This window comes from Scyliorhinus canicula, chromosome 15 (genome assembly GCF_902713615.1).
Source record: "Scyliorhinus canicula chromosome 15, sScyCan1.1, whole genome shotgun sequence".
Lineage (NCBI taxonomy): Eukaryota > Metazoa > Chordata > Chondrichthyes > Carcharhiniformes > Scyliorhinidae > Scyliorhinus > Scyliorhinus canicula.
In genome coordinates this window covers 16,296,054-16,584,411 of record NC_052160.1, presented here as the reverse complement: position 1 = coordinate 16,584,411, position 288,358 = coordinate 16,296,054, and the positions used below count along the sequence as shown (strand labels likewise).

The following is a 288,358-nucleotide window of genomic DNA, read 5'->3' as shown; positions in this document are numbered from 1 at the left end:
GAGGCCCAAAACAGCAGATCCACTGCAGGCGATCATTGCAAAGCTCCACAAATTCCAAGACGAGGAGCAAATCCAGATCTGGGCAAGAAACACATGGTCTTGCAAATAGAAAGGGCATATGATCTGCATATACCAGGACATTGGGGCTGACGAGGCCAAGCGCTGGGCAGAGTTCAATGAGTCCAAGGCGGCTTTATTCAAGAACAAGGTACAGTACGGAGGGCGAAGGAGTTCTCCTTCTCCCAAGTCCACAAAGTATACTCCCATGTTGACTTCCTCGTAGTGGGGAAATCAGTGCTTCCAGGGGTGGACACAGGCCCTCCTCGCCGAGAAGGTGTTCTGCAAGAGAATATCACAAGCCATCGATGGATATGTATCCAGCAACCAGAATGAGGAGGTGTCGCCCTCCACATTCTGGGAGCACAGTAAGAAGTCTTACAACACCAGGTTAAAGTCCAACAGGTTTGTTTCAAACACGAGCTTTCGGAGCACGGCTCCTTCTTCAGGTCGGAGCCGTGCTCCGAAAGCTCGTGTTTGAAACAAACCTGTTGGACTTTAACCTGGTGTTGTAAGACTTCTTACTGTGCTCACCCCAGTCCAACGCCGGCATCTCCACATCACATTCTGGGAGGCACTGAAGGTGGTGATAAGGATGCAAATAATAGCGTACAGAGCACTGAGGGACAGGAGGAGAAGGCAGCTAGACAACAGTTTTTGACTGTTTAAGGGGCATCTTGACAAATACATGAATAGGATGGGAAAAGAGGGATACAGTTGTAAGTGTAGAAGATTTTAGTTTAGATGGGCAGCATGGTCAACGCAGGCTTGGAGGGCTGAAGGGCCTGTTCCTGTCCTGTACTTTTTCTTTGTTCTTCGTTCTTTGTCCTGCTTTGGAAAAAGCAGAGCAAAGAAAACTTAGAAAGTTGATCGACACCGTACTGGAGGTGGATCAGCGGTACTCTGTGGCCCCCAGCTGTGGAAGTTACAAATAGAGTTCGGCCTGCTCTCCTGGGAAAGCAGTACACCAACTCCACCGATATGGAGACACAGCCTTCCGTCTGCAGCTGAGAAAGCAGGCAGCCATTGCGAAGATCATGGGAACAGCAAGCCAGTCACAGCACCAGACAAGATCAATGAGGCCTTCATGACTTTCTACCAAGAGCTGTACATCTCCCGCCCCCAGAGAGGACTCACTTACTTAATGGTTCTTCGACAAGCTGGATATACCAGTTGTTATGGAGGAAAAGAGGCTGTGTCAGGGAAGTGATGGAGGGCATCAACTGCATGCAATTGGAGAATTTAACTGGGTCGACAGATTCCCGGTGGACTTCTATAAAAACATTCACGGCAGCACTGGCCCGCACCTGTGGGAGATGTTCAGCGACTCGCTATCGAGAGGAATCCTGCTGCCCATGTTGCCATAGGCCTTTCTAATAATAATCAATAATAATAATCTTTATTAGTGTCACAAGTAGGCTTACATTAACACTGCAATGAAGTTACTGTGGAAAGCCCTTGGTTGCCACACTCTGGTGCCAGTTCGGGTACAAGGAGGGGGAATTCAGATTGTCTCCTTGGTGCAGAAGGACTTTGACAGAGTCCAATGGAGGTACTGGAATGATTTGGTGAAACTACTGTACAGCACTCCCATGGCTAGCGTACAGACAAACACCACCAGCTCTGAATACTTCTGGCTAAACAGAGGCCAGAGACAGGGGTGCCCATTGTTCCCACTGCTATTTGCCCTTTTGTGGGTATGGGTGGGTGGGTGGGGGGGTCGGACTGTTAGCAACGTCCACCATGGCCCATTTCTGCAAGAAATCTAAATTCACCCTGGCAGCAATAAGTGCCTCCGTTAAAAGTCGGAGGTAGGACGAATCGACACTGATTGTAGGGGACTTGTATGTAGACGGCAGAGTGGCAACCCTGGTGGAACTGACGGACAAGCTCCAACTGCAGAAAGGGAATGAACTGAGTACCGAGAGTGTTCCCTACTGGACAGACTTCTAATCGCAGGCGAACTAAGAGACTGTAACTGCGTTGACCTGTATGGACGGCTACCAGAAGAGGCATGGTCTCCACTGGATGAGACCAGGGAGAAATGGGTCAAAGAGCTAGCTCCCAATTCCGATTGGGAGGAAAAAAACTCCGGAGTGAAGCACTGCATAGGGTGAACTCCACCTCGTAATGCACAGGGCTGAGCCTAACGCAGCTGAAAGTAGTCGAACAAGGCGCACTTGACAAGAACGCGTATGAAGCACGAGCGGGTTCTTCCCGGAGGTGGAGGACAAATGTGAACGGTGCCAGGAGTCCCAGCTAACCATGCCCACATGTTCTGGTCTTGCCTCAGACTTGTCGCGTACTGAGCCGCCTAGTGTGCCAAAGGTGGGAGTAAGGATGGAGCTGTGCCCACTCGTGGCAGTCTTCGGGATATTGGAACAGCAGAGCTCTTTACGGGGAGAGGGGCAGATGCCCTAGCCTTTGCCTTCCTGATCGCCCGCCGGAGACTTCTGCTCGGCTGGAGATTGGCAGCGCCATCCAAGGCCGTGGGCTCTCTGAACTGTTTCTAACCAACAACCCCCATTATCCCCATCCCCCATTATCTGCAGCTTTACACGCGTGCATGTGTGTGTGGCGTTTGCATGTTAAATACACCCATTCTGGAGCTATCGCTATATTACTGTACAATGTTTCTAACAATGTTACTATAAATGGAAACCAATAAAAATACTTTTTTTTAAAAGTGAAATAGAATCCTTTGAGACGTGCTGTAGCAAGTACAAATGTGGCTTCAGCCTGCATCTTTCCAGCAAAACCTGTCCTAAGAATTTACTGTCAAATGCAGCCGGTTCTGAAGCAATTGCAAGAAGATTCTGGTATGAGAAAAATCAAGTTCAGTATGTGTTATTTTTTTTCTTAAGTATGTAGCATTTCATTTGGATACTTTTTGGAAAGGAATGTTGGACAAGCTCCAAGGAAAAGGAAGAATCCATACAACAGCTTACTGGAAGTAATGAAAAGGTTTTTGTAATAATGAAGGCCATCAGTTGTTCTAGGATAAGACCATGACTAGTTATTGGCACTTACATATGCATCTATTTTTAAGCGATTCATATGTTGGGAGAACAAATTCTACTTATTACTTTTTCCTCCACCAGGTTTTGAACCCCAGACATTCTACAATTAGGCGCTACAGTATTCACTCTTTTTGTTTTCCAGTGCAACCAAAGAGGGACCATGTTCTTCATGTGCGTTTTCCCAAGGAGTGGAAGACCAGTGACCTCTACCAACTTTTCAGCGCCTTTGGTAGGATCCACCTACTTGTCTTGCAACCTAATTCGCGCAGCGGCTAGTTTAATCAATTTAGCAATCTGGTTAGCGCCATCTCTGTTTGAACATAATGGATCTGAACCTCCAGCTGCATCTTCTCCACCTTTTGGTTGATAACCATCTTCTAAAACAGGCCATCCATGGCCTGTTAGAAAAGTGCAGCCTTTCAGTCTCCGCCTGGCAGATTTAATAGAAATTTATTTCATTTTTGCTGGCAGCTTTAAAAGCAACCTTTCACAAATAAAATGGGCCCAGCACCTTTTTTGAGTGATCATTAAGACCAAGCTGCTTTAGTATTAGATTAAAATGAGAACTAATGCATACTTTTAAATGCTCACTTTTAAGTGCTTCCTTCAGAAGGTTTTCATTCAGTGGAAGGCCATAGGTGTATAATTAACCTATCCTTTTGCTTCCAAATGGTCATCTGTAACATTCTATGTTCATCATATTTTGAGCATCATCCAAGAGAGAACAGTTTGTTTCCCAAACCAAATGAGAAAATGTTGGAAAATCTGAGCAGATCTGGCAGCATTTGTAGGGAGAGAAGAGCTAATGTTTCTAATCCAGCTGACCCTTTGTCAAAGCTTTGTTTCTCAATATTGCCCATGTGCCTGAAAATAATGAATTGGCTTCTGGTGAGCATTCTTTGCAATCAATTCATTTATGGATCAAGGCTCTGCCAGCAAAATCTAATTTAAATCAAATCTTTTGGGCATATTACAGCTCGGACAAGAGCTGATATCCTAATGCGGTTCTTGTTGGCCGCCATGTGCTGCTCTGCAGAAGCCACGAACTTGCCACCAAAGTGGGCGCATCTCCAGCTGCTGCTCTTGCAAATGGCTATGGAGTTGCTTGGCCATCTTTGATAGAGTAAGATATGTGGCGCAAGAAGTCTCGGGAGAAATGTTAAACATCAGTGTTTGGTAGTTTTCGTTTTGTGGTTTGTGCAAGTGTTTTCTTGTATTAATTTTGCAATTTTTCATTTTACTGCCAGTCACGTGATTGCTCGCATCTTGAAATTCTTGGCTCTCAATCATGTGGTTCCTCACTAACAATGATTCACTGATCATGCCATGTAATTTCTTGGTTCCAGATTATTCTGGTTTTTGCTTGTCCAGCAGTTTTCTGCTGGTGGACTTCAAGCCAGAAAATCTGGCTTACTGGCTTGGGGCTGATAATGATAAATCAATGATGTGCTGTTTTAAAAAGAGCTACATGCCATAAAGAATGAACAGCAATGGTGGAGAGAAGTTGTCCTGAAGAGTTCTTTGAAATAAATTGTGTAATAAATGGCTTGTAAGTTAATACCCAACTGGATAAACACCGTGCGAGTAAACAAGCACTGGGAGCACACTGTGCTTTTGCTTTTAATACCAGTTGAGCTTTGGCAGAATTTGAAATAGATGCTTAAGTGTTTTCAGGAGTGCTGTAGAAATGCTAATCTCGTCATTGAAACTCCTTCAATCCCACTCCAGCATTCACATTTATTGTGCAGCCACTTCATCCAAACTGATCCTTCAACAGTAAGAGAAGAGCTGCTGATGTTCCGATGTTGACGGAATATACTTCCACGAATAGGAACGTGTATGCAGATCAGAGTTCTCTGTGTTTACGTCACAATGCACGCATGCCATTTTGACGATTGGGCTGTACTTGGCTCTGTAGACACAGAATCAAAATACCAGATTTAAATCAGCACAGAAATACCGATGCCTTTGCTATGAGTTCAAGTGGGGTGGAATCTACTTATTTTTTAATACTGAACCAAAATTAGTTTTCTGAACGTAGTATAAATTATGAAAAGCACTTTTTTTGATAATAAAACCATTAATTTGGATAACTTGTCTTTCATACTTTCCTTGTTCAGGAGCTGTAGCTCACATAAGCCATACTGTTGTTTGGCTCCATTGCAGACTTGAGAACATAGCTAAGTTCTCAAGTACAATTTTAAAATGATGCTCTGGGGCATCAAAATGTAAACTTAATTGCTGAGAGAGAATTTTGCTGAAGATCTAGTTCAGTGTTGGATTATAATAGATTTTCTAATCATTCAAATGTCTTGATTAAATTGTATGGTAGTGAAATTAATATAGGGGATGTTTGTTTTGATATTCTAAAACAGCTGTAGGATCAACAAATTTAAAGTTCGGATGTCAAACCAGAACTTGGGTCCCAGTACTGCCTGTCTGCGAGCACAAGGAATCGATACAGGACCTTCCTCAATATTGTTGGTCATTATTAGTGTTGTTCAAACTGGATAGTCCTGTAGCAGTCCATATATACTTTCTGGGGGTCCACAAAACAATATGAAAGCGCTGGGAGTAAATGAATGAGTGATGGTGGGAGGCATGCTCTGCCTGCCCCAAACACTTTCTCTCTTCATACTCCCCAGTGCTCTTTCTGTTTTCCTTCTTTCCCTGAGCTTCTGTGGCAAGAAGCAAGCGCACACATCTCACTAATATCTAAAAATTAAATACAAATTTTCTACAAAAGCAATTTTTTAATATACTTTACATACAGCACAGAATATTGCCTGGGGTTCCAGCACTGCATATTCCCTGGGGTTCTAATTTAGATGGGAAGTGTCATCTGTAATTCCTGATCAATTTGAAAGGGGTCCCTCAACCAAAAGAGTTTGAGACTCTGCATCACTTACCAAAAAGTGCTTTACCCAGGAAGTGTTAAACCAAGCACAAAGGAGCAACAGTTTTACTTTTGGAGGCTTGTATCAGTGTGTAAGTAGATCTAGATATGTGTGACTGTATGGTATGTGTGACTGTATGGTATGCATCTTTTAATGATTAGTTGAGAGCAAAACGAGGTTTATTTATAGGGTTGTATGGACAATTGGTAAAACCTTAAAATTATGTCTCTCGTAGCAGACATTTGCTTATCTCATAGAAAACTGAAATATATATTCTGTATTTTGTGCGCTATAAATTATGTGCAGTTCACACTAATAGTCATTTGGTCTTTGTTTTAGGTAACATCCAGGTCTCTTGGATAGATGATACTTCAGCATTTGTGGCCTTGAGCCAACGAGAGCAGGTACAAATCGGTGAGTGAACTTGCAAGATTTTTTTATGGCAAGTGTTTTTACATAAATGTTCTTATCGTGTTTTCTTGTCCCTCAAGGTGTGAATTTCTTGCTGGTGTATACTTCCATGGGTAGTGATTGCCCTCCCGTACTTTGCCCAGTTGGTTATTATTTACGTCTGTGTCTGGACTGCATGTTGGCAGACTTTTTGATTTGCAAGAGAATGACCAGCAGGTCTGATCTGACTGCAATGAAAGCTCGCTGCCAGTAGGTAATCAGTAGAAAGCGATTGGGGATAGGAATTCTGTCCTGTTTTCCATTTACCAAGCTGGGGTTGGTTGAATTCCATTCCTTTCCCTATATTGCCACATTGGCTGTGACTAACCAGCCCAGCAGAAGCCAGTGTTGAACCTGGGGCCCTCCTGGTCTATATAGCTCAGCCACTCACTGGATGGAGACTATGTTTGGTCAGTCATCTGTATAATTTCACATGGGGTGGCAAAATAGAAGCAAAACCTCCTGGAAGTAGAATGTTTTGCTATTTAGGAATTTGGAAGAGTGCCCATATTGCCCATGTGATAGTCACACAGTTCTTTTGATTCATAGGCCGCTTGCACTTGTGACAGTCATACAGTGATCCCAACTCAGAATAAACATGTGTTGTACAAACGCACGGGTAATGTTTTTCTAACTCCCTCAGCAAACTCTACAACTTACCTAATGTTTTAAAATTATTTTAATGTCGCTTGCCACATCAATAGCAACAATTTCATCACCTAATAATAATCTTTATTAATGTCACCAGTAGGCTCACATTAACACTGCAATGAAGTTACTATGAAAATTCCCTAGTCGCCACATTCCGGCCCCTGTTCAGGTACACGGGGAGAATTCGGAGCGTCCAATTTACCTAATAAGCAAGTTTTTCGGGACATGTGGGAGGAAATCGGAGCACCCGTAGGAAAGCCACGCAGACACAGGGAGAACGTGCAGACTCCGCGCAGACAGTGAGCCAAGCCGGGAATCTGGGACCCTGCCACTGTCAAGCAACACTTAGCTTTCAGCTCCTCTACTGACGCCTCCTCCACCTCCTGCATAACCTTGTAGATATCAGATATCTTCCCCTCTCTGACCCAGACCCCCGAAAGCACCATGTCACTCACACCCCCCCCCCCCTCGCGGGAAGCGAAGGGAATCCCTCCACCTGCGGTCTAGCAAATGTCTTTACCTGCAGATACCTGAACATGTTTCCCAGGGGAGCCCAAATTTCTCCTCCAACTCCCCCAGGCTCACAAACCTTCCATCAATAAACAGGTCCCTCAGCTGTCTGATGCCCGCTCTGTGCCAACCCTGAAATCCCCCATCAATGTTCCCCGGGACGAACCTATGGTTCCGCCTTAACGGAGTCTCCATCAAGCCCCCCACTTCTCCCCTATGTCGCCTCCACTGCCCCCAAATCGCCGCCACCACCGGACTCCTGGTATACCTCGTAGGAGGAAGCGGCCACGGCGCCGTTACCAGGGCCCCCAGGCCACCCCCTCCATCCATTTCCATGCTGCCCCCTCCCCCTCCATCACCCACTTGTGCACAATCGACACATTGGCCGCCTAATAATACCCCGAGAGATTGGGTAACGCCAGCCCCCCCCCCCCCCCCCCCCCCCATCTCTACCCCGCTCCAAGAAGACCCTCTTCACCCTCGGGGTCCCATGCACCCAAACAAAGCTCATGATGCTGCTGGTCACCCTTCTAAAAAAGGCCCTAGTGATAAAGATGGGCAAACACTGGAAGAGGAACAAGAACCTCGGGAGAACCGTCATTTTGACGGACTGCACTCTACCCGCCAACGATAGCGGCACCATGTCCCACCTTTTAAATTCCTCCTCCATCTGCTCCACCAGCCTGGTAAAATTAAGCTTATGGAGAGTCCCCCAACTCCTGGCCACCTGCACCCCCAGGTATCTGAAACTCTTCACTGCCCTCTTAAACGGGAGCCTCCCAATTCCCTCCTCCTGATCACCCGGGTGTACTACAAATACCTCGCTCTTGCCTAAATTTAACTTGTAGCCCGAGAAGCCCCCAAATTCCGCTAACAGCTCCATCACCCCCGGCATTTCCCCTTCTGGTTCCGCCACATACAACAGCAGGTTGTCCGCATACAGCGATACCCGATGTTCCTCCCCACCCCGCACCAGACCCCTCCATCTCCCTGACTCCCTCAACGCCATAGCCAAATGTTCAGTCGCCAGTGCAAAGAGCAAGGGGGACAGGGGGCACCCCTGCCTGGTCCCACGGTAGAGCCTAAAGTACTCCGATCTCCTTCCATTGGTAACTACACACGCCATCGGAGCCGCGTAGAGCAGCCTCGCCCATTTGATGAATCCCTCCCCAAATCCGAACCGCTCCAGCACCTCCCACAGGTACCCCCACTCAACTCTATCAAACGGTTTCTTTGCATCCAGCGCTACCACTATCTCCGCCTCCCCCTCCACTGCCGGCATCCTGATAACATTTAGCAGTCTCCGCACATTCGTGTTGAGCTGCCGTCCCTTGTCAAATCCTGTCTGGTCTTCGTGTATCACCCCTGGCACACAGTCCTCTGTCCTGGTGGCCAGGATCTTCGCCAGTAACTTAACGTCAACATTGAGGAGCGAGATAAGCCTGTATGATCCACACTGCAAGGGGTTCTTATCCCGCTTTAGGATCAGGGAGATCAGTGCCCGCGACATTGTCGGGGGCAAAGCCCCCCCCCCCCCCCCCCCCCCCCCCCCCCCCCTCATTGAAGGCTCGCACCAACAGGGAGCCCACCAGATCCGCATATTTTTTATAAAATTCCACCGGGAACCCGTCTGGCCCCGGGGCCTTACCTGACTGCATTTGTCCAATCCCCCTGACTAGCTCCTCCAACTCTACCGGCGCCCCCAGCCCCTCTACCAGCTCCTCTTGAACCCTTGGGAAACATAGCCTGTTCATGAAGCTCTCCATCCCCCCTCTCCGCATCGGAGGTTCCGACCGGTACAGTTCCTCGTAGAAGTCCCTAAAGACCACATTTACTTCTGTCCCCTTCTGCACTACATTCCCACCCCCATCCGTCACTCCACCAATTTCCCTAGCAGCATCTCGTCTACAGAGCTGATACGCCAACATCCTGCTCTCCTTCTCCCCATATTCATATACCGCGCCCTGCGCCCTCCTCCACTGTGTCTCCGCCTTTCTGGTGGTCAACAAGTCAAATTTGGCCTGCAAACTACGCCGTTCCCCCAGCAACCCCTCCTCCGGTGCCTCCGCGTATCTCCTGTCCACATCCAGGAGCTCCCCCACCAGTCTCTCCCTCTCCTTCCTCTCCCTCCTTTCCCTATGGGCCCGGATGGAGATCAGCTCCCCCAGATCACTGCTTTCAGAGCCTCCCACACCATCCCCACCCGGACCGCCCCTGTGTCATTGGTATCAAGATACCCCTCAATACTTCCCCGGACCCTTCTACACACCACCTCATCAGCCAGCATCCCCACATCCAGGCACCAGAGTGGGCACTGGTCCCGCGCCTCCCCCATCTCCAGATCAACCCAGTGCGGAGCATGGTCTGAAATCGCTATGGCCGAATACTCGGCATCCTGCACCCTCGGGATCAATCCCCTGCTCAGGACGAAAAAATCTATTCGGGAATAAACCCTATGGACATGGGAGAAAAAGGAATACTCCCGCGCTATCGGCCTCCCAAACCTCCAGGGACCCACCCCTCCCATCTGGTCCATAAATCCCCTCAGCACTTTGGCCGGTGCCGGTCTCCTACCCGTCCTTGAACTGGACCGGTCCAGTGGGGGATCCAGCACTGTGTTAAAGTCTCCCCCCATGATCAGGCCCCCTGCCTCCAGGTCTGGAATGCGGCCCAACAAGCGCCTCCCAGGTGCGTTTTTTTATCACTTTAATTAAATTCTGAGAAATGCACGTTCAAGTTTCCAGTCGAAAAATATGAAGTTAGTCCTTTTTATTGATGCTCCCCATGCCAATCTTCCTGATGCGTGTTTGAATACAGCTGGGTTTATCATATTCTTGGGTAGGTTAAAACTGCAAATGTTGGCCTTTGATCTGAGAATCAAAAATAAAAAGTACCTGAACAATAGAAACACTAGCAATAGATATGGGATTGTACTTGGCTACATTCTGAAGGACATACTGTTCTGAGAAAAGTTTGTCCATTGAATGCTCTGTCGATAACCGGTCTCTGGGAATTCATTGCCATCGCTGAATCCCCCACAATCATCATTCTGGGGGTTACCATTGATCAGAAACTGAACTGGACTAGCCATATAGCAGCACGGTAGCACAGTTGTTTCACAGCTCTAGGGTCCCAGGTTCGATTCCCGGCTTGGGTCACTGTCTGTGCAGAGTCTGCACGTTCTCCCCGTGCTTCCGTGGGTTTCCTCCCACAGTCCAAAGATGTGCAAGTTAGGTGGCCATGCTAAATTGCCCTTAGTGTCCAAAAACATTGGTTGGGGTTACTGGGTAACGCGGATAGGGTGGAGTTGTGGGCTTGGGTAGGGTGTTCATTCCAAGAGCCGGTGCAGACTCGATGGGTCGAATAGCCTCCATCTGCATTGTAAATTACCCATCTGCATTGTAAATTCAATGATCTAAATACTGTGGTTACCAGGGCAGCTCAAACCCTAGGAATCCTACGCCCCCCCCCAACCCCACAAAGCCTGTCCACCATCTACAAGGCACAAGTCAGGAGTGTGATGGAATACTCTCCACTTGCCTGGATGACTGCGGCTCCAACAACACTCAAGAAGCTCGACACCATCCAGAACAAAGCAGCCCGCTTGATCGCTCCCCCTGCCACAAACACTCAAACTCTCCACCACCGATGAACAGTGGCAGCCATGTGTACCATCTATAAGATTAACTGCAGTAACTCACCAAGGTTTCTTAGACAGCACCCTCCGAACCCACAACAACTACCATCTAGAAAGACATGAGCAGCATATACCTGGGAACCTTGCCATCTGGAGGTTCTTCTCCAAGTCACTCACCGCCCTGACTTCTCTGTCACTGGGACAAAATCCTGGAACAGTGGGTGTACCTACACCACAAGGACTTCAGTGGTTCAAGAAGGCAACTCACCACCACCTTCTGAAGGGCAACTAGGGATAGGCAATAAATACTGGCCTAACTAGAAACACCCACATCCCGTAAATAAATAATAAGATAAAATAATTTTCATTCAACAAAGTGTGCCAGCTGAGAAAAGGTTGAGGATTGACCTTGCTGGTATAAAGGAAATGTTGGGGAGGAAAGAGATCTTTAAGATAAAATAGGTACCCAAGTCATCACTTATCAGGCTGTTGGACAAAGAGGAATATGTGCTCCGAGAAATTGTTGGAAATGCTAGAAGAAGAACATGTGTCATAATGGATTGTAAGCAATACGGAAAAGCAATTTTTTTTCCTTTAATTGCTACGCTATCAAGTTTATTGTTTAAAGAAAGAGGAATCTGTTCATGTTTGGTTTGTTACGTTGTTAAAGATACACGTGATGTTTGATCAAGGACTGAATGCTGGCGCATTGGGTAGGTAGTTTGGAGGCAGAGATCTGTAATGTTGCATCCTGTGAATAAACTTGCTAACAAGGAAAATATCTGCCCTTGTTTAATATTTAACTACTGGCTTGGATCCATTTAACAAGGAGCTGAGTAGTCTTGGCGGAACCCAAACTGATCATCAGTGAGCTGGTGATTGCTGAGTAAGTGCCGCTTGATGGTACAGTTGATAGCACCTTCCATCGCTTTGCTGATGATGGAGAGTAGACCCATGGGACAGTAATGGGCCAGATTGCATTCGTCCTGCCTTTGTGGATAGGACATACCTGGGCATATTTCCACATTGTCTGGTAGATGCCAGTGTTATCGCTGCACTGGAACAGCTTATTTTCATGAGTGTAACACTGGGATATACATGTTGCTTAGCTGGATATAAAGTCATTTATTATTACCTTTCATAAAATAACAGAGATAAAAGTAAAAGTTTTCTGAAGCGGAGGAGTTTGTTTTAATTATCTTTTATGAGGTAATCCCATGTACAACTTTTTGTGTGGCAATTGTGACCTGTCAACTCCCAAGTGTTGGAACATTTTACAATTATGCTCTCTTGCAATTTTTGCAAAAATATTTATTGTAATCTTTGCATAAAGTTTCACTTTCAATGTCAGTGTTTTAACACCCTGCTTAAGTTAAACAGTGCCTGATAGTATATGGTTCTACAACAGTTTTAATAATAATCGCTTCTTGTCACAAGTAGGCTTCAATGAAGTTGCAGTTTTGTGCTCCAGGCTAAACATGATCATGTGTATTTAGATACTTGTTTTAAAGTTCAGGTTTTGTACTGATATCTGAATCTCAGCAGTTCAAAACCCTTTACCACAAATAGGAGACCAGTGAACAAAATGTCTCCACATATTCAACACAACTTCTCAATGTTGTTTTTCCTTTCCCCTGTTTTTTGGGCCAACAGCCAAAAGGCTTGGTGGCTTTAGAAGAGACTTCTAGCTGCCTTGCATTAATTCTGGTACCCTCCTATGAATTTCCAGAGCTCCTAAATGAAGCTCATCAGCTCAGTAATTGCTGTTCCACTTCCTTCTGCTTACCTTTTTGTAAACTATTGATGTCCTTCTGCATCCTTGGTTGCCTCACTACAATTGAGAAGAAAGGCATGTACATGTAATGGTACTAATGTAGAGGTTATAGAACAGGAGAGAAGCCGGTACTAATGTAGAGGTTATAGAACAGGAGAGAAGCCGGTACTAATGTAGAGGTTATAGAACAGGAGAGAAGCCGGATGTCTTTTAGATTGATTATGTTCCGCACCACACTGTTGGACAATAGTCGGTCTGAAAATAAAAGTGCTATAGAGTGTGAAATAGATTGATGTTTTATAAATAAAGGGAATTGAAAGCTAATATAAAAACCAAATATCGCGGGTGTTGGATATCTGAAATTAGAAAATGTTGGAAAATCAGCAGCTCTGGTCGAGCGAATTCTGACTCTTCAATGGAACTGCAAGTTCACTGGAGTTGTGGACTGATAGTAATGGCATAGGGCGCTATAATTGTTCTGAAATCACTTCTCTAGTTGACCTCTAACACATTTGGGTAAAAATATCTGACGGGTACCTATTATTTTACCAAACTAACTTTCATTTTTAGCATTTTTGTGCACCTTTTTGAACCCAGCTCTGTAATTCCGTAATTGTGATCTATCAGCCACTTGGTCTTTCTGTCCAGAGTGTCCTTGACAATAAATTTAGGGCAGCACGGTGGCGCAGTGGGTTAGCACTGTGGCCTCACGGCACCAAGGTCCCAGGTTCGATCCCGGCTCTGGACCACTGTCCGTGTGGAGTTTGCACATTCTCCCCATGTTTGCGTGGGTTTCGCCCCCACAATCCAAAATTATGCAAGCTAGGTGGATTGGCCACGCTAAATTGCCCCATAATTGAAAAAAATGAATTGGGTACTCTAAAAAAAAATTTTAAAAGAAAGACAATTAATTTTGCCCCCATCTTTTGATTTAAATCACTTCCTGAGACCTCGGCGCATAATTATAGAAAATATTTATTGCATTTTGTACTCTAAATTTATTTAAATTAATTGTCTTTTTAAAAATTTAGAGTACCCAATTCATTTTTTTCAATTATGGGGCAATTTAGCGTGGCCAATTCACCTAACCTGCACATCTTTTGGGTTGTGGGGGTGAAACCCACGCAGACACGGGGAGAATGTGCAAACTCCACACAGACAGTGACCCAGGGCTGGGATTCGAACCCGGGTCCTCAGCGCCGTAGGCAGCAATGCTAACCACTGTGCCACCGTGCTGCCCTTGCATTTTGTACTCTTGATGGCTGATTTTGTAAGTCATGTCTTCAACATGATATTCACTCCTCTGTCTACAATGGAAGAAACAGGATGCAAGAAGGATGCTTGAAATAAAATGGGACTTTTATTCTAGGAGCAGTTGTCATACCTGACTAATCAAAATTGATGTTATTGCAGAAGGTCATTTTCACTGGTGGAATTTGTAAAGTCTATCTATCCATGTGCCATGGATCATACGGTTTTGTACCATAACTTTCATCAACCTTGCTGGATTTTTGTATCAACAAAAGTTTAATCTGATCTTGTTTTAAAAGGAAAATGCTTTTTTGAGTGAAACTTTCCTTTTAGAATTACAAATTCATTACTTTCACAAAGTGCCTTTTTTCCCAGCAGCTTGCTTTATGTAAGTAAATTGGTGACTTTTTGATTTACTTTACACTAGTAATTATTTTTTATAAAACTAATACATGGGAAGGATGCTGAGGGGTGAGAGGCTTGAGCTAAGAGGAGAGGTTGGAAGATTCAGAATTGTTCTCCTTGGAACAGAGAAGGTTGCAGGTTGTCGAGATGATGACAGGTTTTGATAGAGTAGATAAGAGAGAAACTATTCCCTCCAGCAAGTGGGTCAGTAACAAGAGGGTGTAGATTTGAAATCACTGGCAAAAGATCAGCGGGGAAATGAGAATTTATTTCTGTTCGGATCAGGAACACAACCTGAAAGATGCTGGAAGCTGATTTCATAAATCATTTCAAAGGGGAGTTGGGCCGGTATTAAAGATGAGAAGCTTATAGGGTTCTGACAACGAGAGTGTGTGACACTAAGCACGATTGCACATCCCAAGATCCAGCACAGGCATGATCGCACAAATTTGCTCCTGTGCAGTAAGTTTGAATGATTCCACTTTCTAGTCTGGACTGTCTGGGTCTGGGATTTTTTTTAAAAAGGATAAGAAAAGTTGAACATTCAGTTTTCTTATTTAAGCAATGTCAACAGAAGAGAACTGGATAGCTGGTTAGTTTCTCTTTTTTTTTTCTTTTTTTAAGTAGTTGGATTTGTCAGGTATGTCCTTTGAATGGAGAAAGAGATGCCCAAGGTCATTAGCCATAGTTCACCAAAGGATAAATCAGTATCAACGGTTTATTATCTAATAGATAGAGGAATGGCAGCGCAGCTTCAACCTCTTCAGCGCACATCCAGTACACTGTGGGAACTGCAGGATGCTTTCTATGTCCTGGATAACCATATGTATAGGAAATATCATCAGTTGCAGCAGCTCGAGCTGCAGGTTTTTGAGCTTGGACAGTAGCCGGTGTCGCTGCAACATATCCGTGAGGCTGAAAGTTTTGTTGATAGCACGTTTATAGATGTGGTCACTCCGCAGCTTCAGAGTATGCAGGGTGTGAAGGAATGGATGACCACCAAGCAGTCAAAAAGGAACAGGCAGGTAGGTATTGTTGCGTGCCCCGAGTGCATCATACACTTCATCGGTATTCAGTTCTGAATGCAGGACGGTTGACTCGGGTGTATGGGGGAACACTAAGAAGACCGAAAGAACAAGAGCAAAAAGAGATTTGGTAGGGGATCTGACCGACGTAAATCCAGGATGTCGTGTTGCCTCCCTGGTGCCAGGAGCAAGGATGTCACGGACGTACTGCAGCGAGGGGAGGGTGATGAGCCAGAAATTGTGGTCCACATTGGTACCAACAAAACGGGTAGAAAGAGGGATGTCGTCCTGTCTTCAGAATTCAGGGAGTTGGGTAGGAAACTAGCAAGCAGGGTCTTCAAAAAGTAGAAATCTCTGAATTACTCTTGGTTCCTCACACAATTGAGGGAAGAAATCGAAGGATAAAACAGCTGAAAAGATAGTGAGGAGAGAGTGCTCTATATTCCTGAGATATTGGGACCAGCTCCGAGGGAGATGGGACCGGTACAGGCTGGACGAGTTGCACCTAAACCAAGGTGGGACCAATTTTACTTGCAGGTTGATATATTAGTTCAGTGGGATAAGAATGGATCTGACCCAGGTAGGCAAAACTGTAACTGAGAAATTAACTGCCTTTTAAAGCAGGGAGTTTCGCCACAGTCAAGGTATAGTCCCACAAAGTGGAATGGTCGGGAAATCCAATCCAGAGACAAAATAGAGATGAAAATATGTGCTCATTTCAGATGTCAGGTAGATATACATCTGAGAACCAGGCTGAACATAGAAGGGTCAAGAGGGGAATTAAATAAAAAATATATGTATAGGAAATGCCTGCCTGGAGGCAGGGGCACAGCTGAGGTACTAAATTCATACTTTGCACTGCTCTTTACCAAAGAAGAGGCTGCTACCTCTTTCCTGATGAAAGAGGAGTTATTTCAGGCACTTGGAAGGGTTTAAAATGGGAAGGAATTGTTGGATAGGCTATCTGTACTTAAAAGTGGTTAAGGCACCAGGATTGGATGTGATGCATCCAAGAATACTGAAGAAAATGAGTGGAAATTGCAGAAGCACTGAACTTGCATATCAACTTGCTAGGCTTTATTAATGGGGGAGTACAAAAACTAGAAAATTATGTTAAGCTTGTAGGTAACACAGTTTGTTTGGCCTCAACTCGAGTACTGCATCCAGTTCTGAGATGATGTGAAAGCATTAGAGATTCTTTGGAATGATGTGAAGGCGTTCGAGAGAGTGCAGAAAAAGAATCACCTGAGGAATTTCAGTTACTTGGATTAGAGAAGTTAGGACTGTTCTCCTTTGGAGAACTGGAAGGTTAACCGATTTGATGGAGGTATTCAAAATCATGAGGGATCTGGACAGGGTGGATATGGAGAAACTTCCCAGTGGTGAAGGAGCAAGAACCGGATTAAAGGAAATTGGCAAAAGAAGCAATTGCAACATGAGCAAAAATCTTTCATGCAGCCAGTGGTTTGGATCTGGAATGCACTGCCTCAAGAATGTGTTGGAGGCAGGTTCTAATCGAGGCATTAAAGAGTGAATTGGATTATTATCTGAAGGTGAAGAAATATGTACTGCTATAGGAAGAAGGTAGAATGTCACTGGGTGAATTATTAATAATAATAATCTTTATTTGTGTCACAAGTCGGCTTATGTTAACACTGCAATGAAGTTACTGTGAAAATCCCCTAGTTGCCACACTCCGGTTTGGGTACACTGAGGGAGAGCGAATTCAATGTCCAATTCACCTAACAAGCACTACTTGTGGGAGGAAATGGGAGCACCCAGAGGAAACCTACACAGACACGGGTAGAATGTGCAGACTCTGCAAAGACGGTGACCCAAGCCGGGAATTGAACCTGGGACCCTGGCACTGTGGAGCAACAGTGCCAACCCCTGTGCTACCGTGCCCCTCTGCAATTGATCATCCAGAGAGCCAGCGCAAGCATGATTGGCCGAATGGCCTCCTGTGCTGTGTAACCATATTGTCATTCTGCTAATAAACCAGCGCTCATCTGCACAAAAACGAATGGGAACATTAGCATTCTCTTAACATTGTCTTTGACTGTGACTGTTTCTATTACCATAAAATGCACTCATTGCTGATCTCCATCTGTCATGGTCCAGGCCTATACGTGCTGTGCCAGTAAGCCGGAGATTCAAGTAGCCTCTGAGAAATGCCTGTAAACAGTGTTTCCTCTCTACAAGTTGGCATCTTGTTTCTTTTTCATGACAGGATTACAATTATTGCCCCTTTCTAGATTCCATATAAGATGGCAATGGGCCTTGTGTCGCAGTTTGTTTTATTAGCTGGATTGCTTCGCTCATAAGCTTAGGAATGATGTTGGGTTGCAAAAGGAAATACTTGTATTCTTAAGAACTACATACCAAGTAAAGATCATGATTATTGTGTACTGTGTGAATCACTATAGAGTTCATTAATTATGGTCAGTGATCATTAATGGGGGAGCGCTTTCCTGCTAAATTTTGCTGCCAACATTCTCCTTTGTTGAGCATGTTGACTGCTTGTTAAGATACCAATTCATAAGCACCAGTTGTCTTCTGATACCTCATCTAAGTGGCTATTCTTCATTTTGCGTCACAGTGACTGTTGTATCAGCAAACCCAGCAGACTTGGCTGCTATTAGGTCTCAAACAGGAGTGGGATGGATACTCTGTTTTTGATGTTGTTTGAGAGTACGGCTTTGGTGAAGGCACTGGGAAAACTTTCTCCGTGTTCTGTGATCTCTGGGAAGCCATGAGAACCTATGTTTCCACAAAAATTGCTGCAAAAGGCAGATGGTGCCTTGTTTGAACATTAGATCTGGGGTTTGGGGGGGGGGGGGGGGCGGGGGAGATTTCTGACAATATAACACTCCTGCATACAATTTCGACATACAACCTTCTAACCCAGCAGTGGGAATACTACCACCTTGTGCCCAATCAGCTACTTTGCCCCCCCCCCCCCCCCCCCTGGTCTTCCTGTCGCTTCCCTCAGGATATGGTAGCCAGTTGCTGCATGCCTACCACTATTCCATCTGTGATACCTTATCTCAGCATAAACTGAAGATCGAACCTGGGAGCCCCTCTTGTGTAAACTGTTTGATTACCAATGAGATCATTTGAGACATTGGGTGAGCTAATTTCGATCCCGGCTCTGGGTCACTGTCCGTGTGGAGTTTGCACATTCTCCCCATTTTATAAGAACATAAGAACTAGGAGCAGGAGTAGGCCATCTGGCCCCTCGAGCCTGCTCCGCCATTCAATTAGATCATGGCTGATCTTTTGTGGACTCAGCTCCACTTTCCAGCCCGAACACCATAACCCTTAATCCCTTTATTCTTCAAAAAACTATCTATCTTTACCTTAAAAACCTGTAATGAAGGAGCCTCAACTGCTTCACTGGGCAAGGAATTCCATAGATTCACAACCCTTTGGGTGAAGAAGTTCCTCCTAAACTCAGTCCTAAATCTACTTCCCCTTATTTTGAGGCTATGCCCCCTAGTTCTGCTGTCACCCGCCAGTGGAAACAACCTTCCCGCATCTATCCTATCTATTCCCTTCATAATTTTAAATGTTTCTATAAGATCCCCCCCTCATCCTTCTAAATTCCAACGAGTACAGTCCCAGTCTACTCAACCTCTCCTCATAATCCAACCCCTTCAGCTCTGGGATTAACCTAGTGAATCTCCTCTGCACACCCTCCAGCGCCAGTACGTCCTTTCTCAAGTAAGGAGACCAAAACTGAGCACATTTTGCATGGGTTTTGCACGCCCCCCCACCCCCCAACCCAAAGATGTGCAGACTAGGTGGATTGGCCACTCTAAATTGCCCCTTAATTGAAAAAATTGAATTGGGTACTCTAAATTTTAAAAAAAGAATCACTGTGAAGTTCCTTCTGTAAACCCAGACAGGCAAGATCGCAGTCCAGCATTGCCACTTTCCCAAAGTACATTCGGAGCACAATTCCTGGCAAGCTGACCATTTGTTATTATGATTTATGCACAAATTTATATGTTGTGGATTCAAACTGAAATTTGCTAATCTGAGATTTGAATCATCCTAGTCTTTGCAAGAAGAATGGAAGTGTTACTCATTGCACCCAAGGGCATAAAAATCAAATTGTGCACTGGAGCAAAGACTGAATGCATTGATCATCAATGCTCGCTTATTCGCTGTTATAGAGTACAAAATGTTCTTTGTCCAGCATTTTTGATTTTTCAATCTTTTATAGGATTATATCAGTAATGTCACTTTCAAATTGTACTCCTAAATAATTTACCATAGCTTTACTATACCAGTTTTTTCTTTAACACTCATAGACTTGTACATCAAAATTGGAAGTGAATAGGGCAGCACGGTGGCCTACTGGTTAGCACAGCTGTCTCATGGCGCTGAGGTCCCAGGTTCGATCCCGGCTCTGGGTCATTGTCCGTGTGGAGTTTGCACATTCTCCCCATGTCTGCGTGGGTTTCGCCTCCACAACCCAAAAATGTGTAGAGTAGGTGGATTGGCCACACTAAATTGCCCCTTAATTGGAAAAAATTATTGGGTAATCTAATTTTTTTTTAAACTTGGAAGTGAATGACTTATCACTTTTTAATTTACTGCAGTCCCTTCACATACCAATTGCATTAAACCTTTAGAAACTTGAAAATTATGTTTTAATTTTGTTTAATGTCATCTTGGGGCAATGGATCCATACATTTAAATGAATTATTTGACACATTTATGATCTTTTAATAAGGTCATTTTGCTGACAGCCTTTCAGTGAAAGTTTGTATGCACTTTTTCTACAGCACAAGCAAAAGTTAGGACCCATGTGGATACCCAAAGCAACACCTTTTGGAGGAAGTGGGATGAATTAAAGCGAAATTGTTCAATGAGTAACATGTTCATCCAGGTGAGGGAGTATGATGGTGGGTGAACAATGGTTGGACTTCTGTCCAAGGAGAAAGAGGAGGCCTTGGGTTATCCTGGTTGAGATTGGATGCCCATGCTCAAGAGAAGATGTTTGGGGTAGAAACTGGTAAAGTGATATTGGGTATCATAAGAGCCATTTGTCAGTGGGGAGGGACTGGGCAAGGAGAAAATAATAGTGAAGGGAAGAAGCAGTGCACTGGGGCAGGGGCAGGATGGAAAATAGGTCTACAAAGGTTGTTGTGTTTGTGGACCTTCGGCAAAGTTAGAAGCAGCTGTTTGGGGTTAGGGGACTATTGAGGTGGGAAGTTTTGGAGGGAATATCACCAGATAAAGTGAGGTCGGTGACGGTCCTGGAAACAATGGTTTGATATTCGTGGATGAGCTCATTAGTCCAGGGGAGGAGGGAAGAGGAAATGTCAGTGAGCTGGTGTTTGGCCACTGCTTTGGAGTTGGCCTGAGGTTCCTTCTGTCTCCTCGAGCAGCCGCACAAATCACATGACACTATTGCAGAGGCATTTTCGCAGGTATTCTGGACAATATTTATCCCTCAGCCACGTTGCTAACGGATGATGTAGCCATTTTCACATAGTCTCTTGTGGAAATCATTGTGTGCAAATTATCTGCTGCTGTTTACTACTTTACAATGGTGAATAGGATTTTTAAATACTTTAATGGTAATTAATTATTTTGGGAAAACCGAAGGTCAAAAAAGACATTGTATAAGTGCAGCTCTCCCATGGCAGCATTTGAAACGGAGGATTATAACAGATTTAGGGGGAAGTAATTATTGGGGGAGGGGGGGCTTGAGTGGGCGCATATGCGCACAAAGGTAGAAACCGACATGTCCCAAATGGCTACGCTGAACTTGACTTTCCAAGCACTTCAGAATTAGGCTTGGTACAGGGCAGCACGGTGGCCTAGCGGTTAGCACAGCTGCCTCACGGCGCTGAGGCCCCAGGTTCGATCCCGGCTCTGGGTCACTGTCCATGTGGAGTTTGCACATTCTCCCCGTGTCTGCGTGGGTTTCGCCCCCACAACCCAAAAATGTGCAGAGTAGGTGGATTGACCATGCTAAATTGCCCCTTAATTGGAAAACATAATTGGGTAATCTAAATTAAAAAAAAAAAAAAAGAATTAGGCTTGGTACTTATTTCCCTTTCTCCCTCATTCCCTTTCTCCCCTCACCCCCAATTGTTAGAGGTTTTTGCTCGGTGTTTTATTCTTTTAACATTTAATTCCCTGAATTTGTGTGTCGACTGTTGGCCTGCATAACTTGTGATGCTACGACATGCTGCAAATTAATCAAACAAGTACGGAGGGAATAAATCTGTGGAGGAAGTCATCCCTTGTCAGCTGGATGTGTAATTTGAACTGCTGATCTTCATTTGTAATGTGGTCCCCCCTCATGTTTTAATCCCTTCAAATTACCAGCACCAGTCATCTCCAGTATTTAATTTCCGCTTTTGAAATATGAGTGCCTAAAAACGTTCAAATCGATTTGAGGTTTTTTTTTAAAAAGAGAAACTGTTGCAATAGATGAATCTCCTGTTTGTGAACTTTGCTTAATAAGTTGAGAAATATTTGAAATGGAGTATTCCACTTCGCATTGGCATCCAGTCTACAATCAGGCACCTAATTCTTTTTTTAAAAATAAATTTAGAGTACCCAATTTTTTTTTTTTCACCCAATTAAGGGGCAATTTAGTGTGGCCAATCCACCCAAGCTACACCTCTTTGGGATGTGGAGGTGAAACCCACGCAGACACGAGGAAAATGTACAAACTTCACACGGACAGTGACCCAGAGCCGGGATTCGAACCTGGGTCCTCAGCGCCGCAGATCAGGCACCCAATTGAGCTTTTTTTTTTAAATTTAGAATATCCAATTCATTTTTTCCAATTAAGGGGCAATTTAACGTGGCCAATCCACCTAACCTGCACATCTTTGGGTTGTGGGGGTGAAACCCACGCAGACACAGGGAGAACGTGCCCAATTGAGCTTTTAACCCTCTAAACTGGAATAGACATGTGGCTTTTGTTCCAACCAATCTGCCCCCATCGCCCACCATTAAAATGGGGCAACGTCCACTTAAAGGAAATGGATCCTTTTTTTAGTCAACATAAAGTGGTGTAGTTGTGGTGGTGGGGGGCGGTCCTGCAAGCTGCTTTGGAAGGAACAAATATTAGCTTGTCTAGTTCTAAGAAAAGAAGACTTGCATTTATATAGTGCTTCCTGAATGCTGTTTTAAAACACATGGCACCAATGAAATACCTTTGAAGTGTAATTGCTGCTGTCGAGTGGGCAATGCTACTAGTTTTTTCTTACTGGCCTCTTGACACCATTTCATCCTAGCATGTACTAAATTTGTATAGCGTTGTTCAATGTAGCATGTTGGCTGTTTTTTTTTGCTTTTCCAAACCGGAAATAGCAAGTTTTCTTCCACGCAAGTGACTCGCTGCTTGATTTTAAACAGTGAAATGATAAGCGAATGATAGTGCTTTGGTTAAAGATGCCACCAACATAGTGGCTTCTCCTCCTTCTGAATTGTGCTTCTTTGCATGTTTGTATTCACAAGTTAGTGCTTCTCTCCAGTCCAACTTTCTACCGTACATTGTCTTGTTAGGCTGAATCTGGGAGTTTTCTGAAGTACCACCTCGCCTATTTCCTCGATTTCCACCCTTTTGGGACCGAATGCCCACCGATTATTCAGCTTTTTAAAAAAAAAAAAATTCCTGCTACCACCTTCAACTTACCACCTTCATCTTTAGTCTGTCTTCTATTTTCTCCTCCTCCTTCTCCTGAATGCCTTATTTGTTCTTAAAATATAAATAATTCCTTCATTATGTTCAACAAATCAAAATTAAAGGAAAATCAAAGAGCAAATGCGATTTGGGAAATGGTGATATGTGTGCTTTACGATTCCCCCAATTGGGTGAATGGGTCAAACTATTGGCTTGTAAAGGCTTTACCATATTCTAAAATTAGGTAATAGACACTTAATGATCTGAATCATTAACCTTGCTTTTCTCTCCACTGATGCTACTTAGCGTATTGAATATTTGCATAATTTTCTGTTTTCATTACAGATTTCCAATGTCTGTTTGCTTTTGCAATAATTGGTGTTGTGTTCAGGCATATATCTTTGTGGCACACTTAAATGGCCTTGGGAAAACAAATGAGTTGGCAGCCAGCATAAATAGATCAAACTTTTAGCATTATAGCAATTAGAAATAAAATGGTTTTTGGGTGGCGCAGTGGTTAGCACCGCTGCCTCACCACGTTCAATCCCGATCCCAGGTCACGTCATAGAAATCATAGAATTTACAGCGCAGAAGGAGGCCATTCGGCCCATCGAGTCTGCACCGTCCCTTGGAAAGAGCAACCTACTTAAGCCCACACCTCCACCCCATGTGGAGTTTGCACATTCTCCCAGTGTCTGTGTGGGTCTTACCCCTGCAACCCAAAGATATGCAGGGTAGGTGGATTGGCCACACTAAATTGCCCCTTAATTGGAAAAATTTATTCATAAAAAAAGAGAAATTAAATGGTTTTCAGTCGACTTGATATTAAGTATTTAGAAAATGCATAGCAATGTAAATATGCTGCAGGCTACTTTTATTATTGATTTAGCTCTCTGCATTCGAACCTCCAGAATTTCTTTCCTTCCTCCCACCAAAAGCAAAATCCTATTTTAATTTTTTAATTTGGGTCTCAGCACAATCTGGTTCTTTGCTGATTTTCTCTCCAACCTTGCCCTATCGAAGTCGAAAATAGTTATGTATGATAATTACCTTTTGGATGGGGAATGGACAGTAGTGTTCAAATCCTTCTCTGCCACAGTCTTCATCCTACAACCCCCCAAACCACCACCACCACATCTCTGCTCCTCCAATTCTGACCTCCTGGGCACCCTTGATTTCCTCAGCACTACCGTTCACCACTGTGCTTTAAGTTGCTTAGGTCCTAGGCTGTGGGATGCCTTCCTTAGAACTCTCCGCATCTCTCCGACCCCCTCCTCTAAGTTTCTCCGTAAAACCTACTTTGTCCAAGCTTTTGACTCTGTCAGATTTTACCCAACGGTGCTCCTTGGATGCATTGCTAAATTAAACACACACTGGTCATGATTGGGGTTGGGGAGGAGGCATGGAACGTTTACCCAGGCTGTGACATTCTGTTCTAATTTTCTAGAGTTATGTCATTTTCTGAAATAGTTGTAAAATTGGCCAGTTCTCATTCCTGTGTACAAGCCACTCCCCATGATGTGCCTGCCTGGCAAATTGAATTTCAATATTCCACCGAGAGTCACTTGGGCACGCTAAGGCTTTGTTAGCCTTCACACAGTAGCAGTGACTTTGACCAGAGTAACATCATGGGTCAGGTGATGCTCAAGATCTAGAATGGGTTCAGCAGGAATGGGCTACATTTTCACTGACTTCAGGATGCTACACAAGTTAAATTGATGGGGTTAGATGAAGTAAAGAAAGAAAAAATTGCCTTTATATAGCAGCATTCACCACCTCTTGTCCCAAAGCACTGTTATAGCCAACGGTGCACTGTCTGAAGTCTGGTCATTGTTGTAACGTAACAGCCAATTCATGCAGAGCAAGATCCAACAACAGCACTCCCTCAGTGATGCACTGCAGCGTCAGCTTAAATCTTTGTACTCTAGCCTCTGAATTGGAACTTGAACCCATCTACTGACTGAAACAACTGGTAGCATCACAGCTGGTTCAGGAGGATGGGAGGTAATTGGTGTGAAGCTTAAAATCAGAATAGGCCAGTCGACCAAATAGCACATTTCTGTTGTTTATATGCATACGCAAAGACGGGTATTCTCCAGAATCTTTCACTTATTTCCACAAATGGAGAATTTGGTGTGAAGGACTTTTGGGTTCTTTTCAGCTGGTGGGGTGGTTTAGCACACTGGGCTAAATCGCTGGCTTATAAAGCAGACCAAGGCAGGCCAGCAGCACGGTTCAATTCCCGTACCAGCCTCCCCGAACAGGCGCCGGAATGTGGCGACTAAGGGCTTTTCACAGTAACTTCATTTGAAGCCGACTTGTGACGATAAGCAATTTTCATTCTTTCATTCAGCACTTTTTCTGTCAGTGACTTGTCCCTTGCCCTAACCAGAGGACATATGGACTTTTTAATTTAAAAAAAAACACTGGTCTGAAAGAGCAATGAATCATCATTGTGCTGAATCAGAAAAAAAAAATTGTGGCAAAACAGACTCATCATTGTTCTTTACTGGCCAATTTTTCTTTTCCTAATTGTTGATTGCAATGATGGTATGGGAATTGCAGCTCAGGAATACCAGACTTCAGCTTTCTCTAAACAATGTAGAGATATGATTAACAATTGAATATTCCTATGTAATGGTTGCCTATACTGTGGAAGTCCAGAATGGAGCATAAATGGTCTGCTTCATGCGCTAACAAGGTATAGAGAAAACCAGTCTGACCAGTGCAGCAGTGTGACAAATCTTCCTTGTCTGTAGAAAACTATTGAGGCATTATTGAGAGGTTACAGTACCAGCATGTAATCCTCTGAATTGTGGATACATCTCACCTTCCCGGCTTTACAGTATGTAAAGCAGTATCTTACTTACAGATTTTCTGGTTGCACCAGGCAGATAAATTCATCCTGCTATAGACCTTTACAATGTTTAGTGACCAGGTCTCGGGCAGGCCAGGTCTCAGGCATGTGGTGATTCATGTGAATAGAATATTTTTTAAAAGCCCTCTCCCCAAAGTGAAAGTTTGCCTCTTAACTGAGACTCTTTTGTACCTATATTTATGATGAAAGTCAAACAGCAAATATATCATAAGCTTTTTGTGGTGAAAGAAACGGATGGTTGAAGCCACGGAACTTTATTTTTAAAGCTATGGAATTTTATTTTTAAACAAGACAATTGCGATAAGTGTACTGTCTGGTAAGTAATGCTTCACAACTTCCTGTTGTACTCCAATCTATTCAAAGCATCTGCTGTGCTTCCAGAAAGATGAGAAATCTTGCAGGAAGGATCATCTTGCATTTAGGAACCCAATTAGCAAGCCATCTAATACTAAAAGTATACACGTAGCACTTCTATAATGGTGACTATACCCTGCTCAAAATCCAGAATTATAGATCCAAGTATTTGAAAAAACTTAAGACACAATGCCTGCTACAGTTCACGCTATCAGGAGGCAACTAGATTTGTAAGAAGACATGAGGCTACATTTGTTTCCTGTCTTGGAGCTTCTAGTTCAGCTCCTCCGTTTTGCTCAGCTCCATGACTGCTTTTGCCAGTTGCCTATTTTCCAATCTCAATTTTATTTGTTCTCTGGACTCTGATCCCACATTTCCTCAGACGTTTCTGGATTTCTACCAGCCATGAGCATTCCCACGTTGACCGTTAAATTCAGCAGCACTGTCTGGCAGTGAAGCCTTGAAGCTTTGAGCAGCTTTGTTGCACCCGTAGATTTACTTGCGCTTTAAATATTTCTGTAGCAATTTGGTGCAGTTCAACAGCAAGTCATAGTACAGTGGAGGCTTATTATCATTCTTTGGCTGTGCAATTACTGAGTATCATAACTTGGTCATAGCATACTACAATCCCCTCTGTTTAACCCTGCCTGCCTTTTGAGTTGAAACTTGTATTCCTTTGTCTGGATGTTGGAGCTTTGCACCGTTTTATGAACTACACTGACGGCACTAAAATGGTGAAACATGTCCATTTAATAAATCTACGTCTAGCTCCGTGGTTGGTCAAAGCACTTTCAGTGAGCTGTACTGCACTATGTTTTGGGTCAGTTTCTATATGCTCATCTTTCACAGCACCTAGAGTTTTGTAAGTTTAGTTCTGAAACAGGTCAGTTCCAGACTGTTTACCTTTTCTGAATCGGTGTCCAGGTTCTGAATTATTAGGGGTCAACCGTGGCAGCACTCCAGAGACTTGAGCACAGAATCTAGCTTGTCACTTCAGTACTCTACTTGGAGAAAGTGCTATTATGTTTATCTTTATTGTCACAAGTAGGCTTACATTAACACTGCAATGAAGTTACAGTGAAAATCCCCTAGTTGCCACATTACGGCTCATGTTCGGGTACACTGAGGGAGAATTCAGAATGTCCAAATTACCTAACAGCACGTCTTTCGGAACTTTGTGGGAGGAAACTGGCGCACCCGGAGGAAACCCACGGTGACACAGGGAGAACGTGCAAACCCCGCATACAGTGACCCAAGCCGGGAATCAAACCTAGGGTCCTGGTGCTGGGAAGCAACAGTGCTAACCACAGTGCTACTTTACACTGAGAGAGGTACTTTCTTTCACATGAGACATTGAACCAAGGCTCTACCTGCCCTCCCATCACAATATTTAGTGCTGTCCACTACTTATTCCTCAATTAACGTTACCCAAAGAGTCATTATCACATTACTCTGCGGGATCTTGCTCTGCACTAATTGGCTGCCACGTTTCTGATGTAGCATCAGTGATACTTAGAAGAACTATTTTATTCGTGAGAGGTGTGTGAAAGCAAGCCATTCTTGGGTGTTTAGCAGTAAAGTTTACCCATTTACAAATTATTGAACCGTAATCATTAAAACATCTATAAAACTCCCCTCATCCGTTTTTCGTGCTCATGCCACATGAGTTAAGATACCATTTGCAGTTTGTTGCAAGTTTTACAGGCACCTAATGCCCTGAACTCCAGCAAACAAAACTTTGCTTTCACTCTGCCACATTTTGCAGTGGTGGGCAACTGAAATTGAAGTAACTGGAGGCCAAAAAAAACTTGGTACTGTACTGACTTCCCGTCTACCTCCAACACCAGTGCTGCTGCCCAAACTGGGGTTGGAAGCTGCATCCTGGTGCTGCGGTATCATGATTATAAAGCTGGCAGAATAAAAAGGAGCTTTATAAATGGTGTCAGTACAACCTGCATGTGTAGTTGTTAGCACACTATTTTAAGCTTTGTGGGGAGATGAGCCAGAGCATCAGTAAGAGCTCGGAAACCTGATGCAATGAGGGCACATGTTGGAGACCACGTATTTTTCACACACCCTTCCCCTGGAATAATCCACTGGTAGGGTGCAGAACAAGTTTCAAAAGCCGCTGTGTCCTGCAAGTGAGGTGAAAGAGAGCTACCAAAGCACAGTGGGTGTATGTGATTGCAAGGATTAATCAGCAAGGAGTGGCAGCAATAATGACTCACAACGCACTCCAGAGATTAATGAATCACTCTGGCCTAAACAGATGGCTGGACAGGTGTGATAATGCTGCTATTGGAGAGTCTGTCTTGGGTTGTTGCCACCTGTGTTCTGCTGAGACTTACTGGCTCACAAGAGCTGAGTCATCATCTGCCACACAACAAGAGTCTGTCCTCTTAGTGTTCTGTTCAATTGCAGAATGACTATTAAACAGTTGCTGTGATTTCTGCTGATGGTCGATTGCAAAATTTTCTTTTCAGTTGGGCAATGTGTAGAAAGCAGGAAGAAGATGGGTAATGAGGCAGATTATTACTTTTTAATTTAAAGTGGGAAATGCTGGAAATACTCAGCAGGTCAGGCAGCATTGGTGGAGAGCGAGAAACAGTTGGCATATGGGGGTGCAAGCATGGAATTACGCTCCAGCAGTGGGCGTGCTATTGTGACTGCACCATCCTGCCCTCTCGACCATTTTACCAGAGGCAGGGTGGGGGGAGTGTGGTGGGTAGAGAATTAAGGCCATTTAAAGGCCTGGCTGGAATTTCCCCTCCACAATCCTGGCCAGCAACCAAGGAGATTTTTTATTAAAGATTTGAAAACATTGGAGAGAGGACACCTCAAATGGAGAAGCCCTCTCTCGTTCTCACCTGAAAAGGCAAACTGCTTCTTACCGCTGGAGAGCCTCCTATTGTGCTCCAACTTCAAGGCCATGCCTAATTAGACGTCACATCTGCCATCTGACCGCTAATTGGTACGATCAGGGTACATTACTTGCAGGTGGTTTTCCCCTCCGCTGCAGGAACTTCTGACCTCTTTTGACCCTGACCTCAGGGTTTTGAAGCCCATGAGGAGAATACAGCTCAAATTGGTGTTTCAGGCCTGCTTTATGTATTATCATTTTAAAAAGTTGGTTCAAATCTCAAAGTAGTCCTTGCAGTTGAGGTAATTTTAAGAGCTGAGCTTGTTTTGGTACATACAACTCTACATAGTTTTGATGCTGTGATGTTTTTAATATAATAGATGAAGTAGTTGGTGATAGACTAAAATTGTGTAATTTGTAAGATTCAATAAACTTTTGCAGTTAAGTTTATGAAACTGTTCGGGCAAACATAAACACAGGAATTGATTCTTCTATGATATCCGTGTATTTTATTATATTTTGTACTGGTGTACACTGTAATAGGACCAGCCTCTAAAGTGAGTGGCCAGGTAGTAGGAAAAACCATGGATTATTTAAAACTCTTCAATTGTTACAACTGTAGAACAATGTTTAAAGTTTGTGTTTATCACTTGAAAATTGGCCATTGTATTAAGGCACAGACTTATTAATGTGTGACAGTTTAACAGCCTCAAGTGTTGACATTTTAATCTTGAAGCTTCAATTTGATCTGATTGGAGGGAGGGGGATGGTTGAGTTGGTTCATTGTCCTTAAGCCTGGTGTTGGGATACTTGTATCATGAGATTTTTTTTCTCTGTCATGACAAAAGTTTGAACTAAGTTTTTAAAGGAGCACTCAAATGCTGATTGCCACTGTTTGTACACCCACTCAATTGTCAGCTTGTTGACTGGGCGAAAAGCATCTTGACCTGTTTCACATGGAACCACATAACAGTCTCCTTAAGTGGTTTGAATATCTACTTGAAAGGGCAGTAATGAGTCAGTAACTGAGCATTGCTCCACACATTTCTTCCCATTAAATCATCAATGAGGGGGAGGGGGAATTTTGTAGGCTTTGGAGAAATTCTTGTAAGTGGTGTATGCTGAATAGAAATGCTTGAGGATTGTTCAAGAGTCACATGCTTGTTGGGCTGTCCTCATAATTGTGGTCACTTGCAAGATCTTTTTTCCTTCTCGCTAACCTGCATGTTTTTTCAGTGAATTGCACTGGCTCCCCTCCCCCATTCAGTCAAAGCCATCCCTGTCAAAGACCAAAAACCAACAATGTTTTTAAAGTTTTATTATTTCGTAGGATATGGGTGTCACTGGCTAGGCCAACATTTATTGCCCATCCCTAAATGCTCTAGAGAAGGTTGTGTTGAGCCACTGCCTTGAACCGCTGCAGTCCATACTGTGTATGTACATCCACAATGCTGTCCGGGATGGAGTTCCAAGAATTTGACCCAGCAACAGTAGGAAGTGATGTAGTTCCAGGTCAGGATTGTGTGTGGTTTGAAGGGGATCTTGCATCTGCTGCCTTTTGTCTTTCTAGGTGGTAGAGGTCGTGGGTGTTTGAAGGTGCTGTCGAAGAAGCTTTGGTGTCGTCCTGAGCAGGGGATTGATCCCGAGGGTGCAGGATGCCGAGTATTCGGCCATAGCGATTTCAGACCATGCTCCGCACTGGGTTGATCTGGAGATGGGGGAGGCGCGGGACCAGCGCCCGCTCTGGCGCCTGGATGTGGGGATGCTGGCTGATGAGGAGGTGTGTAGGAGGGTCCGGAGAAGTATTGAGGGGTATCTTGATACCAATGACATGGGGGAGGTCCGGGTGGGGATGGTCTGGGAGGCTCTGAAAGCAGTGATCCGGGGGGAGGTGATCTCCATCCAAGCCCATAGGGAAAGAAGAGAGAGGAAGGAGAGGGAGAGACTGGTGGGGGAGCTCCTGGATGTGGACAGGAGATACGCGGAGGCACCGGAGGAGGGGTTGCTGGGGGAACGGCTTAGTTTGCAGGCCAAATTTGACTTGTTGACCACCAGAAAGGCGGAGACACAGTGGAGGATGGTGCAGGGCGCGGTATATGAATATGGGGAGAAGGCGAGCAGGATGTTGGCGCATCAGCTCTGTAGACGAGATGCTGCTAGGGAAATTGGTGGAGTGACGGATGGGGGTGGGAATGTAGTGCAGAAGGGGACAGAAGTAAATGTGGTCTTTAGGGACTTCTACGAGGAACTGTACCGGTCGGAACCTCCGATGCGGAGAGGGGGGATGGAGAGCTTCATGAACAGGCTATGGTTCCCAAGGGTTCAAGAGGAGCTGGTAGAGGGGCTGGGGGCGCCGATAGAGTTGGAGGAGCTAGTCAGGGGGATTGGAAAAATGCAGTCAGGTAAGGCCCCGGGGCCGGACGGGTTCCCGGTGGAATTTTATAAAACGTATGCGGATCTGGTGGGCCCCCTGTTGGTGCGAGCCTTCAATGAGGCATGGGAGGGGGGGGGGGGCTTTGCCCCTGACGATGTCGCGGGCACTGATCTCTCTGATCCTAAAGCGGGGTAAGGACCCCTTGCAGTGTGGATCATACAGGCCTATCTCGCTCCTCAATGTTGATGCCAAGTTGCTGGCGAAGATCCTGGCCACCAGGATAGAGGATTGTGTGCCAGGGGTGATACACGAAGATCAGACAGGATTTGTCAAGGGACGGCAGCTCAACACGAATGTACGGAGACTGCTAAACGTTATCATGATGCCGGCAGTGGAGGGGGAGGCGGAGATAGTGGTGGCGCTGGACGCAGAGAAAGCTTTTGATAGAGTTGAGTGGGGGTACCTGTGGGAGGTGCTGGAGCAGTTCGGATTTGGGGAGGGATTCATCAAATGAGCGAGGCTGCTCTACGCGGCTCCGATGGCGTGTGTAGTTACCAATGGAAGGAGATCGGAGTACTTTAGGCTCTACCGTGGGACCAGGCAGGGGTGCCCCCTGTCCCCCTTGCTCTTTGCACTGGCGATTGAACCTCTGGCTATGGCGTTGAGGGAGTCAGGGAGATGAAGGGGTCTGGTGCGGGATGGGGTGAACATCGGGTATCGCTGTATGCGGACAACCTGTTGTTGTATGTGGCGGACCCAGAAGGGGGAATGCCAGGGGTGATGGAGCTGTTCGCGGAATTTGGGGGCTTCTCGGGCTATAAGTTAAATTTAGGTAAGAGCGAGGTATTTGTAGTACACCCGGGAGATCAGGAGGAGGGAATTGGGAGGCTCCCGTTTAAGAGGGCAGTGAAGAGTTTCAGATATCTGGGGGTGCAGGTGGCCAGGAGTTGGGGGACTCTCCATAAGCTTAATTTTACCAGGTTGGTGGAACAGATGGAGGAGGAATTTAAAAGGTGGGACATGGTGCCGCTATCGCTGGCGGGTAGAGTGCAGTCCGTCAAAATGACGGTTCTCCCGAGGATCTTGTTCCTCTTCCAGTGTTTGCCCATCTTTATCCCTAGGGCCTTTTTTAGAAGGGTGACCAGCAGCATCATGAGCTTTGTTTAGGCGCATGGGACCCTGAGGGTGAAGAGGGTCGTCTTGGAGCGGGGTAGGGATGGGGGGGGGGGGGGGAGCTGGCGTTACCCAATCTCTCGGGGTACTACTGGGCAGCCAATGTGTCAATGGTGCGCAAGTGGGTGATGGAGGGGGAGGGGGCAGCATGGAAACGGATGGAGAGGGCGTCCTGTGGAGATACAAGCTTGGGGGCCTTGTAATGGCGCCGTGGCTGCTCCCTCCTCCGAGGTATACCACGAGTCTGGTAGTGGCGGCTACCCTCAAGATTTGGGGGCAGTGGAGGCGACATAGGGGAGAAGTGGGGGGCTCGATGGAGGCTCCGTTAAGGGGGAACCATCGGTTCGTCCCGGGGAACATTGATGGGGGATTTCAGGGTTGGCACAGAGCGGGCATCAGACAGCTGAGGGACCTGTTTATTGATGGGAGGTTTGCGAGCCTGGGGGAGTTGGAGGAGAAATTTGGGCTCCCCCCGGGAAACGTGTTCAGGTATCTGCAGGTAAAGGCATTTGCTAGACGGCAGGTGGAGGGATTCCCTTCGCTTCCCGCGAGGGGGGTGATTGACGGGGTGCTTTCGGGGGTCTGGGTCGGAGAGGGGAAGATATCTGATGTCTACAAGGTATGCAGGAGGTGGAGGAGGTGTCAGTAGAGGAGCTGAAAGCTAAGTGGGAGGGGGAACTGGGGGAACAGATCGAAGACGGGACATGGGCTGATGCCCTGGAAAGGGTTAATTCTTCCTCCTCGTGTGCGCGGCTTAGCCTCATCCAATTCAAGGTGCTGCACCAGGCCCACATGACTGGGACGAGGATGAGTAGGTTCTTTGGGAGTGAAGACAGGTGTGTCAGGTGCTCGGGGAGTCCAGCGAAACATGCCCATATGTTCTGGGCATGCCCGGCACTGGAGGAGTTCTGGAAGGGGGTGGCGAGGACGGTGTCAAGGGTGGTGGGATCCAGGGTTAAGCCGGGATGGGGACTCTCGATTTTTGGGGTTGGGGTGGAGCCGGGAGTGCAGGAGGCGAAAGAGACCAGTGTTCTGGCCTTTGCGTCCCTAGTAGCCCGGCGAAGGATTTTGCCACAATGGAAGGATGCGAGGCCCCCAAGCGTGGAGACCTAGATCAATGACATGGTGGGTTTTATTGAGCTAGAGAAGGTCAAATTCACCCTGAGAGGATCGGTACAAGTGTTCTTTAGGCGGTGGCAACCTTTCCTCGACTTTCTGGCTCAACGATAGGGTTCTGGGACTGTAGCAGCAGCAACCCGGGGGGGGAAGGGGGGGACGATGACTATGTTTGTTTACTTAATCTTAATTTATTTTTAAGTTCTTTTGTTGGGGGTGGGGGGGATATGATACATGCGTTGAGGCGGTCTGGGGGGTGTTACAGTTGTTATGGGTTAGTTTGTTGCATTTCATTGTTTGTTGTTATATTTTATATTTTCTGTAAAAAATTCCAATAAAAATTATTTAAAAAAAAAAAAGAAGCTTTGGTGAGTTGCTGTGGTGCATCTTATGGATAACACTCACCGCTGCCACAGCGAAGGGAGTGAATGTTTAAGGTGCTGGATGGGGTGCCAATCAAATGGACTACTTTGACCTGGCTGGTGTTGAGCTTCTTGAGCATTTCTGGATCTGCACTCATCCAGGAAAATGGAAAGTATTCTGTCATACTCCTGACTTGTGCCTTGTAGCTTCTATGACAGACTTTGGGGAGTAAGGAGATGAATTATGTGCCATAGATTTCTCAGCTATTGAGCACCAATGAGATGGACTCTCTCTTGGAGATGGCCATTGCCCAGTAAGTGTGTGGCACAAATCTTACTTTCCACTTGTCAGCCCAAGCCTGAATGTTGGACAGGTCTTGCTGCATATAGGCATGGGCTGCTTCAGTATCTTAAAGGTTGCAAGTGGTGCTGAACATTGTACAATCATCACTGAACTCCTCCAGTTCTTCAGTTGTTTCATCAATGACCTTCCTTCCACCTTGTGATGGAAGGAAGGTCATTGATGAAACAACTGACGATGGTTGGGCCTAGGACGCTTCCCTGAGGAACTCCTGCAGTGATATCCTTCGACTGAGATGGTTGTGATGATGATGATTGTAGCAGTTAATAAAAATGTAGCTCCACTCTGCTTTTAATATTTCATATTCCTTTTAAAATATGTAAAGCCTTCAGTTCCACACTCCACCAATCTTCTGCGCAAAGCAATTTCTACTAACCTCTATCCTCACTGTTGATGAGAATTTTCAAATTGATGACCACTCGGCACTCCTTCCAACTAGAAGAAGTAGTCATTCGCTTAATTTCTCCAAGAATGGAAAATAGACGCGCAGGACACTGTGCAACTCAGGAGAAAGGTTGATTAATAGTTACAAGAATGAGTTGCAGTAAAAGCAATTTAACATTCAGGAATCAGCCAAATGAGTTGTGTGCTTACCTTCCAAATGGTGGAGGAAGACCATGCACCATGAGGAAGAAGGCGTTAGGTGACTAACAGCAGGTACATGATGTGGAGCTCTCGGCAGCAGTAAGATCACTTTTTTGGCACTGCAGTTTGCAATAATGCAGCTATTAACAGTGTGGTGAGATAAATGCCCTATGAATCCCTAAATTCATGCAATACATCTTGGATTATTGGCTTAATCAATCATTCTAATTTTTTGTCATAATCTTTATTGTCACAAGTCGGCTTACATTAACATTGCAATGAAGTTACTGTGAAAATCCCCTAGGCGCCACACTCCAGTTTGGGTACACTGAGGGAGAGCGAATTCAATGTCCAATGCACCCGGAGGAAACCCACGCAGAAACGGAGAGAACGTGCGGACTCCACACAGACTGACCCAAGCCGGGAATCGAACCTGGGAGCCTGGTGCTGTGAAACAACAGTGCTACCCACTGTGCTACCATGCCGCCCGTATTCCAATTAAATACAATATGACCCACAGAAACCAAATGTTAGACTGTAAATGCAGGTATTGCCATAGCTGTTCCCATTATTACAAACCTCTATCTGCTTATGATTTATTGCATCCAATGTCATTCCAGTTTTAATTCAAGAATCTAATAGCTTCAAGTGGATTGGCAACTCCTTCGCTATGTCATAATATAGCTTTTGGATTAATGATTAGCTTTACCTTAGTTTATTTAGCTTTCCTTTTGAACATTTTTGTAGCTTTTCTTTTGTTGGATTAATTTGGTTTGGGAAAAAAATCCTTTTTTTGTAAATTTGAAGAGGGGGGTCATACTTTGGAGCAATATTTCTCGCATTGTTTAATCGTATTTAGCAAATCGGAATATTGTACTCACCGAACAGTTTGAATCACAATGGGACGCGGTGCACTAAAGAGGCAGTTTAATGTGCTGATTCATCTGCTGGAGAGATGGCTTTGTGCCGAGACTTGGCACGTACATCAAAGGCAGTGTGCTGGAAACTAGCGTTGGTATGAAATAACATTGGTAAATTGTGTTCTATTGATCTGCCTGCAACGTTAAATGTGTTTTTTAAAGGTCTTCCTACATGTCGCACTGATTGAATTGTTGGTTCTAACCAGTAGCAGTATGTTTCTTTGAAATTCCACACTTCCTGAAACTTGCAGGTCGTTTTGAATTGTCACAGGCACATGCGTAGTGGCATTATAATTGGGTGGCAGAGCAGCTGAAGCTCCTTCAATTAACACCTTGCCACCTCTTTGTTTCCAGGAACCAGTAGGTATATTCACCACTTTTTTATAACGTTCTTTGTGACATGGTTGTGAGCCTCCGTGATTTAGCTGTACGCCTCTTGACATCCTACTTGTTTGATGGTCGAGCACTCCGATCCAACACAACTGTGCTTTTGAAATTGTGAACTGTGAAATGGCAATTATTCAACATCAATTACTTTGCTACATCTTTAAAGTACATAGAGCAGTGGATTTGTACATTGTTCCCAACAATTCTCATCAATGCATCACCGCTTTCCGGGTTAATTTTCTTGTGCTTTAGTCGCACCTAAATGGCAGGCTGCTGGTTCAGTTGCCTGATGTTATGTCCTTATCTGTGTGTTGCCCTTTGCAGTATAAGAGATGGAGTCAGAAGGGAAGAATCATCTGAGGAGTCTCCATAAAATGCTCTTCCACGTCTTGTGGCAAATCTTGCATTATGGCCAATGCCAATCTCGAGTGCCTTATCACCAATGCAGCTATGGCTGACAGTACAGTGTATGTGACAGTATGGTTTTTCTAGTGGTAGCCACCAAGAAGTAAAAGTTGGGGGGGGGGTAGAGGTTGTGAATTGTTGACGGGTAAAAGGAAGTATTCCATGATGGCCTTGCTTTGTGATTTGAGCCAGTGACATAGAGGGGCTACGCAAGATGTCAAGTTTATGGGTCAGAGTTTATATGGGGGAAAAAGTAAAGTAATGAAAAATGAAATGAAAGTAGGGCAATGAACTCTGACGGGAATGAGCAAAGTGAGTTATGATGGAAATTGAAATAGCCATGGATGAGGAGCTGATCCATGCAGATACAGGGAAAGGAAGGGACTGAGAATATAGTGATGTGGACCTTGAGTAAATAATAGTCAGAGGATTTTAAAGAGGAGGCAAGTGGTCGTACACTGAGATTCTCAATGGAGGAAATGGTGCTAGAAGAATGTAATCACGGTGAGGTTTGGTGATGAGTGCCATGCTGCTACTCTGGTGGTGTTGGAAGATCTAGTCTGGCAGCGTGCTTTCAGTAAGAGGCGAGATACTATTACCCATGAACCATCAAGGCCATGATATCAATTCAGTTGCCGGCATTCCGCCCTTCTTTACACATACTGGAGAGATACATGAGGAGAGCTGTTGATACACTGGCATAATCCACATGGTTAACGGTGAGAGAAGTGAGCAGATGAACAGGCTTTTGCTAAGGTTGGTCCTAAATGGGAAGCTGGGCAGGAATGTCAGTGAGAGAGAAGTTTGAACTTGATCTTGAGATAATGATGAGTGCCTCAATGAGCCCATTGAAGGATGTCGAGAGGGGCAAAGAGGGAAACTGTGGGTTCGTTTAAGAGGGATTCCAACCTGAGATGGAGCAGGGGAAGAATAATAGAGGGTTGAAGTAGGAATTTGGGAGTTACACCGTTTGGGAGAGGGATAGTTTGATCACAAAAGATCAGCCATGATCTCATTGAATGGCGGAGCAGGCTCGAGGGGCCAGATGGCCTACTCCTGCTCCTAGTTCTTATGTTCTTAAGTTGACTGGGTGATGGGAAAAGGTGAAAACAGCTGAGAAGAGCAAAGAAAATTGCCAACAGGCAATAGATGTAATAGGCTGAGGTACTGAAAGGCCAGCAAATTTGTGTGCAGAATTGAGCAGGCCTTTTTGATGTCTAACAGATTTAATATAACGGTGTCATTTCTTTGCACTTGCACATACATTGAAAATACAGCATTTCTCTAAATAATAATGCACAGCAGGCTGTGGAATTACCATCTTGACATGAATTGGTAACGGTCGAAGTTCATGATGAATTTTAAAAAACTTTTCCTGTCTATGCTCTATCTGATCACTTTTTGACCTAATTCCTCAAATTCTCTCATCTGTACTTCATTTCAGCTGTAAACACCAGCAGGTATGCAGAGAGTTACCGAATCCAGACCTATGCAGAGTATGTTGAAAAGAAGCAGGAGGAGAAGCAAACCAAGCGGAAATGGACAGAAGAAAGCTGGCGAGAAGTGGAGAGGAAGAGGCTAAAGACGCAGTACGCTCCCCAGCCTTACCTTAGCCAGATGTTTGATTTCAGCAAGTGAGTGTTACCAAATACAAAGATTCCAGAGCAAATCAACAGTTGCCAATAAACAATGCAGTACTAGTAGTTTTAAAATCTTTGTATTGATTTTTCGTTAAGGAAAAGTGTTAATTGGAGTCGAGTTATAGAATATTTCTTATCTTGAAATTCATATTTCTGTTTTGTAATCTAAGGTGAAAGCTTTCTGTGAAAGCTCTAAAGTTTATACATTAATAAAATTACAACTGTGAATAGTTTAATTTCCCAATATATATTAAACGGCTATTTGGCGCAGCAGCCTATTTCAATTATTTTTGTGTTCTACATTTTGCACACGTTGGTAGGAGTTTTATTGAGCCGTTTCTGATTTTGGGAAGGAAAACCATTAAGGCAAAGAATGGGACAAAACAAAGTAAATGAACACGAGCCCTCTGACACACACACACATTCAATTTGGGACAAGTGTTTAAATAAAACTTTATTTGTCAACAATTTGAACCATTAACACGGTTGCATTTTCCTGATGGATTCCATTGAGAGAATTTATTGGGATATTTGGGACTTATGAAGTATATTGCTCATTGGACCTTTTGACCTCAGCAGGGACATCAAACGTAGAATATTTGACTAACCATTGGTTGTAAGCCTTGCATTGATCTTTCCATTGGAGTGTGTAATGAGTGGCCAGTCTGATATCGGCCAGAGAAAGTTGAATGTTTCGCCCATTCTTCTGTCTAATACATGAGTGTATACAGAGGAGAAATGGATTCCAAGTTGGTGCAGAAAACTAATTTTTCCTAATGCTGAGTGAACTGATCAAGTGACACTTGTGCAATATATTTGTACCACTCCCTGAATCTAAATATCTGTTCGTTTCCATCCTGAGCCTTCAAACTTGCCTCCTGTTTTCTTTCTCTCTTCCCCCAAGATTTCCGATTTAAACTTTCCGCTTGAATGTCCAATCCAAAGGTTGGGTACATCATTCTCACATTCTGGTTACCCAAATTCCCGACCAATTTTTTTCTCAAAATCTTGCTACACGTATTTGATCTTCGTTTCATTTTTCAGTTCTCAGCTCTTCCCAGCCCTGGTTGTCCATGTCAAGTTTTTAATTTGCTAAACTTGAAACAACTCTGCCTTCACTCACAATGTATCCACAATTGTCTATTGAACTGATCTTTATGATTTCCTAAGAGGGCTATATTATGAGGACTATGTTAAGAGGACAAGTTGCATAGACTTGTATTCCCTTTGGTGTATAAAATTCAGGGTTGATCTAAAGAAGTGTTTAAGCTGATTAACAAATTTGATCGATTCGATGGAGGAACGATTTCCTCCGGCAAGAGTCCAGAATAAGGGGACGTAACCTTAAAGTTAGAGCTGGACTCTTCTGGGGTGATGTTATGAAATAGTATTTCACAGAGGGCAGTTGAAATTTCTAACACTCTCCCTCTAAAAGCTGCTGAGGCCGGGGTCAGTTGAAAATTTCAAAATGGATGTTGGTAGATTTTCAAACAGAACCAGGGCCAATAGATGCCAAGATCCAGATCTGCCTCGATCTAAACAACTGACCTATTCATTTTGAGACACTTAAGTGTGTCTCTCTCCCCTCCTATGCACGTTTTTGACTGCTGTTTCATACCTTTTCTTGAGGAATACCCTGCAACAAATTGCACCGGAAAACCAGTTCTGCCCTGTTTTTTTTAAATATAAATTTAGAGTACCCAATAGTATATGTTTCAGAGTTCGGCAGCAGAGACTTTGACCATTTGTTTCATTGTGAATGCATCCCAGTTGCCTCTATGATATTCCACAAAGTTTTGTTTTAACATTTTCCAAATAAGGGGCACTTTAGTGTTGCCAATTCACCTAACAACATCTTTTTGGTTTGTGGGTACGAGAGACCCACGCAGACACGGGGAAAATGTACAAACTCCACAGGAAAAGTGAACCGGGGCTGGGATCTACCCTGAGTCCACGGCGCAGTGTGGCAGCAGTGCTAACCACTGCACCACCTGTGTTCTGCCCTGTTTAACATTATAGGTCAGCCAAGTAGAATTATATGTTGCTGATTTGAATCCTGTAACTATTCTCTCCATTTCATTGGAGTATGTGGTCTTTTAGCTGCGGTGAAACGTTTCATACCTTGCTCCGTTATTTTTTTTACCCAATGGATGGGTGAAGCAACAATTGTAAACACATTAGCTGGACTAAATTTGAAGGCCAGGGTATTTTAACTCCCTATACCTCACCTGGTCAGTTGTCCACCCTAAACGGGCTGAAACTAGCAGTAGGCCAGCAAGTAGGAAAGGAAGTTCGAAAAGCCAAAGACCACCAGCTGACACCAGAGGAAGGCTTACCGCAAGCAGGTAAAGTGCTGGAAGGGGGTTCAGAGAGGTTATTGCAGGAGAGGGTGAGTTCGGGGCAGGGGCAGACTTCAAGGTTACTATTGGGACCTACAGATTACTCCAGCTTTTCTTTTAAAGTATCCAATTCTTTTTTTTTATCCAATTAAGGGGCAATTTAGTGTGGCCAGTCCACCTACCATGCATCTTTTGGGTTGGGGTGAGACCCACACAGACACAGGGAGAATGTGCAAACTCCACACAGACAGTGACCTGGGGCCGGGATCGAACCCGGGTCCTCGGCGCTGTGAGGCAACACTGTCGAGCTTCTATTCCTTGTGGATTAAAACAATCTCCTTCTATTAAACTCTTCAAGGTGGTCAATAATTCCAAATAGATGGCAAATTTACAAACCAAAACAAGTGCATTTACATTGAAATGGCAGTGTGAACAAATATTGTGAGCATGCTAAAGTGTAAAATATATAACAATAGATGCAATGAGCAAAGCAATAATTAGTTTATACATTTCTGAAAGTCTTGGTGAGTTCTGGTTTCTGACTTGGCAGATTCTGTTACAAGAATCTTCTGGTTCACTTATCAGTGCAGCATATTTTAATACATTGTCTCCTGCTAGCAGTGAGAGATAAGTCTTTTATCTGATCAAATTTAGAAGGACTCCAAGTCTTGTTTCAAACTCCAGAATTTAACCTCTTAGTTGCCAAATATATATTTCTGTTAGCTGTCAGCTTGACTCTGTTGGTGGCCTGGTCAACTGTACTTAATTCTTCATAAAGGAAAATGGGTCAGAGAAACCGGCTAACAATTAAACCACTAAAAGTAGCCATCGAGTTTTTAAGTTATAAAATGCAGTTTGATCTTTAGATTAAATTACCGGTTTACATTTTGACATACATGCACAAAAGCTGCAGTTGTAACAAATGTCATAAATAGTTATTCATATGAGTTACTGGGGCATCTGTTAAACAACATGCCACTGGTGTCTAATTACTTTCCACGAAAGCAATTTGCTTTACAAGTAAAGCCATCCCTGGAGGCCAGAGGAGCGTTTCCATTAAACTAATTTGGATGCTGTTCTCCCAGAATTAAAACACTTGCAAGTTTCTGCTAAATTTGCCCTTCCCCATCCTAATTGGAATCAGTTAGCTGCGCATGAATGTATGATTGAGTACTTTAGGGAAAAAAATCAATAATATTGAAGGCAATGGGATTTTTCAGTTCGGTGCTCTACTGTACAGAGTGGAGGCGAGCAGAATAATTTAAATAAGGAATCTGACATAGTTGCTATCCTCTGAATCCTGAAAAAGAGTACTATCTAGGGGCATGTTACCAGTTTATTGACTTTTCTAACCTGTGGAAACCAAACGTTTTGATCTTTACACATCAAATGCTGCTGTGATGATGCGAATTATCCAGTCAGTTTATATATGACTCCAGCAGTACTGTGAAGTAATATAGGAATTGGTGCTTTAAGCTGCCTTGGAAGCTGATGAGAGGCACCAGAGCCAGAATGTCTTTGTGTCTCCTGTATTCGATGCTGCTTATGAATCAAGGGATTGATAGTTGGTACGTGTTTTTGTGGCATCAAATACAAGAAAGTTCAGGAGACCATTCCAACCTCCTGACACAATAGACAATCATTGTCTCGGAATATCCAAGGCAGCCAGGAGGTGAGCAGTACTTGTACTGGCAGTTGCTCAACAAATGTATGGAGTGCTGCATCATCCTCCTGCTCTTCCAAGTGTCTGACATTTCCTATGGAGATGATTTGGTCACAGTCACAAGATAAAGAATTCACCTGCTCCCATCTATAGAGACAGATTTTGAGCAGTTTGGTTTGCAATAGGGATGACTCCCACCTGCCAATATTAACAAAACCTCATCACGGGATTAGGGAATGTTGCACTGATTGCAGGAAAACGTATGATCTAATGGGCCCCTGTCGTGAATTAACTCAACAAATGAAGTGATTCCCAAATTGGCAATGTTTCAGTGCAAAAGATTGCCATGTGTTCGTTTAAGTCAAAGCAGTTAAGCCAGAACTTGAAATTACCCCTTAATTTCCTGGATCAAGAAGTTCACAAATTTTTAATTAGGTGTCCTTGTGTCCAACATCAGTGGCTAAAGCAAACTTAGCTCTCGGGATCATATTTCTTTGAGCACCAATTGGCCCTCGTATCCTGTATTGAAAATTTATTCCAGGCAAATGGAGTTGTTGGTGTCAACATTCAACAGTTTGGTTATTAAGAGGGTTCATCTAATCTCACAAAGTTTAGATCTTTTACTGGCCTAACATTTTGAGGCTTCTGCCTTTTACAACATTTTTTTTTTAAATGTATTTTGCTGAGAAGCTTTGACCACTTACTTGGGTGTGGCATTCAATCCAGCCTAACCACTGCTTTTCTTTTCAATGAGAATCACCCAACTCATTGAATTCATGTGGCACTTACAAAGTCAAACCTTTTATTTGGCACTAAACATCTATCTAAGATTTGAATCTTACACCAAATAAACTTATCACAACCCATTTTGAGTCTGATTTCTGATGTCCTTGACTGTTGTCCTTGTTTCTATTTTAATTTAGTGAGTGCTTATTTTATGAATACTTAAATAAGTTAATCTACATAGTGGTTTATTTAATTGAACTGTCAACTACAGATTCTTTTCAATAAACCACTGTTGGGATAATTTCAGCTGGCCTCACACTCTATGACTGTGCAATAATTCTTTCAGCAGAAACTGACTGAAGGAGATTTATACTTGAAAAACAAATGAGATTCAGTGCATCGCGTTAGAATTTCACTTGCGCACTGATCAATATTGCTGTATTGTGTAACATTTTTGTTACATTCCATTTTAGAACCAGTCCTATTGTGGAAAAGAGAAGCATGAGCCCTATCCAGGAAGAGACGGCATCTGATGAAATGGAAGAGGTTGAGGTTACAAGTAAAGATAGCGAGAGTGATTATTCGGCAAGCGACTGGATAGATAATTCGTCACTGGAAAGCAGAAAAATCAAGAAACCGCGGCAAAAAAAGGAGCAGGAAAAAACTGGTAAATGAATGTGCCACTTGAAAACATGGGAACCTTTCAGGTTCAGTGCGTTTAGGCAAAGGAAACATTAAGATGTAGCCATTGGTCGTTACAAAACTGCCATGCTGCTGTTTTCAACGGAAGGATAGTTCCATTCATGGGATTTTTCTGTCTGCTGATTATAAATAGATGATAAAATTCAGCCCAACATGTTTATTCATTTAACAGCTGCAAGTATTTAAAATGCCGCTGAAAAGAAAAAATAATAAGCAGATGATCAAGAATTGACTTCAGCCAGGGCAGCGCGGTGGCACAGTGGGTTAGCCCTGCTGCCTCACGACGTCAAGATCCCAGGTTCGATCCCAGCTCTGGGTTACTGTCCGTGTGGAATTTGCACATTCTCCCCGCGTTTGCATGGATTTAGCCCCCACGACCCAAAGATGTGCGGGTTAGGTGGTTTGGCCATGCCAAATTGCCCCTTAATTGGGAAAAAAATGAATTGGGTAGTCTAAAATTTAGCCTTTTGCTTTTTTTTAAAAAAAAATTTATTTTAATCTGCGGAATGGACACTAAACAAATCACTAAGCAGGATAGAAAACTTACAGATAGTTGAAGTTAGAAGAATATCTTGGCTTTATATCCTCAGAGTGTTCATCCCTGAATTGAAATAACCTAAAGGAAAAATCAATAGTCAAAAGGTCTTGGGCTTTGATTTCCCCATTATTTTGGATGCATTGTATTCCATGACATTGTCCTTCTCCATTGTCACATTGTTTGCTCGTGAGGAAGAGGTATATATTATACGTTTTCATATTTTGCATGATGGGGATGTATAAGTGACTTCAAAGGATATTTTTTACTGCTATACGTGTCCACTTATTCTGTTATACGTGGTCTGATACTTCCTGCTCTCTCTGCAGAGGATGTAGAGGCTAGCACATGGTTCTCGATTTTTACACCCCATTCCTTGACTCTGAAATTAATGGACACTGCTGTGGGCATTAACAGCACTGAGCTCAGGGCGGCAGTGTTTGGCACTGCTGCCTAAGGCACTGAGGACCCGGGTTCGATCCAGGGCCTGGGTCACTGCCTGTGTGAGGTTCGCATATTCTCCCCGTGTCTGTGTGGGTTTTACCCCCACAACCCAAAGATGTGCAGGTTAGGTGGATTGGCCACACTAAATTTCCCCTTAATTGGAAAAAATTATTGGGTACACTCCATTTATTTTTTAAAATCACTGAGCTCAATATGATTATCTCCAGCCTATGATGCTGGCTGCGAGAACAGGACAAATCATTGTGTACAGTGTGACAAGTGATGCTGAATGTGACTTCAAGGAATAATGATCTGATCTTGGGAATAAAGTTATTGGACTCGGTGTTATTGATGGGCATCACAAAAGAACTGACTTTAACTGCAAACTGCATGATCCTTGCCGGTTTCAGGGCATTGTAATTTGGACGTTAAACATTTTTGAAGAGGGTGGGTTGATTGTATGTACTCGTACAATAATTGGCTAAGCATTGGGAAAAGATACCCAAGCTTCTGGGGCATAATTCACATGGGAGGTGTCCATCTCGCAAATGTTGGAAATATGCTTAAGTAAATTTGAAAACCGAATAGGGGTCAGCAAAGGGAAGACTTGTTGATGGTAAAAGTGGCCACCAACAGACTAAATTCACTGGCTAATGGTCATGTCTTGAATTATTAAATGGATGACAACACCATGTAGAAAATCTTACTTTTGTTCAATAATGTTGGAAAGTAAAAGAAAATGGAAATTGAAACTGATTGCAATTGTGTCTAGGACATCTGCACGTTACCATGTATGGGGGTTATTTAATTGCCAATCCCTTGTCAGATAGACACAGCTCAACCTCACGAGCAAGACTGTGTTAAAACTGTCCATCAGGCGGCGAGCTCAGTGGTTAATATGCAGTACCATACTGGTCAGGAAAGCCTTGTGTTTGATCCATGGGGTTATTTGGGTGGCTGAGTTCAGCCAGAATGATAATGGGCACATTGCAATTAATCTCAACATTCATGGGCTACAGAGGGAAAAACATTCAGTGTTGTTCTTTCTTCATATATAATTTACAGTGCAGAAGGAGGCCATTCGGCCCATCGAGTCTGTACCGGCTCTTGGAAAGATCACCCTACCCAAGGTCAGCACCTCCACCCTATCCCCGTAACCCCAAGGGCAATTTTGGACACTAAGGGCAATTTATCATGGCCAATCCACCTAACTTGCACATCTTTGCACTGTGGGAGGAAACCGGAGCACCCGGAGGAAACCCATGCACACACGGGGAGTATGTGCAGACTCCGCACAGACAGTGACCCAAGCCGGAATCGAACCTGGGACCCTGGAGCTGTGAAGCAATTGTGCTAACCACTATGCTACCGTGCTGCCCGGTATCTTTAGATTCCTGCAAACTAATCCTAAGTAAGAATGTGCCGTGTGAAAGAAAATCATGATTACACTTTAAGGAAGTTGAATAGTTGATCTACATTTGGCGGTTTGGGTCTGTAAATGAAGGATGGTCACTTGAGCCAAATACTTGAAAGAGCTTAGCTGACCCGAACCATCGTCTTCTTGGGAAAAGGTGTGATTGGAGGGAGGAATTGCTCTCACCAGGTGCTGGCTGTAATATATAGAATCTTCACAAGTTTCCTGACCAAATCTCATTAAACTCAAGAAAATAAGCCAAGATTACCAATTTGTGCAAAGTCTGTCTTGAACATTTTCATAAGTACTAATGAGCAATGCCAATGTAGTCAGATGACTGGAATGGTTAGCTAATGCTTGGAAAGATACAAAATAAATCTGGTTCTGGAGTCCAGTGAAAGAACTGAATTTTATTTTCTCCCCACCCACTCCTCGCTCAAGGATCTTGGTTCGATATTCCTCAAATTTGTTACTTTGGATCTGTCCTGTGAACTTCGCTGCATTGGACAAAGCTGGCTTATGTAGTTTTGTTTCAGTAAGGAGAAAATGAGCAACTAGTTGGCAGGAAATCTAGTGCACTCCATACTGGACTACTTATAAAATTCTGTTGCGCTGTTGCCATCTTGGAGGTCAAGGATCTCCTGAAATTATCACTTTGACAAGAGCCATGGCAATCTTATCTTATTAAGATTGTTGCTTGCACCAGTGCTCCTCCTTTTTGTTGACAAGTGTTGCTGTTGGCAGATACTTCAGCTGAGGTATTGAATTTTGTAACATTACTCCTTGACACAGATTTTCAGGGAAAGTCACAAAGCCCCTCTAGTCTGTCAAATAATCCAGTAAGGAAATATCAATCATCTACCATGGGTGGTGTTCTTTCCCCCTAATGTCCTTCAACTTCAATCTTGTGGTGTTCTTTTCATGTACACACTTGGAAAGTACTTTATGTTCTTGGGATGCTGTTGATAAAATGGGGTTAACTTTGCAGTCATGGAAAGTGGATGGTTAATAAGATGGGGTTAACTTTGCAGTCATGGGAAGGGGATGAAATTACTTGTATTGTACATTTTTAAAACAAATTACAGATGTGCAGGTTAGGTGGATTGGTCATGCTAAATTGCTCTTTAATGTCCAATGGTTGGTTGGGGATAGGGTGGGGAATTGGTTTGGATGGGGTGCTCTTTCGAAGGGTCGCTGCGGACTCGAGGGTCAAAAGGCCTCCTTCTGAAATGAAAAAATGAAAATCGCTTATTGTCACGAGTAGGCTTCAATTAAGTTACTGTGAAAAGCCCCTAGTCGCCACATTCCGGCGCTTGTTCGTGGAGGCTGGTACGGGAATCGAACCGTGCTGCTGGCCTGCTTGGTCTGCTTTAAAAGCCAGCGATTTTAGCTCAGTGAGCTAAACCAGCCCCTCTGCACTGTAGGGATTCTATGATTTGTGATTCTTCAAATGAGGGCCCACTTTCTTCACCGCCATACTTGTTGCTCTCTTTGAGATTTCTCACTCTGTGCTTTTTTTCTCGGGGTACGTTACTCTGATCCAGCTTTACTTGGATACAATTCCTTAATATTCATGTTAAGTGTGGTGATGTAACTTTACAAGGGTGCCTTTGCCACTGAAACTTGCAAATGAAACAGCATCTTCCGCTCTTTATTTCAAAGCAATTTTAAACTTCCTTTGAATTCCTTATTTTAAATGGTTAGCAGTTGTCTGGGAATGTTGGTTAATGGCTCTTGATTCCCCACATGCTTTGAATAGTTTTGAGAAAAAACTATCTTTAATTCGTTCTTTGTATCTTACTTCCAACCGGTCGAGCAGGATTTGTTTGAAACCCTGAATGCTGATGTGTGCCTCTAGAGAAGATAAATCCATGCCCCACTAGCTGAGAACCAGGGTGGCACGGTAGCACAATGGTTAACACAGTTGTTTCACAGCTCCAGGGTCCCAAGTTTGATTCCCAGCTTGGGTCACTGTCTGTGTGGAGTCTACACGTTCTCCCTGTGTCTGCATGGGTTTCCTCCAGATGCTCCAGTTTCCTTCCACAGTCTAAAGGTGTGCAGGTTAGGTGGATTGGCCATGCTAAATTGCCCCTTAGTGTCCAAAAAGATCAGATGGGGTTACGGGGATAGGGTGGAGGTGTGGGCTTAGATAGGGTGATCTTTCCAATGGCCTGTGCAGACTCAGTGGGCCGAATGGCCTCCTTCTGCATTGTAACTTCTATGATCTGTGAACTTGTTAAAGTTAACCATATCCAATGTCAGGTGGTATTTTAACCTTTGACCTTAAAATTACCTAATGCCTTGAATTAGTAGGTAATGCATAATCGTTTTTTTGTGGAGCAAATGATTTTATTTTAAATGCCCATATGCTTCCGTAATACCCATGTTGTCTGGTGATGTAACTTTACAAGGGTGTCTTTGCCACTGAAACTTGCAAATGAAACGGAATCTTCTGTTCTTTATTTCAATAGATCAAACCAATTGTCGTGCATGTTGGTTTAAAGTTGGTGTATAATTTGGATATGTTGAAAATCTGCACTTAGTTACAGCAGAGCTAAGTTCTGTGCTGTACTGTTCTATGTTCTATGAAAGTGCATGGAGTGCTTCTGAGACATTGAGAGTGGAATGCTATGGTTGTACTTGAATGCGCACAATGGAATAAATATTTAGCAATTCTCATGAATGCCAATCAATGCAAATGGCCAACTCACTGTAAAGTATAAAACAGCAGACTATAACACTCACTGGTAGGAAATACTTTTGGCCCAATTTGGTTTTCAGTCTAGCAGATGGAAAAGGTTTATGAACCTGAACTATAATCTGTGCACAGTAACTAACATCCTTCTGCAGAAGAAACTTTAACAAGACTTTGATAAAGAGAAGCTGATCAATTGAACTTGTATGCTGACCCATCATTACAATGATATTGGGAAGTTGGCTAGTTTTCAATCTATATGTAAAGGTTCCCACCCATTGCCCCAACATCTGTCTTCAGGTACCAGCCCAAAAGGGCATGAGTGACATAGACATTCTGTTGGGCCATGGTTATGCTTGGCAAGGTACTGCAGTGGTTTGTCATTGCGTTCTTCTGATGACTTCTTGCTGCATGTCATAGGCAAATTGGAAGGATCTACAGGTTGATAATCTGTTTAGTAAGATTATGCACACATCTTGCACACCCATCAGGTCCTGGGTTGGGACTTGAGCTTCTGGATCAGACAAAAGGATGCTACCAGACCTTAATCCCCCAATATGAAGGGAACAGTTTAATATATCGAAGAATAAATATTGTGAGAAATTATTTGTGCAATGCTAGGTTACAATTTCACAGGGCGCCAGTATCCTTTCTATCTTCAAAGTCAGGGTTCACACAACCTTTCAACTGCTCGGGCAGACCAGACTTTCAATGAGACTAATTTTGTGCTGTTCAACCTGATTCTGTGACTTTTTTTTAAAAGGGAAAAATTAAAATGACTCTGTTATGTTTTCATTGGTCGCTAATGTCGGGTGTGCCAGCTGAGAACCTGTAATACTGAATAGAAAAAGGTTCGCTTTTGCGTAAGGATCACAATCCTCTCTCTCGTGGACTATTGCCAATCCTCTCGAGTAGCTGAAGACTGGTTCCATCAGAAATATCTTTTTTTTTTTTTAAATTTAGATTACCCAATTATTTTTTCTATTAAGGGGCAATTTAGCGTGGCCAATCCACCTACTCTGCACATTTTTGGGTTGTGGGGGCGAAACCCACGCAGACACGGGGAGAATGTGCAAACTCCACACTGACAGTGACCCAGAGCCGGGATCGAACCTGGGACCTCAGCGCCGTGAGGCGGTTGTGCTAACCACTAGGCCACCGTGCTGCCCTTCATCAGAAATATCTTGATATCAGTGTGCACACCTCCCAATTCAGCATGCAAGTACTGCCCAGGATTATATTTATTCCAGGGGGGCGGCACAATGGTTAGCACTGCTGCCTCACAGTGCCAGGGACCCGAGTTTGATTCCAGTCTTGGGTGACTGTCTTTGTGGAGTTTGTATGTTCTCCCCGTGTCTGCGTGGATTTCCTCCGGGTGCTCCAGTTTCCTCCCACGTCCAAAGATGTGCAGGTACGGTGGATTGGCTACTGCGCAGGGTTACGGGATAGGGCGGGTGAGTAGCCCTAGGTAGAGTGCTTTTTTGGAGAGTCATTACAGACTCGATAGACTGGCTTCCTTCTGCACTGTTAGGGTTGCATGGATTTTTCAATGGATTCATGTTCAGTCCACCTCTTTCATTAATCATTTATTTTTAGAGCAGCACGGTGGCGCATGGTTATAATTGCTGTCTCACAGCACCGAGGTCCCAGGTTCGATCCCGGCTCTGGGTCACTGTCCGTGTGGAGTTTGCACATTCTCCCTGTGTTTGCATGGGTTTCACCCCCACAACCCAAAGATGTGTAGGCTAGGTGGATTGGCCACACTAAATTGCCCCTTAATTGGAAAAAATGAATTGGGCACTCTAAATCTTTTTTTAAATCTTTTTTTTTTATTTTAAAAAATAACTGAATCCTCCCAACTCCTTCAGACTGCAGCCTTTAGATGAGTATGTAGGACAACCACTTGTAGGAAAATACATGCCTTTTTTCACACTAGTAGTGCAAAATAAAAATGGTGAACCTTGGGTTGACATCTAACGTTTTCACCATTGTAGCAATAGTTGTAACGTTGGCCATCACAAGTGAAGATCCAGTGCATTGGCTTTGCCGACAGGCTGTGCAATGGAATCAATAGAAAAGTTAATTTAACGTCTTGGTTGCATGGTCTATGGTCATGATGCAGGAAAAACAAATGTCCTAAGGGAGCAAGGCGAATCAGCCCATGTCATAATTAGTGACTAGATCAAAGTTACGATGACTCGGGCCTAGCTCTGTATAAACACGTACTCCACCACCAGCCTCTTGAAATGTTTTGCTTCAGTGAGAACGGGACATTGAATCCTTTCAGTGAGAACGGGACATTGAATCCTTAATGAACTGATATTGTGCGCCCTGCATCACACTCGAGTGGAAGAATCATTTGCTTTGAGTCTTTTATGAGGCTTGCATGCGTTGAAAATAGTTTGTCTTTCTTTATAGAATTCATTATTTCTTTGTCAGACTGTAGCCAATTTTGCGCACCATGCCATTTTTCCAAATTTGCATTGGTAAGATTAACGTGCGCTCTGAGCTTTTCCCGTAAGAGCAGAAATCTTTTTGTTTTTCAAAACACCCAAACTGTTTCAAAAGTTTTTTTAAAATTTAGTAATTGAGTTGAATAGTTTAGAACTGTGTAGAAAATGTCAAACTCTTGTTTTCTTGATGGCTCTATAGGGAAATGTGCTGAATGGAGAAGTACTGATGAGTCATCCAGAGGAGAAAGAAAGACTGGTTTCTATAGAGCTTTTGATAAGCCCAGGAAATCCTAAAATGCTTTACAGTTGATGAACGACTTTAGAAATGTAGTCACTAGCCAAACTGTAAGCAGCAATGATTCATAAACAGGAATAGGATAAAGACCAACAAATCTGTTTTGTGATGTTGGTTGAGAAATAAATATTGGTCAGGATGTACAACGTTTCTGTTGTTAAGAATAATGCTATGGGATTTTTACACCCATCAAAGAGGGCAGATGGGACACCATCCAAAAGATAGTGCCTCTGACAGTGCAGCACTCCTTCAGCCCTGCCCTGGAGTGCCTGGATTGCATCCTACAGTCTCTGGAGTGGGGTTTGAACCTGACTGTTTGATTCCTAAGGTGAGAGTGCTGCCAACCGAGCCATGAACACTTCTCTTGGATATTCAGTCCTGGGTGTGTGCTGTCAATCAATCTCTGTTGGTAGGACTGGAGATTATGCTGCTGATGCTGCTTCCCCAAACCAAGGAAGATAACAATTCCGAGATCCCTGCTATAACCGGGGGGGGGGGGGGGGGGGGGGGGTGTGTGTCAGCATTGACCAGGAACTTAACTGGACCAGCCATATAAATCCTGTGGCTATAAGAGCAGGTCAGAGGTTAGGAATCCTGTGGTAAGTAACTCGCCACCTGACTCCCCAAACCCTGCCACAAGGCACAAGTGAGAGTTGTAATAGAATACACTCCTCTTGGCTGGATGAGTGCAGCTCCAACAGCAATCAAAAGGGTGAACGCCTCGGTGGCAGTGGTTAGCACTGCTGCCTTCCGGCGCTGAGGACCCAGGTTCAATCCCAGCCCCGCATCACTGTTCGTGTACAGTTTACACATTCTCCCCATGTCTGATTGGGTCTCACGCCCCACAACCCAAAGATGTGCGGGATAGGTAGATTGGCCATTCTAAATTGTCCCTTAATTGGGGGGGAAAGCAAATTGGGTACTCTAAATTTTTATTTTTTTTAAAAGGTTATCACCATCCAGAACAAAGCCTGCTTGTTTGACACCCCATCCACAAATATTCACTCCCTCCACCAACGATGCATAGTGGCAGCCATGTGTACCAACTGCAAGATGCACTGCAGGAACTCATCAAGGCTCCTTGGGTGGTACCTTCCAACCCATGACCACTACCATCTAGAAGGCCAAGGACTGCAGATATATGGAACACCGCCACCTGGAAGTTTACACCATCCTAACTTGGAAATATATTGTCGCTCCTTCAATGTTGCTGGTCAAAATCCTGGAACTCCCTTCCTAATAACGCTGTGGGCATGCCGACACCACATGGACAACAGTGGTTCAAGAAAGCTCACCACCACCTTCACAAGGGCAATTAGAGATGGGCAATAAATGTTGGCCTAGCCCATAATGCCCACATCCCATGAAAGAATTCTATGTTTTGAGGATTGGCAGGAGGAATTTGAACCAAAAGTGGGATGGGGTGGGGACGGCTTGATGGCGCAGTGGTTCGCAGTGCTGCCTCACGGTGCCGAAGAAACGGGTTCAATCCTGGCTCCGGATCACTGTCTGTGTGGAGTTTGCACATACTCCCCGTGGATGCGTGGGTCTCTCCTCCCACAATCCAATGAGGTACAGGGTAGGTGGTTTGGTCGCGCTAAATGGCCCCTTAATTGGGGGGGGGGGGGATGTGGGGTGGACTGTGGTGAAGGGATGTGACCAAGATTAATGGACTTTCTCTTTTGGCTTGCATGATAAGTGTTTGAAACTTAGCCAATGCATCTATAATGCTGTGAGCTTCAACGAAATTCCTTTTCCAGCCCTTAGCGCAAGTGTAGGCATTATGTATGGCAGCGTTTGTAATTGTCTGAAATGTGGAGTAATAGTCCATTTATAGGCAATCAATTACATTTCATGGAGAATTTACTTCTGTTTGTCTGTGTTTTTTAAAGGCTTAACAAAATGTAAGGATGATCTGACCTTGTACAGTGTTGTTCTATTTACTCATGATTTGTACTGTGGCATTTTCAGTACCGTGCCTGTTTACCAATGTTTAGTACGACATATTTAACTGGCAAAGTTTTCCTAACACAGATGTTCTACTCCATACAAACCTTATCTTTACTATTTGTTTTTGAAATAGGCAGCAGTGTAAATACCCAGGCCAAGTTGTTTGAAGTCCCAGACACATGGTGACATGAAGCACATTGGATGAACAAAGTGGTATCTTCCAGATAACTTCATGACCAGATGCGACATTTGCAAGCCATACTGATCCGAGAGCTCCAATCTTCATGTGGTACAAGACAACTTAAAAAAAAGTCTTTATGTAGAAAGTAGTTTGTTTTAACTGTACAAACACAAGCCAATGTTTCATTAAATGTTTTAGTCGGGTTTTTTGTGTTTTTGAGAATTAAATGGGGTTTGATTGTATTTCGAAACTTCTTCTGTCGGTGTCAACAGTTTCACGAGTTACATTTCAAGCCAGTCCTGTACCACTGATGGCTTAAGAGCAGCAACCAACACTGGAAGCTGCCCTGTGCCAGCTACATGAATTGTTTATTTTGGATTCCAAACAAAATAATCACTGTTCAGCACTATTTCTTTTTAATATATACACATGTGTGTGCATATTACATCAGTTGTATTTCAAGTAAATCTAATGACTTATTATCAATAATGTGACCTGACTTCTACATTCAGGTTTTGTATCTTTTTTAGAGGATGACCAAAGCATTGTCATTGTCCTTGCAATAAGGACAATGACTCTGTTCCGCGATCCTTTAGTTTATGTTAACTGGTGCGGACTGTTTTTGTCAGAAGATGCATTGTGCACCAGCCTTTATTTGTATGTATGTGTGCGTGCAAAAGAGACTTTGTTTTCTTTTTTTGGGGGCAACGGTGAGTTTTGTATCATATTTAAAGTTTTTTGTATCATGAAGAGAATTGAAATTTCATGAAGGAAAATTAAAAACAACTTTCTTACTACAAGTGACATGCTCTTTATTCATTTGAAGATCTCCGCTTGCAGTGTATGGTCCGAAGCAAGTGTAGAAAGTGTGCGCAGTTTCGCAAAGTAGGGAAGATGCCTCCACTTGTGACCACAACTAGGGACCATAAATGTAAGATGGTCACTAATAAATCCAAACCTCTTTGCGCAGCGAGTTAGAATGTGGTATTCCTAATACATGGGCAGCCAAAGCAACTAGGATAAATGTATTCAAGGATAACCTAGAGAAACACACAGGGGGAAAAGAATAGAAAACTATGTTGATGGAGTTAAGGTGGGAAGAGACTTGTGTAAGGCATAAACTTTTACAGGGACAAGTTGGGCCAAATAGCCTGTTTGTGTTGTAAATACTTAGTTTAGATGAAAAGTCGCAGTTTTTAAAAATTGTTGCTTAACCATACTGTATTTGAGCAAACCGTGTTAAGTGTCACTAAAACGAAAATGTGGTCTGTGGAGAGAAAAGGGTCATCAAGTGGAGACATTGGGCTAAACCCTCCGGTCTTCGGATTGTCGGAGATCGGATATACGACCAAAGATGCACATTGGGCCCCTGTGGAAGTCCTGGCACTTGGGATTTGCCTGGAATGATTCAACTTCCAGTGGGCAATTTCCTTGCTCAATGGGATACTTCATGAATGACTCCGACTCGTGAGTTAAAGAGTTGAAGGCTGACGGCAGTTCCTTGATCCCTACCTGAATAGTCACCCAGGAAATGTTAAGAAGATTGAAACCAAATTTAACATCTGGTTAACTAAATAATTGACCACCTGACTACCCATTCGATTACACAACCTGACTACACCACGTCTGACCTTGCTATACCCCTGACTACCCTCCTGACCACCCCAACTTACCAACCTCATCCCTTTACCAGCTACCCCCTTGCCCATTAACCCATTCATTTGCTAACGTCCATTCACTAACATTTCAGACTGGACATTTAAACTTGCTAGACAGCAACGGTGCAATAAAAGTGGGCATGTTCTGTCTTTCCCCTGACTCTGCTCCACTGTGGCAGAGTTCACCAAGGGATGCTGCGTTGCACATCTCTCGGAAATCCAGGCTAGGAAGGTCGAGAAATGAGGAGCCGTGTCGAGTTGGCGGAATATTTAACTGCAGCGGCAATCTGACAATCGTTGCAGTTGCTTGGAAGATCCAGGTCATTTAACGTTTCTCTGTCCACGGAAGCTGGTTGACCTGCTGAGTATTTCCAGCATATTCTGTTTTTATTTCAGATTTTCAACATCTGTAGTCTGTTCCATTTGTATTAGTGTCACCATGCAAGATTCAAGATCACGCAACCACATTTGACTCGGTTGAGTCCCTGCAGCGCGTTGCTGTGTGAGGCGTCAACTCCTGCAAATTCCCCTAAGGGTTTTTCCGTGCGGGAAGGGAGAGGGGGAAATACTATCCCAGTCATGACTGCAAGCCCAGGAAAGGTAGCAGTGCAACCAGAACCACCACCCGTATGTCGAAGAACCAACATGCTGTCCCATTGTGGTGTTGTTGTGAACAAGCACTATGGCTATCATGAAACGCACACTGCGAGTCACATGTTTGTATTTTTTTAAGCTGTGTAGTCAGTTAAGCAGGATGTACAATTATGCATTGTAGTTCATATTCACAATTTCACCTGTCTGCAGAAACAAAACCCCAACTCTAGAGTTTAAGAAAGATATTAAGATTTCATAAACATTGGTTGAAGTGTACTAAAGGTCAAAATAACCCTGAAAAGATGTTTCCATGGATGGTTGGCAAGGATTACTCTTTTTACTCAAGATACTGGGAATTAGCTGGTACTTGAGTGATTAAATTCAATGTCAAAGGATTTTTAATGTAAGTAAGTAATTGGACTGATTTTTTCACTGTGGGCCTCCCAATTAACAGTTTTGATCTGTACAGAATTTCATTGACACATTGTGTGTGAATCTACTTTTTTTGCTCCTACATCTGTATAAATATTCTGGTTTATGAAGCTGAATTATGAAATAGAATCTGTAAAATATAAATTGTAACAAAACTTCTAACTCTAGACTGGTATTCTTATGGAAGTACGAACTTCTCCGTGAGTTTGGTATATCTTCCCAGAAACTGAAAGGTTTCCTGTGAAATTAAGAGCCCCTTTGTGAAAAATCTGAACCCATTTATCAGCAAATATTCCCAATCTCTCGCAGTATATATACTTTTTTAAAGTGATGGTTTTTCGTAAATTTTCTCTCAGTGCAGGGGGTATTTTTACCCTCCATAGTCATTGCTTGGCTTGCTGGAATTTGCTGTCTGAATAACATTTTCCACTGTTTTAATTTCTTGTCTTCACCGAAGCACACATTCAAGACTTGCATGAATTTGAGTCTCTCACACATCAGTGTTGTCCAATGTGCTCACTGCTTGTCCGTGGCCAATTGATACTTTTCACCAGGTGAGAGATTTGAATCAAATGAACATATAGAACCATGTGTCAGCCAACTCCACTGAGGATAGGGTTCTAGCCTCTGTCGGACACCATTGACATGGCCATGGCTTTTAAGTAGAAAATCCTGCAGGAGAAATGATCCTTAACATGAAAACAAAACTGCGCCCTGGCTCCATTAAGGAAGTGAAAGTATGTTGAAATATTTTAGTTGCTACACCACAGCTGGTTGCTGTGTAGTGATGAGTTACTACTGTAGTACTAAAAATATTCTTTAACGGGGCTGCTGTCGCAGTGCAGCGTTGCTCACCTATTACAATCCTGGATCCGACCCCAACATTTACTTGGAAACAGGACAGAAACCCCAAAGTTTTATTTAATTTGTAAGGCTGTGAGGAAAGATACTTATCTCCAGAAATGATTCCACGGACAAATAGGGACATGGTATATTGAAACAAATTTTATTACTCGCAGTATTAAACTCAATTAAACATCATACAAGAAAATAGCTTACAAAAACCAGTTAAACAATGCTTAACAATAAAATGAAACATTTTATCTCCTAACTGCTATCTTTCAATCTCCAATTAAGCAGATCCATCTCTGGTCAAAATCCACTTTCAAAATACAGTTAACGGACCCAGGAATACTTGCTATATAGAGATGTTTTGGATAAACTGCCTTGAGAGAGATCTTTCAGGAACCACCTTGCAAAATTCTTGGCTGTGTCAAACTACTACTTAACTTCCCCACATTTGGCAAAAAGCTGCTGGTCTGTTCACATCTCAGTCTAAACTAAACTCAACACCTGTCTGCTTCAGCCCCGGCTCCTCCATTAACCACATTCCCTCCATCCCACTAACTCGGTTACGCCATCTAAGCAAGGCTAAACACACTGTCTCTAATTATCTACTCCCAGGAAACCATCTCTCTAAATATAAAATCCATTAGCCCTACTTCAGCAAACACGATCCTTGGCTGGAATGAATTATAATCTTTTACGATACTTTAATTGCACCTTGGTAGCCCTAAAGTCTAGCTGCCTTTCAAACCAGGATTTTTTTTTGTTTTAATGACTGCAGCAGTCGAATACACACCCCAACCCAGGCTTTGAACCATTACATCACCAGCTGCATACAATACAATATATATTGGGGCGGCGCAGTGGTTAGCACTGCTGCTTCATGGTGCTACGGTCCCAGGTTTGATCTCGGCTCCGGGTCACTGTCCTTGTGGAGTTTGAACATTCTCCCCCATGTCTGAGTGGGTCTCACCCCCACAACCTAAAACGATGTGCAGGGTAGGTGGATTGGCCACGCTAAATTGCCCCTTAATCGTTAAAAAAAACTGGGTACTCCAAATTTATTTTTAAAAATACAATAAATATTGGAAATTCCTACATTTATCACACACCTTTGGTCCTGTCCCTTAATCCCAGTTCATCTCTGGAAGATTGCTACAAGATTCACCCCATCCGTTGCCCATATTTTGTATCATTTGTGAATATGGTGACCTGATTAACACAGGTTTAGCAAGCATTGAATTCTTACTGGGACAAACTGTTGTGGAGAACTTGGAAGAGAAGGATAACTGTCCAAAGAAGAAAATGTTGCAGAGATGGTAACGTTTTTGCGTTTTATTAAATGCTCCCAATTCAAAATATTAAAATGCTTGCAAATTGTGACTTTTACAATGCTGGCCAATCAGCTGTAGGAGGATTGATGCCTTTTATCATTCCTGACCCAACAGGGAGACTTGCTTCGGAGGTCATTTGTTAAAGTGGCTGTTGGACGGTTGTGGGCGAGTTCAACCAGTTGTGTCTCAGTTGCTGGATGTTTTCTCACCTTAAAATAGACTCTTGTGCCTCTGAAGCATGTGCCTGGGTCCAACTAGTTATGTGATTGTTTATCAAGCTGACATTGGCTGTTGAGATTCATTCACAACTGACGTGATGCTAGCTATTATGGACCTGCAGGAAATTATTAATGAGTCACATGACTGGACACCAGACTTCGGGTCAAAACAGATTAAGACTGCAACTTCCTGTTTGAGACTTTCGTGGAAAAATGTTTGTTAATTTTTGTTGCATTTATATTTGGAAGTCATTTTGAGCAGTCCTTGACGTTATAACGTTTGGGTTATGACAAATGGCACTTAACGACATTTGTAGATTTACACCCTGTTTCAGCTTTGCCAAGCCTGTTTCAATGACATTACGCCACCACGGCAGCAAACAGTTGGTCTTTACCACGTGTTCTGACTTTCGTAACCTCCTGAAGGGCAAATTGCTTCTTGGGTACAAAAGACCTCACAAACTTTAACATGACAAAAGCCCGTTCAAAACTAACTGGCTCAGTGGAACCCGGTGAGTTGGATGCCTGTTTTACAAAGGTTTGAGTTTACCTAATGTTCATTTTAAGCTAGTTTTCTCTTCAAAAGTGCAAAATGTCAAATAAGGAGTGGTTCTATACCTTGGTTCACAGTATCGCAGCCACAGGTTGCTGGCAAGGGAACATTACTTTCCAGTGAAAATTGGGTTAAAGGACAAATCCCCCATTTGTAACATTGTTCCAACGTTGAAAGTTGTTTTCGAATTGGGACGTTTCGACTTAACGACGTGGTTTTCCGAAACCGATTGGGTCGTAAGTCCGAGGACCGCCTGTATTGTTGAAACCCTTTTTGTTTGTGATGCAACTTATTTTACTGAGTTTCCTTTGTTTAAGTACAGAAAGGCTGGGCCTTCACATATCAATCAGTACTTTAGGAATGCTGCAGTGGAATACAATCGGCAGAATCTAGTAATATCGTATCTTGTGTCACGTTTTGCACAGGTTGTGGTCTCCACCCACATTGGGGAGGCACCAGCTGTAAGACTTAAATCATCTTCTGCTTTGGCTCATTGTTTTGTTCAGTCCAGATCTAATTTAGTGAGTTTTCAACTGTAAAATCTAAACAGCTGACAGTCTAGTAATAGAGGTCACGAAGATTCAAAATGCCAGGAGTAAATGAGGATTGAATGTAATGATATTAACTCTTCCGGCCACAATGGAGATAATTAGGTCATTTTCCCTGTTAATCTGACCTGAAGACACAACTAATGTAAGTGACTCGGATATGCACAGAATTTATATTAACTATCCTCCACTGCATTTTGCTATTTCGGATCTTCATTGCTAAAATCACACACCAGAAACAGCACAATTTCTGCCTTGTACCTTTTTTCTTCTTCATTTACCCTCCACTCCAATATCATGCAAGGAGTTCCTAGATCCATCTGTGGTGTCACTGTTCCTTCCTCCCTTTTCCCCATCCTGCCCCTTACTCTCTCCATGCCATCTCTAACTTCCGTTTTTTCCCGAAGGCTCTGTGGCATGCATCAATCTGTTAGCTTCTGAACAAAACTCCTTTCTCATCTGGCTCCCACCCTTCCCACAGAACCAAAATAGGCTAAGTTAAAATCCTAAATTACAAATCAGCAAGTGATCATAGTGTGTTGTCCCTTCTTGGGCTAGATTTTACCAGTCCATTGATGATGGGGGGAAAGGAGGGCTGGCAAAGTGGCTTGAGGAGGTGGTGGGTGGTGTGCTCTACGCTGTTTGGGGAGACTGCCAGGTAAACCCTGGCTACATCCTAGTGGGCTCTAGGAGTGGGGTGGAGTCGTAGGGCCTCATTTAGGGAATTCGTCGGCCCGTGGGGGACCTCTTCTCCCCTCCCCTCCCCCTCGGTAATGGCCAATGTGATGGCAATGATGCTGCCTGCTTTTAGCGCCCCCTTGCTGTGATTGGCTGCCTGACTGGCCCCACCTACCTGACCTGGAGCCATTTGATTGGGTCAGAGGCTCTTGGGGTGGCATGGGCAACCCAGGTGATTCTACCCACTGAAGGGGGGGGGGGTTTGATTTCCCTTCCCCTGGCCCCCCCCACCCCACTTTCAAACCTGGCAGTGGGACCCCTGCCACCTATTTAAAATGCAGCCCTTTGTCTTCTATGAGATTCTGCAACCTTTGATCTGATAATAATAATAACACGAGTAGGCTTCAATGAAGTTACTGTGAAAAGCCCCTAGTCGCCACATTCCGGCGCCTGTTCAGCATCGCTGCCGTCTATCATCTTTTATTGACCAGCTTCGTAAGACTAACCGTGCAATGATTTCATTCCTACCTGTTTGTACACAGTCAGGGCAACTACACAAATGGCTTATTTTCCCTCCTTTGCACTATTGCCTCAATAGTTTCCTAAGCACCAATCATTGGCCTCTTTCATTCCTTATATACATGCTGACCTTCAGTGACACTTGAGAAGGGAGCAGCTTCTAGATGCACCCAACTGAAGGTAAATTGTGTCCAATTTCTGCAAATACACCTGAGGCGTTTGGCTTGCTGTACTGTTAGTGGTACCTCTCTGTCTTCCCTTCTATCCGGGCCTTGCCTCTTGTTTACTTACCCCCTGGGCTAAAAGCAGAATTTCACAGGCTATGAGAAATAGAAGACATTTTCTGCAGCCTCTTTGAGAGCAACTACTGATGCAGTTATTGCTGGTAGGAGGCACAGCTTTAACTAGTCCGAGCAACCCAGCTGAGAACTGACCCAAGTTGCCTCATCCAGTGGGTGGATTTGAATGACTGGTGACCCTGGGACACGAGATTATGATCAGGCCTGGACGCTATACTGGCTTTCCTCAAGAAGATTGCAATCTTGGGGAGTTACTCGTGAATGACAGACGTAAGTGGGTTATTAAAAATGACATGTTCTTTATAACGACTGGCTAGCTGGTGTTGGTAATTGCGTTCTCTATTGTGGGTGGTGCATTGGTAACATCAGAACTGGCCCGGGGGGGGGGGGGGGGGAGGAGAGAGGGGAGAAGAGTCAGACTACTTTTGCAGCTGGTTGGTTCCATTCTCTGATAAGAATTTACTGCTGAACCCAGATCACTAAATTTGTGTTCAAAATCGAACCCCACCCTCCACCTTAAGGGGCAGTAATTTCATAAGTTTTAACAAAATGTGCATAACACCATGTCTTTTGGATGGGATTCAAAATGAGCATTCACCTACCCTCCATATGGATGTAAAGGACTCTATGGCCAACTTTATCCTTCAAAACTTCATCCTTCAGACTATCTGGTCACATTATATCACTATTTGTCGGAGCTTACTGTACGCAAACTGACTGCTGTGTTTCCTCAAGGGTTCATTTAGAAAGTGATCCATTGCTTTAAAGCTTTGCGAGTGCTGAAAGAACCAAATGAAAATACTATTCTGTCTTTAAGATGTAACCTGAAAAAATGTTGACGTTTAAGTGTTTGACGTTTTATAGCAGGGGTTGGCGTTTTGCATGTTATGACTCAACTGGAAGTCGAGGTCGGGCTGGAATTGTTGGTGTCTGCAGCACTTGGGAAGCACAAAGACTGGTGACCTAATAAACCATGTCCCTGTGGTTTTTCTTGTAGGATTCGTCTTTGGAAGCAGTGAGAAGTCTACAGCCTCATGCAGTGTTATGGAGTCAATTGATTGTTGATTGGTTGTAATGTGTACTGCCAATATTGTTCCAGAATGAAATGCGTAGCATTTTCATTGCTGATAATAAGGAATTTATTTTTCTTTTCCACGCGATCAAATAAAATTCCAATCCTTCCGGTTTAATCCTTAGGTGGCCAAATATATTTTTCAGCCTGTAAAATTACATTGCATCAGAGAGATTGGAACAAAAACACATTTTAGTTTTGCAAATATATATTAGTTTTTAGCTACAGCTATTAATGAATTGCAATTGTCCAATGTTAATATTATTCATTGTTGATTATATAATTTTGATCAATATCCAGCCTAATCTCTAATGTACCTAGCGACACGGCAGCACAGTGGTTAGCACTGTTGCATCACAGCGCTATGGTCCCAGGTTCAATTCCCGGCTTGGGTCACTGTGTGGAGTCTGTACGTTCTCCCCATGTCTGAGTGGGTTTTCTCCGGGTGCTCCCGTTTCCTCCCACAAGTCCTGAACGACATGCTGTTGGGTGAACTGGACATTCTGAATTCTCCCTCGGTGTACCTGAACAGGCGCCGGCGTATGGCATCTCTGGGCTTTTCACAGTAACTTCACTGCAGCGTTAGCCTACTTGTGACAATAAAGATTATTAATATCAGCTAAATAGCAGACAAGAGCAAGTGTGTTGTTTTATTACAAAAACTGTGGCAGACATTTTTTGCATCTGCTCATCAACTTTTGATACTTTTGCCTCTTCAGTTTCATGGACCGGGGATGGCAGGGTGATATTTACAGAAGAGGGAAACTCCCATCGAGTATGTCTAGTGTGTGTAATCTTGCCCATCACATTTCTGTAACTCGCTCTGCTAAATGTTTTAATAAATAAAAAGGCTGTTCTTTGAATTGTACGCAAAATCCTCAGGAATTGAAAATACCTTTTACTGAGACAGAAACCAGAATATCTGTGATCCCTGACTCATCCCCCATCAGTCACGTTATTGAATGAGGTGGCAAGAAAGCCTGGGTTCTGAAATGCAGCCTGAGGTGTTTTTGAACACTGACCTTACTGTACTTACTTGATAGCAATTTTACTTTGAAGCCGTAAGAAAAAACGGATATACCATGGCAGTGTGACAATGCGCAAGCTATGATTATTTTGCTTATAAAACAAATTGTCAGACTTAATTTTGGCTGACTTAATTATGTTAATAAATAACTCCTAGATGAGAGGCATTCCAAGTTTGTAATCTCATCCCAGAGTTTAAATAATGGTTGCAAAAAAAAAAACAAAGTTTTATGTTGTTCTGTTTCACACACACTACTTTTTAGATTTTTTAAATTTGAGAGTACCCAATTATTTTGGGTATTTAGCCTGGCCAATCCACCTACCCTACACATAGAATTTTCATAGAATTTACAGTGCAGAAGGAGGCCATTCGGCCCATCGCGTCTGCACTGGCTCTTGGAAAGAGCACCCTACCCAAGGTCAGCACCTCCACCCTGTCCCCATAACCCAGTAACCCCACCCCCACACTAAGGGTAATTTTGGACACTAAGGGCAATTTATCATGGCCAATCCACCTAACCCGCACATCTTTGGACTGTGGGAGGAAACCGGAGCACCTGGCGGAAACCCACACACACACGGGGAGGATGTGAAGACTCCGCACAGACAGTGACCCAAGCCGGAATCGAACCTGGGACCCTGGAGCTGTGAAGCAATTGTGCTAACCGCTATGCTACCATGCTGCCCATCTTTGGGTTGTGGCGGTCAAACCCACGCAGACACGGGGAGAATGAGCAAACTCCACACGGACAGTGACACGGGGCCGGGATTCGAACCCGGGTCCTCAGTGCCGAAGGGTGCAGTGCTAACCACTGTGCCGCGTGCCACCCTATTTTACACTCCATACTGTCTTAACATAAAGCCAACATTGACATTATTATTATGAATTGATCTCAAGCCAGAGTTGCCTTTTGTTGTGAAATATTTGCTGCATGATAAGGTTTCAAAAACATTTTTTGTTTTCAGTGAAAACACTTGTGTAAAAATTGCAAGGAATAAAGCAGCAGAGGAATTTATTGAATGTGCACTCCCTCCGGTCAGATTTTACAGCATAAGCTATGAAAACCACCACATTTCAATGCGATGATCCAGTTAACAGGTGATATTCTAGTGTGAAACACAGAAGCCACTAGTGGCTGTCTGGCACATACTAAACAGTTTTATCAAGTGGGATTATTGATGTGTGAAGCATGAGGTTGAAGAAATATAAACGGGCCTCCGTCTGTATAGCCCTGATTACAAATGTGCTCTTACGCAGACTCTGAAATAATTCCGATGGAAATTAAAGCAATAAAGGCCACAGTAGAGATGCAAGTGGCCCCAGATGTGTATTTACCACTTTTGATTCTGCCAATTAGCTCGCAGCATCAAAACTGTAGGAATATGTCAGGATCATTTGATTTTCATACCAAGGAATTAGCTTTGTTGGCTGCCTGTGCGTTAAAGGTTGGCACAATCTCCATTATATTTAATTTTGTACTGTGTAAAAATAAAAATTAAATTGAATTATGGGGCTGCTTACTGGTGGAATTTCTTGGCCCTGCAGAGGAATTCTGCACCAAGTACGATCGGAATAACTCAACCTCTTAAAGATTGTGCTTTCTAGACCTGCAACAGATCACTGTAACTTCATAGTTGGAAAGTTCCGCGCAGAGGAAACGGCAAATAATGCTGCCCCTGATTTGCTTGTTAACGTCTAACTTATGAGGCCAAAAATCTGCGAGGATGAAGTAATAGAATCAGAGAATCACCACAGTGCAGAAGAAGGCCATTTGGCCCATCGGGTCTGTGCCAACCCACTGAAAGAATACCTTACCTAGGCGCATGCCCCCTCCCTAACCCAGTAACCCCACCTAACTTTTTAAGAGGCAACTTAACAAGGCCAATCCATCTAACTTGCACATCTTTGGACTGTGGGACTAACCGTATTGCTGGAAGCCTGCAGAAACCATGTTGTTGTCTTCTACTCCGAGGTCTGCATGATGTGATGGGTGAATACTGTTGGTGTATTCATGGTATTTCTAGAGTGCCCTCACCTGCAGCCTTGCAGAGAACTGGGGCATTTTTAAGATATTGATCATGTGGCGTTATCGGCATTTTGGGGTGGGCAAACTGGCAGTGTAACATATCCGGTAGTGTTAACCTCTTCTAATAAAGCTCTTTGTTTGAACCTTGAGGTCTGCAGATTTTACATCCACCATAAATGCTGTTTTAAAATGGCTGTAATAATGCATCTTGTTGTGCTGGATGGGGCCTGTGGAAACGATATTGCCTAATGTCACAGCAGATGGGTTACAGTGGAGTTCTGTATAATTCCAGAGAAATTCACAAGCCTCGGCTCCGTTCTGCCAGAGAACCTGGACTATGCACTGTACTCAGAGTGTGACCCATTAAAATGTGGTTTCAAAATGTGATCTGACTTTATTTGTGAATATACGCTTTAATTTTTGTTCGTGTATATGATTATTTCTCTTTTCGTTGATACGTCTCACCAGCTTAGCGAGTTTGAAATGTTACTTTCCACTTTTGGGCGCAGTGGTTAGCACTGGGACTGCGGCGTTGAGGGCCTAGGTTCGAATCCCTGCCCTGGTTAACTGTCCGTGTGGAGTTTGCACATTCTCCCAGAGTCTGCGAGGGTTTCGCCCCCACAACCCAAAAGGATGTGCAGGTTAGGTGGATTGGCCATGCTAAATTGCCCCTTAATTGAAAAAAAAATAATTGGGTACTCTAGTTTTTAAAAAAAGAGAATAATGCTTGCTTTTTATATGGCTTCATTCACAACTTCAGGGAATCCCAAACTGCATTACTGTCAATTAAATGGAAATGTAGCATCTTATTTCAATATTCCAAATCATAGCCGCCATTCACTTTGCCAGCACCTTCTGTTCAAAAAAAACAATGACTGCTGTTCATTTAATCATTCTTTCTTTCCACCCTATCTCGCTGCCTCTGCACTTGTTCAAAACCTGTGATGTCTGTGATATTTTTTAATGTTCACAAAGTCCTCAGGAATTGAAAATACATTCACTGAGGCTGGAAGCAGGAACATCTGCAATCACTGATTCATCCCATCCAGTCATTTTGTTGAAGGAGGAGCAAGGAAGCCCGGGTTTTGAACTGTAGCCTGAGTTATAAACATATACCTCACCCGTTTAGCAAATATGCTTCGAAGCCACGAAACAACACCAATGTGCCTCAGCAATGTGACAATGCTGAAGGTCACTGACCTTCAATCTATTTCTCTCCCTATTGATGCGGCCTGACCTGCTGAGTGTTTCCAGACTTTTCTGTTCACATTCCATTGTTTTGTGATTGGCTATCTTCTATCATCTTTCTGATACTCTGCTCGCCGACAGAGTGCAGACTTTGTTTCTTTCGATGTATTTATCTCGGTATAAGCACTATTCCAGCAATTAAAGCACACAATCTCTGCTAATTTTGGACGGGACATTGAAAGGGAGCCCTCCCTGCCCTCTTGGGTAGCTGTAAAAAGATGCCAATGCCCGGTTCGGAGAATAGCAGAGGATTTCCCCCTGGTATCCTGGCCAATATCAGCATCACTAAAATCAAATGATCTGGTCATTTATTACTCTTTGTGGGAGCTTGCTAAATATAAATTTCCAAGCACTTGATTGCACTTGAGGGGCTGGTTTAGCACGGGGCTAACGTGACGCCACTGTTTAAAAAAGGAGGTAGGCAGAAAGCAGGAAATTATAGGCCAGTGAGTTTAACTTCGGTAATAGGGAAGATGCTGGAATCTATCATCAAGGAAGAAATTGCGAGGCATCTGGATAGAAATTGTCCCATTGGGCAGACGCAGCATGGGTTCGTTAAAGGCAGGTCATGCCTAACTAATTTAGTGGAATTTTTTGAGGACATTACCAGTGCAGTAGATAACGGGGAGCCGATGGATGTGGTATATCTGGATTTCCAGAAAGCCTTTGACAAGGTGCCACACAAAAGGTTGCTACATAAGATAAAGATGCATGGCATTAAGGGTAAAGTAGTAGCATGGATAGAGGATTGGTTAATTAATAGAAAGCAAAGAGTTGGGATAAATGGGTGTTTCTCTGGTTGGCAATCAGTAGCTAGTGGTGTCCCTCAGGGATCCGTGTTGGGCCCACAATTGTTCACAATTTACATTGATGATTTGGAGTTGGGGACCAAGGGCAATGTATCCAAGTTTGCAGATGACACTAAGATGAGTGGTAAAGCGAAAAGTGCAGAGGATACTGGAAGTCTGCAGAGGGATTTGGATAGGTTAAGTGAATGGGCTCGGGTCTGGCAGATGGAATACAATGTTGACAAATGTGAGGTTATCCATTTTGGTAGGAATAACAGCAAACGGGATTATTATTTAAATGATAAAATATTAAAGCATGCCGCTGTTCAGAGAGACTTGGGTGTGCTAGTGCATGAGTCACAGAACGTTGGTTTACAAGTGCAACAGGTGATTAAGAAGGCAAATGGAATTTTGTCCTTCATTACTAGAGGGATGGAGTTTAAGACTAGGGAGGTTATGTTGCAATTGTATAAGGTGTTAGTGCGGCCACACCTGGAGTATTGTGTTCAGTTTTGGTCTCCTTACTTGAGAAAGGACGTACTGGCACTGGAGGGTGTGCAGAGGAGATTCACTAGGTTAATCCCAGAGCTGAAGGGGTTGGATTATGAGGAGAGGTTGAGTAGACTGGGACTGTACTCGTTGGAATTTAGAAGGATGAGGGGGGATCTTATAGAAACATTTAAAATTATGAAGGGAATAGATAGGATAGATGCGGGCAGGTTGTTTCCACTGGCGGGTGACAGCAGAACTAGGGGGCATAGCCTCAAAATAAGGGGAAGTAGATTTAGGACTGAGTTTAGGAGGAACTTCTTCACCCAAAGGGTTGTGAATCTATGGAATTCCTTGCCCAGTGAAGCAGTTGAGGCTCCTTCATTACATGTTTTTAAGGTAAAGATAGATAGTTTTTTGAAGAATAAAGGGATTAAGGGTTATGGTGTTCGGGCCGGAAAGTGGAGCTGAGTCCACAAAAGATCAGCCATGATCTAATTGAATGGCGGAGCAGGCTCGAGGGGCCAGATGGCCTACTCCTGCTCCTAGTTCTTATGTTCTTATGTTCTTATGATAACACTGGTCCAACGCGGTGCTCTCCTCCTGTAAATTTCTCCATGTTATAATATACAATCATCTTTATTGTCACAAGTAGGCTTACATTAACACTGCACTGAAGTTACTGTGAAAAGCCCCCAGTCGCCACATTCCGGCGCCTGTTCGGTACACAGATGGAGAATTCAGAATGTCGAAGTTACCTAACAGCGCGTCTTTTGGGACTTGTGGGAGGAAACCGGAGCACCCGGAGGAAACCCACCCACACACGGGGAGAACGTGCAGACTCCCCACAGACACTGACCCAAGCCGGGAATCGAACCTGGGACCCTGGCACTGTGATGCTACAGTGCTGACCACTGTGCTACCATGCCACCCATATTTATATGGTTACTATAGTCATACATTTTCAGCCAGATTCGAGCATTAGGAAGATTGAACAAATAAATGAAAAATGAAAAAATATTTCTTAAACAAAGAATGGGAAACGGCCGGACACTCCTGCAGTATTGATGCCAAGCAGTTATAATTATCCCAATCGAGGGAGCTATGCTATACATAAACTCCCCACAGTGAACCAAGCAAAACTCTCAGACTATTTCTCCACCTCCAGGCGCCTGGCTGCCCCCCCTCACATACAATTACAAAAGTATTTATTCAAAGTCATGAATTGGAATTCACTTTTCAGTCTTACATCCCAGAGTCTTCTGTCAAAATACCAGTAAGTCTGATGGCATTTTCAATTATTTGTGTGTTGATTGCACAGTAATTTCAGACAAAGGGCCAATTTTGCCACTCGCTACTAATTGCATTGCTTCAATGAAATGGATCAAATGGCATGGAGTTGCTGTATTTGTACGGTAGATATGAACTAAACCTCATCGCAAAAAATTGAGCTCTAATTCCATCCTCAGTAATGTTTTAGTGATGTGTTAAGTGTCAATTACTCTGAGTCAACCTCTCTGGCATTGATAATTAACTGTTCAAAGCAGGGATTCTTGTTCCTTCAGATTCTCATTGTTGGGGATTTCAAAAATGGTCCAATTTCGGTAAATATTTTCTGTGTCTCTTTCTCTCTCTCGATCCACTCATTCTTTCTCTTTCCTTTTCTTTCTGTGCCTAATTTTACATTGAATCCACCCACCTGTATAAATTTACACTTCCCGGGGTGGCACGGTGGCGCATTGGTTAGCACTGCTGCCTCACGGCACCGTGTTCGATCCCGGCTCCGGATAACTGACTGCGTGGAGTTTGCATATTCTCCCCATGTCTGCGTGGGCCTCACCCCCCACAATGATGTGCAGGGTAGGTGGATTGGCCATGCTAAATTGCACCTTAATTGGAAATTCTTTTTTATTTAAAAAGAAAAAATAAATAAATTTACACTTCCTTCTCGGACCTTGCAATGTTCCTTTCACAATCCCTCAATGTAATTGGATAGGGAGAGCCCCAGTTGCTTACTTGGATCAGCAAAGTCTCTCCTCTGTCAAAACCAGCTCGCAATTTTCAGCAATTTGCCGCCAACATTTTGTTTAAAGTATTTCTTTCTCCAGATCTCTGGAGCATTATACAGCCAGCCACAGTTAATATAAATCGTATTATTCCTCTTGCAGCCCATTGGATTGCTATTTGTTTCATTCAACTCTTTCTTTGTTTCAGGACTGTAAGTGTAGAACAGGCAGGGAAAGAGTGGCAGCTGTTTGTGCAGCATTTAGAAAATATATATCTCGTAGAACTCAAAATACAATAGTGGATTATTTTCCCAAGGATCGGGACAATGACTCAACCCATAAGTCAGGCATTTTTATAGTCAGCAAGCAAATTCATTCTACTGCTGCTCGGGAGGTTCTGCAACTACAGTGTTTACTTGGGCTTTGACCTAAATTCACCTACTCGAAAGGGAACATGGGCAAGTTGGCAGAATGACCAGAGAGTGAGTCAGTGGCTAATAGTCTCTACCATTACACATCAGAAAAGCAGTCAGAAGCTTCTCCAGCTTTACTTTCTTGGCCCCATGTTTGAAAAGCCTTGGCTACTATCAGTGCTCAAGTGTGTGCGAGTAGACAAGAAAATGCAGGCAACCATCAGACATCAGAAGTTGCAAAGTGTGGCAGAAATCTCGTCCAAAAATGTCAACTTGTGGTTAACTCATTCTTGCCAAATGTTTCAATTTCTTTTATAGAAAAGGACAAGCTTTGGCAGGATGTAACGTTTTAACGATTGCATTGCAAACAGTCGTCAGTGAACACGGCTTCGGCAGAACAGTGATGTTCCTTGTGTACTGCAGGGCTGTCCAAACTGTGGTCTTTTACTCTCTGATGATCATGAAACGCTTGTTGCACCCTAGACTTGTGCCTTGTTACGATCTAGTTCGAATGTAGCCTACTGCACCTTGATGAAACTCCGCACTCTTCCTTTGTGAGCTGCAAGCTCAGTTGGCTGGACAGCTGGTTCGTGATGCAGGGGGAGCCCTACAGCGCTGGAGTCATTCGGGAAGGCCCTCTCCTTCTCAACCTTGCCTCTCGCCTGAGGTGTGGTGACCCTCTGGTTAAATCACCACCAGTTGGGGTGACACGGTGGTGCAGTGGGTTAGCACTGCTGCCTCACGGCGCTGAGGACCCGGGTTCAATCCCAGCCCTGGGTCACTGTCAGTGTGGAGTTTCCACATTCTCCCCATGTTGGTGTGGGTTTTGCCCCCACAACCCAAAGATGTGCAGGATAGGTAGATTGGCCACGCTAAATTGCTCCTTGAGTGGGTAAAAAAATGAATTGGGTTCTCTGAATTTATTTTAAGAACATTTTTTTTTAAATCACCACCAGTCAGCTCTCGCCCCTGTGGTGAATGTAACTCCGTAATTCACACTGTATTGTATATAGACGAGACTATGCATTGATAGGCGCATTTGCGTTGCCCGACCACTAGGGGGAGTAGCGTTGGGACTGCTTAGGAGTTTGTACAGGGCTCCACCCTTGGCTCCACCCACAACTCCTCCCCCTGGACTGCTGTATAAACTTCAATGCTCAGAGCCAGTCGTCAAGTTCATCGAGAGTTCAACGTGGAACAGGCTGGCTATGTTGTAAGTAGATTAAAACCACTGTTCATATCTTAAAGCACGTGTCTAGTGAATTGATGGTTCCATCATCCCCTCAAAGAAAAAAGCAGCCTACGGTCATCTGGGAGTATGACAACTTTACATTTACATTGTTGCAATGCTCCAGTGATATCCTACTCAAACTGGAAGAACAACACCTCACCTTCTGATTAGGCACGATACAGCTTTCTGGACTCAACATTGAGTTCAACAACTTTAAACAGTAAACCTGCCCCTCCATCTTAACCCCTCCCATCTTTTGTGGTTTAAAAAAATTAGAGTACCCAATTCATTTTTACCAATTAAGGGGCAATTTAGCGTGGCCAATCCACCTACCCTGCACATCTTTGGGTTGTGGGGGCGAAGCCCACGCAAACACGGGGAGAATGTGCAAACTCCACGCGGACAGTGACCCAGAGCCGGAATCGAACCTGGGACCTAGGTGCTGTGAGGCAGCAGTGCTAACCATTGTGCCACCGTGCTGCCCTCTTTCCACCCCCCCCCCACTTTCTAGTTTGTTGTTTTACGGTTCCCTTGGCCTGCCCCAACGCATCCACACCCCTCCCCCACACGGCTACCTGCCCTCTTTTCAGTTTTAGAATCTTAGAATTTACAGTGCAGAAGGAGGCCATTCGGCCCATCGAGTCTTCACAAGATCTTGGAAAGAGCACCCTACTTAAGCCGACACCTCCCACCCTATACCCGTAACCCTGTAACCCCACCTAGTCTTTTGTGGACAGTATGGGGCAATTTAGCATGGCCAATCCACCTAACCTGCACATCTTTGGACTGTGGGAGGAAACCGGATCACCTGGAGGAAACCCACGCAGACCCTGGGAGAGCATGCAGACTCCGCACAAACAGTGACACAAGCCGGGAATCGAACCTAGGTCCGTGAAGCTGTGAAGAAACAGGGCTAACCACTGTGCTCCCGTGCTGCCCTTTTTGCCCCCCTTAACCCATTCTGTTATCTCATCTTTTGCCATTATTAGCACTTTTCATCCCTTAATGGCACCATTGACACTCCCTTTGTCTTATATCCATGACAAATGTGTCAGTGTCTCCTTTGCCCTGACCTATCTCTGTTCTTCTATTCTGCGCCCCCCCCCCCTCCTTCCAACAATATAATTCTTTACGTTTCCATCTTTCTTCAGTTCTTTAGACCGGAAACATTAACTCTGTTTCTCGCCACAACTGCTGGGTTTATCCAGCATTTCCTGTTTTCATTCAGATTTCCAGCATTCATTTGCAGTAATTTGCTTTTATTTCTTTGACCAATCCACCCCCCCCCCCCCCCCCCCCCCCCCAGTATTTATATCATTTCCCTGGGTTAAGAATGCTGAAGTTGGACCGGTATAGTCCTCGTGCAATTGCAGAACCATCGGGGTTGATCTTGACCCTGGGTGAGAGTCCGTCAGCAGCCTGTTTTGCATCTCTCCTGTTCTTTATTTCCATTGGTTTGGCAAAGTGCCAGAGAGGTTCTGTCACTTGGGACTGTACCTGACACAGATCACTGCCTTCAGGAGAGGAAGGGGAGCCATTCATTTTTTAGAAAGGTAACAATAGATGACGGTTGAGGTTGTAACTGTCTTTACATTGTTAAAAGCAATGACTAAATGGCGAAAGAAGTTCAATGCAGAGAAATATAAGAGGATTCATTTTGGCTGGAAGAATGTGGAGGGACAGTATAAAATAAAGGGAGACTCTGGTTTAGCTCACTGGGCTAAATCGCTGGCTTTTAAAGCAGACCAAGCAGGCCAGCAGCACGGTTCGATTCCCGTACCAGCCTCCCCGAACAGGCGCCGGAATGTGGCAACTAGGGGCTTTTCACAGTAACTTCATTGAAGCCTACTTGTGACAATAAGTGTTTTTCGTGTTCATAAAGGAGGTGCAGGAACAGAGGGACCTCGGTGTATATGTACATATATCATTGAAGGTGGCAGGACATGTTGAGAGAGCAGTTAATTAAGCATATAGAATCTTAGGCTTTATTAATAGGAGCATGGACTACAAGTATAAGGAGGTCATGTTGAAATTGTATATGACACTAATCAGGCCTCATCTGGAGCATTGTGTCCAGTTCTGGATGCCATACCTGAGGAAGGATGTGAAGGAATTGGAGAGAGTTCAGAGGAGATTCACAACAATGATTTCAGGGATAAGGAACTGTCGCTATAAAGATAGATTGGAGAGGGCTGAGACTGTTTTTCTTAGAGAAAAGAAGGCTGAGAGGCGAGTTAATAGAGGTAGTCGCGATCCTGAGGAGTATGGGCAGGGTAAATAGTGAGAAACTTCCCTCATAATAAACATGAAGAACTAGAGGGCACAGATTGAAAATAATTGGCAAAAGGAGTGACGTGATGTGAGGAAAAGTATTTTTACCTAGAGGGTTGGAGTCTAGAATGAATTTCCTGAGAGGGTGGAAGGGTCGAGGCATTCAAAAGGGTTGCTAAGAGAGAATGTGCGAGGTTCCGGGGATAAGGCAGGCAAGTGGGACTGGGTAGAATGCTCTTTCAGAGAGCCAGTGCAGACTCGATGGGCCGAATGGCCTACTTCTGCACTAAGATTCTGTAACCTTTTACCTGTCATGGAATATCTTTGATTACCAGAGTCATGCTTCAGCATTTCGCAAGCTGCTGTATTTAACTCTTCCATATTGTTGGCAACCATTTCTCGTCTACAGAGAATTCAAAACATTAGAGCTGGAGTCAGAGTTCCGAGTAACAGTTCAAATAATTTACTTATCTTTTGCCACCTTATTAAACTTCAGGAGATAACCCGAAGCTTCTAATCGAAAAGCTGCTCATGTGTATTTCAGCATTTCGCACTGTTTCATTTTAGAAATTGCCTAAATGTTGAAGTTAATTTGCAAAATCCAAAGAGAAATGATGTTAAAAGATCCATAAACTTTCAGAAGGAGATACTCAAAACTGCCTATATCCAATGTCAAATTATCAAACAAGCAACCGGAACTCACCAGATCTCCTGCGATGGAACCTTCCAAACCCACAACTATTACATCCCAGAGTACTTATGGAAGTGGCTGCAGAAACAGTGGCTGCGTTGGTAGTTATCTTCCATAGTCTCTGGAACAGTTCCTGCAGGTTGGAGAGTAGTTAATGTAACTCCACTATTTAAAAAGGGAGGTAGAGAGAAACCAGGGGATTATAGGCCAGTAAGCCTGATGGTGGTAGTGGGGACAATCCTGGAATCCATTATCAAAGATTTTACAGCAAAGCGCTTAGAAAACAGTGGCAGGATCGGACAGAGTCAGCATGGATATGTGAAGGGGAAATCACGCTTGTCAAATCTACTGGAATTCTTCGAGGATGTAACCAGTACAGTTGATGAGGGGGAGCAAGTGGATGCGGTTCATTTGGACTTTCAGAAGGCTTTTGGCAAAATCCCGCATTAGAGATTAATATGTAAAATTAAAACGCGTAGATTCCGTTGGCGGCCATGGAATGAGCGGTCGCGCATTTGGTGGCTCTCGCTCAAGGTGGGTTTCTTCAGTCCTTTCCCCGTCCAAAGGGCAAAGCAATTGAGTGCAAGAGGTTCAGGAGTGCCTGGGGAAGGTGTTACCCCTCTGCTGTGGCTGGTGGATGGATCCACGGACGAGTGGGGCGAGAAGAAATGAGATGCTGGAGCAGGAGCGTCTTCATGGTGCGACACAGGATAAGGTGGCGGAGAATAAGGGGGCTGCTCTACAGGACCAGTGGTCAATAATAGAGTTCTTAAAGAGAAAGTTCTACCAGCAGAGGAAAGAGGCCCGAGAAGGCCTGGCCAAGTTGGTGGAACCAAGTGGGGGATCGAGGGAGTGGAGCAGAGGCTGGAGTCCCAGGGCCGGGCGATCCAGAAAGTGGAGGAGGCGGCGAGAGAGCACGAGGAACAGCTCGCCTCATTGGTGGCTGACGTGGGGGTGATGTGGGCGACCCGAAAGAGGCTGGAGAGGGTGGAGGATCTGACACAGTGGTTAGCACTGCTGCCTCCCGACGCTGAGGACCTGGGTACGATCCCAGCCCAGGGTCACTGTCCGTGTGGAGCTTGCACATTCTCCCCGTGTCTGCACGGGTCTCACCGCAAAGATGTGCAGGCCAGTTGGATTGGCCACGCTAAATTGCCTCTTAATTGGGAATAAAAAAATTGGGAACTCTAAATTTAAAAAAAATCATGATGCCTTCAGAGGGGCAGGAGGTGGGGGCGATGGATGCGGAGAAGGCGTTTGACCGGGTGGAGTGGGAGTATTTGTGGGAGGTGCTGGGGCGGTTCGGGTTTGGACAGGATTTTGTGGACTGGGTCCGGTTGCTGTACGAGGTGCCGGTCGCAAGTGTGCAGATATTTTGGGCTGCATCAGGGGATGGGGCAGGGATGTACACCCTCACCCTTGCTCTTCGCTTTGACGATAGAGTCGCTGGCAATGGCGCTTAAGGCATTGAGGGACTGGAAAGCTGTTGGGTGGGTTGGGAGGGGTGTCGAGCACAGGGTCTCATTGTATGCGGACGATCTGTTGCTGTGTATTTCAGATCCGTTGGGCAGTATCAGTGGCATCATGGGAATCTTAGAGGAATATGGATACAAGTTTTCAGGATACAAGTTGAATATGGGGAAGAGCGAGGAGTTCCCGATTGAGACTAGAGGGCAGGAAAGGATGTACGGGGAGTTGCCATTTAGGGTGGTGGGGGCGGGTTTTGATACTTAGGTATCCAGGTGACGCGAAGCTGGGCACGGCTGCACAAGCTGAACCTGGCTCGACTGGCGGAACAGATAAAAGCAGAATTCAAGAGGTGGGATGTGCTGCCGCTGTCGCTGGCAGGGCAGGTACAGACAGAAAAAATGTTTCTGGTGGATTATTACTGGCCGAATTTTCTTTGGTTAGGAGATGGGCTGTGGATGGAGCAGGGCTCAACATGGAGTTGGATGGAGGCGGCATTGTGTTGGGGAGCATGCTTAAGGGTTTTGTTGTCAGTGCCTCTACCGTTCTCACTGGCCAGGTGCACAGTGAGCCCAGTGGTGGTGTCGGCCCTATGGGTGTGTGGGGGCAATGGAGGACGCACCTGGAGCTGGAGGGTGCCCCGGTGTGGGCACCGATTTGCGACAACAAGGGGTTTGCCCCGGGGGGGTTGGATGCGAGGTTTCGGGGGTGGCGGCAGGCAGGGATTTGGTGGTCTGTTCATAGGGGGCAAATTTGCCATGTTGGAGGACCTGGAGGAAGACTATGAGCTGCCCAGGGGTACCAGTTTTAGCTACCTGCAGGTCCAGGATTTTGTAAAGAGAGAGGTGCTGTTCTTTCCTGGCCTCCACCCCTGGGTTTCAGGACAAGGTACTGTCCAGTGATGAGATAGGGGAGGGGAAAGTATCCTAGGCTTACAAGGAGTTGATGGCTTGGGAGGGGGCCCTAGTGGGGGAATATAAAATGCAAATGGGAGGAGGAGCTGTGAGGGGGGGGTGAAGGCTGGGACGTGGGCAGAGGCCCTGCGGAGGGTGAATGTGTCCTCGCATAGGACACATATGACAGTAGCAAGGATGAGTAGGTTCTTTATGAGGGGGTAGAGGATAGATGTGGGTGGTGTGCAGGGAGGTTCGTGAATCAAGTTCGTCTTGAGGGGGTCGGTCGATGGGAGAGTTGCAACATGCAATCAAACAACAAAGCATGTGGCCTTTTTTTTTAAAATAATTTTTATTGAAAAATTTTGAATTTATACAACAATAACGCACCCTAGTAAAATACCAAAAATAACAATAATATTAACAATCATAAACATTCGCCCCACCTCCATGAACAACACAGCATTTTAACAACAACGCAAATTAACACAATATAAAGTTACAGAATAGACACTACAATAAGGAACATCCCCCCCCCCCCCCCCCCCCCCCGGGTTGCTGCTGCTATTGACCAAATTACCTATCTTTGAGCCAGGAAGTCCAGAAAGGCTGCCATCGTTTATAGAACCCTTGTATTGATCCTCTCAGGGCAAATTTGACCCTTTCCAATTTTATAAATCCCGCCATGTCACTGATCCAGGTCTCCACACTTGGGGGGCCTCGCATCCTTCCACTACAGCAAGATCCTTTGTCGGGCTACTAGGGACGCAAAGGCCAGGACACCGGCCTCTTTCGCCTCCTGCACTCCCGGCTCTACCGCAACTCCAAAGATCGCGAGTCCCCACCATGGTTTGACCCTGGATCCAACCACCCTCGACACCGTCCCCGCCACCCCCTTCCAGAATTCTTCCAGTGCTGGGCATGCCCAGAACATATGGGCGTGGTTCGCTGGACTCCCCGAACATCTGGTGCACCTGTCCTCACCCCCAAAGAACCTACTCATCCTAGTCCCGGACATGTGGGCCCGGTGCAGCACCTTAAATTGGATGAGACTAAGCCTCGCACATGAGGAGGAAGAGTTGACTCTCTCCAGGGCATCCGCCCAAGTCCCGTCCTCTATCTGCTCCCCAGGTTCCTCCTCCCATTTAGCCTTCAGCTCCTCCACTGACGACTCCTCCACCTCCTGCATTTCCTTATAGATGTCAGACACCTTCCCCTCTCCGACCCACACCCCCGAAAGCACTCTGTCCATCGTCCCCCGCGACGGCAGCAAAGGGAATCCCTCTACCTGTCGCCTAGCAAACGCCTTTACCTGCAAGTATCTGAACATGTTCCCTTGGGGAAGCCCAAATTTATCTTCCAGTTCCCCCAGGCCCGCAAACCTCCCGCCAATAAACAGGTCCCTCAATTTGCTGATGCCCGCCCTTTGCCACCCCCTAAATCCCCCATCCTTGTCCCCGGGATGAACCGATGGTTGCCACCCAGTGGAGCCTCCATCGAGCCCCCTGTTTCCCCCCGATACCGTCTCCACTGTCCCCAGATTCTTAGGGTCGCCGCCACCACCGGGCTCGTGGTAAACCTCTTAGGGGAGAGCGGCAACGGTGCCATTACCATGGCACCCAGGCTCGTACCTCTACATGACGCCATCTCCATTCTTTTCCACGCCGCCCCTCCCCTCTCCATCACCCATTTACGCACCATTGACACATTGGCTGCCCAATAGTACCCCAGAAGGTTGGGCAGCGCCAGCCCGCCTCTATCCCTCCCTCTCTCCAGGAAAACCCTCTTCACTCTCAGAGTCCCATGTGCCCACACAAAGCTCAAAATACTGCTAGTCACTCTCCTAAAGAAGGCCCTGGGGATAAAGATCGGCAGGCACTGAAAGAGGAACAAGAACCTCGGAAGCACCGTCATTTTGACGGACTGTACCGTCCCCGCCAACGATAACGGCAGCATGTCCCACCTCTTGAACTCCTCCTTCATCTAATCTACAAGTCTGGTGAAGTTATGCTTGTGAATAGTCCCCCAGTCCCTGGCCACCTGCACCCCCAGGTACCTAAAGCTCTCCCCTGCCCGCCTAAGCGGGAGCCTACCAATTCCTTCCTCCTGGTCTCCAGGGTGCACAACAAACACCTCACTCTTGCCTAAATTTAATTTATAACCTGAAAAGGTCCCAAACTCAGCTAGCAACTCCATCACTCCCGGCATCCCTCCCACCGGGTCGGCCAAATACAGTAACAGTTCATCGGCATACAACGACACCCTATGTTCCTCTCCACCTCGCACCAAGCCTCTCCACCTCTCTGAATCTCTCAACGCTATCGCCAGCGGCTCGATTGCCAGTGCAAACAACAAGGGGGACAGGGGCAACCCTGCCTGGTCCCTCGGTAAAGCCGGAAGTACTCCGACCTCCTCCCATTCATGGCCACGCACGCCATTGGGGCCTCATATAGCAGTCTTACCCATCTAATGAACCCTTCACCAAATCCAAACCTCCCCAACACCTCCCATAGTACCCCCACTCCACACTATCGAAGGCCTTCTCTGCATCCAGTGCCACCACTATCTCTGCCTCCCCCTCAATCATCGGCATCATGATGACATTCAACAATCTCCGCACATTCGTGTTCAGCTGCCTTCCCTTCACAAAACCTGTCTGGTCCTCGTGCACAACCCCTGGCACACAGTCCTCTATCCTGGTGGCCAGGGTTTTTGCCAGCACCTTAGCATCCACGTTGAGGAGAGATATGGGCCTGTATGACCCACACTGCTGGGGGTCTTTGTCCCTCTTTAAAATTAACGAGATCAGCGCCCGCGACATCGTCGGGGGCAAAGTCCCCCCTTCCCACACTTCATTGAGTGTCCGCACCAGCAAGGGGCCCACTAGGTCCACAAACTTTTTATAAAATTCCACCGGCAACCCATCCGGCCCCGGTGCCTTCCCTGACTGCATCTGCCCAATCCCCTTAACTAGCTCCTGCAGCTCAATTGGCGCACCCAACCCCTTCACCTTCTCCTCCTGCACCTTCGGGAAAGAAAGCCCATCAAGGAACCTCTCCGTTCCCCTCCTCTCCCCCGTTGGCTCCGACCGGCACAGTTCCCCGTAAAAGTCCTTGAAGACCTCATTCACCTCTAGCCCCTTCCGCACCACATTCCCACTCTTGTCTCTCACTCCAGCAATTTCCTTAGCCGCATCCCGCTTGCGGAGCTGATGAGCCAGCATCCTACTCGCCTTTTCACCATGTTCGTACACTGCCCCTTGGGCCTTCCTCCACTGTGCCTCCGCCTTTCTACTGGTCAGCAAATCAAATTCAGCCTGCAAGCTGCGCCTCTCCCCCAACAGTCCCTCCTCTGGTGTCTCTGCATACCTCCTGTCCACCTCCAGCATCTTTCCCACCAGTCTATCCCTCTCACTCCTCTCGCTCCTGTCCCTGTGTGCCCGGATGGATATCAGCTCCCCACGAATCACTGCCTTCAGGGCTTCCCAGACCATCCCCACCTGAACCTCTCCCGTATCATTCACCTCGAGGTACCCCTCAATACTTGCCCGGACCCTCCTACACACCTCCTCCTCCGCCAAAAACCCCACATCCAACCGGCACAACGGACGTTGGTCCCGCACCTCCCCCATCTCCAACTCTATCCAATGCGGAGCGTAGTCGGAGATTGCAATGGCCGAATACTCGGCCTCCTCCACTCTCGGAATCAGTCCCCTACTCACCACGAAGAAATCTATCCGAGAGTAGACCCTATGTACGTGGGAGAAGAAAGAGTACTCCCGTGCCCTCGGCCTCACAAACCTCCATGGATCCACCCCACCCATCTGATCCATAAACCCTCTCAGTACCTTGGCCGCCGCCGGCCTCCTACCCGTCCTAGAGCTGGACCGATCCAGTGAAGGATCCAACACTGTATTAAAGTCCCCCCCCCATGATCAGACCTCACGCCTCCAGATCCGGGACCCAAAGCATGCGGCCTTGATGGATTTCCAGCTGAGCTCTTAAAATCCGATGGGCTTTTGCTCACATCAAAGCTCCATGCGGTCATCCTATGGATTTGGGAGCAAAAATCTGACCACCATAGACATGGGCCGGGATTCTCCGAAATCCCGGCCAAGTGTTGATGGCGGCGTAAACACCGGAGTGGTGTGCGGCGCCAGAGTGCTGCGCGTTGCTCCGCCACTGAAAGGCGGTCCTGCACGGTCGGTGCGGGTGGTTGTCGTCTCCGCGCGCGGCACAAGTCGGGGACCTTACAGCGGGCCTCGCGGAAGGAGGTAGGCCCCCTCCAGCTCGCGGCCCCCGATCGCGGGCTTGGACCAAATGGGGGCCCCACCCCAGAGCCAGAACCCCCCCCCCCCAGCTGTGGGCCTGACCTCCCACCGGGTGGTACCAGGTTGGAACCACACCCCCCGGGACTCGGCAGAAATCAGCGGGTGTTCGGACGGTCGCCCGCGGAGAATCGCCGTGGGGGCCTGTGTCAGCAGCCCCCGACCGCGCGGGCGTGATTGGAGCCGATTCTCCGGTTCCCAGAGAATCACGGCCCGATGTCGGAGCGGCGTGGCGGGCATTTCACACGCCCCAGGCGATTCTCCGACACAGCCCGGAGAATCCTGCCCATGATCTAGAGCTTGTGGATGGTGCAGTGTCATTGCCCACTCTGCACCAAATTTTCAAGCTACTTTCAATCTCATTTCTGCATAGAAGAAACATGGCCTGCCCTAGTATATCGGCAAAACAAAACTCATATCAACCTGCAGTTGGTCAGCCAAATACTCCACTCGCATACATGTTGAAAAAGAGACTCCGGAATGTGCTGAGCAGTTCCCATACCTTGGCAGGCACCAATTCTCAAAAGGCCGCCATTGATGAGGATATCCAACATCAGATCAGCTGTGCCAGATCAGCCCTCCGCAAACTATGGCAGCAAGTGTTTGGCAAGAAAGACCGCTGCAAGTCTAAAGGAGTCCTGGCGTTTAGAGCAGTTGTCGCTCCCACACTCCTATACTGCAGTTAGACCTGGACTGTGTATCAATGACACATACCAGGGCAGCACGTTGGCACAGTGGTTAGCACTGCTGCCACAGAGTGCTTGGGGCCCGGGTTTGATTCTGACCTCGGGTGACTGTGTGGAGTTTCAACATTCTCCCCATGTCTGCGTGGGTTTCCTCAGGGTGCTCCGGTTTCCTTGTGCAGTCCAAAGATGTACAGGTTAGGTGGCTTGGCCATGCTAATATTTCCCAAAGGTTAGGTGGGGTTACAGGGAAAGGGGCAGGAATTGGGTCTAGGTATGGTTGGAGCAAGGGCAGATTCGATGGGCTGAGTGGCATCCTTCTGTACTGTAGAGATTCTATGATTCTATGAATACCTGTGGCTCAAGGAAGGATGAAGAAAACATCTGAAAGACATTCTGAAGCTCTCCCTGAGGCACGGCAGCATTGATATTAATGACTGGGAGGAGATTGCTACCAATTGTTCATAATGGAGACAACTTGTCCATCAAGCTGCATCATGGATTGGGTCACAGAATCTTAACGATGAGACAGAACAGTAGCAGGGAAGGAAGGAAGAGGAAGACAATCCTGACATCTGGTTACCATTACCTCCAGGGATATCCTTTCCGAAGTGCCCAAGGACCAGGGGCTGGTTTAGCACAGGGCTAAATAGCTGGCTTTTAAAGCCGATCCAGGCAGGTCAGCAGCGCGGGTTCAATTCCCGTACCAGCCTCCCCAAACAGGCACCAGAATGTGGCGACTGGGGGCTTTTCACAGTAACTTCATTTGACAATGAAGCAATGTGACAATAAGCGATTTTCATTTCATTTCATTTCACGTGCAGGTCGAGAATCCGGCCCGTTCAGCCCCATGAGGGCCCCATGAAACCTGCCATCCTGAATAGACGCCATCGATATCCTAGAGAAAGCACAAGAAGCAAGTGATCATCAGACAGAAAAGTTGAAAGCATTACTGACCTTGGCCGTTGGTGCCACTGAAACAGGCACCTCCAAAATCCAGACCCAGGCAAAACAAGGCTGTGTGACAGGCCCAATCTGCCTGGCAGTGGCTATTCGCCCAATCAAACATCAACCGCCCTTGGTACACTGTTGCTTTCCTTATTAATGCTGTGACGCTTCCTTTACCCACACCCCAAACAAACTACAAGCTTTTAAAAGCCAAATTTGATATCATCTGATTGTTATTTTCTGATTTATCATCTCCGGAAGTAAGAAGGCTGAGGGGTGACCTGTCCTTAAAATTATTGAATGGTTATGATAGAACAGATATAAGTGTTTTCACTTGCTGGGAAGAGCAAAATGAGAAATCATTCACAAGACAGTCACCAAGAAATCAAATAAGGCATTCAAGAGAAATGTAGAATCAAAGAATTGCCTCCTTCTGTGCTACAGCTATTTGGCCTATTGTGTCCAGGCCGGTCCCCTATCAGAACAACTCACCTAAACACGCTACCCCAGCTGATAGTAAAATGGATGTGGGGAGGTTCGAGTGAAATATAAACGCTGGCTTGAACTGTTTGGGCTGAATACTCTATTTCTGTACTTTTATATTCTGTGTAACAAATGTGAGGTAGTAGGGCTGGTTTAGCTCAGTGGGCTAGACAGCTGGTTTGTGATGCAGAACAAGGCCAGCAGCGCGGGTTCAATTCCCACACCAGCTTACCCAAACAGGCGTCGGAATGTGGCGACTAGGGGTTTTTCACAGTCACTTCATACTTGTGGCAATAAAAAAAAAGGGGTTATTAGGTAAATTATTTCAAGGTGAAAGAGAGTAATAAAAAGGGACGTGTGACCTGCTATTCGTTCTGCCTGATGGCAAGTATGTGTGGCTTGGCTATCATAGGAACAGGGACCCAAGCCAAGTGCTACTGAAATCTACATGCCCAGTTTAATACTTGAAAATAAATGATAGAGCAGCTGGCTTTGTATCAAACGGCCTGAATAAAATCCTCCGGACACGGAGAAACAAAGACAGGGGAGCAACATTTCCCATGAGCAGCAGGGAAAAGGCTGTTCTCTGTTAGCTGCCAGGCAGAATGAAATGAAATGAAAATCGCTTATTGTCACGAGTAGACTTCAATGAAGTTACTGTGAAAAGCCCCTAGTTGCCACATTCCGGCGCCTGTTCGGGGAGGCTGTTACGGGAATCGAACCGTGCTGCTGGCCCCGTGTCTCTGCAGGAGAATCACATATAATTCTCCCCTACTCTATTCAGCCTTCCTCATGTACATTAGGCCATTGCCTGTCAATAAGGCTTCTCAATAAAAAATTAAAAGTTTTAATATTACAACTTTAATTGCAATTTAACATTGATATAGAGTAGACAGTTTCCTCTAAGTGCTGGTTACCAAACTGTACTGGTTAGGAACAAAATGGGAGTCAACTGAATGATCAGCTTGTTGACTGCTACAATTTCTCATAGGGTCCAAGTTATATTGCAAGAGGAGTTACTGATCTGTAGTCTATTGAAGATTAGAATTAAGGCTGTGTCACACATAAAGATAAAGATATAATGAAGCAGGCGCCGATGTCATCATTCTGTTGTTGATCGGAGCTATGAGTTTTGCAATAAGTTCATAAGATATAAGAGCAGAAATAGGCCATTTGGCCCATTAAGTCTGCTCCGCCATTCGATCATGGCTGATCTCATCCTGGCCTTAACTCCACCATCCTGCCCATTTTCCATAGCCCTTCAACCCATTACCAATTAAAGATCTGTCTAACTCCTCCTTAAGTTTACTCACTGTCCCAGCGCACTCTGGCGTAATGAAATCCACAGATTCACACCCCTTTGGGAGAAGTAGTTACTCCTCAACTCCATTTTAAATTTGCTACCTCTTGATGCACCATCAATTGGACTCGAGTCGTAGTGAAGTTCCAAAGAACAGGCTTTAATACGCTAGATGTGAGTCAGGCAGTGGTCGTACAGAGAAAGGCCGACTGCCAGCCAACACGAGCTCTTATACCCCGCCTTGTAGGCGGAGCTACCAACCTCTCAGCCAATCTGCGGGGAGTCACATGACCAGCCACAACCAATTGGCAGAGAGGCACATGACTTGCCTTGGCCAATGGGCAGTGAGGCTGCTGTACCAATGGCAGCCTGGTTCTCCGGTAATATGATCTCTCTAGCCATACTACCACACCTCTTATCCTAAAACCGATGGTTGGGCAACTGACCATAGATTTGAGAAGGATTTGTTTGCATTCAAATGTGATTCACACATCATTCAGTGGCGCAAATCAGCTCAACAGATAACATAAATCCAACAAGAAATACTACTGAGAAGCCCTTGGACTTTTGAAAGAAAAGCAGTCAAACCTGCCTGTCCTCAATGCCAAATTACTCGAGCTGCTTGCATTCAAGAAACTTGATCGTATTCCTCCAGGGGGGAACTGATGTTGATATACATGCTCCATGCAAATTAATGTAATGGTGATTAGGTAACCTCACTTTTTGCTACTTTGCAGAGATATTAGTGGAAAGACAGGCTCCCACCAGCTTACTGTGGCAGCTCTTTCCGAGGCCTAGGTTCTTTTTTAAAATATATTTAGTGTACCCAATTCATTTTTTTCCAATTAAGGGGCAATTTAGCATGTTCAATCCACCTATCTTGCACAGCTTTGGGTTGTGGGGGCGAAACCCACGCAAACACGGGGAGAATGTGCAAACTCCACACGGACAGTGACCCAGAGCTGGGATCGAACCTGGGATCTCGGCGCTGTGAGGCAGCAGGGCTAACCCACTGTGCCACCGAGCTGCACAGAGGCCTAGTTCTTGTTGACAGGCTGGCGGGAGGGAAATCATCAATTTTTACAACGTTCCAGTTTCTACGAGTGCTGCTTTTTGCTTGAATTCAGTGTCTGCAATTGGATGGGATTGTTCGCTGATCAGAGGATAAACATCTGATAAGGTACACCTTGTCCTTCCTGACTGTGGAAGCTGCTAACCAATCACAGAGCTATGTGCTCAGGTAGAAAAATGTGCAATCCTAGTCTTGCGCCTCACCTGGCTGGAGGAAGTATGACAGCGAATGGTAAAAGACTTGCGTTTACATAGTGACCTCTGTGACCTGCAAAGGTTCCAAAGTGTGCTACAACCAGTAACGTACTTCTGAAGTGTGGGCAGTTTTTTTTTTAGCAAACATGGTTAAGGAAAGGGGGAGGCAGAAGAAAAAATAATATTAATGAAACTTGTGTTGCAGGTTCAGTGCTGATTGTCAAACAGTTTTTTCAGCAGTGCTGAATTGCTGGAGACACTGTAGCTAAAACTAATTCCTGAAAACTTTTCAAGGTCGATTTTGAAACAAAGTTTGCTTCCCCTATGAGAAGTGTGTTTGCCAGTTCCCAGTGTGTAGATGGAATCATACCACTTACACCAAAGGTTGCATTTTTGTATCAACTGATGTGTTTCTTGAATAGTTTTGGTATTATCTTTTCCTTTCCAATGTCTTTGGTTCACTGGGCTGCAGTTTAGTGGGCATCTGGTCTTTATGGTGTCTCAGCCCGACTGCTTATTGACTGCATGCAAGTCCCGACAATGAGATGAAAGAGGCTAACTGGCTGAGTGAGGACATCCTTGATCCCGTCTACAAACTGCATGTAGAGCCTGTGAGAACCTTGGTGATTCGACCTTCCCCAATCTGTCATCCCATTACTGTCCCATTTCAATTCAATTAGCCAGGCATGGACTAAGAGTCTGTATGGCTGATGCATAGAGGAAGTGGATTTGGTTTTCGCCAGTAGCGTGAAACAGGCTCTTAGAGAACTGCCAGTTCACTTTATGACGTATAGATTTTTCTTCTTCTGACCAAAACCCCAAATAATTATACTGTGGTATAAAATACGGTGGAGGTCTTGGGGTGCAGTGGGTTAGCGGCCCTGCCTCTGAACCAGGAGCCCCGGGTTTGAGTCCCACCTCAGGCCAAGGAAGGTGCGTTCATAACATGGCCAAACAGGTTGAGTATCAAAATCCTTCCAACACGCACCATTGGCGGGCGGCAAGAGCAGGAGCGCCCCCTGGCAGCCATGCTTGATGCAGAATGGCGCCCCTCAAGCTATAAGCCTCTGGTGACACACTAGCGGCCTGTTCCAGGAAAGAACGCCACTAATGGGAAGAGTTTAAAGTCTGCCTTTCTGCACCACCAAACAGCAATGATGTCCATTCACTACAACCCCATTTCATGCTTATAGGTAAAAAGCAGTTTCACACCCAGAGATCAGCAGGATGGCTGCAATAATCTGTACAAATTTCCCACTCAAAAGACATACCTTGTCGGATGAGATGTTGAACTGAGGCCCTTCCCGGTTTCCCAGGGGAACGTTTAAGGTCTCCTGACATCAGGAACGCAGAAGTTCTCCACGGTATCCCAGCCATTCTTTGCCTCGCATCCAAAGCCATTTAAAAAAAACAACCTGGGTCATTATCACATTGTGTGAAAGCTGGCTGCGATATCATTGACCTTACAACAGCGATTACACTTCAAACACAAAACACTTGGCCGGACAGCATTCTGAGACAGTCTGAGGCTGTGAAAGGTAATCTGTAAGTGCAAATCCTATTTTTTGTCAAATAGAAAATGTTGGGTCTTGTAGGAAGATGCTGATGCAGGTCCTACCCAAATCCCACAGATTCCTGTACCAGTTCCCGTTGCGCCCTCTTTCAGTCTGGCCATGTCTCCTGTGTCATTCTGATTTGTGGTTCCTCATAGTCATAGAATAAAGGGATTAAGGGTTATGGTGTTCGGGCCGGAAAGTGGAGCTGAGTCCACAAAAGATCAGCCATGATCTAATTGAATGGCGGAGCAGGCTTGAGGGGCCAGATGGCCTACTCCTGCTCCTAGTTCTTATGTTCTTATGTCAATGTGAGACAAAATAAGGTGATGTATCAGGTATGTGGGCCAGGGCAGAGCAGTAACAACAGAGTACCATACTTTCTGTATTGAACAGAAAACGGGTAGAGGGGAAATTATTAAAGCTGCAGGAATGGAAAAAAGTGTTGTCAGGCATGCCTGATGGTGACCATGACTGTGCAAGGAATCAGCTGTAACTCTGAGGAGTTACATTATAGAGTTAAACATTCCATACTTGAATATAATGAGTGTCCACAGGAAATGACTTCCTCTATGATTTTGTACACTTAATCAAATTATCAATTTATCAGCAGACTATACAAAGAGACACTCTCATCGCTCTTGCCCTACTTAAGACAGTAGTTTACACAATATTGAACGGTCTACCCTATATCCTCTCTGATACTCGTCGAACCATCTTGAAAATTTCACTGCAGTTTACCATTAAATTGCTGCCCCTGAGGGATTTTGAAGACATGTGAATACGAGAGAAGTTGGCCAATGCATCATTCTCATCTTTATGGTCATTTTCTTTGATTCAGTAGCATGGAGCAGCCTGGGCATTCGCAGAGTAATTTTTAAAAGAGATGTGCAGCTTGGTCTACTTTGACCTTGTCTTGAAGTCTATTTTTTTTCCTGTTTTGAGAGTGTCACATGTACCACAAGACCATTAGACATAGGAGCAGAATTAGACCATTCAGCCCGTTGAATCTGCTCTGCCATTCAATCATGGCTGATATTTTTCTCATCCTCATTCTACTGCCTTCTCCCTATAACCCCTGATCCCCTTATTAATCAAGAACCTATCCAGCTCTGTCTCAAAGACACTCCGTGATTTGGCCTCCACAGTCTTCTGCGGCAAAAGAGTTCCACAGATTCACCTCTGGCTGAAGAAATTCCTCCTCATCTCAGTTTTAAAGAATCGTCCCTTCAGTCTGAGATTGTGCCCTCGGCTTCTAGATTTTCCTACTGGTGGAAAAATCTGCTCCACATTCACTCTATCTAGGCCTCTCAATATCCTGCAAGCAATAAGATCCTCACCTCATCCTTCTAAACTCCAACGAGTACAGACCCAGAGTCCTCAACCATTCCTTATAAGAGAAGCTCTTCAATCCATGGATCATTCTTGTGAATCTCTTCTGGACCCTTTCCCAGGCCAGCACATCCTTCCTTAGATACGGGGTCCAAACCTGCTCACAATACTCCAAATGGGGTCTGATCAGAGCCTTATACAGCCTCAGAAGTACATCCCTGGTCTTGTATTCTAGCCCTCTCAACGTGAATGCTAACATTGCATACCAGGCCTATTGTTGCTGCAACTATCTAAGCCACGTTCGCCTATATTGTTATACAGCTTACAAACTGACTGGTTCCTCATTCAAATTCAACATAGGGGTTTGTGATTGGACCAAATATAAATTCAAAGAAAACATTTTGGCGATTATGTCGTTGAGCGAACGCGATGGAATAAGAATTTGATCAACACCGAGAAATTGCACAAAAATCTTTTAAGAAGCTTTGAGTGGTGAGACAGCTGTTGTGCCTCATGAACTCATCCCAATTTTTGGCAGGTGTCATTAGAATTCTAAAATTATCGAATTATGCGAGGGGGGAGAGGGTTGAGAGTGGAGGTGCAAGGCTCTTAGTGAGACTAAGGTTAAAGTCAAATAATGCTTTTACTCCTCCACTCTTCTACTAACAGGTGGGTGCTGAGGCCAGCCCGACGGCCCAGTGGTTAGCACTGCTGCCTCACAGTGCCAGGGACCTGGATTCGATCCCAGCCTTGGGCGACTATCTGTGTGAAGTTTGCAACCTCCCCATATCTGCGTGGGTTTCCTCCGCGTTATCTGATTTCCTCCCGCAATCCAAAGATGTGCAGGTTATAATAATAATAATCTTTCTTGTCACAAGTAGATTTACATTAACACCGCAATGAAGTTACTGTCACACTCCGGCACCAGTTTGGGTACATAGAAGGGGAATTCAAAATGTCCAATTCACCTCCGTGCTAAATTGGCCTTTAGTGTCCAAGGATGTGCAGGTTAGGTGAGGTTACGAGGATAGGGCGAGGGAGTGGGCCTAGGTGGGGTGCTCTTTCGGAGGATCGGTGCCTAGGTGGAGTGCTGTTTCTGAGGGTCGGGGCCTAGGTGGGGTGCTGTTTCTGAGGGTCGGGGCCTAGGTGGGGTGCTGTTTCCGAAGGGTCGGGGCCTAGGTGGGGTGCTGTTTCCGAGGATCGGGGCCTAGGTGGGGCGCTGTTTCCGAGGATCGGGGCCTAGGTGGGGCGCTGTTTCCTAGGATCGGGGCCTAGGTGGGGTGCTCTTCCCGAGGATCGGGGCCTAGGTGGGGTGCTGTTTCCGAGGATCGGGGCCTAGGTGGGGTGCTGTTTCCGAGGTTCGGGGCCTAGGTGGGGTGCTGTTCCCGAGGATCGGGGCCTAGGTGGGGTGCTGTTTCCGAGGATCGGGGCCTAGGTGGGGTGCTGTTTCCGAGGATCGGGGCCTAGGTGGGGTGCTGTTTCTGAGGGTTGGGGCCTAGGTGGGGTGCTGTTTCCGAGGATCGGGGCCTAGGTGGGGCGCTGTTTCTGAGGGTTGGGGCCTAGGTGGGGTGCTGTTTCCGAGGATCGGGGCCTAGGTGGGGTGCTGTTTCTGAGGATCGGGGCCTAGGTGGGGTGCTGTTTCTGAGGGTTGGGGCCTAGGTGGGGTGCTGTTTCCGAGGATCGGGGCCTAGGTGGGGTGCTGTTTCCGAGGATCGGGGCCTACGTGGGGTGCTCTTTCCGAGGATCGGAGCCTAGGTGGGTTGCCCTTTCGGAGGATCGGGGCCTACTCAATGGGCCCAAAGACCTCCTACTGCCCTGTAGAGATTTTATGGATCCTTCTACGGATGAATTGAGTGTCTGCTGAGTATTGGGCCACCTGCGATCAGCGAAAAGAACACAGCTCTCAAAGATGGGACCTCCTGACACAGTGGGTGGATTTTCTGGCTGCGTAACCAGTAGAGTTGTCCCTCACTTTGCCTCCAACCAGTACCAGATGTTTTCAGTGCCTCGTTACCATTACCTAACGCATATCTGATAACGGATCAAGAAACTTTGAATTAGAGACCCATTCAGGTTGGAATGCTGTCATATTATTTGAGCGAGGGAGTAGACATGGCGTGGACAATGTGTGAGAGATCCAATGAAATTCCACATTTATCTCGTGGGGCAAGATGTTAAGCTAAATCACGATCCTGCTGTTTACAAATAGTGAGAAGCGGGATTCTGCAGGTAATCCTCAAATCTTTTGATCTTTGCCCATGTGAATCCCAATCCAATCGGAAAGAAAATTCCGTGTCACCACCACAGAGCACAGCCTAAAGGTTCCCATTTCACACTATGGTGGAAACACCAGGCATACAGGGACACTGTGTAGACTACCACATCGTGTGGCTAATCTTTTACACTTTCTCTGTCAGCTAGAGACAGAATGCACAGCTATAATTGTAATCCCGGAAGCTAGACACCAAACACAATACTGTAATCACACTGGTTATACACTGTATAATGGTCCCATTGCAATAATTATAGACAGGTCACATTGTGTAGCTTGCATTAAGATAACAAATTAATGCCCGATGGTTAAGATACTAATCTGATGCTAACAGTATTCATACTTCCTGCCTGTGTCTGAGCCTCACAGCTCATGTGTGGGATGAGTTCCATCGATTCACAATAACATCAGGAGTGAGAAGCCTCTTGGGGTGGCATCGTGGTGAAAGAAAATGACCCATCTCAACTCAAAGCAATTAATGGACTCACTCACCATCCTGACTTGGAAATATATATATATATTTTTAAATTTAGAGGACCCAATTCTTTTTTTATCCAATTAAGGGGCAAATTTAACGTGTCCAATCCACCTAACCTGAAACATCTTTGGGTAGTGGGGGTGAAACCCACGCAGACACGGGGAGAATGTGTAAACTCCACACGGACAGTGACCCGGGGTCGGGATCGAACCCAGGTCCTCGGGGCCCTGAGGCAAGCAGTGCTAACCACCGTGCCACCGTATGTCAAATTGCCCCTTAGTGTTCAAAAGGTTATCCGGATAGGATGGATGGGGGGGGGGGGAAGTGAACCTGGGCAGGGTGCTCACTTGATGGGTCGAATGGCCTCCTTCTGCACTGTAGGGATTCTATGGATTCCATGGACATCATAAAGTGCCTTACGGCCAATAAAAGGCTTTGGACGTGTTGTCACTGTTGTGATACAGGGAAGGCAGCTGCCAATTTCAGTACAGCGAGATCCGACAGACAACAATGAGATATATGACCAGAGTGTTGCCGCTTCAGTGATGCTGGTTGAACAATGGATTTTGGGCAGAGCTTTGGGGGGGGGGGGGGGGGGGGGGGAGCATACTCTTGGTCTTCTTCGACTGGGAAGCTTGGATTATACGCTCGGGCCTCTGCAGTGAGGCTTCAACCCTTGCACCTCTGATCAACTGAACACAGAAGGACAACGATGAAAGTTGGGGAGCTGCCATCGACTGTTTCAGCTGCCCCCTTTCCCCAGGAGAAGATCCAGGGCAGCCTGCAGCCCCGTTGGGAAAACTTTCAAAAAGAGAAGAGCGAAACAGGGTGATGCGACCATCAATTCACTCGAGACAAGAGTAGAAGTAAACCGTGGCTTTAATCAACTTAGAACAGTGCCTGCCTGCGACTGATCCAATACTGAGAACCGCCTACATGTCGACTGCTCTTTATACATCCCTTCAAGGGGAGGAGCCATGGGCAGAGCCCATACATGCCCCAACATGTTCCCCTATGGATAATGCCATACAATGGCCCATAGGAGAAGCCCACAAGGGCAACAGCATAGCACAGATACAAATACAAGGGCAACAGCACAGATACAAATACAATGGTGGATTATTGGAATAATACATTCACCACACAGGGAATTCGAAACCATCGACAATGACAGGCAATGAAAGTTAATACAAAAATCTAACAATACCTCATTACAGCTGATGTGAAACCCATTACCAAACAAATCTTTCATGTGAATAAGATCCATATATTACACCATGTGTGAAAGCTGTTGCCACTAATCATTTTTGTTGGCACCGATATCTGTTTGACCGCCCCTTTTCCAATAGAGCAAATATAAAGCAATTGAAAATGCTGGCCAGGTTAAAGTCCCATTCACTTCTCTGCCGTTTTGCATCAGATGCTAATTTTGGTTGAAACAAACACCACCAATTCCTGCAGCACACTCCAGATTTAACCTTTACACGAAGCAACAACGCTCAACCAAATGAATTGACTGCTGGTTTTCCAGTGGTGGAATATCATTTAGCCTGTTGCTACAACTAACCTTTGGACTGACTCTGCGCCATCTTTTTTTTGACGTGGGATCTGACTTTTCCCATGGAGCCTGAAATCAAACCACCAGGGCCAAAAATGGGAGTCAGCCTGGGAGCTGGAAACTTGGGACAGCATTTTTCTGGTGGCAGACAATTAACAAGTGCTCAACTTGTCCAACTGAGAGTAGTTTAGCCCTGAGAGCCACCAACTCACAAGGGCCAGCAACTCAGCAACTTCAGTGATGCTTAATTGGTCCACTAAGTGGTTTAATTGGCCACCCAAGTGGGAAGAGTTTGGACTCCCTTCCTGACTGCTTCCCACCTCCCAGCTCATCTGCAACAGGCCTTGAAAATCCAGCCCATGGTTTCAGATTTACCATCCTTAACCTCTCCTCTCCATCACTGAGCCACACATCAACACAATAAGTAATTTAGTAATTTTTTAATAAGACGTGCATTTAACCCTAATACACTTTGCATCCAGTTAAGCAACTCTGAAGTGCAGCTACTGTTGCAACGAAAGAAATTTGGACGCCAATTTTCACACCGCGAGATCCCACAATGAGACAAATGACCAGATTATTGGTTGAGGGATGGGCCAGGGCATATTTTGTACCACCATTGCTGTTCAATAATTTCCCATGCTCCATTAGATGTGACACTTAACCTTTTTTTTCTGCCATTACCCCTTTATAGCAAAGGCCATGCTACCCATTGTGTCCTACACCACAGTTATGGCTGAGACCTGGATTTTAGTGAATGAATAATGACGTGCAGGAACCAGTGAATTTCCCTCCATATCACAGCCTGGGAGTCAGTGGATGCCATGGTCTCAGCTTGTAATTAAAAATGTGAGGGCAACCTGAGAACATCTTCAAAGTTTTAAAAAATTGTTTTGTACTTGTTGCAGTTATGCCTCAGCTAGTTCCAATAATCAAGCAATGGGATACTTAACTCAAGTCACTGGTGGCAGCACGGTGATGCAGTGGTTAGCACAGCTGCCTCACGGCGCCGAGGTCCCAGGTTCGATCCCAGCTCTGGGTCACTATCCAGGTGGAGTTTGCACATTCTCCCTGTGTTTGCATGGGTTTTGCCCCCACAACCCAAAGATGTGCAGGATAGCTGAATTGGCCATGCTGAATTGCCCCTTAAATTGGAAAAAATAATTGGGTACTCCAAATTTATTTACAAAAAGGATTTTAATTCTAACAAATTAGAAGATCCTGCTGAAAATAATTATCTTATTTAAATAACATGCAAATAAATATAGATTATTCCACATTTTAATTCAACGCAATTTTTGCATTGTACCTACACAGAATCTGGAATAGAACGGTGCAACTTTAGACATCAGCGCCCATTATATTGCCGTTCATCCTTGCTTGATTTTTGGAACCAGCTCCAGCATAACTACAATGAGTACAAAGTGAACCTTTAAAACTTTGGGATTAAAGCTGAATACGTTCTCAGGCTACCTTCACATTATTAATTTTTAGTTACAAGCTGATGGGATGGCATCATCGCGAAGCAGAGAAAAACACACCACACATGAGTTGGATTTTCCACTGATTTCCAGACAGCGAGTGCTGCTTAACCCTTTTCCCTATTAGAGTGCTCCGTTTTCTGTAGCTCAACACCTTGGGGGGGGGGGGGGGGGGGGGGGGCAGAGTTCAAAACTCTGAATCTGAAAGTAGTTCCATACGAGGAAAGGCAAATTATATTGTGGAACAGATTGTATGAGATAGGGTTTAATGGTATAGTAAATGGTCAGAATTATGCTTGGAGAAAGTGAGCCAAATTTGCTGGTTCTTTGAGAGAATTATCTGATTAGAACATAAGAACATAAGAACTAGGAGCAGGAGTAGGCCATCTGGCCCCTCGAGCCTGCTCCGCCATTCAATTAGATCATGGCTGATCTTTTGTGGACTCAGCTCCACTTTCCGGCCCGAACACCATAACCCTTAATCCCTTTATTCTTCAAAAAAACTATCTATCTTTACCTTAAAAACATGTAATGAAGGAGCCTCAACTGCTTCACTGGGCAAGGAATTCCATAGATTCACAACCCTTTGGGTGAAGAAGTTCCTCCTAAACTCAGTCCTAAATCTACTTCCCCTTATTTTGAGGCTATGCCCCCTAGTTCTGCTTTCACCCGCCAGTGGAAACAACCTGCCCGCATCTATCCTATCTATTCCCTTCATAATTTTAAATGTTTCTATAAGATCCCTCCTCATCCTTCTAAATTCCAACGAGTACAGTCCCAGTCTACTCAACCTCTTCTCGTACTCCAACCCCTTCAGCTCTGGGATTAACCTAGTGAGAATTAGTTAACATCTCCTGTGTTGCACTATCGACCAAAGTCAAAATTATCTCCAATATGTCTAAGAACAAAGAACAATACAGCACAGGAACAGTCCTTTTGGCCCTCCAAGCCTGTACCGGTCATGATACCAGCCTGCGCCAAAACCCTCAGCACTTCCTTGTGCCGTATCCCTCTATATACCCATTGTCTAATGTTGGAAATTCAGTGCCAACCAAGTCAATCACTATGGCCTGTTCAACACTACCCCAGAGGCAGAGGTGAGTTGATCCCTGTAGTTAGCACCACCAGAAGACTACTTTTCAAACCTCTACATTGAATGGGCGCTTTGCCCAAGAAGGAGTTGGCGGTCTAATTAGGTGCTGCCAATTGATGTGGTACCAAACAATGCCGCAAGAGATCAATCAGTTCCGCCGGTTCCAGTAACCTCCATCAGCTGGTATTTTCCCCGCTGAGCCAGAGGGGAGTTAGTTCAATCCTCGCTTCAAAGACTTTGAGCACAAAAATCGAGGCTTGACACTTCAGTAAGAGCAGTCACCTTTCAGCCGAGATGTTAAACCGGAAGCCCCCTCGGGCCTCACAGGACGATGTAAAAGATCCCACAGCATTGCTAAAAAAAGAGCGAGGGAATTTTGTTCACTATTTTTGTTCGCCAAACATATGAAGTGATATGGAGCGAAGCTTGGCATGTGGAGTTAGGTTGCAGGTCAGCCGTGATCTACTGATGTCCCAGTGTGTCCTGGTCAACATTAACTTCTCAAATTGAAACAAATAACCTGATCATTTAACTCACTGCTGCTTGTTGGAGCTGGCTGTGGGCAAACTGATTGCTATCTTTGCCTGAACAGTTTAGCAGTGACTTCACCAAAAGTATTTTAGTGGCTGGGGAGTGTTTTCAGATGTTTGGAGGTCAGGAAAGATGATTATCAGATGCAGGTTATCCCTATTACCCCTGTATAATAATAATATTATTGTTGGACTGCTCTCAGTGCTCAATTTTCTTTGACATGGAAGTGTGTGAAAAACAGATATCAATTGACTTTTCAACCAGGAGAGCTCTCACACTTGAGTGAACTCCGCAATCATCCACAAAGCGCAGGCATGCGCAGACACATGCTGATTTCAGGACGGCTGAATAACATTGAGGGATGACAGCTCTGGTCAATTGCACCTCTAATCCAGGTATGCTCTGCTGTGACCTTGTACACATACAGCTTTCAAATTCCAAATACCACAGCATTTCAAAATGTTCCGTTGGATATGAAGAGAAGTTGGAAAGAATGTTACCCAGTTGCGTCCTGAAGGTCATACAGAAAAAACAAAAATGGAAGTAATATGAACATTTGTACATACAAAGGCATCACATAGAATGAAGGATCGACCCAAAATAATAGAGGGTACAGGTCATAGGAGACTGGTAGAAAGGAATGCTGGATATTGTGCATTTTATGTTTTATCTAAGTGCCAGAGTGTTTCAAAAACAAAAATTCTCACTAATCCTGTGTATAAAAAGCTTTCCTCCTTTGGTCTCTCTTTATAGCACCTTCCCATTTTAAATTCCAATAGTAACTGCCTGTGTAAACTTGCCGTCCTGTAATTCTATCCTCCCACCAGTGGTGGCACCATAACTATTTAGTTTTAGCATCTACCAGCCCCTTACACCATATTGCAGAATTATTCCTATGTTCCTATCAACTTTATCCCTCAGCTTCCTTGATTTTGTTATTTAATTATCCAAGTAATATTAAACAATGCACACCAATAAAACGGGGACTGAATTACACATTCACACTGTGGTCCAGTTAAGCCTTACCCTCTAACTCCACTTTACCTGGAGGCTAAAATTTGTCTCACCTCCTTTCGTCTCCCACGGTAACACCTGAGCTGCTTAATTAGTAAGTACAGATATATCAGTATTATAAAAACTTGATGTGCATTGGTTACATATCAAGTGCAATAATTTTTGCCTTGCTTTCAATCATAATGGAATGAAAAGACAAAGAAAGTCGGTTGCTGGTTCATTCTAACAGGTCGGAGTCCATAACAACTGCAAATTTATCAAGAAATGTTTTCCATAATAGGAAGTATCCTTTCGAATCCTAGGATAAGAGGCCATTTGGCCCATCTTTGTTTGACCTCAGGATACACACAATTAGTCTAAAATTGGTCTCTAAACTTTGACAAAAGGATGTGTGCGCTCAGAAATTAGACCTTTGAGCATTACAGTGATCAACATGTTATTATACTGCTCCACCTTAGCAGCAGAATAATAGTTACACTGCAATGAAATTACTGTGAAAGCCCCTCGTCGCCACATTCTGGCGCCTGTTCGGGTACACAGAGGGAGAATTGAGAATGTCCAATTCACCTAACAGCACGTCTTTCGGTACTTGTGGGAGGAAACCGGAGCACCCGGAGGAAACCCACGCAAGCACGGGGAGAGCGTGCAGACTCAGCACAGACAGTGACCCAAGCCGGGAATCGAACCTGGGACCCTGGTGCTATGAAGCAATAGTGCTAACCACTGTGCTACTGTGCCGCCCGCACGATAGTCCTTTAAAAATGAATATTTTCCAAGCTGCCACAAGCAACACCTTTAGTGTGTCAAAAATACATGTTTATTTCTCAATGAACAAGCATGGTCTCATTAACCTACAACATACTCTTAAGAAGTTCATAGTTATATGGAAAATAACATTTTCATTGTGCCTAACACACAAACTTGGCCTTCCCTGGTTTTTTACAGGGACTCGGTTACTCTTATTCTAAAGCTCTTGGAGCTGTTGTGGTGACTTTGGTTTTAATTACTATCTAAAATATGGTGCCATGAGTATTTCATTCTGAATACTTCCCAGTTCATTTGCTTTGAACGTGCTTTCATATATGCAATGCGCCTCTGCTATGTCAATTTTTAATGTATAACAATTGCTTTGTCCTGTGTTTGTTCGTATGTATATCCTGCAGCTATTTCATCTACCACATTTTCTTTTCCTGCTGTTTGCATTTTATTCTTTGCACCTGCTGGGGTTGCCATTTCTCTCGTTCTGTCTGAGCCTCATGTTAACCCTTACATTGTCTGATCTTTCTGCCACTCTCACTTTGTCTGTATTTGTTTTTCTCACCCTCTTTGTCTTCCTTGTCCTCTCTGCCTTATCCTCTTCCTCCCCAACCGCTGCTGTGCTATTATTTCATTGTTCAATTTGCTGCTGCCCTATTCACTATAAACCAAAATCTTTAGCCAGTGCAAGGACAGGGAACTCAAGGTTTAGTCTTTTTTTATTTTAGGATGGTGACAGAGGTTTGGTTCTAATTCTTATGCTAAAATGTCTCATAATTAGACATGGTGCGGCAAGGTAGCACTGTGGTAACCACTGTTGCTTCATAACACCAGGATCCCAGGTTCGATTCCCGGCTTGGGTCACTGTCTGTGTGGGGTCTGCACGTTCTGCCTGTGTCTGCGTCGGTTTCCTCCGGGTGCTCCGGTTTCCTCCCACAAGTCCTGAAAGATGTGCTGTTCGGTGAATTGAACATTCTGAATTCTCCCTCAGTGTACCCGAACAGGTGCTGGAATGTGGCGACTAGGGGCCTTTCACAATAACTTCATTGCAGTGTTAATGTGAGCCTACTTGTGACAATAATAAGGATTGTTATATAAGCATATTCAGTGATTTCAATTTCCTGTTAAATAAGTGTACTTCAAACAAAATGGCGACAGTAAATTGGGAATTAAGCTGCCTAAAGACATTAATCTGTGAGCGTTGCCATTCAGAACATATTATCCGGGGGAACAATTGAACAACCACCCCCCTACTGAAAATAAAAATGCCTGGACAACTTTATTTGTGTCCATGACTGGTGCTACAGGGAATCCCATCCATCTTATTACAGCACAAAATGACACAATGTCACTTTGACCAATCACGCTGTCAGCTGATAATGACATGTGGATGGCTGTGATGTCAGGTGTGAAAGTTTCCTATCCAATCAAAACACAAAGCAAAATAATTCACTGATGAACAAATGGTCCTAGTTAAATCTATTTTAAGTCTGCAGCACAGAACCAGGTTATTTAGCCCGAAGTTATTTAGCATCAAAGCTCCACATTTACGTTTTTCATTTAGGTTTTTATGGACAAAATGAGATTAAGACATGCCCATTTCTCAGAGGAATGTTCAATCCTGCCTGTATATCTACAACTGAATTTGACAAAATAATCGAGAGGTAGGACTTTTCATAAATAAATTTGCAGCTGTATTGTGCTTAACGATGTCCCAGCACAATAGATCGGGCAGATTGTTCCATTTTTAAAATTACATTCACTGATTGAAACTTATGTTTCTCAGATTCTCCAAAGTTCTCAAACATCAGGTCAACAAGATCAAACGTTGGAGGATCAGGGGAACACATGGGATCCTTTCCATTAAAGCCAGTGGTCAGGTACTGTGCTATTAAAGCCAGTGGCCAGTTAGCACCATGCACCTTATCCTTTGGAATCAGCCTTAACCCTCGAGATCAAGTCTGAACACAAAGCAGTTCTAACACCATGGCTGCGAACATCATCACTAAATGACAAATAAAATACTGAGCATTGGTGACAGTTCAACTAAGAAACCAGCACAAATGTCATGCACACCTTCTCAGACGAAAATGCTGTCAAAAATAAATTGAACCCTCCTAATCAAATTGAAGGAGGCTGCCGTGTCAGCACAGGAGGAAGCTACTTGCTTTTATTTTGAGAGACAATGGAAAAACATACACAAGTACTTAAATCACACTGAAGTAGGCCAAGGGGAAGATTTAAATAATATTGGAAAATAGCTGTCAATTTTGACAGTCTAATAACGTAACGAGGTTGACTACAGAGCCAAATATTGACCGCTGTTAATGACTGACTCTTAAATAATATTGCCTCACAATATTCCAGCAAATAGGTATGCAATAAGGCAAGCATAGCGATGTCAGCTCTATTTGTCCACACACTTATACTCAGATATATTAGATTGTAAGTGGTTTAAAAATGTTAACCATTTCCAATTACTGATAAGCACACTCTTCCTTGCATTTTATCAAACAAGCTCAGTTTCGGCATACAGCTCTGTGCAACACAGTCAGGCAATCATTGCGTTTAAAGCAACTAAATTTAGAGATCAATTCAAAGAAATTAGTCAATGAAAATTGAACAGGAAGCGAGAAGAAGGGCTGGCTATTAAACCCTTTTCAGACCCAGTCAGGGAACGCATTGGCAGTTGAAGTCAGCGTGGGTTTGCAGTGTCTATCAATCCTATTTACTGACAGGTTAATCGATTCCCAAGTACAAAGGTCACTGCAAACTAGACTGGCATCATTTGCAGACTGTGTCCGGGAGACTTTGCTCGAACATTATGCTTCGATTTCTGCTCGTATTAGCTGAAAAAAAACCCTTGCAAAATCTAAATATTCTTTTGATATGTACAGCATTTTTCTTCAGCCCTGTCAGGGTTACTGGTGCAACTAAAATACTACTGAGGAGCTGGACATGAAGAATTTATCAATCGCTTTAGCATTCATCAAAACTCATTGATTTCCTGAATTTCTTGTCTGAAGTTTTTGCAATAAATCAGGAATGAGCGCACCGTTCTAGACGTCTCTGGTTTTCGTTTTATACTTGATTCAATAAGGTGCACCTTTACACATAACATTTTCAAATTGCAGCTTCGCCCAGGTTGACCCAGACAACATCATTAACAATAGCTGGAAAATGGAATTTGCAAAAAGGACAAGTCAACGGGTAGTTCAGCTATTGAGCTTAAGCCAGTTTCTCATCTCACATTTGTTTTTTGTAAATTAACGTTTTAAGGTATTTAACGTAAAATAAATTGTAATATGCCTCATCTCTCAAACTGAAACATGGATTGAGAAGTCAATGCAATATTTCCTTCAAATGAAAAGCCTATTGCAACGTTTTGTTAAAGTTTGCAACACACCACAAATTAAATAGGATTGAAAGATTGGCTCCTAATGGGTGTCACCTAGGTTTAAGATGGCTCTACTTTTTGCTAAGATATATTTTTACATGAAACATTTAAAATATGCTCTTAAGAATATCTGGGTCCTTATAAGGAATTTGTGATGGACCTGGCACCACATTTGTTGGGCGCGTTTAATGAAGCACTGGAGAAGGGGGAGTTGCCAGAGACGATGAAGCAGGCAGTAATCACGCTAATCCCAAAAAAAGGGAAGGATCCGGTGGAATGTGGGTCGTATAGACCCATATCACTATTGAACACGGATGTGAAAGTATTGGCTAAGTTGTTGGCGGGGAGGATGGAGGATTGTGTCCCGGGGGTGGTTGCAGAAGATCAAACAGGCTTCGTGAAGGGCAGGCAGCTCGCGAGTAATATAAGACGGCTGTTGAATATGATGATGAATCCATCGAGAGCTCTGGTACCGGAGGTGGTGGTTTCCATGGACGCGGAGAAAGCATTTGATCAGGTGGAGTGGCGGTACTTGTTCGAAGTTTTGGGAAGGTTTGGGTTTGGACCGAGATTTGTGGCATGGCTGGGGTTGCTGTATGTGGCGCCAAGAGCGAGGGTGAGGACGAATGATATGAGCTCACAAAGCTTTGACTTACACAGGGGTACGAGGCAGGGGTGCCCGCTGTCGCTGCTGCTGTTTGCACTGGCCATAGAGCCATTGGCGACGGCTCTCAGAGTGTCGGCAAAGTGGCAGGGGATAATGAGGGGACAGAGGGAGCATCGGGTGTCATTCTCTGCCGATGACCTCTTGCTGTGTGTTTCGGATCCGTTAGAGAGTGTGGGAAGGATTATGGGCCTGTTGGAGAGGGATACAAGCTGAATATAGGGAAAAGCGAGGTATTCCCGGTGAATGAACTGGCACAGCGGGCTAATTTCGGGGAAATGCCATTTAGCGAGGGATAGGTTTAGGTACTTGGGGATTCAGCTAGCGAGGGAATGGCCGGGGCTCCATAAGTGGAACTTAACGAAGCTGGTGGAGGAGGCCAGGGAGGATCTTAAGAGGTGGGATAAACTGCACTTAACGTTGGCGGGGAGGGTCCAAGTGGTGAAAATGAATATTCTGCCGAGGTTCTTGTTTATCTTTTAGGCTCTCCCGATCTTTATACCAAAGGCCTTTTTTCGGAAAGTGGACACAATCATCTCTGACTTTGTATGGGCAGGGAAGGTGTCGAGGGTGGGGAGGAACCTGCTATAGAGGCAGCAGGGGGTGGTTGGCATTGCCAAACTTGCTTCATTATTATTGGGTGGCGAATGCGGACAAGGTGCGGCGGTGGTGGGAAGGAGATGGGGTAGAGTGGGTTAGGATGGAGGAGGAATTTTATAAGGGGTCTAGTTTGAGGGCTATGGTGACAGCGGCATTGCCAATGGCTCCGAGTAGGTATTCAGGGAGCCCAGTGGTGCAGTCCATGGTGAAGATATGGAATCAGCTGAAGAGGCATTTTAGTGTGGAAGGGATGTCGGTGCTAACGCTGCTGTGCAAGAATTATGGGTTTGAGCAGGGGGAGATGGATAGTGTATACAGGAGGTGGAGGGAAGTGGTGCTGGTCAAGGTGAGGGATTTGTATTTGGCGGAAGGGTTCGCCAGTCTGGAGAAGCTAAGGGAGAGGGTAGAGCTGCCGAGGGGTAGTGAGTTCAGGTATCTACAGGTTAGGGACTTTGCACGAAAGGTCTGGAAGGGGTTCCCTAGATTGCCGGGATACACCCTGCTGGAGCAACTGCTGCTTCTGGATGTGGAAGGGGAGGGAAGAATTGGGAATATATATAAGTGGCTGGGGGAGCTGGAAGGCGAGCGGGTGGTGAAGATCAAGGAGAAATGGGAAGCGGAGTTGGGAATGGAGATCAATTGGGGAGTATGGAGTGAGGCACAGCTAAGGGTAAACGGGACCTCCTCTTGTGCAAGGATGAGCCTGATACAGTTTAAGGTGGTGCAGGTGCATATGACTCGGGTGAGAATGAGTGGGTTCTTTCAGGGGGTAGCAGGTGAGTTTGAGAGGTGTGGGCGGGGGCCAGCGAATCATGCGCACATGTTTTGGGGTTGTGAAAAATTGGGAAGATTCTGGGCGGGAGTTGTGGTCTGAGCCAGGATAGTGGAGGAGGGAGTGGACCCGGCCCCTTTGGTGGCGATATTTGGGGTTACAGAGAAGCCGAAGCTCATGGAGAGGAGGAAGGCCGATGTCTTGGCCTTCGCCTCTCTGACTGCACGGCGACAAATTTTGCTGGAGTGGCGGTAGGCATCGCCACCGGGGTAGCAGCATGGTTGGGTGACCTGTATGACTTCCTGCGGTTAGAGAAGATAAAGTATGAGTTAAGGGGCTCAGCAGGGGAGTTTGAGAAAAGGTGGGGGATGTTTGTGACCGTGTTTGTGGAGCTGTTCGTTGCAAAGGGAAGTGGGGGGGGGGGGGGGGGGGGGGAAGAGAGAGAGAGAGAGAGCGAGAGAGAGAGAGAGAGAGAGAGAGAGAGAGAGAGAGAGAGAGAGAGAGAGAGAGAGAGAGAGAGAGGGAAGAGGACAAAGGAGAAAAATCTGTACAAACCATATAGTTGATTGTTGGGAAGAATGTTCCCGGCGTATTTATTTGCTGTAACCTACTTTGATACAAGTTTGAATAAAATGCGTTTTTAAAAAAAGAATATCTGGGTCCAATTATATACTCCGTCCATATGAGCTAGGCAACATCAACTTATTTTACTGTTATCATATTTCTTACAAAGCTCGCTGGTGACATATTTTATTTCTGTCGATGATAGCCTTTCACATCCTTCTGACAACTACCGATAGACTATCTGGGTGGCAGCAGAACTGGGCCCAACCCACTCAGCAGTCACACAACACAGTACACCAAGCACTCAGGAATATGACCATTTCTCTTGAATTTAGTGACAGATGGAAAACACAGAATGAAGAACAGAAGTCAGTGACTAAAACAAATCTTAGCAGGAAATATCAGCAATCAGAGGTCTTTTTAAAACCAAAATGTTCCATTTATTTTCCGTGGCAGTATTCAATACAGTCCTCTAAAGCGAAAGAAGGCTTATTAACCAGGGATTTGAAATAGATGTCCATATAACCCATATTGGCCTATGACCTCCCTTCATTCTCTGTTAGCTGCCAATGTTTCCAATATTACAACAGCCTTCCTTTCAGAGATATTTCATTAAACATAAAGCATGTTGAGACAGACTGTTGCTGAAGATGTAAACCACAAATACTTTTTGTCTATATTCAGATTACCAGCCTATTTTAACATCAGATATGTTTAGATAACTAAAATCAAGGGTCCCCATGAGCAGTCGACATTGTCCCAGCTTCCCCCCCCCCCCATTTTAAAACAAAAGGTGATATCAATTTTAACCACTACCACCAAACTATATTTTGCATGCCGATTTAATTATCTTAAAAATCTTGACTCAAAGTACTGACAATCTGAAATGCACGTCCTTGGTATTTCAGTAAGTCTTACAACACCAGGTTAAAGTCCAACACGTTTGTTTCAAACACTAGCTTTCGGAGCACTGCTCCTTCCTCGGGTGGATGCTCCGAAAGCTCGTGTTTGAAACAAACATGTTGGGCTTTAACCTGATGTTGGAAGACTTCTTACTGTGCTCACCCCGGTCTAACGCCGGCATCTCCACATTCCGGGTATTTCTGATCACTGTGAACCCGAGTTAAGCATGCCATTTTCACAAGGACACCTCAGTAGTTGTAATGTGGACAATATTGTTGACATCCAGAAACCATATGGGCCAGAGGGTCGGAAACTCGCAACGTGTTCACGATCCCTCGTGCTCACTTTTATATCTTGACGATTACTGCAGGAACAATAAGGATTTTTAGGGGCATTATGATTGTGCAGCTGAAACATACCTGCCCCCAAAAGTCCCTCACTTTCCCTGCGGAACTGTGCTCATGTATCTGGGCTACTGGTTTGCTAACTCACACTAATGGGTACAGATTTATGGCTGGTCCCATTTTGCATCGAGAGCTAGTCACTTTAATTCGAATGACCCTTTTGTTTTATTGGCCTAAACCTCATCATCAAATACAGTCAAACTACCATTTATTTCATAGTTGATTTTAGAAGTGAAAGTAACATTTTAAAAACTTTTGGGGAGGAAAAAAATCCCCCATTGATAAAAGTTCACGGTAAATTAGTTGGCGGACAGTTTGAGAATATTAAAATCGTTGACTGTAAAGAAATTTAAAGCAAAGTCACAAAATACAACACGTACTTGAATTAATTAATATAATTGGAAAGGGCAACTCAAATATTGCTAATGTACCGCTTTCTAAGCTGGAATTAAATAGCATAAACATATTTAAAACCAGAAAAAGTCACAAGACAGTCTGAAAGTCCTACTCAGATCATTTAAAAGGCTCAGCAGTTGTTATTCGCTCTGCTGCTGGTCACGAGTTTGAGAGCAGTCTCGACTCAGAGGTTGATTAATCATTCCAGAATCCCGCTCCCTATTCCTGGTCAGGGGGGCCAGAGAACACTCGATATCATCCGGAGGGAACGAGTTGAGGAGGGTGCTGATGTTCAAACTTGCAGACGAATTGCGTGACTTCCAAAAGCGGGACTTTACGGGCCAGTTGGTTCCTGTTAAACATCTCATCTCGCCCCCAAAATCCCGCTCCAGGGTTCACTCCCAATCGGCTTTTCTTTTTAACACTCTCGCTCTCTCTTTCTCTCTCACCCCACCCTCTTCTCCTCCTCTGACCAGAAGCTTCTTCTTTCTTCCAATCTGTGACCCAATTTGTATCAATACAGCTGGATTTCAATGAACTCTGTCTTGCAGAGTGCGGTGGTATCTTATCACTTGCACACACTGTACACATTCCAAATATCACACTCCCGTTCTGTTACTCAACCGGGAGGTTTCATCCCCCGAAACTGAAACTAAGTGTCGGCGAGTTTGATATTGCAGCGACCAACAACGCAGTTGACATTTTAAATCATTCCTGACTGTTGCCACTTTGAAATTACTTCCCGGGGCTCCTCGGGCAGGGGCAGAGGGGTTTGGAGCAGTGAAATACTTCACAGAAACACCCCCCTGAAATAGCTGATCGTGCCAAATGGTCAACTGGCTCCAGTTCGAAACCACCCATTATTATTCTGCTTCTTGTTGAATCTATTGAAGTTGATCCTTCTGAGCGGTTTGGTCCGCCGGCCATTAGCTTAGCCCCCCCCCCCCCCCGGTTGATGGGGATTGGGGAGGCTCAGTTTTGAAATCAGAGTTGCTAAGTCATTTCGCATGTTTGTATCACATGTTAAAGCTCACGTTAATTTCACGTGTCAATTCCACGTATTGGGGCCACCTGCTCGTCACTCACTTAATTATTTCGCGTGCTGCTGATTTCACATGTTAAATTCCGCATGTCAATTTCACGTGTGAAATTTCACGTGTCAAATTCACATGTTGCCAATTTCGCATGACCGCATGTCAATCTCACAAGTTGCTAATTCCGCGTGCTCTCGTGTTTCTATTTTCACGTGTTGCTAATTCCGCCTGTCAATCTCTCACGTTGTTAATTTTGCATGCATGTTAATCTCATGTTGCTAATTTGCATGTTAATCTCACAGGTTGCTAATTTTGCATGCAATTTAATTTCATGTCGCTAATTTCACGTTGCTAGTTTGCATGTTAATCTCACATGTTGCTAATTTCGCGTGCATGTTTATCACATGTTGCTCATTTCCCATGTCACATTCCGCACGTTAATTTCGCTCCTGACTTTTTTTAGATCAGGGGGCCAAGGAATATTTTATTTCTCAATCAGTGGCGTTGGAAGAAAGCCCCTACGTTTACCGGAATGCCGATGGGAACTGTTAGTAAATCTGCTACACCACAGATCTGTTTACGCAACTTCCAGAAGGTCGGGATTGAACAACACACTGGAATATTGTATCAGCTTCAGGGCGACGTTATAAACACACACCGCGATCACACACGGGCGACCAGATCCTACCTACATCAGATTTGATCATAACCAAGGGACCGCCAGTAGTCTAGTCTGTGTCTATGTGAAATGTCACAGATTTACATTACGATCACGTAAAACAGAAGGGGAGGGGGTAAACTGTTCCCGTCTTCCCATCTGTTGTCTGAAGCTCCTTCCCTTCGCTGCCCAGGAATGTGAATAAATGTACTTTCCTTCAATCTGCCCTGATTTAAACCAAAAATAAAACACGCGTTCACCTCCCCGCAAGACCACCCCTACCGGTCATATCGCCGCCACATTAAAGGTTAAGACGTGCTCCCCAACCGCACGTGTCTCAAATGCGATCCCCCTGGTTATAGAGATGTCTCCAGTGGTGTGGGTGGTGGTGGTCGCTGTTATCAGGAGCGAAGGGCGAGCAGTTATGGATAAAGGCAGAATGGTCAGAATCCGAGCCGATACTCACTTGCGCGGATTGGGAAGTTTGGCACGTCCAGCCGCCAGTCACACTCACACCGCAGAACAGGAGTGATCCTCTCGCCTGCTTCTCCTGCATAGCAAACCCTGAGTCATCCTCTCTCGCCCTCTCTCGAAGATCACATTGCTTAAAGGACTCTTGGATATTCCCCCCCCCCCCCCCCCCCGGTCACGCCACCAGTTTTTTTTTCATGTCTGGGGGCCAGGTACAGGCGAGAGGGGAGGAGGGAGAGAGAGAGAGAGTGGGAGAGGAAAAGAGGAGAGGGAAGGGAGGGAGAGACTCTGAATTGTAAACCAAACTTAAAAAGAAAAAAAAATGATTGCTGGAATCACACCCCCCTCCTTCCCCAAGATCTGGAAATATCTCCCAAGACAGCTCGGTATCCCCAATTCGATCCGCCTTCCCAATATTCAATCGCCTCCTTGTCTCTCCTATACCCTCTGGTGCAATGCTGCTCCTTCTGACACCTTTCTGTAGCAGAGGGCAATGTTTTAAAGTCGCCAGTTAGGTGCCTTCAAGTCCGCCTCGTATTGAATGGGTGCTTATTTTTTTTCTCTCTCCCCTTTTTTTAGAGATCACCTCCAAATATAGTAACACGGAAGGGGCATTCCTGGAAATTAGGGAGACGTCAAAAGAAAGTGTGGCTGGAGCAGTGTTTCCGCTTTCTAACGGCAGGGGGAGCCCCGGAGACGACCTCCCCGCCAGCTAGCCAGCCTCTCTTTTCAACAAAATCTACTTTCCCCTGATCATCAATTAACTGAACTCTTCGAAAACAACAGTGAGGTTAAAGCCAGCCCATGTGTCTGGTTTGCCCCTCCACAGGACCCACTAACTGCACCAGCTCACCCAAAGCGAAGCACACAGCAAGCTAGCTGGAGGAGCAATGTTGCCAGGACGTTCAAAACAACCTGTGGGATCTTTTACCTGCACCTGAGAGGGTTGAGGAAGACATCCCATACTGACTCATCCAATAGGTAGCGTCTTCAGTGCACCTCAGTAAAGTTACCATAGTCCCAGATAATCATCGGCTGCTTTCCCCTTTGAGGGGGAGAGCTGACTGATGGTGATTTAACCTGAGGATCACCACACCTCAGGTGAAGGGGACAAGGTTGAGAAGGTGTGGCCTTCATGAATAACCTTAACCGGTTCAGGAATTGAACCCGCTGATGCACTATCAGTTACGACGAGACAAGAGTAGAATGTAATCGAGGCTTTATTACGCAGAGATGTGTGGCCTCCTACAGCAGCTGGCAAAATGGCTGCTGTACGGAGAGCACACATATTTATACTCCGCCTACTGGGCGGAGCAGGCAGGCAGGGATCTACCCCCCATACCTGTAGTACAGGGGCCTTACTGTAAAACCCATATATATATATATATATACAATATAATATAGATCAGTGGTGACTACCACACCCGCTCTGTTGGCCTCCCTCTACGTAACAAATCAACTGACCAGACAATTGAGCTAAATACAAAATCACCTCAAACTCTGCACATTTTACAAGTACTTTGCAGTCTGACTCAGAGAGGTGATAAGGATGGTTGGCACGAGGCACAGCAACAAATCATTCCAATGCAGTACCATGCGTTGTGCTTCAGCTGTGTTTAATAATAATCTTTATTAGTGTCACAAGTAGGCTTACATTAACACTGCAATTCCCTAGTCGCCACACTCTGGCACCTGTTCGGGTACACTGAGGGAAAATTCAGAATGTCCAATTCACCTACCAGCACGTCTTTCACGACTAATGGGAGGAAACGGGAGCACCCGGAGGAAACCCACGTATACACAGGGAGAACGTGCAGACTCTGCACAGACAGTGACCCAGCAGGGAATCGAACCTGGAGCTGTGAAGCAACAGTGCTAACTACTGTGCTACCGTGCCATGGTACATCTTAACATTCCTTACACACTCATTGTTCACATACTCTCTTCAAATTCCTTACACACTCACTGACCGCACTTCATCTAGGCAGTTCTTGCACAATGATTGTTTGCACTCCCTCTACACATTCCTTACACACTCAATATTCACATTTTTTTGTATACATTCCTTACACACTAATGTGGCAGCACGGTAACACAAGTGAATAGCACTGTGGCTTCACAGCTCCAGGGTCCCAGGTTTGATTCCCCGCTGGGTCACTGTCTGTGCGGAGTCTGCACGTTTTCCCTGTGTGTGCGTGGGTTTCCTCCGAGTGCTCTGGTTTCCTCTCACAGTCCAAAGACGTGCAGGTTAGGTGGATTGGCCAGGCTAAATTGTCCTTAGTGTCCAAGAAAAAAGGTTAGGAGGGGTTATTGGGATAGGGTGGAAGTGAGGGCTTAAGTGGGTTGGTGCAGACTCGATAGGCCGAATGGCCTCCTTCTGCACTGTATGTTCTATGCTCTAATGGCTGAAGGAAGAGACCTTCACTGTATTTCACCTACGCAATGTTTCTTTCTGACCTGGCGCTACTTGTTAAATAAAAATATTCCACCCATCATCATGCCTCTTGCATTAGTATATCTCCCCCCCCCCCCCAAAAAAAAGAGTTCACAATCAACAAAGCCAAGGATGTAAGAGCATGTCGCTAAGAATCGTATTTGGGAAAAGTTGTATTTTCAAGCCTTGCTGTCCATCATAAAGGAAATGAAACTTCATAGATTTCAATTTAATTTTTGGCTCAGTGAAAATCTTTGGCTAATTATGAAATGAAAATGAATATTGCTTACTGTCACGAGTAGGCTTCAACGAAGTTACTGTGAAAAGCGCCTAGTCGCCACATTCCGATGCCTGTCCGGGGAGGCTGGTACGGAATTGAACACACACGGCTGCCTTGTTCTGCATTACAAGCCAGCTATTTAGCCCAGTGTGCTAAACCAGCACCTCTCCTGAGAAGCAACTGCTGAGCAACTGCCTACACTGCTGAGAAGCAACATGAGAGGTCCTATCACAGAATCACAGAACTATTTGGGTCATCGTGTCTGCACCCACTCTCCAAATGAGCATCGGGACAGAGTGCCATTTCCCTGGCTCTTCCCCTACATTAAGGCACTTAAAGGCAAGTTTTTGCTGGTGGTGCCTTTACTGCTGATATCCTATTATCACACACACAAACAGAAATTGATATGTGCACATTTCACACAACAGCCTTAAAGCTAGCACATTATGAAATACATCTATCTAAAGCAAATCTACAATTCAGGATCATAACTTTAGACAACCATTTTATTTAATATCCAATATTTTCAACACATTTCCTGGCTTTCAAATATTGTTCTGTTCCCTGCTGTTCTATTTTTCAAACGCTGCACGGCTATTTGAGACGTTACACTTTATTTATTTTTGTCTTCAGGAAATAAGTGGTGCCCAATCTCAAAATATACAGGAAGAGGAATGTCCGTCATGTGATTCTCCCCACAACTCACAGGAGGACATGTCCTCCTCTCATTATTTATTCTGGTGTTGAAGAACGATAATGCTAAATGAGGAAAGTGCTGGTTTGCACTCGAATCCTGAAGAATAAAACATAATCCCGGTACAGGTGACACTGAAGATAGGAGACAACAAACGGCGTTGAAGCAATGGTACAGAATGATCACAGGCAAGCGGAACAAGGCAGTCCCTACCAAAGGCTTATGCTTGGACTCAGTATTATTGAAAGCTCTTTCTGCTCATTGAGTTTAATTTTCGTCTGAAAATGTGCAGGGTATCTAATTTCCCAGAATTCACTCACACCAGTCAGCTGCACCAATGGGATAATTGCCTTTGGATTCAAGATTTTCCTCAAATAATTTGAAAAATATGCAAATCTCATGTTTTACTGAAGTTCCTGAGTGTTTGGTTGAACAGTCTGTGTATGGGAGAGTGGGAAATCGAATTTAATGCAGACAGAAGTGGGAGATACATAAAAGGAGCGGCCAACTCACCATCGGACTTTTGACACTATCACATAAGGTCAAGATCTATCCGATTGTCTCTGGTATGATGGGTTACCATGGGGAGGTGAAGTGTGAAACGGTGGCACAGGGGTTAGCACTGCTGCCTCACACCACTAGGGGCCTGGGTTCGATTCCAACCTTGGGTGACTGTCTGTGTGGAGTTTGTACATTCTACCCTGCGTGGGGTTTCCTCCGGGTGCTCCGGTTTCCTCCCACAGTCCAAAGATGCGCAGGTTAGGTGGATTGGTCATGTTAAAATTTGCCCTCAGCGTCCAAAGGTTAGGTGGGGTTAAGGGGATAGGACAGGTGAGTGGGCTTAGGAAGGGTGCTCTTTTGGTGGGTCGGTGCAGACTCGATGGGCCGAATAGCCTCCTTCTGCACTGTAGGAATTGTATGATTATTTCCCCTTTTGGTGTTGCACCAGTTTATATAATTCTGGATGAGAAAGGCATTGCTCATCCATCTCTCCTCATTTGAATGAAATTGTCTTTTGGTGTTGAACCAAGGACAGCTGTACACACAATGGATACACATCATTTTGCAACAAGGCAGAGAATGCTGATACTCCTGTTGTGCATAAAACAGACAACCCCATTGATCTGAGTTGGATTTGAACAATGGTTCCAGAGGTGGATTTGAACAATGCATTCATCTACTGCACCACATAACCACTATGCATTCAGTTATAAAATGCTACCCAGCCAGGTCATGCCATTGAGCATTCACATCTCTCTGCAGTGGCAAGGATATAATTAAAACCAACTCATGTTAAAAGGACCTGAAATCGATAAAGATCAGAGAAACCTTCCAGCAGAGTTTCATCCATCGCCGAGATGGAAGAATCATAAAATGGGTTGGTGATACACTGACCCATCCTGGGCAGCACGGCAGCACAGTGGTTAGCACAATTGCTTCACAGCTCCAGGGTCCCAGGTTCGATTCCCAGCTTGGGTTACTGTCTGTGCAGAGTCTGCACGTTCTCCCCGTGTGTGCGTGTGTTTTCTCCGGGTGCTCCGGTTTCCTCCCATAGTCCAAAGATGTGCCGGTTAGGTGGATTGGCCGTGATAAATTGCCCCTTAGTGTCCAAAATTGCCCTTAGTGTTGGGTGGAGTTACTGGGTTGTGGGGATCGGATGGAGGTGTGGGCTTGGGTGGGGTGCTCTTTCCAAGAGCTGGTGCAGACTTGATGGGCCGAATGGCCTCCTGCACTGTAAATTCTATGATTCTATGATCCTGATGCAAATCATTGTCTCACTTTTCCCAAGCTGCAACGGGGGTTCGCACCTTCACTGGCGAGCGGTCGGCGATTGCAAGCGATTTTGTTAATGATTGCGGCAGATAAAATTCCCTCTCTCTCTCTCATCAGTATGATTAGCCTTTGTATCAATCTTACCAGAGGAAAATAACTTCAGCCCAACAGGTCGCTATTCTTGTCCTTGCCTGGGCTCCTTGATTTGAACGCTGAATATTTAATGTAACTTTACCCAGAACTAATCTCGCACTGTTTACAACTATAAAAAAAAATCCCTTCTGGTATAGCTAGAGTTACATCTATTCCCCATACACCATCCACTGTCACATTCGCTGACACGTTCCCACCACCTCTTAATCTTTATTGCAGATACAATATTTATCTCCTCCAACACCATCACTTGTCAACCTTCAGATTCACACTGTGGAATTGTGTCCATGAAGACAAATGCCATCTTCTCGGAACTATGGACCGCAGGACTTTACTCCAAGTGATCCCAAATCATATGCCTAGCATTCTGTGGACTGAAACACGTTTCTAAGGTTTATTTAAAGCTTTCAGAGGTATCTTGAAGTAACCATACATTGGATCAGTGTCATTTCTTCTACTTAGCTTTCAACTGGCTGTGCAAACTAATCCAACTTTGCTCTTATGATTTATTAAATCATTTGACCCCTCAAGTGGCAAGTGACACTGCAACACTGCCGCAGCCAACTATTATTTTACTGACAAGCAGGGCTTCTTTTTGACTGATGTTCTAATTTCAATTGGTATTGCACTAGTGACTATGCTCCTTGGGTTGATGAGGCAAGGGTTAATGCGAACTCCCAATATTACTGGAAGTTGCTGAGTTCACAATAAGCAGGAGAGTCCCGGGAAGCGGTATGGATATAGATTATGAGGGCTTCCTGCACAGAAGTACAGCTCAGGAGTATCAGTGTTCCAGCAGTGTTTATTTATACAATCCTGCAATCCTGTGGTGAAACACTTGTGCACATAATTTCTTCTTCATGAGGGACCTCATAAGACTCCTGCGAGTCAGACTGAGTTTAATAAATAAAGAGAAGTGCATCTTAAGTTTGTAACAATGCTGAAGGTTTAGGTGGTGTCACGAACTGCAACGCTTGACAGGAGTTGTTTCTAAATCTGCTGATTAAAACTTTGACGTAGTTGTGGGCATGCTCCTTTCTTTTTCGGGTTTTCAACACCCAGGGACCTCTCATGATAAGAGCAGTTCCCTAGCAAACTGCGCCAAAAAGGCAAACTCTCTGCTGATCTACACAATAGTTGTCTGAGTGAATTAGATACAGTTCAAAAGATAGGAAAAGATTGATGGATATGGCAATTAGAGGTTGATTGATCAAAATGTGTCAAACCTCCTGGACCCCTTTCCATTTTGCTATTTTGTTCAAATATTGTTGTGGAGTCTTTATATCTTTTTAGGAAGAGAAGTTTCATGTTATGAACTGTCATAACGTGTAGTTGTTTCTTAATGCAATCTGAAATGGCCCAGCAAATTGTGAAACAATCAGAAGACACCTCAGAGAAATAGCGCACAGATCAAGCAACATTGAATCAAAACAAGACTCGGGCAATCCCACCTCAGTCAACCCTGCCGTGGTCTCCTCGTTTGGTCCTCGTGTTCAAGTAAGTCATCCCACAGACTGGTCGAGCAGCAGTCTAACATGTTTTTTAAATTCAGAATGACTATTTATCAGCAAGCATCCTAGACTAAACATTGCCATCTTTGATCTATTGACAGGGCAGACTGGGCAAAATGTCTGATTGGGGCTGACATTTGAGCCCTCGACATAGAATCTGAATCCCACAAAATCTCATGACTTCAGGTCGACCAAGGCCAAGAATTAACATCCACCTCCCACCTCAATTAATGAATCAATAGAGAGTACAATTAGGTGCAAATCAGCAGATAAGGCTAGGTGCTACAAAAATAATAAAAGTACAAAAGTTAAAGCGTTGTATCTGAATGCATGTAACATTTAAATAAAAAATTAATTGATAACACAAATGAAAATGAGTAAGTGCTAGCTATTGCAAAGACACAGCTACAGGATGACACGGATTGCAACCTGAATATTGAAGGGTATATGACATTTAGTGAGGATAGGAAGTTAAGAATGGGTGGAGGGGTAGCTCTGTTAATCAATGATAGCACATTAGTGAGGGATGATCTAAGTTCAGGAAACCAGGGTGTAGAAGCAGTTTGGATTGAGATGAGAAATTATAAAGGCAAAACATCACTTGTGGGAGTGGTGTGCAGACCCCCTAACTGTAACTACACAGTAGGACAGAGTATTAAAAAAGAGATAATGGGAACTTGTCATAAAGTTCCTGCAATAATTATGGGGGAATTAAATCTACATATAGATTGGAATAAAAATCAGACGGGCAAAGTTAAGAGTAGATGAGGAGTTCATGGAGTGCCTTCTTAGCAAAGTACAGTCTGGAACCAACTGGAGGGCAGGCTACACTGGACCTGGTATTGTGCAATGAGATAGGATTAATTGATAATCTCCTCGTGCAGACACCCCTAGGTAGCAGTGATCATATTACTATTCAATTTTACATTCAGTTTGAGATAGAGAAGAGTGGGTCCAAGACTAGTATTTTAAACTTAAATCAGGGCAATTATGAGGGTATGGTAGCAGAGCTAGCTAGAGTGAACTGGCAGATATGCTTAGGTAGATCAACAGATGTTCTAAGGCAGACATTTAAAGGAATATTTCAGAAAAACAGAATAGACACATTCCAATGTGTGATGTATCAGAGAATACATTCTTGCTGGTGAAACGTCACATGAGCAAAGTGTTCTGCGTGGGCTCCATCATAGTTTGGGCAACACTTCTTTTTTTTAAAATGTTTTTAATTGGGTTTTTCAAACATATCTTCACAGGTGTACACGGAAGAGAAAAACAAAATACTGAGAAGATATTATACACAAGATAAAAGCAACAACGTTATATAGTTAGCAAAATCGCGTGCTCAACCAGTAAAGGGAAATATGTTTGGGGGGGGGGAACTGGGAGGTGTATATACATCGAGGTATTGGAGAGACAATTACAGTATATCTGTGAGGGGGGAGGGGTGGGGGGTGCTGATGTTGTTGCTTGTTGCTCCCGGCCGGCCCTCACTGCCGTTGTTATGCATTCGCCTCTGCTTCGGCCGTTTGTCATTTCTTCCTCCTCTGTTTTTGTACTTTCTGTTGCTGAGTTTGCCGTGGTGTTGTCGTTTCCCGTGCTCTCCTTCCAGTTTGTGTGCCCCCCCCCCCCCCCCCCCCAAACCTGGCTCCCCTTTAGGATTGGATTACATTGGATCGGATTTGTTTATTGTCACGTGTACCGAGGTACAGTGAAAAGTATTTTTCTGCGAGCTGCTCAACAGATCATTAAGTACATGGGACGAAAAGGTAATAAAAGAAAATAAATAATAGGGCAACACAAGATATACAATGTAACTACATAAGCACTGGCTTATGTAGTTATTGTAGTTGTAGTTTATGTAGTTTATTGCTCTTTGCTTTCTCTCTCTCTATCCTTCTTCCCACCCCCCCCGCCCACCCTGCAGTTCGCCTTTCCTTTCTCTTGAGTTTAGCTATCCCCCTGCACTATCCCCCCCCCCCCCCCCCCCCCCCGCCCCCCACCACCACTCAAGCCTGGGTTTTTCCCTTCTTATGCTTTAGCTACTTTCCCCTGGCTTTTGGCTACCTGGCTAATCTTCAGCTTGTTTGTTGGCCACAAACCGGTCCGGGAACAATTGGGTGAATGGCTCCCACGTTCTGTGGAAGCCGCCGTCTGACCCTCGGATGGCGAATTTGGTTTTCTCCATTTGGAGAGATTCCGAGAGGTCGGACAGCCAGTCTGCAGCTTTGGGTGGTGTTGCTGACCGCCAGTCGAACAGGATTCTACGGCGGGCGATCAGGGAGGCAAAGGCAAGGCCGTCCGCCCTCCTCCCCATGAATGGATCTGGCTGGTCTGATACCCCGAAGACCGCCATTTTCGGGCATGGCTCCACCCTCACCCCCACCACTTTGGACATTGCCTCGAAGAAGGCTGTCTAGTACCCGACAAGTCTGGGGCAAAACCAGAACATGTGGGCATGTTTGGCTGGGCCTCCTTGGCACCGTTCACATTTGTCCTCCACCTCCAGGTTCTTGTTAAGTGGGCTCTATGTATCACCTTTAGCTGCGTCAGGCTGAGCCTTGCACACGTGGAGGTGGAGTTGACCCTATGCAGTTCGTCACTCCAGAGTCCCCACCCTACTTTGATCCCCAGGTCTTCCTCCCATTTCCTTCTAGTTGCATCCAGTACGGTGTCAGCCCTCTACCAGTTGTTCATACATGTCGCTATAGTTCCATTTATCAAGTAGCCCCTCTAGTAGTGTCTGTCGTGGCGGTTGTGGGTACTGTGGTGAATGTAATATATATATATATATATATATGATAATGCACACTGTCTTTGTAAGCGCAGTAGCGCTATCCCACCACTAGGGGAAAAGGTGCGCCTGCTCCACTCCAACCCCCAGTACGCATTCGTCGAGTTCCCTGACGGCCGTCAGGACACAGTATCCCTCTGGGATCTGGCACCCGCCGGATCCAGCGCCCCCTCTACCCCCACAGAAGGACCTCTCACCCTACACCCCATGCTGCCGCTTCCTTGCGCTCCCGAGCCCATGAGCTCGCTCCACCAGTTCCGCGCCCCCGCGCCGGCCAGCCCCCGGTCAAACCAGTAGAGTATGAAGCTCGGATACAACCCTCCCTGGAGTCCGCCATCGTACCCCAGCACACAACACCCATCCAGCCACCGCAAGAGGCTGCAACCCCGGTGCTCCGCAGATCACAACGGACAATTCGACCACCGGACAGACTGACGTTGTAGGCCACCACCCCCGCCGGACTTGATTTTTTTGCAGGGGGTGAATGTGGTGAATGTTTTATATATATATATATGATAATTCACACTGTCTTTGTAAGCGCAGTAGCGCTATCCTACCACTAAGGGGAGTAGCTCTGGGAGTACTCAGGAACTTGTACTGGGCTCCACCCTTGGCTCCGCCCATGACTCCTCCCCCTAGTGCCGCTGTATAAATACCCTTGTCCGGAGTCAGCCTGAGTTCACTAAGAGTTCATCAACGGGTAACAGGCTGGCTCTGAAGTAAGTCGATTAAAGCCTAGATTCATATCGGAAACACGTGTCTGGTGAATTGATGGTTCCATCAGGTACGTCCTTGTCTCCTTCCCTAGGAAGTTTTAATGTTGCAGGTACCTTAGTTCATTTCCCCAAGTTAGTTGAAAACTCTCTGTCAGTTCGTCCAGTGTAGCGATCCTGCCGTCGGTGTATAGGTTCCTGACTGTCAGTGTCCCCTCGTCCTGTCTCCCCTTTCTAAAGGTGCCGTTGGTGCGAGCAACTCTTCTTAATAAACCTCTCATCATGTTTGGAAGAGTCCAGAGTGTGGGCACCTCTATATCTTCTCTCCTTGAGGTGAACTCAGGGATATAACACTCAGCTAGAAAAAGAATCTTTGGGGAAAGATGGTTCCACCTTTATGGATGTCATTTTACTCTTTTGACAGATCATCAACCATTGGCGACTATCCTTGGGCCACATGAGGGGATTTCTTCTTTAGCAGCTAGTAGGTTACCAAGATGGTCATGATGTGGAGATGCCAGCGTTGGACAGGGGTGGGCACAGTAAGAATTCTTACAACACCAGGTTAAAGCCCAACAGGTTTGTTTGGAATCACTAGGTTGCGGAGCGCAGTTCCTCCAATCAGGTGAGTCAACCTGATGAAGGAGCTGCGCTCCGAAAGCTAGTGACTCCAAACAAAGATGTTGGACTTTAACCTGGTGTTGTAAGACTTCTTAAGATGGTCATTGATATTGTTGGCACACATGTATGATATCCAATGTCACAAGTCAGAGCAACATACAAATGCTGATGACTTGTCAAGATTGCCGTTACAAGTCAAGCACGAACCTAAACATCCGGCATTTCTCACTCATGGATAATATACCTGTGGCTTCATTTCACATTCAAAGATATACAAGAATCGACCCAGTGGGGGCGAAGGTGATGAACTTGGTCCAAAAAGGATCAATGACAGATGTTCATTGGAAAAATCCAAACCTCAAGCCCGACATCACACAGCCATGGCAGAGAATACACAGAGACGACTCTGGTCCAGTGAAGGGTCACATGTTCCTCGTGATTGTGGATGCACACTCTAAATGGCTAGATCTCGATATCATGAAATCCATGGCGACTGCGAAGCTAGACAAAATATTCGCAAGATGTGGGACACCGGAGCAGGCTGTAACCGTGACAACGGTGCTCGGTTCACTTTGAAGGAGCGCGAGGACTACGTGAGAACGGTACACAGCACACAAAGTCAACTCCGTACCATCATGCAACAAATGGGTTGACCGAGCATTTTGTTCAATCTTTGAAGCGTTCCATCAAAGCATCAAAAGACCAAGGTAGACAGGCAAGAAGAGTAAACAACTTCTTAATGCCTTACCGGAACACCGCGTACACAACAACAGAGTTCACCAACAATGCTGCTGTTCAGGAGGAAACTGCAGACACAGTTTGATTTGTTACTACTACCTGATACTTCAGAGATTGTCACATGACAACTACAAACACAGATTGCCAGGAGAGAACCAAAATCTAAAAAGGCGAATATTCAATTAAAAAGAGCGAGTGCGAGTCAGAAGCTACACTACCAATGAGAAATGGGTACCCGCTGTGATGCAGCAAAGACAGGTCCAATAACATTCACCATACAGAGGGATGATGAAAGAGTTTAGCAGCATCATGCTGCTCAGCCGATAGCTTCACAAAGTGAAATCACAGAAACCTCTCAAGACGTATTTCCCCTGGACAGTGTAGACAGCAATATCTCAGAACAGAGGACAGATACAGAGACATGTTCAGATTTAGTTTTTAAAAATAAATTTAGAGTACCCAATTACTTTTTGACCAATTAAAGGCCAATTTAGGGTGGCCAATTCTCCTACCCTGCACATCTTTTTGGGTGGTGGCGATGAGACCCACACAGAAATGGGGAGAATGTGCAAACTCCACACAGACAGTGACGCAGGGCCGGGATCGAACCCGGGTCCTCGGCGCGGTGAGGCAGCAGTGCTAAGCACTGTGCCACCGTGCCGCCCTTAGATTCTGTTTCTGAGGACATACTAAAACCTATGGAGATGGACACTGGAGCAACTTCCCAGGAAGTATCATCTACTGAAGGAAAAGAGGATATTTCCAAGATCTCAAGTAGCCAGGTTCCAGAATGTCGAACAAAACCCAAATGGGATAGACATCCACCTGAGATGCATACGTCTGTATGTCACTTCTCTTAGAGGGCCGTGCGTTTCTGGAACTCTCTTTCTCTAAAGGCAGTGAAAGCAGAGTCTTTGAATATTTTTAAGGCTGAGCTAGATAGATTCTTGATTAACAAGGGGTGAAAGGTCGGCAGGAATGTGGAGTTGAGAATACAATGAGATTAGCCGTAATCTTATTGAATGGAGTTTCAAAAAAAATTATTTTTCTTTTTTATTTCCAATGAAGGGGCAATTTATCGTGGCCAATTTACCTACCCTGCACATCTTGGGTTGTGGGGGTGAGACACACGCAGACAGGGGGAGAATTTGCAAATTCCACACGGACCGGATCAAACCCGGGTCCTCAGCGCCGTGAGGCAGCAGTGCTAACCACTGCACCACCGTGCCGCCCGAATTAAACTTAAATAATTAGACAAATCCACAATTTAAAAAAACTTCCAAATTATTCGTTGACTCTTTCATTTAGTCATTGATACAATGAGGGTGTCACTGGCTCGGCCACTATTTAGTGCCCATCCCTAATTGCCCTTGAGTAGGTAGTGATAGCCATCTGAGAGAGCTGACAAAGGTTTAACATCAGACAGTGTAGCAATTCCTCAGTACTACACTGAAGTGTCAACCTTGATTTTGTGCCCAAGTCTCTGGAGTGGGACGTGGAACTCACAGCCTTCTGACTCAGAGGTAAAAAGGCTACCTACACATAGGGGCAGCCGTGGTGTAGCGGTATTGTCACTGGACTAGTAATCCAGGAACCCAGGGTTCAAATCCCACCATGGTAAATTTGAATTTAATAAAAATCTGGATATTAAAAATCTCGTGAAGCTCCTTTCTGGTTGTTGTAAATCCTTATCTGGTTTGCTAAGGGGGTAGGAATCATAGATAGAATTTACAGTGCAGAAGGAGGCTATTCGGCCCATCAAGTCTGCACCTGCCCATGGAAAGAGCACCCTACTTAAACCCACACCTCCACCCTATCCCAGTAACCCCATCTAACCTTTTTGGACACTAAGGACAATTTATCATGGCCAATCCACCTAACCTGCACATCTTTGGACTGTGGGAGGAAACCGGAGCACCCGGAGGAAACCCACGCAGACATGGGGAGAACGTTCAGACTCTGCACAGACAGTGACCCAAGCTGGGGTTTGAACGTGGTACCCTGGAGATGTGAAGCAAGAGTGCTACCCACTGTGATACCGTGGCACCTGTCATTCTTGTCTGGCCTATATGTGACTCTCGATCCATAACCCGCAGTAGAACAATTATGGATGGGTGCAGGCCCAACCAGCGATGCCCACAATGTATGAATGAATTTTAAAAACTGACACCCTAACTTATTCCTCCAGGTGTATTGTCCCAGCTACAAAGTGACCTGACATTGATCGAAAAACGCAAGTTCTGAAGTAAAATTCCAATAATTTTACTCAGCATAACACACTTCTTTGCAACGGCTCGTGAAAGAATGTTTTGGAGGCAGTGCACCCCCACTGAGATAACAGGAGATTGCTGAGTTCTTTGGCAGATATAAAAGATGCACTTTCAGGGAACCAGTTTAGTGGGAAACGGGACGGCAATAGAAAGAGTGCTCTTGGAAACATTGCAGAGTTTCAGAATTCCATGTAACCAGAATGGAACAGTAAACTGAATACATCACTGGATATAGTCAAGGCTAAGTTAGTCAGATTTTTGATGTACAAGAGAGTCAAGGGCCATTGGGGTAGTGGAATGTGGAATCAGGTCAGCCATGACCTTATTGAACGGTGGGGCAGGCACGAGGGGCTGAATGGTCTTTTCCTGCTCCGATTTCTGCTGTTTTTATGCTCTTTTGCTTTTGAAATCTTAAGTCAATCATCACGCTTGCCTCTTGGAAGACTTGTGCACAGATGCCCACTGATCACTTGGTTCCTGCCCTCCCCGCTGAAGTTGCATCATTCAATAGGATAGCATTGTGGGTAGCACAACTACTTCACACCTCCAGGGTCCCAGGTTCGATTCCGGCTTGGGTCACTGTCTGTGCGGAGTCTGCACATCCTCCCCGTGTCTGCGTGGGTTTCCTCCGGGTGCTCCGGTTTCCTCCCACAGTCCAAAGATGTGCAGGTTAGGTGGATTGGCCATGATAAATTGCCCTTAGTGTCCAGAATTGCCCTTAGTGTTGGGTGGGGTTACTGGGTTATGGGGATAGGGTGGCGGTGTTGACCTTGAGTAGGGTGCTCTTTCCAAGAGCCGGTGCAGATTTGATGGGCCGAATGGCCTCCTTCTGCACTGTAAATTCTATGAGAATTTATAATATCTCTCCTCAACCTTCCGACCAAAATTTATCACTTCACATTTCTCTGCGGAAAATGTAATATGTTGTGTGTCTGCCCATTTTACTAATGTGTCTATGTCCTCCTGAAATCTGTTACTGTTCTCCTCATCGTTTACTACATTATCCAGCTTTACAAACTTGGAAATTATACCAAACCAGATGTTAAACTGAATGGCCTACTTGATAAAAACTGTTCCATCTGTGTAAATCATTGCTAAAAGTGACAGGAATACATATGTATTAAATAGAAATAATGCAAACAAACTAGTCAAGTTAGAGATGGAATGTAAATCAAACCGAGCCTGAAATAGTTTATAAACCAGTAAAGTGTCCACATTAAAATATACTTGAGAAAAACATGCTTGACCTCATCCTCACCAATCAGCCTGCCGCAGATTCATCTGTCCATGACAGTATCGGTAGGAGTGACCATTGCACAGTTCTTATGGGGACAGAGTCCCATCTTCAGGTTGAGTTCACCGTCCATTGTGTTGTGTGACACTACCACTGTGTCTAAATGGGATACATTTTTAAATGATCGAGCAACTCAAGACTGGGAAACCATGGGCAGCAGCAGAATTGTACTCAACAATCTGTAACCTCATCGCCCGGCGTATGCCCCACTCTACTATCACCATTAAGCCAGGGGGTCAATCCTAGTTCAATGAAGAGTTCAGGAGGGCATCCCAGGAGCAGCACCAGGTATACCTAAAAACGAGGTGTCAACCTAGTGAAGCTGCTGAACACAGGACAACTTGCATGCCAAACAACATGAGCAGCAAGTGATAGACAGAGCGAGGCGATGCTGTAATCAATGGGTCAGATCTAAGCGGTCCTGCTGTATCCCGTCATGAACGGTGGTGGACAACCAAACAACTCAGTGGAGGAGGAGGCTTCACAAACATCCCCAGCCTCGATGATGGAGGAGCCCAGCAGATCAATGCAAAAGATAAGGCTGCAGAATCTGCCACAATCTTCAGTCACAAGTGCCGAGTGGATGACCCATCTCAGCTTCAGCCGGAAGTCCCCAGCATCACAAGTGTCAGTCTTCAGACAACTCGATTCATTCCACATGACATCAAGAAATGGCTGAAGGCACTGGATACCATAAAGGCTCTGGGCCCTGACAATATCCCAGCAATAGTACTGAAGACTTGCACTCCAGAACTGGACGCACCCCTAGCCAAGCTGTCCCTGTACAGCTACAATACTGGCATCTACCCGGTAATGTGGAAGATTTCCCAGGTGTGTCCTGCACACAAAAAGTAGGACAAATCTAACCCAGCCAATTACCACCCCATCAGTCTACTCTTGATCATCAAAGTGATGAAAGGGTCATCAACAGTGATATCAAGCGGCACTTACTCAGCAATAACCTTCTGAATGACAATCAGTTTGGGTTCCGCCAGGGTCACTCAGCTCATGACCTCATTACAGCATTGGTTCAAACATGGACAAAAAAGTTGAACTCCGTAGGTGAGGTGAGAGTGACTGCCCTTGACATCAAGGCAGCATTTGACCGAGTGTGGGCATCAAGGAACCCTCGCTAAACTGGAGTCAATGGCAATCAGGGGGGAATCTTTCCGCTGGTTGGAGTCATACCTGACACAACAGGAGATGGCTATGATGGTTGAAGGTCAGTCATCTCAGCTCCAGGACATCGCTGCATGAGTTCTGAGGAGAGTGACCTCGGCCCAACCATCTTCAGCTGTTTCAATAATGACCTTGCTCCATCATCAGGTCAGAAGTGGGGATGTTTGCAGATGACTGCACAATATTCAACATCATTCATGACTCCTCAGATACAGAAGCAGTCTATGCCCAAATGCAGCAAGACCTGGACAATTTCCAGGCTTGGGCTGACAAGTGACAAGTTACATTCGCGCCGCACAAGTGCCAGGCAATGACCATCTCCTACAAGAGAGTATCTAACCATCGCCCCTTGACATTCAATGGAACCACCCTCGCTGAATCCTCTGCGGGGGTGGGGTGGGGGTGGGGAGTGGTTACCATTAATCAGAAACTGAACTGGACTAGCCATATTAACACTGTGGCTACTAGGGCAGGTCAAAGGCTACGAATCACCTCCTGACTCCCAAAAATCTATTTATTATCTACGGGTCAGGAGTGTGATGCAATACTCTCCCTTTTCCTGGGTGAGTGCAGCTTCAATACACTCAAGAAACTGACATATAAGAACATAAGGAACAGGAGTAGGCCATCTGGCCCCTCGAGCCTGCTCCGCCATTCAATGAGATCATGGCTGAACGTTTGTGGACTCAGCTCCACTTTCCCGCTCGCACACCATAACCCTTCATTCCTTTATTCTTCAAAAAACTATCTATCTTGATCTTGAAAACATTTAATGAAGGAGCCTCAACTGCTTCACTGGGCAGGGAATTCCAGGGGAAAGCAGTCCGCTTGAATGGCACCTCTTCCATAAACATGGAATTCTCTTCCATGGGGTGGCACAGTGACACAGTGGTTAGCACTGCTGCCTCCAGCGCCAGGGTCCCAGGGTCAATTCCCTGCTGGGTCACTGTCTGTGCAGAGTCTGCACGTTCTCCCCGTGTCTGCATGGGTTTCCTCCGGGTACTCCGGTTTCCTCCCACAGTCCAAAGATGGGCAGGTTATGCAGATTGACTATCCTAAATTGTCCCTTAGTATCCAGGGTTGTGCGGGTTAGGTGGATTGGCCATTAACAATGCGTGTGGTTGGGGGATAGGGTGATGGGTGGGCCTAAGTAGACTGCCCTGGTTCTTCTGCCCTGTTCTATGGATTCACTCCCTCCACCACCAGCGCACAGAGGCAGCAGTATGTGTACTATCTACAAGATGCAGTGCAGGAACTCATCCAGGTTTCTCAGGCAGCACCTTCCAAACTTGTGACCACTACCATCAAGAAAGACAAAAACAAACACCACCACCTGGAAGAACCCCTCCAAGCCACTCACCATCCTGATTTGGAACTATGTCTCGTTCCTTCACTGTCGCTGGATCAAAATCCTGGATCTCCCACCCTAATAGCTCTGTGGTTAGATGTACCTACACCAGCAGTGGTTCAAGAAGGCAGCTCCCCACCACCGTCTGAAGGGCAATTAAGGATGGGCAATAAATGCTGGCCCAGCCAGCGAAGCCCAAGTCCCGTAAATGAAGAAAAAGAGAAAACTGGTTACAGAAAATGTTGGGCCCATTCAGGGCTTAAAGAGGATGTAGAGGCAGAGGTTGGGACTAAAATATAAATATAGAAATGGGTGGTGCAATTGGTCAATTATTAACCAAAAGGTTAGTTGTTCGAGACCATCCAGGGGTGAAACCTTTGCTGTTTCAAAGTTACCGGGGGGGGGGGGGCAGCCAAAATGTGAAGTTGAGGCCACAATCAGGTCAGCCGTGATCTTTTGTGATGGTAAACAAGCTCGCTAAACAGGAAGGCCTGCTCCTAATTGGTGCGTTTGTACTAAATGAGTGTTTTGCATCCCCCTTTGCGAATGAAGCAGATGGCATGAAGGTTACAATAAAAGAGAGTGAACTAATGGACAGGACAGTGATAGATAGAGACGGTGCACTGAGACAGTTCGCATTACTGAAAGCTGGTAAGTTACCTGACCCAGATGGAATGCATTCTATGTTAGGGAAAGGAGTAAAGTTAGAAACAGCAGAGACATTGGTCACAATCTTACAATCCTCGTTGGACATAGTGTCAGAGGACTGGAGAGTAGTTAGTATTATATCATTATTCATCAAAATGTAAAATCAAGAGGTTGCAGGCCGGGCAGCCTAACATTGCTTGGAACCCATTATCATAGGTAAAATAAACTTTCATTTGGAAAGATGTGAGTTAATCAAGGAGAGCAACGTGGATTTCTTTGAGACAATTAATGGCTGACGAACTTGATTGAGTTCTTTAATGAGGCAACAGAGATTGATCAAGGCAGCGCAATAGATAGCGCAAAAATGGCTTTTGAAAGGCACTTGTCAAGTGCCACACAAGAGATTTATTAAGAAATTGGAAGCCCATGAAATTTAAGGGAAAATAGCAGTGTGGGTATCCAATTGGCTCAGTGACAGGAAGAAAAGGATGGTATGTTCCAATCTGGGATATGGTTTGCAGTGCAGTTCACCAGGGGTAGTTTTCAGTCCATTACTCTTTTCAATGGTGTCGGGAGCAGTATATTTCCAGATGACACAAAACTTGTCAATGTAATAGATTGTGATGCGGATAACTCTAGGCTTCAGGATGGTTTCCTCCGGGTGCCCTGGTTTCCGGAGAAATGGATAGATACCTGACAAGTGGAGTGCGTGCAGAGCAGAATGAAATGATGCACCTTCAAGGATTCAATATGGCAGGTCGGTATGCCACAAATGGCATGATTCTGAAAAGTGTGTAGACACCTTGGTCTCCATATACTCAAATCTTTAAAGGTGGCATGGCAAGTTGGCAAACTGGCTGAAAGGCACATGGATAACTGGATTTATAAGGAGAGGTATAGAATCATAGAATTCCTACAGTGCAGAAGGAGGCCATTCAGCCCATCGAGTCTCTGAAAGAGCATCCTATCCTGGCCCACTCCACCCGTAACCCCACCTAATCTGCACATCCTTGAACACTATGGGGAAATTTATCATGAACAATCCACTCAACATGCACATCTTTGGACTGTGGAAGGAAACCAGGGCACCCGGAGGAAACCTACGCAGACACGGGGAGAACGAGCAAACTCCCCATAGACATCCAAGACCAGAATTGAACCCGGATCCCTGGCGCTGTAAGGGTAGCAATGTTAACCATTGTGCCACCATGTCACCCTGGATCTAAAATATATAGAGAATATATGCTTTTATTTGTCGGAAAAAAAGCAAAGAGATCATGCTAAAAGTTTAGGCATCACTGGTTAGACATCAGGTGAAGCATTGGGGACAATTCTGGGCCACCACATTTCAGGGAAATGTGCTGAGAAAGAGCAGATTTACCAGGGACAAAGAGACTTCAATTATGAGGAGATGTTGGAAGAGTTGGGAATGTTTTCCCTGGAAATGCGAAGGTTAAGAAGTGTCTAATGGAAATTGTCATGTAAATGAGAGGTTTTGATGAGACTAGATTACAGTGGCAGCATGGTAGAACAAGTGGATAACACTGTGGCTTCATAGTGTCAGGGTCCCAGGTTCAATTCCCCGCTGGGTTGCTGTCTGTGCGGAGTCTGCATGTTCTCCCTGTGTCTGCGTGGGTTTCCTCCCACAGTCCAAAGACGTGCAGGTTATGTGGAGTGGCCATGATAAATTGCTCTTAGTGACCAAAAAAAGTTAGGAGGGGTTATTGGGTTACAGGGATAGGGTGGAAGTGTGGGCTTAAGTGGGTAGGTGCAGACTCGATGGGCCGAATGGCCTCCTTCTGCACTGTATATTCTAGATTGACAAAAAACTATTCTTGTTGGAAGTGGGTCAATAATAAAAATAAAATAATAAAATTGCTTATTGTCACGAGTAGGCTTCAATGAAGTTACTGTGAAAAGCCCCTAGTCATAGAATCATAGAATTCGCCACATTCCGGCGCCTGGCCGGGGAGGCTGGTACGGGTGACAGGTCAGAGAGTCAAAAGATCCAGAAGAGGGACGAGGAGACATGTTTTCACTCAGCTAGTTGTTAGGCTCTGGAATGCTCGCTGCAAAAGGTGGAAGCTGATTCTATAACTCATTTTTAAAGGGAGTTAGAGGAGCAGCAGTTTATTGGGGTATGGGGGAAAAGCAGGGGTGAAGCATGACTGTTCTTTTAAAGTGGTAGCCAGGCAGGAGGACCGAATGGCCTCTTTTTGTGTTGTAAATTTCTCCGATTTTTTATTTTCATAATTTATTTCTGTGTTTTTAAAAAATAAATCTTCAAATTTAATATAAATCACACGGGCATTCTGCACCATATCCAAATACAATTGATAGAAATTATTTGGAATAGTCCCTCAGCTCGCGTTCATTCTCGGGATCAGCAAAATGCTTCATAAAATAAAGACGGAGAAGTTAACACTTTTAAGGACGTGGAGGTATATTTACTGAATCAGGCTCCTCTTAAAATGCCCACTTTATTTGAATGCTTCAATTGCAAAGATTTGCTCATTTTGCTTATTGCAATATTCTAAACCATTTAGCCTAAAAACAAGCTCAATTTGTTTGTAAATGTTTACTCCTGGACATCAGACCAAAAACAATCCAAATTAAAATAGGTCGAAAGTCAAAAGAAGCAGAGACCAAATTACAAAGTTGCATTTAAATAAAGCCCGAGAGACAGGCCATATGGCTAAAAGAAAAAGCCCGCTGAATTCTGCGGATTTTGGAGATCTTAAATAATAAAAAAGAAAATACCTGGCTTATAATTTAAATTAAGAATTTGGGCAAAGATGTAAAAGTGAGAAGCTGTATATCCAGAATCTACATTATCTTCCTTTTTTGGGGGTGAAAAAGAAAACAATAAAAAGAACACAGGGCAGATACCAGAGTGGTTACGTCCCAGCTACAGTATCAGTTGCAAACTATCCCGCAACTTTCTAACAACTTCAGTTCTGCACTTCCAACTTTAGGTGGAGTTTCTGCTCTGTTAAAATCGGCCATGCACACAGAATACTTTTGAGCTGACCCAAATCGCCGAATGCACCCCGCGAATCTGCAAGAGACTCCACCGCCCCAGTTTCTGATTTCAAAGCTGGAGGCCAAGTTCCTCCAAATTCCCATTTCCTGGAAACTGTCGGGATTAAAGCCAACCTTCGCCTGCGGTGGGGATGTTGTTACCGCACCCCCTGCTGGTTCAAACCAGAAAATACAAATAATTCAGCCCCTGTCAGGAGATTGAGTGGATTCCTTAAAATTAAGAGTAAGGTCGGGCTTTTAACAAGCAGAAGGTTCAGTGAATTTACACTGTGAGCATCCACCCCCCCCCCCCCCTCCCCTGTTATCACAAAGAATTTTTCTGCAGTGCTTATCTGGTCCTGATAAAAAAAACAATCTCAAGAGATTTGTGGCCATCCAGGCTCTATCTACCACAAGCTCCAAAGGATGTTTAATGGAATGGGGTGAAGGCTCCGGGGGAGGGGGGGGGGGGGGGGGTGAGGAGTCAGCAGTTACTTTTGCAATGTTATCTGAACATTCTTTGTAGTTCTGTGTACTATTCCTTTCTTGGGAACTCCGGAAAATCTCGGGAAGTTTATCACGTTATCCTGTTTCAGACAACAAAATTTGCAGAAAAGTAAAAAAAAAGAAATGCACGACGTTAGTAATTTTGACTGATGCATCTTGGCGTGTTAATGATACCCACTGAAACTGATAAGGCCTTAAAATCTGATGCCTGAATTTGAAATGTTCTGTGGAATGCAGTTCATTTAAATTAGTACAATATTGGGAATTATGGAGTTTAATATATGAAATATTGTGCATTTGCAAATCATGTGGCCATTTGTATATACTTGATTTTATGGCCGATTCAGAGCAAATGTTGATCCTGTCTTGTTTCAAACGACGGTTTATTAATTAACAATTGAAGCTTTGTAGGATAGCAGGCCCTTGTTAATTGGAAAGAGGAAATCGAATCTGAGGTGCAGTGAAAAAAGTTGTGAACAAGCTCCAGGGTTTAAGAAGTTTTTTTGCGTGAGGTTTTTAACTTGTGCGTTCGGTTTGGAGCAGTACTTACCCATAAATAAATATTAGAATTGCTTTAGTGCCAAGAACGATATTGCAGACTTGCCTATTGCAGGAGTATCTGCATTTTGGTTTGCGCTCGATTCTGGGTAGATCCTGTGCAGAAGTTCATTAAAACTCTTAACAGATCGAGGCCAATTTGGGTGCCGGTGCAAGCAAATTGCTGCAGGCCCTGGAATCTGCTTCACTATCGCTGGTTTTAAAAGGATCACATTTCCGTCCTCAGGCACGGACGGGGTTCGAACCCGCGATCTTCGGTTTACGAGACCGACGCCTTACCACTTGGCCACCGCGCCTGCGCTGCAAAAAAATACATCGAATGACTTCTCTTCAGAGACTAGCGCTCCGTGCAATTTGCAGAGTGTAAATTCGCTCAGCGATTGCAATGGGCATGCGCCAGAGTGTTGCAACGTGTCCTGTAATCTTGACACAGACACGGCTTTGGTTGTTTGTTGCTGGTGTTCAGTGCAGCAACTCGGGCGTAAGACCTGCTTTTGGCACAGTAACAGTCTCACATCCATAAACCCGGTGCCCGATCAAACCATCTGAATTCCCGAGGGACAGGAGCTGCCCATTCTGCCCCTCCATTCCCTCCTGGACTAGAAGTTATGGAGCATCTCACCACTTCCCTCAGACCTCTCAAAGTTCTCACATACTCACATACATACAATTAAATTAGTAAATACAACATATATGTTAAAAAAAACATGCATTTATAAAGTGAATGTCCTCATGATATCCCAAAGCGCTTAATAGCCAAATAAATATTTTGTGAAATGTAGTCACTCTTGCAATGTTGGTACAGTGACAGCCAATTTGCACAAAGCAAGCTCCCACAAACAGCAAGGTGATAATGACCAGTCCATTTTAGTGATGTTGATTGGGGAACTCCCAAGGACTCTCCCAATGTTAATCGAAGTGTGTGCAGTGAGATCTGTAACATCAATCTAAGAGCAGAGAGGAGCTCAATTTGATGCCCCGTCTGAAAAATGGTGCCCCCAACAGTGTAGCTTTTCCTCAGAAAAATAAAATCTTACATTAATATAGTGCCTTAGAGGAGCTGGGTGAGGAGATTGAGGAGGGGACCTCAACAGGGATCTTGGATTCATGTCGCATTACATCCACCCCCCACCATCTGGCCTGGACTTGCAAAATCCTACCAACTGTTCTGGCTTGAGACAATTCACACCTCTTTAGAATAGAATAGAACAGTACAGCACAGAACAGGCCCTTCGGCCCTCAATGTTGTGCCGAGCCATGATCACCCTACTCAAACCCACGTATCCACCCGTAACCCCTTAACCGTACTTTTTTATTAGGACACTACGGGCAATTTAGCATGGCCAATCCACCTAACCCGCACATCTTTGGACTGTGGGAGGAAACCGGAGCACCCGGAGGAAACCCACGCACACAGGGGGAGGACGTGCAGACTCCACACAGACAGTGACCCAGCCGGGAATCGAACCTGGGACCCTGGAGCTGTGAAGCATTTATGCTAACCACTATGCTACCCTGCTGCCCCCTGATTATCCTGTGATTATCCCACTCCCTGGATAACCTGTGATTATCCCACTCCCTGGATCTGTAATGATTTGATTACCCGCAAATGCTCGCATTCCAAGCATTGTCCAGCATCTCTGACTTTGTCTATATAAATGTTTCTGGAACATACCTCGCCATTCACCTGAGGAAGGAGCTGCGCTCCGAAAGCTCGTGTTTGAAGCAAATCTGTTGGACTTTAACCTGGTGTTGTAAGGCTTCTTACTGTGCCCACCCCAGTCCGACGCCGGCATCTCCACATCATGGCTACCATCGACAGCGATGTGAGTGATGACTAGTAACCTGCATCCTTTTTGGCTCCAGGGCCAACTCCCCTTTTCTTCATCAAAATAGTGCCATGGAGCCTTTTACATCCATCTGAAACAGTGGATGCAGGGTCATTTTAACATTTCACCCAAAATATAAACACAAGATAAAATTAATAGTCAGGTGGGCACATGTGGATTAATTAAGAAATCCCGTACAGATTTATGAAAGGTTATTTGTGTTTAACTCACGATTGAGTTTTTCTATTTGGTAACAGAGAGTTGATGAGGGTTGTGTGATTTATGTATGTAGTCTTCCAAAGAGCATTTTATAAAGTGCTACACAATTGGTTTGCCAACAAAGTTGAAGTCCGTGGAAAGAAAGGGATGGGAATAATAGGGCGGCACAGATCAGCACTACTGCCTCACAGCTCCAGGGTCCCAGGTTCAATTCTGGCCTCGGCTATCTGTCTGTGTGGATTTTTCACTTTCTCCCAGTGTCTGTGTGGGTTTCCTCTGGATGCTCCTGTTTCCAAAGATGTGTGGGTTAGGGGGATTGGCCATGCTAAATTTCCCTTTCGTGTCCAAAAAAGGTTGTGCGGGGTTGCTGGATTACGGGGGTAAAGTCAAGCCGTCGGCCTAGGTAGGGTACTCTTTCGGAGGGTCGGTGCAGGCTCAATGGGCCTCTTTCTGTACTGTAGAGATTCTATGATTCTATGACAGTTGCAACATTGATACAACAGTAGCTGAATGGCCGGATACAAAGAGTTATGGTGAATAGTTATTTTTCAGACTGCAAGGGCAGCACCGTGGTGCAGTGGTTAACACTGCTACCTCAGAGTGCTGAAGACCTGGGTTCGATCCTGGCCCTGGGTCACTGTCTGTGTGGGGCTTTCACATTCTCTCTGTGTTTGCGTGGGTCTCCCCCCCCCCCAACAACCAAAAGGATGAGCAGAGTAGGTGAATTGGCCACACTATAATTGCCCCTTAATTAGAAAAAAAATAATTGGTGCACTTTAAAAAAAAATCTTTTCAGACTGCAGGAAAGTATGCATGGGTTGGTACTAGGACCACTACTTTTCTTGATACATATGAATTTGAAGATGACACAGAACTTGGAAATTGTCACACTTGTAATGTGGACTTAAGGATTTATGAAGCAGAAATTTAAAATAACACTTTACTTTAAAAGCAAAATGGAGTTGAACGGTCAAGTGACCTTTCCTTTACTGTCAATACATATGGAACTACAGAATGCCATTGAAATAATCTTCATGTCTTGACAAATCATTAAAATGCAAATGAACTTTTGGGAGATATTTTTGAGAAGTCATTTAAATGTAACAGACCTTTCCTGTGGCTAATGGCTACCTTTCTCCAAATAATGAAAGAAACTGCTTTCACAATAATGCTTGCAGACGTTTTGGCTTGGGAGTTGAAATCCGGACAATGGGTGTGAAAAAACCCTATCCTGTAATGGTGGTATGTGAATGGGGCAAGCGCGATCTCTATTGCTTGACACTGGCCTAGCCATCAGATGCCATTTGTGAGGACAATGGACAGAGGCCCTCCATCAGGTGCCCATTTCTAATTTCAGACCCCCCACCCCACCAGTCCCTTTGGCTGCAGGACATCTTTCCTCCTCCTAGCCTCTCCCCAGACAATCCACTATCCACCGCCACTGTCCCAGGTCTCCCCAATCCACCCTAGAGTTTTTTGTGTGTTTGTATGGGTGCTTGAGTGCGTGTGGTTGCAAATATACTGAAGTATTGAATAATAAACATTTATCTTGCTTCCAAGAACTGACGAGAAAAGGTGTAATTTGTCTGTTCCTGTCAGTTACAGCATTCATGGAGTTAAAGTACTTCTTCCTTTTTTAAGACATATCTGTCGTCGATCAGTTGAAAGATGGGAAAAGGGGGAATTGGTGTTTTTCTTTATTCTTTCATGGGATGTGAGTATTACCGGCAAGGTGAGAAGTTGTTGCCCATTTCTGTTGGCTCCTGAGAAGAAACACTGTCCAATTTTGGGCACGCAATTCAGGAATGATGAGAGAAATGGTAGAGGAGCATTTTGGCTTTGTTCCTGGAAAGGGTACAACTGACCCTATGCTTGTGCTCGGAAATCTCACGGAGAAATGTGAAAGTAAGCAGGAAGCTCAACTTTGGCCCATGTCCATAGACTATGTCAAAGCTTTCAACACTGTCCAACACGATGCTCTACGGAATATACATTATAGACTTTGGTGTGTCCAAACATCTTGTGTGGCTAATACAGGACCTGCACAGAAATACTTCCTAAGTCCACAGAGTTGGTGTTGGGCATACAAATCAGTTCCAGTTCAGGCAGGGGTGTCTCCTGTCATCCAAGTAATTTAATGCTGTGGGAGAGAAGATAATGAGGATGATGCAGGAAGAGTTGCCAGAGAGATACGGCTGCATCACAAGAGGTTGTAGCATATGGAAACTCAGGTGTACAGACTACAGCACACTCATAGCCAGAACAAAGGAAGTGCTCGACACAATGGCAAGCCTAGTCAAAAGGCACTGTGAGCCTTTTTGAGCGAAGGTAAATGAGGCAGGGGCGGCACCGTGGCACAATGGTTAGCACAACCGCAGCCCTGGGCCGCTGCCCGTGTGGAGTTTGCACATTCTCATGGTACCTGTGTGGGTCTCGCCCCCACAACCCAAAAGATGTGCAGGGTAGGGTGGATTGGCCACGCCAACTTGTCCCTTAATTGGAAAAAGAAATGAATTGAGTGCTTTAAATTTAAAAAAAGATACATGAAGCAAAGACCAACACCATGGCTCTAAATGGCAATGGAAAAGTCAAAGATTGGAAGTACCGGGATAAAGGTGGTGGGTGACTTCAAGTACCTTGGCTCGATGATAAACACTGCAGTTACATTCAAGAATGAAACCCAGGTTGGGTTAGCTACGGCAAGAGACGTGACCAGTGAATTAAGTAACATCTGAAAGTCCAATACATCAGTATGCAGCTGCAAAGACATCTAGTACAGTCACTACATAATGGTGTGCTGTGTTACCCTCCATGGATGTGAGGGTTGGACACTGTAGGAGAACAGTTTTTGAAATGTGGAAGGGCAGAGGATGCTCAGAATCAGCTGGGTGGACCGGAAAAGAAACGAGTGGGTTGTATCGAGAGTAGAAATTCAAAAATCAAGAAGATTGCTGGGTGCAGATACAGAGAGAAAGATAGTCAAGTGCAGACATTGGAAACAAAGACATGACAGCCCTGTCCTGGCAACAATTGAAGGAGAAATTGAGTGTAAAAACAGAAGAGGAAGAAGAAAAATCAGATTGGCGATTTGAAGAGAGCCAAAGATGAAGCAGGACAATGCTAACTGCTTATGGTGACAGTGGATTAGGGCTGCCTGGTTACTTTGAATTGATTATTGCAAGTGTAGCTGGGTTGAGACTGAATCCATATTGTGGATTCAGACTAGAAAGAGACTAGAAATTGGAGTAAGAGGAACAACAAGGTCCTCATATTTAACACAGTTAGCTCAACATTAAGTTCATTTTGATATGTTAACACTTGTTAATGGTAAAACCATTGGTGTTCCTCTCACCAGAATCTCTTGCTGTCCTACGAATTAGGATCTGGAATAGGCCACTCAGCCCCTCGAGCCTGCTCTGCCATTCAATAAAATCAAGGCTGTTCTGATTGTAACCTCAATCACACATTCCTGTCTCTGATAAATTTCACCCCCACTTATCAATCAAGAATCTATCTAGATCTGGTTTTAAAAAATTGAAAGACTCTGCTTCCACTACCTTTTGAGGAAGAATTCCAGAGACTACGACCATCTGAGAGAAAAAATTCTCATCTATGTCTTAAAACAGCGACCCCTTATTTTTATACAGTGACCCCTAGTTCTAGAATTCTCCGACAAGAGGAAACATCCTCTTCACATCCACCTTGTCAATACCCCTCAGGGTCTTGCTCTTCTCAACTCTGGTGGATACAAATCTAACCTCACCAACCTTTCCTACTAAGCTCACCTGTCCATTCCTGGTACTAGTCTAGTAAATCATCCCTGAACTGCTTCTAAAACATTTATGTATTTCCTAATTTAATTTTTTTTTAGCATATCCAATTAATGTTTTCCAATTAAGGGGCAATTTAGCGTGGCCAATCCATCTACCCTGCACATCTTTTGGGTTGTGGGGCGAAACCCACGCAAACACAGGGAGAACGTGCAAACTCCACACGGACAATGACCCAGAGCCGGGATCGAACCTGGGACCTCGGTGCCATGAGGCAACCGTGCTAACCACTTGTGCCACCACGCTGCCCATGTATTTCCTAAATGAGATCAGTACTGTATACATTACTCTACATGAGGTCTCACCAATGATCTGTACAATTGAAGCATCACCTCCCTATTTTTGTAATCAATCCTCCTCACAATAAATGATAACATTGTTTTTGAACTCCTCTCAAAAAGCCACTTTAAAATCTTCCTTCAAACAAGGCTTTCCCTCAACTGCTTTAGCAACGATCCACCTCCAGGTGTTCCAACTCTCCTTTCAGTATTCCTGTCTTGAATTTCCACGTTTCCAAACTTCCACACAAATTCTCAGGTACTCAGGTCTCCAACAGAACACTACTGTTTCAAAAATTGGAAATAAGGATATCAAATCTTATGATTGCTTCAGGTATGTGGCTTATCTCTAGTCAACCTCATCAGCTCTGCTCTTCCCAGCTCTGACTTTAACTTCAACAAATAATATTTGTTCCAATTGCACTTCCTCTGTTCCTTTTTGCTTCAAGCTTCCTGGAAACTTCTCTTCATACTTTAGTTTCTAGACTAACTGCCCTTTTGTTTCTCTGGACTGTCTTTCCTGCCCATTACTCTGTTGTAGGCAAGGGTACAACTCTAATTATATTCATGTTAAACACGGCGTTTACATGTATGGGAATTTTGGGTTTTGGTTCAAACTGTTTCTATTGAGCTTTTCTAGTTCTAGCAGGGCCCTGAGAGGTGTTCACTGTAGAGCTTTCTAGCTCCAACTGCCTTTGCTGACACATTCTACGAGCTTTCCTAATCACTTGCATTACATGCATCTGCATCATCAATCTGGCAAATACTCAGTTTGACACTTTGGTTGGCTAAAAGCTAATTTTTATGCCATTGAACATTACTGCATGATAGCGGTGTTTCTTTGTGACAATATTTCTTTGCCTTGGGAATAAATGAAAGACTTCTAGTGAGCTAATGCTGCACTGTTGGAGATGCTGTCTTTGAGATGAGGTGTGAAACTGAGGCAAGTTTCTTTCTCGAATGGACATGAAAATCCCCTTGGGTATTTACCCTTCAACCAACAAATAAATCAAACGGTCATTTCTCTCATTGCTGTTTGTGGGAGCATCATCCATGCAAATTGTTGCCGTTTCCTATATTACAACAGGTATTACACTATAAAAGTGCATATTGCTGTCGTGCATTTTACACCATTCTGAATTTCTACAATGCTCTTTATAAATACTATTTCTTTCCAACCACAACCTATCTTGTTCATGCAATTGCTGGTTCGCAAGCAAATATGTGGGAACATCACCACCTGCAAATTCCCCTCCAAGCCACTCATCACCCTATTTGGAAATATGTCACCGTTCCTTCACTGTCGCTGGGTCAAATTCTTAGAACTTATCCATCCCCCTAACAGCACTGTGGGTGTACCTGCACCACATGGATTGCAGCTGCTCACCACCACTTTCTCAAGGGCAATAAATGCTGGCCTAGCCAGTGGCGTCCACATCCCTTGAATTAATTTTTAAAAAAATCACAAGGACCCTCGTCTCCCATCTCACTTGGTTCTTTTAGTCTGCCTGGAGGTGGCCTGTTGAGACCCACATAACAAGTTACTGCACTGACTTTAGTTCAGGTTTAAGCATCAATAGAGAAGTGTTGCATTTTTGTTCTCAAGGAGGTCGCTTAAGTTCAAAGTTCTATAAAAATAAAGCAAGCTCCTGAATTATATTTGGCACTGCTTTTGACTGTATGAATTGCCTTTTATTATTCTTCATGAAGGTATGCTTTGATTGCATGGCGCTTGTGGGAGGAATGTATTAAAAAAAAATCTAGATTTCTCAACACATCTTGCATTGGGAGCAGTATGGGTGAAAGGATTGAGACAGTTTGTTTAGTCTTAGCTTTTGGTGACTTTTTAGATCAGGAAAAGGAATTGCATACAATTGGTCACACCAGTTGGTGATTTTGCCCTTCACAGTTAATGCGTTGATTGCTCTGCTGAGGTGGGGGAAGTTTATGCTGAGTGTGCCCCTGATTAGTTAGCACTTCTCTAGTCCCAGGTAGAGGCCAGCCAAAACTTTGAATTGATGGATGCCAAATGACGCTATCATGCCCGCCTCTACCAGCTCCGCCAGCAATGCGTTCCAGGCACCCACCACCCTCTGCATAAAGAACTTTCCATGCATATCTCCCTTAAACTTTTCCCCTCAGTCCAACCAAATTTGATATGGGGCAGGTATTGCCAGAGGAACCAGTCAGCTGTGAACTTGGTATTGAATTAGGGAATGATGAAGTTGACCCTGCGAAGCCCCCCTCCACTAACATCTCTGCACCAGTGTTAACAATGGGAGTTTTCTCACAGACCAGTTGAGTGACACATCCATGATTCTGTGAGCAATGGCTATCAGCCCGTGTCTCAGACTCCGCCATTACCATCCCATGGTATGTCCTGTCCCATTGACAGCAGATTCAGGGAGCAGTATGTGGTATATAATCAGATGGGACTAACCCTGGGAACCCATAACGATGACTTGAGACTTCATGAAGTCTCATGGATTCAGGTCAAACATGGACAAGGAAAATTCATGCTGATTGTCGCCGACCACTCACTGAGCTGACGTCATCCTCCATTGTTGACCATCAGTTGGAGGAAGGAAGCACTGAAGGTAGCAAAGGCAAAGAATGTATTCTGGGTGCCTTTCATGTCCATCATCAAGATTGGTAATCGACCAAGCTGGCTGAGTCCTGAAGGATATATTATAATGCTACATTTGGGTCGATATGCTGGATACACCAACACAATTTAGCCCGCAGCAGTTCAAGGTGGTGGCTCGCCATCACCTTCTTAAGGGCAATTAGGGATGGGCAACAAATGCTGGCCTAGACAACAACACTCAGATGCCATGAAATAATTTTTAAAATGCAGGACAATTGGAGGCTATACAGCACCACCATTTGTTGGTCCAAGATTTTGAACAATTTCATTTTTCTTTCCCATATTTATGATTGGACAAAATTAATACTCATTTCCACTACAATGTTAGCAGTTTGATGCATTACTGGATGCACGAGTGGATTAAGGAATTGAGCTGCCAAGTTCTAGAAATTAATTTCAGTGAGAATGGATACTTCAGTTTCTCTTTCAGGAGAGCATTCTAGTTTATAAATGCCATTTGTAAGCTTAACTTTATACCATTGTACAATAGCGGAAAATCTAAAACACCAGTTATTCTAACATCTGTTGTCAGGAAATTGAGGATGAGGTAGCTAATGCATTCAAATGTTCAGGAAGAGCACGCATGGATTTGTAAAGGGTAGGTCATCCAAGATGAACCTGAGTAAATTTTTTGATGGGGTCATTACAGGAGCAAATAGAGGAATGGATATTTATATAGACTTCTAGAAAGCATTTCAAGAAGTTCCTCATAAGAGGATGTTAGCTAAAGTTGAAGCTCATGATAGTGAAGGCAAAGTATTTTTTCTCTCTTTTTAAAAAATATAAATTTAGAGTACCCAATTCATTTTTTCCAATTAAGGGGCAATTTAGCGTGGCCAATCCACCTACCCTGCACATCTTTCTATGTGGGGGCAAAACCCACGCAAACCTGGGGAGAATGTGCAAACTCCACACAGACAGTGACCCAGAGCCGGAATTCGAACCTGGAACCTCGGCGCCACCGTGCTGCCCTGTGAAGGCAAAGTATTGACCTGGTTAAGGAAATGGCTGTGCCGCAGGAGACAAAGAACAGGAAAATTGGACAGATTATCTTGTTGTAAACTGTAACATGTGGAGTCCTGCAAGGATATGTATTGGTGCCTTAACTATTTACTGTATTTATTCAAAAGGCGATGGGATAGAAAGCGACAAATTTAAGCTTACTGACACACATTGCAGGCATTATAGATGGAGGTGCAAAATACTAATAAGAGCTTCTCAATGTTTTCTGGCGTGAGCCCATTTTAATGCCCATACTTCATGCGACCCCGGATTTGGTGGTTGGCGGGATTGGGGGGTCATCCATTTTGGAACTAAAAAGGATCGAATAGGATAATTGTTACAACAGTTGTTGAGATTTTGGAGGGGGGGGGAATGGGAAAGTTGCCTTCAACCTCTGAGATGGGGGCGGGAAGTGAGGTTGACAGCAATGGGACGTGTTTAAACTTCAGGGTTTTCTTTTTTTAAGTAAAAACCTACCGTTCTGCAGGTTTTTGTGCTGCAGCGATCAGGCCTCAAAGAGCTGTTGATTAGGCCATGCCCACCATTTTATAAAATGCAAGCATTTAAAGGAGCCTCACAGCTGGTAGCGTTCAGTCGGAGCTCTACGGCAGCCATTGCTACCTCAGAAATAACCACCCCAAAATCCCCAGTGACCCACAGTTTGAGAAACCCTGGATTATGGCGGATGTATTTCAGCATAGACAAATGTGAAGTCATCCATTTTGGAACTAAAAAGGATCGAATAGGATAATTTGCAAATGGTGAAAAGCTAGAAACAGTGGAGGCCCATAGAGACTTGGGGAGGGGAGGGGGGGGGGGGGGGGGGGGGGGAGGAGGAGTGATTGATCATTAAAATATCATAAAGAAGTACTGAAAATAATGAAAATCACTAATACTATGCTAGCCTTTATATCTAGAGGATAAGTGGGTAGAAATCACGGCTCAGCTTTACAAAGGTCTGGATGGACTATGCCTGGAGTATCAAGAGTAACGTTGGGAACCACGCTTTAGGAAGGATATACATAGGCCCTGAAGAGAACTTGTAGATTTAGTAGAAAAACACCAAGACTCCAAGGATTAAATTGCAAGGATAATGTAAACAAACTGAGGTTGTATTCCCTGGAATTTAGATGGCCGAGGGATGATATAATGACATTTTCACGATTTTAAGGGGAATGGACAGTTTCTTGCTATCTATCCTATCAACAATGGTTGCGGAGTTTAGATAAGGGAGAGTTTAAAAATTAAAACCAGATCGTTCAGAATTGAAATTAGCAAATGCTGATGCACAGAAAAGGTGGTAGAAATCTGCTGCAAATGGCTGACTGATGTCAGATCAGTTGTTAATTTTAAAACTGAAATTGGCAGGTTTTTGTTAACCAAAGGTATTAAGGGATATTAGGCAATGGGGGACTTTGGAATTAAAGAGCTAGGTTGCAAATCAGCCATGTCATTGAATGGCGGAACAGGTTTGAGGGGCCGAATGGTCTACTCTTGTTCCCTTACTCATAAAAGTGTGAAACAAGATTGTGATTCAAAGAAAATACCAATGTGAAAGTACTGACAGAGAAAAGCAAGTGAGATTCTGGCTGTACAACTGTTGCAAACATGTTCCAACAGGCATGAAACAATCACTCCACAGTGACAGGAGAGCAGTGCACGGAGACTTGCTCAAATAGTCAAAATTGGCAGCCTTGAAGATTATTTTCTGCTCAACTTGACCAAAATTTGGCAAAGACTTGGGCTCTGGTCCATTAGAATTTCTGCTTTCTAGCGAGGAGAACTCAATGCCATTAACTTAACCTGGAGTGCGCATCTTATATCATTTTCACACATGAAACATTTGTTTAATAAAAGTTTTAATAAAAAAAAATTAAGCTTCTTTTTTGGATCAGTCACTGCTCATAAAAGGAATGTGGTCTCGGGAAGTATAGTCTCATCTTAATCAATTCAGTAACAGCCAGTTCTGTAGCATCAAAGAGAGGCACCTCGGGTCCGCACTGAACAGTTGGTTTTAAGGATTCTGCTTTATTTCGAGGAGACACAGCCCAGGCGTTGAGTATTGCGCACTACATCAGAGAGGAAACAGACATCCAATAAAGTTATACAAAAACGATACATGATCTTTTTCTCAATATAAAAAGTTTGCAATATTCCATAATTTTACTAACTTTCTTCTCTAAAAGTAAACCCTTTCAACACTACAATCTCTGAACCTATTCTATTCTGCCTAATCCATGAAGTGCTATTTGTGACCTCGTGACACACAATATAGTACCTTAGTACCCGATGCCACAAGGCAAGTACAGAAAGATGTAGATTCACACTGATTGATATACTGCAAAGTGGATAAATCAGTTTGCCAATGCATTATAAACCAGGTAAAGCTGGGGTGCAGCTTAATGTCCATATTCAGAACCACTCAAAAACATTGGAAGATTAAGGGCCACAATTTGGACGATTTTCCCTCGCTTCTTTTGATTAAGTGCGATCTATTGTAGATATGCATCAGTACCATCTGTTGTTAGATCTGATTACTAAATTCTAAAATAGCCAGATAGAATATAAATTTTCTAAAATCTGTTCGGCAATCCTCCCTTCTTTTCGATGTGCAGAAGCTACTCTTCCTTCTCTTTTTCCTCAATTTATCCTGGCAAATTCTCCCTCTCTCCTCCCCTCCCCAATTCACTCTGGCTCACTTCTTCACTGACTCAACATTTGTCCCTACAGACAGGGAAGTCTCACGTTCGGTCTGTGTTGGGGTTTCAGCTGGGGTCGATGATAATGGCACTGTAACTTACTCTGTACTCCGGGGTCAGGGAAAGGAAAAAATCAGCCATATTCTGCTGGAAGTGCTGATGTGGATCGAGGTAGCATGTGACATATCTCACATTTTAATAATTTGGCAACATTCACTGCCACGAAATAACAGGGAGGGAAGGAACATCTTCAGAGCAGTGAGGATGGAAAGAAAGCTCCCCAGATTTTGTTCAAAGGCAATGTTGGGGGATGTGGTCAAATCACTAAAGTCTATAAGATATATCACACATGATAACACAGCCATGACTGATCAGGAGCAATGAAATAACCTTTATGAGGTTTGCAAAGTTGATAAATACCTAATTGATCAGAGAGATGCAATCAGAACTTTTGTTTACACAACTGAAAGATTACGCCTATAAAGTAAATAATCTCTGAATGGTATGTATCCTTTATGAACTGCAAGCTTACAGCCTAGCTTTAGAAAACAGCACGTGCTGACCAAATGCATGAAATTGTGGTTGTGGCATTGCACATAGGTGACGTCACTCATGATCCCGTATGAATTTCTGAACTCTCCATTTTACCTGTTTGCCCCTGGCAGTAGGACCATGCAGAGCGTGTTGTTGGTTAAAGTCTTGAAGAGTCGCCCCACACGCCGATCTAACGTCCTCATCACATTTTGCAGTTCCCCCTCCTATTTGATACAGAGCAGATTATTACCACAAACATCTCATAGAGTGACCTGTCTCCTTCCTTATCCATTCAGTCACTGTCAGACAGCTTACTCCAGCCACCATTGTGCTGGACCATTGATTTGGAGCACAGAACCACCAGCAAGGTGGTGGTTCTTCAGTTTAATATTGCTGCTTTAGTGTATTGTTAATGTCAAGTGGATGTATAAGGAGGATATAACATTTATTTTTTGCACTTGAGTTATCAGTATAGGGTATAATTTGCTGCAATTGTCTGGATGTCTAATTGCACAGCTGGTTATTATTTACAGCTTTTTCTAGTGCCATAAATTAATTTGCAAACTTTCACCAGCATTATGCACTTCAAAAGGGGTATTTGATGAAAAATTATTTTCATCAGCAATTTTGTGTGGCAGTTTTATGTACATTATTCCTAAATTGCTTGCTTTTAACAATAAAATAACAGCGGTAAATATAGGCCTCAGTGAATTCTATAATTTTGATAAGTATTTTTCCCTCTTCAGTTCCGTGGTTTGCTTTCTTTCGCTCCTTCTCTTCAAATATCTTTCAACAACTTTACAATGATGGTTTGAAAAATTGAAAATAATGTAACACTTAAAACTCACACATTGAGAAAGTTTCTCTTTTCTCTTCTCAAAAGACCGTCTGTCTAATGGCAGAGGATCAGAAGTCTTGGGGCCCACTGCAGTGTAAGACCTTTGAGAAGCCCAGGTCTGAAGGTGATAGGGAGTGAGAGCTCTCAGCACATTTAGCCTTTGTTTTCTCACTTCTTGTCCATTCATAGCTGCCTGGGCCTCCAGAGCACTCTCCAGGCTTCCATATTCTAGAGGATAAATCATGCGGATCAGTCATTCCAACAGAAATCAGGAAGTTAAATGTCTGGACATTTCCCAAGATACCCACCAGGCAAATTTGAACCCTCAGTTATCAGACTCAATGATCTAACTGGTAAAACAAGGCTGAAATTAGAATTTGGATGCCAAGAAGCAGATGCTGCCTTATTTCAAGCATTCATCTCTACAACCTAAAGTTTTGACTCTTGTGTTATCTACTAGTTCCCATTGATTTTTCAACACTACATGAATAAAATCATTTTAGGAAAAAGTTTTGATTTTGAAAATTAAATCGAGTTCTTTATGCTGTTCAGTTTTCTAGTCCAAGTAAGCTTGCAAGAAACTGATTTAAAGTCCTTCCCATTGCTGGTCTGAAGCAGCCGTTAGTTCAGATGGAGGAAATAAGTAGATTATCCCATTTTTTGGGGGGGAATCCTCAATAGATGCACAGAGAGGAAATTTGCAAATTGGACATGAACCAATATTCTACCATCTGACACGGCATTAGAACTGGGATGTTGAATTGACAAACATGCTGTAGAGCTCCTTCAGTTTTCAAGCAAACTTCCAATACGCGTTTGCTCTGTAAAGCACGCTTCACGAAAACATGCTTTTCCCCCCCGCTCCCAAACATGGCATCTCTGAAAATGTTCCATGCATAGAATTCTAGATTTACTTTCATGAGCTTGCACCCATTAATTTACTCACTTATAAAACAATCCTCAGGTTTTGCATCAACTTTATCACCAAGGCAGATTACAGCTTCAACCCGGCCAAATTTGCTAAATTTCTCACTGAGGTCTTCCTTTGTCAGGGCCTGTTGAATTCCCGACACATAAATAACCGCTTGGCTTGTGATATCGTTTTCTAGTTTTCTTAGGACAGTGTCACAATCCAGCGTGCTTTCTTTAATAGGTCTTTGAACCTGGAGGGTTAGAAGAAACACGGTTTCAATTATCAATTTTCTTCAGCGTTGATGTGGGACATCTCCTGGATATGGATCCAATTTAGATAGCTAGGAGGAAAGTCTCTCTCTCTGCCACACAGGACAGTTTTACAGAAAAAGAGTTTGGGTTCTCGAGTTTTAAAACTTCGCAGCAGAAAATTGCCTTATCTAAGTTAATCAAAAGCACATGAAGCTCAGTACTGGGACCACAGATTTGACCCTTCATGTTAAAATAACAATAATACATTTTCAGTGAAGTTTCAGAATACCCCCCCCCCTGAGTGAGTATTTGTCACAAACCCTTCATATTAGGCAATCTTGTTTGGAGTCAAAAATGTAATTGGCCTAAGAATATTTTTTATTGTTGCTTTAAGGGGTGCCCTTCAGAGGGTTATGTTGAAGCACATTGTTGAGGGAAAGGTATAGAAAAGGTATAGATATTATACTTGGCCCAGGGCACTGACAACATTGATACTGACGGCAGATAGTTAGAATCATAGAACGTACAATGCAGAAGGAGGCCATTCGGCCCATTGAGCCTGCACTGGTCCTTGGAAAGAGCACCCTACTTAGGCCCACACCTCCACCCTATCCCCAAAACCCAGGAACACCACCTCACCTTTTGGACACTAAGGAGCAATTTAGCATGGCCACTCCACCTAACCTGCATATCTTTTGACAGTGGGAGGAAACTGGAGTACCCGTAGGAAACCCACGCAGACATGGGGAGAAAGTGCAAACTACACACAGTCACCCGAGGCCGGAATTGAACCTGGGACCCTGGAGCTGTGAGGCAGCAGTGCTAACCACTGTGCCACCGTGCTGCCCCATTCAATTTTTAGCACTAACGTTTTACTCCTCAATAATAAAATCATCCCAAAAATAACTGAGAAATGAAATGAACTCACAGAAATACTAAATGGAGTTTAACCTTGTTACTGATAGATTTATCTTATTGCAACAAATATTTTCCATGACCCCGGTCCAAGCTCCATAGAGCACTGTTCCAGCAACAAAAGTGGACATTGTTGCTGTGCTAAGCGCAGAATCCAATTGATATTTAAGTCATAATGCACAGTTAAAAATAAGGCAATTGTATACGGAAAATATAGGCTACAACAGAATAGACAGACTGACGGACTGGTGACACAAGGAGCATTTGATCATGAATTGCAAGGGCAAAGCTTAACAATTGCAAGAGGTCTGATCCGAGAGGTATTATGTGTTTGCCTGACTGTTTTTGTTGCTACGAAAGGAATTCTAAAAGGGATAAAATAGAATTCAAATTTCAGGCTTGTTACCGTAATGAGGAATCCCTCCAGAATGCTTCCATTCAATGTAAGCACAGCAAGATGTGCACTTTCAGGGAGCTCATACACAATGCACACATAGGGCTGTAAAGAGAACGAGAAAACAAAAAAAAAAAATCATATAGCATCTTGCAACCTTTTTTTGAAATATAGTTCTTTCATTTCTCAGCTGACAGGATGCGCTCGCAAGCCTTGAAAAATAATCTGCATTTATAGAGCGCCTTCTGATCTTATGATGTTCAAAGTTAATTAATCATCTTTGGTTGTCACGTTTCTTTTCAGTACACTTCAATATGCACACAGCAAGTTCGTGCATAGTAGCAGTAAATGATCTGATGATTTGTTTTCCAGTTATATTGAGGGCAGATGCTGGCCAGGAGAAATAATTTACAGTCACCCAAGAGATCAGATGGGGCCTCGGTTTAACATTTCATCAGAAATAGGACACCTCGGACAACGGAGCAGTTCTTCTGGTACTGGACTGGAGTGTCAGCCTGAATGCTGTGTCCAAGTCCACAACCACAAAACTCAGGCCAAAATGGCACTGTTGTGTGAAGGCTGACACTCAAGCTGAGCCATTGAATAGACATGACCGGCCAAGAGCTTTTCTCAAATCTTAATGGTTTGAGAATTACTGATTTTTCCAGAGTTGACACGATGTTTAGTGTTTCAAATTGCAAAATTGAAACGTTACTCCAGCGAGTCAAGACTCGTGTGTACCTACCTGGTGATCTGGTAGCCACTCTAATTCTTGCTCCCTAAGGTATGTTTTCTGTCTAAACATATCATTGTGCCTTTTTAAAACTCTGCTTGCCCTGTGATTCCTTTGAAAAATGCCCAACTCTTTGGTTTTTGAATGGTATCACAGATTCGGCTGCACTCTAGAACATTATGCCCATCAAGCTACAAGTGCCTGTTCCTTGTTCTTTGTTCCTGGGCTGACTATTTCTGTACTTGAGGCAAAACTCAGGATATGGGCTCATACTCCAGAGCTTGCATGGATGCCCTGGACTACTTCCAGCATATCTTCGATTGCTTCGCCGCCTCCTACACTGATAATGCCTATCTTTTCCCCTGAAACCTTCAGCTTCCTTTTACCCCTCTTTCCTCAAGCTGAACAATGCATTTAACTCCATTAGAGCCCCCAGCACTTACACAATGTTTATCATGGGTCACTGTCTACATTGGGTAATGGATTAACTATTTGTCAGTACCACAACAGTTAATTGCAAAGGTGCCGCATAATGATGCATTACGTTAATCAGTTATTTCAAGCTCCTCAGTAAATTATTTGTACCTCATTGATCCCCCTATACTTAACATTTTACAGATTTTTGTTTTGAAATCTTGGTGATCAACCATTTGGCTGGGGAAAGACTTTGCTTGCAAAATTGTCCATTGTCTTGGGAATTAAAGACGTTGACCTTTTTGCAGCAGCAACATACAAGTGTTCCAACTAGAGAAGTTGTGTTGGAATGCAACTGGCAAATTTCTCAAACTAGGGGCTGGTTTAGCAGAGTGCTAAATCGCTGGCTTTTAAAGCAGACCAAGGCAGGCCAGCAGCACGGTTCAATTCCCTTACCAGCCTCCCTGAACAGGTGCCGGAATGTGGCGACTAGGGGCTTTTCACAGTAACTTCATTTGAAGCCTACATGTGACAATAAGCGATTTTCATTTAATTTCAAACAATGGTATACGTGTACATAATAGTGAGGAGATGAAGTCGTTGAACTGCACTTGGTAGTATGTGTTCTAGCCTGATTCTAATCTGGTCACTGCTTCTGGCAAACAATTACGTGAACACCAACACACTTGTTACGAACTGTACTTCCAGGTTAGCGCTTAAACAAGAAATGCTTCTACCTCCAGTGGACTGAAAATATTTAAAAAGTATTATTCACTAGTTTTACATGTTGTAACTAAGAATTTATGAAGTACAAACAGCACCGTTGCATTTTAATTGTACTATTACTACTTGTACCTTGTGTGTTTCTGTGGTAACACTGATGGAAGTGATGGAACCACACTCTTGGAATTTTCTTTCAACAGATTTTAAACAGAAATCCTTACAGAATGGACCAGCGTACACAGTACACATTTCTGACAACTTCTGCTTCATCTGAGGAGAGATTTGAAATAAAAATGAGTTGAGACATATGGACAGATCAACCGTGGGACATCATCACCACAGATACTGCAGTAATTTAAAAAATAAACCAATTCATTTTTTCCAATTAAGGGTCAATTTAGCGTGGCCAATCCACCTACCCTGCACATCTTTGGGTTGTGGGGGTGAAACCCACGCAAACACGGGGAGAATGTGCAAACTCCACACGGACTGTGACCCAGAGCCGGGATCGAACCTGGGACCCCAGCGCCGTGAAGCAGCAGGGCTAACCAACTGCGCCACCGTGCTGCCCCGGTACTGCAGCATTTTGAAGAGAAGGCTCACTCCCACCTTCTCAAGCCAACTAGGGGTGAGCACTAAGTGCAGCCTTGCCATGTTTGCCCACATCCTGGGTACCGTTTTGAAACAAAAACAGTATTGAAATCCGAGAAGTCTTTTAAAGAAGCCAATGAAGCTCATCAGCACTTGGATGCTGGACCATTTTAGTAGCTACTTACAATCCATAGAGTCCCCAAAGTGCAGGAGGAGGTTATTCAGCTCATCGAGTCTGCATCGAACCTCCGAAGCAGCACTTCATCTAGGCCCATTCCTATGCCTTTCCGCGTAGCCCCACACATTGATCATAGCCGATCCACCAAACTCACAGCTTTGGACATTAAGGGATAATTTAGAATGGCAAATCCACCTAACCTGCACATCTTTGGACTGTGGGAGGAAAACCAAAGCATCCGGAGGAACCACAAGCAGTCACGGGGAGAATGTGCAAACGCCACACAAATAGTCACCCAGAGGCCGGAATCAAACCCGAGTCCCCGGAGCTGTGAGGCAGTAGTGCTAACCACTGTGCCAACTTGCCATCCTTAGTCTGTTAATGGAATTATAATTGGAAGGAGAGGTGGCCTCTGAGATTCAATTGTAAGACCATAAGAAACAGGCAGGAGTTGACTGTTGGACCCATCGAGGCTGTGCTCCGCCATTCAGTAGGATCATGGCTGATCTGACATTCCTCATGTCCACTTACCTGCCCTTTCCCACAACCCTTGATTCCCTTACTGGTCAAGAATCTATCTATCTCAGTCTTAGATATGCACAATATATGTCCCAACAGCTCTCTGTGGCAAGAAGTTCGAAAGACCCACAACCCATTGAGAGAAGAAATTCTTCTTCATCTCAGTCTTAAATTGGCATCCCTTTATTCTGAGACTATGCCCTCTGGTCCTAGACTCTCCCATGAGGGGAAACATCCTCTCAGCATTTACCCTGTCAATCTGCCTTATTTGCCAACTTTTTGTCCACTTACTTAACCTATCAATATCTCTTTGCAAACTGTTTGTATCCCTCTCACAATTTGCCTTTCCACCTATTTCTGCATTGTCTGTAAATTTGGCTACAGTACGCTCGTTTCCTTTCTCCAAGTCGTTAATATATAGTGGACACAGTTGCCGTCCCAGCACTGATCCCTGTGGAACTTCATTGGTTACAGTTCGCCAACCTGAAAAAGGAACTCTTATTTCCACTTTCTGTGTCCTGCCCATTAGCCAATTCTCTATCCATGCCAATATACTGCACCCAACACCGTAGGCTCTTATCTTATGATTTAATCTTTTGCGAGGTACCTTGTCGAAAGCGTTCTGAAGTCCAAATACAACCGGTTCCCCTTTATCCACTCTGGTTGAGGCTTCCTCGAAAAACTCTAATAAATTAGTCAGACGCGATTTCCCTTTCATGGAGCCATGCTGACTCTGCTTGATTAGATTGATTTTCCAAATGTGCTGCTATCACTTCCTTAATACCTGATTCTAATATTTTCTCAACAATAGATGTGGCTAATGGGCCTATAGTTACCTGTTTTTTGCCTTTTTGAACAGGGATATCACATTGGCAGTTAATAGGAAGCAAGCCATCAGGCCCAGGGGACGTCTCTTTAGCCCCATTAGTTTGTCTAATACTACTTCTCTAGTAATGGTATGTAATTCCTTTCCCATATTCTTTTGTATTAATAGGGTGTTTGAAGTATCTTCCACCGTAAAGACTGATGCAAAATATCTGTTCAACTCCGTTGTCATTTCCTTGTTCCCCATAACTATCTCCCCAGATTCATTTTCTAATGTACCTATGTTCACTTCGACCTCTCTCTTCCTTTTTATATATATAAAGAAGCTCTTGGCAGTTTTTATCCTCCTCACTAGTTTGCTTGCAGTTTATTTTCTCTCTCCTAGTTATCTTTCTAGTCCTCCTTTGCTGAGTTCTGAATTTATCCCAGTCTTTGGGGCTATCACTGACTTTGGCCTCCTTTTATGCTTTTTCTTTTAGCTTAATAATCCCCTTAACTTCCTTGGTTAGCTATGGTTGGTTTATCTCTCTCTTAGAATCTTTCCTCCTTACTGGAGTACATTTTTGCTCAGAGTCATGAATTATCCCCTTAAATGTCTCCCACTGCCTATTTATGGTCTTTCTTGCTAATCTATTTGCCCAGTCCACTTTAGCTAACTCAATCTTCATTGAATTGTAATTCTCTTTATTTAAGTTGAACACAGTTGTTTCTGACTCAAGTTTCTCACTCTCAAACTGAATATTAAAATCTACCATGTTATGATCACTACTTCCTGGGGGATGCTTTACTCTGATTTTGTTTATTAAACCTGCCTCATTATCCATTACCAGATCCAGGATAGCCTGTTCCTTGGTTGGTTCTATGACATATTGCTTTAGTAAACTATTCCTAATGCACTCAATGAATTTATGGTTTTAGCCAACCTTTCCAACTTGATTAACCCAATCAACATGAAGATTAAAGTCACCCATAATTATTGCTATATTATTTTTTACGTGCTCCTATTATTTGTTGATTTATATCCTTTCCTACAGTGTGGCTACTGCTTGGCGGTCTATACATTACTCCTATCAATGTCTTCTTTCCCTTGCTGTTTTTACCTGCACCCAAATGGACTCTATGGGTACATCTACCGGCCGCTTTCTGCCCAAAAGGCAGCGCACTGCACCGTGGCAAATAAATGCCGGGAGGTCCTTCTTCCGGGATCTGCCTGGTTCGCGATGTGAATCCTGCCCATGTAACGGTACTCATGGGGGTCTCCCAGGGGATTGGAGGCCCCCAGGTGCTTGCCCTCTAGCATGATGGCAACCCGGTACTGCTTGTACCACCTGGGTACCTTGACACTGCCAGCCTGACACTGCCAAGGTGCCCAGGGGTACTGCCAGGGTTGAAGTGCCAAGTTGGCACTTTCCCGCGACGGAGATTGGGCTCAATGCAAGTGCCCGGGGGGGGGGGGCGCTGATGACCCCCTTAAAGGTGGGTTGGGGCTTTGGGTGGTTCAGGGGTCACGTTGGGGGGAATCGAGAGATCGGGACTCTATTTGTTAATGGCGCCCCGATCTTCTTCTGCACTGAGGGGCTCAGTGGACAAAAATGGGACTAAGTGCGGCCTCTTTGGGGAGTTTTAAAAAATAAATAAATTTAGATTACCCAATTATTTTTTCTATTAAGGGGCAATTTAGCGTGGCCAATCCACCTACTCTGCACATTTTTGGGTTGCGGGGGCGAAACCCACGCAGACACGGGGAGAATGTGCAAACTCCACACGGACAGTGACCCAGAGCCGGGATCGAACCTGGGACCTCAGCGGCGTGAGGCGGCTGTGCTAACCACTAGGCCACCATGCTGCCCTCTCTTTGGGGAGTTACCCGCTGAGGAGCCAAATGGGTACAGAGTCCCATTCGATTGCGTAGGGTTTCTCGGCACTCCGAGCGTTGGGAAAATCCGGCTAGACATGTTCGTTATGAAACTCTGTTGCCAGTCGGGTAGATCGTGTCCTACATCTGAATCTAGATTGTCTCTCACAACTGTCCTCATTTAATCTCTTATTAACAGAAGAATTCTGCTGGTCACAGCCAGATAGGACCACCTGACTCTATTTCAGGATAACCTTAATATTCTTTTACTGCCGATCCCAAACGACTCTTGTGAATGAGGAAGATATGTATGATAATAAATTGGCACCATTTAAGCTAAATTTTTCCTAAATTTGATGATATTCACAATGTCATGTTTATGTAAATAAATAGAAAATTTACAGAATATGTTTGCTTTGAAAGAAATCTGTTGTGATAGAACTAGTTTATTATTACATTGAGATCTGTCATACCTTTTCATGAAGTAGTCCCTCTTGGAACTTCGTATGTAGATTACACTCAATATATTCAGAATAAGATGTAAAGTGACTTAAGCTTAAAGAAGCAACTGGGATTTCAGCCTGAGCTTTTTGGACAACCTGTAAAAAACACATTCAGGGATAATTAGAGCACATTTCATGTAAGCAATAGAAAAAAAATACAATTTAAGATTATCTTTAGCTGATTGGTGGACAGGCTTCTTTAACATAAAAAACTGCACGGAAATAGGCCAAAACATTCCAATTAAAACTTTGTTTACGTACACCAATGGGAAAATCAATTATAAAAGCATCCAAATGTTTCTGTGGTTCCAGCCACACTTGTAGCTGGCAGTGTGATAAGTCTTTATAATGATTTACAAAGAACATTAGTAACTTTAGAGCCAAAATAACTTACTGTCACTGAATTAAGCAGCAGTGAGTCATCAACCCCCCCAAAACAATCACATAAGACATTTGCTAGGTGCCTCCTTTCCCGAGTGGAATCTGTACGGTTCAACCCTAACCCTACCTGCTAAAAAGTGGCTGTTACTGCGACAGCTCGCCAGAAAACCCTGTTCCCAAATATGTTTCTCCAATTTCTTCCACACCATTCCCTCTGTCACCACCACCACCACCTCACAGAAAGTATGTCAACCCAACGTGCTGCTGATTTTATCCTATTACTAAGTTTGCCCACCTTCACACTGTCACCGTTTGGTACTGATCCCTGTTTTTCTGCCTTTGGATCCTTTGATTCCCAACCCACCCTATTCCTCTCCCCAGACTTCTCTCCAATCTCATCTCCCATCCTCTCTTCTCCGCCTCCTTCTTTCACTCCGTTCCTACCCTTCACCCCTCAAAGGTCAATCATCTTTTCCCTTTTAACCCTTTTTGACCTCAATAGCCCATTTGGTCATGACATTGTAATGTTGTGCAAGATTGTTTATTAAAATAATATTATACAGAACTTTTATCCTCATGTGTTCCAATGTATGTACAGAAATATGACAACATCAAAAAAAATTTAAACAGTTGTTCTAACTATCCCCAATTCAGTTTGACTATCAATTCTGTCAGTGTTATACCAGTTGTACAGGTGGTCAATAAAGGTTCAGCAACAGGAACAGGAATTTAAGGAGCTCATTCTAGTTGGACTGATCTGTTAACTGTGCCCATGTAGAGGGCCCAAGATATATCACCATTTATCGAGTCACGAGAAAAATTCTTGAGAAGTTTCCTTGAGCACAAAAATCTAGTTGAATAAGTTATGGCTTTACAGCAGTTACCTCTTTGTCTGTTCCACATTCAATTTTATGCCATGCTTCCTGGTGTATCAAATCCTTCATTGCTTTCTCTGTGCCTAATGCAACTGCTTTCCGATCACCCATACACAGCTCCTCCAGCAAGCTAGACAGCAGAAAAGATATTCTTGTTACACACATTGCATATCATTACTGTCCATTTCTAAAGAGGTACCAAAGAACACTTTTATTACAGGAGTTAAACAAGTATTGCCTTGAGTTAAACTAGTTTACATTGACTACCCTTCGGCAGTCTTCAGTTTCCTGGGACAATGATTAGCTACTTGGAGTTAAACATTGACCAGGGTGGTTCAGGAGTCTCAATCTGTCAGAATTCGCTGGTCTCTGTTTCCTCTTCTTGGCCCGTTGAGCTTTTTGTTTCTCATCTTTCTTCCAATGCCTTTCCAAACAGTCAGCCTCTATAGGTCATGGCTCTCATGTGTTGCAGTTGTCCATGTCAATGTCCACTATGTTTATCTCGCAGGGGCCATTGAAGCAGAGGCATGGATGTCCAGCAGGTCCTGACTCATATGAACAGTTCACTGTACAGAAAGTCTTTCTGCTTCACCCATCATCTATCTCTGATGAATTTGGCCCAGCCAAGTTACCGGCTCTGTACGCAGATGGAATTAGCAAGCCCCAGGGCCTCTGAGTTGGTGACCATGTTCTGCCAAGAGAATACTGTGAATATGTCTGAGACAGCAAAAGTGGAAACCTTTCAAGCCTTTTCTCCTGCTCACATTGCGTTTTCCAGGTCTCGCCACTGTAAAGGAGCGGATGCAGGCTTGGTCGACTCTCAGTTTGGTGTACTTCGCGAGGTTGTTGTTCCATATTCTCTTACTCAGCTTGGTGACGCCAGCTGTAGCTTTTGCAATGTATGTGTTAGTTTCATCATTAAGTGACTGATTGCTGGTAATCGTCGAGCTGAGAAACATGAAGCTATGAACAATCTCCACACAGATGCTGATAGATGAGGGGTACAGCAACATCCTGGACCATGACATTTGTCGTTCTGATGTTAATGGTCAAACCAAAACTCTTCACAGGCCTGAGAATCTGCCCACTGGCTACCGAAGTGTTCGTCTGTGTGGAATGCTGGTGCAGCATCATCAGCATAGAGCAACTCTCTGATGAGAACTTGGCTCACTTTTGTCTTGGATCACAGGTGAGCTTTCTCTCTGCTCTGGTATGTAAGCAGATACTGTCTGTGGTTGGACTGAGACTTATGACAGCACCAAAGGGGAGAACATGCTTAAGAGTGTTGGTGCCAGAACATGGCTCCGTTTGACCCTACTAAGGATCTCCAATGTTGTTCCACCATAGCTGACTTTCCCCATTGTTGTCATGGAACGAGGGAATCAGTCAGCAGCTTTGGCAAGCAGTCAACCTTCTTCAGCAGCTTAAAAAGACCATCTCTGTTCACATGGTCTAATGCCTTGGTGAGATTGATGAAGGCAATATTTAGTGATCTCCTTTGTTCATGGCACTTCTCTTGAGTGCCAGGTTGAGAAAATAATATTGATTGTGGATCTTCCTGTTCTAAAATGACACTGGGATTCGGGAATGACACGTCAGCCTGCAAATATTGGCTGATCAAGGGCAACATGTAAAAATACTTTTCCCACGATACTTGATAGTTGTTGCAAATGCTGTGGTTGCTCTTTCTCTTGTAAAATATTTGCTTCATGCATAACCTGAGGCACTGCCTCTACTGCCAGCAGAGACAGAGAAGTTCATATAAATGCTGCAGGCGTGCTGGTTTCCTGTGTTTGATGAGTTCAGGCGGTATAGCATCACCACTTGGAGTTTTGCCAATGGCCAGCGAGTTAATAGCTTTGTTATACTCTTCCACTGTCAGTGGCAAATACAGGTCGTCCATGACAGGCAGGCTCTCAATTCTGTCTGGCGCTTCCTCGGCGACTGTGTTCTTAGAGTACGTCTCAAAGTAGTGTTCTACCCATCTCTACAACTGTTTACTGCAGTTGGTGATGACTCCCTCCCCCAGCCGAGATTTTGAGGACAACACTCTGCAGCGTATAACTCTTGTCGATATAACAAAAAAAATGTCCCTGTTGTGTCCGCAAACATGAGGCTGATTTGCCTGTTTGTCATTTCAATTCTCCACCCTGCTCCAACTCTGACCTTTCTGTCCATGACCTGCTACGGTGTTCCAATGAAACTCAACATAAATTTGAGGAACAATACCTCATTTTTTGACTGAGCATTCTGTAGCCACCTGGACTCATGCGTTCAAAACGTTAGATCACAGCCTCTGCTTTCATCTTGTTTTCCATTGGCCAGAACCTCGGAGGTGTGGTGACCATAGTCAGATTACCACTCAGCTCCTCGTCACTTACCTTAGTCAGGAGCAGCGTATTTCTTCACCGACCTCCTGACTCAGGCCTGGTGAGAAAAGTCCAGCTCTTGGCCCTCTTCTGTGTGGCGGCAGCATTGGTGGGAGTGGAGGCACGCCCCTTTTTAAGCAGATAGGTTTAAAGGTCCAGCCACTTTGAGAAGCAAAGAGGATGTTAAGAGTGTAGGATAAGTGGGTAGGAAGGGGGTGTATGGGTTGTAGGGGTGGAGGATGTAAGATGGAATTGGGCTATGGTCAGGGTAAATTGGGGGGGGGGGGGTTGGGTTAGGATGGGTTGGGTGGAGTAAGATGGTCACTTGGGGATAGGATGGGAATACAGAAATCGGTAGTTAGTCAGGGTGGTGGTGGTGGTGGGGTTTCAGTTCTATAGTTATCCAGAAGTGGTTTTAATTGTTCTAACGTTTCCTGGGTAACCATTCTGCTAAGAAAGTTAGAATCATCCAAAGTCTCTGATTTAAATGTATATCGTGTGATTCCCACTGCGGGGTAGTTGCCCATTTGAAGTTTGAAATTCCCCAGCATGTAGAGTCTTTCCGTGGGGACCTCCCAATGGGCTGTGCATCTTCTGGGGGTAACCTCCTGGGTACGATAACCCAAACAACGGACGTTCTGATCATTCTTTTCGCATGGGTTCAGCTTTTCTCTTGTTTCTTTCTTAAACCCTTTACTTCCCATTCGGTCGGTTGCTATCCAGCAATTCATAGAATATACAGTGCAGAAGGAGGCCATTCGGCTCATCGAGTCTGCACCGGCTCCTGGAAAGAGCACCCTACCCAAGGTTAACACCTCCACCCTATCCCCATAACCGAGTAACCCCACCCAACACTAAGGGCAATTTATCATGGCCAATCCACCTAACCTGCACATCTTTGGACTGTGGGAGGAAACCGGAGCACCCGGAGGAAACCCACGCACACACGGGGAGGATGTGCAGACTCCGCACAGACAGTGACCAAAGCCGGAATCGAACCTGGGACCCTGGAGCTGTGAAGCGATTGTGCTATCCACAATGCTACCGTGCTGCCCCTCATCGAGGCACATATTTTGTTTCTTTAGTTTAACCAATTCCACTCCATTTGACTTTTGAACAATGAATCCTTAGGTCATTTCTCTCTACCTTATCCTAGGCCTTCTCTGGCATGGTAGCACAGTGGTTAGCACTGTTGATTCACAGCACCGGGGTCCCAGGTTTGATTCCTGCTTGGATCACCGTCTGTGCAGAGTCTGCACTTCCTCCCGTGTCTGCGTGGGTTTCCTCCGGGTGCTCCGGTTTCCTCCCACAAGTCCCGAAAGACGTGCTTGTTAGGTGAATTGGACATTGTGAATTCTCCCTCTGCGTACCTGAACAGGCGCCAGAGTGTGACGACTGGGGGATTTTCACAGTAACTTAATTGCAGTGTTAATGTAAGCCTACTTGTGACAATAATAAAGATTATTAGAATTGTTCTTCTTCCTACCTCCCCACATTTCTACCTTTCCTTAGTTCTGATGAAAAGACACAGATCTCAAACATTAACACGTGTTTTTCTCTCCACAGAGGTCTTCAGGCCTGCTGAGTATTGCAGCATTTTTTGTTTCTTATGTCTATACTGAATGTTGTGCCATGTTAATTTTCTCAGATTTTATTGCTCTTACATCGTCTGTTGACTCGATTATCAATCAATGAGATGTGACAGAATCCAACTACCAAAAGAAAGCTAGACATATTGCAAGTGCCACCCAAACAGAATAAGCAGTCAGTTAGCAAAACGTTGCTTCAAATTTCCCAAGTTGATGCAATGTAAATAATGTTTTATAGGGTACATTTCTATCTCACACTAGGTTTGTACAAATATTTCCTTGTGCTATAAATGAAGACTTAAAATCACAAAAAGACTAATAAAGCAAACAAAGAACATTCTGAACAGCTATTTTATTGAACCACTAAATCAGTAATATTAAAAAAGAATTAAGAAGTGTTACCACCACCTTATAAGAGCTGTACAGTGTTAACACTAAGGGTTGAATCCTAACAGTAACGATCAAGTAGTAAGGAACAAAACAAGTGCTGATCTTGACATTTATTACAGGAAAGAATAGTAATATAAACATTTTCTTGATGGGTGGGAATGAGGGTGTGTGTGTATGGTGACTATGGTAATCAGGATCTCGCTGCAGTCAGGGCTGCCGCAAGATGGGACATGTATACTGATAAACGTTTGGAAAGAAGGTAGACCCAGCAATATGGTATACAACCAAGCAGATCAGTTTTTCCTTTAAAAAAATTTAGTGTACCCAATTCCTTTGCCTTCCAATTAGGGGGCAAGTTAGTGTGGTCAGTCCACCTACTCTGCACATCTTTTTGGATTGTGGGGGTGAGACCCATGCAGACATGGGAAGAATGTGCAAACTCCACATGGACAGTGACCCGGGGCCGGGATCGAACACGGGTTCTCGGCGACATGAGGCAGCAGTGCTAACCACTGTGCCACTGTACCGCCCCCCCCAACCAAGCAGATCTGAAGCACTTCAGTTCATTAACAGAACACGGGAGGTTAGACCAGCCGCTGGGGGCTGGGATTCTTTGCATTCTGCAGCAGAAAAGATTACAAGTCACTGCCCTAATGGATGGGATGGCCCTCAGCATCGTTGTTTGCACAACATTCAAGCTGGGAATGAGTTTTTGAGCATGTCAGGTATGAATACTATATACATTAGCTACAGACTGTTTAGATCTTAGCTGCTGGCAGCGAGCCCTGTACCGTATCTATTTTCTTACACCTTGTGTGAAGATGACAGTAGAATTCCTTGGGAAGCAATAGCAGATATTTAAGTGGTAGGACTCCTGAAAATGTTTTTCACAAAAACTCCTTTTGTCCAAGAATCCTCTCCTCTGAGGGAAGACGACTTCTGCCCAACAACTGTCACGGCTCTGAACTGAAGTGGTACTACAGAGCATGTGGAACTAAAGGATCGTGCAATCAAAGCAAAGGGACTCCATTAGATACTATATCACGCTTTGTTAGAAAAACCTGTGATCTCCCAGTGCAAAGCAATCTAAATACAAATTCTGTAGAAGATGTAAAATATTATGAACTAACCTGCCACATTGGAAGCATGGCCTGTCATCCACCCCTTTGCAGTTTGCTTTCAGGTGACCCGACAACATATTCGCCTGCTTTTTGCCTTCAGACAAGCGTGCGGAATTCTGTCTTACTGGCGGTTTATTTTTAACATTCTCCAGGTTCAGTTTTGCTACCTGTAACCAAAGCATTGGCTGAATAGTAACAAACTGCACCTAATGCACAGGTATGTCCCTTAAACATTCTGGGTTCTGTACTTGAAAATGATCTTATTTTAAAAAGTCGGTTTATCCAGTGGCGGTGTTAAATGAAACCTGTGCACAACGTTGTTTATATTCACTACAACTGAAATTATCATCAGTCTCCCAACATCTTGTTCACAATGACAGCGTCAGAGAGTTAAACGAAGAGACAGTTTTAAAGCAGCTAAACTGTGGGGAGCACTGAATTAACATTAAGTATATGTTAATGACACAAAGCATGCATTTGAAGCAAAACACGTAGCAACTAATTCTGTGGAATACAAGTTGACAATGATCGCTTTAAAATTAAAATTGGCTACCCAAGCCGATTTAAGTTGCAAATCACAGCTGGAAACTAAGCGTGACAGAGGGAAGTTTTCTTGCCAGCCAGCATTGCAAAGAAGTTCTGGTAATGAGATCCCACATCAAAATCCACATTATTTGGGAGTGTTCTGCCCCCTGGTGCTTCCCTGAAGAGCAGGGGAATGGGAGAAACTGGTTAGCTCTTTCTTTACATAAGGCTCTGAGGTCCCATGATATCCAACTACGTGCCCCATAAAGCCTTGAGCACCATGAATCAAGGAGTCAAGTTCAGAAATAATGATTCAACTGCGCTAAGTTAAACATCTCCTCAACTGAAGTGCAAGGACATTTAATCAACAAAGGTGCACAAAAAACAGCATTCGTACTCGGGGCCTGTTATGGTTGCCAGATTTTTAACACTGAAAGTGCATTGCAAAGCTTAGTTTTGATGGATGCAGAGAAATTGGAAATATATTTTGGTATTTGCCTCTCCATTAAAGCAATCAAAACCTCTGTGCGTTCTCTTACGTTTCTTTATTTGCCTGGTTGGGCACAATAGTTCCTTTACAATATTTCTGAATCTCCCAGCACTCATTTTCCAGTTGCTACAAACTTACCGTAATTAGTGGGAATTGCTGGCACCGTAATCCTCGGCAGAGCCAGTCCCCGCTGCTGTCTAAAATGCTCAGTGTTACAATTTCTGGTCACCATCATTTAAGGCCACAAATGATTTCTGCATTTTCAAAAACACTGGTGGTTTTTCAAAATGCAGTTATCAAGTTGGCAAAATGTTATTTTTAAACAATATTTTAATTGAAATGTTAACATTTTTATATCAAACAGCACCAAGATGTTTCAGAAAAAAATACAAGCAACAACAGCAACAGGAACCCCAAAACCAGAAATACCCCTCAGAACTTCCCTCCACTAGCAACTAACAGTGACCAGATCTTTAAAATACAAAACAAGCAGCCGTCATCTACATTAGAACCCATTGATCGACCTCCACACCGTGAACTTGACCATCACAAGGTACATGAATTTCATCAAATCACCCAACAGCAGTGCGAATGACAAAGCATCCGTCTCCGCCCCCATCCTCAACTCGGTTGGTCCAACGCCCCAAATACAGCGATTAACAGAGAGGACTCTAAATCAATATGCAGGATTGTCAATATAGTGCAGAAAAAGGACCCCAAAAAACCCACCAGCTTGGGACACGACCAGAACATGTGTCTATGGTGAGCAAGCCCTCTCGAGCACTGCTCACACTTATCATGAACCCCCTCGAATATCGATTCATCCTGGCCCTGGTAAGGTGCACCTTAAACACTACCTCTAGCTGTATCAAGCTCAACCTCGCGCAGGATGATGTCGCATTCAACCTATGAAGGGGCTCACTCCACACCTCCTCCTCCAAAATGGGTCCTAGCTCCTCCTCTCACCCGGCCTTCAACTCATCCACTGAAACCTGCTCTTCCCCCATGATTCGCCCATATATCCCAGACCTGCTGCCCTCCTCCAACTCCACACGAGTATCCTTTCCAGCAACATAGACAGTGCTGCCTCCTGGAAAGTTGGGAATGCCCGGCGAACAGTCTCTCACCTGATAATATCCAGTCCCCTATCCCTGCTTTGTCCTTCAACTCCTCCCAGCTCCTAAACCTCCCCCTTCAGAAACAAATCTCTCACCCTCTCCAGCCCCTTGTCCTTCCACCCCCTGAATGTAAGATCCAATTTCACCAGCTCAAACAAGTGGTTCCTACAGATTGGGGCCCACCTCGACACCGCTTAAAATGCTGAAGGAACTGCCGCCATATTTTTAACGTGGAGACCACTACCGAATAATTTGCTGGTGAAAATGGCAGAGACGCCATCACCAAGGCCTCCAGATCCGTTCCTCTACATGCCTCCGACTCCATCTATACCCAACTAACTTTCTGATCCCCAAACCACCGCAAATCCTTCTCTGAGTTGGCCGCCCAGTAACAATACAATAAATTTGGCAGCGCCAACCCATCCCCATCTGCATGTCCCTCTGTAGGACCCCTCTCCGAATTAGGTGTTCTCCCTGCCCGTGCAAAGCCCATTATGAGCCGCTCCATTACCCGAAAAAACCACCTTGCCAGAAAAACTGGGGGGTATTGAAGAACACAAATTGTGGAAAACCGTTAATCTTAATAGGCTGAACTAGGCCTGGCAGTGATAGTGGGAGGCTGACCCACCTCTGCAAGTCCGCTCTATCCCTGCTCGCCGAGCTTGCAAAATTCAGTTTGCAAAGTCACGTCCGTTCCCATGCCACCTGAACCCCCAAATAATGAAAACTGGACCCACCAGCTGGGGGCAGCTGGTCTGCGAGCTTCTTGTAAAATTCTACTGGGAACCCATCAGGCCCTGGCACCTTCCCTGCCTGCATCTTACCCAGACCCCTACAGACCTCCTCCAACCCCATTGGCACCTCCAATGTTTCCCACACCTCATCCCGCACCTGTGGAAACTCCAAGCCTTCCAAGAACTCAACCATCTCCTGCTCATCCTCTGGCAGCTCCGACCTATAATGCCCCTCATAAAAGGAACAAAACACCTCATTAATTTTCTTTGGAGTAGAGACCAACCCACTTCCAGATACTCGCACCTGCACAATCTCTCTGGCAGCCTCTTGGCACTTTAACTGGTGCACAAACTGTCGACTAGCCTTCTCCCCATACACATATACCAACCCCTTTATGCGCCGCAGCTATCACACCACCTGGCCTGTGCACAGTAGGTCAAACTGTATTTGTAGCTTTTTCCTGCGCACCAAAAGCTCTGGCATTGGCTCACTCGCATACTCTCTATCCAGATCAAGAATTTCATCCACTACCTCCTCACACTCCCACCTGTTCTCCCTATCCATATACGACTTGTATGAGATGATATCCTCCTAATCACCACCTTTAATGGCTCCCACACCGTAGACGGTGAGACCATCCCATTCTCATTCCATTCAACGTAGTTCTTTATGGCACCTGAAATCTTCGCACAAAACCTGAGCTCCGATAACATAATAATAATCACTTATTGTCACAAGTAGGCTTCAATGAAGTTATTGTGAAAAGCCCCTAGTCGCTACATTTTGGCGCCTGTTCGGGGAGGCTGGTACGGGAATTGAACCCGCACCGCTAGCATTGTTCTACATTACAAGCCAGCTGTTTAGCCCAGAGCCACAGCCAGCCTCCAACCCGTGCGCTGCACTCGGCCTCCCTCCAACTTTAAGTCCAGCAGATTCAGTGTGTGGTCGGAAATAAGAGTATTCCGCATTCTTCACCCCAGGTAGCAAGGTCCTAAGGTCCTATCCATAAAAAAAAATCAATACACGAATACACCTTTTGTACCGGCGCAGATCCGCCCCTCCTGTCTCTTCCATAAATGCGTTAACATCTTGAAGGGACCTGCAATCTGGATCTAGAGTAATCCAACTATGGATCCAAAACACAATTTAAATTCTCCTTAAAATCAGCTAGTGTGCCCAGTTCCGGAATGGCAGCCAACAACCATCTCAGAAACTTGACAGCATCCCAATTCAGGGCATATACGTTCAGCATCACCACAATCCTCACTCCCCAATGCACCTGTGACTATCACATACCGATCCCCCCGGGTTAGCCACAACCGCAACTGCCTGAATACAGACCTTCCTGCTAATCAGAATCGCCACAACCCCTGTTCCCAGAAAAACCCACCCAGGCTTTCCGTAACCTGATCTGGTCCCGCACCCACAGGTAGGTTTCCTGTGGGATCACCACAGCAGCCCCCAGCCCTTTTACGTGGGAAAAAAATCCTTGCTCATTTCACAGGCCATTCTCTCCCCACTCCACTCCCGTTTGCTAGCTTGCCCTCTTCCCAGTGCTTGCAAAGTGGCTCCCAAACAGGGTCCCCTTAACATATCTCTAGCCAATACAATCTTTATCCCCAAACCGTACCCAAACCCCAACAAGATCAACTAACATCTCTCCCCATTAGGAGAAAAAAAAGGAACACATACCTTTTGGTATGGATTGGGGCTGGTTTAGCACAGGGCTAAATCACTGGCTTTGAAAGCAGACCAAGGCAGGCCAGCAGCGCGGGTTCAATTCCCGTACCAGCCTCCCCGAATAGGCGCTGGAATGTGGCGACTAGGGGCTTTTCACAGTAACTTCATTTGAAGCCTACTTGTGACAATAAGCAATTTTCATTTTTCATTTCATCATCTTTTACAACTACTCCTTCCCCCAACAGAGCAAAAGTGAAACAGTGGTAAAAACAGCAACATAACTACATCATACAAACACCCGCTTCGTACACAGAGTCCAAAATAGTCCTCTTCACAGCGGTCCCAACTTCTTCTCTCGGATGAAGGCTTCTGCTTGTTCTGGCGTGTCAAAAAGTGACCATTCGAATCCACTGTAACCCGTAAATGCGCCGGGTCCACCACTCCAAACCTCATGCCCTTATTATAAAATATCGCCTTCGCTTTATTGAAGGCTGCACACCTCTTCACCAATTCAGTCCCAATGTCTTGACATATTCAAACCGTATTTCCGTCCCAGTCAATATTCTGAATCTTTTTTGCCTACTCCAAGACCTTAACCTTCCTCTCATAATTGTGGAAGCGGATTATTAGAAGCTCATTCGGTCTTGGCTTTTGCTTGAGTGCCCTATGTGCTCTGTCCAATTCCGGAGGGGCAAACATGTCGTCCCCTCCCACCAGCTGAGAAAACATTTTGGAGAAATATTGGGTCAGCTTGGAGTCCTCCGCTCACTCCAGCAGCCACACCAAACTGAGGTGACCTTTTCTCGAGGTTCTCCCCTTTGGCCTTTATTGCTTCCTTCACCAACAACTCTGCCTTCAACAAGGCATCTTCGTGCCCCGACAAGGCCGTCTCCACCCCTTTTAGAGTCTCGCCTTGTGCCTTCACCATGTTTGAAATTTCCACTAACTGTTCAAGGATCGAGCCCAAAGTGTCTTCAATAATGACTTTAAAAAGGTTCCTTAATTTCCTGGCCCTGCCACTCGAACTGCCTGTTCATTTCTTTCTTTCAAGCTCCTGCACCATTACCACTGCCAATGTGTCTAATGTAATGGGTGCGGCGGCCATCTTCCCTCCTTCACTTTCCTTTGATGGGCTTCCTGCCTGAGCCTTTTTAATATTGAGCTTCTTTGACAATGATTTTGACATATCTGGAGAGTTCACCTACTCAAATCACTCGAGTTTGGGCACCAACCCCCCCCCCCCCCCCCCCCACACAAAAAAAAAACACAGGTAAAAGGGATCAAAAACCAAGAACTTGCCGGGAGCCACTTTTTGTGCGTCTTGCATTTACATGACGTGATCGGATGTCCCCCGGTTGGGAAAATGTTAACCTACGGAATAGCAGGACAAGTTGTCAGAAGGTGGGGAACTCAAAAGATAGTGGAGTGGGGTTTCCTCTTTAACTTGACCATGGGACTAGCAGCCCAGTCCCGGGTTTTCTGACTTCACACGGCAGGCGGGCAGGTTAATCATGACCTGCATCTGGCTGTTAAAGCCTCAATATTTAACGGGACGCAACCAGAGAACACAACTGATCCATTCTGATGTCAGGTATTAAGATCCAGGCCAGACCTCAACAGTGGCTAGGATACAGGACCAGAATCCCAATATTTTATTTTAATTTTTAAGGCTATGAGGAGAGGATACTTTGCTCCAGGAGAGGCTGCACCAAGAAAAAGGGATATGGTATTTTTAAACAACTTTATTACTAACACAGTATTAAATTCTTTAACATCACATCCGAAAATAGCTTTTAATTACCCCTTAAATAATACTACTCAATACAGGGAATACATACCCTTACTTAAACAAGAAAATAGACCACCTCAGCTGCCAGTCTACCCTAAATGTCAATGGCATAGAAGAATCTTTGTTTTTCAGAGTTATTCTTTGAGAAAGACATCTCTTGACATTGTTTTACAGAACACATCTGACTCTGGTCCGAATCCCTTCTGAAATTCTGGCTGATTGCCTGCAAAAGCTGTTTCAACTGGCTCGTTTCAGCTCTCCCTTGTCCTCAGACAAGTCCGTACTGCTTTTAACTGACTTACAGTGAGAACAAACTGCCTTACTTGATCTCAGCTTCAGCCAAATCAGAACTGAAAGTGGAAAATGCTTTCTCAAAAAGCCCTGATGTCTTAGCTCCACTGGCAATGACATCATTTCACCAAGCTGAAAACTAACCAACTCCCCAGGGAATCCCCTTTAATCAAAACCAAATTGCATTAGCCCAAGTTTTTACAATCGTTAATTGCACCTCAGGCTCCGAAAAGCCTCCCTGTCTTTCAGACCGAGATTCTTTTAAAAACATGACTGCAGCAGTCAAACACACTCTGACTCAGGCTTTTAGCCCTGACTTCACCAAATACCAATAATCCAACATAGCAACAGCACGGTGGCACAGTGGTTAGCATTGCAGCCTCACGGCGCTGAGGTCCCAGGCTTGTTCCCGGCTCTGGGTCACTGTCCGTGTGGAGTTTGCACATTCTCTGTGTTTGAGTGGGTTTCACCCCCACAACCCAAAGATGTGCAGGGTAGGTGGATTGGCCACGCTAAACTGCCCCTTAATTGTAAAAAATGAATTGGATATTCTAAATTTATTAAAGAAAAATAATGCAATATATCTAAAATCCTACATTATTCACACCAGGACACTGCGAAGGACAGAACTGGTAATTCCCACTGTGTTCTTCTTGTTGACCCTGTTGAGTTTCATTGCAGCTTGGAAAATCTGTGCACTGGCAGTTAAACCCAGAATTACAGGGTTAAATCTTCAGATCATAGTCCTTTTGCATGCTTAAAACACAGACTTGCCTACTCCACTTTCGAGACGTGCACTGATTTAAGCGGAAATATTGATGGGTTACGTTGGGTATCCAAGATGCAGCACTTGTCCCGTCTTAACTCCACCTCCCCCAAGACTTTGCACACATCTACACTGGTTCCCCCCTTTGGCAAGTTAAAATTCCCCCCACTGTGTTTATTTTATGTTTGTCTTTTATACTCATTTGATTCAAAATGCTAACTTTTGCTTGAATGTTATACTCACCAATGGCGAATACAGTGCCAGCATCAAGTCTATAAAATCAAGACAAGATTGCTTCTACTGATAAAACTGAAAGTCTTGTTTATTAAACGAATGATTTAGCAACACACCTGCATGGGTCCCTGGTCGATGAAATATTGAGCCAAATCCAAAGCTGCTTTTGCGTCTTCAGAAGCGTCATGGCCAACCAATTTGTCTGATTGAATTTCCCTTCTGTTGGGAAGAATTATCCAATGGGAAATAAATTTTTAAAAAACATGCATACAATCTTGGTTCACATAAGAATGTAGGACACTAGAATCCAAATTACAAATACTACTGCAGAATTTTCAACGCTTTAAAGCATGTTTTGATTCAGTTGAAACTTAAAATGACACATCAGTACTGAAGCTCCTATTCTGATGACTGGGAACTCGTTTTAAGTTGACCGCAATTTTTTGTTAACAGATAAAACTACTTGGATGGGAGGGAACCATTTATGAAAACAAAATACTGCAAATCTGAAATAAAAATTAAAAAATCCTGGAATACGCAACAGGATTGGTAGCATCTGAGGAGAGAAACAGAGTTAACGTTTCAGGTTTATGAGGGGGCAGCACGGTAGCATAGTGGTTAGCACAATTGCTTCACAGTTCCAGGGTCCCATGTTCGATTCCCAGCCTGGGTCACTGTCTGTGCGGAGTCTGCACGTTCTCCCCGTGTGTGCGTGGGTTTCCTCCGGGAGCTCCGGTTTCCCCCCACAGTCCAAAGATGTGCAGGTTATGTGGATTGGCTATGTTAAATTGCGCTTAGTGTCCAAAATTGCCCTTAGTGTTGGCGGGATTACTGGGTTATGGGGATAAGGGTGGAGGTGTGGGGTTAGGTAGGGGGCTCTTTCCAAGAGCCGGTGCAGACTCGATGGGCCGAATGGCCTCCTTCTGCACTGTAAATTCTATGAAATTCTATGACCATTCACCAAAACAGGGAATGTAATAGGACTTGAGCAAGTGAAAAAGCTGATGTTGGGAAGAAGGACAAAAGTGTAGGGTGGAGGGCAGGACAGATTAGGTGACAAAAGATTTCATTGCGCAAGGTCAAAGAAAGTGGTAATGGGACTGGTAAAAAACAGAAGCTGCACCTGGAAGAAGTGTGAATGGTAGGATAGCTGCGTCCGAGTGCAAAGTAAAGGAAGCAAAAGAAACAAGAGGTAAAATCAAACCAATAAAGAGGCACAATACAAAATGGCGGCAAAGGTTACCATCTGAAATTGTCAAATTCAAAGACTGTAAAGTGCCCAGTTGAAAAGAGGAGGTGCTGTTCCTTGAGCTTGCTTTGAACTTCACTTGAACACTACAGCAGGCCAAGGGCTGAAAAGACATAGCGGGAGCAAGATTGAGAATTAAAATGACAGGTGACTAGAAGTTCAGAGTCATGTTTGTGAACAGAATGGAGGTGTTCTGCAAATTGGTCACCTAGTCTGTGATTGGGACAAAAAATAGAAAATGTTGGAAAATCTCAGCAGGTCTTGCAGCATTTGTTGAGAGAGAGACAGTTAATGTTGAAAGTCCATATGACTCTTCTTCAGAACTGTGTTTGGTCTTCCCGATGTAGAGGAGACCACATTGGCAGTATGTGACATTGTTGAAAAAAGTACAAGTAAATCATTGTTTCACTCTGAAGTAGTGTTTGGGGGCTTGGATATGAGAAGGGAGAAGAGAAACGGGCAGGTGTTACATCTTCTGTGCCTGCATGGAAAAGTGCAATAGGAAAGAAAAGGGGCATTTGAAATTGGTTAATGAGCAGATCAGGGTGTCATGGAGTGAACAGTCTCTTAGAAATTCAGGAAGAGAGGGGAGGGAAAGAAGTGCTTCATTGTGGCTTCATGCTGGAGGTGCTAGAAATGATAAAGAATGTTCCACTGAATAGGGAGGCTAGTGGGATGGAGAAAACTTGGTTGAGGAAAAAAGGAAGACATATTGCAAGAGCTCGTATGGAATGCTGCATTATCTATACAGATGAAACAGAGAGAAACTGCGAGAATGGAATAAAGTCATTGCTGAAAACAGGGTGCGAGGAAGTGTAGTCAAGATAGCTATGGGAGTCAGTGGGCCTACAGTGAATATTGTTGATAGCCTATTTCCAGAAATGGAGACAGAGAAATTAAGGACGGGAAGGAAAGAATCAGGGATAGATCATATGAAGGTGAGAGAAGGATGGAAATCAGAAGCGAAGTGGCTGAAATTTCCCAGCTCGGGTTGATCAGGAAATGGCATTGATAGTCGATGTAATGGAAAAGGAATTGAGGGAAGGGGTCCGTGTAGGTCTGGAAGTAGGAATGCCCCATATAGACCACAAAAGGAAGGCATAGATAGGATCCACGTAGGCACTCAAAACAACACCTTTCATTTGGAGAAAGTGAGTGAAGTTGAAGGAAAAGTTGTTCAATGTGAGAACAAATTCAGCCAGCAGAGGAAGGTGGTGATGGATGAAGGAATAAGCAGAAAGCTTTCAGAGTGTCCCAGTAGGGCTGGAGATGTAGAGGGATTGGAAGGAAAGGATGCGTTTGGGCCAATGAACTGGAAATTCAAGAAGTGACAGGGGACATTGGAGGGGTCGCGGATGTAGATTAAAAGACTGGAGAAGAGGAGAAAAAAATAGAGCTGTGACAGGAAGAAACAAATTCATTGGGGGAAGAAAGACAGGTCCACCACAACAGTACAGTTTGTGAATTTTGGGAAGCAGACAGATTGGGGTTGGGGGAACTATGAGGTTGGAGGCAGGCAAACCAAGTGTTATTCCTGGAAGCATTGGACTGATGTTCAATGGTGGGGTCATGGTCTGTGGGAGGTAGGAGGAAGTGTCAGAGAATTGGCATTTGGTCCCTGTTAGGTGGAGATTGGAATGTCAGAAAACAACCGCACCACCTTTGTCAGCATGTCTGAAAATGTTGGGTTGTAAATGAGAGAATGGAGAGCTGCAAATTCAGAGGAAGATAGGTTAGAGTGAGTGAGGGGTGCAGTGAAACTGAAATGGCCGATGTTGCACTGACAGTTCTTAATGAAAAGATCCATTGAATATGGGGGCCAGGAATGAAAGGTTAACACCCAAGGGATTTTTGGGAATGGGGTTAAGGGTTCTGGAAATAAATTTCATTTAAGAAACAATCTGGGGGGACTTCCGGTTGCGGCTATGACCAGCTAAGTCGCACGTTTGGCTGCTCCTGCTACAAAGGTGTTTTCGGGCCGATTGGAGGGCCCCAACGGCGCTGTAAGGACAAATCCCGGTGGGGGAAGGATCCCTGAAGAGAACCAGACCAACTTTATGGTCGGTACCCGGAGTGGGGTGGTAAAGAGAGCAACAGCAGCTCCCAAAAAAAAGCGGGGGAAGAAGACCAAAATGGCGGCCGGTGGTGCACCCGAGGAATGGAGGAAATGGGCGGAGGAGCAGCAGGCCGCTCTCCTGCGCTTCTTTACGGAGCTGAAAATGGAGCTCTTGGAGTCAATGAATGCGACGACCACCAGGCTGATGGGAGCCCAGGCGACCCAAGAGGCGTCGATTCGGGAGCTGCAACAGGAGATGTCTGCGAGGGAGGAGGAGGCCACGGTCCTCGTGGGAAAGGTAGAGGTGCACGAGGCACTCCACCTGAAATGGCAGAGCCGTTTTGAGGAGCTGGATACCCGAATGAGGCGGAAGAACCTGAGGATCTTGGGCCTGGCAGAAGGCCTGGAGGGGTCAGACCTCCCGGGATATGTAGCAGAAATGCTGAGCTCCCTGATGGGGGCAGGGGCCGTCCCTTCGCCCCTGGAGCTGGAAGAGGCCTACAGGGTCATGGCTAGGAGGCCAAGAGCAAATGAGCCCCCGAGGGCGGTGCTGGTGCGGTTCCAGCGACTTAGCGACCGTGAAAGAGTGCTGGAGTGGGCCAAGAGGGAAAGGAGCAGCAAGTGGGAGAATTCGACGGTGAGGGTCTACCAGGACTGGAGTGCGGAGGTGGCAAAGCGGCGGGCCCGGTACAACCGGACGAAGGCGGTGCTACATGCAAAACGGATCAGGTTCGGAATGCTGCAGCCAGCGCGCTTGTGGGTCACCTACAGGAACCAACACCACTATTTTGAGTCCCCAGAGGAGGCGTGGGCCTTTGTACAGGAAGAGAAACTGGACTCGAATTAGACCCAGGGGATACTTGGCGGCCGTAGCCGCTCGGGTACTTTCAGCTGAATTCTTTGTTTGGATTTTGAACTCTTGCTGTGGTTTTTCTTCTGATGTTTTTTCCCCCTTTGCCAACTTCCCTTAGTTATTGTTATTGTGGTTATTCATGGTTATTTATGGTTATTTATGCTGTTTGGTAGAGGGCGACTGTTAAGTACAATGTTATTTGTTATCTATCTGTTATTTATAATGTTAAGTTGGGGAGGCGGGACGGGGGGGAGAGCAGATCGGGGATATGGGCTCCTAGGGGGGGTTCTTTACAGGCATGGACGGGGACGGGGGTGGAACTGAAGATGGCGGGGTGGGGTGTGGCAGGGCGAAAGCGCGGGCTTTCCTCTGTTTTCCCGCGCGCGGGGCAGAGGAGGGGGGAGGGGAGGAGTGCGGGGCGTGGCTAGCAATGGCGACCTTTCCCGCGCTGGAGCGGGGCCAGGGAGGAGTGGCAAGGGGGGGGAGGCCCCCCCCCCGAGCCAGGGGGAGTCGGAGTGTGGCAGGAGCAGCCGGGTCAGCGTGAACCAGCTGACTTACGGGAGTACGATGGAGGGTACATCGCGGCTAGGAGGGGTCCTAGCCTGGGGGGGGAGGGGGGTTAGGGAGGGACACCGGGTTGCTGCTGAAAAGACCAGAAACGAGAAGTGGAGGACTGGAGAGGTGGGGGGAGGGGGACATCGCCATGGGGAGCGGGTCAGAAGGGGAGGGTCGACCCGGGGCGAGCAGGGAACAGGACATGGCTAATCGGCAGGGGAGGGGGGCGGGTCGTCCCGCGACCCGGCTGATTACTTGGAACGTGAGGGGGTTGAATGGGCCGGTCAAGAGATCAAGGGTATTCTCACACCTGAAGGGACTGAAGGCTGATGTAGCAATGTTACAGGAGACCCATTTGAAGGTAGTGGACCAGGTTCGCCTGAGAAGGGGGTGGGTGGGACAGGTGTTCCACTCTGGATTGGACGCAAAGAACCGGGGGGTGGCGATTCTGGTGGGAAAGAGGGTGTCGTTCGTGGCGGAGGAGGTGGTGGCGGATAAGGAGGGTAAGTATGTGATGGTGAAGGGTAAGCTGCAGGGGGAGAAAGTGGTGATGGTCAACGTATATGCCCCGAACTGGGATGACGCGGGTTTTATGAGGCGCCTATTGGGCCTCATTCCGGGACTGGAGGCAGGGGGCTTGATCATGGGGGGGGACTTTAACACAGTGCTGGACCCCGGGCTAGACAGATCGAGCTCAAGGACCAATAGGAGGCCGGCAGCGGCAGAAGTGCTGAGGGGGTACATGGAGCAGATGGGAGGAGTAGACCCATGGAGGTTTGGTAGGCCGAGGGCGAGGGAGTATTCCTTTTTCTCCCACGTCCATAGAGTGTACTCCAGAATCGATTTCTTCGTGTTGAGCAGGGGGCTGATCCCGAGGGTACGGGAAGCTGAGTACTCGGCCATTGCGATCTCTGATCATGCACCACATTGGGTGGATGTGGAAATGGGGGAGGCGCGGGACCAGCGCCCGCTGTGGCGGCTGGATGTGGGGCTGTTAGCGGACGACGAGGTGTGTAAAAGGGTCCGGAAGAGCATTGAGAGCTATCTGGACTTGAATGACACGGGTGAGGTGCAGGTGGGGATGGTCTGGGAGGCCCTGAAGGCAGTGATCAGGGGAGAGCTGATCTCCATAAGGGCGCACAGAGAAAGAAAGGAGAGGCAGGAGAGGGAGAGGCTGGTGGGGGAGATATTGGAAGTGGATAGGAGATATGCGGAGGCACCAGAGGAGGGGCTGCTGGGAGAACGGCGCAGCCTGCAGGTCAAGTTCGACCTGCTGACCACCAGGAAGGCAGAGACGCAGTGGAGAAGGGCACAGGGCGCGGTTTATGAGTATGGGGAAAAGGCGAGCAGGATGCTGGCACACCAGCTTCGCAAACGAGATGCGGCTAGGGAGATTGGGGGAGTGAAGGAGAGGGGCGGGAAGGTAGTGCAGAAGGGGCAAGAAGTGAACGGGGTCTTCAGGGATTTTTACAAGGAGTTGTATCGGTCTGAGCCGCCGACGAGGAGAGGGGGAATGGAGGACTTCCTAAACAAATTGAGGTTCCCAAGGGTCCAGGAGGGGCTGGTAGAAGGGCTGGGGGCGCCAATAGGGCTAGAGGAGCTAGTCAAGGGAATAGGTCAGATGCAGGCGGGGAAGGCGCCGGGGCCAGATGGGTTCCCGGTGGAATTCTATAAGAAAAATGTGGACTTGGTGGGACCGGTACTGGTACGAGCCTTTAATGAGGCGCGAGAGGGGGGGTTCTGCCCCCGACAATGTCGCAGGCTCTGATCTCCCTGATATTGAAGCGGGATAAAGACCCCGTGCAGTGCGGGTCCTACAGGCCTATCTCGCTTCTGAACGTGGATGCCAAGTTGCTGGCAAAGATCCTGGCAGCTAGAATAGAGGATTGTGTGCCAGGGGTAATCCATGAGGACCAGACGGGGTTCGTGAAGGGGCGGCAGCTCAACACGAACGTGCGGAGATTGCTGAATGTAATTATGATGCCGGCAGTGGAGGGGGAGGCTGAGATAGTGGTAGCGCTAGACGCGGAGAAGGCATTCGATAGGGTGGAGTGGGAGTACCTGTGGGAGACGTTGGAACGGTTTGGGTTTGGGGAAGGGTTTATTAAGTGGGTGAAGCTGCTCTACTCGGCCCCGACGGCGAGTGTAGTGACAAACGGGAGGAGGTCGGAGTATTTCGGGCTCCACCGAGGGACCAGGCAGGGATGTCCCCTATCCCCCCTACTTTTCGCACTGGCGATTGAACCGTTGGCGATGGCACTGAGGGGTTCAGGGGGGTGGAGAGGACTGACTAGGGGAGGGGAGGAACATCGAGTATCGCTGTATGCGGATGATCTACTGCTGTATGTGGCAGACCCAGAAGGGGGAATGCCGGAGATAATGGAACTATTAGCAGAGTTTGGGGACTTTTCGGGGTACAAACTAAATTTGGGCAAAAGCGAGGTTTTTGTGATACACCCGGGGGACCAGGGAGAGGGTATTGGGAGACTCCCCTTCAAGCGAGCAGGAAAGAGCTTTAGGTACTTAGGGGTGCAGGTGGCAAGGAACTGGGGGATCTCCACAAGTTGAACTTTTCCAGGCTGGTGGAACAGATGGAGGAGGAATTTAAGAGGTGGGACATGGTACCGTTGTCGCTGGCGGGGAGGGTGCAGTCAATCAAAATGACGGTCCTCCCAAGGTTCTTGTTTTTATTTCAGTGCTTGCCCATCTTCCTCCCTAGGGCCTTCTTCAAAAAGGTGACGAGTAGCATCATGAGCTACGTGTGGGCGCATGGCACCCCAAGGGTGAGGAGGGTCTTTTTGGAGCGGAGTAGGGACAGTGGAGGGCTGGCACTACCCAATCTTTCGGGGTACTACTGGGCGGCAAATGTGTCAATGGTGCGCAAGTGGATGATGGAAGGGGAGGGGGCAGCTTGGAAACGAATGGAGAGGGCGTCCTGTGGCAACACAAGCCTGGGGGCCCTAGTAACGGCACCATGGCCGCTCCCCCCCACGAGGTACACCACGAGCCCGGTGGTGGCGGCCACCCTCAAGATATGGGGGCAGTGGAGGCGACATAGGGGGGAAATGGGAGGTCTGTTGGCGGCGCCAATAAGAGGGAACCATAGATTCATCCCGGGGAACACTGACGGGGGATTTCAGAGCTGGTACAGGGTGGGCATACGGCAGCTGAAGGACCTGTTTATAGAGGGGAGGTTTGCGAGCCTGGGAGGGCTGGAGGAGAAGTTTGAGCTCCCCCCGGGAAACATGTTCAGATATTTACAAGTGAAGGCATTTGCTAGACGGCAGGTGGAGGGGTTCCCCCTGCTCCCCAGTAAGGGGGCGAGTGATAGGGTGCTCTCGGGGGTCTGGGTCGGAGGGGGGAAGATATCAGACATCTACAAGATAATGCAGGAGGCGGAAGAAGCATCAGGGGAGGAGCTGAAAGCCAAGTGGGAAGGGGAGCTGGGAGAGCAGATAGAAGACGGGACGTGGGCGGATGCACTGGAGAAGGTCAATTCTTCCTCCTCGTGTGCGAGGCTGAGCCTCATTCAATTTAAGGTGCTGCATAGAGCTCACATGACGGGGACAAGGATGAGCCGGTTCTTTGGGGGTGAGGACAGGTGTGTCAGATGTCTGGGAAGCCCAGCGAACCATGTGCATATGTTCTGGGCATGTCCGGTGCTGGAAGGGTTCTGGAAGGGGGTGGCAAGGACGGTGTCGAAGGTGGTGGGGTCCAGGGTCAAACCAGGATGGGGGCTTGCGATCTTTGGGGTCGGGGTAGAACCGGGGGTACAGGAGGCTAGGGAGGCCGGAATACTGGCCTTTGCGTCCCTAGTGGCTCGACGAAGGATATTAATTCAATGGAAGGACGCGAGGCCTCCAAGCGTTGAAACTTGGATTAACGATATGGCTAGCTATATTCAGCTAGAAAGGATCAAATTTGCCCTGAGAGGGTCGGTACAGGGATTCTCCAGGCGGTGGCAACCTTTCCTTGACTTTTTAGATCAGAGATAGACGTTCGGGGTCGTGGCAGCAGCAACCCGGGGGGGGGGGGGGGGGGGGGGGGGGGGGGGAGGGGAGGGGGGGGGGCAGCAAGGGTCGTGGGGGGACATGCACGACTGTAACGCGGGCAAGTCTGCTCGCTGCTCATGTCTGAAACTGTAGGCTGCCTTGTTTGTTAAGGTTGCCTGGGGGGGGGGGGGGGGGGGGAGGACTGGTGCGCGCGAGAGGGCGGGCGAGGGAGGGACATTTGCCTAGAGGGATTGTGTTGTAAATAATTTAAAAATTAGTAGGGGTAAATGTTTGTATGGAAAAACTCTTTCAATAAAATTATTTAAAAAAAAAGAAACAATCTGGGGGAACTAGGATGGGCAGGGGGACTGTAAGCTATTTCTACAGATGGAGTTGAAAAGCCTTTCTTGTCTGCATCCACATTATGTGTTGTGCTTCATTTTTAATGCAAAGCCAGACTTGGCAGTGTCATCAATGAAGGTATTCTCTAACCAGACACAGGGATCACTCTTTTCCCTTTACAAAAAGTCAGATGCAAATATCCAATTAATTCATTATTTTCAAAATAATTTTAAAAATAAATTTAGAGGGAGCACGGTAGCACAAGTGGATAGCACTGTGGCTTCACAGCACCAGAGTCCCAGGTTCAATTCCCCGCTGAATCACTGACTGTGCTCCGGTTTCCTCCCACAGACCCAAAGACGTGCAAGTTAGGTGGATTGGCCATGCTAAATTGCCCCGTAGTAGGAAATAATGAATTGGATACTCTAAATTTAAAAAAAAAATAATAAAAAAAAAATTTAAAAAAATAAAAAATAAATAAATTTAGAGTGCCCAATTCATTTTTTCCAATTAAGGGGCAATTTAGCATGGCCAATTCACCTAGCCTGCACATCTTTGGCTTGTGGGGGCGAAACCCACGCAAACACGGGGAGTGTGTGCAAACTCCACACGGACAGTGACCCAGAGCCGGGATCGAACCTGGGACCTCGGCGCCGTGAGGCAGCAGTGATAATCACTGAGCCACTGTGCTGCCTGAATGAATTCATTATTAACAGCAATCGTAATTTAATATTTTGTCCAAGTGCTCATTACTAGTTAGCATTTCCGGCAGAAGTGCTCCCTACACACCCCACCCGCAACAGGTCCATTTGAAAGTAAACTTAATGGTCTTACCCAAGGACGCTTTTTGCCAAAACCTTCAACTTCAACTTTTGACACAAGCCTTTGAAAAAAAGCAGTGATGTGTCAATAATATTTGGATGAATCATCTGCAAGAGAAATAAATTGCACCCTATTACTAAAGCTTGCAAAATATAAATGGCAAAGAATTAATACTGAATGACATCAATTCATGGACTGATCCCGTTTCCCATACAGCACCTGCCATAGTTACAGCAGATTGCCTGCGCCAACACAGAGTTGTGAGTGACTGCTTAAAGTCAGTTTGTGGCTTTAAAAACAACGCTAGATTAACAAAAAATAAAGGAACATTATCTATTGAAACTCCACATGAAAATGTTCCAACAGAAATGAAAATATCTTGTAGGAACACACATAAAATGTTTTCTTATATGTGTCTGATTCCATCAAAGCAAAGTCACAGAAGGTTTAGGATTAGAACATGTATCTATTGAGTACAGAGCAACAGCATTAATCACCCATGGCCCAGATGCCACCTATATCATATTAAGTTCATCTTAAAATAGATTTGATCTCCAAAGTTACAAGAGCACCCTCTGTTCTATCTGTGTCTCTTCCATTTTCTGCAGCTTCTTTCACAGGCTAACAAAATAACGCCATGTTTTGATGGTCATTTGTTGCTAAGGATTTAATTCCTTTCGAGCAGATGACCATCAAAACATGGCGTTATTTTGTTAGCCTGTGAGGTGGGCCAGGCAGACGAGGCGCTGCACTTGGGAAGGCAGCGAGCTGCGTGTCTATCAGGACCTGGGTGCAGAGCTGGCCAAAAGGAGGGCGAGCTTCATCAAGGTGAAGTCGGCCCTGTTTAAGGAGAGGTGAAGTTCGGCATGTTATACCCAGCGTGTCTGTGGGTAATGGATGAAGGCCAGTAACTCCACTTTGGGTCGCCAGAGGAGGCGATGGAATTTATTAGAGTCAATGGACTGGCAGGAGAATGAGGACATTGAATTCTGTAGGGGGTGTTCCTATCTAGTATCTTGGTTTTCTTCTGGTTTGTATGAATCGTTTTTGCACTGAACTTGGGGCTGTTGTTCTGTTTTGGGTTTGTTTGTTTTTGATGGAGGATGGTGGATTGCTCGTTTCTATGTGTTGGGTGGGGATTGTAAAGTTTGCACTGGGAGGATGCTTGGCACCATGAGCGGGGGATATCAGGCTAGCTCACGGAAGCATTGAGGGGGCCGAGCAGGTGGTAAGTGTGTTGATGGGGGTTGGGATTGTTATTTTGTGGGGGAGGGGAAGAAAGAGGTAGAAGTCTGCTGACAGGGGAGGGACTGTTGAAGGATGATATGGTGAGGGTCGATGACGGTTGGCTCCTGAGGCGGGCCTGAGGACAGTGTGTGTGTGTGTGTGTGTGTGTGTGTGTATGTGCGTGAGAGCTGAATGGGCCAGTCAAGAAGGCCTGTGTGTTCGCACATCTGAAAAGCTTAAAGGCGGACGTAGCAATGATGCAGGAGACACACCTTTTTTTTTTAAATTTTAGATTAGCCAATTATTTTTTCCAATTAAGGGGCAATTTAGCGTGGCCAATCCACCTACTCTGCACATTTTTGGGTTGTGGGGGCGAAACCCACGCAGACACGGGGAGAACGTGCAAACTCCACACGGACAGTGACCCAGAGCCGGGATCGAACCTGGGACCTCGGTGCCATGAGGCGGTTGTGCTAACCACTAGGCCACCGTGCTGCCCTCAGGAGACACACCTGAGGGTGGTGGATCAGACTAGGCTGAGGAAGGGGTGGGTAGTACAGGTATTCCATTCAGGGCTAGATTCCAAAATAAGTGGAGTGGCGATTCTGATTAATAAACGGGTGGCATTGAAGTGGGAAGCATAGTGGCAGACTTTGTACCCCGAGAAAGACCCAAACACGCGAAGAAGCTCCAATATTCTCCCTATCGACACACTCGGTTCCGACACGTATAACAGCAAGTCGTCGGCAAGGATACCCTATGCTCTATCCCCCCCCGGCACTATTCCTTTCCATACTCCTGAACTTCTTAATGCGATGGCCAACGGCTCAATCGCAAGCGCAAACAGCAGGGGGGACATAGGACATCCCTGCCTAATCCCACGGTGGAGAGAAAAGTATTTTGAGCTGATGTTGTTTGTGTGGACACTCGCCCTCGGCTCTTTATACAGTAGCTTTACCCAGTTCACAAATCTTGGTCCAATCCCAAACCGCTCCAGAACTGCCATCAAGTACCCTCATTCTACCCAGTCAAACGCCTTCTCAGCGTCCAATGCCACAACCACCTCTGTTTCGTTCCCCACCACTGGTGCCATAACGACGTTCAAGACCGTTCTAACGTTTGAAAAAAGCTGCCTCCCTCTCACGAACCCTGTCTGTTCTTCACCTATCACCTTTGGGAGGCACTCCTCCAGCCTGCCCGCCGGTACCTTCGCCAATACTTTTGCACCCACATTTTTAGCAACAGGGAAATCGATGCCTGCCCCAAATTTTGTGGCAACACCCCCTTCCCTATGGCCTATTCAAACATCCCCGCCATCAGGGGTACCAACTTATCCTTGTGCAGATGGTAAAAATGACAGTTCTCCCGAGGTTTCTGTTTGTATTTAAGTGCCTGTCCATTTTTATCCCAAAGGCTTTTTTTTAAAGAGGGTGAACATGTAATCTCTGGGTTTGCGTAGGCGGGTAAAACCCCGTGGGTAAAGAAGGTGCTGTTGGGGCGGGGTAGAGGGGACGGGGGTGGCCCTACCAAATTTCAGGAACTACTACTGGGAGGCGAACATAGCAATGGTCAGAAAGTGGGTAATGGGGGAGGTGTCAGTGTGGGAGCGGGTGGAGGCAGCCTCATGTAGGGGCACAAGTTTAGGGGTGCTGGCAACGACACCAATGCCGTTCTCGCTGGCTCGGTACTCCACAAACCTAGTGGTAGAGGCGGCCTTGAGGGTGCGGAGGCAGTGGCGGAAATACATGGGGATGAAGGGGGCGTCGGTGTGGGCACCTATTTGTGGCAACCACCAGTTTGCACCAGGGGGGCTGGATGGGGGGTTTCAGAAGTGGCAGCGAGCTGGGATCGAGCAGTTTGCGGACATGTTTACTGACGGCAGCTTTCCGTGCTTGGAGGAGGGGTTTGAGCTGCCTGGGGGGGAATGGGTTCCGATACCTGCAGGTGAGGAACTTTGTACGGAGGCAGGTTCCGACCTTTCTGCACCTACCGCCCTAGAGGATACAGGACAAGGTGATGTCGAAATCGAGAGCGGGTCTCAGAAATTTATAAAGAACACCAAGAGGGGAGGTAAAGCGAAAACGGCAGGAAGAGTTGGGCAAGGAATTAGAGGCAGGATTGTGGGAGGATGCCCTGAGTAGAGTTAACGTATCCTCGTTGTGTGCCAGGTTTAGCCTGAAACAATTCAAGGTGGTCCACAGGGCGCATATGACTGTGGCCCGTATGAGCAGGTTCTTTGAAGGGGTGGAGGATAGGCGTGGGCGGTGTGTGGGAGGGCCCGCGAATCATGTCCACATGTTTTGGGATGTCCAAAGTTTAGGGGATTCTGGCAAGAATTTGCCGATGTCATGTCCACGGTATTGAAGGTTCTGGTGGTTCTGTGTCCAGAGGTGGCGATATTTGGTGTGTCGGAAGACCCGGGAGTCCCGGGAACCCCCAAAATTGGGGGTGTGGGTCAGTGACATGGCTGGGTTTCTCACACTTAAGAAGATCAAGTTCGCCTTGAGAGGATCAATGCTAGGGTTTGCCCGGATGTGGCAGCCGTTTATTGACTTATTTGGGGAAAATTAAGCTGTCAGCAGATATAAACGCGCCACAGCAAAAAGACGCACCAACCTCCTCAGAAGACAAACACGGGACACAACCGACAGAGTACCCTTCGTCGTCCAGTATTTCCCCGGAGCGGAAAAACTGCAAGATCTTCTGTGCAGCCTTCAACATGTCATCGATGAAGACTAACATCTTGCCAAGGTCATCCCCACACCCCCACTACTTGCCTTCAAACAACCGCGGAACCTCAAACAAACCATTGTTTGCAGCAAACTACCCAGCCTTCAGAACAGCGATCACGACACCACACAACCCTGCCATGGCAATCTCTGCAAGATGTGCCAGATCATCGACATGGGTACCATCTTTACACGTGAGAACACCACCCACCAGGTACGCGGTACATACTCGTGCGACTCGGCTAACGTTGTCTCCCTCATACCCTGCAGGAAAGGATGTCCCGAAGCGTGGCACATTGGCGAGACCATGCAGGCGCTGCGACAACGGATGAACGGACATCACGCGACAATTGCCAGGCAGGAATATACCCTTCCAGTCGGGGGACACTTCAGCAGTCAAGAGCATTCAGCCTCTGATCACCAGTTAAGCGTTCTCCAAGGCGGCCTGCAGGACGCGCGACCATGCAGAATCGCCGAACAGAAACGTATAGCCAAGTTCTGCACACATGATTACGGCCTCAACCGGGACCTTGGATTCATGTCGCATTACAGTTGCCCCCCACCGTATGGTCTGGGCATGCAAAATCCTACCAACTGTCCTGGCTTGAGACAATTCACACCTCTTTAATCCGGGATTACTCCTCTCTCTGGATCTGTAAAGACTTAATTACCTGCAAATGCTCGCATTCAAAGTATTTTGACTTTGTCTATATTTATATGTTTCTGGAATCTACCTCTTCATTCACCTGAGGAAGGAGCAGTGCTCCGAAAGCTAATGATTTGAAACAAACCTGTTGAACTTTAACCTGGTGTTGTAAGACTTTTTACTGTGCTCACCCCAGTCCTACGCCGGCATAGAATTTACCACAGAATTTACAGTGCAGAAGGAGGCCATTCGGCCCATTAGTCTGCATCGGCTCTTGGAAAGAGCACCCTACCCAAGGTCAACACCTCCACCCTATCCCCATAATCCAGTAACCCCACCAACCCAACACTAAGGGCAATTTTGGACATTAAGGGCAATTTATCATGGCCAATCCACCTGACCTGCACATCTTTGGACTGTGGGAGGAAACCCACGCACACACGGGGAGGATGTGCAGACTCCGCACAGCCAGTGACCCAAGTCAGAATCAAACCTAGGACCCTGGAGCTGTGAAGCAATTGTGCTATCCACAATGCTACCGTGCTGCCCATTACAGCAGATATAAGGGGGGGGGGGGGGGGGGGGTGTTAAAAATAATAACTTACTGTCACAAGTAGGCTTCAATGAAGTTACTGTGAAAAGACCCTAGTCACCACATTCCAGCACCTGTTCGCGGAGGCCGGTACGGGAATTGAACCCGCGCTGCTGGCCTTGTTGTGCATGACAAGCTGTGCTAAACTGTGCTAAGGGAAAGTGGGAGGCGGGGGTTGGTTGAGATGGGAAATAGTTAGTGGGAAAGGAGGACGGGGGTCACTGTGTATGTAAGCCACGTTGGCTGGGTTTGGTTGTTGGTTGGGTGGGTGTTATTTGTTCTGCTGTTTTTTTCCTCTTGAAAATTGTTGTTAAAAATGATATATGCTGTAATAAAATATTTTCAAAAAAAAGGGAGCACATTAAGAATCATGGGTCAGAGCCAGGGAGTTAGGAAAAGTAAATGACAGAGATGGGAACCAGGTTGGAGATTCAGCAGGGGTCAATAAGGCGTTTAGGGATTTCTACAGTAGGCTGTATAGGTCGGAACCCCCTAAGGGGCCGGAGGGGATGAGGAACTTCTTGGGGGAGCTGAATTTCCCAAAGGTGGACGGGGAGCTGGGAGAAGGGCTGGGGACCCCGATCGGTTTGGAAGAGAATGGAGGACATGCAGGCGGGTAAAGCCCCGGGGCCGGACGGGTACCCAGTGGAGTTTTATAAAAAGTTCTCTGGGATATTGGGGCCGGTGTTGATGAGGATGTTCAATGAGGCAAGGGAAAGAGGGGTGCTACCCCGACGATGTCACAGGCCACGATTTCGTTGATTTTGAAGCGGAACAAGAACCCGGAGCTGTGTGGGTCCTACAGGCCGATATCCTTGTTGAATGTGGACGGCAAACTGCTGGCCAAACTTTTGTCCTCCAGGATTGAGAATTGTGTTCCGGACGTTATTGGGGAGGACCAGACGGGGTTTGTTAAGGGTAGACAGTTGGTGGCCAATGTAAGAAGGTTGTTAAATGTGATCATGATGCCCCCGGAAGGTAGGGAGGTGGAGGTAGTGATTGCAATGGATGGGGACTCGACTTCCGGGCGGCGAGCGAGGAGGTCCCAGGGAGAGGGGCTCCCGCAAGCGCCAGGAAGGAACCCCCCCGACAGGCCGGACGGCGGAGGAGGAGAAGCGGCAGCGGAGGAGGAGCGGCAGCGGAGGAGGAGCGGGCGGCGGAGAGGCGGAAGGCGGCGGCGGAGAGGCGGAAGGCAGCGACGGAGAGGCGGAAGGCGGCGGCGGAGAGGCGGAAGCAAGGAGCAGCGGCAACAGGAAGGCCCAGCAGCGGCGGGTCCAACCCCTCTCCCTCCCCCACCCCCCCCCCCCCCACCCCACGCGGGCCGGGAACGGTGCGGCAGCGGCGGGCCCTCTTCTCTCCCCCCCCCCCCAAAGACGCGGGCCGGGAACGGTGCGGCAGCGGCGGGCCCTCTTCTCTCTCCCGCCCCCCCCCCCCAGACGCGGGCCGGGAGCTGTGCGGCAGCGGCGGGCCCTCTTTTCTCCCCCCCCCCCCCAACCAGCAGCGGGGACCCCCCCCAACCAGCAGCGGGGACCCCCCCCAACCAGCAGCGGGGACCCCCCCTCCCCAACCAGCAGCGGGGACCCCCCCCCTCCCCAACCAGCAGCGGGGACACCCCCCCCCAACCAGCAGCGGGGACACCCCCCCCCCAACCAGCAGCGGGGACACCCCCCCCCACCCAGCCGCGGGGACACCCCCCCCCCCAACCAGCAGCGGGGACACCCCCCCCCCCAACCAGCAGCGGGGACACCCCCCCCAACCAGCAGCGGGGACACCCCCCCCCCCAACCAGCAGCGGGGACACCCCCCCCCCAACCAGCAGCGGGGACACCCCCCCCCCCAACCAGCAGCGGGAACACCCCCCCCCCAACCAGCAGCGGGGACCCCCCCCCCCCCCCTCTACCGGCAGCGACCACTGGCCCACTCGCCCCTCCCCCCCCCCCCCCCAACTGCAGTGACCACCACGTGGCAAGGACAAAGGGACTCTCTCTCTCTCCTGGGCGAGTGGGGAGAGAAAACAAAAGAAAAAAGAGACTTATATTTCTGTTCTTTTTAAAAAAAAAACCCCAAAAGAAAACTGGTAAAGAGAAAAGGGGTAAAATAAAGGGGTAAAGGAAAGAAGGGGGGAAATAAATTTTTATTTAAAAAAAAAATATATATATTTTTATATATATATATATATATATATATATATAAAATAATAAATAAAATTAAAATAGGGTGCGGAAAAGGGGGAAAAGAAGAACAAGGAGAGAAGAAACGATGAAGGGGAAGGGGGAGAAAAAAATGCCAGAAGGGAGCCAAGAGAAAGGGGGCACCGGAAGTAGACGGGGCAAAGGGCAAACCAGCTTGGGCGAACGAGTCAACACGCGAAGCAGCGGGAAGGAGGTATCGCCGCATCCAAAAGAGCTGGATGGGCGGGTAACCTCTCCCCTGGGGTTAGAGGGGGGCGTGAATTGGAAGGAAGCCTTTGCTGAGGTGATGAGGGAGCAGCTGCAGGCAATCAAGGCAGAGTTAAAAGCTGACGCAGAGGCCGCAGCACAGGCAGCAGTGACCAGGGCCATGTCAGGGGTGCAGCAGGTTCTGACCAGATTGGAGAAGAAAGTGGATGCCCAAGGGAAGATACTGGAAGCCCAGGGGGCAACCATTAAAGAGCTGGAGAAGGCAGCGACTGACGTGAGCGACCGGGTCATGTCCCTGGAGAGGGAAATGGTGAAACTGAGTGCAACACAGGGGAGCCTGAAGGGCAGGGTAGACGACCAGGAGAACAGCTCGAGAAGGCAAAATATTAGGATAGTGGGCCTGCCAGAGGGGATCGAGGGTAGAAATCCCACAACATTCGTGGCTGCGATGCTGGGCTCCTTAGTGGGGCGGGAAACTTTTCCCACCCCACCGGAAATGGACAGAGCTCATCGGTCACTGCGCCCGAAGCCCAAGGAAGGGGAAAAACCGAGAGCAGTTATAACCAAACTGCACCGGTACCGGGATAGGGAGACAATCCTGCGCTGGGCCAAGGAGAATAGAGCCTGCAAATGGGACGGGCACGCCATCCGAATCTACGAGGATCTTGGAGCGGACATAGCTAAGAGACGGGCGGAGTTCAACAGAGCGAAAGCAGCTCTCTACAAGAACAAAGTACGTTTTGGTATGCTGTACCCAGCAAAACTCTGGGTCACATACCAAAACAAGGAATATTTCTTTACAGCCCCTGCCGAGACGAATAGATTCGTCGAGGAGCACGGGCTGGAAAAACGCCATGGGAAGTAGGGACGAGGGGCCCATGGCAAGGAGAAACGTCATGCCGACGGGGGGATGGGGAGGGGCGAGGCAAAGCCAGCCCCCTCCCCCCTGGCAGGAACACCCAGAACGAAAAACAACCCAATGCCCAAGGGCCCGCTCCAGGTGGGAGGCCAGGCCCCGGCACGAGGGAACGGGAGTACTGGAGAGGGGAGAGGAGAAGCGGGACAGCAACCTCCGAGAGGGGAGCCACCGTGCTAGCAGGAAAGCTAGCGACGGGGGCGCGCAACAGAGCAGGGCCGCAGCGCACCCCCAACAGGGGGGAAGGCGCCAGGCAGGGGAGGGGGGGGATCACCCATCAAAGGTGGGAGAGCAAATGGGGACAGGAATGGGGGAGAGAGGGGCAATGGAGGGGTATACAGGGGAGGGGGGAAAAGGGATAGAGCGGGGGTGGGGGGGCACTCGGGGGGCGAGAGACCAGGGAGGGGAAATGCAGGGACGAAGGGACAAAAGAGGCCAGAAAGGGAATAGGGCCACAAAGTGCCACGGACAAGGGCTCGAAACAGGGAACCGCTGCAAGCACCCACCCAGTACGGTCTGTGGGTGAAGGGGCCCCCGGAGTGCAGGGGACTACCCGCGTGGCGGACACACAGTGGACGGCCATGGCGGGTGTCCCCGGGACAAGGGGGAACCCCGGAGCGCAGGGACCCGACCGCATGGGGAGAGCAGTGATAGTGGACATCCTGGACGGCCCCCTAACAAAGGGAAACCCCAGAGGGCAGGGGCACATCCACCGGACAAATATGGTTAACCCCACAGGAGCAAGGGGGCAGAAGCCCCCCACCAGAATAGTCACCTGGAACGTAAGGGGGCTTAACGGCCCAGTGAAGAGATCTAGAGTCCTCACCCACCTTAGGAACATGAGGGCCGACATAGTCTTCCTCCAAGAGACGCACCTGAGGGAGCAGGACCAACTGCGGGTAAGAAAGGGCTGGGTGGGACAAACCTATCATTCCTGTTATGGGGCAAGGGCCAGGGGGGTGGCGATCCTGATTGGCAAGAGGACAATGTTTAGGGCGACAAAGACGGTTACGGACCCAGGGGGACGGTATGTCATGGTCAGCGGGGCCCTGGATGGGGCGCCGGTAGTTCTAGTTAACGTGTACGCGCCCAACTGGGACGACACGAGCTTCATCCAAAAGACCATGGCAGAAATCCCGGACATAGCGACGCACCGACTAATCATGGGGGGGGACTTCAACTGTGTACAGGACCCAAAGACGGACAGATCAAACTCCAGAACGGGGAAAACCTCAAACATGGCAAGGGAACTCAGTCACTATATGGAGCAGATGGGAGCAGTGGACCCCTGGAGATTCGCCCACCCGGGGGAGAAAGAATTCTCTTTCTTCTCCCCAGTACACAATGTGTACACCAGAATTGACTTCTTTGTGGTGGGGAAAACGGTGCTTCCAGGGATAGACAAGGTGGAATATTCCGCAATTGTGATATCAGACCACGCCCCACACTACATGGACGTGCGGCTGGAGACGGGAAGGGCCCAGCGCCCCACATGGAGGCTGGACGGTGCCTTACTAGCTGACAAGGCCTTCAGCGAAAGGATAGCGCGGGCCATAGCGGAATACACGGAGAACAACCAAAACGGGGAGGTCTCATCCTCCACGTTCTGGGAAGCGCTTAAGGCCGTACTAAGAGGGGAAATCATTGCCTACAAAGCGCAAAGAGATAGGGAGGAAAGGGTGGCTAGGCAGAAGCTGGTCGACTCCATACTGGAGGTAGACCGTAAATACTCCGAGGCCCCGACCGTAGAGCTCCTGGCGGAGAGAAAAGAATTACAAAGGAACTTTGACCTGCTCTCCACCAGGAAAGCAGTACACCAACTCCGCCAGGCACGCGGGGCCCTGTACGAACACGGAGACAAAGCCAGCCGCCTGTTGGCACACCAGCTGAGAAAGCAGGCAGCCAGCAGGGAAATTGCGCAAATCAGAGGTACCAGAGGCACGTGGGAAACAGAACCAGAGAGGATTAACGAAACCTTCAAGGCCTTCTACCAAGAGCTATACACCTCGGAGCCCCCAACGGGGAAGGCTGGGATGAACCGGTTTCTTGATGGACTGGACATACCAGTCGTGGGAGAGGGCAGAAAACGGGATCTGGAAGCACCACTAGCACTGGGAGAGATCATGGAGAGCATTAGCTCCATGCAGACGGGGAAGGCGCCGGGACCGGACGGATTCCCGGCGGACTTCTACAAAAAATTCGCGACAGCGCTGGCCCCGCACCTGCGGGAGATGTTCACAGACTCGCTAGCTAGGGGCACACTGCCACCCACGTTAGCACAGGCCTCAATCTCGCTGATACCTAAGAAAGACAAAGACCCAACGGAATGTGGGTCATACAGACCCATATCTCTGCTGAACGCAGACGCCAAAATACTGGCCAAAATCATAGCCAAAAGGCTAGAAGACTGTGTACCTGAGGTGGTCACAGAGGACCAGACGGGCTTCGTCAAAGGTAGACAGCTTACCGCGAACATCAGGCGCCTGCTGAACGTGATAATGACCCCTTCCGGGGAGAGAACACAAGAGGTGATCGTCTCCCTGGACGCAGAAAAGGCCTTCGACAGAGTCGAATGGAAATACCTCATAGAGGTACTGGAGCGGTTCGGGCTTGGAACAGGGTTCACCGCTTGGGTAAAGCTCCTATACAACGCTCCCATGGCGAGTGTACGGACCAACAATACCAACTCCCAATACTTCCAGCTGCACAGGGGCACCAGACAAGGATGCCCACTGTCCCCGCTGCTGTTCGCACTAGCAATCGAACCGCTAGCAATCGCGCTCAGGGCAGCAAAAAATTGGAGGGGGATCCGAAGGGGAGGTAGAGAGCACAGAGTCTCACTCTATGCGGATGATCTGCTCCTCTATATCTCGGACCCACAAAGCAGCATGGACAGAATCATAGCGCTCCTGAAAGAGTTTGGAGCCTTCTCGGGCTACAAACTCAACATGAGCAAAAGTGAGATCTTCCCAGTACACCCGCAAGGGGGGGGGGGGGGGGGGGGGGCAGCGCTAAAGGACCTGCCGTTCAAACAAGCCCGAAATAAATTCCGCTACCTGGGGATCCAAATAGCCCATGACTGGAAAGGGGTCCACAAATGGAACCTCACCAGCCTGACGGAGGAAGTTAAAAAGGACCTGCAAAGATGGAACACACTCCCGCTCTCCCTCGCGGGGAGAGTCCAGACGATCAAAATGAACGTACTGCCCAGGTTCCTTTTCCTGTTTAGATCCATTCCGATCTACATCCCCAAGGCCTTTTTCAAAGCGCTGGACAAACATATCATGGCGTTCGTATGGGGGGGGTAAAAATGCTAGGATCCCAAAGAAGGTCATACAAAAAACAAAATCCAGGGGGGGGCTAGCCCTCCCGAATCTACAATTCTACCACTGGGCGGCAACAGCCGAGCGAGTAAGGGGATGGATCCAGGAGCCAGAAGCCGAGTGGGTGCGTGCGGAGGAGGCCTCCTGCATGGGAACCTCCCTCCGGGCCCTCGCCACGACAGCACTCCCATCCCCACCCAAAAAACACTCCACCAGCCCAGTGGTGACAGCCACCCTCCAATCCTGGAACCAACTGCGGCAGCAATTTGGCCTGTACAAAATGTCGGACAAGGCTCCCATCTGCAACAACCATAGGTTCAAACCAGCACTGACCGACGCCACCTTCAAAAGGTGGAGGCAGGACGGGGGGACACTGACAGTCAGGGACCTATACACGGACGACAGGATCGCAACACTGGACGAACTGACAGAGAAATTTCAGCTAGCTGGGGGGAACGAGCTACGGTACCTGCAGCTCAAAAACTTCCTACGAAAGGAGACAAGGACGTACCCACAACCGCCACGACAGACACTATTGGAAGACCTACTGGACGCAAGTATCCTAGAGAAAGGGAACTGTAGTGACATGTATGACCAACTGGTAGACAGGGACGACACCGTACTGGACGCAACAAGAAGGAAATGGGAGGACGACCTGGGGATGGAGATAGGGTGGGGACTCTGGAGCGAAGCACTGCATAGGGTCAACTCCACCTCCACGTGCGCAAGGCTCAGCCTGACGCAACTAAAAGTGGTACATAGAGCCCACTTAACGAGAAACCGTATGAGTAGGTTCTTCCCGGAGGTGGAGGACAAATGTGAGCGGTGCCAGAGAGGCCCGGCCAACCACGCCCACATGTTCTGGTCTTGCCCCAGACTTGTGGAGTACTGGACAGCCTTCTTCGAGGCTATGTCCAAAGTGGTGGGGGTGAGGGTGGAGCCATGCCCGATAGTGGCGGTCTTCGGGGTTTCAGACCAGCCAGATCTATTCCTGGGGAGGAGGGCGGACGCCCTTGCCTTTGCCTCCCTGATTGCCCGCCGTAGAATCCTGTTTGGCTGGCGGTCAGCAGCACCACCCAGATCTGCAGACTGGCTGTCCGACCTCTCGGAATCTCTCCAAATGGAGAAAATCAAATTCGCCATCCGAGGGTCGGACGACGGCTTCCACAGAACATGGGAGCCATTCATGCAACTGTTCCGGGACCTGTTTGTGGCCAACGTACATGAGGAAGAATAGTCGGGTGGCCAAGAACCAGGGGAAAATGGGCGGGAATCGGGGGAAGGTAGCCGGGGGGGGGGGGGGGCTACGGGCTCGGTATGGGGGTTTGATGGCAAGCCAAGGCCCAAAACCAAACTATAAATAAATGCCTATAAACATGTGCCTCGGCCATATTGGGGAATGTAAAATATGTATGCTGGCTAAAGGGGGCGGCCACAATTATTGTTATGAAGATGCTTACCTGTAAATATTCATGTAAAAATTTTTTGTGTTTTCCTTTGTTTTTTTTTTGTTTTTTTTTCTCTCTCTCTAATAACTTGTAATTTGTCATATATAAAATATGAAAACTCAATAAAAAACATTTATAAAAAAAAAGAAAAAAAAAAAAGTGATTGCAATGGATGCAGAAAAGGCTTCTGATCGGGTAGAACGGGATTATTTGTGGGAGGTATTGGGACGGTTTGGATTTGGGCGAGGCTTTATTGACTGGGTCAGGTTTCTGTATCAAGGGCAAGTGTACGGACGAATAGGACAACTTCGGACTATTTTAGACTGCACCGGGGGACGAGACCGGGATGCCCCCTCTCCCCAATGTTGTTCGCGCTAGCTATAGAGCCGCTGGCAATTGCTCTGAGAGCTTCAAGGGGCTGATCCGGCGGGGTTTGGGGGGGTGCTCGATGCAGATGACCTGCTTCTGTATGTATCGGACCCATTAGAGGGGATGGAAGAAATCATGAGCATTCTAGGGGAATTTGGCTGGTTTTTGGGGTATAAGCTAAATATGGGAAAAAGTGAAATGTTTGTGGTCCAGACGAGGGGACAGGAGAGGCGATTGGGGGAGCTGCCATTTAGACTAGTAGGGGGAAGCTTTAGGTACCTAGGCATTCAAGTGGCGCGGGAATGGGACAGGCTGCATAAATTAAATCTGACCCGGCTAGTAGACCAAATGAAGGACGATGTTTGGAGATGGGACGCGCTCCCGTTGTCATTAGCTGGGAGGGTTCTGACGGTGAAGATGACGATCCTTCCGAAATTCCTGTTCGTGTTTCAATGTCTCCCCATCTTTATTTCGCGGTCCATTTTTAAATGGGTCAACAAAGTGATCTCTGGCTTTGTTTGGGCGGGTTAGACCCCGCGGGTAAGGAAGGTAATGATTGAGCGAAGTCCGGGATTTTAGCTGCCAAATTTTAGTAACTATTACTGGGCGGCGAATATAGCCATGATCAGGAAGTGGGTGGTGGGGGAAGGGTTAGCATGGGAGCGTATGGAGGCAGCTTCATGCAAGGGCACCAATTTCGGGGCGTTGGTACCTACGCCTCTGCCATTCCCGCCGGCACGGTCCTCCAACAGGCCTGTGGTGGTGGCGGCCCCGAGAGTCTGGGGGCAATGGAGGAGACATGTGGGAGCAGAGGGAGCAACGGTCTGGTCCCCAATCTGTAATAATCACCGGTTTGCCCCGGGGAGGATGGACGGGGGGCTCGGATATGGCGGAGAGCAGGGATTGAGAGGATGGGGATATGTTTATAGAGGGGAGCTTTCCGAGTATGAGAGCGCTGGAAGAGAAGGTTGGCGAGGGGAAACGAATTCCGGTATCTGCAGGTGCGGGACTTCCTACGTAAACAGGTGTCAACCTTCCCGCTCCTACCGCTAAGGGGAATTCAGGACAGGGTAGTTTCCAGAGGGTGGGTAGGAGAAGGGAGCGTCTCGGACATTTACAAGGAACTTATGGGGTGAGAGGAGACGCAGACCGAGGAGCTGAAGCGCAAGTGGGAGGAGGAGCTGGGAGGAGAGATAGAGGATGGTCTATGGGCGGATGCATTGAGTAGAGTTAACTCGTCCGCAACATGTGCCAGGCTCAGCCTGATACAATTTAAGGTCGTTCACCGGATGAGCAGATTCTTTGGGGTGGAAGACAGGTGAGCAAAATATGCGGGAGGACCAGCGAACCATGTCCACATGCTCTGGGCATGTCCGAAGCTTAGGGGATTTTGGCAGAGGTTTGCAGATGTCATGACCACAGTGTTAAAAACAAGGGTGGCGCTGAGTCCAGAGGTGGCGATTTTTGGGGTGTCGGAAGATCCGGGAATCCAGGAGGAGAAAGAGGCAGGCGTTCTGGCCTTTGCTTCCATAGTAGCCCGGAGACGGACACTATTAGCTTGGAGGGACTCAAAGCTAAAAGTCGGAGACCTGGCTATCGGACAAGGTTTGCTTTGAGAGGGTCACTGTTAGGATTTGCCTGGAGGTGGCAACCGTTCGTCGACTTCTTCGCGGAAAATTAATCGTCAGCAGAAGGGGGGGTTAGTTTAGCTTAGAGTAGGGGGTTAATAAAGGTGGGACCTATAAGGGGGGAGACGGCTTTTGCACTATGTTTATAGTTTCATGTACATTGTTTATTGTGTTGTTGTTATAATACCAAAAAATACCTCAATAAAATGTTTATGAAAAAAAAATCATGGGTCAGGTCTCATTTCATGTTAAGAGAGACCTTAAGATCTGCCTCAAATCCATGTAACGATTATGGGTTACAAATTACAGAGACACGTAGAACACTTACCTTTAAAGCTTTCAAGTCATTATTTAAAGAATGGCCCACAAGCACAGCATCTTTGGGTAAGATCTTCTTCAGTTTGGCTTGAACATCACACAGCTTTGTTGTCACTGGCATCAGCATCATCGGAGTAATCCCAGAGAACCTGAATACGCAATTTGTGACAATGCAGAGCGGCAACTTCAGAACATTTCATCATTGTTGAACTCACATTTAATAAAACATCACCATAATTACCAAATTAAAAAGCATCAAACTTACAATTAAGATAATTTTCATTCATTGTGCATACTTGATAACCATATATTTCTACTTTACTTCAATAAAATTGAAACATTTAAATAAATCTGGAAAATAATCAATCCACACCTTGGAGGGTTAGTGTTAAGTGACACAAGATAGAACCCAACTCACAGCTTATATTATTTGCATATTTGAAGAAGGTTTATAAGGTCTTAACAAAAGAATCAATGACAATTTGGAGTTGCATTGCAGGCTAAAATTAGATGGAGTTTTTTGGGCGTTTATGAAGGTAAATAGTAGCAGAGTTGAAATTTTTTATTCCAGTCAATGTGGTTACCAGAACAAACTTAAATGAAATGGGAAATTTTCAACATGGTGGTTTATTTAATCTTACATCATGCAAATGAGTATGGCCAAGCAGAATCTAACTTTGAATATTCTCTGACTGCTGATATTAAAACAGTCTGGATGAGTTTGTTATCTTACATATCAAAATCCAATAACATTCTGTCATAAAGGCTGAACTGCTGCTTAATATGTGGCCCATCAATACTTCAGTTGAACTGTTAAAATGTCAGATTGCATATGCTGACTTTCAAACAGCCACCAATTAGCTTCAATTCCATGTTGTCCATAATGTGCAATAATGTCACATTAGAAAAACCTATGGCAACATTTCTGATCCGAGAAGCAATCTTCAGACTTGCCTTCTGCCAAATGCCATTGCAAACATCCAGACAAGATCCATATTTTAACCACCAAACACTCAAACCTATATCAAACATCCCTGCACTCCACAAAATCACTAGAACGATTATAAGATCAAATACCCCAGACATTTTGCATGCAATTCACCCACTTGCCCCCAAGTAAGCTACATCAATAAAATAAAAATCTTTCATTTATTTATATAATGCCTTCCACCACAGGACCTTCCAAAGCACATGTAGACCCACAGCAGACAATGGCCTGGGTTCTCCATCGCCTGCTGCTGGTAGCAGGATTCCTGAAGTGGCGGAGAATCGAGCGTCTGGAGTAAAAACAGGATCTTTGCAATGCTCCAGCCCCCTGCTGGTGGCGGGTTCGTGGTTCCCACCCGCGTGTCAGAGGGAGGATTAAAATGGGACCTAATGACCCATTTCTACCAGATTCTCCACTGTTCCCCTCCCCTCCACCCACTTGGGCCAACTGTTCCTAGTTGCCCCTTGAACACACTGCTCACCTTTGTTCTGCCATTCACACATTCCAATCTCTTTATGTGCCAATATCAGCACCCTTCTTAGCCTTAATCCACTCCATTTACATTCCTTTTATCTTCTGTCCTCAACATCTTTGTCCACCTATCGCTGCCCCCTATCCAGCCCCCCACTCCCACTTCCCCCCACTACAGTATCAATCTGACCCCATTTCCAGCCTCTCTAGCTTTGACAAAAGAGTTATCCAGTCACAAACCCATAGCTCCCTTCTCTCTCCACAACTGCTGTCAGGCCTGCTGAGATTGGCCAGCATTTTCTGTTTTTGTTCCAGAATCTCCGGTCCTCTGCGCCAGGAATCACGTGGGTGGGGATCATTATTGGTATTTACCAGCGTGGCCCTGACATGGTGGACCTCGCTGAGGCCAAAGTGGTAACCCCTTAAGGGAGTTGACCCCAAAGTCCATCCTCTCTCCCCCACAATGCCAGACCTGCCCGCTCCACCCACATCAGACCCCCCTCCCAGAGACAAAGGAACGCCCCCCCCCACACAAGACTTCCTAATTAAAGGGACTCCAAGACCTCAAAAATAGGGGGCCTTCCCACAGACACACATAAAGGGACTCCTTCCTGAGGACAAGCAAAGGGCAGTATTAGTGGTTAGCACTGCTGCCTCACAGCACAGGGACCCAGGTTCAATTCCAGCCTTGGGTGACTATCCGTGTAAAGATTGCATGGTCTCTCCATCTCTGCGTGGGTTTCCTCTGGGTTCTCAGGTTTCCTCCCACAGTCCAGGTTGTGCGGGTAAGGTGGATTGGCCATGCTAAATTGCCCCTTAATGTCCAGGGATGTGCAGGTTAGGTTATGATATTATCGGGGCAGACACTTGTAAATGGGCAGAGTGCTTGATCGAAGGGTCGGTGCAGACCCGATGGGCCGAATGGCCTCCTTCTGCACTGTAGGGATTCTATAATTGTTTTTAAATTTAGAGTGCCCAATTCATTTTTTCCAATTAAGGGGCAATTTAGCGTGACCAATCCACCTACCCTGCACATCTTTGGGCTGTGGGGGTGAAACCCACGCAAAGACGAGGGGAATGTGCAAACTTCATACAGACAGTGACCAGAGCTGGGAACGAAACGGGACCTTGGCGCCATGAGACAGCAGTGCTATCCACTGCACCTCCGTGCTGCCCTGTAGGGATTCTATAATAATACAACTTGGAGCTTTATGTTATCAGAGCAGAAACTATGGCACATAAAAAACACAAAACTTTGATAGTCACAAATATTTGAAGAAAAATGTGTATCAGCACACGAGCCCCTCGAGCCTGCTCCGCCATTCAATACGATCATGGCTGATCTCCTCCCAGTCTCAACTCCACTTTCCTGCCTGTTCTCCATAGCCCATCAACACATTACTAATTTAAAAAATGTCCACCCCTCCTTAAATTTACCCAATTTCCCGGAATCCACGCACTCTGGGACAGCGAATTCCACAGATTCAAAACTCTTTGAGAGAAGTAATTATCCCTCATCTGATTTAAATCTGCTACCCCTTCTCCTAAAACTATGACCTCTCTTTCTAGATTGTCCCAAAAGAGGAAGCATCCGCTCTACATCTACTGGTTGGCTGGTTTAGCACAGGGGTAAATCGCTGGCTTTGAAAGCAGACCAAGGCAGGCCAGCAGCACGGTTCAATTCCCGTACCAGCCTCCCCAAACAGGCGCTGGAATGTGGCGACTAGGGGCTTTTCACAGTAACTTCATTTGAAGCCTATTGTGACAATAAGCAATTTTCATTCATTCATTCTTTCACTCTGTCAATACCTTTTATCATCTTCTCTATTTCAAATTAGATCTCTTCTCATTCTTCTAAATTCAAGAGAATTAAACTGCTCGATCTTTTCTTCATAAGACAAACCCCTTATCTCTGGAATTAATCCATTGAATCTCCTCTGAACTGCGTCAAATAAAGAGACCAAAACTGTACAGAGCACTTCATGCGCAGTCTCACCAATGCCTTATACAGTTGTAGCAACACTTCCCTACTTATACACTCAATCCCTTTAGCGATAAAGGCCAAAATTCCATTTGCCTTCCTTATTACCTGCTATACCTGCAGACGAGTTTTTTGAGATTCATGCATGAGGACACCCAGATCCCTCTGCACTGAAGCACTCTGAAGTTTCTCTCCATTTAGATAATAAGTTGCCTTTCCATTTTTCCTGACCAAAACGGGGAACCTCACACTAACCCACGTTAAACTCCATCTGTCAAATTTTGACCCACTCACCTAACTTATCTATTTGCATTTTTAAATTTCTTATACCTCAATCCAACTTATTCTCCCATCTATTTTAGTGTAATTTGCAAATTTGGCTATCGTACCTTCTATCCCAACATCCACATCATTATTATATTTTGTGAATAGTTGGAGCCTGAAAACCCACCCTGTGCCAGCTCACCTCTTGCCAACCAGAAAAAGACCCATTTATCCCAACTCTCTGCCTTCTGTCTTCTATTCAAGCTAAAAACTTACTCCTCATCCCATGTGATCTTACCTTGTGTATTAATCTTTCGTGAGGCACTTTATCAAATGCCTCCTGGAAGTCCACATATATCTACAGGATGTTCATTATCCACTTGGCTTGTTGCATCTTTGAACAGCTCTCGCAAATTAGTCAAACACGATTTATTCGTCACTGAACCATGCTGACTCAGGGTGGCACGGTGGTGCAGTCGTTAGCACTGCTGCCTCATGGCGCCGAGGGCCTGGGTTCGATCCCAGCCCTGGGTCACTGTTCGTATGGAGTTTGCACATTCTCCTCATGTCTGCGTGGGTCTCACCCCCACAACCCAAAAATATGTGCACGGTAGGTGGATTGGCCATGCTAAATTGCCCCTTAATTGGAAAATAAATTAATTGGGTACTCTGTATTTTAAAAAAAGAACCATGCTGACTCTGCTGGATTGCTTTTTGACTTTCTAAATGTCCTGTTAGTACTTCCTTAATAATGGATTCTCACAATTTCCCAATGACATACTAACTAGTTCACAGTTTCCTACTTTTTGCCTCCCTTTCTTTTTGAATAAGGGCATAACATTAGCATTGTTCCAATCCACTAGAACCGTGCCTGCATCCAGGGAATTTTCGAATATTATAACCAATGGATCCGTCATCTCCGCTGCCACTTCCTTCAAGACCCTAGGACGTAGGCCATCAGGCCTTGGGGACTTGTCTGTTTTCAATCCTATTAGTTTATTTAGTACTTTTTCCCTATTAATGATGATTTCTCTACGTTCCTCCCTTTCTAATACCTCTCATTACCTGGGTGGTACTTGTGTCCTCCACCGTGAAACCTGAGGCAAAAAAGGACCCTTTTTATACATTTATGAAGCAAACCTACAATACTATAGTAAAATGATCTTTAACCCGCTGCCTGGGGAAAGCGGGCAGCATAATCAAAGACCCCTCCCACCCGGCTTACTCACTCTAACTTCTTCCATCGGGCAGGAGATACAAAGTCTGAGAACACGCACAAACAGACTCAAAAACAACTTCTTCCCCGCTGTTACCAGACTCCTAAACGACCCTCTTATGGACTGACACTGATTAACACTATACCCCTGTATGCTTCACCCGATACCATAAGACATAGGAGCAGAATTACTCGGCCCATTGAGTCTGCTCCGCCATTCAATCATGGCTGATATTTTTCCCATCCCCATTCTCCTGCCTTCTCCCTATAACCCCTGATCCTCTTACCTATTTAAAACCTATTTATCTCTGTTTTAAAGACACTCAGTGATTTGGCCTCCACAGCTTTCTGCAGCAAAGAGTTTCACAGATTCACCACCCTCTGTCTGAAGAAATTCCTCCTCATCTCTGTTTTAAAGGGTTGCCCCTTTAGTCTGAGATGGTGTCCTCTGCTTCTAGTTTTTCCTACAAGTGGATATATTCTCTCCACGCCCACTCTATCCAGGCCACGCAGTATCCTCTAAGTTTCAATAAGATCTTCCCTCATCCTTCTAAACTCCAACGAGTACAGACCCAGAGTCCTCAACTGTTCCTCCTACGACAAGCTCTTCATTCCAGGGATCATTCTTGTGAACCTTCTCTGGACCCTTTCCAAGGCCAGCACATCCTTCCTTAGATACGGGGCCCAAAACTGCTCACAATACTCCAAATGGGGTCTGACCAGCCGTATATAGCCTCAGAGGTACATCCCTGGTCTTGTATTCTAGCCCTCTCAACATGAATGCTAACATTGCATTCCTAACTGCCGACTGAACCTGCACGTTAACCTTAGGAGAGTCGTGAACAAGGACTCCCAAGTCCCTTTGAGCTTCTGATTTGCTAAGCATCTTCCAATTTAGAAAATAGTCTATGCCCCAAATTCTCCTTCCAAAAGTGCATAACACCGGTGTGTTATGCCGCCGGTGTTTGTGTAGTTACATTGTGTACCTTGTGTTGCCCTATTATGTATTTATTTTATTTTATTTTAATGTACTTAATGATCTGTTGAGCTGCTCGCAGAAAAATACTTTTCACTGTACCTCGGTACACTTGACAATGAACAAAATCCAAATCCAACCATTTAATCATTACCTGGTGCGGTAGTCGAGGATCAGGTTGTCTGGCTTCACCAGCTCATCCAACATGCAGTGTCCCTCGGCATTGACAATAGAGACACGAGTCAGTTCAGTCCCTTGTAAAGTCAGGCACTGGAATAATTCAAATGAATACAACAATAAAGTACTTACAATTCAAGTTTAATGTAATAAGAAACTGAACCTACCGCAGTGGTAAATCAGCATTATGTGCACATATTTCACAAAGTCAAGACTAATCATGAAATTACAAAAAGTTACAACATGGAAGGAATCTTTGCTGCCCATCGTGCCCAGGGCAATTGACAAAAAGACATCCTGCCACTTTCTAACTCTTCGTCCATAACCTTGTAGGTTATGGAACTTCAAGTGCCAATCTAAGTATTTTTGAACTGTAATGAGGATTTCTGCCTCTAGCACCTTTTCAGACAATCAGTTCCAGATTCCCAGTATCCCCTTGGTGAAAAGATTTCCCCACAAATCACTTCAAAACCTCCCAACCCTTTCCCCTAAATCTATGACCCCTGATTCTGAATCCCTCACCCTACTCTTATCAAGATATCTCAAAATTATATACACTTCAATCACCCCTTAGTCTCGACTGCTCTAAAGTTCTCCAATCTAGGTAACATCGTCATAGGTATTTGCTGTGCTTTCTCTAGTCCAATCCCATCTTTCCTGGACCATACCTACACACCATACTCCAGTTGTACCCTAACGGTGTTTATCATGGAGCTCCTGTATAAACTCCCAGTTCTTATATTCTATTCCTTGGCTAATAAAGGCAAATACCCTGTATAATGGAGAAAAAACACCCATTTACTTCCGGAAATATTGAATTTTAAATAAGACCCAAGAATTTTTCCAAAATGGACATGCAAGCCAAAGATGGCTGTGGAGGTAAAGTCAGCCACTGGTAGGTGATACGAGAGAGACAATGGAACCCCTTTCTTTTTCCAGACAAGAATGCTTCTAAAGCATACAGAAACTAATTGCCATCTCCAGTGCGGACAATGGGATACGAGTATTGTCTCAACAAGAGATATTCTGTGCGTAATGTCCCAGATGGATTTGCGGATTTCACATTCTAGGAATATGCAAACGCTGGGTTAAAAGCCAGCTTGAAAGCTGACCCAAGTGTGTGTGTGTGAACTAGTGCTGTGGGGTATCAGAGTGTGTGTGACACAGAAGCAAAAAAGCCAGCCAGCAGTAACACGCCAGCAAAAGCTTTTGCAGATCTCTCTCTCTGTGATTGCAGAAGTAAACCAAGTCATCAAACACCATAGCTGCAAAGCAGGAAGGGAAGCTTCTCAGTCAAATTGCAGAACACTGGAATTTTTAAACCGTCTATTGACCTGAACTCAACCCCACTAGAATCACAAATTGCAATGGCCACAACTCTCAATCAGCTACTCCTCAGGAGTCAAGGGCTGCTTTGTATACTTTAAAAAAAAACGCACTTTGGACTTAATTCTCAAATCAAATATGTATAGAAACATTGAATATAGAAGCAGGAGGAGGCCATTTGGCCCTTCGAGCCTGCTCCACCATTCAGTCAGAAGACCAGCCGTTTATTGGCTCACCAGTTGAGGCGGCAGGCAGCCGTGTGGAAGATAGCCCAGGTTAAGGACAAGGGAGGGGGCTGGCTATGGCTCCAGATAGGATTAATGGGGCATTTGAGGTTTTCTACCAGAGGCTGTACAAATCTGAGCCACTGGAGGATGACTTGGGGATGGAGCAGTATTTGGAAGAGTTGGCCTTCTCGGTAGTGAATAGAGAGAGGAAGCAGGGGCTGGAGACACTGCTGGATTTGGAGGAGATTATGGATAGTCTTTGTTCCATGCAGTTGAGGCAGGCATTAGGGCTGGATGGTTTCCCGGTGGAATTCTATCAACAGTTCGTGGCCTTGCTGGCGGCACACTTATTGGTTATATTTAATGACTCTCTGTCTCAGAGGGTGTTGACGGCCACGTTGGCGCAGGAGTCAACCTCTTTGAACCCGAAGAAGGACAAAGATCCCTTGGAGTGTGGGTCTTACAGGCCTATTGAATACTGACACAAAGGTACTAGCTAAGGTGCCGGTGACGTGACTGCAGGGGTGCTTGCCGGAGGTGGTCTCCGAGGACCAGACGGGGTTTGTCAGGGGCTGACGGTTGTCGGTCAATATCTAGACACTTTTAAATATGGTCCTGTCGCCATCCTTGGGCACTGTTCCATAGGTGATCACCTCCATGGGCATATGTTGGCTTAACACCTTCCTCACCGAAAGAAGCACGGACTCCATCTCTGTAGCTTCTCCCTCTCCGCAACAACTTCGCCGTCGGGGCCGTTGAGTGCTGTCGGTCCACCTCCACAATGGAGTCAACCAACCCTTCCAACTTTATCCCTGTGGGCCTTATACAAAATTATCTCCTCCCCGGAAACCACCTTCAATTCTTCCCAGAAGGTGGAGGGTGAAACTTCCTCGTTCTTAACGAATCCCATATAGTCCCCGATGGCCAAAGTCATCCTCTCACAAAACCCCTTATCTGTACTGTAAGCTTGGGGGGTGGGGGTGGAGGGCTGGGCTCTGCTGGTCTCCAGCCGCATATCCGTATAACACGGGGAGTGGTCTGATATTACAATTGCCAAGTACCCAGCCCCCACCACACCCGGGAGTAACAACCTCCCACCACAAAAAAAGCTTTTCGGGAGTCGACCCAGTGCACGTGAGAGAAGGAAAACTCCTCCTCCCTCGGGTATCAAAACCTCCATGGACCCACCTCCCCATCTGCTCCATGAACACTGCCAGCTGCTTTGCCATCCCCGAAGTTACAAAGGACTTGGGGCTCGACCTATCCATTCTTGGACTAATCCACAATTGAAAACTGCCCCCATGATTGATTGATGCGAATCTAGCTCGGGGATGGCCGCCAACACCTTCTTGACAAAGTCCGCGTCATCCCAATTAGGTGGGCGCATACATATTCACCAAAACCACTGGAGTGTGGGGCGGCACGGTGGTGCAGTGGGTAGCACTATTGCCTACATCACTGAGGACCCGGGTTCGATCTAACAATGACTTATGCACATGTTAACCCAGGCCCCTATGCCCCTGCACCCCCTTTAGAAATGTAACCTTTATTTTATATTGTCTCTCCATGTTAGAAGTCAGCCTTGTCTGAATGTTAGCACTCCCGTTTCCAAGTCTGAGGGTTATGAGTTCAAGTCGCACTCCAGGAGTTTGACCATATAATCTAAGCTGATTCTTCACTGTGGTACTGAGGCAGTGCATCACGGTTGGAGGTTGGCTTTCAGATAAAAATGCTGCACTGAAGCCCTGTCTTCCACATTATGTGGACGTAAAAAAATCCAGCGGCAAATTTGAAGTGGATGGGGTTAGTGGCACTCCCACCTGTCAGAAGGTATGCTTGGAGATTAAAAGCACATAATCAGTGAAGAGGTACTTGGCGATGATGCATTATTATGAATGCCATCTTTTGAATGAGACATTTAACTGAGGTGGAAGTAAAATATTTCATAACACTATTCCAACAGGAGTAATTGTCCCAATTTCATGACCATATCACAAGCAACACCATCTAAAGCAAGTTAACTGGTGAATGATCTAATTTACATTGTTGCGTCGACACTGGCTGCCATTATTTGCCTACATAACAGTAACTGTTTCATAAGTGAATATTTTTGGATCTTCTGCCACTGTATGATTTTTTTTTATTCTTCAAAAAAAAAAGCCCTCCACAAATGAAATTATTTGGGAAAAACGTAATTGTCAGAATAAATCTGAGACCAGGCAGCAAGTAGCTCTATATTTAAACAGTGGCATTATCTTGTAGTTAGCTTCCCCGTTATTCAAAATTGAAGCAATGCATCCACTTATACACCACTTGGAGCTGGGAAAATGTATGCTTTATGTTGAGATGTGAGCAGTGTTTCCTTTAAATTCCAATAGAGCTACAAATGCTACCCAAGACTCTCCTTCCTGGGACCTATACAAGAAATGGCATGTACATGTTCTATAAGTAACAAAGAAAGGGAAAAAAAACAGGAATATTGTTTCTCTATCACAGAATTTTCTCTGAACACAGAATTTATCCAGAATTCTGGATTCACAGGCACTTTTCTAGATCAAGCTTCTGCACTTGGCCCAACCCATCCAACTTTTTGTCCCTTCAACTTATAACCATTACGCGTTTGGTATTTCATAACTTGTGGATTGCTAAAAAAATGTTTTCATCTTGCATTCATCAGGAAAGCTCACAAGAAATATCCAACAGTAAAGGGGAAATAAGAATTTATACTGCATGAGAAGAGTGCTGATTGATCGGCAAGTGGGCTCCAATTGGGAGGCACGGAGAATGCAGCATGGGACAGTTAACAGCCCAGCTTTGTTCAAATTTAAACTAGACTGGTCCGACTTTGATCGGCCAAGGCATTGCCCTGGGGAATGAACAACTGTTCCCTGGATTGTTCCATGTAGCATTCTCCATGGCAATGCCTCCACCAATCAAGAGGCCTCTTGCCAACCGATCAACACTCCCTTCATGCAGCATAAATTCTTGTTCCCCTATTAGTGTTGGGAATTTCTTGCACGCTAACCTGATGAGTGCCAGGTGAAAAGCTTTGATAGCATGTCTCCTTTTTCAGCAACGCTCAAGTTATAACTTTGAATTGCTGTGGACTTTAAACAGGAGAAGTGACTTACCATTTCACAGTCGAGGCCCAACAATGGACTTCTGTCGGTCACTTTAGCTGTACATCCACTCTGGACAAATCCTATAGAACTAAAAGTGCCTAATATATTTTGAAAAAGTACAGGGGTACAGTGGTTAAATAGTCAAGGCGGCAAACTAAAGCCATCTTACAGCTATATATACTGCAACATAATCGAAAATAGTTCAGACCGGCCGTTTAATTCACTAAACATATTTCTACAGAATTAGAATATGCAGGTCCAACAGCTAGAGCTATTTACAGACAGGTTTCTTGTTTGGCATCTTGATCAAGTCACCAAAAACATATCTAGCTATCAGGTTTCAGCAAAGATAATCTCAAAGGTACAAGATAATAAGAACCAAGTTATAAGTGATACAAATACAGAAACAAAGTGATCAGGATAAGGGTCAAAGCGACGCCCAAACCCAACACAAGTACAGATTCAACATTATGGATGTGCTCAGCTGTGCACAAGTATACTAACCTGCGATTGGATAATCATTCATAATCAGATCATGTATATTCAGCAAGTAACTGGTCAAGCCTTGCTTCTTTCTGCCATATTTAATAACGATGGGATGATTGTCAAGTTTTAATTGTTCACGGCTATCATTCTCTGTCATAAGGCAATGACCGTTCAATCCAGAGGTGCCTGAAATAAATAGCAACATTCATCAGCACATTTATTGTCATTGAACAATAAACCATCCATTTGATCTTTTTTCAACACCCAATATCCACACTCTACCCCATACCCCCTTTAAACCCAGATCATCATTTTGCTCCTCTCAAGGATAACTTCTACGATGAATAATGCATTGTTCAATTGGTATATCACTAACTTTACAAAGATGTTGTGCATTATTCCATCAGGCTTGAGCAGGGCCAGAACAGCATACAGGTCATAAATTAAATTTATATTTAATTTGAAAATATTTACACATGTAAAGGTTTGGGTGTAACTTTCGATATTATTTTGGATATACTGTTGCTGCTCACTTGACCACAAGTATATTATTCAGCAGTGCTCTCCTATAGACCAATATCTAATGATACAACAGTGTAATCTAGGGGCGTAAGAGTCTGTTCATAGGCAGACTGGTAATACAAAGTCAGGTACAAATTTAAAAGCTGTTACATTTCAATGAACACACAGACCAAGAACAAAAGCAGATTGCAGAGTCAGCACAACCTCACTTCTCCCATTTTGCCTGATAAGGTTTTTTTGTGGTTATGTCATTACCATTGACTGTTGGACTTTTGTCTTGTGTGGGCAATGTCTCAGTTCCAAAAGTACGAAGCAGAAAATCATCAGGAGGAGGGGGCATGCTAAATCTCTGAAAGTAATCAAAAAGATGAATAAAAGCTACTACAGTATTGCTTGATCAACAATAGAAACCCAAATGTGATCTTCTAGGTACTGAAGACATTCTTCAAGAAACCTTTCATTTTATGGTCATATGTAAAGTAGGTTGACTTTGTTTTTGAAGGCATGATGCCTTTTTCCTGCAGAGGGCAGTGGCGAACCACTGCAGTACCCCGCCAACCAGAAACATGGACCAACGTATGGAAGCCCACCGTCGCCAACTCCCTCTTCGGGCATAGTGCCCGAAAGAGTGTAGAAAAGGTCTTTTAGTTAGAAATAAACACATCGCTTTCTCTCCCGAAGGGATCTCATGCTGTTGTACAGTTTCAAGAGGAGAGGCAATTGTCTTGGATAAGTGGCCATTCGCCATAAGTGAATGTGTGCAGCGAGTACCCACTGGTTAATCTAACCACATGGCCTGTCCCAGCCAAGCGAAATCATAGAACATACATTGCAGAAGGAGGCCAGTCAGCTGTGTTTATTTGTGCTGCTACACTAGGGGAAACACTTCCTGCACATGTGCAGAGGCAGTGTCTGTCACAGTAAATGAGAGATGGTCTTAAATGCAGTTGGTATCTATGATCTATGGTATCTTCTAACTTACTTTATCATTTGCAACTAGACAGCCATCCTAAATTAAGTTTTGATATGCAAACTGAAACCTAGTACAGTGTTAGGGGGTAATTTAAAACAGAATCATGATAGGATTGAGTGCTTTTCAAAATGTTCTGCCAATTTGGGTCATGATTAAAATTCTCAACAGAGATATATTGGGGCATTGTTTTTTTAGTAGGACATTTTGCAGATTCTGTCAAGAAGACTTTGGGAAGTATCGAACTGTATGGGCTCACTCCATCTTCTATTATTTAACTTATTGTTACGATCCCAGTTGACATTATACCTGGACAGGCAGATCCCAGAATGGAATCCTGACTCAAAAAACAGCAACTTTTACTTTTTAAAAATAAAGTGTGGAGGAACAGAGGTACAGGACCACTAATTAGTTTTAACAAGAAAAAAAACATGTATTAAACATGAAAAAAATGGATGATACAATACTCCTTTACTCCCCTTTAGGGGAACAATTACACATAGACTTTAACATTAATATGAATTGCAAAGTACATCTTAAGCTACAATGGCCTCATTAACGCAAAGTCCCTTTTAAACACACGAGATGACTGTGGCGAAATCTATTATCCTCAAAATCCCCCCTGATAATTGTGCCATGAGTTTTCAAATTCCACTCCTATAAGCACACTTTAAAATCTTGTCTCATAAGTATGCTTTCCCTCAACGATTTGTAGAAACCCAGACCAGGTTTTCCAAATGACACTTCGAGCAAAGTTTCAGCTTCACTTTTGACAGCAAATCCAGGCCACGATTTAAACCACCTTCTTTTAGGTTTCCCTTGTCTTGACTTTACACAAACTCCGAGATCCAGCCACTGATTTCCATAGTTATTTCAACTAGCATTCAGATAATCACTTCAGATGTAATTCTGATGTCTCAAACTTCTTCTCAGCTCTGACTGTCTTTACTGAACAGTTCACTGTTCTAGTACTTTTAACCTCAGACTTCTTAGAAACTTCTCATTGCTCTAGTTTCCTTAAATAGCTATCTCTACACTTGTTTCGTAACCTTTACTCCATGGTATGGCTCTTTTTCTAGCAAAGCTGAGAGAGATGTTCTCTCTCTAGACTTCGAAACCAACTGGTTCAAGCAGAGCCGTGCAGGTTGCCTTCTCTCTCACTACCTATCTCTAGCTAAAACCTAAAAACTTCTCTACTTTACGTTCACACTTGCTAAGCAACCAGTGCTGGTTTATTTATTCTTCAAACTGTAGCCCTCCCTAAACACAATAGAATCAGTGTTGGGAATTAACTAACCCCCACACATACAAACACCTATGTCCAGCATGAATCTAACTATAGGTTTTACCCTTCCAGGCACAGAAACATTAAATTAAACCCACTTAGAACTATACCTTATTTCTAATGTTTTTACCAATACAAATATAAATCTATCTTTGTTTTTCTAACACTGTTTTCTACAAATAGCAATTCAGTCTTTGGTGGCCGGATTACCCTCAAAAGTCCATGTTCATTTTTAAGAATTATTTACCCTCAACGAGGATCTTTATTCACATTTCTTCGGTGTTTTCAAAAAAGAAAAAATATTAAAGAAAAAAAAAATCATCCCCCAAATTGGGGCTCAAGACAATGACTCTGGGATTAAGGGCTCCATTATCAACCAGCTGAGCTAGCTGGGCAATGCAGGCATTGACTCAACAAAGTATTTTTAACATTCTGCATAAGATTGTATGAAAATTCATAAAATCACTATTTCCATTTTGTACATCAACTTTGCATATTCAACAAGTTTGTGAAGATGAAATCTGAAGTAGCTTTTGAGCCTGTAACACGGAGGTGCCTTCCCCTGAACAGAGAGGTGCCAGGATCAGTTGTCCTAATGGAACGGCAGTAGAGTTTAACTGGCAGTTCAACTGGTCAATCTCTGGGCATGGTGAGATGGATGGAATGTCAGAGGTCAAGTGTCTGGGTTCCCATCCAACCAGGAAGTAACACAGTTTTAAGATGGTAAGTTTCAAATGGGTCAAAATCTTGGATCATCCTCCCTAACAGCGCCATGGGTGTACCTACACCATATGGGCTGCAATGGTTCATGGCGGCAGCTCATCACCACCGTCTCAAGGGCAAATAGGGATGGGCAATAAATGCTGGCCTTGCCAGCAGCAACCACATCCTGTGAAAGAATATTTTTTTAAAATGCTAACCAGGCCCTGAGTGAGATCAGGCCAGCACAGTTGTAGGTAGCCCACTAACATGGTCAGTGTGACGTTATTAATTGCAATATTTAATTTTAATCTTTATTATTGTCACAAGCAGGCTTACGTTAACACTGCAATGAAGTTACTGTGAAAATGCCCTAGTTCGTACAAATTTGTGATGAAGATTTGCATTACACAGCTTCAAATTCAAAGTAGACGTGTGTTCGACTTTTTTGCCTTGTCAATCTCTATAACTACGCTAACATAACCAATATTAACGTCAGCCACGGTGTAAGCAGAAATATTGAAAAACACAGTACAAACAAACTGACAAAAAATTAAATTTAATTGCTTGATTTTTAAAAAAAAAAGCACAACAGGAAGAAAATGTTTCGACAATTGTGAGAATATGGTACGTGTTGCAACACGGGGAAATTGAAGCAGATAGCATCGACACATTTAAAGGTATCCATGAGGGAGAAGGGATCAGAGAGATATTGGGGGAACGATGGAAAGAGGCAATTAGGCTGCTTTAGAATACAAACATTGAAATAGACCAGCTAGGTTGAATAGCCTGAACGTGTCGTTTATTTTAAGTGTCCTATTCAAATGGGTCATAGTACCTTAACATAGATTTCCAAATGCAACAACATGAACAGTGAACTTACAAATCGGAACTTTTGCCTCAGCTGCTTAAATTGGAGGTAGTATCTGTAGAAGTGCATCTGACTCACTCCATGTAGAACAATCACTGCTACTCCTTTAAGTTCTTCCTGCCTGTGAATTTGGCACCAGCTGGAGGAAAAAAGTTGCACTAAGTATCTTTCTGCGGCAGGAGACGGTGGCATTGTGGTAATGTCACTGGACTAGTGATCTGGAAGCCCAGGCTAATGGTCTGGGGACATGGGCTCAAATCCCACCACGGCAGTTGGTGGAATTTCCATAGATTATAATTCAATTCGTCTCACTAATGGTGACCGTAAAACTACCTTGATTGGGTTGTTCATATAATTCCCTGAAATCTGCCATCCTCACATGGTCTGGCCTACGTGTGACTTTTTTCTAATGATGTGTGTGTTGTTGGCTAGGTGGTGGTGGGGCAGCACGGTGGCCCTGTGGTTAGCACTGTTGCCTACGGCGCTGAGGACCCGGGTTCGATCCTGGCCCCGGGTCACTGTGTGGAGTTTGCACATTCTCCCCATGTCAGCGTGGGTTTCACCCCCACAACCCAAAGATGTGGAGATTAGGTGGCCACACTAAACTTGACCCTTAATTGAAAAAAAAATAATTGGGTACTCTAAATTTAAAAAAAAGAGGTGGTCATGAGCTGCCTTCTTGAACTGTTGCCGTCCACATGGTATAGGTACACTCATTAGGGAGGGAGTTCCTGGGGTTTGACTGCAACATGTTGACTTGTAACTGCCCTCTGAAATGACCAAGTAAGCCACTCAGTTCAAGGTCAATTAGAGATGGATGACAAATGCTGGCTGTGTCAGTGACGCCCACATCTCATGAAATAATGAAAATAATCACTTTTAATGATCCTAGATTAAAAGAAAGATCTCCACTGTAAATGGAAACTACGTTTATCGACTTGCTGATCAATCAAGTGCAGCACTTTGTACAATGATGAAGTTCAAGCACAAAGGTGTCAAGGTGTGCAGTCTCAGACAGGCAGTCATATACTCAGAAGCATAATATTCTATTGCTTTGGTTAATGCTCCCTTACTATTTTTGCTTGTTGCTTACAAATATATAACAGAAAATTCCCATTCAATGGATGATTTCTGCTGAACACGTTATTCAAATTCAGACATATAAACAGGGATGTTAGAAATTTAGTCGGTCAATCAGGATATACAAGAGGACAGATTTGAATGTCAGATGCATTGCTTTATTACTGCAATTTATGCCTCACTGAATACAAGTTACTGTCAAAGACAGCTCAATTGAGATTGTGACAATTACATAAAAGCCTTTTGCAAAGTTGTACCAAACTCACTGTTTAAATCAGTCAATTTTTCTGTTTAATTCTTTTTGCTGTCCTATTGCATCAATAATGCGATGATTATTTTACATGAAAATTGGAAGCAATTTTATATAAAGTGAAAAGTGACGTTTTAGAACTTATTACACATGGAACTAGAGGGGAACACCAAATGTCTGTAACCCAGTATTGAAAGAAACCAAAGCAGCCACAGAAAAGGAGGAACACCAGCAGCTTGGCTCACTTAAAGACAAAAACAAGTGTCAAGTGGCGTCTCACTAATTTAAAAAAAAAATAAATTTAGATTACCCAATTATTTTTTTCCAATTAAGGGGCAATTTAATGTGGCCAATCCACCTAACCTGCACATCTTTGGGCTGTGGGGGCGAAACCCACGCAGACACGGGGAGAATGTGCAAACTCCTCACAGACAGTGACCCAGGGCCGGGATTCGGACCCAGGGCCGGGATTCGAACCCAGGTCCTCAGCGCCGTAGGCAGCAATGCTAACCACTGTGCCACCGTGCTGCCGGCTTCTCACTAATGACACAATGGGGCAGAGTGGACTATTAAACATCTGGTGTACATTACCTGGGTGGAGGGCTTCTCACTTTTCCCAATACAGCGTGATTTATTAGCTCACCGAGCTGCTCGTGGGTAATGGCACAGTGGTTACTTTCCGCATTGACAGTGAAAACAGAAACATCCTAGAAAGCAGATATTACAAAAACAGATTATTGTTCTGGAACAGGATTACAGAACCATTTTCAAAATGGTGACAATTGTTCAATTGAAGAACATACATGCTATTACATATAAATTAAATAATTTACAATTAATAATTCTTAAAACAAAGTGAAACACTGTATCCCAGAATTCAAATTGGTGCCCATGTTTCCTAATCTTAAGTCTCAATTCAGTTATCCAAGCAGAAGTCGGGCAGCACGGTAGCATAGTGGTTAGCATCAATGCTTCACAGCTCCAGGGTCCCAGGTTCGGTTCCCAGCTGGGTCACTGTCTGTGCGGAGTCTGCACGTCCTCCCCGTGTGTGCGTGGGTTTCCTCCGGGTGCTCCGGTTTCCTCCCACAGTCCAAAGATGTGCGGGTTAGGTGGATTGGCCATGCTAAATTGCCCGTAGTGTCCTAAAAAGTAAGGTTAAGGGGGAGTTGTTGGGTTACGTGAGTTTGAGTAGGGTGATCATTGCTCGGCACAACATCGAGGGCCGAAGGGCCTGTTCTGTGCTGTACTGTTCTATGTTAAGTGTAAATGTGCGGGCAGCATGGTAGCACAGTGGATAGCACTGTGGTTTCACAGCGCCAATGTCCCAGGTTTGATTCCCCGCTGGGTCACTGTCTGTGCGGATTCTGCACGTTCTCCCCGTGTCTGCGTGGGTTTCCTCCGGGTGCTCCGGTTTCCTCCCACAGTCCAAAGACGTGCAGGTTAGGTGGATTGGCCATGCTAAATTGCCTTAGTGTCCAAAAAGGTTAGGAGGAGTTATTGGGTTACGGGGATAGGGTGGAAATTAGGGCTTAATGTGGATCGGTGCAGACTTTGATGGGCCGAATGGCCTCCTTCTGCACTATATGTTCTATGTTCTTAAGATAGTATGATCGACAGGGCAGCTCAATCCAAGGGAGATCTGCATCTCCTAATGACCTGTTCAAAAACAGTATGAGGCAAGTAGGCATAAGTGAGAGGACCAGGAGAAAATACAAAGCCATAAAACAAAAAAACTGTAAATTTAACAAAAAAAAGATTCTATTCCTAATCATTACTCAAGACGTTACAGAAATGGCAGAGGTAAAAACATTTATTATTTTTAAGTAATTGATGGAGTCTACGAGGAAACAAAATACTTTACTTAACTGACTGCTTTATTTATAAATAAATAAGATTGTGGGCACAAAGGATTTCAACCATGACTTCCACAGTCTTATTGAATATGAAAATAGATAATTTCACATTAGATAAATCTAGCTCTGTGGTATTTCATCACGAGTTATAGAAAATGCTTAATCATTTATACATTAATAGAACTATCAACTTCAAATGGGAAAAACAAAATAAATATTTACACTTTTGGACGCAGAGGGTATGCACGGCTCTCACAGTCAATGTAGTGGGCCCACCTCATTTCACTTGTCCTTGCTTTACGTGGACGGAAATCAGCAGAATGTGGAAACCCTGCACGTGGGCAACGGTCGCCAAAATGTGTTGTGGGTCACACTCAGAACCCAGATGGGCCGCAGGTTGCCCATCACTGGCCTACAGTGCAATCATTAAATAACATGTGACACCAAGACAAAGATTTAGGACAGTTGACCAACAACTTGGTTAGAGATGAGGTTTGAAGATGCTTCTTAAAACCCGAGAGGTACAAGGAGAGAATTCCAGAGCTTACGTATAGGCAACTTAAAATGAACAGAGGAATGAGAAGGGATGGAAGGGCACCTGGATTTAAAGAGAGACTGGCATTTATCGAACACCTGTCACAACCAGTGGACATTTCAAAGCACTTTACAGGCAATTAAGTACTTTTTGAAGTGTAGTCAATCTTGTGATTTAGGTGTGACAGCGAATTAGTGCACAGCAAACTGCCATACCATAATCCATTCCCTGAAAAGGAGGATGGACAGTTGACCTAATTTCATACTTTGAGCACAGCTCTGCAGCCAATCCCACAGAATCTGTGCCAGTATGGTCCAGCTTGTGTTTCCCTTCAACAACTTTCCTTTCCAAAATGTAAACCGCCTAAGTTCTGCAATGGAAAGACAACTTGAATTGTCAATGGTCAGAGTAGTCTGTTCCCAGGAAAAGTAGCTCATTTATTGATACAATCTCAAGGTGTAAATAACTGTTCAAAAGAACCGTTGTTTTTTTTGTGTCTTTACCTTTTGCTGCTCTTGACTGCTGCACCGAATGTCACTTTCCACAATGCTCTCAATTTGGATCTTGGCTTTCTTTTTTCTTTCCTTTGCACTTTTCTGTCTCGGATTTTTGCGTTTACACAGTTTCTTAGCATTAGCCGCCATCTGACTAATCTTACAACAATACCGCCAGCAGCTTAACTACAAAGAAAAATTCTAATCAATTTGTCTGGTTGACAGAAATATGAATCCCATGTATATTACTTGCTTTAAAACTTCCTTGCATCTGCAAAAGACAAAACAAAGTTTATATGTTTGTGACTAATATTCAAAAAGGGATTTATCAATTTCTGTACAATAAATATATAGAAGCAGAGCCAGCTTTATAAATCAAATGACTGGTAAGGTGATTCTCATCAGACTAACTGTAACTCATCATATCGCACGTTGCAACATTTCACTTTGCAAAAGGTGCTATATAAATGCACGTTGTTGGTTTGTAACATGCTCTAAATATAATATTCAGAACTTGCAATCCTGATGAAACTTGAGGGATTGAAGTGGTCATACAGCACAATTTACACTGAATCCAATGAGTATAAATTGGGCACTTTCAGTCATTTCTCATCAACATACATTCCTTCATGCGCCCACTGTAACAACAGTAGAATGATAATCATTAATGCCATTCAGATATCCAAAAATCAATATTTTAAAAACTCCATTTCTATTGCACTTTTCATGACCTCAGGACATCCGAAAGCACTTTACAGCCAATGAAATTCTTTTGAAGTGTCGTCACTGTTGCTTGGTAGGAAACGTGGCAGCCAATTTGCAGACCGCAAGATCCCACAAACAGGAGTGTGACAACGAGCAGTTAATGATTTATTTTAACTGAGGTTGGTTATTATTATTGAGGGATGAATATTGGTCAGGACAATGAGATGAACCCTGTTCTACTTTGAAATACTGTAGTGACATGGGATATCTTACATGTTAGCAAGGAGTGATAGGGCCTTGCTTTCATGTCTTATCTGAAAGACATCTCAAACAGCACAGCATTCTGTCAATAATGTATCTCAAGAAGGATTAGGCAACAAAAGGCTGATTTTTCCATAGAATCCCTCCAGTGCGGGAGACAGTTCAGAGCATCGAGTCAACGACCCTCCGAAAGAGCCTCCATAGGCCCATTCCCCCACCCTATGCCCGTAACCCTGTACATTGTTAATGGCCAGCCCAGCTAACTTGCATATCTTTGGACTGTGGGAGGAAACAGGAGCAGACGTGCAAATTCCACACAGGCAGTCACCCAAGGTCAGAATCGAATTTGGGTCGCTGATGCTGTGAGGCAACATTGCTAACTACTGTGCCGCTTTCATCGAGAGCAAAAAGGATTACCACATGTGCCTAATCAATAGGGAATATTCTGTAAATAAGTCTGGCAAATTCTGACAGGCATCATGTGTATTGCAATAGCAAAACAAACACACAAGTATTGAAAAGTTTTTTGCTGACTAAAAGAATCATTATATTAGGTGTGAAGTCAATTGAATTAGGAAGGATACTGTGCTACAGGGTGCCCATCTCCAACCCTCAAATTTTGAACATGTTTCAAAGATTAGTGGGAGACTCGAGGACTGGGAAATCTTTAGGGGGCAACAGAAAGCTACTAAAAAAGCTATAAAGAGTAAGATAGAGTATGAGAGTAAACTTGCTCAGAATATAAAAACAGACAGTAAAAGTTTTTACAAATATATAAAACAAAAAAGATTGGGTACGGTAAATATTGGTCCTTTAGAGGATGAGAAGGGAGTTTTAATAATGGGAGATGAGGAAATGGCTGAGGAATTAAAATGGTTTTTTGGGTCGGTCTTCACAGTGGAAGACACAAATAACATGCCAGTGACTGATAGAAATGAGGCTATGACAGGTGAGGACCTTGAGATGATTGCTATCACTAAGGCGGTAGTGATGGGGCTAAAGGTAGACAAGTCTCCTGGCCCTGATGGAATGCATCCCAGAGTGCTAAAAGAGATGGCTAGGGAAATTGCAAATGTACTAGTGATATTTTACCAAAATTCACTAGACTCTGGGGTGGTCCCAGCGGATTGGAAATTGGCAAATGTGATATCACTGTTTTAAAAAGGAAGTAGGCAGAAAGCAGGTAATTATAGGCCAGTGAGCTTAACTTCGGCAGTAGGGAAGATGCTGGAATCTATCATCAAGGAAAAAATAGCAAGGCACCTGGATGGAAATTGTCCCATTGGGCAGACGCAGCATGGGTTCATAAAGGGCAGGTCGTGCATAACTAATTTAGTGGAATTTGTTGAGGACATTACCAGTGCGGTAGATAATGAGGAGCCAATGGAGTATATCTGGACTTCCAGAAAGCCTTTGACAAAGTGCCACACAAAAGGTTGCTGCATAAGATAAAGATGCATGGCATTAAAGGGTAAAGTAGTAGCATGAATAGAAGATTGGTTAATTAATAGAAAGCAGAGTGGGAATTAATGGGTGTTTCTCTGGTTCGCAATCAGTAGCTAGTGTTGTCCCTCAGGGATCAGTGTTGGGCCCACAATTGTTCACAATTTACATAGATGATTTGGAGTTGGAGACCAAGTGTAATGTGTCCAAATTTGCAGATGACACTAAGATGAGTGGTAAAGCAAAACGTGCAGAGGATACCAGACGTCTGCAGAGGGATTTGGATAGGTTAAGTGAATGGGCTAGGGTCTGGCAGATGGAATACAATGATGACAAATGTGAGGTTATCCATTTTGGTAGGAATAACAGCAAAAGGTATTATTATTTAAATGATAAAATATTAAAACATGCTGCTGTGCAGAGACCTGGGTGTGCTAGTGCATGAGTCGCAAAAAGTTGGTTTACAGGTGCAACAGGTGATTAAGAAGGCAAATGGAATTTTGTCCTTCATTGCTAGAGGGATGGAGTTTAAGACTAGGGAGGTTATGCTGCAATTGTATAAGGTGTGAGTGAGGTCACACCTGGAGTATTGTATTCAGTTTTGATCTCCTTACCTGAGAAAGTATGTACTGGCGCTGGAGGGTGTGCAGAGGAGATTCACTAGGTTAATCCCAGAGCTGAAGGGGTTGGATTACGAGGAGAGGTTGAGGAGACTGGGATAATACTCGTTGGAATTTAGAAGGAAGAGGGGGGGATCTTATAGAAACATATAAAATTATGAAGGGAATAGATAGGATAGATGCGGGAAGGTTGTTTCCACTGGCAGGTGAAAGCAGAACTAGGGGGCATAGCCTCAAAATAAGGGGAAGTAGATTTAGGACTGAGTTTAGGAGGAACTTTTTCACCCAAAGGGTTGTGAATCTATGGAATTCCTTGCCCAGTGAAGCAGTTGAGGCTCCTTCATTAAATATTTTTAAGATAGAGATAGTTTTTTGAAGAATAAAGGGATTAAGGGTTATGGTGTTCGGGCCGGAAAGTGGAGCTGAGTCCACAAAAGATCAGTCATGATCTCATTGAATGGCGGAGCAGGCCAGAGGGGTCAGATAGTCTACTCCTGCTCCTAGTTCTTCTGTTTGTTCTTAATTGGGCCACTCAGCATGAGAAACGGACATTAGAAAAATATAACCACTTGAAATCTATTCATTGTGCCCCTCAATGCAACCCTGTTGGCTCGGAGGGTACATTGTAAGTCACGTAGACTGCAAGGTCACACGCGATCAATATCTGATCTGGATTGAATCGCAGAATCGTGATGGTGCAGGAGGAGACCATTTGGCCCATCACGTATGTACCCACTCTCTGGATAAGCATCACGGTTTAGTGCCAGCTCACTGTTTTTTCTCCGTACCCTTGCACATGGTCTTTATTCAAATAATCATCTAACGCCCTCCTGAAGGCCTCGACTGAACCTGCCTCCAGCAGACTGCACTGGTCTAGGTAATTTTAGTCGGGGTATTATGTGGGCAGCACGGTAGCATGGTGGTTAGCATAAATGCTTCACAGCTCCAGGGTCCCAGGTTCGATTCCCGGTTGGGTCACTGTCTGTGTGGAGTCTGCACGTCCTCCCCGTGTGTGCGTGGGTTTCCTCCGGGTGCTCCGGTTTCCTCCCACAGTCCAAAGATGTGCGGGTTAGGTGGATTGGCCATGCTAAATTGCCCGTAGCGTCCTAATAGTAAAGTTAAGGGGGGGAGGGGGGAGTTGTTGGGTTACGGGTATAGGGTGGATACGTGGGTTTGAGTAGGGTGATCATTGCTCGGCACAACATCGAGGGCCGAAGGGCCTGTTCTGTGCTGTACTGTTCTATGTTCTATTACCATTGGCCCACGGTTTCCCAGAGCTACATTCACATGGCTCCTGATCCCTCCCCCCCCGAAACTGTGTGCCCGCTAGGTTGCCAGGCTGTGATACCAGGAGGCCCGGAGCCCCAGCAGCCAGACGGCACCTACTGGCTGCGGAAAACTCAACTAACAGTTCACGTATCGGGGGTCTAGTTTATTACCCCCCGTCCCAGTTAAAGCAAAACCCGGGGCGACCCACGCCACCAAATTCCGAACCTGAGAAGGCGGCCATCACCAACAGCAACGCAGCCCGGACGTATGACGTATCACGTCGTTGACGCGCACCCCTGCGTCATTACGTCACCGCGCGCACAACCACCGGCGACGCCAGCTTTGCCCCACAACGCCTCAGAAGCCCCACCTCTTCTGAAACCCCGCCCCTCCACCGGCCGCGCCCCCACCGCTGAACTCTCCCCTACCCCCCCCCCCCCCGCCTCCCCAAGCAAATCCCGCCCCATTCTGTTTCCCGGACCCGCCCTGTCAGACGTGACTGGAGAAGCGCCGATAACATCGATCAGTTGGGCGGTTGCGCCGCTGGAGCGGCGGCGGCAGATTTGAATCCGGTGTCCCGGCCGCCTCGACACACGGTGCTTCCCGGAGCTGGATTTTCACCCCCCTCACTGCCAGTTTGTGATAACGTGCTCCCACAATAAGTTCTCAGCATTTTGTTCCTTTCTTTTATTTTCCCCACTCCGCTGGATTGGCTGAATAATGACAACCAAACTACTGGCTAAGTAGGTATAAAAAACCCCAGCCAGATGCTGGGAAGACTCAGCAGGTCAGAGAGCAGCAAGGTTAACCTTTCATCAGAACTGACCAACAGGGAGAAATGTGAGGGGCTCTGAGCAAATGGGAGGAAGGCTGAAAAGAAGGTCTGCAATAGTTTGGAGGCTAAATGACAGAAAGGTTCATGGTGCAAGGGCCAAAGGATGAATGAAATGAAAATGAAAATCGCTTATTGTCACGAGTAAGCTTCAAATGAAGTTACTGTGAAAGGCCCCTAGTCGCCACATTCCGGCGCCTGTTTGGGGAGGCTGGTAGGGGACTTGAACTGTGCTGCTGGTCTGCCTGGGTCTGCTTTAAAAGCCAGCGATTTAGCCCTGTGCTAAACCAGTCCCTATGATGCGATAAACTGGGTGGCGTAGGGATTAGCACTGCTGCCTCACTGCTCCAGGGACCCGGGTTCAATTCCGGCCTCGGGTGACTGGAGTTTACGGATTCTCCCCGGGTCTGTGGGTTTCCTCCCATAGATGTGCAGGTTAGGTGGGGTTGCGGGGGTAGGGAGGTAGAGTGGGACTAGGTAGGGTGCCCTTTCAGAGAGTTGGCGCACACCTGATAGGCCGAATGGCCACCTGCACCGTCGGGATTTTATGAGAGGGCGCGTGTAGAGGAGGTGCGAATGGCGAGAATGATGACTAACACTACTTGAAAGGAAAGAAATGAGCAAGAGCGAAAGCAGCAAATAAATAGTGAACTTAATGAGAGCGGACGTTATGGTCATTTGCTAGTCTGGCTGCAAAGTGTGTAGTTGAAAGGTGAGGTACTGTTCCTTGAGCTTTGTTGGAAGATCAAGGCCTGCGTGGGAACCATGTGGAGAGTTTAAGTGATGGGTGACTGCAATCTCAGGATCAGGCTCGCAGACCTCTGTGGAAGTTTTAGAGGAGGCGTTCTGCAAAGCAGTCACCCAATCTGTGTTTGACCACCCAGGTGTCAGCCACAAATACAGATTACTAAATTGAAAGAAGTTCAAGTTTATCACTGTTTCTGCTGAAGAGATGCCATGGCTATTCATGGCAGATATTAATTATGGATATTCAAAAATATGCAAGGCTAGTAGTGTAAGGATGTTGGCATGATTTAGTAGAGGAATCTTCCTGCATATGGTAATGTCACAGAATCACAGTTTTACAGTGGAGAGGAAGGCCATTCAACCCATCTTGACTGCACTGAATCTCCAAATGAGAAATTTACTCCGTGCCATTCTCCTCCCTTCTATCCATAAGCATGCACATTATCCCTTTTCAAATAACAGTCTAATTCCTGTTCGGATGACTCGATTGAATCTGCTGCCAGCACACACTCAGGCAATGCATCTAGACCTTTTTTCTCATATCTCTTGCTTCTTTTTAAAATTACCATAAATCTCTGTCCTCCTGTTCTTGATCCTTTCATGAGTGGGGACAGTTTCTCCCTATCTACCTTCTCTTCTCCAAGGAAAATAGTCCCAACTTCTCCAATCTATCTTCATAACTGAAGTTCCTCACCCCAGGAACCATTCTCGTGAATCTTTTCTTCACTCTCTTTAATACTATCACACCTTTCCTAAGTGTGTGCAAAAATAACTTAATTTCTTTTTAATTTCTGCTTTATGCTGAGTGATCTAAACTCAGACAATGGCCGTGGTATTTCAGCTTTTATATTTGAATTAAGCAAGGTCAGGATTCCTATTTTTGAATAATATAGTGAAAACATTGTGTGTTAGGTGAGGACTGACTGTCTAATATTTAGTTAATATTTTTGCTTTTGTAAATGCATTGGCCTGGAGGAAGATGAGCATTTGATATTTCCTGCTTTCTTGATTGGCAGGAATCCTACATAAGTTTCAGTGTCCCCTAAATGTTTGATCTATCCTGAGGACAGGGGTTGATGCTTTATTTTACAATCCCTCTGCACTTTTAAAATGGAAGCATAGTTTAAAAAATTGTTTTGTGCTCTTAATAAGATTGATGGCTGAAGTTAATCAGTGTTGCTGCTGTTTTTTCATTGTTGGTTTGCCCAAGTAATGTGTTCTGTATTTTTGTCCAGGCAACTTGGCTTATTAAGGAGATGCTCATTGCCATCTCTTGATGTCAACAAAAAACCTAAATCAAGTAAGTGCCACATATTGTTTATTCTACATTTTAAGTCGAGATCAAGCAGTCTTCAGCTGAAGGTAGTTTAAAGTAATTCAGTTTAAAGTAATTCAGTTACCAATTTAAAGTTATGCACTTAGTATATTTTTATATTTTCATTTATAAATTCCAATCTCCACACTTATGGTGGAAGGTTCCTGCTTAAACTTGTCACTCTAACAATACCCACTTGCCATGGTGGTGCTTCAGCACCCAGACTGGTGATTAGCTGCTAGTGCAATGCCTGCATGAGTGTTTCCCATTATAAATGGGACATGGGAATTTAAAATGGGACAAATGTAGTCGGCCTGTTTAGTTTCTTTTAAAAGTACAAGAATAAGGCACTGCATTTCTTAGAGGCAAAGCAAGTATTTAAAAGCCAATTATTGGAAGAAAGTCTTTTCCTGCATGTTCTTTGGATTACTTAGCCTGCCCAAAAGGCAGGATCTGGAGATTTACATAAATTGGTTAATTACTTGAAAGTTTATTCAGCAGTTAGCATGTGAGGTCTGAAATATATATTTTTATTAACCTTTTCAGTTTATTAATCAGAAAATTAGAAACAGCAACAGTAAAAGAGAACAGCAAGCTAAATTACATAACCCCCCCCCCCCAACAAGAAGAAAAAAGGAACCCCTCAACATTCAACACAGACCCTCTCCCACCTGGTAGGAAGATGACCCCCCCTCCCCCCAAGCATCTAACAGCGACCAATTATTTGAAGTAGACGATAAATGATCGCCATCTCCAGCAGAACCCTTCAATTGACCCCCTCAGTGTATTTGACCTTCTCCAGGTGTACAAACTCTATTAAATCACCGAGCCAAGCTGAGGCACGGGGCGGAGTTGCCAACCTCAATCCCAGCAATTAGCGAGGCGAAGGCAAGGACATCTGCTCCTATCCACAACACCCGTCTGCTGCTCCGGCAAATCCGATACCCCAAATTTGAGCATGAGGTTTTTTTTAACCGTGTAATTATTTTGATTGCTTTGCCACTAGAAGTACCTGAGCAAAACGGAACAATGTAGGCTAAGCACCATTCCACCTTTGAACCTAAGCATCAAAATATTATGACAGACTTGAGATGTTGTATAGATTGGCCAGCGCTCTGTGAAAGCTAATGTGGAATCTGTACTCTTTGTACTTTGCAGATCAATTTTTTTCATATTTAATTATTATTGATTTTGAATCCACCTGCTGGAAAGATGGGAAGTCTCATTATCGGCCAGAAATAAGTGAGTACAAATGGTTCTGAAATACCATTACTTCATTGTGTATATTAGAAGGGGCATTTTTAACTACCTTGTTTGCAACATCTACGTGAGTTATTATACTTTGCAAAGTAGAAAGTTGCAAAATGTAAACAGAGTAAGACATTTGAACATTTTTATGATTGAGTGAAAGGAGCTGAGTGACACTGAGTCACGTGCTCGCCTCCAGGTTGTTGACCCCTGTGCTTCTCTGATTCTGATCTGTTGCACGACCCTGATTTTAGTCAGCCCGCCATTGGCGATCGTGCTTTCAGCTGCCTGGGCCCTAAGCTCTGGAACTGCCCCTCTAAACCTTTCCAACTTTCTAGCTCGTACTCCTCCCTTTTAAGCTAATTCCTGATCAAGCTTTTGACCATCCATTCTGATGTTTCCTTTGCCCTGGTGGCAAGTTTTGATTTAATAAAGCTCTTTGTTAAGTGCTTTGGGACACTTTGCTACTTTTAATAAAATAAATGTAGAGTATCCAATTATATTTTTCCAATTAAGGGGCAATTTAGCGTGGCAAATCCACCTGCCCTGCACATCTTTGGTTTTGGGGCCGAGACCCACACAGACACGGGGGGAAATGTGCAAACTGCACACGGACAGTGGCCCAGAGCCGGGATCGAACCCGGATCCTCGGCGCCCTGAGACAGTGCTGCCCCGACACTTTGCTGCTTTAAAGGTGCAAGTGAAAGTTATTATAATATCTGAAATGGATCAAGCCTGCTGGAAAATATGGAGGAAAGCCTTTTGCTTTAAAATATTTCTAATGTTCAGTGCCATGTGTTAAAAAGGTTAATGTCTATTTATTGATGATTCACAACTATTTTATTGTGATACAATAGTTCAGTATAAAGCACTGCTTTCCACTCTACCCTTTGGGACTTGCTCCCTGTCTAGAAGCCTCCCTTATAAGGGAAAAACCCAGCTCTTAAATACAGGCTTCAGTGAACATCACCTGCTCTCAATTCACTGTGAAGCTGGTTCCTGGTTTAGTCTTAAAGGGACCTGCATTTCTAACATTGACACAATTTTGAAGTGTTTTTGTTCTTTACTTTTCTAGTTGAATTTCCAGCAGTGCTGCTGAACACTTCCAATGGAGAGATTGAGGTTGAATTCCACGCATATGTTCAGCCGCAGGAACATCCAATCCTGTCTGGGTTTTGCACAGAACTCACTGGAATTAAGCAAGTATGCAGTGCAACATGGGGCTAAATTATCTATGAGTAAGAGAACACCTCACTTGCTGAAATACTGGAGTGCAAGCTGGGGCCCACGTGCTCCTTTTTGATTTTTCTTTTAAATTGTGGCGTGCCCCAGTAAAGCTGGCCACTTTGAAAGAAAGGGCCATGAACCTTGGTGCCCAGCAAAGAGCTGTGTTAGAAGAAGCTTTTATTAAAATTTGCAAAATCAGGCCAGTACATCATTGCTGTGGGTCAAGTTGTTTCTCTAGACAACTCGGATCAATCGATTCTGACACTGTATAATTGCAAGGACCAATCAGAATAATTGCAAGGATCAATCAGAGATTTTTGTTAAGTATGGGATATTAAGAGATGTGGAGCTCAGCTTGGTAAATGCAGTTAAAGTACTGATGGACTTTGGTCTAATTTGATGGCCGAGCAGGCGTCAGGGCTGAATGGCCTTGTCCTGTTCCTATGTCCCTAGGCTGCAATATACGGGTTAAAATTCCCCATTTGTTTAGCATTTGGATAACCATTTTTTCTTCTTTTTATAAGTTTAGAGTACTCAATTCATTTTTCCAATTAAGGGGCAACTTAGAGTGGCCAATCTATCTACCCTGCACAGCTTTTGGGTTGTGGGGGTGAAACCTATGCAAACACGGGGAGAATGTGCAAACTCCACACGGATAGTGACCCAGAGCTGGAATCGAACCTGGGACCTTGGTGCCGTGAGGCTGCAGTGCTACCCACTGCGTCACCGTGCTGCCCTGGATAATCATTTTTCAGTGTAGTTTGCAAGATCCCTAGATTTCTCTCTGGTGTGCTGTTGTAGAATTTGGTATGTGTAACTATTGAAAGTCTTGGAAATTAGCAGGTTCACTGTCTTCTTTAACATTTCCAGTGGCAAGTTGAAGCTGGAATTCCTCTTGCAATATGCTTGTCGCAATTTTCCCGCTGGATTCAAAAGCTGCAACAAGAAAAGAGTATTGTTTTCATTAAGGGCATGTCTTGGATGTGTGGCCTTGACTCAAGACCCTGCGCTTTTGTAACGTGGTCAGGTATGGTCAACAGTTGCTGATAAATTCAAGCCGTTTACCTCATTTGAACATTGAAGTGTTGCACTAGAACCATAGGCCATTAAATTATAAAAAGCAAAAAAATACTTTAGTTGCCATTCATTTTGTTTTAAAAGCAATTATGCTTTCTCTTCCATTGATTCGATTTTTCTGTATATTCAACTTTAAAAAGTGCATATCGCTTCAATAGATTTCTCATTGCATGTAATCTTGACCGGAATACTATTTGTGGTAGTTTAATTTGTGACCTTTTAAATCATAATTTCTTGTCGTAACACTCTGATAAATGTATCTTACCATATAAAATCTGTCACTTTAACGTTCCACTTCAGGATTTATGTATGAATTGCATTGTGTGTGCGTATGTGAGCCAGAATGGTACAAAGCTATATTTAATCACATGCCCTTTGATTTCCACAGACTGGGATCTGGGAGTGTGCTTGCACTACGAATGTAAAAGGAAAGATCTCAGAAAACCAGCTGTTCTGAACAGCTGGATTGACCTCCGAGCAACCTACAAGGTATGCACACAAGGGGCTGGAGGTGGCCCAACTCGCTGTTGATGGCCGCCAACAAGAAATGCTGAAAAACATAGGTCAGTCAGCATCTATAGAAGCGGAAAGGCAGGCAATTGTTAATTCAGCTAAGCACCCTTTCATCAGGGCTGAAGGATAATCTGGGCCTTTTTTTGGAAGGAAGAATTGAGAGAAAAGTTAGAGAGAGTCAACAGATGGTAAAATCACTAAGAAGATGTAAATGGGTTGAATAATCGGCAAATTGCATCATCGAAAACTGAAAGAAACTGATACAAAAAATAATTGGTAGAACAATTGGAGGAGCATTAAAGAGACATAAGAACATGCACATAGTGCAAAAGACGCAGGGGAGGGCAACAAAGCAAACTGAAAGAATGTAGAATAAACAAAGGGGAAAGCAAGTTGTTTGTGTCCCTGATCTAAAATGGAATGGAAAATACTAGAGTAACTCATCAGTCCACCAGTATGGAGAAGGCAAAGAAATTCGGCCGATACAGCCTCATTGCTCAGTCAGACAATAGGGGTGAGTAATGGTTTGTGCTCCAAGCGTCAACGCACCTCGGTTTTCTACTTGCCTCTTCCAACAATACCAGCAAATAAAATGAAAGAAATTGCTATGTCCTGAGGTTAGTCAGGACACTGTTCTAACCAGTGTAAAATGAAAGTACTGATTTTGAAGCTTGTGTTGAAATTCATTGAACTCCAGTTCACAGATTAAGAGCTGAGTTGGGACAGGGAAACCGGTTAAAGTGACAGAGCCGCAATTTTTTAAAAGATTCACTCTCAGGATGTGGGCATCACTAGCTAGGCCAGCATTTACTGCCCTTGAGAATGTGGTGGTGAGCTGTCTTCTTGGGGGCAGCACGGTAGCATTGTGGATAGCACAATCGCTTCACAGCTCCAGGGTTCCAGGTTCAATTCCAGCTTGGGTCACTGTCTGTGCGGAGTCTGCACATCCTCCCCGTGTGTGCGGGGTTTTCTCCGGGCACTCCGGTTTCCTCCCACAGTCCAAAGATGTGCAGGTTAGGTGGATTGGCCATGATAAATTGCCCTTAGTGTCCAAAATTGCCCTTAGTGTTGGGTGGGTACTGGATTATGGGGATAGGGTGGAGTTGTTGACCTTGGGTAGGGTGCTCTTTCCAAGAGCCGGTGCAGACTCGATGGGCTGAATGGCCTCCTTCTGCACTGTAAATTCTATGATTCTTGAACTGCTGCAGTCCATGTGATGTCCCTGTACCCACAGTGCTGTTGAGAAGTTCCAGGATTTTGACCCAATGGCAGTGAAGGAACATCAATATAGTTCTAAGTCAGAATGGTGTGTGGCATGGATGGGAATTTTGGTATTTTTTGTTGCCCTTGTCCTTCGATGTGGTAGAGGTCACGGGTTGGAAGCTGCTGTCAAAGGAGTCTGGTGAGTTGCTGCAGTGCATCTTGTAGATGGTACACACTGCTGCCACTGTGTGTTGCTGGTGGAGGGAGTGAATGTTTAAGCCACAGTGGGCTAGGTTGCCCTTTAGCTGTGTGTAAAATTCAATGATTTCTCCCACGGCATTGTCCAGAACCCCAAACACCCCTTCCATTTGAGACAACAATTCTTATGCACTTTCTTTAACCTAGAATGGTGCAATTGCAACTAACGTAGACACACAGTACACTGGGAGACAAAGCAGTATTTAGTGGCTACTTTGCTAACAACGCCAATCTATGCACAAATATGACCCTAACCCTCCGCTCAAATTCCCACTTTGAAAATGACACGGAAAATGAAATTGATATGGGGTTAAACTAAATGGGATAAAGTTGGCTGTCGTAAAATAAAAATTTAGATCACTATCATGATGTCTGACTTCAAGAGTAGATGCTGATGAAAGAGCAATTTCTGTCTATTCCTATTATTTTGGGTGTTTTTATTGAAAATACAACATGCTCAGCAAACTATACATCTAGTTCCATAACCATTGGCTATAGTTCAAATGAACGTGTTTATTATTTTTCTGTGGTAAATGATCTGAGCTGACTTGTATTTGTATGACAGCTGTTCTATAATCGAAAGCCAAAAGGTCTGAATGGAGCTCTGCAAGATCTGGGCATAATGTTTTCAGGACGTGAACATTCTGGTACGAAGTGCATGTTTTGTTGTTACATGTCTCGGTAATTGTTTTTGACCTCAGACATCGAACAGGATTAGGCTATTCAGCATCTTGGGCCTGCTCCACCATTTAATTATATAATGTGGTTAAATTAGTTCTTAATACCTTTCCCTAACAAAAATCTATTAATCTCAGTGTTGACATTTTTAATTTACCTTTAGCCTCAGCTTTTTGAGGGAGGTTCCAGATTTCCACTATCCTTTCTTAAACATTTAACTGCCATTTGACGGAGGAGATCAGAAGTCATAGTAGCAGAGTGGTTAGCATTGCCTCACAGTTCCAGGGACCCGGGTTCGATTCCCGGCTTGGGTCACTGTCTGTGCGGAGTCAGCACGTTCTCCCCGTGTCTGTGTGGGTTTCCTCCAGGTGCTCAGGTTTCCTCGCACATGTCCCAAAAGACGTGCTTGTCAGGTGAATTGGACATTCCAAAATCTCCCTCAGTGTACCCGAACAGGTGGCGGAGTGTGGTGACTAGGGGCTTTTCTCAGTAACTTCATTGCAGTGTTAATGTAAGCCTGCTGTGACAATAATAAAGATTATTATTATTAAGTCAATCTTTACTCAATTTAGATTTATTCACATATAAAACATTTTGCCTGTTGTTCACTCTAAAATCAAAGAACAATGGCTATAATATTCGAATTTCTTCATAGCACAGCGATGTCAGCCAAAACCAGATCATAACAGCAACAGGTAGCTCACCCAGAACCTTACAGATGTATAGTTCCTCGCCCTATTCACCACTCCAGTATCAAGAATTCTCTCCATATATGTGCTCAAATATTGAATGCCTTCCTCCTGATTATCCTTGCCCTTAATTTATGCAATTACTAGGTTCTCTTTTATTTCTCCTTTCTTTGAATGAAACTTAACTAATGCTCTCAATAGTATTTGAAAACAAATCAAAGAAATAAATTATTTTCCATGTTATAAAGTAACATACAACAGACCCCTCTTCTAGGACATCCAATAACTTGGTACAAACACTGTTTTGGGTGCAAGCATTCTGATAATTGATGAATTGAGTCAATCGTTTTGATCTTGGAGAGTTCCTTTTTGTCTACCGTTATTTATGCTGGGAAGGTCTATGAATCTTTTTTTAATTCGCACTTTTTGTCCCATGAAGGTTATTCCATAAGGCACAATTAGCTATGTCACATTCAATGGGAAAACGATTCTGAATGCACCCCTTGTATAGAATTTCCCTTATAATATTCGATGTATTGAATCCCATAACTACTTCCATAATAGCTGGTATTTCTGCAGCTAAAATACTTTCAACAACCCTTTTTAGTTTCTTGACTTCCCAGTCTAACGGCAGCATTTCCCATTTTCACACACCTGAAGTATTATTGAACCGTCTGTACTTGAATAGCCATCAGGAAGATTGACATGAGGCATCAATAAAAATAATTAAATTCATATTCTTTAGGTCAAACGAGGATGCAAACTTAAGTAAGCATGTCTCCATATTTATTTTCTTAAATGTTTTATTTGCCCTTAAAACATTCTTGACTTTGACCTAGCACAGGATAGGAGTAACATTCTCTAATTAAGATCGCTGCCTTAAAGTTACTCCAAACCTATTCTGTTTAAGGGCTAAATCAGATTAATTTAAAAGCCTTTGAAGCTCTACTTCCAACCTTGAGTTCCACTTTAATGTATTAATAACACGTTCCTCAACTTCCACAGTACCACCCCATAAGAAATCATCAACATGCATTATGAAGATGTCTGAATGTTTCCCTTTTGACACCAATAAAACATTGCAGATCTGCTTTTAGTTGAAGCTAGCCTACTTCCGGATCTTGAAGTATCATTCAGGCCATAAACTCATTTGTTTAGTTTCCATACTTTTCCTTCTGCATTGCTTGCTTCTTTGGCTGGTTGCAGAATCACTTTTCTCTGAAATTTTCCACTCTTCGGAAACTTGGCTTTTATGTCGATTGACCTACACGCGCACAAATATTTGGTCAAAGGTACTAACAAAACTCAGGGTAACTTTTTCCACTGTGGGAGAGTCCATTCTAACATCTGTATTGCCCAGTCGCTCTTCAAAATCCCAAGCAATTAGCCTTAGTCCCATCTGCAAGGACCTTTCCTCTTCAAATCCATCGATGCAGCAAGGCTAACTGTTCCCTATCCGGCACTTCAGAATAAACTCCAGATTTCTTCCAACAGTCTAATTCCTTTTGTTTCGCATCTCTTGTCAGTTTACCCTCTAGATTATTGGCAGTAACCAAAAGCTTCATGGTCACGAGGATGTCTGCTTCTGGTCCTATCTGGAGACTGTTCTTTAGCCCTCCTTCCATTGTGTAATCTATTCCTGACACTTGGAATCCAGCAACTTGTGATACTTTAGTCTACTTTGTAAATCCAAAATCTTTCATCCAAATTTGTGGTGAAGCAGCACTTGACACAAACAAAGCAGTGAAATTTGTCCATGTAAATGAAAATCATTTGTTTCTTAAAATGCTGCAGCACTTACTGGATATTTATCCAAGATTTATTTGCATATAATAAAGTTTAGCTTCTGAAATTCATTCACAAATAAGAGCAAGATGTGTAAATTTCCGTAAACCCCTGTTTTTTAAAAAAACTTACTGTTTTAGCTTTACAAGTTTAATCTAATTTTGTAACAGTGAGCAAAACAGTTTTCTGATTATTTGCTACACTCTTGAGTTTCTCGCCTCTTGTTGAAAATAGGCCTGGATGACGCCCGCAACACTGCTCATCTCGCCTGGCAGATGATCTGTGATGGCTGTACCATGAAAATCACCAAATCGTTGGATAGGGTGAGTGGTCATTGGTGAGTTCTACACCTTCATTGCTTTTGGACCGGTTCCTCAGGATAAGCATTTGACACTTATCAGATACTTTAAATGTTCAGAATCAAACAGCTAATCTTGTGGCATTTTCAATAGGTTGCACCCACAAGGAATCCAATTGTGAGACTACCGACTGCCAACTCACTTGAAGATGGAAAAACAACTCACGCAAGTCACGAGGTTCTGAGCAATGGCAGCAAAACCTTTTTGTTCTCTGCCAAAGCTTCTGGCAGCATACAAAATACTGAAAATAGGCAGATTAGCACAAACTGTGAACGTAATGGCACAGTGAAGGAAACCAATTTGGCTTTGGCATCTTGTTCCACATCTGCCAACCAGCTTTCAGCGACTGTACAAACCAGAAATTGCAGTGATGCAAATGTTCACTCTGAGTGTTTAATATCCCCTAGGACTCTGATCAATGGACTTTGTACTTCCACTGACCTCAAAAAAGCGCAGAAACCTAGACTACATCTGATCAACAATGTTAAAAATCAAATTACAGTGGGAGGTGTGGAAACTAAACCCCACAATAGTCCAAACAACCATTTGCTTGTGTCAACCACTGTTGAGTCTGTTACCAGTATCTCTAATCTAGATGTTAGCTGCTCAGACTCGGAGGTTCCCTGGGAAGATTGGGAAGATGTTGCCATACTACCTCTGTCAGGTAATGTGCAGCCCATAGACTATGAGGGACAAGAGAAAAGCTGTAGAGCTTCAGGTGTACTGGAAGAGGACAGCACAGAAGACTCTCCTATTCCAGAAGCACTACAAAAGAATAGAAACGATGACAAAATGATTGGTCAGTTAGAAACTAGGAAGCATCAGAAAGTCATATATAGGAGCCCCCAAACAACGATCTATGATGTAGCTGAAGTTATGAAGCAAGCTGAGGGTCATTCCATCTTCAAAGTACCGACTATGAAAGTTCCTATTGCGCGGTCCAACTCTTTCAGTGAAAGCACTGAATCTTCACGTTCTGTTCGGTTCTCTCGATCAAATAGCTCTTTATGCATTGGTGTTAAGAGAAAAGACACACATTCGAGTCCCTTAAAACCTCATGCTTCTAAAAAACAATCATTTACTATTTATTCAGACAACCAATTGTCCACCAGCTGCCCTCAACCTTCAATTAGTAAATCAGTTTCAACAGTTATTCCTCCAATGGCCCATTCCCGCCAGGCACTTCGGAAATTGAATGGTGAAAAGATCACTCCTCCGCTATGTGGCTGTGGTCGTAGAGCTAAGAGGCTTACTGTGTCTAAAGTAGGCCCAAACCAAGGGAAAGCCTTCTATTCCTGTGCAGTGGGGAAAAGGAATGCAGAGAACAGCAAGGGTTGTGGTTACTTCAAGTGGGAGTGGGTGCTGAAGAAGGAAAAAAACTCTCCAGCCTCTTCTATTAATATTTCTAGTACAGGTTCATCCAGAACCTTTCCTTCTTCCCAACGTAAACACCTGGGCCTCCGATTTTCCTTTTGATACGAACAATATAGTTGTCATGTCTGGACTGTTTTATAGCTGTGCGATTTATAAAGCAGTGATATCAGCCTGGCCTCTAGGAAGGTTGAGGGTCAAGTAGTAGTTACTGTAATTTGGTTTTGAAGTGTGTTCAAATCAACTGGCCTTTTTTCATGTGCACTTGCATTGAGTGTATATTTTTAACTTTGTGCACTGAGTTGTGCATAAACCTTTCATCCAGCTTCTTTTGTATTTCTTGGAGTTGTGCTATGATCTATACCATGGATAATCGTTGTACATCTACAAGTCTAAAACATAAAGGACTAGCTGATTGAGGGATTGTGAGGAAGGCATTTTAATTGAACCCATCATTATCTTGCTTAACAATATCCGGCATTGCTGTTTTTGTGCCCCTCTCTCACGCATTTCCTCTGTGTTCTCACCCCCACTCCTTAATCATTTGCAACATCCCAATGCCTTGGTTAATTACGGTCATGTGAATATCATGGATAGTGCATTTATTTTAAATTAAGAAATAATAACAAACATTTGAATTTTTTTTATAGAAGTGGATGTTTTCTTTACGTAATGAGTGATGTTTCCATGGGAACTTTGGTTATTTAAAAAGTCTGCACAAGCCCAACTGTGTTAGGGACTAACGGACAAGATTTTAACTCGCGCAAAACCTTCCTGTTCACCTACCCAGAGTTAAAAGCAGGACTGAAATTTTTGTGCTGTCAGTTTCAACTGAATTTTTAACACCTTCATCACGGGTTAAGTAATTCCCACCGAGTAACTGAGTCATTGTTTACTGTTTAAACTAAATACTAGATTATTTGCGAGGAAAGGGAAAAGTCATTCAACAAAATTAAAAGTTCATGATTGCTCCACATTTACTCTGTTTTTTTATGTTCCAGCACTTAATTTTATTATATTTTTATGTACTTTTATAAAGTAACTGCAATGCAAAAGTAATTATGTGAAGTCCTTTGAGATGTTCAGAGGCATAGGTGTTATGAATGCAAGTTTTCCTTTCATAATAAAATACTATTTTGTCTAATACACGAGTACCTTTTGTGTGTACAGATGGGTTTTGCAAACGAAGCAGCATTTGGGGCTCTGATCATCCGTAGAAACACCTGTCTTACCAAATTTTTGAAGTCCAGTTCTCCCCTTAATTTAAAAAGACTCCCAAAGCACAGAATACATGGAGGAATTCTGGCCAGAGTGTCATAAAATCAAGTCATGTCATGCTTTAAGTAACTGCTGTAAGTCGCTTAAAAAATACTCCTTTGATTCCCTATCCAACCTGTCCCAACTTCCAAGTTCAGCTGAGAACCAATCTCCTGGACGATTGACTAGAATAAATCTTGAAGCTTACTGAGAATCCTATGCTTTACAAGAGCTTCACTTTAACTTGAGCATCAACTCACCTAAGAAACTACAGGCCGGTCACAATCGTGTGTGTGTGTGTGTGTCGTTTTAAGCCTCTTGGGCAAGTGTGTGATAATACATATTTTTTAAAACTCAGAGCTTGCTGGTGAGATTATTTAAATTGGGACCAATACCTGATGGTCAGAAACCATACATCTTTTACATATAAACTTATTGATAATGGACAATAAAAACTGAACACATTCTGTTTGTTACACTCGGGCACTAGAAATATGGGTATTGTTCAAAGTTTGAAATCTCTCCGATTATAACAATGATACATTGTCACTTGGGGCAGAAAAAAGTGAAGTGAGTATGTGTTACTCTTCATTTGTCTTTTTTATTGACTAAGAACAAGTGAAAAAGACATCTTGCAACTTTATGACACGTCTCCGTTATCATCTTGAACAAACCCATATTCTGCTTATGCTTTATAACAAAGTCAGTTGACATGTAAATTTATTTTATTTCGATCCCGGACCAGACCCCAACATTTGCTACGATACCTGACAGAAACTCGAATAGTTTTTAATTTGTACAGCTGTGAGGAAAGGATACTTAGCTCCAGGAGTGATTCCTTGCACAAGTAGCTATATGGTCTATGAAAACAAACTTTATTATTAACACAGCATTAAACTAACTTTAATATCATAAAATTACCAGTTAAACAATGCTTAACAATCAAATGAAACACTAACTCTTAAATGCTATCTTTAACTCCAATCAGGTCAAAACCCACTTTTAAATACAGTTAGCAAAGACAGAAATCCTTGCTGTTTAGCGATGTCTTGGAGAGCAAGAGAGAGACGCTTCAGGAAACAGCCTGCAGATTCTTGCCAGTGTCAAAACACTGCTTTTCTCAAAAGCTGCTGTTCTGTTCACAGCCAAATCTAAGCTGACTGACTCAAAGTCTGACTGCTTCAGCCCTGGCTCATCCCATTTAATTATATAATTCCTAACCCTTCAAATCCCATGGCCTGATTATTTAAGTTTAAACACAATGGGCGCGATGTTCCGACCATGCTGCGCCGTAAAAGCAACTTGCCGCGAGCGGTGAAAGCCAGGAAACCCCGCTCGTGGGATCTACCCGGCTTGTCATGCCTTGTGAGAGTCAACACAATCTCGCGAGGCATTGCAAAGGGAATCTTCCCCACAATGGAAGTCTGTTTGGATCTGTTTAGCAAATCTGCATCTTAGAGTGAAGCAGTAAGCCTTACTCGAATGTGCAGATTCCCGAGGTACCTGAGGCTTTGGGATTCAATCTCTTCGCCCTGGGGACCTCGGGCGAGCGCCGTTTGGTACTGGTCCCCACAAATACAGACCAGACTGAATGACACTCCTGGGTATCTCCAAAGGGATAGGAGGCCCCAGCTGCGTGCCCTTTGGGCAGGGTGGTGCCTTGGCATGGCTGGTGCCACATGGGCACCCTGGCATCCCGATCTCTCATTACAACAGGGAGTTCCAGCAACTGGAGCTCCCTGTTGTAAATATATTCCCTGTTTAGGTCCCTTATTCACCGTGAGTCGTGCTGAATAGCCATGTGTTTCTTGGCACTGTGAGTGCCGGGAAACACGTGGCTAAACTCGCTCACTGGGGGACGTAGTTCTCCTTTTGGGAAGATCGCGCCCAATGTCTCTAATTATCTACTCCCCAGAAATCATAACAAAAATACATCAGGTTTATCCTTTTACACATCAGCATGATCTCATTTTTACGATGCCTTAATTACCCCTTCTGTAGTCAGAGTCTCCCTGACTTTTAAACCAATATTTTAAAAAAGTTTACTGCAGCAGATATATACACACACACTAATCCAGGCATTTAACTATTACTGCACCAGATACATATAATACAGTATATCTGAAATTCCTACATTCATCGCAATATTATCTTTGATTTAATTGAATTATATGCTTTGCTCTTCATTAATGATTCCACTTCACGATGCTGTACGAAAATTAAGAGTTAGTTTCTTTTTCCCATTCTTTCTTTCGTAACTCATTTCTTTTGATTTTCCCACTAATGGTCTTGGGCAGTTCCTTCACAAATTCAATCTGTGGGGAAGCAAAAAAGGTAGTCCATGATATAGACGAGTTCAGAACACCTGTACCTCTTTACCAAGAACTTAGTATGTTCATATTCTGGTGCTAAGGCTATCCTAAAAAGAGAAATTTAAAATACAGCCAGATCCAGTCATGCTTCTGCATTTGCGTGCTTGATTTTTAATGCTGTTGCATGAAATATTCACCGTGGTTTATATCCGCAGGCAATTTTAAGTATGAATTAAATGTTCAAATGGAATCTGTGTATATGGACCGTTAAGGGGTAATTGCGAGGGTGGGATTGGCCTGGGATTGAAGATGTAGGAGGTAGGTGTCATACCTACAACTACTGGTGTGGGATTTGGGGCAGGACATTCTATTAGAAAAAAGTTCTAAAGGCTGGAATAATTTAACAGGAAGGTTGATTGGGACAATGGAGAAAGGGAGTTGGGTAGCTGAGAATTTGATTTCTTTCAGAATAAGAATTCCATAAGCTGCTCATTTGATGTTGAAAGTGAAAATGGGGGGGGAAGAGGTGATGAGTTTTCAAAGTGAATCAAAGTCTTGCCTTCTCGGGGAAAAAAACTAAGATAGTGTGAGTATGAGGGAATACACCACTATTGTCTTGAGTGTTCAGGAAGGTCTGGCAGTGTGCAATGCATGCTTCAGCCCCAGCACAGTTAATTGTAGTAGGGAAACGGGAGACAAGGAATTGGAATGGATAGAGGTATGTAGAAGACAGAAGGAAGATAGCTGTTGAACAGATCAGATACCGTTTTTTTCCCAGCATGTGAAGTGACCAAGCCAGACAATAGCTTCCATAGTGGTTAAATGGAGCTCTCCTTTGAATTTTGTCAGGAGCAATCTCCAATGATTTGATTGCAGTCCAGGTTCCCTGCAAGGCCCCACCTCTGCCGCTTTGCCGCACAAAAGCATTGGCCAGTGCGGATATGATTATGTTGGCGTGGCAGATTGCTTGGGCAGAATGTGGGATCTATGATGAGGAAGCGACTTTTAATTGTGGCATATTGGTTCCATTTCAACTGCCATTGGACCTATGCTGTTGTTCCTTGACATGATGGTCTTAGCCATACAGGCTGGCATGATGGGAGGCGAGCAGCAGCTGGATTGGTACGGTCCTTGTGTAGCAGTAGGCTTCAGCTGAATGTAAACCTCCTCCAGGAGCTTTCTTATTGCAATCTCCTTTGTGTGAGAGGGTGGGAGGTTGCTCAGGACTGGGAGACAGGGAATTGGTATGGGATGAGTTGGACCAAACTGGCGCAAAATACTCTGCAGTCAAGTAAATTATGGCAAGCACGAAGGTTCTTAAGGTTTGAGCATCTGCATCCCATGAAGAGCCAGTAAGTTTGCTGAGGAAGTTGTTTCACATTTTAATTTTTGCTGAGATGTTTTTGATCTGATGTAGTATTTATAGTGAACAGTTAATACTTAAATGTTTTTATCTGGGGGGGGGGGGAAGTTAAATCTTACCATCTGGTGAAAAGGACAATTTCACTGATCCCTATGTTTCCACATGGTAAGACTAAAATTTGTGGAAGAATTGCCATTTATTTATTTTATGTGAAGCATCTTAAGTAGAGCACTGTTGAGCTTTAGGTTATCAATACAAATGCAAACTGTACAACACTGCCTCATAATGTAGCTCAGAAGTCCATTTAATAGTTCCTCTCATAGTACTAAAATAAAACAGGATAGATTTTAAAAAATATTTATGGGATGTGAGCATTGCTGGCAACTTAATTTTATCCCATTTAGCAGGTTAACATTTCACTGGTCAGCTGGCAGACTAATGTAACTATTGTATTTATAAGAGTTAGCTATCTCTGTAGATAATTAGCCATTGCCCTTCATTTTCTTAAACTTCAACAGGTTCATTTGCCAAAATTTCAAAATTACAAATCCGATACACGTATTTACTATTGCAACATTCAGTTTTGTACTTTAAAACTCCCCCATGTCAGCAGCTGGAGTGTGTTGTGTACATAAGCTGCCATTTGATGTAGGCTCTGCTGAAAGACGTATTTATTGAATGATTAACAATGCTCAAAATGAGTTCGACACTCTACTAATCTGCCTCTAGTAACTGTCTACTCTGCTAATTATACAAGCTTGCTCTCGACCATGTGCTGTTTATTGCGATGTTGCTGAAAATCAACCCTCTCCTGCTCTCTTGGTTTCTGCCGGTGAGAGGCAGAGCCTGTGTGCCTTGTCCTTTTTATAGTTGTCGTGTAGTGCCCCTTTGTGGTAATGCCACCTCTGGGTGTCCTGTTCTGATGACCCATTGGTTGTGCGTCTGCATATCATGACAGAGTGGATGTTGCACGCTCAAATGCAGATTGTGCGCAATCAATGGCAGAATGCCAACAGCATTTACCCTGGGTTAGCAGTTTTTTTGGAATGGTTTTACTATATGCACTGAGTACATTGAAACCCAAGAAACATGCACTCATTGAGAGACCCAAATAACTTGCATGATAAAATATATGAAAAGCACTCCGAGACGATGGACATTTGCCAATTATGAAGTACAGGCAGCTTTCGATGCACCACATTTGTTTTGTAACAAGTTAGAAAGTGGGACGTGCAGATTAGTGCGAGGCAGCAGTGGATTTTGCAAAAATAAACTACCTCTGTGGGGAATGGGCAGCTGTAACCAGTATCCAAAGCTGCAGTAAAAAATGCCTGATCTCTTGAGATTGCATGCAACCACGGCTCGCCCTGTCCCAGGTACAGTTTTTACTGCCCCTACGGTTTAAGAAATTTCCATTTTGAAAGTAAGGATATTTCCAATAAAGGAAGACAACTACCAACAACAGTCCCAGAGGTGTTTGTAATTTAGAGATTTCACGATACAGAAGTTCACAACACATCACACTGGGAAAAATCACTTGGTTAGCAAACTGGTATTAACACATGAAGTTGCCTGCAATAAAAATTCACAACATTATAATGACCTGCTGTCGCTCACCACTTTATTGTGATGACTGATCTTGCAAGAATTAGACCCAACTTGTTATAATAGCTGTCATTCTAATCCAGGAAATCAGGAGAGGTAAAGTACAAACCTTTCTTGGGTATTTGTATGGTGCGGTGACTTTCTTCACATGTTCTTGCAATTCTTTAATTAACTTGTCAGGATCACATGAGGTGTAAGCAAAATTTCGAATGACAAATGCCTTCACAACCTTAAAAAAAGAAAAGTTATTTTAAATAGAGAAAATAAGTGACTGACCCACCAAGGATTGTTACGGGTATTGTGTTCTGTGTGTGAAGATCAGATTTTGAATTAGTTGTATTTGTGAGAACCGATTGCAATTATAGACATTATACTGCAAGGAATGTGTCATGAAAATAAAACCGAGTTGAACCTCCTGCCTAATACCCATTCTCAGTTAAGGTTTTCCCCAAATATTCAGTGTGATTGCTCCGATGGATCTCCACGGCTTGTTTTAAAGAAAAATCTGCTACTGGATGAAGTTGTTTGATTAACTCGGTTAAGGTTTCTAAGCATACCTCTCCTCTGATTGGATCAGGACTGCTGACCACAGCTGACTCTGCCACAGCCGGATGCTCTATCAATGCACTTTCTACTTCAAATGGTCCAATACGATACCTGTGACATTTTTAGAATAAAAGGTGTCACATCACTTGGATTATTGGTTTACATTAAAGTATCTTTAATGCATGACATTTGTTCTCCAGAAAGGCTTTATATAAAAAAAAAAGATTTCTCTGGATATTGCTACGACACCCTAGGCTGGTGTGTGGTCAGTTCCAGCCCCACGTGACCACACAAGTGAATTAACCAATAATTCTTCTAAAAAATCCCCCACATCTTTGGCCCTTGGCTGCCCATTAAGTATAGTCACCAGGTTTGTAAGTTGAAACACTTCCTGTTTATTTATAACCAGAACAAATATGAAATATACAGCAAACACAGCTGCTTAATGTCGAGCTAAAACCTGACTCCCCTTTAACTGTCCCACCCTCTACTCACACACACGGTAGCATTGTGGATAGCACAATCGCTTCACAGGGTCCCAGGTTCAATTCCGGCTTGGGTCACTGTCTGTGCGGAGTCTGCACATCCTCCCCGTGTGTGCGTGGGTTTCCTCCGGGTGCTCAGGTTTCCTCCCACAGTCCAAAGATGTGCAGGTTAGGTGGATTGGACATGATAAATTGCCCTTAGTGTCCAAAATTGCCCTTAGTGTTGGGTGGGGTTGCTGGGTTATGGGGATAGGGTGGAGGTGTTAACTTTGGGTAGGGTGCTCTTTCCAAGAACCGGTGCAGACTCGATGGGCCGAGTGGCCTCCTTCTGCACTGTAAATTCTATGAAAAAAAACAAAACACACGCACACACACACACACAGAAGGGGGGAAAGGTGGAAAATAATAAGGATTAAGGTGAAAAGATAAGAGACCTTGCTTCAGATGAGTCCTTTCGTGCACTCCCTTCACAGTTTGAATGTGGATTAAAGTATCTGGAATACAGCATCTAATGACATTTGCAACTCAGCAGTATATCTTTGTTATAACCTGCCTGTTTACCACTGGCTGGGGACTAATGGCAATCCCACAATCCTTAGGGAGTATGAGCTTCCCCAATGAGGGGGGCGGAGAAATCATTAGCTGAGTCCCTGATTTTTTATATGTGTATATATATATATATAAATAAGTTATTTCTTCATATTCTACAAACTTGTGCTGGATTCTTTGTGGCCCTCACAAAAATCTTACTCCGCTTTTCCAGCAAAGGCCTCTGGCTTCACGTCAGCCTGTTCATATTCAGAGTTTTCAGATTATGGATTCTGCTTGCACTGGCAGTTCTGGAGAAAGCAGGTTATCAGATTCTCACAGTGGCCTTTTGGTGAGAATTAACTGGGTATTCCTGGAGTGAGTTGGTTAGATTCCTCCATCCAGCTTGCAGCATTGAAAATGAAATTAACTCCAGTCTTGTGACACTGAGAAACATGTCAGTAGGACCAAGGCAAATCTCCACTGGCCATTGGGCAGGGCACAGATATTTGAGCCAATTCGTTGGCCACCTGACAAGTCAATCAAACAGAGTCATCACTGATGGCAGTCTAAAACAACACCGCCTTCTGGAATCTGCTTTAAATTAAAGGGTGCGCACAGGTTGTTTCTCATCCATGGATCAAAATGGTAATAGCAAAATGAAAATAAGGGAGTACACGGGAAGCAAACAGTATGATCCCTGACTGAAAGGCTAGGCAGGCGATCTATTTTTAATTCTTTGCCACTCCCACTCTTGAACCTGTTGCTTGTTGGTGCGCAGGAGTGGACTGAATAAATGATCTCCAGGAACTAAAGGATGGGAAATACTATTGCACATTAACCACCTACTATGGCACAACATATTGAATTGACAACTTCCTCCGGCCTAAATTGTATTTTGGACGTAAATACAATTTGATGATTATAAAATTGACCTCCACATAATCGCCAGAGTATCAAGCTACACGCTTTTCTATTTGATGGTTCCAAATATTATTTTACTTGTCTGATTGGAAAGCATTTTCTCCATTGAGAAAATCACTTCAATTTCACAGCTGAAGGCAGCTCTTTGATTGCTGCAAAACACATTTACAGAGTAATAAAAGTTGATTCACCGACATGTTAAGTTCCTGACATATTTAGCGTTATAAAACCGTGGCATAGTGGTTAGCACTGCTGCCTCACAGCAGCAGGGACCTGGGTTTGATTACAGCCTTGGGTGACTGTGTGGAGTTTTCACGTTCTCCCCGTGTCTGTAGGGATATCCTCCGGTTTCCTCCCACACCTCAAAAGATGTGCAAGTTATATGAGGCTACGGGGATAGGATGGGGGGGGGGGGGGGGGGGGGGGGGGGTGCTAGGTAGGGTGCTCTTTCAGCAGGTTGGTGCTGACTCGATGGACCGAGTGGCCTCCTTCTGCATTGTTGAGATTCGATGGATTTTAAGATTCTTGGGCATTTATTATTCTCTCTCCCTTGTTACAAATAAATATTACAAGTATAAATTCTTGATTTAATAGACCTTTAAAGGTTGAAGTGTTTATATTGTTATTAATCTATTTACAAATTGCCCAAACTTGTTAGCCAATCACTTCCAATATAGAAACTCATTATCCGCAGGAATACTAAGAGTGTTGCAATGAATCATTACTGGAATTTGACAGCTTGATTTGTAAGTCAGGGCCATGGTGAAAGATTATTTGTAATATTTAGTAAATTAATGAATGCCCAAGGATTCTTGTATTGTAAAATACAACAGAAGGGCTATGCCCTTAGTTAACATCTTTTTATTTAAGAATTAAACATTTGAGTAAATAAAATGTGAATAATTGGATCACTGTACCCGGCTGATAAAATGATATCATCTGATCTCCCAAGAAACCAGATGTATCCATCTTCATCCATTCGACCACGGTCTCCAGTCAAATAATAGTCTTCTCGTAGGACTGCAGCAGTTCGTTTTGGATCATCCTAGCAACATACAAATAAAGCAGCTCAAAGTTCAAAAGTATTTAATAATAATTTTAAAAACATATACTTGGTGGCTAAAGATGAATCTTAATTGTTTAAATATTCAAAAGATTCAAAAACAGCTTTGTCGCTGTTACCTGAATGACCCTTTTAAGGACTGAACTGATCTCTCCACGCATCTTCTCTACTGTGCAGCACTACACTCCTGTATGCTTCACCCGACGTCTATGTATAGGTATTTATATTGTGTATTTATCGTATGTCCGATGCTAGTATTGTTGGGGAGGGATTAAACTAATGTGGCAGGGGGATGGGAACCGATGCAGGAAGTCAGAGGGCAGTAAAACGGGGCCAGAAACAAAAATCAGTAAGGGGGAAAAGTGTAAGGCAAAGAAGCCATAGTCAAAAATCAAAAAAGGGCCACAGTACAGGGTGAGGTGACTGGGGAGGTGGCCAATACAGGATTGAGGGTGTTGTACCTAAATGCACGCAGTATACGGAACAAGGTAAATGAGCCAATACGATGTTGTGAGCATCACAGAGACGTGGCTGCAAGGAGACCAGTGTTTGGATCTAAATATCCAAGGATATATGTCCTATCGAAAGGACAGGCAGATGGGCAAAGGGGATGGGGTTATGTTGTTAGTAAGGAATTAAGTTAAATCGATACCAAGCAGCGATATAGGATCAGAAGGCATTGAATCTCTGTGGGTAGAGTTGAGGAATCGCAAAGGTAAAAAGACCCTGATGGGAGTTATGTATAGGCCCCCTAGCAGTAGTCAGGATGTGGGGCAGAAAATAAATCAGGAGATAGAAAAGGCATGCAAAAAAGGCAATATTACAATGATCGTGGGGGACTTCGATATGCAGATGGATTGGGAAAATCAGGTTGGTAGTGGATCCCAAGAAAGGGAATTTGCGGAATGTCTAAAAGATGGTTCTTTTGGAGCAGCTTGTGACAGAGCCTACTCGGGAACAGGCAATTCTGGATTTGGTGATGTGTAAGGAGGCAGACTTGATTGGGGAACTTAAGGTGAAGGAACCCTTAGGGAGCAGTGACCACAATATGATAGAATTTACCCTGCAGTTTGAGAGGGAGAAGCTGCAATCAGATGTAACAGTATTACAATTAAATAATGGTAACTATAATGACATGAGGGAGGAGCTGGCCAGAGTTGATTGGAAAAGGAGCCTAGCAGGGAAGACAGTGGAACAGCAATGGCAGGAGTCTTTGGGGGTTATTAGGGAGGCAAAACGGAAATTCATCCCAAGGAGGAGGAAACATGTTAAGGGGAGGACAAGGCATCCATGGCTGACAAGGGATGTCAAGGACAGCATGAAGGCTAAAGAAAAAGCATACAAGGTGGTGAGGGTTAGTGGGAAACCAGAGGATTGGGAAGTCTTTAAAAAGCGAGCAGAGGACAACTAAAAAAGCAATAAGCGGGGAGAAGATGAAGCATGAGTGCAAGCTAGCTAGTAATATAAAGGAAGATAGGAAGAGATTTTTTTCAATATCTAAAAAGGTAAGAGAGAGGCAAAAATAGACATTGGACCACTAGAAAATGTGGCTGGAGAAGTAATAATAGGAAACAAAGAAATGGCAGGCAAACTAAATAGTTACTTTGCATCAGTCTTCACGGTGGAAGACACCAGTGGGATGCCAAAGCTCCAGGAGAACCTGGGGACAGAGGTGAGTGCAGTGACCATTACTAAGGAGAAGGTTCTGGGGAAACTGAAAGGTCTGAAGGTGGATAAGTCACCTGGACCGGATGGACTAGATCCCAGGGTCATAAAAGAGATAGCTGAGGAAATTGTGGAGGCATTAGTGATGATCTTTCAGGAATCACTGGAGGCAGGAAGGGTCACAGAGAAGTGGAAGGTGGCTAATGTAACACCACTGTTTAAGAAGGGAGGAAGGCAGAAGACAGGAAATTATAGGCCAGTTAGCCTGACTTCGGTCATTGGTAAGATTTTAGAGTCCGTTATTAAAGATGAGATTGCAAAGGACTTGGAAGTGCATGGTAAAATAGGACTGAGTCAGCACGGCTTTGTCAAAGGGAGGTCGTGTCTGACAAATCTGTTCTGTGAGGAGGTAACAAGCAAGTTAGACAAAGGAGAACAGGTGGACGTGAGTTATTTAGATTTCCAGAATGCCTTTGACAAGGTGCCGCATAGGAGACTGTTAAATAAGTTAAGAGCTCATGGTGTTCATGGTAAGATCCTGACATGGATAGAAGATTGGCTGACTGGCAGAAGGCAGAGAGTGGAGATAAAGGGATCTTTCTCAGGATGGCAGCCAGTGACTAGTGGTGTGCCTCAGGGGTCGGTGCTGAGACAACAACTTTTTACAATATACATTAATGATCTGGAAGAAGGTACTGAAGGCACTGTTGCTAAGTTTGCAGATGATACAAAGATCTTCAGAGGGACAGGTAGTATTGAGGAAGCAAGGGGGCTGCAGAAGGACTTGGACAAGCTCAGAGAGTGGGCAATGAAGTGGCAAATGAAATACAATGTGGAAAAGTGTGAGGTTATGCACTTTAGAAGGAGGAATTTAGGCATAGACTATTTTCTAAATGGGGAAATGCTTTGGAAAGCAGAAGCACAAAGGGACTTGGGAGTCTTTGTTCCTGATTCTCTTAAGGTTAATGTACAGGTTCATCCAATTCTCTTAAGGTTAATGTACAGGTTCAGTCGGCAGTTAAGAAGGCAAATGCAATGTTAGCATTCATGTCAAGAGGGCTAGAATACAAGACCAGGGATGTACTTCTGAGGCTTTATAAGGCTCTGGTCAGATGCCATTTGGAGTATTGTGAGCAGTTTTGGGCCCCATTTCTAAGGAAGGATGTGCTGGCCTTGGAAAGGGTCCAGAGGAGGTTCACAAGAATAATCCCTGGAATGTAGAACTTGTCGTATGAGGAACGTTTGAGGACTCTGGGTTTGTACTCGTTGGAGTTTAGAAGGATGAGAGGGGATCTTATTGAAACTTAGAAGATACTGCGAGGCGTTGATAGAGTGGACGTGGAGAGGATGTTTCCACTTGTAGGGAAAACTAGAACCAGAGGACACCATCTCAGACTAAAGGGACGATCCTTTAAAACAGAGATGAGGAGGAATTTCTTCAGCCAGAGGGTGGTGAATCTGTGGAACTCTTTGCTGCAGAAGGCTGTGGAGGCCAATTCACTGAGTGTCTTTAAGTCAGAGATAGATAGGTTCTTGATTAATAAGGGGATCAGGGGTTATGGGGAGAAGGCAGGAGAATGGGGATGAGAAAATATCAGCCATGATTGAATGGTGGAGCAGACTCGATGGGCCAAGTGGCCTAATTCTGATCCTATGTCTTATGGTTTGTCATGTATGGACGATCTGTCTGGTCTGTAAGCAGAACAATAGTTTTCACTGTACCTCGGTGCATGTGGCAATAAATCTAAATACCAGAAAGCTATTTGAAACATGGTAACCTAGGGCAGACCTGTACAAAATTTGGATGCTTTCTTAAGCCTAGTCCTTACCACCATGACCTTAATGCCGAACCTTATTGTATTCTACGAAGAACAGAGTTTAAGTAATGACTGGACTGATGCTCTTCTCCTGGTAGTGCCCAGGAGCAGAGGGCTGAATATACTCTGGGGCTTCATTTAAATAATGGAGAAATCACACCTTTGGCCAGAGATGTCAGGACAGAAATAGACGGTGAACATTCTTGGCCACTGTTACTGTATAGCTTCAGGCACCGCTCAAACCCCATCGGAGAGTAATGAGAATGGTTTTGTTGCTGCAGGTAATGTGGTAATCAGATGTCTGTTTGAAGATGCAAAATGTACTGCATGGCAGGTTTTCAACCCAAAGAAAGCCCAGGAATTTTGCTGACTATATTTTTTAGAGCCTAGGAAAATGATTTCTAGCTGCTTTGTGACCCTTGGGCACTGTGAAACGTAGCTTGTAGGAAAGTGGTTTAAATTCTCAATGGTGTTTTCCAACACAAGTGTTCATGTGTCTAATAAGCTCCTAGCCTGGAGTATTCACCAAGCTTGCATTTGAGAAATCCATTGCACTGGCTTTTTTTTTGAAATACTGCAGATTTACTGTAATAATAAAAAGGTTTGTCTGTAACCAGCATCTCATTTTACTAGAAAGGATTTTCAGGTCTGACAGACCATGCTGTGCTGTACTGTCAGTGGGGATTCCCTGCAATGCTCATTCTTAAGAAATCCATATCACACTTGGAAGGAATTGTGTTGCATCCGTCAATCAGCCAAGTGATGTTATTCAAAACAAAAAGGGTGTCTTTGGCCCCTCTGGGCTCGCACAATCCTGATTGTTAATCATGTAAGAAAGCTCAAATCAATGCTACAATGAAGGTAGATAGTTTTTGTTAATGCCCCTAACTGTAACCAAGGCAACTCCCCAGAAGCATGGCAACAGATTCGGCCTGAGCAGTGTTTGCACTTGCAGCCTGAGTTTTGGTGGTTGTAGGGACTTCTCACGTCCTACACTATTTCATGTTGAAATGCTGGATTTGAACCCCTTCAAATTTTCATGCCTTTCAATCAAAAGTAATTTAACTGGACAGGTAGTAAGTTACTTGAGTACTTTTGCATTTTTTCCCTCTTTCGTTGTGTTTTGTTTTTTCAAATCAGTTACAGCAAAGTGTTCCGGCCATTTGCTTTGCCGCCCATTGGGGCATTTCTATGGCAGCGTTCTCGATTTGATTTTTGGACCAGAAATGGGACAGGCATTAGTGTCCCAAAGGAACTGCAAAAATAAATTGAGAGGGGTATGGTGGGATAATAAATGTAAAAGAAAATATAACTGAGAACACAATGGGGCTGGAGGTTGACAGATCTCTAGGGATAGAGATAGGTTCTGCCTTTTGCCTCTATATAGATACTGATAGCAAAACTTATCATGCAGGTGGAAAGAGAAAGTACTTGCTGGGAGGGAACTATTTGCAGTGTCAACTAGCATGGGTTAGAGTCAGGAAATCTGTGTGGTCAGCAGTTTAATGGGAATGGGGTTAAGAGAATGGATAAAGTGATCTTGGATAGGACATGGGGAGTTAAATTTAGAAAAATTGCCCAAACCGGTTTGGGAGAAACCTCGGACGAGGATTGGCAAAGGAAAAGAGGGAACACAACAGAGGCAGCTGAATGAATCACCCCAATTAGTGTAGATGATTGGAATAAAGCACTAATTTGCAATGTTTGACCTGAAATGTATGGCGGTAACAGGTTACCGTACCTTACCTGACCTGATTAGGTCATTGCACATCTTGCAGGACTGTGCCCAAATCCACTGAATAGAGTCCATTTACAGTGATGGCTGGCCACCTCCCATGCACCGTGAACAGTTTATCTGGGTATTTAGTGATGGTCAAGAATTCAAAACTTTTTCTGCAGCATTTGTTCTACCCGAAAGACAATCATCCCGGGGCTCCCCCCACGCCTTGGCAAAGTATCTTTTAGCTCCCCGTTTACAGGTGACCAACATTCACCTTCCCTTTTAAAGTTTCCCAGCAAACACACAAAAAAGTACATGAATCAAGAGAACGGGAGTCAGCCCACATTTTAAAAATCAGGCTGGTGTCAAAGGTTCTGCTGTGGTCAGCACGTGGTTGGGCATTCACTAAATATACCTGGTCAGTGACCTAACAGGAAAATATTTGCTACTGTACTAGGAAGAATGTTTCCTGTCTCTTTGTTTTAGGAGTCCAAAAGTAAAACGATTTGGGTAAATCTCATGGTTGTTTCTATGCATATTTCACCACTAAATAAATAGCATCGCTGAGTCAAAAAAAAACAGATTCAGCAATGAACACAAAGCACGTTAGATAAAATAATTATAAATTGTGATAATTAAGAAATATTTCAGCAAAGTATTTGAAATAGGATTACTGTACAATGTATCCAGAAAAGAGGCTGAATGGTCTAACAGGCTTCAGTTGAATGGCAATTTCACCTTCCACTCCAGGAGGAACCACATTGCATTTCTCATCAATAATCTGAAATGAGAATAATGAGAATTCTAAAACTGTGCGAGTTACAGCAGAAACTATCTAGGGGTTCTATTTCTAGGGCTCTCAATAAAATGCTTTCAGATTGGTCACTTAGTAGAAATGCCTTGGTTCAACGTGTAACGTGTTACCAGTTTCCTGGCGGAATGCTCAAATTTTAAGAAGACCTTTGCCTCTTCTCGCCAGGCTGCCGTCTCCTGTACGTGTCTGCTGGCGCATCAGCACCACAATGGACTCCTTCAATTTCAAGTTAAAAAGGCGTTCCTGCACCAATGACATCATTGAGCTGTGTGATGCACTATCAATTACGTCGAGACGAGAGTAGAGAATAATCGAGGCTTTATTACGCAGAAATGTGGAGCCTCCCGTAGCTGCTGCCGAAATGGCTGCAGCTCGGAGAGCTCACACATTTATACTCCGCCTACTGGGCGGAGCCAGCAGGCAGGGATCTACCCCTGTACCTGTAGTACAGGGGCCTTACCGTAATACCCTCGTATGCAGTATATAATACAACAGTGGTGACTACCGCATTCACCCTCTGTTTAAACAAAAGAGTCCAGCGGGAGTGGTGGAAATTATTTACATACAGGTTGTTGCAATTTACATACACGTTGTTAAAAAATTTCAAAAGAGTCTACAAATTTAGACGATCGGATGCCTTGATCCGCCGTTGTGAGCGCCGCAGGTGTGGTGTTGATGCCGCCGTTGGTTCGGTCGTCGGTGACTCCGGGAGCGTGTCAACTTCATCTTCATCCACGGGTGGGACCAAGGGGAGGGTGGATCGTCCTGGAGTCCGTGAACCTGTGGCGGGGTGCACCGGGGGAAGGGAGGGTGGTGCCGGGGCACAGGGGGGTGGGGGGGGGGGGGGGGTGCGGGGACCCAGCTGGTGCCAGGTCCCGAAGGGAGACTGTGTGTCTTGGCGGCCGTCGGGGTACGCCACGTAGGCGTGCTGCGGGTTCGCGTGGAGTAGATCTACCCTCTCAACCAACGGGTCCGCCTTGTGTAGCCGCACGTGCTTACAGAGGAGAACGGGTCTTGGAGCCACCAGCCATGTTGGGAGCGAAACCCCGGAGGTGGACTTCCTAGGGAAGGCAAAGAGACGTTCATGGGAAGTTTCGTTAGTCGCGGTGCACAGGAGTGACCGAATGGAGTGAAGGGCGTCGGGGAGGACCTCCTGCCAGCGGGAGATTTCTGGACCGTAGGGCCAGCTGGACGGCATTCCAGACTGTCCCATTTCCCCGCTCCACCTGCCCGTTTCCCTGGGGGTTGTAGCTGGTCGTCCTGCTCGAGGCAATGCCAGGTACTGGCGCAGCTCATCCCTCATAAATGAGGATCCCCGGTCGCTGTGGACGTAGGCGGGGGAATCGAACAGAGCGAAGATGGTGTTGAGGGCTTTGATGACGGTGGCAGACGTCATGTCAGGGCATGGGATGGCGAAGGGGAATCTCGAGTACTCGTCGACCACATTGAGGAAGTACGTGTTGCGGTCTGTGGAGGGGAAGAGCCCTTTGATGTCCACGCTGAGGCGTTCAAAGGGGTGGGAAGCCTTCACCAGGCGTGCACGATCTGGCCGGTAGAAGCGGTTTACACTCCGCGCAGACCTGGCAGTCTCTGGTGATAGCCCTGACTTTCTCGATGGAGTAGGGCAGATTGCGGGCCTTAATGAAGTGATAAAAGCAGGTGACCCCTGGGTGACAGGGTCGTCGTGCAGGGTGCGGAGTCGGTCCACTTGTGCGCTGGCACATGTAACTCGGGATAGGGCATTGGGGGGCTCGTTGAGCTTACCGGGGAAAAATCTCGTAGTTGTAGGCGGAGAGCACGATCCTCCACCTCAAGATTTTATCATTTTTGATCTTGCCCCGCCCGCTGTGTTGTAAACATGAAGGCAACCGACCGTTTGTCAGTGAGGAGAGTGAATCTCCTGCTGGCCAGGTAATGCCTCCAATGTCGCACAGCTTCGACGAGGGCTTGGGCCTCCTTTTCGACAGAGGAATGCCGAATTTCGGAGACATGGAGGGTGCGGGAAAAGAATGCCACGGGCCTGCCTGTCTGGTTGAGTGTGGCGGCCAGAGCGACGTCTGAAGCATCGTTCTCCACTTGGAATGGTAACATCTCGTCGACCGCGTGCATCACGGCCTTGGCATTGTCGGCCTTGATACGGTTGAAGGCCTGGTGAGCCTCGGCCATCAGTGGGAAAGCGGTGGATTGAATGAGTGGGCGGGCCTTGTCCGCATAGTTTGGGCGTAGTACGAAAAGAACCCCAGGCATCGTTTGAGGGCCTTGGGACAGTGGTGGGGGGGGGGTTCCATGAGGGGGTGCGTGCGATCGGGGTCGGGCCCTAGAACTCCGTTCTGGACCACATAGCCGAGGATGGCTAATCGGTCCGTGCTGAGCACACACTTCTCCTTGTTGTAGGTCAGGTTAAGGAGTTTGGCGGTGTGGAGGAATTTGGAAAGGTTAGCATCGTGGTCCTGCTGGTCGTGGCCGCAGATGGTGACATTGTCCAGGTACGGGAAAGTGGCTGGCAGCCCGTACCGGTCAACCATTTGGTCCATCTCCCGTTGGAAGACCGAGATCCCGTTAGTGACACCGAAAGGGACCCTAAGGAAATGGTAAAGGCGGCCGTCCGCTTCAAATGCGGTGTACGGGCGGTCCGCCTTGCGAATGGGGAGCTGGTGGTAGGCAGATTTCAGGTCTACTGTCGAGAAGACCTGGTACTGCGCAATCTGATTGACCATATCAGATATGCGAGGGAGGGGGTACGCGTCGAACTGCGTGTACTGACTGATGGTCTGACTGTCGTCAACAACCATCCTGTTTTTCGCCCCAGTTTTTACCACTACCACGGGCTCTCCAGGGGCTGTTGTGGCCTCTATAATGCCTTCCCGTAGCAGCTGCTGGACCTCAGACCTGATGAAGGTCCTGTCCTGGGCGCTGTACCGTCTGCTCCTGGTGGCGACGGGTTTGCAATCCGGGGTGAGGTTCACAAACAGGGAAGGTGGGTCGACCTTAAGGGTCGTGAGGCTGCAGACAGTAAGGGGTGGTAGGGGCCCGCCAAATTTCAAGGTTAGGCTCTGGAGGTTGCACTGGAAGTCCAGACCGAGTAGCAAGGCAGCGCAGAGGTTGGGGAGGACGTAGAGGCGGAAGCCGCTGAACTCTACACTCTGGATGGTGAGGGTGGCAGTGCAGTACCCCAGGATCACCACGGAGTGTGATCCGGAGGCCAGGGAGATTCTGTGGTTGGTGAGGTGGACCGTGAGGGAGCAGCGCCTTACCGTATTGGGGTGGATGAGCTCTCAGTGATCCCGAAGTCCAGAAGGCAGGAAACCTTGTTTGTGCCAGTCGATCTTCACGGTCGTCGACGCGGTCGCGAGGTTGTGCGGTCGTGTCTGGTCGAGCGTAACGGAGGCCAGGCGTGGCTGGTCGGTGGCGGTTGCTGCCGATGAGCAGCCCGATGCGGTGTCCGACGAGCAGGGATCCTGAGGCAGTAGAAGATGGCCGCACGTGTGAGGCAAGATGGCGAGCAAGATGGCAGCGTCCACAGGCCGCACGTGTTGTGAGGGGAGCAAGATGGCAGCGCCCGGTGGTCTCATATCGGAGGCGCCGGGGCAATGGCGGCGACCGAGCAGGCCTGGCACACAGCAGCAAAAATATCCTTTCTTACCGCAGGCCTTGCAGAGCGTGCTCCGTGCCAGGCAGCGTTGTTAGAGGTACTTTGACTGTCCGTAGAAGTAGCACTTGGGTCCCCCAGGGTTGTGGATGCCACGCAGCGCAGGCCTGGAGTTGGCTGGGGTCGGTCGCTGATGGGGTGCACAGTAGGGCGTTTGCTGGTGGGGGTCCACGATGTCCAGGAGGGGTGGGCCGCACGATCAGGCGCATACGCTTGAATATTGCGCGAGGCGACCGTGAGCGAGAGCTCTAGTTTCTTGGTCGCCGCGTGGTCGAGGGTAGCTCCTTCTGAGAGTCGCTGGCGGATGTAGACTGACTCTATGCCTGTAATGAACGCGTCTCTGAGTAGCAAGTCCGAATGTTCAGAGGCCGAAACGGCCTGGCAATCGCAGTCTCTCACCAGGATGTGCAGGGCACGCCAGAAATCCTCCAAAGACTCACCGGGGAGTTGATGCCGCGTGGAGAGGAGGTGCCTGGCGTAGATTTTGTTGGTCTGCTGCGTGTAGTTCTCTTTCAGTAGCACCATGGCCTCAGCGTTAGTCGGCACGTCCCAGATGAGGGGGAAGATGTCCGAGCTCAGGCACGTGTAGAGGATCTGGAGCTTCTGTGCCTCTGAGGGTGGTTCAGTCACAGATCCTATGTATGCCTCGGAGCAAGCTAGCCAATGTGCGAAGGCCGACTTGGCGTTGTCTGCTCGAGGGTGCAGCTGCAGGCGATCAGGCTTGATGCGGAGATCCATCGTTTTAAAATCTCTGCGTAATAAATTGATGCACTATCAATTGTGACGAGACGAGAGTAGAGAGTAATCGAGGCTTTATTACACAGAGATGTGGAGCCTCCCGCAGCTGCTGCCGAAATGGCTGCAGCTCGGAGAGCTCACACATTTATACTCCGCCTACTGGGCGGAGCCAGCAGGCAGGGATCTACCCCCGTACCTGTAGTACAGGGGCCTTATCGTAATACCCTCATATGCAGTATATAATACAGCAGTGGTGACTACCACACTGTGAATTTTCCGTGTGAAATAACCTCTGCCTGCCTTCGGTGAGGGTCCCATCCCATATGCAAACAGAGGCAAGTCCAGGAGGGAACTTTAGTGGCCACAGCGGAACCCAGAACAAGAGGCGTAAAGAAGCATATTTTATTGCAAAGCAAACTATATACACAGTACACCAAAGGTCCCAGCCGGAACCACTCTCAGTTCCCATCTGGGCTGGGGTTTTTGAGAGTCCATTACTCCTTGATGGGCCCCCGCCCCTCAGCGGGTAAACTCGTATTCTACAAGGCTCACAGGGAATTGGTCTGTCCCCGTAGGCCATTGGTCACCTTAACTCTCTGTCCATATTGTTCCCTGCACCAGGCAGGCATGGGTGACAGCGACCCTGTAGACTCTCTCTTTGTACTCCGCACCTAAAGTTTAGTTTGTTCATGCCAGCTTGGCCCACTGGTCGTAGTCTCATCTCTGAATTAGGAAGTTGTGCATTTTTCAAGGATTTGAGTAAACAATCTAGTGTGGCACTTCAGTGCAGTGCCGAAGGAGTGCTGCAGTATTTTAGAAAGCGCAATGAGGGTGCAGGTCTTGTAAACCTGGTGAGCAAAAACAATTTTTAATGGAAGCAGTGCCAGTCACACAGATTTATGTCAATTAGCAAAAGAGCCAGAGCTTACATGAGGAACCTTATTTTTTAATGTGATCTAGACAGGTTTTTTCGAAGTGGGGGTCGCAACCCCGTGGGTGAGTGTAAAAAGGGCCAAGGTGTACCCTGAAATTAACAGGAGTATCCCAACCACTGGGCAGGATCAACAGGATGTCAAACAGAAAGAAAATGGCTTTTGTGACAGGAGATATGAGAGAATGTTTGACCCAGGAGTGAGAACAGAGTGGACTGGTGGGCGAACAGACATCCCAACTGCAAGCCAGACGGTTAGCTGTAATTTGGAGTCATCATATGGACAAGACTGAAGCAGAGTAAAGGGACATCTGATCATCACCAATCAATCTGATTCTTCACTGGACTGAAGTCTTTCAATCAACTCACCATAACGGAGTAGCTTTTTAGGATCACCCACCAAGAGACTCAGTGCCCGTTTCTGTAGAGAAGTTAGCACAAACACCCCACCCTGCAAGCCCTCCACATATACACACTCTCCCTCGGTCCTCCCATTGGAAGGAGCTTTTGGGAAGCCAAACAGCAGATTGGAGAGTTTACTCATCTGTTGAAAATGTGTTGAGGGACAATAGGCATTGGAGAAATCTTTCTGCCTGAGTGTCGATCCTCACCTGCAGCAAACTAGATTAACTTGCATTTACTAGATTAAACCCGGCACAGAACAATCCCACTCAGACTCTTTCACAACAGAGACCGATGGAAAATCCTTCAAACTCTACGGGGACTCACTTTGTTTGTCCATCTATCCTCCCCCTTCGTCAAAAACAAACAAACCTTGCATTGTTGAGTGAAAAAATTCTTGGTATCAGTCCTAAAAGCAGCCTTTGTCCGACTCCATTTAATTTCCAGTAATATTCTGGATTCATCTTTCCCAACCATGTATTAGCATAATTCATCTTCCCTGCGAGATTATCTTTAAGATGAAAGGCTATCACTCCTACTTTTCTGCAGTCTTTCCTGTGTTAATCGTGGCTCAGTGGGAAAGTCTCTTGTCTGTACATCAGACAGATGTGGGTTCACCTCCACATCTGGCCGAACACCCCAGTGTAGCACTTCAGGGCTGCTGCCCTATTAGAAATGCTGGGTTCCAGCCCCATGTTAAATGGAAGCTCTGCCTCTCATGTGGATGTAAAAGATTCCATGGGACTACTTTGCATAAGTGCAGGGAATTATCCCTGATGTCCTGACTAATATTTATCCCTCAATTCAACATCACGCAAATAAAAGAGTATCTGATCTTTATCGCATTTCTGTTTGTGGGAGCTTGCTATGCATAAATTGGCATGACAGCATGTGGTGATATGCATGTACACATCAATGTCCATAGTTGTCTATCAGTGCACAGAGTTATTGGTACGACCTCCGACCAGCAGGTGGCATTAGAAATCTATCACGTGGCTCGAGACAGCCGTCAGTTGGTAGTAAGTCGTACAAGAGGATAGTCACAGAGTAGCTCCAGGAGAATTTACTGAATTCATTTAGTAGTCATCGTCTGTTTATAATTTGTTAGTTATCTTTCCACGTGTTTGTTAATAAGTAATCTTCCTCGTTAAACAACTATATGTTCTGTATACATCATTAAAAAGGTTATATCAGAGACCACAACACAGCAGTGACATGTACTTCACTGGCTGCAAACTACTTTGTACTCGTGCAGTGGCGAAGGTGCTAGCAAAATGCAAAACTTGTTTATTTTTTTCTATAATTCAAGCACTTTGAGTATCTCTCTACTTTCAGAGAGTCAAGAGTTTTACAGCACAGAAAGAGGCCCTTCGGTCCATCATGTCTGTACCGGCCATCAGGAATCATTAATGGCAATTTTAAAGATATCAAAAAGGCAGTGCTCACCTGCACATTATATGCTGGAGATGGCTTCCCCATTGAACCAGGTTTAATTTTCATGCCTTTGAATGTTGCACAGACCAAGGCCTAAATGGTAATTATGGAAAAGAGCAAAGACAATTATAATCACAATGTGTTAAGAGTGTAAAGCAACATAAAGCAAGAATTAAATATACTCCAGGTACATAATAATAATCCTTATTGTCACAAGTAGGCTTACATTAACACTGCAATGAAGTCACTGTGAAAAGCCCCTAGTCGCCACATTCTGGCGCCTGTTCGGGTAAACAGAGGGAGAATTCAGAATGTCCAATTCACCTAACAGCACGTCTTACGGGACTTGTGGGAGGAAACCCATGCAGAACGTGTAGATTCCGCATAGATAGTGACCCAATCCGGGAATTGAACCTGGGACCCTCACACTGTGAAGCAACTGTGCTAACCACCGTGCTACTGTGCCGCCCCATAAGGTACATCTTAGTTAACCACTGCATTTGGAATGTATCTTCAGCTTTCAGTGGAGGGACTGATATCAATAAACCCCATGGAACTGTTCTCTTTGTGGATTTTTTTGCTCCGAGCCTTGGCCTAAATGTCAGCAGATCTACAGCTGCACCAATCACAGCTCAGGATTAGCACAAACCTATGGAGAACTTGGGCTGAATGTGCCCGAGATGATTGTACAGAATAAGACCACCCATAAATTGATACAAAACCAGAACTCAGAACTCAGAAATCATAACAGTTGTTAGTGAAATAAAAAAGAAAAAAATATCACATGCCTCGGGAGCATACATCTGTCGTACATCGCCTGCCTATTCAGCGATGCCCCCATCCATGAATTCATTTTTTAAAAAGACTTCAAAATATGGAAAAGTGTCCCATTTCCTCAGCATAGATACCTAGCACTTTAATGTGTGAAGTAAAAAGAAATCTATGTAGTAGAGGCACTTGGGTGGGATTTTCTGGCTTTTCCCACTGGTGGGATCTTCTGGTCCTGCCGAAGGTGACCCCCCCTCCCCAAAACTGCCGTGGGGAGTTCCCCGGCAGTGGGGTGGGCGAACCACACAAAACGCAGTAGACATTGGAAGGACTGGAAAATCTGGGGTTGTGGATGGCTTTCCTGCCCATATGCCAATTGTGACCCTCATCCTGCCACCGCTGGCACTCCACCTCATGAGGAGAACTCAAAATGTAACTCCAAGGTGGGGTCCCTCGTACAAAGATACTTAGTACCTAATCAAAGGGCATGGGTATGTGTGGGTGGGGGTGCACTGAAAGCCACCCCTTTGCTCTTGCCTCTGACAGCCTGCACCCCCTTCCCCACAACCCCTAACCCCACTCTGCCCTCATTCAGGTTTCTGGCCACTCTGTTGGCTCCGCTTCACGTGCTATTGAGGAAGGACCAGGAATAGTTCTGGGGTGATTCACAGGACAAACCTTTGTGTATAGTTAAAATAAATTAATGTTCACTTTTTGTCTGCTTCCTCAAGATACTAAACCCGACCTGTTGCCTGTCCTGGTAGGCTTTTGAGAGGGTGGGTTGGCTCCCCTTTGGCCTACCCAGCTAAGGAACCTTGGCGTCACAACGGATTTATCTGAGTTTAGTCTGCCTCGCGTACTGAACCACTTGATCAAGAGTGAGATTGTCTTTGGTCTGGTGCTTCTACTCTTCAGAAGCACCGAAAATAGGAGCAGGAGGCCCTTCAAGCCTGCCCTAAAATCCAATATGGTCATGGCTGATCCTCTAACTCATATTCCTTACTCCCACATTCTCCCCTTACCCCTTGGTGTCTTTAGAGTCTAGAAATGTATCTACTTCCTTCTTAAATATATTCAGTGACTTGGCCTCCACAGCCTTATGTGAAAGAGAATTCCGCAGGTTCACCATCCTCTGTGTGAAGATGTTTCTCCTTATCTCAGTCCTAACTGGCCTACCCGATATCCCTTGTTCGACACCTGCCAGCCAGAGGAAACATTATTTGTCCAGTCTCGTTGGATTTTTAGACATTTCAATGAGATCCCGTCTCATTCTTCTGATCCTCAGAAAATAACCCTGGCAGATACCCCTCCAAACGAGTTGTCAACATCTTTGCATCAGCATTCAACAGAGAAATAGGCCGATTTGACCCACACTCCATGGGATCGATATTTTTTTTTCCAGACGAAGGAGATTAATGCCTGTGCCTGTGTGTCCGGTAACACCCCTCCAAAACAGAGAATAACAGGTGTGACCCCCAACACAGTCGTGGACTGCCGCACTCATATCACTATCACAGAACTATTTAATCTCTTGTTCTCTCCTTGTCTCCATCCTAAAGGCAAAAGCTGCCTGATAAAAATTCATGAAAATAGTGGATTTTCACAGCCGTAACATCACTCTGTTCCAATGTGTACATCATTAAAAAATACTGCACATTTTTAATAGGTGTAAAACCACAGTCACTGTTGTAACAATAAAAATTCTCAGAGTAAATTTAGTCAGCCACTTAAACAATTAAAATTTTAAATAATATGATTTTTGGATAATGAAGAATTACTATTTCTTTGACACAGCAAGGAAAGCAATGAGAAATTTTGACAATGAAGTGAAGGGACTAAGAAACACCATTGATCAACACATTATAATTTGCAGAAATTTAAAAAGAAACTTTTGAAGGTTAATCTATCTAAAAATGTTCGGAGCTGCTTGTATTTCATCAGCAACCTGGAATTGGATTTAACAAATGCAGAACAATTATTGACAACATCTGCTGTTTTGTTATAAGAGGCTATTTCCCATCTGAGGTAATCAGAAGTAATGTGTAATGAGAAGTAATTATGTTCAAATTGATTCCTTCTTAAGGTACAACAGTTAAATTTCACACCAGGATAGAACAACTTCAATTTCTCTGTGGCAAATGTAATTGTAAAAGTAATAATGTAAGAATTATATGAAGCTCTGAATGACTAGATAAGTGCAATACAATTACATGAAGAGGTAAGACAGTATGGCTATGAACCGACTTAAATTGTAGTTTTCCCAACCCGTCAAAATGGTTAAATAGCAGACTAACAATTCTCATAAAATCTGATTGTCGGGGAATTTTAGGCAATGACAGCGAGAACAAGCTGATTCAACGTTTCCAAAAGTTTTTTAATTTAAAAAACATATACCTGGAGTATTAAATCCTTTGGATCACCTGTACTCTCCTGGATGGTTCAAATCTCAGTTTTACAGTATTATTTGTGTAGAGTCACAGGGTGGATATGGGGAGAGGGGAAGGGGCTTCTGCTGCTGAGCTGTATACAGTGTCACCAGCCCCGATTTTAATTTGGAGCAGGCGTGGGTAAAGGCAGACCGCAAAACCCGACAGAGGCGGCACGTGCTCCAAGCAATTTTAACTCCCGGGGCTCGTCTGTACAGCCCCTGACAAGGACACTGTGCAAAACCGGTTCAAAGCAGTAGCCAGTACTTCAGCCCGAGTGTTAGGGAAGGTGGATGGATTTGATGGTATAGGGGTGAGGGTAGTCCCACTAAGATGAAGAGGAGTAACACACAAAGGAGTACTCAATGAATGGCAAGACATTAGGAAACTAAGAAGAACAGAGGGATCTTGTGGTTCTTGACCAGAGATCCCTGAAGGTGGCAGGACAGGTTAATAGGGTTGTTAAGACATACGGTTCACTTGCCATTATCAATCGTGGCATAGATTATAAGACCAGGGTGGTTATGTTTCAGCTCTACAGGACTTTGGTTAGGCCACAGCTTGGGTACTGTGTGCACTTCTGGTCACTGCACTATAGGAAAATTGTGATTGCACTAGAGAATGCAGAGGAGACTCACCAGAATGTTATCGAGGATCGAGCACTTTAGCTATGAAGAGAATCTGGATAAACCTGTGTTGTTTTCTTTGGGGCAGAGACGGCACCTGATTGAGGTGTATAAGATTATAAGGGGCATGGTCAGGGTGGAGAGAAAGCAGCTGTTCCTCTTAGTTGAAGGGTCAATAACAGGGGGTCACAATTTTAAGGTGAAAGGCAAGAGGTTTAGAGGGGATCTGAGGAAAGTTATTTTCACCGGAGGGTGGAGGGAATCTGGAGTGCACGGCCTGGGAGGGTCGTTGAGGCTGGAAACCTCACAATCTTTAAAAAGTTCTTGGGTGAAAAGTTCTTGAAAATTCAGAACATTCAAGGCTATGGGCCAAGTGCAGATTAGAGTAGTTTTTTTTTTGCTGATGAAGGCTTTATGGGCTCGTGGTAGCGGACACTGCGCGGGCCTGGCACACTGCGGCGAAGTACCCCTTTTTGCCGCAAGCCTTGCAAATGGCAGTGCGGGCCGGGCAGCATTGGCAGGGGTGCTTCTGCTGGCCGCAGAAGTAACATCGGGGACCCCCGGGGTGGGCGGGTTGGTGTGTGGTGCAGGCATACTGGCTGGGTAAAGCCCCGGCTGGGGCGGCCGTCTGTGGGGTCCACGAGGGATTGGAAGGGTGGGCCGCGCGGCCGGAGGGGTAAGCCTGAGCATTACGTGAGGCGATCGTCATGGAGAGTGCTAGCTTTTTAGTCTCAGCTAGGTCGAGCGTGGCCCCTTCCAGCAGTCTTTGGCGTATGAGGTCCGACCCAATCCCCGTTACTAACGCATCACGCATAAGAAGGTTGGAGCTTTCGGTGGCCGTAACGGCCTGACAGTCACAGTCCTGGACAAGTAGGATTAGGGCCCACCAGAAGTCTTCTATGGACTCACCAGGGAGTTGAGAGCGAGTGGCGAGTACGTGCCTGGCGATGAGTGTGTTCATAGAAGATAGAACATAGAACAGTACAGCACAGAACAGGCCCTTCGGCCCTCAATGTTGTGCCGAGCCATGATCACCCTACTCAAACCCACATATCCACCCTATACCCGTAACCCAACAACCCCCCCCTTAACCTTACTTTTTTTTAATTAGGACACTACGGGCAATTTAGCATGGCCAATCCACCTAACCCGCACATCTTTGGACTGTGGGAGGAAACCGGAGCACCCGGAGGAAACCCACGCACACACGGGGAGGACGTGCAGACTCCACACAGACAGTGACCCAGCCGGGAATCGAACCTGGGACCCTGGAGCTGTGAAGCATTTATGCTAACCACCATGCTACCCTGCTGCTGTTCGTTTTTTGTGCGTAGTTTTCTTTGAGGAGCGCCGTGGCGTCTGCGTAGTTTGGGGTGTCCTGGATCAGTGGAAACATGTTGGAGCTCAACCTTGAGTACAGGATCTGTATCTTCTGAGCCTCTGTCGGAGGGGTGGCCGCTGAGTTGGCATAGGCCTCGAAGCAAGCTAGCCAGTGATTAAAGTCCTTTTTGGCATTGCTTGATTGCGGATCCAGCTGCAGGCGATCTGGTTTGATTCAGAGGTCCATCTTTTAGAAAGTTTTACTGCAATAAATTGATGCACGATCAATTGTACAAAGATTAAGGTTGGATACAACTGTGGCTTTATTGCAGTAAGATGTGTGGCCTCCCACAGCAGCTGGCGAAATGGTTGCCAAATAGAGGACATGCATATTTATACTCCTCCTACTGGGCGGAGCCAGCAGGCAGGGGCTACCGGCGAACCTGTAGTAGAGGTCCTACCTTACATCACCTGATACAGGTGTAACAGTGGTTTAACACAGGGCTGAAGGACCTCTTCTGTACTTATGATTCTATGGTACTAAGATGCGTTTCAAAGGGATGATGTGGTCAACCATGACAAAGGCTGCACAGAGGTCCGGGTGGGCTCGGAGGCTTCATGTACCATGCTCACAAACATAAAAAAATGTCACTCATGACTTTGGTTAGGGCTGTTTCAGTGCCTTCACAGGGTAGGGAACAATTAGAGGAGATTCAAACATGCTGTAGGATAGATGGACTCAGATTTGGGCGTCAACTACACATTCAAGGAGTTTAGAAAAAAGAGGGAAGTCGGAAATGGGGCAATAACTTGGAAGGGGCAAGAGCTTCTTGAGGAAGTAAGGAGTGTTGTTTTGAAAGGGAAGAGCACAGTTCTTGAAAGAAAAGGAACCATTTACAATGTCAGTTAGAATGGAGGCCGGAAGACTATTTCGTGAAACTGGTGTCCAGGGAGCAGACAGTCTCAGGGAGATGGGTTTGGAGTGGACTGATAGGGAATTGGAAGAGAAACTAGAGATTTTTGTGTAGATTTAAGGCTAAGGCGGGAAGGAGGTTTGGTCGGTGCATAAGGGGAGAAATGGAAAAAGATTTGCATTTATATAGCGCATTTTGTGGGCTCGGGACATCTCAACATGTTTTACAGACATCGAAGTAATCTCAAAGTGCATCCACTGTTGTACGAAATGCGGGAGCGAATTTTGCACAGAACAAACGTAAATGCAATAATTACCAGTTAGTCTGTTTGTGAGGGATAAATGTTGACCGGAACACCAGGGGTAACTCACCTGATATTCTTCAAAGTAGTGGCACCCTAAATCCACCCAAGCAGGCAGATGGGGGCCACATCTCACCTGAAAGAAGCCTCACAGCATCCCTTAACACCGCACTGCAATGTCAGCCCTGATGATGGTGCTTAAGCCCTGGAGTGGCTCTGAACCCAGAAGGTTATGATACTGACACAAGTGTGCTGCAAACGTGTCACGGCTGACAATGGAAGGCAGGAAGATAGCTGAATAGATTCCAAACACAAAATAAATCCATATGTTATTCACAGTTTGGGGTGAAGATGGAGAGAGCAGGGGAAATGGGCTGAAGGAAATGGTTGGCCATGGAGAAAAGCTCAAGGTTATGTCTGCTCTTGTTTCTTCAGGTTCAAGATTTACCTTCCAAAGTTATTTTCTTCCTTCATTAAAGGAACAAAACCTGTTTCTCAAGTTTGAAGTACTTACAGTCTCAGTTTGGCCATATCCTTCATAGATGTCTAAGCCGGTCTGTTGTTTCCATTTCGCCATCACCTCGGGGTTAATGGGCTCACCACCACTCACACAGCGCTTGAGGCTTTTGAATCTGTAACTAAATTGAAAAAAGTGTCAGCATCAATCTCATTGTTTCTTTAGATACAAGTTCTCAATCTATCATGCCGAGGGAAAAATATTGGGCAGGATTTTCCGCTTCGGAGACTAGGAGCAGTGGTGGGCGGGAACGTTGGCACAGTTTCTGCTGGCTGGTGGGACGGGATGGGTTGGGTTGCTACACCTGATCGTTTGCTTGTCATCTCATGGTGTTTGCACAAGCAAGCAACATGTGGCTGGGTGGGATGGAACTTGTCCGCCCCGCCATTATCTCATCGGGTGGCATTTCCGGGCACCTTATTTACACAGCTCCTGTGGGCGCATTCACTCTGTGTCCAGCCCAAAACCTGTCATGACAAACACCAGAATGGCCCCCAGGAGAGATCAAACATGTGAACCCAAGTTCAGCAACAGGGGACAGCAACACTTCTCCAGGTGGTGAGAACCAGCGGGAAGTTTTCTATGCGGGTGGCAGGAACCCACTGCACTGGCAATGCCAGGGTGGTCAGTGCCTGCACTCCTCAGAAAGGACCGCTCTCGGTGGCTGCCGGTGACAGGAATGTGCTGGGTAGTCACACATCGGGTGGCTCTCCTCCGTAAAACAAGAAAATAGGCAATTTCGACCGAATTTAGCCCGCAAATTGGACTAAAACATCCCCTCACACTCAACTATAATATAATATAACAAGGGGGCACAATTTTAAGGTGAAAGGCAAGAGGTTTAGAGCAAAATGGCAGAAGCAGCAGCTCAAGAGGCCACATGGACACCAGAAACAGCAGCAAAGGACAGAAATAGCGAGCAAGCAGGTCAGCGGACCCATGAGGTGAGGGATCCCTGGCCGCCCCCCCCCCCAAGAGAGGGATACCAACGACCCGAAAAACGAGCCCCCCTCTTCTGCCAAGCGATGGATGGAAAATGCTCCTCACCAGGGAACTGAAAGCAACGAGGGACGACATCAAGGCCGAGATAAAGACGGCAGCCACGGTGGCGGAGGTGCTAACTGCCATGCAGATGGCACCCGATGGCATGGGAAAGAGTTGGGAGGCCCAGGGGAGCTAGATAGGGGAACTGGAAAAGGCAGCGACGGACCAGAGTAATCGAATCGCGCCCCTGGAGGCTGAAATCAAGAGGTTGGTGGCGACCCAGGGGAGCCTGAAAGGGAAGGTCAAGGTTCAAGAAAATTGGATGGCAGAACATCTGAATAGTGGGCCTGCGAGAGGGAATCGAGGGCAGGGACCTGTCCGGCTACATGGCCCAAATACTGGGCAATATAGTGGGGAGGGACAGCTTCCCCAAGCCACCGGAGATCGACAGGGCTCACAGGTCGCTCCAACCAAAGCCCAAGGCGGGGGAGCAGCCAAGAGCAGTCATAGCCAAGCTGCACAAATACCAGAAATGGGAAAGGGTCCTTCAATGGGCCAGTCAGACAAAAGTTTGCAACTGGGAGGTACATAAAATCAGAGTCTCCCAGGACATTGGGGCAGACCTGGCAAAGCGCAGGGTGGAAATTAATCACGCAAAGTCGGCCTTGAATAGAAACAATATCAGATTGTTTCTGGGTAACGCATCAGGCAGGGAACATTATTTGACTGCCCTGCAGAGGCGGACGAGTTCGCTGTAAGAACGGTTTGGACAGACAGCAAGAGAGGCAGCGATGAGGAAAACACAGAAGAGACGAAAGAAAGAAATGGGCAATTTTGTGCGGGACAGGATCACCTCGCCATGAACAGGTGAACCAGCTGATAGGAAGGAGGGGGTGGAGGCAGCAGAGTGCAGGAGAGGTTGAGGAGGAGAAAGTAGGGACACCAGCAGAGCGGGTGTAGGAGGGGGTCGGACTGACCCTGAGAGCGGGGGGGCCACCATGCTAGCGGGAAAGCTAGCGCCAGGAGTATGAGTGAGGGGGGGGGGGCGCTGCATATCTCGCACCAGGGAGAGAGAGTCTGGGGATGGGGGGGGGGGGGAGAACAGGGCTTGATTCTCCGTTTATGAGGCAAAGTGCTGGCGCGAACGGAGAATCTACAGGTGGTTCACGACAGGAAAATCGGCACGAACCCCTCACCGATTCTGGTACTGGTGAGGGGCTAGCACCAGTGCCACATGAAACTCGCGACAAAAGCAGGTGGAGAATGGCCGGGACCCGGGCCGCCCCTGCGCAAGGCTGGCGACCTGACCGGTCGCATCGTAAACCATGGCGCCGGCCATACTCGGACCCGAACCCGCCAACCGTGACCTAAAGCCCATCCCCTGGCTACCCCCCACCAGTCCCTCCAGCCCTAGCAGAAGCCTCCCGGCCAGTGGACGGGTGTGGCGGCGCTGGACACGGTCTGCAGCTGGCACAGCGGGTTCCCGACTGCTGGGACCACACGTGTACCCAATCTTGTTTTTCCCAATTAAGCTGCAATTTAGCGTGGCCAATCCATCTAACCTGCACATTTTTGGGTTGTGGGGGTGAAACCCACGCAGACACGGAGAGAATGTGCAAACACCACATGGACAGTGACCGAGGGCCGTGATCGACCCTGGGTCCTCAGCGCCGTAGGCAGCAGTGCTAAACACTGCGCCACCGTGCCACACCATCAGCCTTCGGGATATCGGACCAGCCAGAACTATTCATGAGGAAAATGGCTTTGCTTCCTTAATTGCCCGCCAGAGAATCCTGTTTGGCTGGCAATCAGACTGGCTGGCAGACATGTCGGAATTTCTCCACCTGGGGAAGATCAAATTCGTTATCTGAGGATCAAAGGATGGCTTCCAGAAACATGGAGGCCATTGACCAACTTGTTCCAGGACCTGTTCAACGGCAACAGCCAATAGAATGAGGGGAGGGAGGGACGGGGGGGGTTGGTACCAGGGAGCCAATGGGACTGCAGGGAACAGACAGGGAAGAGAGGGGAAGGGTGGGGGAGGCTGGAAAACGGTCGATACAGTACTCAGGGGGCCTAGAATAAGGCCACACGAAACGGAACCCCAAAGAAATGCCGAAAATAGGATGGGGGTGGGGGGAGGAGAAGTGGGGTCAAGCCTATCGACAAAAGGGGGGGAAGGGAAGGGGTAAACATTGCACACATGTAACTAGAAGATAACTGTGATGCACTATCAATTACTACGAAGACAAGAGTAGTGAATAATCAAGGCTTTATTGAGCAAAGATGTGTGGCCTCCTGTAGCTGCTACCAGAATGGGAGCAGCTCCGGCGAGCACACACATTTATACTCCGCCTGCTGGGCGGAGCCAGCAGGCAGGGATTTCCCATGTACCTCTAGTACAGGAGTCTTACCGTACTACATATAATATACATCTAATACAGTTAGTGGTGACTACCACAAACTGCTCATTATATAATAAGCGACTGTTATAACCTTACAGGGACTCATCCAGCTGGGGATGATTGTTCCCAGTGCTGATTGGACTGTGAGTTAACCAGCACTAGTATAACAGGTCAGCTGCTGTAGCAGCGACAGAAAGGAATGAGAACCCAGAGATGTGTAACTGGGTCCTGTGTATCTGCTGCTGTCATGCTGAATAAACGTCTCTTTCTGATGAACTCTTCCGGCTCCCCTTTGCTGTTTACTTCAGCCACCCAGGAAAGAACTCTGAAGCAACAGAAGTGGGGGTTGGGGAAGGTGGATCGATTGAGGGAAATGTCTTGTATATTGTAACCAACACATATACCCTTGCTGAATGTGCGGTGTATAAAATGTAAGAACTTCAATAAAAATCTCATCCAGTGATGAGAAAGTTTGAATGAGCCCAACCATCTCCTCACTCCCTCTCAAGGCCATCAAGCGCTTGCAGGGTTACAGTCCACACATATCCCTCTTTGTTCTCACGGAGTCAGGCAAGGTCCTCATGTATCCACGGGGAGGAGGAGCATCGACTGGGCACTCCAGGTAATTCTGGGTTGTCCAGGCACTCCAAGTCTCCTCTGCCTGTGACCCCAGAAACTCCATCTGTCCCAGCAGAGGAGGGTTTACCTATCCCATAGCAGGAGACCTAATGCAGCCCAGTGCCCTCCAGGCCTCCCTCCACAGGACACCTGCCAAGGTCATCACAGACAACAGGATATAGCAGTTGGCAAACTGCCTCCAGCTGATGTCAGGGACACACTAGACACACAGTAAGAAAAACAAAGAACTTTCCAGAGGGCAAGAATGTGCAACATGAGTGAAATTGCCTAAATCCTTCAACTTGTATTTGAATCTTCTTCACATGTCCCATGTTCTTTCCATGGGTTTCCCGGCAGTGTGGGTGGTCACAATGGGAAATCCCATTGGCAGGAGCAGAGAATCCCGCTGCCGGCGAGCGCATGCCACCGAGGAACACATGGCCGGCAGAACAGAGAATCTCTTCCCCCAGGTATCTGCCGAATCAATTGTTTTTCAATTCATTCATGGGATGTGGGCATTGTTGGCTAGGCCAGCATTTGTTGCCCATCACTAATTGCCCCTGAGAAGGTGGTGGTGAGCCACCTTCTTGAACCACGGCAGTCGATATGGTGTAGGTACACCCACAGTGCTGTTAGGGAGGGAGTTCCAGTGACACTGAAGCAACGGCGATATATTTTCAAGTCAGGATGGTGAGTGGTTTGGAGGGGAACTTGCAGGTGGTGGGCTTTCCATGTGTTTACTGTCCTTGTCGTTCTAGATGGTAGTGATCATAGGTTTGGAAAGTGCTGACCAAGGAGTCTTGGTTAGTTCCTGTAGTGCATCTTGTAAATGGTACACGTGGCTGACACTGTGCATAGATGGTGGAGGGAGTGAATGTTTGTGGATGGGGTGCCAATGAAGTGGGCTGCTTTTCCTGGATGGTGTTATTCTTTGAGTGTTGTTGCAGCTGCACACATCCAGGCAAGTGGAGAGTCTTCCATCTCACTCCTGATTTGTATCTTGTAGATAGTGGACAGATGTTGTGGAGTCAGGAGGTGAGTTACTCTCTGCAGGATTCCTAGCCCCTGACCTGCTCTGGTAGCTGTGGTGATATGCATCACTGTAAATACACAAGGGGTTAATGTAAATACACTACAACTAAGTAAACACTAGAGGGAGCACCGGAGATGTCATGACATGCAGACATACAGCTAATGAACACATAGGACACGACCAATGGGCAGTCAAGACACGCAGAGGTGACACTACCACAAGGGGCAACCCATATAAAAGGACAGGGCACACATGCTCTTTCTCTTTCAACAGGCGACACTCAGAGAGAAGGACAGGGGCAGATCACTGTGTTTAGCTCACAGGGCTAATCGCTGGCTTTGAACAACAGACCAAGGCAAGCCAGCAGCACGGTTCGATTCCCGTAACAGCCTCCCCGAACAGGCGCCGGAATGTGGCGACTAGGGGCTTTTCACAGTAACTTCATTTGAAGCCTACTCGTGACAATAAGCGATTTTCATTTAATTTCATCAGAAGCATCACACCCACCGCGTGGCTTAGAGCAGACTGTTAGTTAGACTGAGTTACTATAGCAAGATTAGCAGGCGAGTCAAACTCATAGAAAACTGTGCTGATGGTTCAATAAATCACATTGAACTTACTTCAAAGGTGTGGAGTATCTTTTGGTCAAAGCTGCATCGTGTTGCAGCATATGTTATCCCAGAGTACATAACACATCAGTAGCCACAGTATTTATATGGCTCTTCAGTTTCTGGACATGTTAACTTCCAGGATGTTGATGGTGGGGGATTCAGCGATGGTAGAGCTATTGAATGCCAAGGGGTGACGGTTAGATCCACTTTTGTTGGATATGGTCATTGCCTGGAACTTGTGTGATTCAAATGCTACTTGCCAGCCCAAGCCTGAACATTGTCCAGGTCTTGCGGCATTTGGACTTGGGACTGCTTAAGTGTCTGAGGAGTTGTGAATGGTGCTAAACATAATCATGATGGAGGGAAGGTCATTGATGTAGCAGCTGAAGATGGTTGGGCCTTAGACACTAACTATGCCAAACCATGTGTGTGTTTGGGGGGGGGGTTGCTCCGAATGGCATTAAAGAGTCCTTTGCTTGAGTGCAGGCAACAGGGTGGGTTTGAATGGCTGCTATACTAGTTCAATGAATGGTAAAGAATGAGAAAGCTAATACTGTACCTACTGACATCACACTGTACAAGCATACGATATGCGGTCGGTGGAGAACAGAAGGTTGTTATTGGATACTTGGATAAAACCTAGCAGAACATTTAAAAATAAATGATTATCCAATTGCAATCATAAACATCAGTCTTCAAAGAATATCATGTCTCGGGCTGGAATGTTCTGGATACCAAAAGTAACCGGTCCACTGATCCTGGCCTGTAGGCCTTTTCAAAATACAGGGCGGAATTCTCCACAACGGCCGACGCTGTCGTGAAACCCGGAGTGTTTCACGACGGCGTCGGAGGCCGCTCCTCGCCCCCTATTCTCCCCTCCTGGGGGGCTAGGAGCGGCGTTCCGTAAATCTCAGCCGGTGGCGGCGCCTAATGACGTCAGCTGCGCATAGGCAGGTTGGCCGGCGGCAACCCGCGCATGCGCGGTTGCCGTCTTCCGCTCTGCTGCCCCGCAAGACGTGGCGGCTTGATCTTACGGGGCGGCGGAGGGGAAAGAGTGCGTCCCTTGGAGACGCCGGCCCGACGATCGGTGGGCACCGATCGTGGGCCACTCCCCTCCCGAGCACGGCCGTGGTGCTCGATCCCCTCTCCGCCCCCACAGGCCCCAAACTCACTTTTTGCGCCATGTTCACGCCGGCAGCGACCAGGTGTGGTAGCCTCCGGCGTGAACAGGTCGGGAACAGCAGGCCGCTCGGCTCATCCGGGCTGTGAAAAACGGCGACACACAATTTTTGGGGGGGGGGGGGGGTGGGAGAATCGCGGGTGGTGCCAGAGAGGTCCTCCCATGATTCTCCCACCCGGCCTGGGCAGTGGAGAATCGCACCCACAATTTTTTAAAGTAACAAATGAAATTCACTACAAACTTCCTGCCAGAGTATCAGAATTGTCACTCTTGATTTGGAATGACCTTAGTTTCCATCCTTCTTTCCTTAACTCCATGCGCACATCATACAGGGACAATTCCATGCGCACATCATACAGGGACAAAAGTGCAGACATGTGTAGGCCACATAGGCAGGCTTGAATAAGGATGCATGAAACTCTTTTGAAGATAAAAATCCTGAAAGGATAAGGGGGCAAGTAATTTAATGGAAATAAAAATAACATTGACAATATAGTATAGCAAATAAAGTTTGGACTGCTTTACCCGGCCCATCTATCGGTGACCTATGAGGGTTGGGAGCTGTACTTTGGCTCACCTGAGTTTGTGGTGGACTTTATGAAGGACAATAACCTGCAGGAAAACAAGGGCCTTGAACCTTGACTGTGGAGAACTGAGTTAGAAGTGATGCTTTGCCTTGTAAAAACCTTAGTCTTTTAACTTTGTAATTTAATTTGCGATGTTCGAAAAGTTGTTTGAGATTCTGCATGTATAATTCCTTTTTCTTTTTTCTCGGTCTGTTCCACCTGGCTGTGTTTGAAGGTGTTTGACTAGATAAGATTTTGTGTGGGGTGAGCTGAAGATTAACCCGTGGGAGGGAGATGGGGAGGGGAAGAGATGGGGGGAAGGGCGGGGTAAACTGCTGACGAGGAGGGGACTTTTAGGGTGTTGGAGGAGGAGAGTGGATAATGGTAGCTGCCAGGGGACTGAAGAAGGGATGGGTCAGACAGGTGTTTCATTCGGGATTGGACTTCAAAACAAGGGGGTGGCAATTCTGGTTAATAAAAAGGTGGCCGTCAAGGTGGGAAAGATAGAGGCAGACCCGGGGGGTAGATTTATTATGGTCAGTGGGAAGCTGGAGGGAATGCCGGTGGTGTTGGGGAATATATACGGCCCAAACTGGGATGATATCGCGTTTGTCAGGAGGGTGCTGGGGATGATTCTGGACCTCGACTCGCACCGGCTGATTATTGGGGGGCGGGGGAGGATTTTAACACGGTTCTGGATCCGAGACTAGACCGGTCGAGTTCCAGGTCGGCAAACGTATCAGCAATGGTGAAAGAGCTGCGGAGATTCATGGAGCGCATGGGGGTGTGGATCCGTGGAGATTCGGGAGGCCAAGGAGTAAGGAGTATTCATTCTATTCCCATGTGCACAAGGTGCATTCCAGGATAGACTTTTTCGTACTTGACAAAACGCTGTTAGCAGGAGTAGATGGGCACTGAATAGGACATAGAATATACTGTGCAGAAGGCCATTCGGCCCATTGAGTCTGCACCGACCCATTTAAGCCCTCACTTCCACCCTATCCCCGTAACCCAATAACCCCTCCTAAACTTTATGGTCACAAAGGGCAATTTGTCGTGGCCAATCCACCTAACCTGCACGTCTTTGGACTATGGGAGGAAACCGGAGCACCCGGAGGAAACCCACGTAGACACGGGGAGAACGTGTAGACTCCGCACAGACAGTGACCCAGTGGGGAATCGAACCTGGGACCCTGGCGCTGTGAAGCCACAGTGCTATCCACTTGTGCTACCGTGCTGCCCCAATACTCAGCAATCGTGGTGTTGGATACGCCCCACACTGGATAGACCTACGCGTGAGCACAGGAAAGCCCCAGCGTCCGCAGTGGAGGTTAGATGTAGGGCTGTTAGCGGAGGATGAGGCCTGTGAGCATGTGAGGGAGGCCATTCGGGTACTGACGCACCCTCAATTATGACGCGAGAGCGAGGTCGGTATTCAAAAGGCTTTCATCTAGAGAACTGAACAGCATCCGAGAGAAGTGTGCCCACCACATGGAGCCTTATCCTATATACCATTTCCTGGGGGCGTAGCCAGAGGCGGAGTCCCCCAGGGTTCCAAGCATCTTAAAGGGGCAAGGTATTAAAGGTCAGGTACCGTTTACAGCAGTTATTAATACCGTTCATCACAGGTACATAAAGAGCAATGACACGGGTGATATCACGGCAGTGGTGGTTTGGGAAGCATTAAATGCGGTTATCAGAGGGGAATTTATTTTGATTCGGGCCCACAGGGAGAAGACTGAACGGGCGGAGTTGGACAGGCTGGCAGGTGAAATGTTACAGGTGGACAGGAGATTTGCGGAGTCTCTGGATGAGGAGCTCCTGAAGGAGCGTCAGAGACCTCAAATGGAATTTAGGTTTCTGTCCACAGATAAGGCAGAAGGGAAGCTGAGGAAGGTAAAAGGAGCAATATATGAATATGGGGAGAAAGCTAGTAGGATGTTAGCACATCACCTGAGGAAACAGGCGATGGCAAGAGAAATTGGAAAAGTAAAGGAAATGTGGGGGGGGGGGGGGGGGGGGGGGGGGGGGTGTGTGGAACCAGGGGCGGTAAATGATGTGTTTTGCAAATTCTATAGTCAGCTTTATAAATCGGAACCTGCAGCCGGGGAGGTGGGTATGAAGCGATTCTGGGGGTGGAGGTGGGGTGGGGGGAGTAGAGTTCCCGAAGGTAGATGAGGAGCTGGTGGAAGGCCTGGGGGGCCCAATTGGGCTCGGGGAGGTGATAGACAGATTGGGGGGTGATGCAATCGGGTAAGGCCCCGGGACCTGATGGATACCTCGTGAAGTTTTATAAAACGTTTTCTGGGTTACTGGGGCCGCTCCTGGTTAAGGCCTTTAATGAATCTAAACTGCGAGTGCTCCCCCCAACGCTATCACAGGCATCGATCTCTCTCATCTTGAAGCAGGATAAGGACCCAGAGAGCTGTGGATCATACAGGTCGATCTCCCTTTTGAACGTAGACGCTAAATTGCTGGCAAAGATCTTGGCCACACGTATAGAGGACTGTGTCCTGGAGGTAATCGGGGAACACCAGGCGGGATTTGTGAAGGGCAGGTACTTGACGTCCAACATTAACGGCTCTTAAATGTTATAATGATGCCAGCGGAAGGGTGCGAGGTTGAGGTGGTAGTAGCTATGGATGCAGAAAAGGCCATTGACCAGGTGGAGTGGAAGTACCTATGGGATATTCTTAGCAGGTTTGGGTTTGAGCAGGGATTTGTGGATTGGGTCCAGTTGCTATATAAGGCTGTGGCAAATGTAAGAACCACCCGGGTCTGGTCAGAATATTTTATTCTTTGTAGGGGACAAAACAGGGATGTCTGTTCTCCCCACTACTGTTTGACCTGTCCATAGAGCCCTTGGCAATGTCCCTTAGGTCATCGAACGTTTGGCGGGGGATAGTGAGATGAGGGGTGGAGCATAGGGTCTCGCTCTACGTGGATGATTTACTTCTTTATATTACAGATCCGTTGAGGGGGATGGCTGGAATCATGGAGACGTTGGAAGAATTTGGGAGATTTTCAGGTTACAAACTAAATATGGGAAAGAGCAAGGTGTTTGCGATTGAGGCACGGGGGCAGGAAAGGAGACTGAGGGAGTTACCTTTTAAAGTGGTGGGGAAAAGTTTCAGGTATCTGGGGATTCAGGTGGCTAAGGATTGGGGGCAGCTCCATAAGTTAAACTTCGGTAAAGCGGTTGATCAAATGAAGGGATTTCTGCAGATGGGACGTGCTCCTGTTGACACTGGTGGGGAGGGTGCGGACGGTGAAGATGGCGGTCCTCCCGAGGCTGCTGTTCTTTTTTCAATGTCTCCCGATTTTTGGCCAGACGGCCTTTTTTAGCAAAATGATTGCGGTAATCTTGGGTTTTGTGTGGGCTGGTAAAACCCCGAGGGTGAAGAAGGCACTCCTGGAACGGGGTCGCAGGGAGTGGGGCTTGGCCCTCCCGGGTTTTATTAATTATTACTGGGCGGCCAATGAATCAATGGTCAGGAAGTGGGTAGTGGCGTGGGGGTCGGTTTGGGAGCGAGTAGAGGCGGCATCCTGTAAGGGTACGAGTTTGGAGGCTTTATTAATGGTGCCCCTGGCATTCTCGCCAGCTCAGTACTCCACAAGCCCACTGGTAGTGGCAGCCTTGAGGGTGTGGGGACAATGAAGACAGCACATGGGACTGGAGGGGGTGTCAGCTTGGTCACCGATATGTGACAATCACTGTTTTGTTCCGGGGGGGGGGGCTAGATGGGGGCTTTAGGAGGTGGCAGCGGGCAGGGATTGAGAGATTTGGGGATCTCTTCATTCAGGAGGGTTTCCCGAGCCTGGAGGCAATAGAGAAGGAGTTTGAGTTACCGGGTGGAAACGGGTTTATGTACCTACAGGTATGGGATTTTGTCCTGAGGCAGGTTCCAAGCTCTCCTCGCCTCCCCTTGAGGGGACAACAGGATAAGGTAATGTCAAAAACGGGGATTGGTGAGGGGAGGGTCTCAGAGATATACAAGGAATTGATGGATTGGGAAGGGGTCCCAATCGGGGAGGTGAAGAGGAAGTGTGAGGAAGAGTTGGGAGGGGAGCTGGAAGTCGGACTATGGGAAAGGGCCTTGAGAAGAATCAATTCATCCTCGTCGTGTGCCAGGCTTAGCCTGATCCAGTTCAAGGTGGTCCATAGGGCTCACATGACTGTGGCCCGGATGAGTATGCTTTTTGAGGATGTGGAGGATAGGTGCGGACGCTGTGGGGGATGCCGGCAAATCATGTACATATTTTCTGGGCGTGTCTGAAATTGAGAGGATTCTGGCAGGGATTTGCGGACGTCATGTCAGAGGTCCTGGAAGGGAGGGTGACTCCGAGTCCAGAATTGGCAATATTTGGGGTATCGGAAGACCCAGGGGCCCAGGGGGAGGAGGGAGGCCGATGTTCTGGCCTACACGGAGACGGATTTTGCTGGGATGGAGGGATTCGGAGCCCCCGAAATCAGGAGTGTGGGTCAGCAACGTGGCGGGGTTTCTCAGGCTGGAGAAGATTAAGTTTGATTTGAGGGGATCAATTCAGGAGTTCGCCTGGAGGTGGCAGCCTTTCAATTTTAAGGAAAATTGAATGCCAGCAGCAAGGGGTCGTCGGTGGAGTGGGGTGGGGGGGGGCTGGAGGGAAAGTGGGGGGTGGAAAATGGGAGGCTTGGTAGTGTAAGACAAGGACAGGGAACTTAATACACGGGTAATTAGGAAATAGGGCGGGGGTAGTAGGGGATGTTATTTTTATGTTTTTTGCGTGTGTCGGCCCGCTCGGTTGTTTAAGAAATGTTAAAGTATTTGAACTGTGAAAATTACAAATGCTTCAATAAAATGCTTTCTAAAAAAAAAGCTTTTAAATACGGGTTGAAGGTGACCTCTTAAGAGTTGATTAATTTTGGTAGGACTTGGCCAACATTCAAAGCAGAATAAAAAGTGTCAATGCACATTTTCTACACTGAAGCCATTTATTAATTGATTAGAAATTCAATTAAAGAACCAAACATGTGTAATTTACACAAACAATTAAACTTTGAAAACATGCTTTTGCTTCAGGTTACAATTTACAATGAATCAATTGGAATAACTAATTGGAAATGTATTTGACAGAAGCATGTGTTTGTAATTAATAGCTGCACTTTGATTAGGAATGTCATATTACGGAAGTGAATGGAAAGTGCTTTGTGCATCGATTTATTTCACAGGTAAGGTGCTTATCTAAATGGAGTCTACTTACAACATGTTTCAACGAAAAAGAGCAGCGATTGTTTGCTTACTTCCAAGACAGCTTTGGGTTTAAACCGTGGCATCTCCTGGGCAAAAGTACAGGATCCTTGAATCCATGGTGAAAAAATGCTACTCCACGCACCCTTAACCCAGCCAGTGTCTGAGGTATTCCACATCACATCTGAGGGAGTGAGATCCAACCAGTCTCTGGTAGAGGGAATGATAACAATCAGCCTTCTGCCGCATTGGATCATAACATGGACACACAAACACAGTAAATTGGAGCAGGAGAAGCCAATAGGTGTGATGTAATGGAAATGAAACTGAGTCCCGTGTCCAGTACGTTTAGTCGGGTGTTTCCTGGTGGTGGCCGAGAACCACTCTATTAAATGGGGCTCTGCTTCATTTCATGGGCCTTGGTGGGGAACACTCTGCCGAGGCTGTGCTTTGTCCCATTTCCTGAGTTTGTGCAGGGGGTCAGGACTGAAAGCACTAGCAACACGCCGCTCCCGATAGCCCCGGGGGAAGTACTCAGGGAATCCGGTAATAATAACTTCACTGAGAATTTGGGGGCAGTTTCGCCAACATTTCGGGTTGGGGGCAGGCTCAAGGGAACTGTCCATCCGGGGGAACCACAGATTTGAGCCAGGGAAGTGGGATGGAAATTTTCGGAAATGGGAGGAGAAGGGGTTTAAGTCACTAAAAGATTTGTTTCTTAGGGGTCGGTTTGCAAGATTGAAGGAGCTGGAAGCGAAGTATGGGATGGAGCAGGGGGAATGTTTAGATATATGCTGGTTTGAGATTTTGCCAGAAAGGAGATACAGAGCTTCCCGGTGGAGCTGGCCTCCACATTGCTGGAGGAGGTGCTGACAACAGGGGAACTGGAGAAGGGGGTAGTGTCGGCGGTTTATGGAGCTATTTTGGAAGAGGAGAAGTCACCACTGGAGGGGATCAAAGCAAAGTGGGAGGAAGAGTTGGGAGAGGATATGGAGGAGGGGCTCTGGTGTGAGGTGCTCTGGAGAGTGAATACCCCCACCTCGTGCGCGAGGTTGGGGCTGATACAGCTGAAGGTGGTATACAGAGCACACCTCACGATGGCGAGGATGAGCTGATTCTTTGAACCAGTTGAAGATGTGTGTGAACGTTGCGGCGGGGCGGGGGGGGGGGGGGGGGGGGCCTAATCACGTTCATATGTCCTGGTCCTGTCCAAAGCTAGAGGATTACTGGAAGGAGGTTTTTAGGATTATTCCTAAAGTGGTGCACGTGAAACTGAACCCGCGCCCCCAGGAGGCCATATTCGGGGCGTCGGACCGGCCAGGGTTGGAAACAGGAGCGGAGGCAGATGTTGTAGCCTTCGCCTCGTTGATCGCCCGAAGGCGGATCCTGATAGGTAGGAGAGCAACCTCTCCACCCTGTGCCCTGGCGTGGCGGGGGATCTGTTGATTCTTTTTTTTTTTTTTTTTATAAATTTAGATTACCCAATTATTTTTTCCAATTAAGGGACAATTTAGCGTGGCCAATCCACCTACTCTGCACATTTTTGGGTTGTGGGGGCGAAACCCACGCAGACACGGGGAGAACGTGCAAACTCCACACGGACAGTGACCCAGAGCCGGGATCGAACCTGGGACCTCAGCGCCGTGAGGCGGTTGTGCTAACCACTAGGCCACCGTGCTGCCCGGATCTGTTGATTCTTGACTTTTGAGAAGGTTAAGTTTGAACTGAGGGGAAGGATGGAGGGTTCTACAATTCATGGGCATTATTCATTATGCACTTTCAAGAACTGGATAACATCGATCATTAGTTGGGGGGGGGGTGGGTGAGAGGGTTGGGGACTATTTATTTTAAATAGTCCCATTTCCTGCACTAACCAGCTCCACTCACCAGTGCAGGACAAGATGGTGCCCTGTTCTCTGAACCTTCCACACGGCCTTGGGACACCCCAACCCCCCCCCCCCCCCACCCCCCCCTCCCCACCCCAAAACTTAGAAATAAGGGGGTCCTCGAGCCCGCCTCGTAAGGGCAAGGCACCCCTGTACCCAATCCCTGAAGTGGGCAGGGTGCCATGCTGGCAGTGCCTGGGAGGAATTGAGGGTGCCAGGGCCCAACCATCCAGGAGCCCCGATTGCCTGGGGGAACCCACCCACCCTCAAGTGCCGGTATGCCTGATCCACATTGGTGGAGACCAATGCTAAATGGCGCTTTTTGGGGGGGGGGGGGGGGGGGGGGGGGGGGAAGGGACTCCAAGCACGGGCATCAGATCTCCCGCCTTTGGTAACTCCGGCCCGAATAAGTGAGCCTGACTGCACAGCCATCCGCAGATGATCATCAGCCTGTTGAGCTGCATTGAGTGCTCCTCTCATGGCCAACAAGACCCGGAGCATCTGGTCCAGCAGTAGGGACATTACCACTGGGCCACATGGCCTCCTTTTTGTAGATGGTTATCGAATATCACGTAATTGACGTGGCGTACATACAAGTTGCCTTTCTGTATGGTGGCATGTAATGCAGGAAGATAATAAGTATCTTTTTAAAAAAATAATTTTGAGCGCCCAATTCATTTTTTCCAATTAAGTTGCAATCCACCTCTTGCCAATTAAGTGGCCAATCCACCTACCCTGCACATCTTTGGGTTGTGGGGGCGAAACCCACGCAAACAAGGGGAGAACGTGCAAACTCCACACGGACAGTGACCCAGAGACGGGATCGGATAATAAGAATCTTATCACAAGTAATAAATAGTAAACTCATTCAACATAGCAAAAACATTTGTGCTTAAAACGTAACCTTGGGAAAACACTCACAGCATATTTTGTTGTTAACAGACTAGCACCTGAGGTCCAGATTTAACAACAGCAAGTTATCGTGTATGCTCCAAATTGACACAAGTTAGTTCTCTGACCTGGCACTCACTGTAAAGCCAATTCCATAACTACAGTGGGTGTGTTCGACCATTTTTGGAGCTCCTGAGGTTCCGCTGGTGAAGAAAATGATCATTGGATCCAAACTCTTGGTATTGGCACACTTGTGGTCAGGTGATGCATTTCTTAGGAGGTAGAATTGAGAACATTTGTCAATTTTTAACATTTTTTCCCCCCAGGAATTCACATTTTCAAGGGCAACCTATGGGGGTTTTTGGAGTGAATACAGTTTGAGATGCTTGAAGACAATTAGAAGTCAACTTGCTGAAGGAAGGCAAGATGACACACTGATACAGGGAAGACTCACAGCACAAAGATTGCCGCTACTGATTGAACTGGAGTAGGGGGGTGGGTGGGGGAAAAGAGTGGATGGAATATTTAAAACCCCAGGATAGGTGCAGCAGTCAAAATCTTAAAAAAGTAGGAAAGTTCACGGCAACCTGCCATAAACATGCCGAATGCCAATTGACTCTCACCCGTCTAGGGGTTCATGGACGTAATGTCCAAGGTGTTGAGGGTGAAGTTGGTCCTGAGTCCAGAAGTGGTGATATTTGGAGTGTCGGAAGTGTTTCTTCTTGCTCCTGTTTTTGCATTTACTGTTTTATATAAATGTCTTAATAAAAATATTTAAAAAAAAAGAAAACCAAAAATTAATTTCGGGTAAGGGTTAGACAGGGTAACTAAAGACACAGTCCCAGGATAAAGGAGACACAGTCCCAGGATAAAGGAGGCACAGTCCCAGGATAAAGGAGATACAGTCCCAGGATAAAGGAGACAGTCCCAGGATAAAGGAGGCACAGTCCCAGGATAAAGGAGGCACAGTCCCAGGATAAAGGAGGCACAGTCCCAGGATAAAGGAGACACAGTCCCAGGATAAAGGAGGCACAGTCCCAGGATAAAGGAAGCACAGTCCCAGGATAAAGGAGACACAGTCCCAGGATAAAGGAGACACAGTCCCAGGATAAAGGAGACACAGTCCCAGGATAAAGGAGGCACAGTCCCAGGATAAAGGAGACACATTCCCAGAATAAAGGATACAGAGTCCCAGGATAAAGGAGACACAGTCCCAGGATAAAGGAGGCACAGTCCCAGGATAAAGGAGACACAGTCCCAGGATAAAGGAGACACAGTCCCAGGATAAAGGAAGCACAGTCCCAGGATAAAGGAGGCACAGTCCCAGGATAAAGGAGGCACAGTCCCAGGATAAAGGAGGCACAGTCCCAGGATAAAGGAGACACAGTCCCAGGATAAAGGAGGCAGAGTCCCAGGATAAAGGAGACACATTCCCAGGATAAAGGAGACAGTCCCAGGATAAAGGAGGCACAGTCCCAGGATAAAGGAGACACAGTCCCAGGATAAAGGAAACACAGTCCCAGGATAAAGGAGACACAGTCCCAGGATAAAGGAGGCACAGTCCCAGGATAAAGGAGACACAGTCCCAGGATAAAGGAGGCACAGTCCCAGGATAAAGGAGGCACAGTCCCAGGATAAAGGAGACACAGTCCCAGGATAAAGGAACAATCATTTAGGACTGAGAGGAAGAAAAATGTCTTCACTCAAAGAATTGGGAATCTTTGCAATTCTCCACTCCAGAGGGTTATGGATGCTCAGTCGTTGAATATGTTTAAGGCTGGGATAGATAGATTTTTGGTTTCTCAGGGAACCATGGACATAAACAGGCAGAAAGGTGGAGATGATGCCCAAGATCAGCCATACATAGAAACATAATTAGAAAATGGAAGCAAGAGGAGATGCTTTGAGCCTGCTCCACCATTCATTATGATCATGGCTGATCATCAAGTTCAATACCCTGATCCCGCCTTTCCCCCATCTCCCTTGATCACTATAGCCCTAAGAACTATATCTAATTCCATGATTGTATTGAATAGCTATGATAGTATTGATTGGAGAGCAGACTCAAAGGGCCCTGTGGCATATTCTTGCTCTGGTGTTTAGTCATGTAGTCCTAGGCATATCAATATCAAAGTATGCCTTGAATCCTGAATATGCAGAAGAAGACAATGGATGTTAATATGTAAGAGTCTTATATATATAATATAGGTTCTGGGTATTAACCGTGGACTCTGATGTGCTAAAATGAAAGAAGGGTTGATGGTTAGGGCTGAGCGATATGCAACGTGTGTTTCAATAAATAACAGTTTGTGAGTATAAAAGAATAGGCTCCTGTGTCCTATCCTTCACTGCCTGTCTATCAGAGTTAATATCTGTTGCAAAATTAATGCAATGTTATCAAAAATTAATCTACAATTACTCAAGAGCTGAATGTTTTGATGGTGGGGAACTCAGCTCTGCCCCTCTGAGCATTAAACTGGCTAGAGACGGGCCTTCTATCCTTATTGGGTTGAAAGCCCTGCCTCATAGAGCTGTCAATTAATTCAGGTCAGTAAAGTAGAACAGTTAAGATGTTAGGTTTGATGTGAAATTTTTCCAGTATATTATATTAGTCCATTACAATTGGCTGATGGTTATGGAGCGTTTCCTATGTGTCAAATTCGTTGAAGTGACTTCATTAAATTTTCCTCAGCGTCTATACATATATTTGAATTGCATTTTCTTTGAGGTCATGAAGCACAACTAGTTTCCAAATAACTCCCATGATTGTAATACTAACCGGAAAAGGTCCTGGAAGTTCATCCATCCCTCTCTATGTTTTTGTGATACAATCACCTTTGCTTTGAGAGAAGGGCACTTCGATGCCACTGATTCTACAGCATCTGCCAGGCTTTCGTCTGTAATGATGCATTTTGCATTGGAGGCCTGCAGCCTGTAGCAAATGTCCTTGGCTGTTAACAGACGTGTGCCAGGAATCACTACAGTACCTAATCAGAACACAAACAAAAAGATCAATGCCTAAATACTTGCAGAGACCCAACTATTAAAGCTTGTTGGAACTAATTTAGCTATTCAGATTTGAAATGTTTTGAAAAAAACAAACAAATTTGACCTTGTGCTTTATGAGGTAAAATAGTGAGCACGTTGGAAATCTGTAATATGAACAGAAAGTGCTGGAAATACTCAGCAGTCCAAGCTACATCGGTGGATAGTGAAAGCATTAAAGGTTCAGGTCTGTGACCTTCTGTCAGAACTGAACATATTACAGGTTTTGTTCAAGTACAGGCAGAAGGGAGGGCAGGAAAGAACAAAAAGGGAAGGCCTATTGTTAGGGTGAAAGTCAAGCTTGATTTAATGTATTACTTGAGGTCTGACAAAATGGGGTTGAGATTGTTGGTCACGGTTAGCTCAGTTGACTAGACAGCTTGTGTGTACTTCAAAAATAACATCAAGAAGGCAGGGCTCAATATCTGTTCTGACTGAGGTAGACATTGGGCTGGCTAATTACCCTGCTTTGTGTAGAATCACATTGTCCGGCAACCCCTGAATAATCAAGCATGCTATTTGGAGATGAAGATATTGTCCTTTTGTTGTGATCCCAGCTAATGTTGCTACTGGACCAAGCTGTAATCATACATATATTGACTGGGGTGTAAAGAGTTAACAAGCTGACGTCATGACGCTGAAGACGTGGCGGCTTGATCTTGCGGGGCGGCAGAGGGGAAATAGTGCGTCCGATTTGGACGCCGGCCCGACGATCGGTGGGCACCGATCGCGGGCCTGTCCCCTCCTGAGCACAGTCGTGGTGCTCTTTCCCCTGTACTCCCCCCACAAGCCCCAAACGGGCATATCTCACCCGTCTCACGACGGCAGCGACCAGGTGTGGTTGCCGCCACCATGAAACGGTTGCGAACGGCAGGCCTCTCGGCCCATCCGGGTCGGAGAATCGGCATTCGCCGTGAATAACGGCAGGCACCGATTCTTCCGAGCCGGGGGGGGGGGGGGAGGGGGGATACTGGGGGGCGCCAGGGGGGCGTGAAATTTGTCGGGGGGCCCTCCCGCAATTCTCCCACCTGGCGTGGGGAGCGGTGAATCACGCCCCCAGAGTTCCATTGATATCAGGGTCACCCGTGCTAAATGCGCCTAAAACAAGACTTTTTCTCCCACATTAAATCCCACCCAGAGTCTTTGATACAATCACTTCAATAAAGACACCCGGCTAGAAAGACTCTAGTCTTTGAGCTTGTAACAGTTTGCAAGAATCCACCTCTGGCATCTTCAAACATTATTAACTTTAGTGCAGCTTGCTACTACTCCATCTCATTACCTGTATTCTTTACATTCCCCAGTAACAGAAAGTAATCTTTCTTTATCCTGAACTGGATTACAAAACAACCCCCCAGAACAATAGGTTCCCACAGAAATTAACAAGATTGAAACTTCTACCACCAGAAACTGGTTAACATGTTTTTTTTAATTATTACAATTTCTGTCCTTTTTTTGTTGTTGAAATGAAATCTCTGATGTCAGTAACAATGCATGGCTTGCATGAGTTAATAAGTCTGAAAAATCAGAAACTGTTGAATGACGTACATATTGGAAAGGACAGTCACTGAAGCACCCTCGATCAATGACTATTGCGACAAACATGAATTCAGTTCCATCAGACTGGGATCATGCAGTGCCCATTTTTCTAATAATTGTATAGCTTAATAAAAAACAGTTCCAAACCTGACAACTAGGAAATCTGTGTAAGTTAATCAGAACTCCTTGCAAGGATTTGATTTTTTTAAAAAATGGGCTGCTTCGAGATAGTCTCTTGTAGGAAGAAGAGAGACAAATGTATTTGTTAGACACTCATCTCTACAGCGATGTTGACGACCAAACCGTTACCTGTTCTAATGCACGCTATGGTTACAAGCCACCATTCCGGAACTTGTGACAGGATAACAATAACTCGATCAGTTAATCGTAGGTCACAGGCCTCTGACAGTATGTTGGCAACCTTCTTAGAGTAGACTTCAAGGTCCTGAAAGTTCCATTTCACCTCTTGCCCATGTTCACTCAACCACCAGAAAGCAGGGTTCGAACCTCTGTTTCCAGCCTGCAGAAATATCAATGGAAATATTATTAGACATGGTAGCACAGTGGTTAGCACTGTTGCTTCACAGCACCAGGGTCCCAGGTTTGGTTCCAGCTTGGGTCACTGTCAGAACGGAGTCTGCACGTTCTCCCAGTGTCTGTGTGGGTTTCCTCCGGGCGATCCGGTTTCCTCCCACAAGTCTCGAAAGATGTGCAGTAAGGTGAATTGGACATTCTGAATTCTCCCTCTGTGTACCCGAACAGGCACCAGAATGTGGTGACTTGGAGCTTTTCACAGCAACTTCATTGCAGTGTTAATGTAAGCCTACTCGTGACAATAATAAAGATTATTATTAAAAACACCAAATCTCAAAGCTTTTCAGTAGAAAACACGGCATTTGAATTAATAAGACTTTGGGAAAATATATACAATCTGACTTTTCATACAACAAAATCTGTCCATGAAATGCCCTTTTTTATACCGGCGTAGATTTTCAACTGAATTTAAAAGAATACTTCTTGTGATTTCAGGTTATCGGTCTAGGTAGCAACTCATCACCACATTCTCAAGGGCAATTAGGGATGGGCAATAAAACCTGTCCTAGCCAGCGAAGCCCACATCCCATGAAAAAGTCTCTCTTTCTTTATCTATTTCCAGTTCTTGTAGCAGAATGAGTCATAGTTTTCAAACATTAATTTTGTTAACTGGTGTTATTCATCCCTACGAGTGTTCTTCACACTGTTTCAAGATCCTAAATAACCAGAATTTTAAACTCTATCCAATGCCAAAAAATACTGCAGGAGTAAATTAATTACAAACCCATCAAATGCAGGAATTATATATATATTAATGGCCAGTTTAGAGGACTACATTCACAGTAAAAAGCACAGAATTTAGAAGTGTTATTCGCTGTAGCTATTGTGCTGCCTCAAGAGTGGAAAAATGCCAATGGGGCCTCTCAGGACTGTGACATTTTGCTTATTCCAGAGGTTCTGGACCTTTTCTTATGGATTAGAATTGTGGTTCTGACAGGTCCTTTCAAGATTGCACATTTGGTTGTAACCACAATTTTAAATAAAACAATCAACTATACGCCAATCAAGAGAAGCCTAGAGGTAATAGCAATAATAGAAAATGTCCACACGAGGTTGCATGAAATCTTAAATAGAACATAGAACATAGTACAGCACAGAACAGGCCCTTCGGCCCTCAATGTTGTGCCGAGCCAAGATCACCCTACTCAAACCCACATAACCCAACAACCCCCCCCCCCAACCTTACTTTTATTAGGACACTACGGGCAATTTAGCATGGCCAATCCACCTAACCCGCACATCTTTGGACTGTGGGAGGAAACCGGAGCACCCGGAGGAAACCCACGCACACAGGGGGAGGACGTGCAGACTCCACACAGACAGTGACCCAGCCGGGAATCGAACCTGGGACCCTGGAGCTGTGAAGCATTTATGCTAACCACCATGCTACCCTGCTGCCCCTAATGTTCTGTACTTTACTAAGGAACAGTTCAACTAATGAAATATACCATACAATAAAATGAGAACTAAAAAGTGAGGGGTGCTTTAAGCTGTTGCAATATTCTGCTATAACTGAACATATACATTCTTCTACATACTTTGTTACATGCATGTTCCCTATAAGTACTATGATGCAACTTAACTTGAACTCACGTAACTGTGTTATGGCATAAATATCAGTAAGACACTCGTTCAAACTAGACATATCTAGCAAACGGAATCACAGAACTGTTGCAGTGCAGGAGGCCAATCAGTCCATAATGTATGCACCAGCTCTCCAAATGAGCAATTCACTATGTACCATTCTCTAGACCTTTATCATTCAGAACATGAAACAGATTTTCTGCTTGCTCTTTTAATCACTTTCACTACATCAGGTAAAGGTGGGATGAGGAAGAACTGAGCCAATAAGCCTCCTCCCCCCCCCCCCCCCCCCCCAAACATCCAGCCCCACAAACCTGCCCTGGCGATAGCACAGTGGTTAGCACAATTGCTTCACAGCGCCAGAATCCCAGGTTCGATTCCTGGCTTGGGTCACTGACTGTGCTGAGTCTGCATGTTCTCCCCATGTCTGCGTGGGTTTCATCCGGGTGCTCCGGTTTCCTCCCACAAAGTCCCGAAAGCCACAGTCCAAAGATGTGCAGGTTAGGTGGATTGGCCATGCTAAATTACCCTTAGTGTGTCCAGAAAAAAAAGGTTGGGTGGGGTTGCTGGGATAAGGTAGCGGTATCGGCTTGGGTTGGGTGCTCTTTCCAAGAGCCGGTGCAGACTCGATGGGCCGAATGGCCTCCTTCAGCACTATAAATTCTATGATTCTATGAAATTAGGAAAACTACTCTTGTTCCCTCTGCCAGTTCTCGACATTATACATGAAGGCATATATAATTTCAGAGTGGCTCTAATTGACAAGTGCCTTAGTATGCCAAATATTAAGAATCACTTATTCTATGTAGAATGCATAAATTGAACCAACCATTCAACTAATTGAAACATTTTAATGAATCCATGTAACATTCAGGTTTCTCAGAAACCATTTCTCACACCCACATAAACTGTGTGTCACACAGGATTATAAAATACCTTTTCCACTTCACTCCACTTATCGAGGACATCCTTGGCAAAATTGAAGTATTCTGGAACTTGTGGCTTGTATTGCTGTTTGATAGATTCATAGTCTGTGAAATTCTGAGGGTTACAAATCTTGGTGGTTGAGAACGATCTTAGTTGTGTCTTCAATGTCCTGAAGGCTCTTTGATTGCATTGAGCCAGAATCGATAGATTGGCATTCATCATTCGTAGCTTCAGCGTACCAAATGGAATCATTTGAACCTTCATTTTACATCATGTGGAATAGGACTGCCAATGCCCACACTAAAACTAGAAAGACAAACATTCATCAGTGATAACCATTTTGCGTAAGAACGGAGATATTTTAATAGAAGTAAATGTATTACCACAAAATCAAGACGATTCAATGATTTACAATGCTGTCACTACTCCAGGCTTAAAGTCCAGCCAGCATTGCAATTTGCAGCTAGGGTCAAACTAGTTCAACCAAGTGATGAGGTCCAGCACTGAGTGGGGGCAGGATGGGGGAGAGGGATATTAGAATCAATTTTCAGAAAACAATAGGCACACAAACTAACTATCTTGATTGAGCAGCATCTGATTAGTTTGACATAAGCTCGGCTAGCTCAGGATACAGAAGATAAGGCAGCACGGTAGCATGGTGGTTAGCATAAATGCTTCACAGCTCCAGGGTCCCAGGTTCGATTCCCGGCTGGGTCACTCTCTGTGCGGAGTCTGCACGTCCTCCCCGTGTGTGCGTGGGTTTCCTCCGGGTGCTCCGGTTTCCTCCCACAGTCCAAAGATGTGCGGGTTAGGTGGATTGGTCATGCTAAATTGCCCGTAGTGTCCTAATAAAAGTAAGGTTAAAGGAGGGGTTGTTGGGTTACGGGTATAGGGTGGATATGTGGGTTTGAGTAGGGTGATCATGGCTCGGCACAACATTGAGGGCCGAAGGGCCTGTTCTGTGCTGTACTGTTCTATAATACATGTGTGCCTAGGCTTTGGGAGTCTCCTACAGAAGAGGACAGCATGAATTGACAAGAGGTGATGGGCAGTGTCCAGTGGAGTCTCATTGGGTAAAATACCCATACATAATTGACATAATAAGTGCGGTGGCTCGAGACACACACTGAAGGCTTCCAGTAATTACCGCAGGGTTTATTGATGAAAGGTAAAGGCAGATAAAGTAACAGGCACAGAACGCAATCTAACACGTCCAATCACTTCGCCTCCAGGTTCCACTTTGCCCAGAGTCTTGTTCTCAGAGCCCTGCGTAAACTCCCTATTGACCGGGATTCGCAAGCTCCTGTGCGTTTGGCCCCAATCCAGTCATATGTGAATTGTAAGAATAATGAAGGGTTAACAATTTATTGTAACTATATCCACCATGAGTTGGCGATCAAGCGCATACATGTGGATCAGTGATACTCTTGATGCAGGGAGTAGGTTGTTAGGAGACATAGGGAAAGTTGTGTTATCAGTTCTGTAGTTGTTATCATAGGCTTAGTTAATCTGTTATCATTTTAAAAAAAAATTTTTTTATTGGAATTTTTTGAAAAATATATATCAACAAAACAATAATAACAATAACAATAATAGTAGTAAACACCCCCGGCACCCATAACAACGCATATAACAAACCCCCCCACCCCCCCCAACCTCAATAAACAACAAAATAAATTAACAATAAGCAAATTAACTAAAATACTATCCCCCTTTCCCCCCCACCTTTCCCCCCCTCCCCCCTGGGTTGCTGCTGCTGCTGACCTAGTACCTCATCGTTGAGCCAGAAGGTCGAGGAAAGGCTGCCACCTCCTAAAGAACCCTTGTACCGACCCCCTCAGGGCGAATTTGACCCTCTCCAGCTGAATGAATCCCACCATGTCATTAATCCAGGTCTCCCCACTCGGAGATCTCGCATTTTTCCACTGCAGCAAGATCCTCCGCCGGGCTACTAGGGACGCAAAGGCGAAGACATCGGCCTCTTTCGCCTCCTGCACTCCCGGCTCCACCCCAACCCCAAATATCGCGAGCCCCCAGCCTGGCTTGACCCTGGATCCCACCACCCTCAACACCGTCCTCGCCACCCCCTTCTAGAACTCCTACAGTGCCGGGCATGCCCAGAACATATAGGCATGGTTCGCTGGACTCCCCGAACACCTGACGCACCTGTCTTCGCCCCCAAAGAACCTACTCATCCTAGATCCAGACATGTGGGCCCAGTGCAGCACCTTGAACTGGATGAGACTAAGCCTTACACATGAAGTGGAGGAGTTCACCCTCTCCAGGGCATCCGCCCATGTCCCCTCCTCAATCTGCTCCCCCAGCACCACCTCCCACTTAGCCTTCAGCTCCTCTACCGACGCCTCCCCCACCTCCTGCATTACCTGATAGATGTCAGACACCTTCCCATCCCCGACCCACACCCCCGAAAGCACCCTATACCTTACACCCCGCGGGGGCAGCTCAGGGAACCCCTCCACCTGTCGCCTGGCAAACGCCTTGACCTGAAGGTACCTGAATATATTCCTGGGGGGAGCTCAAACTTCTCCTCCAGTTCACCAAGGCTCGCGAACCTCCTGTCGATAAACAGGTCTCCCAACTTCCTGATGCCCGCCTTGTGCCACCCCAGGAACCCGCCATTCATGTTCCCTGGGACAAAGCGGTAGTTCCCCCGCAGCGGGGCCTCCACCGAGCCCCCCACTTCCCCCCTGTGTCGCCTCCACTGCCCCCAAATTTTGAGGGTAGCCACCACCACCGGGCTCGTAGTGTACCTCGTTGGAGGGAGTGGCAGCGGCGCCGTTACCCGTGCCTTCAGGCTCGTTCCTCCACAGGACGCCATCTCCATCCGTTTCCATGCTGCCCCCTCCCCATCCATTACCCACTACCTACCATCGAGACGTTAGCCGCCCAATAGTACCCAGAGAGGTTGGGCAGCGCCAGCCCCCTCTATCCCTGCCCTGCTCCAAAAAGACCCTCCTTACCCCCGAGTCCCATGCACCCAAACAAATCCCAGAATGCTGCTGTTCACCCTCCTAAGAAAGGCCCAAGGCACCGGCAACTCGGGCTGTCGCCCGGGGCGCCATGTGCTCGGGGGCGGCAGAGACTCGGGTCCCGCGCATGCGCAGTTGGGCCGGTGCCAACCAGCGCATGCGCGGTGGCCGCCCGCCCCCAGGGCGGCCCCCCGGCTTGGTCCGCCCCCCCGCTCGGTCCGCCCCCCCGCCCCGCCCTCGGGTCCGCCCGCCCCGCCCTCGGGTCCGCCCGCCCCGCCCTCGGGTCCGCCCCCCGCGTCCACCCTCGGGTCCGCCCGCCCCCCGGCGTGTCCGCCCCCCCCTCGGGTCCGCCCCTCCTCGGCCCCGCCACCCCGCCCCCCCTCCTCGCCCCCCCCGGCCCCGCCCCCCCGGCCCCCCCCGGCCCCACCCCCCCCCCCCCCCGCCCGCCCCCCCCCCCCCCCCGGCCCCGCCCCCACCCCCGCCCCCCCCAAGGGCGCCGAAGTTCAGCTTGCCCGGGGCGCCAGCAACCCTAGAGCCGGCGCTGGCCCTCGGAACGAAAATGGGGAGGCACTGAAACAAAAACAAAAACCTCGGGAGCACCGTCATTTTAATGGACTGTACTCTACCCGCCAACGACAACGGCAGCATGTCCCACCTTTTAAATTCCTCCTCCATCTGCTCCACCAACCTAGTAAAATTGAGCTTGTGCAGAGTCCCCCAGCTCCTAGCCACCTGAACCCCCAGGTACCTAAAACTCCTCACTGCCCTCTTTAGCGGGAGCCTACCAATCTCCTCCTCCTGATCTCCCGGGTGTACAACAAACAGCTTGCCCGTGCCCATGGTTCAACTTGTAGCCCGAGAAACTCCCAAACTCAGCAAGAATCTCCATCACCTCCGGCATTCCCCCCACCGGGTCTGCTACATACAACAGCAAGTCGTCCGCATACAGCGACACTCGGTGCTCCTCCCCACCCCGCACTAAACCCCTCCACCTCCTCGACTCCCTGAGAGCCATGGCAAGAGGCTCTATTGCCAGCGCAAAAAGCAAGGGGGACGGGGGCACCCCTGCCTCGTCCCACGGTGGAGCCTGAAGTACTCGGACCTCCTCCCATTTGTCGCTACACTCGCCATCGGGGCCTCGTACAGCAACCTCACCCATTTAATAAACACCACCCCAAACCCGAACCTCTCCAACACCTACCACAAGTACCCCCACTCAACCCTATCAAAGGCCTTCTCCGCATCCAATGTCACCACAATCTCCGCCTCTCCTTCTGCTGCCGGCATCATTACCACATTTAGCAGCCTTCGCACGTTAGTGTTCAGCTGCCTCCC

At 45.6% G+C, this 288,358-nt stretch overlaps 4 protein-coding genes and 1 non-coding gene across 7 annotated transcripts in view; 2 read left to right on the top strand and 3 right to left on the bottom strand.

Moving 5' to 3' along the window:
- The window catches only part of parn (poly(A)-specific ribonuclease (deadenylation nuclease)), a 142,866-nt gene extending 87,920 nt beyond the window's left edge, over positions 1 to 54,946 (top strand). Inside the window, exons 16-20 of the mRNA XM_038820880.1 lie at positions 3,220 to 3,306; positions 6,314 to 6,388; positions 38,554 to 38,743; positions 43,951 to 44,144; positions 54,099 to 54,946. Coding sequence (XP_038676808.1) covers positions 3,220 to 3,306; positions 6,314 to 6,388; positions 38,554 to 38,743; positions 43,951 to 44,144; positions 54,099 to 54,151 — 599 coding nt within the window. The 3' untranslated portion in view covers positions 54,152 to 54,946. The remainder of the gene's footprint in view (positions 1 to 3,219; positions 3,307 to 6,313; positions 6,389 to 38,553; positions 38,744 to 43,950; positions 44,145 to 54,098) is intronic.
- Positions 54,947 to 131,142: 76,196 nt separating this feature from the next.
- Positions 131,143 to 131,214, bottom strand: trnat-cgu. Its single transcript has one exon. It is a non-coding gene; the product is annotated as a tRNA-Thr (tRNA).
- Positions 131,215 to 142,565: 11,351 nt separating this feature from the next.
- LOC119978268 (RNA exonuclease 5-like) lies at positions 142,566 to 217,863 on the bottom strand. 2 transcript variants are annotated; one of them, XM_038819756.1, is made up of 20 exons: positions 217,741 to 217,863; positions 213,227 to 213,488; positions 210,927 to 211,042; positions 209,018 to 209,144; positions 205,436 to 205,529; positions 204,677 to 204,844; positions 204,182 to 204,270; positions 199,475 to 199,590; positions 193,435 to 193,573; positions 177,843 to 177,937; positions 168,078 to 168,180; positions 160,343 to 160,500; positions 154,874 to 154,994; positions 153,579 to 153,704; positions 149,270 to 149,407; positions 147,280 to 147,372; positions 145,741 to 145,957; positions 144,805 to 145,022; positions 144,071 to 144,180; positions 142,566 to 142,792 (listed from the first exon to the last, which is right to left on the bottom strand). In XM_038819756.1, exons 2-20 carry the CDS (start codon positions 213,365 to 213,367, stop codon positions 142,738 to 142,740), a joined length of 2,424 nt encoding a protein of 807 aa, XP_038675684.1. In that variant the 5' UTR covers positions 213,368 to 213,488; positions 217,741 to 217,863; the 3' UTR covers positions 142,566 to 142,737. The 2 variants fall into 2 exon arrangements, with proteins under 2 accessions (XP_038675684.1, XP_038675685.1); XM_038819757.1 differs by lacking the exons at positions 209,018 to 209,144; positions 213,227 to 213,488; positions 217,741 to 217,863.
- Positions 217,864 to 218,031: 168 nt separating this feature from the next.
- eri2 (ERI1 exoribonuclease family member 2) lies at positions 218,032 to 231,961 on the top strand. Of its 2 annotated transcripts, XM_038820622.1 has the most exons (9): positions 218,032 to 218,258; positions 220,330 to 220,394; positions 221,568 to 221,651; positions 222,733 to 222,860; positions 223,755 to 223,911; positions 224,350 to 224,450; positions 226,501 to 226,582; positions 229,322 to 229,410; positions 229,540 to 231,961. In XM_038820622.1, the coding sequence occupies exons 1-9, from the start codon at positions 218,236 to 218,238 to the stop codon at positions 230,920 to 230,922; spliced, it is 2,112 nt and encodes a 703-aa protein (XP_038676550.1). In that variant the 5' UTR covers positions 218,032 to 218,235; the 3' UTR covers positions 230,923 to 231,961. The 2 variants fall into 2 exon arrangements, with proteins under 2 accessions (XP_038676550.1, XP_038676551.1); XM_038820623.1 differs by lacking the exons at positions 218,032 to 218,258; positions 220,330 to 220,394; positions 221,568 to 221,651 and having other exon boundaries at positions 222,845 to 222,895.
- A 694-nt stretch (positions 231,962 to 232,655) lies between these two features.
- LOC119978809 (acyl-coenzyme A synthetase ACSM3, mitochondrial-like) lies at positions 232,656 to 284,326 on the bottom strand. Its single transcript, XM_038820687.1, has 13 exons — positions 284,043 to 284,326; positions 281,238 to 281,448; positions 279,124 to 279,331; positions 276,473 to 276,616; positions 273,621 to 273,777; positions 267,153 to 267,232; positions 260,940 to 261,063; positions 254,083 to 254,163; positions 246,782 to 246,883; positions 240,755 to 240,882; positions 237,912 to 238,011; positions 237,464 to 237,583; positions 232,656 to 234,389 (listed from the first exon to the last, which is right to left on the bottom strand). Exons 1-13 carry the CDS (start codon positions 284,295 to 284,297, stop codon positions 234,294 to 234,296), a joined length of 1,806 nt encoding a protein of 601 aa, XP_038676615.1. The 5' UTR covers positions 284,298 to 284,326; the 3' UTR covers positions 232,656 to 234,293.
- Between the last annotated feature and the right edge of the window lie 4,032 nt (positions 284,327 to 288,358).

Bases quoted from the DNA above. Each gene is read 5' to 3' on its own strand.
- eri2 (XM_038820622.1), top strand. From the start codon at position 218,236: ATGACAACCAAACTACTGGCTAA. The intron at 222,861-223,754 runs GTATGCAGTGCA...TAACATTTCCAG, and splicing joins AACTCACTGGAATTAAGCAA to TGGCAAGTTGAAGCTGGAAT. The intron at 223,912-224,349 runs GTATGGTCAACA...TGATTTCCACAG, and splicing joins CGCTTTTGTAACGTGGTCAG to ACTGGGATCTGGGAGTGTGC.
- LOC119978809 (XM_038820687.1), bottom strand. From the start codon at position 284,297: ATGAAGGTTCAAATGATTCCATTTGGTACGCTGAAGCTACGAATGATG. The intron at 267,233-273,620 runs GTAAGCAAACAA...ATGTTCTGCTAG, and splicing joins AACCCAAAGCTGTCTTGGAA to GTTTTATCCAAGTATCCAAT. The intron at 261,064-267,152 runs GTACAGTATTAG...TTTTCAATTTAG, and splicing joins GTACAGTGTGATGTCAGTAG to TTACAGATTCAAAAGCCTCA.
- LOC119978268 (XM_038819756.1), bottom strand. From the start codon at position 213,367: ATGGCGGCTAATGCTAAGAAACTGTGTAAACGCAAAAATCCGAGACAG. The intron at 193,574-199,474 runs GTAATGATTAAA...TTGCGTATTCAG, and splicing joins ATCCTCGACTACCGCACCAG to GTTCTCTGGGATTACTCCGA. The intron at 160,501-168,077 runs GTGTGTTGCTAA...CTTTGGTTACAG, and splicing joins TCGACCAGGGACCCATGCAG to GTAGCAAAACTGAACCTGGA.